Raw genomic sequence first — 288,358 nt, forward strand, 5'->3', positions numbered from 1 at the left:
ACAGTTTTCTGGAGGAGCTTCCTATTGTAGCTGTCGGGCTTTCTTGTACTCATCACCTGATGCTTGTAGCTTGCCTTGTGCAAGCCCAGGTGAATTTTCTCCAACTCATCTGTACCACAACAACTATTATTAATAAAATCTTTGCCAGTTTGTGGATTTGGAGAAATTTCTGGCTTATGTGTATGCATTTCTGAAATTTCTGTGTTGCTATCTTTGCATGTCTTTGTTATCATTGTAAAATTTCCATTAAGAATATTACACCTATACCCAAATTGTCTTTTCTCCCATGCTTGTTTGACTTTCACATCTCCCCAAAAAGTTTGTATGCAATCCATGCTTTCAATAACTAGGTGAGATGACTTTCCCACCAAACCTCTTAGATGCATTCCAAGATTGGTCTCTTGAAACAATTAAAAAGGGAAATATAAGGTTCATTACAAAAATGATTTATAAAGGCATGTACAATTACCCCTTGGACACCCTCTTAGTCCCCTTTCTTGTAGAAGCATAGCTCCCATGACTCTGTCCTCACTTGTCTGCAGCTGGCAATGTATTTTATTTTATTATTTTCAACGTACAATGTTTACTTGTTATCTCGCTTCGACCTTGACCATTCATTGTATTTACCAATATGCATTACTAATCTGGGGATTAAAAAGGGGGGTGTTCCATGTTAAGTTTGATACTTGTTTTGCCTGTCTCTTTAATTGCTGGCAATGTACTTTCTTAATGGTTTTGATTGCCTCGTCTGTCCATTCCAGAGACCTTTCAGGATGCCAGGCAGAAACCTTGTTTTTTTTGGAGAGGGAGTCTATATAGTATTATCAGCTTGGTGTCTCCATAAAAAAAATATCTTCTGGATTTTTAAGTTTATACACACCTTGACTCCAGCTTTGATTCTTTCAACCTTCACCTGGTTATTTGTTCCCTATCCGAGAACTTCGAGAAGATTGCTAAGATATTCCCTCCTCCATCTATTTCTGCTCCTCCAACCCCTTCCTTTCCAGGGATACCTTTAGCAGAACCATTATCAGGTGGTTTCCATATCTGGACCAGCCCTCCCTAGGAACCATCCTTTAACACAGGGAAATATATCAATATGTTTTTGGAATTGTGCTTATTTTTAAACTGTTAACTGTTTCATTAGAGTTAAATGCACTATCTTCAAATGCATGCAGTCACTAAACTAGCTGCTGATCATTGATTGGATTGTCACAGAATTCTCATAGGCTAATATTTTAGAAGGTTTTAATTTTAGGCAATGGAACTTCACCCTATGTCTGTTGTGAATGTGTTTAGAGCCTTTATCATTATCAGATCAGTCGCTTCCAGTGAGCCAGGGATCTCAACTACGTGTCGCTTACCAGGTATAAATTTGTTCATAATTTTTCCAAAGTAAATTGTTTTCTTAAAGTGCAGTTATGGTAATTTTTTGATCAATTCTAACTTAATGTTCTGATTGAGAAGTGCAGGGTGTTCCTGGGGCATATAGCGAGGCTGCTGCTGCTAAAGCCTATCCAAATTGTGAAGCAGTTCCCTGTGAACAGTTTGAAACTGCTTTTGAGGCAAGTGTCTATCCTTTTCATGAATAAGTGCCATGGTAAGCTAAGCTGTTGTTATGGTTTTCAATTCCTGGTTGATCACATGCCCTCATGGTGACATCTATGTAGTATGAAGTTGAATTGAATATCACTGCTTAGATGTCTGAATTAGTACAAAACAGAAGGGTCTATAAAGCCCAGCACTTGAAAATGAAAGAAAGCTTTTTTACTCTCTATTAAAGGAGATGAACAAACTTGAAGTGTATTTACCAGATACTTTTAAAGGATACCTGGATATTATTTTTGTTTTTTATCTTTGAGTCTCAACTATAATTCAATTTATCATAGAGTAATACATCTAATATTGATTATCATGATTTGGCATTGAATCTCAAAATGATAAATCATGTTACGTATGTAAGAATCTAACCAGAATAAATTCTTTAAATCCTACCAGGTTTTAACAAATGTAATTTACAAAAGAATTTATCAATATAATTCACTCATACATACCTGGTTTCCGTTTTTGGAGTCGATCCTTAACTGTTGTAGCTCCAATTTGCTCCCTTTATCACAATGACTGAAACTTCCTTGCCAAATTGGGTACAACCTCGGTATCCAGTCCTAGAATATTTTAGAATTTCAGTACTCTGCCCCCCTGTGCCCAAAAGCATCAAGAACAATCAAAGCTCAGTGACACTCACTCTATCTGTAACTCTGTTGGACAAATTCCCTTTCTGCACTTCCATTCCCCCAAGATTCCGCCTCCCCTTTTTAGTAGCATCCCCTCCTTTTATTTCCCTGGCCACCGCCTTCCTCCTATCTCTGTGTCTTTATTTCTGTTACGTGGAACTCCACATGAAATCATATTTCATTTGATTTTCATAGATTTTATTGAGTATGTAGGATTTTGTTTGATTAAAATTTATATTATTTTAATAAATTCATTTAATTAATTTAATTTATAATTTTAATTAAATATAATTTGTAAATTAAAATTAAAATTTTCTTTTAATTAAGGATTTATCATATATATGTATATAAGGTGTTATACGTATCAATATCTCATTTGATATACTCATTATATTCCAGTGAGATAGGGATTTATTCGATAATCAATTCATTACCTTAATTTAGATATTTCCCTGTATTAACCAGTGTATATCTATAGTGCGATACATGCGGGCCCATGCATATGTAGCTATCATATGGATGTCCCGTATATATGCTAATATTCGTATTTGTTTGTAATTGTAGGTGGGCCATTACAACGTACATGTAAACTTATTGTTGTGTTGGGAACTAGTATATTGTGGTATTGTGTCCATTAATCTTAGTATGTTTCCCGTCTTTCTTGGTTGTATGTCTCATTTCCTCTATTCGAAGCTGAGTTTCATGATCATATTCAAAGTGTCCCAAGAATGAGTCCAATAAGGTTCATTATCTACATAGCAACCACTCCTGGAGGAGGACAGAGGAATGAGACCTGTGTAATGGGACGCCCAGGATACATATTTCTGTCCTATGATAGCATAGACTGAGGTGGATCGGTGAAACCACACATGGGCTGAAAACTGCACCCCAGACCAATTGGTCCGCTACAAGAAGATGTTTTGGGGCATCCATCTCTCTAATGAACCTATTGACTAATTCTGCCTAAACAAACAAAGGAGAGTGCTTGTGTTGTGCAAATAATAATAATAGGAACTGAAATCACTTTCTAACAGTAGAACACTTGAACTCTTTTTTTGGGAAAAGAAAGGTGAATGAATCAGCACCTTTGGACTTGATTCATTGCATACTGTTTCAACCTGCTAATGGTGCTTCACTCCCTGTGCACCCTCCTACCTCTGGGCATTCTGCACTTTTATTAAGGAAAGGGATGAAATGCAATATACGATTCAATGGTAACTTTTATTTTGATATAAATCTGAATTATTATATAGAAAAGGGGTGCACTTGAAATCTAGACACCATAGGTTGAATACCGGGAGTATCAACCTAGACCTATGTGAATGCCCACTCATCCCTGTTCAAATTTCAATGTCCAGATTTCTGAGATATAAGATCGTCTAAAGAGGAAGTCAAAGCTTGCTTGTGTTTACTCCACCAATGGTGACCAATCTTTATTTCTAATGATAATGAGGTAGGGACGGGTCTCTCAATCCTGCACCTTGGGAAAGAATCTCCCAGATCGAGTAGTGATATACAGGATATGAACAAACTTAAAGTGGGTGGTTCACCCCATCCATCCAGAGAGCCTTTTCTTTTATGTAGCACATTATCGTGCTTCTAAGATCGTTTGCTTCCACTGATGCATAATCTGTTTTCTATTGGCTTGTTAACAATGATATTGCAGAGGGAAAGCTCAAATCATCAATGAGCTTGTTCAAGATTTTCAGTTCTAAATCTAACTGGATTATCTCCTAGTCTTTCCTTTTATATGGTACAAGTGGAATGGGCTTTGATGAAAGTTTGTTTGATCATCTTACTTTATGCATCTGTGATGTCACATGTGGCTTAGCTAGGTAGGTGAAAGTTTAGGAAGGGAAGAAAAACCACAGGACAGATATTTGTAGATTCTGACAATCTAGGAAGAGATGTTGTCATTAAAATTGTGGCTGCTGAAATTGTTGCAGAACTGTTGCTTGCACAGATAAGATAAATGTACGGGAATTTTATTAACATCCAAGACTCCTATGAGTGAGCGCAATAGTAGGTCAATAGGAGTTAGAGATACAAACAGTGTGAGTCCATAGTGGGAGTGCAAAAACAACTCCTGACTTTAATCTACAAGAAGCGGAAAAAACTATACAGTAGACGCTGTGACTTCTTGTTGCAATAGAAATTTTGTTTGTGGAAACAAGAAAATATAATCTGTTGAGCAATAAAATGCTGCAGGATCTAAGATGAATACTAAAGATAAGATGATTTTATCAATATCCAATAAATGACCACAAAAGTGGGTCAATGGACTAAAAATATATCCGGTGTGAATACAATGTGGGAGTGCAAAAGCTGAAAGAAAGATAAATAAAGTGAATAAAAACTTAAAAGTGCAGCCTAGAGAAGTATCTAACTAAGCTAATCACTAGGTCTAGCAAGCGCCAAATGATTTATGTAACAATAACAATGGTTCAGTGATAGAAAGTGAGAATCAAAGACTGGAAAAGTGGACATTTCAATGCTGGTTGAGAGAGAGAGAGAGATCTGAGGTTGACGTCAATAATTTCAAGGTTTCCTGGCCCTGATGGCCAAAGGTGGGGTGCAGTGACCAGGGCATTGGCTTGCTGTCTTGAGTACCATAGTGGAATCCTGCTGTATGATCTTTGGGCGGCGGGGGTTGGTTGGGTGGGGGTAAGGAACATAGGAGCAAGGGAACCCTGCTTGTTGAATTGTGTAACTATGGTCGGTCTGCATAATGTGTATTCTCGTCATTTATATATTCAAAACATGTTCTTCATGCTCAAAATGAAATTATATTATTTGTATTTGACAAAGAAAATTACAAGGGATATCCTTCATGACCTTGGCAAAAGAAAAATTCAATGTTCCACCAAGTTTCCGGTACGTGGGGACAGGGGAGCGGGGAAATGCGGGAGTGTTCTATGCAAAAGCTCCCCACCAATTTTTAAAAAACATGGGGGGATGTTGGTGTCTTTAACACAAGGGACCCCAACAAAAATAGTAAAACAAAAGTACAATTTATTGCCGAGGGTCCAAAATTTAAATTATCGGCAATATCTGGGAAACTATCGGAAACCTTTAAAAAATACAAAAATAATCATTTTTTTCTCAATGTTTTAACTTCTAAAACAACATCAACATCAAACACATACATTGCTACATAAATATGAAAATAAAATCGATATATTAGATGTATAAGATGTCAAGTGATACATCAGACACTGATATTGAAATATGATATTTGTGCTAAGTCATAAGATCTAATAGAATGATACAAAATCATATAAAAACAAAATTAAATGTATCTCATGAGATTAATCATGTCAATGAAAACAACAAATTTCCCCTTGTTTGCTTGATGGAAAATGGTCACAACATCTTCAACTGGATCAAAACATTGGTCGATAAAAAAATGCTTAAAATTTTCAAATTTTGAAAAAATCATTTAATTCATGTGCATCTATATGAATCCAAATTGTTATACACAAATATGCAAAATTTATTATGGATATATCAAGGTTGCATATAATAAAAATATCAGAGTGCAAGCCATCTTTGAGTAAAAAAAGGTGAATAGAGAGACTCTAAATGGCCTCTGAAATCCAATGAAAATCATGCTACAACAAATAGCTACATAACATCAAAACCATTGCCTATATTGGGATTCTCCTCATCAAGATCACCCTTTGAGCATTAAAATAAGATAGAAAAAACTTAACATCCTAATCAATGATTTTGCTTGAGTGAAGTGTACATTTTTACTAGGGTCATGAATAATTGAGTTAAGTGTACATTAATACTAGAGTCATGAATAATTGAGTTAAGTGTACATTAATACTAGAGTCATGAAGGAAGAGCTCAACAGTCAATGCCACCAACATCAAGGTTAATAAAGGGTTTGGCGATGTTGATTAAATGTTAGTTCAATACCTTCGTACATTACAAAATGTAATAGAAACATTGCAATCCTGCTAATCATGAAATCCTGAAAACTGTTATGTCTGTTGGATTTTGAGTGGGATCTAAAATTCTACTTTCTTCATATGAAATCCAATGAGGTCAAAACCACTCTCAAGCATCTTGAGTCAATTAATGGTAATGTTAAAAATTTAAGTAAAATGATGAAAATGAAAGATAAAGGAAAATGTCACTTTTACTTTAAGAATTTAATATTACTGTTGACCACTTTGTGTCAACGACCCCATAGCAATACACTCATTTTTTTGCAAAAGGGATCTATCATGTTCAAGTGTTCGCATCATTCAGATTTCATCATTAGTCGGCAGTTTGTTAAAAATGTAAACCCATTATGGATGGTTATAATGTAAATGATCTTAGTAAGGCCATCATGTATGTAACAACCTAAGTAAGCATAGTATTTTGGTGACGATTTTTATCCTAGGAGGTTTTTTTTCTCATTGATTCATCTGTGTCTCTAGACACAAATGATCGATAAAGTTTTTCCTTGCAACCTCACCTCAAAGCTAGGGTGGATTTTGTCGTCAAGATATTAAGTGAGCCCTAGTGTTTTTTAGAGTCATTGTAAAAGTAACTTGGGAATAATCTTAGCTAATTGGCTAGATTTTTTTTTATTACAAGTTACTTGGTCTTCTAGATCGTATTTTGAGTCGCAAAATTGGGTAGATTTTTGAGGGTCTATAACGAACATGTTTTCCCCCTTCATGTATTAAAATGTAAAATTTTGATGTGAAAAATATTTAGTGCATGGTCCCTCATAATTAGACACCATGGCTAAGTATTAGAGGGTTGGAAAATAATCAATCCCTTCATAGGTCAATTAATTAATTTTTCTAGCCAAATTAAATTAAAAATCCTAAGCCAGAAATTTAATTAATTTTATGTCCTAGGTAAATTAAATACTCCAAGGGTGAAACTCGTGAGTTTTAAATAAATTAATTTTTGGAGGTCCCCGACCAAGGGAATATTGAAGAAATCAAGAAATTTTGGACCCTTGGTGGTTAAGTCAAAGTCAATTTTTTGAGGAAATTAAGTCAAAATAATTAATTGAGTTAATTAAAAATCAATTAAATGAAAAATTCGATTTTTCCTCAAAAAAATAAATAGATTTCGACGGTGATGAATAATTGTTAATTAAGTCTTTATGAATGGTCGAGATTAATTTGACAGGGATTAGCCAACTAACCGTTGGAGAATTTATCTATAAAGTAGAGGTTTGTGTCAGTGTATTTTTCATTTGATCTTTGAATCGTGTACTAAGCTCTTAAGCTCTCTTGTCTATTTTCTGGAATAAATGCAAAAGTCTTTGGGGTTTCGACTTGCGGTGGTGTTCCTCTTCATGAATCTATGGTAACATTGTTTTAGTTTCTCCGAATATTATTTGAAAATCGTAAATCAATAACTCTTTTAGAATAATCTAAATACATGTATCTTATTCAGTTTGTTGGATCTAGGCTAACATTTTTAATTTTGATTGAATTAGCAGGTATCTCTATTTCTTTAGAATTTTATGGTTATTCTATTTCTCTCCTTGGTTTGATGGTTGATGTAGTGTTCGTAGAACATCTCTAAGATTTTCATTGAGCGTTTGGGGATAGTCCTCGGTTGGACCAACCAACTCTCAACATATATTTTTTGAAGAACCTACCTCATATTAACTTCAAGATTTATCTAAAGATTAAATTTTTGTGCATGAAGTTTTCTGGCTAGTACCTCTCTAAAAAGGCCAAAATCTTTTAATATTTTGTGGAAAAAATTGACAGATCTATCTAGAAAGAGGCTTAGATCATCAGATCTGGGAGTGGAGTTGCACTCATACTCCTAAGATTTGATAGATCTGCAACTTTTGTGCATAGATCTGTAAATATTTTGTATAGATTTGAAGTTTTTTCAACTTAGGTTTTGGAGTTTTTATTCATTTTTGTATATTTGGGATCTGGGTATTTTGTTTTGTTTTGTTTTCATTTTGTAGGTGTGGATCTGAAGGGAAAATTTAATTCGAAGCCGGATCTAGACCCCGGAGGGCAAGATTTGACCTCAATACCATTTTGCAGGGATGGATTATTCAAAATTCTTTTTAGTTTGAGGGTTTCAAATTTAGATCTGAGGTTTTTCTGAGGAAATTTGAAGCAGGAATATATCCATTTAATATATAAATTTCTGAGATTTATTTTGAGGTTCTTGGGCTACCATTTGCTGCCTTGAAGCCCTTCAAAAATCACTCCTCTTTTCTGCTGCGTTTTTTCTCCTCTGCAAAAATTCGACTTTCTTCTTTGCAAACCCTTTGCGTTTTTCCTTTTATGCTCCCTCAAGTTGCTGCCATTTTTCTCTGCGTTTTTCCTCCTCGTAGCTCCATTTCCCTCGACTTGCAAACCTGCATCAAGACTCTTTTCCGTTGCTCCTCGAACTGCAATGTGTTCTGCCATCCCTCACGCATCTCGCAGAGCTCCTCTCATCCACTCGTCCCTTCTCCCTCTTCTCCATCCTTCCTCGCTGCCCATTATCCTTGACTTGCGTTCTTCCTTAGTTCCTGTCCGCATCCTCTTCTTCCCTGTGACAACCCTAACACATCCCTTTTCTTTGCTTCCCCCTGCAAGCAAGCCTTCTCTTCCCCTTCCACGTTTCCTTCCTCGTTGCACCTTCTCTCATCTGTGTTGCAAGCTCCCTTCATTGCCCGAGCTCGCTCCCTCATTCGCCGCTTCAACCTGCAAAGTTCACCCTTGAGTTGCTTGTGTTTTCTTTCCTTTTGATTGTATTTTTTTAGGGGTTAGTTTCAAAGCATAAAATCAAATTGTTTTGTTTTATTCGATTTTAATTTTTTTTAAGGTTTTGGTTTTGAGCTTCAAAAGAAATCGATTTTTTTTTGATTTACTTGTTTTTCATTTTTTTTTAAAATTTTTGTTTTTATTTTTATTTTGTTTGAAACAAAAAGAAAATTTTAATGTTTCGATTTTAAAGAATTAAATCAAAATAAAATTTTGTGCTTTCACATTTCAAATTTAAATTTTTATGTGGCCTTTGGCCCATTAAAAGTTTAATCAAGTTCCTTTTCGATTTTCACATTCGCCGCATTAAAATCTTTCTTCATTCATGAACTTGATCACATTAAATTTGCCGAAGGAATAATTAAATTCTTCATCTAAAGTTCCTTCTTTGGGTTTTTGTGTTAGGGGTTTGGGACTTCAAATTTTTTAAAGAGAAAATTTTGTGGTATTAAAAAATTTAAATTTCTCTATAGTCAAGACATTTAAATATCTTTTTAAATCATTTCTAAAGTTTGACTATAGGAAAATAAGTTTTTTTTTTTTTTTTTTTGGATTGGAACACTTAAGAAAAATCATTTTTCCGAATTGTTTGAAATGTTTAGCATTTGAATTTCATGTTTCCTCATGGTAATTAATTTTCGAAATTTAATTACTCAAGTCTTTTGCATGCTATAAGATTTTTTGAATATTTTCTTATGCTTGACACTTATAGAGATTGCTCGCCGTTAAAGTAATTCTAAGTGTAGTTTAATTACTTGAATTATTGGATATTTATTGCCTATTAAACTTTTGAGAATTCTTCAAGTAATTTTTAAGTACTCTTTCGTTTCCTAAACTGAGCATTTTTTTGAGCATCTATATAATTGGCATTGATATTAAAGAATTGTAAAGAGGTTTTTGTTCTCTTTGAGCTATAATTGCATTGGAAAGAATCTGGATAAATTGAAGTGATAAGCTCGTGATTTAATTGGGCATTATATTGTGATAGCATATTGCTGAGAAGTTTATCTTTCAGTCTAGTGTCTAATATTTATATTGGTGATTAAGGGCTTTAACATTTTTTTCCCCTTTGAAAAATCGTAATTTTCATTAAGATAGGAAAATTACATGCTGTAGATGTTGTGAGCATATGCAAAACATAGTGGCTGTGTGCTAGTTCAAAATTTAAGAACCAAAAATATGTTCTCCATGCAGGGAGACAGTCTTTAAATGAAGTGTTGTATAAATAAACTTCAAAATTTATTACTCTACAAAGAGAGTACTCCTGAGGACATGTATTGATTATGTATAAACATAGTAAATATAAACAAAAATAAAACGGTCAATTATCAAATGATTTCAGGCTCTTGTTGAGCCTGATCTATCTGGTCCATATATGGACAGTGGTAGTACTGGAACTGTTCACCTCCTTGCTATTCCTGGATCATCCAGATGTTGCATGGCCTGATCACTGCCGCTTTGGAAAGTTTGTCAGCGAGGATGTTTCGTTCCCTGTAAATATGGTGACAAGCAAAATTGTCAAAATATGTGATGTATCTATGCACCTCATCCAATATATGTCGCAATGTGAATGCATGACATGTTGATGTTTTATTAATCCAGTTGCAGACAATTTTCGAGTCACCAAAAACTTGTAGATTATGACAGTCTTTTTCAATTGCAAATTGTATGAGGTATTTGGCAGTGATGAGTTCAACAAAGTTGTTTGTGCCATTTCCAAGTCCCATTTGAATATGATAGAAATGTGTATCTGAAATATATAGAGCAGCCCCACCTCCACATCCTGTTTCTTGTGCCGATCCATCAAAATATGCCCAGGGCTGTGAGTGATCAATGGACTCGGGGATGATAGTTCTGGGTGGAGAGGCGGCCTCGTCCTCGGGTAGTGAACTGTAGTCGGCTATAATTCTAGCTATGATGGATGGCCATTGGGGGGCGGTGTCCTGAAAGATTATGCGGTTCCTGGCTATCCATATTTCCCAACTAATGAGTAGGGGGAGGTTCCTAGCTTTGGGTGATGATATAGATGACCACCAATTTGTCCATACCTCCTTGGTGGTCTGACCTCTCCAATTGATGGATGAGAGTGTGAGATAGAATGGAGTTCCAAAGATCAATTTTGACGGGATAGGAGAGGAAGAGGTGATCCAAAGATTTAGTGCTGTCCTTATAGAGGCAACACCAGTAAGGTCCGTATAGCCCTCTTCTATTCAAGTTGTCTCCCGTCTGCACCTTATTCTTCAGTATGGACCACATGAGTAATCTTGTTCGGGGAGGGGGGGGTGCTTTGAGCTTCCACATTCCTTTCCACCATGTTTCTATGTGATGTGGCTTGTGTCAATTGGCCAGTTGTAGATACCCCTCTTTTGCGGAGTACCGGCCATTTTTGGTGATGGCACATGTAATCTCATCCTCTCCTTTTCTTAGTCGAATGTGAGATTCCGTAAGAGCTGTAGTGAAAGTACTCCAAGCATGGTGCCACTGTAAAGGAAGGAGAAAGCTATGGGCTGACTTCCAAGCTTGGTGCAGGAAGGTTGATCTCTCCTGGTCTGCAATGTGCACTATATGTGTAATTCCTTTCTCGATAAGGTTCTGGAGTAAGCCTTCAGGTAGCTGGTGTGCATTCCCACATCCTATCCAAGGGTCACGGCCTATTCGGACGGATGTCCCATTAGATATTCTCCAAGTTAGGCCGTCTCGAATAAGAGGCCTTGAGTTCAGAACCTCTTTCCATATATTTGAGACCCCAAATTTGTTCCAGCTTGTTTGTCTCAGCGAGTCCAGCGGCTTTAACGATGCAATATATTTAGCGACTGCAATTTTTGTTCAGAGACTGTTGGTGGTGACTAATTACCACCCTAGCTTGGCCGCCAGTGTTGAGGAGAAATCCCCCAATTTCTTTATACCCCACCCACCCCATTTCTTAGGGATAGACAGAAGATCCCATCTTGCCCATGCATATATCCTTCTTGTTTGTTTGCCTTTCCACAGGAATCTGCAATAGAGGTTTTGTATTCGGTTGAGAATGCCTCTTGGGATCCATGCGAGGGACATCCAATATACAGGGGTGGCCTCCAGAACTGCTTTGATGAGCACCAATCTTCCGGCTCTGGAGAGATGCTTATGATACCATATATTGAGTCTTTTCTCAAGCTTGGAGATCAACCATATCCAGTCCACAATTTTATATCCAAGTGGTTTCAGCTTGTATCCCAGATACCGGAGGCCTCCATCTATCTGGCTCAGGGTGAAAGGGAACCTTTGTATCGCAAAGTGTATCTCGTGGGGGGAGCATTATGATACCCTTATGGTGGACTTAGAGTTATTAATGATCACACCTGTAGCAGTTTTGAAAATATTGGTGGTGTGCTGGATGGTGGTGAGGTCACCTATCCCTCCATTTAGGAACATTAGTACATCGTCCACGAAAAGGAGGTGTGTTATAGTACATCCGTCCGATATCCTGATTCTCGAGAGTTTGACTCTATGGTTCATGTCCTTGATTAGTCTGCTTAGTCCTTCCATGACTAGGAGAACAAGTAAAGGAGATAATGGGCACCCCTGTTTGAGCCCTCTTTCAGAGCTAAAGAAGGGAGATGCAACCTCATTTATCAGTACACTAAAGGATATATTAGTAATGCAACACATGGTCCATTTAATGACTCCCACAGGAAATCCTAAATGGGTAAGAAGCATTCTGAGATAAAGCCAGCTTACCTTGTTGAAGGCTTTTGAGAGATCAGCTTTGAGGATCATACCTTTGATCTTCTTAGTCTGAATGGAGTGCAGTACTTCCTGAGCTATGCCTATGGCTTCATGAATCTGACGATCCTGTAGGAAGGCAAATTGTTCGGATGATATGTGGTTGGATAGGATGGGGTGGAGGCAATTTGCAATGATTTTGGATATGATTTTGTATAGGCAGTTGCACAGGGAGATGGGTCGAAAATCATTGAAGGATGATGGATTGTCTGATTTGGGGATGAGGGCGATGAAGGTGGAGTTTATAGCCCCATGCATACATCCAGTCTTCCTGCATTCCTCGATGACCTTGAGCAGATCATGTTCGAGGATGTCAAAAAAAGCCAGGTAGAACTCTACTGACCACCCATCTGGACCAGGGCTCTTGTCCTTCTTAAACCATTTCAGAGTGGCCTCTAGCTCCCCTAAAGTGACTTCTCTGTTAAGCTCCACAACATCCTCATGTTCAATGAACCGAGGGAACAGTTGTGCTACTCTAATGACCTCTACTAGGGTAGCATTAGGGGGGCCTGATAGACCTGCTTGAAGTGAGAGGTGGCCAGGGAGGCCAGGTGAGGGAAGGTGTCTACCTCAGCTCCTTGCTCATTTGTCAGTTTCCATATGGTATTAATGACCTTCCTTCCATTAGCAAATTTGTGGAAAAATTTGGAATTATCATCTCCTTCCTTCAGCCAAATAGCTTTGCTTTGCAATCTCCAGGTTTCCTCCCTCTCCTTGAGAATGTTTCCTCTTTTGACTGTTAATTCAGTGAGCTTGTCCTTGAGCTCATTTGAAGGGAAGGTGCCCCCACTGTTGTCCTCTAGGTTGGCTATCTCCAGTTCGATCTCATTTAACAGATGCTCTTCAGCACACCGCTTATTGTGAGCCCAAATCTTGGATAGCTTCTTCAATTCCTTCAGGTTGGCCACGAACCCTTCAGTGATGTTCCCTCTTCTTGCCGGTGGATGGGCCTTCCAAAAGTCTGTGACGAGGCGGATGTAGGAGTTATCTTTCAACCATGTAGAGTTGAATTTGAAGGGTGCTCGAGGTTTGCTAATATTGCCCCGGATATCAAGGTAAATTGGCAGATGGTTTGAGAGTCCGCTGGATCCCACCCACTGGCGATAAGTGAAACCCTGCTCCAGAAATTGTTCCTTGATAAGGAATTGATCCAGTCTCCTGGAAAGGCTGTCCTCCCCGCTTCTTTTGTTCCTCCAGGTTGGGGCTAGTTTGGCAGATGGGATATCAATGAGATTGTGTAAATCAAGGAGCTGCTCAAAGAAACCCGCTAAGGGGTCGGCTTGAGCATGGTGACCCCAAGACTCTGAGTAGCCTAGGGAGAAATTTAGGTCTCCTCCTAGAATGATATTATCAGATTGAAATATGTTGGCTGCCAAAATCCTTTCCCAGAAATTCTCTTTATGATGGCAGGGCCCATATATGTTTATCATTCTAATCTCAGTTCCCAGCTCTGTAGAGTATATGTCCGCCCCTATGAACCCTATACCCCCCCAAGTGCCCATTAGATTAATTGAGCGAGGGTTATATCCCAGGGCAATGCCCCTTGAGCGACCATTAACATCAATGGCTTGGAAATGCCATCCTGGGAGCATAGATTCCATTAGAGGGGAAATGACATCAGTCGCACCTAATGTTTCCTCTAGGAAGACCAAATCAATTGGCTCCTTCTGGAGAAGCCTCATCGCTAGTTTTTTCTTGGGACTAGCAATCCCTTTGCAATTAACGGAGAGGACTTTCATGGGGGAGATTCCTGTAGAGGGCTTTTTGCTCTAAGGACCCTATCGAGTGAAAGCTGTTTTCTGGAGGCCACCTCAATACCTGCCTTCTGTTTAGCTTTTGACAGGGAGGAAGGTCTGCCTCGGGGGAGCTTCGGAGTGGAGGAGGAAGGGATAAGTCCAATGCCAATAGCATCTGACATTGGTGATCGAGTATGCGATCGGAGATGATATCGGTGGGGAGCGGGGTCAGATCCAGGGATTGATTCCTTTGATGTCTCCATTAAGGTTGTGGGGGAAATCTGAGAGGGAACAGGTACATGAGAATTGAGGGGGCAGACCGGGTGGCTTAGATAGGGATGAGGCTTGTCCTGGTCCTGCCTAGATCCCTTAGAGTTATCCTTATGTGCAGATGAATAATTGATAGATGCAGAGCAAGGGATAGGATTGGACATACCCGAAGATAGCGCGACTCTAGCGGTTGCCTTAGACCTGGTTAGTGGAGGTGAAGGTGGCCGAAGAGGTGCTTTCTTGCGCTTCTTCGGTGTCGTCGAGGCAAGCCTGGATCCGTCTGCACCAGTGTCCATCTGATCGGCCCCATTCGAGTGTTCTGCCTGTGTCTGAGCTTCCCCCGCTGATGAGGTCTTCCCTTTGTTGCCCATCTTTGATTTCGCGAGGAGAGGGCAATCCTTATAGAGGTGTCCAACGTTGTGGCAATACCTACAGCGAAAGGGGACTCCCTCATAGTCCAGAACCTGGATCCGGTTATAGTTCCTCCAACGAAGAGTGACTTTTTCTTGTAAACCACCTCTAATGTCCAGGTGAACTAGTAGCCTTGCATAGACCATGACCTCCGTGGAGAGATAGGATCTGTCGTAGTCTAGTTATGTACCCAGAGAATTTCCAATTCTTTTGAAGATATCTTCGGTCCATAAATGGAGAGGCAGACCAGGGAGACGAATCCATATTGGCCCCGCCCCAAGTTGTTCTCTGTGCGGATCAAATAGTGGATTCCATCTCCTTAACATAACTAGGGCTTGTTCGTTGTGCCAGAAGGAGGATGAGACCCAATTGGTGTGTTCTGCTCTCGTGAAATGTAGGGGAACCAGCCACGGGCAAATGTTTGAACAATAAGCAGATCAGTTAGGTGATGGCCCCAAATTTCTGCAACCCACTGCTTAAGTCTCGCCATGGTGTAGTTTCTGTCCCATACCCTGCCTACCAGGACTGTCGCCGCCATATCCATGGTGTGTTGCCACCGAAAGTCTTCTTCCCAATCGATGAATACTTCCTGTGCCCTAGGTTTGACACACCTCTGCTTCTTCCCGAGAGCAGGCTTTGCTTCCTCTGCCCCCTCAAGGGTTTCTTCAAGATTAGGGTTGGGAGAGTTAGGGTTAGGGTTAGGGTTTGGAGATAATGGAGCAAGGCTAGTAGGGAAAGTGTCCAGAGCGCTGTGCAGACTCCAAGGGCGGGGTAGTGTGAGCAGAATAGGGTGGGGCTTCTCTGAGCGGGGACTGAGATGGGAAATGAGAGGCCGCCGAAGGATGGAGGGAGGATATGCCGGATGACCCAGCCGCCTATTCTGAGCCAGCTAGTCTGGAGGCAAAATGATGGGGGATCGACGTCGGGGGGGGGGGGGGGGGGGACGCACAGTGGATGCCAGCCAAATAGCAGGTACTTTCGCGAGGTCGATAACAACACTGGGTTGTCCCGTGAGCGACAGAAGCAGAGCGATAACCTCGGTGAGTTCCCTATTGAACGGGAAATATGGCTTGGAACTGGTCTGTCTGTCGAAAATGGAGATGCCCTCGAGGGGTCCTCCGAATAATCTATAAGGTCGATCTCCATTGATGCCCCGAGTGTTACGCCAACCGCCGACGTAATCCAGAGTAACCGACACAGGCGGGGACCAAACCCTACAGCGCGAAACCAAAAATGATAGTTCAGTCACCATTGCGGGAGGTAAGCAGGAAAGCGAAAGAACGAGGGTCGCCGACCGGTTACGAACTAGGAGTTGCAGGGGAACGGACCTAAACTGCGGCCTAGATGCAGGTGTATTGCAGAGGGCCTACCCCGTGTCAGGGCGTGGTTGCGCTAGCTCCGTCGACGCCATCCTCAATCCTTGAGAATGGAGAAGAGAAATAGCTCTATTTGTTAATAAGAAATAAAAAAGATTGAAATAAAGATATACACGATTAAGAGCTTTAACATATAACATAAGCACTTTCAATCCTTGAACTTAAATCATTCTCGCTCCATCTTCTAATAATCGTGTGCATTTGCATCTTAGGTTAGCCTTGCATAATTAAAATCTACTTCCAAGCATAAGCTTGGTTGATAGAAAAATATGTACCCATCTATTTTTCCTTGAGATGCTTGCTTTTAATAGTACTTAAAATGGTGACCTTGCAGTCGTGAGAGCCACAACTCTCTACAGTGCCGGAGGCACCGGGTATGTTAGATTTTCAGGAGAGGTATCGTTAATCACACCTTATTGTGCTTCACCTTATCTTCTCTCTGCCATTTACTATGGAATCAGGGTCAATATAGAAATGATCGAAGGGTTAAAACTTAGATAGGCATTTAACTAAAATTAACCAAGATTTCTGCATTTCACATTAGGTTTAGGATTTGCATTTCATATAAGATAGTTATTCATCCAAGAAACAATTGTTCATTTTGAAAATTACTGAATCTAACAAACCAGAAATCCTACTGCAGTAAACCGATTTGTATTACCTACTTGTTTTCTTCATTTAACAAATTATTTTTAGAAATATTCGAAAATATTAATGTAAATACACTGCAGCCTACACCAACATACAAATCAAGTACTAAAAAATAAATGAGACAAACACACAATGGACACACTTATTTTTGGACTAGACATCCCCGGAAAAACCCAATGCGGGAAAACCGGTGCAACCATAGTTGCAGGAATCGCCCCCCCCCGGATCCTAGGCCGGAATCGCGTCCCGTACGGAAGCGTTCCGGAAACCTCCAGGCGAAGCGCGATTCCGGATTTTTAAAACGATTCCTGGAATTTGGGTTGCGTTGCCCCGGATCCGCGCTTCGGAGGGCGCTTCGGGCCTCCGGAAGCGCCACGCTTCGGGCCCGGAAGCGCACGCTTCACGAGCGCTTCGGAGCGCTTCCGGAAATTTCCGCGCGGGCTCGGTTTTAAACTTAATTTTTTTTTAATTTTTTTTAAAAGTTCACTTAACTTGCAATGAGGGGGTGGGTTAGGGTGAGTTTAGGGTGAGTTTAGGTGAGGAATGAAAAGCATAAAGCTCCCATTCATTCCTCATTTTCTCACTTTGAGTTTATGAGAGTTGGAGAAGAGAAGAGAGGAGAGGAGAAGAGAAGAGAGGAAAGGAGAGGAGAAGAGAGGAGAGCTTGGAGGAGTGAAGAAGGAGGAGCTAGGAGAAGGAGGAGGAGCTTGGAGCAAGAGCTTGGAGGACTTCATCTACAAGAGCTAAAGAGGTAAGTTCAAACCCCAAACTCCCTTGTTTTTTTGAAAAAAAAATTGTATTTTTCTCCTCCCTCTCCTACTCTTTCCCATTGTTTCTACTTGCTCCTTTATTTGCAGGTTGTCCACCACCTATATCCATATTCCAAGATGGTGTTCTTTTGGCTTCTATGTATCATTCCACTCTTGGTTTTAATGATGGCAAGGGTGAGGAATAGAGGGGAAGAGGAAGGGGATGAACTTGGTCCTAATAGTAGTGACCCAATGTATGATGAGGAGGAAGGGTTTGAAGAGGAAGGGGATGAACTTGAAGGGGACACTGAAGCACAAGATGGGAAAGGTACATCAACACCCTTGTGGAACTATGTGACCAAACTTGATGGGGGAAAGGGTGGTGGATCTTACAAATTTGTGTGCCCTCATGGTTGTCATGGAGGAAAACCATATACGGGTTCATATACCCGTCTGAGGAGGCATCTTTGTGGGGTGCTGGACAGTGATGAAAAAAAGGGTTCTGTGGGGGTACAAATTTGCCAAAACATTTCAACTGAAGAAAGAAGAAAATACATCCAAATAGAGAGGGCTGCACAACAAAAAAACAAGAAACAAAAAACTCATTATGAATCAAGTGCAACCTCTAAATTTGGTAGTTGCCCATCTCCTCATGGTACTTCTGCAACCTCTGGAGGTAGAAGAACAATAGGGGATTTCCTTAATGTTGCTGGGAGGGATGATGTGGATGGAAAGATAGTCCGTTTTCTTTGTGCTTGCGGTGTACCATTCAATGTGCTTCGCTCTCCCTATTGGCATGACATGGTAAAGGCCATCAATGAAGCCCCAAAAGGATACAAGGCCCCCAACTATGAGAAAGCTAGAACAGTGTTATTAGAAAGAGAAAAAGCTAAGGTTCAAAGAGCTTTGACACGTTTTACACATGAGTGGGTGGATTCTGGGGTATCCATTGTATCAGATGGGTGGACAAATATTAGAAACCAACATTTGATAAATGTTCTTGGTGTTTCTTCTAGTGGTGCAGTATTTATTGCATGTCATGACTCCTCCTCCATCAGTGCAACTGCACAAAACATTGCAGATCTCCTATTGAAATCAATCAAAGATGTTGGTCCGAATAATGTGGTTCAAGTGATCACAGATAATGCAGCAAATTGTAAGGCAGCAGGAAAAATTATTGAGCGTACTCATCCACACATCTTTTGGTCTGGGTGCCTGGTTCACACATTGAACCTTTTGATGCATGATATTGTGAAACACAAAGATTGTGGGTGGATTGCTGAGGTTTACAGGAAAGGGAAGCAGCTCATTAAATTCATCACAGGGCATACAAGGGTAAACTACTTCTATGGCACTTACTCCAAGTTGCAATTGCTTAAAATTGCAAGGACAAGATTTGCTAGTTATTACCTCACCTTTAGGCGGCTAGTGAGGGTGAGACAAGCTTTAACTAATCTGGTGTGTGCTGAAACATGGGATGAAATTAACACTGACTCAGATGGTGCTAATGCAGTCAAGGACACTGTTCTTGACAGTTACTTTTGGTCACAGGTTAAATATGTTTTGCAATTCACCAAACCAATTTATTACATGATCAAGTTTGCAGATTCAGATCGACCAGTAATTGGGGAGGTGTATGAGCAAATGGATAGCATGTTGGGGCAGATTAAAGACATTGTTGAGCCTAGAGATACCACCTTGTACAATTATATTCGTGTAGAGGTGCAAAACCGATGGGAAATGCTAAATATTCCATTGCATGCATTAGCATATGTTTTGACACCTAAATACTATCATCCATCATGGCTTTCAACACCAGCACCTGGGGGGGGAAGCAGGAAAAAACCACACCAAGATAGAGAGGTTCACGAAAAATATATGGCTGCATTGAGTAAATTAATCCCTGATGAGGAGGAGGCTGCATTGGTACGGAGACAGGTGAGCAACTATTCGCTCAACACTGGTCCATTTGGGAGCATGCATGCAATTCAAGATCGAGAGACTTTTTCTGCTCTTGAGTGGTGGAACATGCATGGAGGGGGTACTCCACTTCTACAGAGTTTGGCATTGCGGGTGCTATCACAGGTGGTAAACACTTCTTCTGCAGAGAGGTGTTGGAGCTCTTATTCTTTCATCCACAGTGTTAAAAGGAACAGGTTGAATTTAGACTGGGCAGAGAGCTTGGTTTATGTTCATTACAACTTGCGATTGTTGTCCCATTACTGTGAAGATGCAAAGTCTAATAAAGACTTGTTGATTTGGGACAAGAATCCAGAGGAGCCCAATTTGGAGGATGGAGTGTTGCGACTAGAGCAATTAGAGGATGCTCTTATCCAGGTATGTCCATTGTGGTATGAATTTTCCAATTTTCCCTTATAAAGCATTTCTCTAATTCATGTTTTTAATTTTTTTGTTAACTAGTGTTTTTTTTTTTTTGCATGAATTTTTTGAGCGATTCTAGGATGATGATGACCGTGTTGATATGCCACCACCCCCACCCCCATCTGGTCCCTTGGTTCCTAGGTTCCATGGTTCAACACCAACAGCAGGGGGTTCTTCTTCATCAGTTTCAGTGCCACGACTTACACAGGGACCATCTTCTTCATTGCCACCACGTGGAGGGCCGCCATCACGTTCTATTCGTGGTGGAAGGAGGAGAGATTAGTAGATATATTCACAATCTACTACTTTTTGTCATAGATTACTCATTAGACTTGTAGACTTGTGAATTTGAATTTTGAACCTTTTTGGCTTGGCGGTGACCAAGTGACATATTTTGTAAACATTATTATTTGAATTTTGGTCATGACAAATGTCGACAGTTGCTCACTTGCTAGATAAATCATAATATGCTCTATGTTTTATGTTTTATAATATGCTTAAATGTTTTATGTTTTATAATATGCTTAAATGTTTTATGTTTTATAATATGCTTAAAAATTTGATGTATGTTTGTAATAGCTAGAATATAGATGATTGTTGTACATACTAGTAACTACAATGGAATCATTGATGTCATATCTATCTTGATTTATGCAAAAATATGCATGTTTTCATGTCTTCTACAATTAATTTGGTATTTGGGATGTTTGTTTTGAGTATAAATGCAAAAAAATATAAAAAAATATATATATATAGCAGACGCTTCTGCGGACGCTTCGCTTCCTAGATTTTTGGAAAATGACGCTTCCGCGCTCCCGCTTCCGCTTCGCTCCCGCTTCGTGCAACATTGGGTGCAACAGATCTGAGGGTTTTCTATTATTAAGCAGTACTTCTGAATACAAATGCTGGATGCCCTCTCGGCAAACCAGTGACGGAGAAATACAATGGCGGCAAACGTGAGTGAGTTTTACGTCACTTCATTTGATAGATTCTGGCTGATTCGCCTGCAAAAGTGGCTGTCCCTGGCAACAACTGCGCTGCCCCTTCGCAATAACTGCATGGAGCTCTCTGAGGCTTTGTGTTAGCTCTTTTGCCCACTGCGACAACTTTCTCGGCTGTTCTGACAGTTCCCGATAGTTTCAACTCTTTGTGTGGAAGACAACTTTCTCCCTCCGCGCTGGCCCTTCTGGCTCTGCGTTAAGGCTGCGTGGACCCGGACTGGCCCAACGTCAGCGCTCTTGGCTACTGTGCTGCCTCCACAAGCTTCTCTCTGCCTCTTTGTCAGTATTCCTGAACTATCCCTACCCCTCAGCTGCAAGATCTCCCCAATCGATTTTCCTCCTGAGAACTTCTCACCTCAGAAAATCGATTTCCTCAATCTCTTTGTGTGTCCTCTCCAACTAACCCCAAACCTCCATTTATACTTTTCCTGTTGAGAAATCAACGATCGTGATCTAATCTCTAATCAATGACTAAGATTAAATTAGACTTGATCCTCGTCTCTTAGAAGCTTCTCACCCATATTTTCATTAATACCCATTAGTATTTTAATTTTCGCAAGTTTAGACTTATGAACCCCATTAAAAATATTAATTATTGATAATTTGGGAAGCATCAGATGCGCTCTAGCCACAGAAATTGATGGAGAGGCTAAGGCACATAAGATCTTCAATACCCAGAAAGGGTTTGGGCAGATTCTAAACAGTGTGGGAGATATTAAAATAATTAATATTTTTAATGGAGTCCCGAAGTCTAAACTTAGGGAAAATAAAATATTAATGTGAATTAATATAAAACTGTGTTAGAATGGTCCAAGAGTAATGGATCAAGCCAGATCTAATCTTAGCCATTGATTAGGGACTTAATCTTGGCCGTTGAATTGTGAACGAGAAAAGTATAAGATGAGGCTTGAGGGTCACTTGGAGAACACACCAAGAGATCAAGATTTCGACTTTCTGGGGCTAGGTTTGCTGAGAAAGTTGAGAGAGTGATCAGAGTTGCAGCTGAGGGGCAATGAATACAGAAGTAGATAAGTAGAGATAGCATCGAGAGGATCAGCGCAGTAGCTGGAAAGAGCGACGCAGAAACAGTGGGAACAACCGGGAAAGTTGACGCAGAGGGCAGAAGCCGGAACTGTCGGGAACAGTCGGGAAAGCTGATGCAGAGGGCAGAAGCCGGAACTATCAGGAACAGCCGGGAAAGCTGACGCAAAGGGCAGAAGCTAGAACTGCCGGGAACAACCAGAACTGTCGGAACAGCCGGGAAAGCTGACACAGAGGGCAGAAGCCAGAACTTTTGGGAACAACTGGAACTGCTGGGAACTGTCGGAACAGGGGGAAAGCTAACGCAGAGGGTAGAGGCCGAAACTGCCGGGAATAGCCGGAATTGCTGGAACAGTCGGGAAAGCTGACGTAGAGGGTAGAAGCCGAAACTGCTGAGAACAGTGGGAACTGCTGTGAACTGTCGGAACCAATGTTGCACTAATCGTTATCGGGATAATTTTGGCATGGGGAAAAAATTGGAAAAATCAGGAAAAATCGTAACATACAAAAATATTCATTTTTTTCAAATTTTTAAATATCTAAACCATCTACAACATAAAATAAATACATTGACACATAAATATGATAAAAGAACTAATATATAAGATGTTTAATATCATTTCTAGTGCTACATCACACATAACAGTGAATCATGTCCTGAATAGTAAGTCTTGACTCCTGAGTCCCAACTCAGCCTCAAAATATCAACAAAAAATATAATAATGTATCTCATATCATGAGTCATAATGTCATATACAATGAAATGAACCAAATAACTAAAGTCTAATACTACTGATTTCCTTTGCCCCTTTAGATGTAGATGTCAGTGGAGTTGGCAGTAGACTCTGCTGTGCTCTAGAAGCTACAGGAGGTAGACCACATCCTCTACTAGTGACAGGGGTAGCTTGGGTCACCTCCTCCTCATAATATATATTATTATTATTATTATTTTTAATTAATTAATTAATTTTTATTTACTTTTTTCCAACGAGTTTTTGGATAAAAATCACGATTTTTTTTGAAAAAATCGGCTAAAAAAAACCACGATTTTAGCTTTGTTTTGAAAAAATTGCGATAAAACGATATTATCGCGATTAGTGCAACACTAGTCAGAACAGCCGGGAAAGCTGATTGGAGCTGTCGGAGTGTTTATCCGGGGTTTTAGCTAGAATATTTGCTTCCGAGTAGAGAGGTGCTACTGTCGAGATTTTTCTCTGTTGGGTGAGCCGGATTTGGCACCTAGATTGTATTCTAAAACTGCTTAATAAATCAAACCCTCAGATAGCTGCACCGGTTTTCCTGCATTGAGTTTTTCCTGGGACATTAGTCCAAAAACAACAGTGTCACTTGTGTGCTTGTTTCTATTTCCTTCAGTTGATGATCTGTAATGTGTTGAGCATGTACTTGTATTTGTTTCCAGTATTTACATGGTAAATAACTTGTTAATTAACAGAACAAGTAGGTAGGAATAAATCAGTAAAGTGCATGAAGGGTTTCTAATGTGTCAGACTTAGAAATTTCAACATGGTATCAAAGGGTGGTTGCAGATCATAGGAGAACTGAGGACATTAGCCGAGCAGATCAGCAGCAACAGAAAACAGCTGTCTGGAGTGATAAAAGTTGTTCCTAGTAGAGTAGCAGCAAGGAAGGGGTGACGCAGTGTTTGCGTCATCAAGATTGAGCCAGGAAGAGGCAGTGCAGAGGTTGAGGGAGGCAAAGACAGGTTCACGCAGAGCCACCCAAAAGCCAGGAGGACTGATGCAATTGGCTGAGGAAGCTGATTTGCCGGTGCCGGGATTGTGTAGAGTCTAAGAGCTCTAACCTTCAGTTTGCTGGGGTTTAGGAGGCTGTGGGTAAGTTGCAGAGTGGAGCTGGTGGGGTACTGTAGTCAAAACAATACCTAACAGGGCAAGGCCAAGGTAGAGGGAGTTGCTGCCGAGGCGGATTTCTAGCCATGGAATTCGCGTTAGTGTTGCTGTTGCACAAACGATCAGAGAGGGGCAACTTGACGTTATCAGAAGGATTTCCCGGTGGGAAATCGGGACTCAGAGGGAGTCCAAAAGAGAACTTCCAAACATGAAGTAGAGAGACTCAGTAGGAGTCGAACCGAGAACTTCCAGACGAGAAGTGGAGAGACTCAGTAGGAGTCGCACCGAACTTCCAGGCAGGAAGTAGAGGGACTCAACAGGAAACGAACAGAGAACTTCAAGACGAGGAAGTAGACTCAATAGGAGTCGAATAGAGAACTTCCAGACAAGAAGTAGACTCAACAGGAGTTGAACAGAGAACTTCTAGACGAGAAGTAGACTCAGCAAGAGTCGAACAGAGAACTTCGAGGCGGGAAGTAGAGAGACTTGGAGGAGTCAACAAGAAGAGCAGAGAGATGGCCATGAATGGGCTGAGGGATCAGGACAAGTTGGATGAGGCATCCAACTTTGTCATTTGGAAGGCCAGGATCCTTTTTGTTCTGTGTGCCATGAGTGCACACACACCTCTTGAGCGGAAGTGGGGAGACATCGAGCTGTAGTCAAGCGGACTATAGGTGATGAGGGGTAGGATCCTCGAGGTACCCAACTTCTTGGATTAGACCTTGCTACGGGAGCCCCGAAGAGGAGTAGCAATACTGGCAGATGTCAGTAAAGACAGATGCGGATGGAGCGACAGAGGGAGCTACAGTGCAGGATTCCCAGGACAGTGCGAGGCTAGCAGGCTGCAACAGTGCGAGAGGCACGAGAGTGTTGCACCAATGCAGGATGACACATAGAGGTGTGCAACGGTGTGAGATGTACAGAGTTGTTGCAGCAACACAGAGGTCAGAGAGGGAGCACTTGTCAATAACAGAGGGAGCTTCAATATCAAGAGTGTTTCTAGCTTGACGAAGATGTCAGAGTTGGGAGATTAGTTACTTACTTCTCAGTAACTGGGTTGTAGTGCAACAGTTAGCAGTGGTAGTGCTATGGGCAGCACGATGCAACATGATGAGAGGGGTTGCAGTGCAGATGCAACAGTGGCAGTGGCAGGGGCAGGGCCATGGGCAGCAACACGAATGCAGAGGGAGTTGTAGTACGGATGCATTAGTGGCAGTGGTGGGGCCATGGGTAGCAGTACAGGATGCAACAATGTAGAGGATGTTGGGCAGCAGGCCTAGCATTAGCACAGGAACCGATGCCGTATGATCAGGGTGATGCTCAGTGAGGAGTATTATTAGAGGATAGTCCTTGCTAAGAGGGAGTGTTGATTTGGGGTAGCATCGGATGTGTTCTAGCCACGAAAATTGGTGGAGAGGTTAAGGCACACAAGATCTCCAATACCCAGAAAGGGTTTGGGCAGATTCTAAACAGTTTGGGACATATTAAATTAATTAATATTTTTAATGTAGTCCTTAAGTCTAAACTTAGGGAAAATAAAATATTAATGTGAATTAATATAAAATTGTGTTAGCATGGTTCAAAAGTCATGGATTAAGCTAGATCTAATCTTAGCCATTGATTAGGGACTTAATTTCGGCCATTGAATTGTCAACGAGAAAAGTATAAGAGGAGGCTTGAGGGTCACTTGGAGAACACACCAAGAGATCAAGATTTCGATTTTCTGGGGCTGGGTTTGCTGAGAAAGTTGAGAGAGTGATCAGAGTTGCAGCTGAGGGGCAGTGAATATAGAAGTAGAGAGGCAGAGATAGCACCAGGAGGATCAACGCAGTCGCTGGAAAGAGGGACGCAAAAACAGCTGAAACTGCCAGAATAGCCAGAAAAGCTGACGCAGAGGGCAGAAGTCGGAACTGCCGGGAATAGCCAGAATTGTTGGGAACTTCTGGAACAACCGAGAAAGCTGACGCAAAGGGCAGAAGTTGGAATTGCAGGGAACAACTGGAACTGCCGGGAACAGTCGGAACTGTCGGGAAAGCTAACGCAGAGGGCAGAAGCCGAAACTGCCAGGAACAACGGGAACTGTCGGAATAGCCGGGAAAGATGACGCAGAGGGCAAAAGCTGAAATTGTCGGGAACAACTGCAACTGCTGGAATAGTCGGGAAAGCTGACGCAGAGGGCAAAAGTCGGAACCGCTGGGAGAGTTGACGCTGGGGTTTCATGGGGTAGATTAGAGCTGTGGAGCTGTCGGAGTGTTTATCCGGGTTTTCAGCTGGAATATCTGCTCCCGAGTAGAGAGGTGCTACTGCCGAGATTTTTCTTTGTTGGGTGAGCCGAATTTGGTACCCAGACTGTATTCTGAAACTGCTTAATAAATCAAACCCTCAGATAGCTGCACCGGTTTTCCCGCATTGGGTTTTTCCGGGGACATTAATCCAAAAACAACAGTGTCACTAGTGTGTTTGTTTCTATTTCCTTTAGTTGATGATCTATAATGTGTTGAGCATGTACTTGTATTTATTTCCAATATTTACATGGTAAATAACTTGTTAATTAACAGAACAAGTAGGTAGGAATAAATCAGTAAAGTGAATGAAGGGTTTATAACGTGTCAGACTTAGAAATTCCAACAATTATTTTAATAAAATACAATCCAGGTGGAATTTCTCCAAACGATTTCTGGGTCTTGGAGATCTCATGTGTTCTAGCCCCTCCACAAAATTTCGGAGCTAGAGCACATCCGATGGTACCCAAAAAATCATCATTCATCAATTACTTGGTCCTAATTTTCTTAGCAAGATAGTTGACTCCATAAGGCACTGGTATCAATTGTTTAAATCTAATCGAATCCTATAAGTCTTGTTAAATCGAAAACAAATACTTGGTCGCTTGACTGTGTCTCCTGAACTGGTTAGTTCCCAACTAGTTTCATCCCGTTTCCGTAGGGTCTACCCCCCTTAACCTGTTGTTGGGAGACAACTTAAATGGAGAGATTGGGGATCAGGGTGACAACCCCCGATCTAAGCCATTGTCGTGGTGCCTAGACATTCTGTGTGACAACAATTACCATTAACTACTAGGTTATGTATCTCATGAGATGAATCATGGGAAATGAAAACAACAGATTTTCCCTTGTTTGCTTGATGGAAATAGTTCGAGTATCCTTAAAGCTCAATCCCCTATCTCATTTAAAAAAAATTAGGGTCAAAAGGAAAAAAATGTTAATAAGTTGAAATTGACAGAGCAAGGCGATAATTACCTAAATTATTGCGATAATTTCAAGTCAGGCAATTTATCGCTATAAATACTGGCAATAATATCGCAAGGCGGTTTTCGACGATAATATTGCGTTAATTCTGATATTATCGTGATATGTGCAACACTAGTTTGAAGTTAAATACTCTACCTAGACATTTGTAAACCTTAAAGGCTTGTAGAAGAAAGCTTATGGTTAATGGGCAAAACCTTAGGATCAAACATTTTCGCTGAAAGAATAAACCCTAAAAAGGAATGACATCATGACGATGATGTGGATGAAGCCGATAAAAAATCGTTGATAAATGCAAGAGGACTAAAGATCAAGAGGGAGTTGATATCTTTTCAAAAAGAAGTATCTTATATTTCTCTTGTTTGATTATTATATTTTATTATTAGTTAATCTCTTGTTCTTTGCTTGATTATAATTTCTCTTCCATGGTCTCTTGTGAAGATTGCAGGTACATAGTAGAAGCTAATGAGGATTTGACAACGGTTGGAAGAATGAAGCAAAGCAAGAAAAATTTCCTAGATTCATGATTTGTATTGAAAGATATAGTAACCGATGATCTGACCTCATTGGGAGAAGCTTGAACTATGCTTTGATCATGATGTTTACAAGGTCTACTAATGGAAGGTTCTCCCGGTAAGAGGGAGAGAATTGTGAAAAGACATTTGTCCTTGTTGTTAGGAGAAGCTATCAAGAGGGAGCATTAAGTTTGGTTATGTGGAAAGCATTTGTGATCTAGTGAAGGGGGCATAACACTTTATGGTCGAGCCAAGATGTGTTGCTCAACATGTGTTACCAACATGGTGCAGTTGGTCATGGATGTTTTTGAGAAGTACAACTGCAAACTTAGTTTGGGCAAAGAGTGCTGAAGACAAAAAGGATTTGTTGCTTCCATTTGGGCTCCATTATAATTTTCTTGGATAAGCATGAAGCAACCATCTGTTGCACTCTGTATGGCAAAAACCAAGTGTCTTGCAGTTGGATTGGCATGTTGAAAAGTTGTATGACTTCTGAGGCTACTTGCTGGATTGTTTTTTAGGTGTTGATGGTGACTATGATGACAGGTCGTAGAACGTATCACTTCATTCAAGACATGGTGCTGAAGGGATCCGTGAAGCTCCAATACATCTCTACTGATAAGCAGATAGCTGATATTCTTACGATGCCTCTTTTTAGAGGGAAGTTTACGTACTTTAGGGATAAGCTTGGGTTTGTGGAGATTACCTCTCTCATTGAGAGGGAGAGCTAATGAGACTTCATGGACATTCTCCCTGTGTCTTCATGACCTTGGTTGGAGAATGGTCCGATATTCTCCCTGTGTCATCTTGACCTTGGTTGGAGAAGTTCTCCCTGTGTCATTATGACCTTGGTTGGAGAATGGTTTGACAAATTAGATAGCATCATGGATTGACATTCTTCCTGTGTCATCTACTTTGACTGGATTTGGAAGGTTAACCCTATGTGAAGTACATAATGTTAGTTTTTGTAGCATCGGATGTGTTCTAGCCACGAAATTTGGTGGAGAGGCTAGAATACATGTATTCTCCAAAACCCATAAATTGTTTATGGAAATTCCACTTGGAGACGACTTAATTAAAATAATTAATTAGTTTTTAATATTTCCTAGGTCTAAACTTAGGAAATATGATTAATTAAAGGGGTATTAATTAAGTCATTGTGAGAATCTTCTAGAAAAAGACTTGGATCAAGTTCTAGTTAATCTTAGCCATTGATTAAGTTTTAATCATGGCCATTGGTGTCTCAACAAGAGATTATAAGAAGAAACTCGATGGAGCTTGGAGAATACACAATAGCAGTTCAATTTCTAGAGTAGCAGCGATGAGTTGCGAGAGAGAGAGCTAGTGAGCTCGAAGCAGCGAGAGAGGGGCATGGATAGTAAGGTCGGAGGAAGTTTTTCTAGTTTTGGTGAGTGCATTGCAGAGAGGCAGTAAGTGCCACAAAGAGGCAGCGTAGAGCCATGCAGAGGCAATGCAGTGTTTCAGAGGGGATTCCGTATTTTGCTGGGGAAAAGCAGTGATTTAGTGCCAAAAGCCGAAGAGAGAGTTCGGAGGCTAGAAGGATCCATCTTCCAGAAAACAGCTGATCAGGTAGCAAGAGGGAAAGCAGTTCTGAGTTGTGAGGACGTAGTACTGCGTAGGTTGACGCAGTGACTACGCAGAGGCAACAAAGAGCAGCTCAACTTGAGCCAAGGTCAATGTCGGATCGCCTGTGGGAGTGAGATTTTTCTCACTAGATTTATTGTCAGTCATTTCTTTGTATGGATTGCTAGATTTGAGCATCCATAGTCTTGTACTCAGATTTACTACTGCAGAATATTAAAACCCTCAGTTGATGCACCGGTTTTACCAAGTTGGGTTTTTCTGGGGACTTAGTCCAAAAATAACTGTGTATTTGTGTGTGCATCTATTCTTCCAGCATTTTTTATTTCTTCCGCAATATTTATTTTGTGAAGGTTGCAGTGTATTTGTTTCGATATTTTCCGTAGCACACAACAAATAATTTGTTTAATTAAGTTAACAAATAGAAGAAATAACATTAGTTGTTGCAATAGGTTTCGGGTTTCTGAATTTTCACATGGTATCGGAGCACAAATTGAAGCCGAAGAGCTTAGTTGCAGGTTGGAAGAAGGATCTTCAAAGCACTGCGTAAGCAGCTGTTCGAAACCCTAGGGGCTGCACAGTCCCTTTGGCCAGGAGGGTTAATTTTTGAGGAAAAGTTTATTTCTTTGAGAGAGTCGACAGAGAATAAATTTTCCAGATCAAAGATTACCAGAGGCAGAGGGAGAAGCATTATTTTCCTTGCATAGCAGATCTTTGGTTGGGACGCAATTATTTTGCAACGGTTTGCTGGTGCAGAATAGCGTCAGGAGGAAGGAAGAGCACACATTGAGGGTTTGCTTAGGGAACTTCTAGTCCAGAAGTTCGATTTTTCACTACAGAGCATCTGTAGTTGTGAGCAGATTTGCCCACTTCAGCAAGGAGTGCGTAGAGCCAATCAGCAGCTGCGCAGAGGAGAAGAGGAGTTCAACTTTTTACAGAGATGGCATCAGCAGGGCTGAGAGATCAGGATCAGTTGGACGGAGCCTCCAACTACGTGATCTGGAAGGAAAGAATTTCCTGTCTTCTAGATGAATACGATCTCAAAGCCTACATCGATAACGTGGTAGCTGTACCCACAGATGCAGATCAGCTGAAGGCCTACAAGAAGGAGATGGCGAAAGCAAAGAGGTTGATTCTCGATGAGGTTCGAGATCACGTGGTGTCTCACATAGCTGGAAAAGATAGTGCCAAGCAGATGTGGGAAGCTCTTGCTACACTATATTGGGGGATCTTCCAAGCAGCGAAAGATGTATCTTGAGGAGAAGCTGAGATGTACAAGGATGCAGAAAGGGGAGTGCATAGACCCCTTCCTCACTAGGATTTAGAATGTCCGAGACCAGCAGTCTGCAGTAGGGTCAGCGCCCCAGCCTACAAAATTGATGTGGTTAGCTCTAAACAACGTTTTTGAAGATTGGCAAGTCTTCGTTTAGAGTATTTGGGCAGAGACAAGTTGCTAGAGTGGTATCGAATATGGGTTGATTTGCAACAAGAGGAGATGAGGTGAGATTTGGTGAAGAGCACCATTAGCGGTGACAACAACAGTAGTGAGACGATGCAAGTGAAGGAAGAGGAGAATGTGGCCCTCACATCAAAGGCACAACAAGAGCAACGCACGAGGAAGAAGGACCCTTCCAAGGTCAAATGCTTCAGATGTGATGAGCTTGGTCACTATCGCACCTAGTGTCCTCTTAGGAAGAAGGACAAGGAGGAGAAGCAGAACCATGCGACAACTGATGCAGAGATCGACAGGTTGTCCTCTAGATTGGAAGAAGAGTTTGCCATGATCACCGAAATGCCTCCAGGAGTGAGGTGGGGTGATTTGGTTTTGTAGCCCCAGAGAGCTACTTGATGGGCATGATTCTTGGGGAGGTCCACCTCTTGAATCAGAAATTTACTACGACAGCCCACAGTGTTTCAGTAGTAGGATGGATCAGTGGCAGATGGTGCAGTCAGATGCCAGAGTGACAGATGCAGTGGCTAGTAGCGGTCAGATACTGGGCAGTGCAGTGCAGTTGGCACAATGCAGAGTCAACATCGACGCAAAGGCTTTAGTGATAGTGCAAACACTAGCAACAATCAGAGACTCGACAGACAAATGCATCATACTGATCACAGTTGATTTAGTATTTTGGATGCTTTTCAGTTGCAGTTGTTGCAGTTGCAACAACAACAGATGGAGAGGGAGTTGTAGTGCAGATGCAGTGTTGGCAACAGTTCAGCAGGGCCAGCAACAACACAGATGCAACGTATATCAGAGTTGCGCAATAGCTGGTGGGCAACAACAGCGAGACATCAACAACGTGACAGGGGGTGGTGCAGAGACAGGGTATCAACAACGTGACAGGGGGTGGTGCAGAGACAGGGTGTTGCTTCAATGGGTTGCAACGCTAAAACACATTCCTTGCTAAGAGGGAGTGTTAGTTTTTGTAGCATCAGATGTGTTCTAGCCATGAAATTTGGTGGAGAGGCTAGAATACATGTATTCTCCAAAACCAATAAATTGTTTATGGAAATTCCACCTAGAGACGACTTAATTAAAATAATTAATCAATTTTTAATATTTGATTAATTAAAGGGTATTAATTAAGTCATTGTGAGAATCTTCTAGAAAATACTTGGATCGAGTTCTAGTTAATCTTAGCCATTGATTAAGTTTTAATCGTGGTTGTTGATGCCTCAACGAGAGATTATAAGTAGAAACTCGATGGGGCTTGGAGAATACACACTAGCAGTTCGATTTCACTGGTAGATCGATTTCCAGAGTAGCAGTTTTGAGTTCCCGGAGAGAGAGCTAGTGAGCTTGAAGTAGCGAGAGAGGGGTAGGGATAGTAAGGTCGGAGGAAGTTGTTTCAGTTTCGATGAGTGCACTGCAAAGAGGAAGTAAGTGCCACAGAGAGGCAACGTAGAGCCACGCAGAGGTAGTGTAGTGCTTCAGAGGTGATTCTGTATTTTGCTGGGGAGAAGCAGTGATTCAGTGCCAGAAGCTGGAGAGAGTCTGGAGGCCAAAAGGATCCATCTTCTAGACAACAGCTGATCAGATAGCGAGAGGGAAAGAAGTTCCGAGTTCTGAGGACACACTATTGCATAGGCTGATGCAGTGACTACATAGAGGCAACAAAGAGCTCAGTGTTACTTGGGAGCGGGAGTGACATTTTCAAAAGCTTTCGGTTTGGGAGCGAATCCTAGAGCGTTTTTTATATAATATATATATTTTTTATATTTTGATACATATAGGTCAACAAAAACACGTAGAATGATGAATTAGATATAAAAAACATAAAAAAACATAGATTGAACCATATAACAACAATCATCTAGAATTTATAATCTTCATCAACCACGTCCACAAGTTAGTAACATAGTAACATACAACATATTGAGTCTCATGATTCATCAATCTTAAAGTTTCAAGTTTTCAAAATTCAATATATAACATTTATCATCATTGATCACCAAAGTTGTACTTGTAAGCTAAGTGTAACCATTACAACAAATAATATCTAACATGAAATGAAATGTTATAAAATGAAATGAAATGAAACAAATTTCAACTTTCATGAAGCTTCATATTCATAATTCATTACTAATGAGTTATAATTGCCAACTTCAAACTTAAATTGTCATATATTGTTTAAAAAAATATCATAATAAATATGAAAAAGTCAATAGTTATAAAAACTACTAGAAACTAGAAAAGACAATTAAATCTATTATCTATTGCTTATGCTTAGGCCTTTTGCCACCATGAGAAATGTCTAATTTTTTAGTCTTGTTGGAAAATCAGGATCTTTGTCATTAATATCACCCTCTAAGCATTAATATCCAGAGGTATCTTTGTCATTATCTCTGTATCTGTATAGGGATCTTTGTCATTAATATCACCTTCTAAGCATTAACATAAGATAGAAAAAGCATAGCATGTCAAGTCAAGATTTTGTTTGAGTGATGCGTACATTTTTAGGAGGGTCATGATAGAGGAGTTCGACAACCAATGTCACTAACATCAAGGTACATAGAGGGATTGGTGCTCTTGATTAAATATGAGTTCCGTACCCTAATACATGACAAAATTCAATGGAAACATTGCAATCCCTCAATCCTGAAATATTGATAAATCTACTGGATTTTGAATGAAATTTAAAATTCTACTCTCTCCATATGAAATCCAATGAGGTCGGAACCACTCTTAAACATCCCGAGTCATTTTATGGTAATGTTAAAAATTTAAGTAAAAGTGACATTCTCCTTAATCTTCATTTTTTGACATTCTTCTTAATATTCATTTTTATCCTTTTACTTTAAGAATTTAACATTACCATGAATCGCATATCAATATTAGGGGCATAGGGTTGATCATTAAGCTGCCCCACTCAAAACTTATTTGTTTCTTTGAAAAAAAATTGCATTTGGAACATTACTGCAATTTTTTTTTTTGCAAAAAGGGCTAAATGCTCCCGAAAAGGCAGGGAGCGTTTTTTTTTAGGGAGCGTGCCCCGAGCTGCTCCTGCTCGGAGCGCGAATTGAGAGTGGGAGCGGGGGGGGGGGGACGCTCCCCCGCAACCCTGAAAGAGCTACTCAACTTGAGCTAAGGTCAGTGTCAGATCCCCTGTGGGAGTGAGATTTTTCTCACTAGATTTATTGTTAGTCATTTCTCTATATGGATTGCTGGATTTGAGCATCCATAGTCTTGTACTGAGATTTACTACTGCATAATATTAAAACCCTCAGTTGCTGCACTGGTTTTACCGAGTTGGGTTTTTCTGGGGACTTAGTCCAAAAATAACTGTGTATTTGTGTGAATATATTCTTCCAGCATTTTTATTTCTTCTGCAATATTTATTTTGTGAAGGTTGCAATGTATTTGTTTTGATATTTGCCGTAGCACACAACAAATAAATATGTTTAATTAAATTAACAATAGAAGAAATAACATCAGTTGCTGCAATAGGATTCAGGTTTCCTAATTTTCACACATAAAATGGTCCGATGGACTGACATTCTTCCTGTCTCACTTTGATCTTGGTTGGAGAATAGTCTTAGAACCCGCTCAAATCTCTTTCTAGAATGAGTTGGAGCCTCCCAACATTGTGCTCTGATCTCTTTCTAGAGTGAGCTTGTTTTTGGCATCATGCTCTGATCTCTTTCTATATTGAGGTTGTTGTGGTATCATGCTCTGATCTCTGTTTAGAGTGAGCTTGTTTTGGTGGATACCAAATGATGCATATGTGTCACACGTTAGGGGTACTGACTGAGTTATGACAATGTGGTTGATGCTAGTGATTATAATATTGATGATGATGCTTATCTTAATCTTGATGATCCTTTCTTATAGAATTGTTAACTTGAGAACATCTTGATAATCATTATGAATACCTCCCTAGTTAAGAGGGAGTGTTGAATTGTGTAACTATGGTTGGCATTTATAATTTGTATTCTCGTCATTTATATATTCAAAGCACATTCTTCATGCTAAAAAGGAAATAATATTATTTGTATTTAACGAAGAAAAATACAAGGCATGCTCTTCATGACCTCGACAAAAGAAAAATTTAGATTTTTAATATTTGTTTTTGTCTTCACAAGTTGTCCAAGTCGACCCTCGAGTAGTCAAGTCGGCTCAGACCTCATCAACACCCATTCAACCAATTTGTTCACTATATAAGAAAGGCATTTAACCTCTCCTCAAATGGAATTTGGATCTTCTCTCTATGCTTATGTGAGGCAAGTGTATTTTAGGCTAAAGAAGAAGTCAAGGAGTAGAACGAATATCGAAGACATGTTGAATCTCTTGAAAAAATCCGAGTTTCTCTATGGCTTGTCTCTGTGCTAGAAGGTTGAACTTCTATGGTCTATCTATGTGCATGAAGGCCGAGACTCTGTGGTTAATCTATGTAGAAAGGGGTTGAGGTTTTTGTGACTCATCATTGTGAAAAGGGGCCGAGTTTTTGTGGTTCATCTTTGTGGTAATAGGCCAAAGTTCTGTGGCATTCACTCTGTGGAAAGAGGACTTAATTCTCTTTGTTGTAGGCAGATAAAGGAGGGCTGACTTGGACACTTGATGGTTGACCTTGGTGGTTAGTTTTTCCATAGTATTGACTTTGATGTCACTCTTGGTTAATTAATTCTGTAAGGATTCCTGGGTTTTCCCCATGTGGGTTTTCCTAGGGTAAACTCCTGTGTTATTGTGTGGCTGTCTCTTTATGATCCTTATGGCATTTTGTTTTTATTGTTGAGCTCCCCAGTGTAATTACTTTATGATGGAAAAGATCACTGAAAAAGATTAAACCAATAAACATCTGAAGAAGAAATTATCAACTTAGAGGATGCCTTTACATATACTTCAGCCTAAGAGGATGCCTTTACACATATTTCAGCCTTTACACATACTTAATCAAAGATGGAACATATATCAATGGACTTAATTACAGGGTTACCAAAATCTCAAGGTAAGGATGCACTTTTTATCATTGTTGGTAGACTCACAAAATATGCATATTTTTGTGGAATTCAAAATACATATACAAGAAGCCAAGTGGCAGAAATCTTCAAGAAATCCATAGACTTCATGGTTTTCATGGAAAGTTTTCGGAAAGAATTATGGAAGATGAGTTGAAAAACACTAGCTATGAGTTTAGTATATCATCCACAAACATATGGTCAAATAGAAATAGTTAGAGGGTTATTTACGATATTATTAATTAGACGAGCAGTCTTAATGGATGAAGTGGCTTCTTCTAGTAGAATGGTGGTATAATACTACCAATCACACATTTACTAAAATGTCCTTGTTTTGAAGCATTTTATGTTAAGGCCCTAATGAACATTTGTTATATTATTAGGTTGGCTAGAACCTTTTATTGTACCATTTCATTATAATTGTACCGTTTATCTCCTATATATATATATATACACCAAAGAGACCTAGTCTTAGGATCATGATATTTTATCTTATACATTGAATTAAATGTACAAGGAGGTCCCCCCCCCTTGATATGGATGGGGTACATTGACTTTTTATCATTTTCAAGGTGCTTGGATCATAACACAGGCTATTTAAGCATACACAACAACATGTAGACACTCAGGAACTTAAGCTAAACACAACATTCTCCCTGTGTCACTTTGACCTTGGTTTGAAGTATGGTTCGACAAAGGATATTCTCCCTATGTCGGTTAGACCTTGGTTGGAGAATAGTCCTAAAGGTCGCTCAGATCTCTTTCTAGAATGTGCTGGAGCCTCCCAACATCATGCTCTGATCTCTTTCTAGAGTGAGCTTATTTTTGACATCATGCTTTGATCTCTTTCTATAGTGAAGTTGTTGTGATATCATGCTCTGACCTCTGTTTATAGTGAGCTTGTTTTGGTGGATACCAAACGATGCATATGTGCCACACGTTAGGGGTACTAACTGAGTTATGGCAATGTGGTTGATGTTGGTGATTATAATATTGATGAGGATGCTTATCTTAATCTTGATGATCCTTACTTATAGAATTGTCAACTTGAGAACATCTTGATAGTCATTATGAATACCTCCCTAGTTAAGAGGGAGTGTTGAATTGTATAACTATGGTTGGTATTCATAATGTATATTCTTGTCATTTATATATTCAAAGCAAGTTTGTCATGCTCAAAAAGAAATTATATTATTTGTATTTGATAAAGAAAATTACAAGGCATGTTCTTCATGACCTTGGCAAAAGAAAAAATTAAATTTTTTATTTGTTTTTGTCTCTACAATTTGTCCAAGTTGACCCTCGAGTAGTCAAGTGGGCCCAGACCTCATTGGCACCCATTCAACCCATTTTTTCACTATATAAGAAAAGCGTTCGACCTCTCGTCAAATGGAATTCAGATCTTTTGTCTATGTTTGTTTGAGGCAAGTGTATTTGAGGCTAAAGAAGAAGTCAAGGAGTAGAACGAAGATCAAAGACAAGCTGAATCTCTTGAAAAAGGCCGAGTTTCTCTACGGCTTATCTCTGTGCTAGAAGGTCGAACTTCTATGGTCTATCTGTGTGCATGTTGGTTGAGACTCTGTGGTTAATCTTTGTAGAAAGGGGCTAAGGTTTTTGTGACTCGTCATTGTGAAAAGGGCCGAGGTTTTGTGGTTCATCTCTATGGTAATAAGCCAAAGTTCTGTGGCATTCACTCTGTGGAAAGAGGTCCAAATTATCTCTGTTGTAGGTAGATAAAGGAGGGCTGACTTGGACACTTGATGGTCGACCTTGGTGGCTAGTTTGTCCATAGTCTTGACTTTGATGTCTCTCTTGGTTAATTATTTCTGTAAGGAAAGGATTCTTGGGTTTTCCCCCATGTGGGTTTTCCTAGGGTAAACTCTTATGTTATTGTGTGGCTATCTCTTTATGATCCTTATGGCATTTTGTTTTTATTGTTGAGCTCCTCAGTGTATTTACTTTAGGTGGAAAAGATCACTGAAAAAGATTAAACCAATAAACATCACAAGAAGAAATTATCAGCTGAGAGGATGCCCTAATAATCAACATCAACTCTGCTGCCATCCAAGGTCAAAGGAATAAAAACTCTGGATAGGTCTTTGGTAGCTTAGTTGAAGCTGGAAGGTAGTCTAGTAGGTGGGAGGCGCCTTGCAACTTAATCCATCTGTCACTATGAAGATGTGTAGTTTGATGTCTGCACTGGCACCTCCAAGTCAACCTCGAAGATATTGTTGATTTCCAGGGGGTGGGAGTGGGGAAGGTTGAGAGGAGACTCGAGGGCTCATCGCTCTATAGCTTGAAGTACCATGGTGCTTTGCTTGTCAGATGGGGACTTGTTGAAGGGTTTAGTTACTATAAAAATTAAGGAAAACTCTAACTATATGTAGCAAAAGACCAACTAAAGAAAGCCAGGGAGATTGGTCAAAGGATGATCACCTGGTAAGCATGTGCCATATTGTTGTGGGCTTTTATTGATGGCTTTTTACTACTGAAAACATAACTATAACTACAATTTTCTAGATGCATAATGACATAAAGTCTTAAAGCTTCAAAATGTATTGTCGTCCACAGTGTTGATTTTTCAAGTGCAATATATACAAACACTAATTTCTGAAAACTGATAATTCCTTCCAATGATTAGATATTCTTTTAACACTTTCAGTTTATTATTAAACATTTATATTTTAGAAATTCAACCATAAAAGCACTAGGACATTAGAGATCACATTGCATAAAAACAACACAAAATTTACCTTAGGAATACCCACTTGAGGGAAAAACCCAACAACCTTTTTCCTTAGAGGAATTATTCAATTCAAAAAGAGATGCATCTAATTCTTCTTGTCAAATACAAATATAAATTACCTAGCTATACAACCCTAGTCAAACTGCCCTCTTGTCAAGGCACTAGTCTGCCCAACAAACTTGACCCTAACTGATTTGTCCAGGCCTAAATTTGGCCTTCTTCTGTGCTCAGAAACTTGGCCTTGCTACCCAGAAGAATTCGAACATGCTGCCCAAAAACTGCCTAGAAAATCACACGTGTAAAGCTGTAGAGAGAGAAAGATGTCACATGTACAAGGTCAAACAAGAGAGAGAAAAATGATTGAGATGTCTTCGTCCTTGTCTTCTTCGCTGGATTCTCAAAAGATATATTTTTGTGTGATCTGAATTGTGCTTGAAGGAGGAGGTTGAGTGGAGTATATATAGAGATCTGGATGGCCAAATGGGTATCTCTTTAACTGCAACCAACTTGACTTGAAGGAGGGTTGACTTGATCACTTTTGAAGCCAAAAATTCAAATTTCAAAATTCAATTTTTTTCCTTCTTTTGAAACTGACATGAAGAACATGTCTTATATTTTTCATTACATACATTTCAAGGGCTAAAATATTAATTATGAAGATTGAGCGTAGCTACAAAATTCAACACTCCCTCTTAGCTAGGGAAGTATTCATAATGGCTACCCATATGTTCTCTTCTTGTCAAATTTCTCTAAAAAAAGGTTAAAACGACTCATTATCAACATCAACATCATTTGATTACCATCATCTTTGTCAACAACTTTGACCCTACAACATCAACTAGGTACCATAATTTTGGTTAGCATCTTTGGCCCATGGTACATCATTAGGATCAACTAGTCACCATAATTCTGGTCGAAGCCTATTACCCATGGTATACAAACTAGTCCTGGTTCACCATCATTGATCCAAATTTGTTTATGAACGAAATGAAATACATATTTAAAACAAAAACACAGAGCAACAATGAAAACTAAACTTCAATTCATTAATAACAAAATAATGAGTACTGTTTACATGCATAATGGAAAAACACTGGCTCGAGCGATGGTAGTTTATCTCTGAGAAGAGATGTGGTGGGTACATGCCTCTGAACTATGTTACAATGAGGCTCAAAGGCCTTTTTATTATTGAGGAACAACAAAAAACCCTAAACATCCAAAAACCTAACCCTAGGCGGTGAAGTGCTAAAAGTTTGTGGGCCTTGTTGGGGTTGGTTGGTACATCAAGATTCAAGTTCCCGGGGTTGGAACTTTGGCATACGATCTTTGTTTGACACATACAATACCTTGTTAGAAATATCTATTCGAGGACTACAACTTTCAATTGCAAAACCATGCCGCAGCCAATGGGTTTGCAATTTTTCAAAAAAATTGTCATTTAGGACCTCAAAATGCCTCCCGAAGTTCAAGACCCTAAAAATTGCCAAAAATAGTAATTGTGCTAGAAATTAGGAAATTGAAAGGAAATAATGTTGGGGGTCCAAGTGGAATAGATGGGTGGCCACCGATATCCACTTGGATCAGTCCTCCTCCCTTAGGAAGCAATGGTCCCCATTGCGTTGAGTGCCTCCATGAGATGAGGAAATTTTTGCTAAACTTGGTTTTTGGTGAGCCACTTGCCTTGGTGCAGGAGCTGGATGACTTTGACAACTTGATATAATTGAATTCTCTGTTTGTGAGTGCTTTTAACCTGTATCTATGATCTGATCATTTGTGGCCTATTTGATGCACAACTACTCAACGATGTCTGATGTATCCAACAACGGTGGAAAGTATGGCCAAAGGTGGTCCACATTGAATATCGGGTGCGGGCCAAGGAATGGAGGGATGCTTAGCTCAAAAGCATTTTCACCCACGGCCTTGGCGATTGTGTAAGGCCCGTATCAAAGTGGTCGAAGTCTTTGATGGGCTCCAGCAATGCATTCCTTCTGTAGATGCAACCATACCTTGTTGCCCACCTGAAACTTGTGTGGCACCTGATGTTGATCATGACGTCGTTTGTACTTGGCATTGGCTTTCTACAAGATATCATGAACTTGCTGGCGAATGTGCTGGATGTGTTCAATAAACCTGACGGCTTTATCAGTCTTGAACTTTACGTGTGCAGACTCTACTAGTGTAGTCGCAAGAGGCATGGCAACATCAATTAGGTACAATAGTTGAAATCCCAGGCCCACTTTGAAGGGGTTGTGGCTAGTTGAGCTATGGAGAGCTCTATTAGTAGTTACTCACCACTTTGTGGGTGATATCCCTAGGAGAATTTTTTCTCTCCAAGATGGTCCTCAGCCGGCAGCCAACAACCCCTTGCAGCCACCAACTAGCTTCTTGTGCCATTTCTCCGCCGCTTAAGCCAGCCATGTAGTCCTTCACTCATCTGTCATGATCATATGTTTCAAGGTGGACCTCTTGAACCTAAAGTTATGTCTAGTCATTTGGTAATTGAGTATTGTAGTTTGTTTATCATGGAAACTTCTGGGCATGGATTAATGGGGGGATTCAATGGAAAGAATGGGCTAGGTCTATGCACTTGTCCCCTAGATTCCTTTTGGATGTTAACATTGGATTCTAGACTTGTGGGATCTCTTTTACTGACCCTTTGGCTTTAGGGATGGTATTACATGGGAAACCTCGATTTTGGTTGTGTGGTCTCGCTCCCTCATCCATATATATTACTCCCCTTGCATTCATTGTAACCCCATTCATCATTTTTCCCACTTGGTTCCACATTCCTCCACTGGGTCCACATAGGGTTAGCTTTCCCCTTCCCCTTGCCCACACCTCTGGGTTGGGCCTGGAATGATGCCTTGGAGGTTGATGTAACATAAAAGAAAAGTAAAAGCATAATTGGCCACATTCAACAGGAAAATGTACCAAAAAATGCAAAAGATGGTCGGGACAAATACATTTAGCATGTGGGAAAAAGCCAATACATGAGCTCTACCCCATCATCATGGCCATCACCCTGGTTCCTACAGGTCCTAGATGAGCCTCCTTGTTAAAATTGGCAACTAGGGCCAAACTCCATGTGGGTCTACTTATTCACGACAACTGATATTTTTCTTGGATTCCTCTCGTCGTCGAGAGGTGTAGGATTGATCTAAAGATCATTCGATTCTGACATGTATTCATGGAGATATGAATTTATTTGTGTTATGGGACAATTTGTCAAGGTCGGCCAACAACCAAATTGCCGCCACATGTGCTCAACGTTTTAGTATAAAAAGAGGTGGCTTGCTAGTCATTTGCTCACACACTTTTCTTGTGTCTCTTCCTCTCCACTTGTCTTTGGGTTTTGGTGGGAGGAGAGATCCTAAGAGATAACGTTGCCCTAGATCTAAATGCTGCCATGCGAAAGAAGGATCTATGCAACCCTAAAAGAAGATGACCTAGCTTCTAACGCTGCCCTAATAAACGCAGTTAATGGAGGAAGTCTCAACGCTGTCTTAGAAGAGAGTTCATGCCCTAAACACAGACCCTAAGACGCTGGCATACGTTGTCATATAAGGATGCCCTAGACTCTAACACAGTCATGGTGAAGAAGGCTTTAACGCAGAAGAGAAAGGCATCTATATCATTGGTCTAGAAGAGACTTGAAGCTGTCCTAAACACAGGTCTAAGAGACCCTATGATGCTGATCTATGAAGATCTTAAATCTGCTGTCAATGTGCCCTAGTCACAGGCTTGTGAGAAGATTTAATAGCAACCATGATGGAGAACCTTCAACGCTGTTCTAAAGACTTTAATGTAGCCTTGGAATCACAGTAAGGAAAGGCATAACATAGACACTAAGACGCTGTCCTTATATGCCCCAATGCTGTCCTAAAAGAGACCTCATTCACAGCAAGGAGAAGCCCTAGTCATGAAGGAGACACAGCTCTAACGCTGCCCTAAATACGGACATTGAAACATAGCAAGGAGTGGGTAAAAACGAGGTCTATAACAACATTTAGACGCTGATTTAGGAGGGTCATATCATGCCCTAGCCGCAGAGAATAAGAGGGCTAATGACTATATAAAGGAGCCCTAAAAATACAGGTTCTAATTGCTCTCAAGAGAGCTCCATATACGCTGTCCTAAGGTGGCCCTAATCCGCAACTACAAAGCTGCCCTAGCTGCTGTCTATCTAGCCCTTAAGAAGGGTCCTGTAGCATTGACAGCATAGTGATAGGGTGCAACAATATGATATGACGGGACAACATAGTAATAGGGTACAACAACATGAATGCATTGAAGTGCAGCATGAAGGATGCAACATGTGTATGATGGGTGCAACATAGTGCACAGTGATGGGTGCAACAGTCAATGGTGCCAACATAGTGCAGAGTGATGGGTACAACAGTCATTGGTGCAACATAGTACACAGTGATGGGTACAATAGTGAATAGGTGCAACATAGTGCACAGTGACAGTGGTGCAACACAGTGATGCATAGTGCAGCATGATGATGAAGAGCAGCATGCTGGGTACAACTCAGTGATGGTGCAGCACAATGATGATGGACATGGTATGATGGTGCAGCATGGTGCAACACAGTGATAGGTACATCAAGGTGATGGAATCACTTGTGTTCAGATCAACTACCTCATGTGACATCTTCTTTGAGAAGATTTCTGCTCTTATTTCGATAAGTCAAAATGTTGACTTCTCATGTATATGTATTATCTCTCTCTGCTGAACTATTGAAGAACATCTAAGAAGAATTGATCAAGGGTTTCCCCACATTGGGGTTTGTCCCTCGCTGGCGCCACATCTTGTGTCTTTTTGTCTTGACTTGTCTTCTACGATTTATGTTTATGTTCTATCTGCATTTTACTATCATGCTAAATGTGATTGCTAATCTAAATTGATATCGAGTTAATGTGAAAAATTGAAGTAAATTGCTCTCGGCTTAGAACATACATAAAATTAACATGGTATCGGAGTTGAGGCGAAGACAAAGCCCAAGCAAGAGTGAAAAAGCAATCACCGAAGATAGTTGGAAAGGACAAAAGGCTTAATGGGTTCCCCATCCCTCTTCAAATTCACGAAGGGTGAAGTTGAAGCAGAGAATATTTTCCGAGTGGCGCAGCGAAAGAATTTGATGGCCTACCTAAAGATCACTTCAATGGGAAGTCCAGATCTAAAGGTGGAAGGAAAGGCAGATGCCTTGTTCGCAATAAGTTTGGCTATTATGCGAGGTAGTGTCCGAATAGAAAGGACACATCACTTGATGATGATAAAAATCATTCCAGGGGCATCTTCAATGATCGAAGGAATGACAGGTTCCACAGCAAAGGAAAAAAGAATGCAGGTCATCAAGGAAATGGTCGATTCTTCAATGAAAGAAAGGAAATCCAGGTATGAAGAATCAAATGTTGTTTCTGATAAGCTAAAGGAGAATTATCTTATATTGGCCCTCTCCACTACTTCTCTTCTAGACTCTTTGGAAATTTGGCTTATTGATTGTAGTACTTCAAGGCACTTCATCGGATAGAAGGAAGCTCTCTCTAATTTGGTAGAGATGGAAACAATCGCGGGGACTACACTTGGAGTCAATGCCACCTATCCCGGAAAGGGTGTAGGGAATGTTATCCCTCAATTGAATGAGGGTAACACGATTCATTTACAAGAAGTTTTTTATGTACCTGATCTCAAGAAGAACCTGGTGTCCATTTCGGCAATGGAAGTCAAAGGTTTCAAGGTGGCATTCGTCGATGGAAAGGTACGTGTTTGAAAATGGATTTTTCAAAGATGCTTTTACTCATGAGTTCAGGGTTGGCAATTTGTGTCAAGTTGCAGGAAGTCCATTGGGGACCATGTCATGTGACACATCTCTTCAATGGAACCAGAGGTTTTCCCATATTCATTATAAGGCCCTACCCGATGTGAGTCAGATGGTGAAAGGGATGCTTGAATTCAAGAAGAGCATGGAGGTACATGTCCGAGATGTACCGAAGGAAAATCTTACAAGGGGACTATTCCCCTCATGTAGCAAGTCCACAGATTTGGAACAACCCGAGGGGTTTGAGATTTAAGATCGGGAATCTCATGTACGCAGGTGGAAGAAAGCCTTCTATGGCTTGAAGTTAACACCCCCGGCTTGATATGAGAGGATTGACAGCTATCTGATGAAGCTAAGATTCAAGGAGTGAAGCCGATCCAAACCCTTGCATTGAGGTTGTGGATGATAGACCTCTCATACTGGCACCTTATGAGGACAACCTCTTTTTGACAGGTGTAGACCCTCTCATTTGCAAAAGTAAGAGGGAGATGGATTCCGGATTTGAAATGGCGAACTGCAAGCTCGTGACTACCTCGATGGAAGCTTAACTTTCAGAAGTTATGCGGTAGTGATGTTGGACCTGATTTGTGAAATGCCTAAGTTTCATAAACTCATACTAGCATTGATGTTCTTGGTGAACTCTTGTCCGGATATATGTTTTGTAGTTAGCATGTTGAGCTCATATATGGTTGAGCCTCACTAGATTGGTGCCAAGAATCATTTGAGATATCTTCAGGGCACCATCTCTCATGGATTGAGATACACTGTCAGAAATGTGAAGCTGCATGATTATTCTGATGCTGATTAGGCAGGCAGTGTGGAGGATCGCAAGAGCACTTCTGGGTGCTCATTCTCTTTGGGTTCTGCTTTGATATCCTGGATGAGCAGGAAGCAAAAGTCAGTTGCCTTGAGCACCACTGAGGCCGAATACATTGTTACAAGTATGACCTCATCTGAAGCTCCCTGGTTGAAGAAGCTCTTCAGTGAGCTGTTTGGACACATGTTGGATACTACCGTGATCTTCTATGACAACCTAAGGGGGATTCGATTGTTGAGGAATCCTGTGTTCTATGATCGCTCCAGGCATATAGACATCAGGTAACACTTTATCTGGGATATGGTACAATGCGGAGCAAGAAGGCTCCATCACTTTGGGACTGATGTGCAGGTCGCTGATATTTTGTTGAAGCCCTTGGGAAAGGTCAAATTCTTGACTTTCTGAGAATGAATAGAAGTCGTGGAGAGACTCTCTCTTAAGGGTCTTGTATGATATGGACATTGAGCTCTGGGAGCTCCGGGGGGCTTGGGGGTACATCTTGGAGCAATGAGCAATCGTAGGGTGAGTGGTTCAGCCTTCCCCTAGTGGTCTGCTATCTAGGCAGGATGAGTGATTCATCCTTCTCCTGCCAAGACACAGTCATAGGGTGATGGTTCAACCTTCCCCTAGTGATTTGTTGTGTACAAGGCGAGTGGTTCAACCTTCCCCTGGGATACCCCTTGCGACATGTAGGCAAGATGAGTGGTTCATCCTTCTCCTGCTGAGACATCCTACCCATGCAGTCTTGGACTCATGGGAAGTACCTCTCATCTGGCTAATGAGTAGGGAAATGTGGATAGGGACCATAGGAGTACCGATTGACGCATCATGTATCTACCGTACTCCCTATGCTAGGATGATATTGATCTGGGATCAATTGGAACTGACTTTGGGTCAGTAAGAGTGATATAACTCACTCTCTTTTGGAACTGATTTCGGATCAGTAAGAGTGGTATGATACACTCTCTTTATTTGGAACTGATTTCGGATCAGTAAGAGTGGTATGATACACTCTCTTTATTTGGAACTAATTTCAGATCAGTAAGAGTGGTATGGCACACTGTCTTCATTGCAACTGACTTCGGGTCAGTAAGAGTGGTATGAGACTCTCTTTTATATGGAACTGACTTTGGGTCACTAGAGGATGGTATGGTACATTCTCGATCACTTCTTCTTCTTCATAGTTCTACAGAGCAGTGCAGGGCACTGATGGCAGAGATAGTACAGTTTGGCAGATGGATTAGCAGATGGAGTTGTCCCTAGTTGAAAGGGAGTTTTAAAATTGAAAATTAGGGCCAAACTCCACGTGCGTCTACTTATTCATGGAAGATGATATTTTTCTTGGATTCCTCTCGTCAAGAGGTGTAGGATTGATCTAAAGATCATCCGATTTCGACATGTATTCATGGAGATATGAATTTATTTGTGTTATGGGACAATTTGTCAAGGTCGGCCAACAACCAAATTGCCCCCACATGTGCTCAACGTTTTAGTATAAAAAGAGGTGGCTTGCTAGTCATTTTCTCACACACTCTTCTTGTGATCTCTTCCTCTCCACTTATCTTTAGGTTTTGGTGGGAGGAGAGATCCTAAGAGATAACGCTGCCCTAATGAAGAGATGCCCTAGATCTGAACGCTGCCATGGGAAAGAAGGATCTACAAAGCCTTAAAAGAAGATGACCTAGCTTCTAACACTGCCCTAATAAAAGTAGTTAATGGAGGAAGTCTCAATGCTGTCTTAGAAGAGAGTTCATGCCCTAAACGCAAACCCTAAGATGTTGGCATACACTGTCATATAAGGATGCCCTAGACTCTAACACAGTCATGGTGAAGAAGGCTTTAACGCAGAAGAGAAAGGCATCTATATCGTTGGTCTAAAAGAGACCCTAAGCTGTCCTAAATGCAGGTGTAAGAGACCCTATGATGCTGATCTATGAAGACCCTAAATTTGATGTCAATGTGCCGTAGCCATAGGATTGTGAGAAGATTTAATAGCAGTCATGATGGAGAACCTTCAACGCTGTTCTAAAGACTTTAATGTAGCCTTGGAATCACAGTAAGGAAAGGCATAACGTAGACACTAAGACGCTGTCCTTATATGCCCTAACGCTGTCCTAAAAGAGACCTCTATTCGCAGCAAGGAGAAGCCCTAGTCATGAAGGAGACACAACTCTAACGCTGCCCTAAATACGGTCATGGAAACACAACAAGGAGTGGGTAAAAACACAGGTCTATAACAAACATCTAGACGCTGATTTAGGAGGGTCATATCATGCCCTAGCCACAAAGAATAAGAGGGCTAATGACTGTATAAAGGAGCCCTAAAAATACAGGTTCTAAATGCTGTCAAGAGAGCTCCATATATGCTGTCCTAAGGTGGCCCTAATCCGCAGCTACCGAGATGGTCTAGTTGCTGTCTATCTAGCCCTTAAGAAGGGTCTTGTAGCATTGACAACATAGTGATAGGGTGCAACAATATGATATGATGGGACAACATAGTAATAGGGTACAACAACATGAATGTATTGAAGTGCAGCATGAAGGATGCAACATGTGTATGATGGGTGCAACATAGTGCACAGTGATGGGTACAATAGTCATTGGTGCAACATAATACACAGTGATGGGTAAAACAGTGAATAGGTGCAACATAGTGCACAATGACAGTGGTGTAGCACAATGATGCATAGTGCAACATGATGATGAAGAGCAGCATGTTGGGTACATCATGATGAGGTACAATTCAGTGATGGTGCAACACAGTGATGATGGACATGGTATGATGGTGCAACACAATGATAGGTACAACAATGTGATGGAATCACCTGTGTTCGTATCAACGACCTCATGTGACATCTTCTTTGAGAAGATCTCTGCTCTTATTTTGATAAGTTAAAATGTTGACTTCTGATGTATATGTACTATCTCTCTCTCTGTTGAACTATTGAAGAACATATAAGAAGAATTGATCAAGGGTTCCCCACATTGGGGTTTGTCCTTGGCTGGCGCCACATCTTGTGTCCTCTTGTCTTGGCTTGTCTTCTGCGATTTATGTTTATGTTCTATCTGCATTTTACTATCATGCTAAATGTGATTGCTAATCTGGAAATGATAGAGTTAATGTGAAAAATTGAAATAAATTGCTCTCAGCATAGAACGTACTTAAAATTAACACTCCTTTATCATTTAGGAACCCATGATTGTCCCAACCTCTGGTGGGCAATGAACCGCCCTACCTTAAAAGGGGTATCCACTACTATATCTCACACATCATGCTTTTACCCTTGAGCCCTGAGCAGTTAATTAAAGAAAAATCATAAAAGGCAAAAGGCATATAAAGAAGGGTGGAAAAATCAAGGTCGGAGCACCTCATGTACCACCATTGCTCCCTCCTATACATTATATAGCCAAGTGTGGGCTTCCCTTTTACTAGCTACATTTGTACCCCAACATGTAGCCCATGTCTGCCCCTTTTCATTCCCTGTTGCATTTATCTCTTATCATGTGCCACCACCTTTTAAAGGATGTACCTTGGACATATTATCCCTTTTAGAAATAGAAGCCACCTAAGGGATACCTGGTTAACCCCATTTGGAGCTTGGAGACATTAGCACTTGCCAAAGCCCATTATGGAAGGGCATGGCATTATGAAGTCCCCATCTGTTGTCCATGGTTTGTAATCTCTTTTACTCGATTTCTTTGATGACTTGTAGTGGAAGGCTAGGGGATGCATTGGATCTTATACAAGATTGTAGGTGGTCTCTATCTTGGGTTTGGTCTCCCTATATGGGATCCTAACACTCGAGAGGGATACATTGGCACATGTAGGGTGTGTGTTGAGAGCCATGGGCCTCCACAACAGTAGATAGCACTCCATGGATCCCTAAAGATGTTCAGAGATTGCTCGAGATTCACCTATTGGATGAGGAAGATGCACCTGGTTCACCTTTGCCTAGCCAACCCCACAGTTGTACCATGCACTTGGTAGATGACCCAGGACTTGTATGCTGATGTGGCATCACTTACACCATCATCTGAGCCCTTACAGATGGTCTACAGGCATTTTCGACTTACTTGGAGACCCATGAGGTCACTTGTGTGCCCTCACAACCATTGGGAGCACCACAAGTTTATTATGTGTAGAACAAGGGTCCAACCTCTTGTCCATTACTTTTGGAAGTCCTATTCATCATTTTGGCACTTATGGACATCATTAGGCTTCTTAGAGAGCTCAACGACATGCATTATTGATCATTAGGCTTGTTATTTGGTTTATGAGCTAGTTTGGTGGGCTTGTCACCAAAAGTTAGTTATTTGCACATTATTTTTATTTTTTGGGCTAATGTAGGCTCAAATAGGTAAATCGAACTCATTAGGAGAGTATAAATACAAATGATGAGAGTTCATTTCTCATCATCACTTGGATTGGATCATTCATTCTCTTGAGAATTTCACATTTCCTTCTTGGTGGACGAAATTGGAGCATAGATGAATTTTGATGTTTGGATTGCATTTTCTTATCTTGGAGCTTCTTAATTGGAAAATATATTGATGGTTGGGTATATTCTTTTACATGTAAGTACAATTTTGATGCTATTTTCTTTTACTTAGTCACATACATTGATCATGGGATTTTCGCTATTTTAGGGCTAACTGCTGCATGCAATCACTGCTTCATTGTGGAATCATGTTTCTATATAGCATATCTCTATGTATGGGCCATGTTTGTTGAATGAATTTTCCTAGAGATCAAAGTTATCTTGATAAGCCTTCTTGATTTGCAAATGAAGTATAAATGCTTTAAGGTCACTCTCTTTTTTGCCCTAATGCTTAAGGAAGTTGCCCTTAAAGCATCCTTGAGATAGAAACGAGATCCCCTCTCATAATTCCTTTTGACTCCATATCCCCAAAGGAATTAGACATTGATCCACCATAAGGTGATCACCTTAAAACCTCTTTTTCTTCACTTTTCCCCTTTTTGTAGGTCTAGCCACGCTGGGCCACCTATGGCATCATTTTCCCGACAAAGTAGCCATAGAAAAAGTTTGATCTCTTGGCCTCTACTGCACTGGTGTGTTCTCAATGTCTTCTCCAAATTTTAAGAAATTCCGATGGTGGGATTGCGAGATATCCCAAGCCCTAGCCTTGAGACCAAACTTTGCCCCGGTGTTCCCTAGGCTAGTACCTCATAGGATCAATTTGGCACAAGTGGAAACTCTTGTTTGATCCTTCCCCCTTCCTTGTTTAGGTTAAGATCATCATTGGTTGCTAAACTCCCTCCCATTAACCTAACCTGGGTCCACTTGGTCCCGTGTGGTCCCATACCTTTGAAAAGTCAATTCTTCAAAAGCCACTTGGGAAACCAGGTTCAATAAGGATTTTATGGTTTTGGAAGATCCTTTATTCACACTCCTTGAACCTAGCCCTTAAATTCTCATCTCCTTATCCTAGAAAGCTTTGTACCTTGCTTAAGAAGCAAGTCCCATTCTTGAGCCTCCCTTAGGAAAGGGTCCTCGAGATCACTTCACACCCATCTTAGTTGATCTATCCTTTATAAGTGATTCTTTATATATCAAGTCTCCTCCCATCTGTGAAAGTCTGTAAAGAGAAGGAAGCTTTAGTTGTGGTAACAATGGGCTTTAGCTTCATTGTTGCTCTTGACCTAGCAAGTGCCCCTCTTGGGCCCCCTGCTAGTTTGAGTGGTAACAAGCTCTATTATAGTCGTGCTACACATAGGGAAGACTCTCATACCACCTTTGTGGGTGCTTGGAGTTGTGCATGTGGAGAATGTGCACTATCATTCTGTTGACGACCTCCGTCTGACAATCAATCTGGGGATGGAATGTAGTCGATTTGGTGAGAGCTTAGTGTTCAACAACGACCAGAGGCTAGACTAGAATGTGCTCAGGAACTTGCTATCCCGATTTTTTATAATGGTTTGAGGAATTCCAAAATCTACCCAAACTCGTTCGAAAAAGAGTTTGGTAGTGTCTTCTGCTGTAATGCTCTTCTTGCAGGCCATCAATATTGCCATCTTAGAAAATCTATCAACAACCACAAATACACAGTCGTTACCTTGCTTGGTAGAAGGAAGGCCAGATATATAGTCCATGGAGATAGATTCCCATGGTTGGCTTGGAGTAGGCAAAGGAGTGTACAAGCCTTGCTTCTTAATGGTTGGCTTGGCGATGACACAGATAGTGCAAGATCTGATATATTTTTCAACATCTTGTCGGAGTTTTGGCCAATTGAAATATTTCTGCATTTCTGCGACAATTTTCTCTAAACCAAAGTGTTCTGTGACTTGATTGTAGTGCGCTTCCCAAATTAGCTTGGCATGCTTGCTTGAAGGAACACAAAGGTGCCCAGGAAGCACAACAATGCGTCCTGGGGGTGGTAGTTTAGTACCTAATTTCCGTCCACCCACATCTGCAATGTGATGGCGAACTCTGTATCATTTTTGTATGGTTGTGGCCATCTAGAGGTTTCGTGGCCATAAGAGTTGAGAACAGTGGTCATGCTACAACCGGGGTTTGACTGAGGCAATCTGCAACATGATTGGTGTTGCCCTTCTTGTATTTGATGTTGAAATGGAATTGTTGCAGATATGTGGACCACTTCTGATGGCGATTGTTCTGCAACTTCCCTTGTGTCTGTATAAACTGAAGAGGTCGGGGGTCTGTGTGGATAACCGTTTCTTTCCTGAGAATGTAATGTTTCATTATCGGCAAGCATGCACGATGGAATACATTTCTTTATCGTAGGCGGGGTATTTCCGAATAGTATCAGAAAGTGTTTGACTGTGATAGATCACTAGATGCCCTTGCTGGGTGAGAATTGTACCAATAGCATAGTTGAAGGCGTCTATCTCAATTTCAAATGGTTGCTGCAGGTCAGGGAATGTGAGTACTGGTGCAGAAGAGAGGCGATGCTTCAACTCAACGAATGTCTTCTGTTGGAGCTCAGACCAGAAAATTTTTGCTTTTGCTCCATGCTTGGTAACTTGACTCAATGGCCAAGTGATATGAGAGAAACCCAACACGAACCTCGGATAAAAATTGGCAAGGCCCAAAATGCTGCAAAACTCTGTCATAGTGGACAGGGTTGGCCAATTCCAAATGATTTGGATCTTAGCCGGATCCACATGTACCCCTTGCTCATCAATGATATAACCCAAGTATTGGACCTCACTCATGCTAAAAGCGCATTTCTCCAAGTTGGCACATAGTTTGTGTTGCTACAGGGTTTGAAGGGTCCGTCGAATGTGTTGCAAGTGCTCTTCTCAACTCTCGCTGAATATGAGGATGTCATCTAGATATACACCATGAATGAGCTAGTGAACGATTGCAAGATGTCATCCATCAACCTCATAAAAGTTGCAAGGGCATTTGTTAGCTCGAAAGGCATGACCAACCACTCAAAAAGGCATTCTTTGAATTTGAAGGCGTCTTCCAAACATCTGTGGGTTCTATTGGAACCCGGTAATAGCCATACTTCAAATCGATCTTGCTAAAGTACTTGGCCCCCATGAGTTGGTCAAGAAGGTCATCAATCCGTGGGATCAAATACCTGTTCCTAACAATAATTTTATTTAATGCTCGATAATCAATGCAATGTCTCTAGTGTTGGAAATACTGGGGGGGGTGAATTAGTGTTTGTTTACAATTGTTAATTTTTACCAGTTTAGATCACTTATAATTAGAACACAGAGTAAACAACAAGAGAATAATAATTTTATTAATCAATGCTGAGGACTTCAATCCTCCTTTTACAATAATCAAATACAACAATAGCTTAGGGCTCCAACCCTGAGGACTCCAATCTTCAATTGACTAGGCTCCAACCTGCAAGGTGCCAAGCTCCAACTTGGTCTATATGAGGCTCCAACCTCTAGGGCTCCAACCCTCTCCACTAGCACCAGAATCAACCTGATCTTATTGAGGGCTCCTATCCTCTAGGGCTCCAACCCTCTGATTTAGATCTTCAATAAGGATTCAACGATTCTTCAAGGCATTTCGGACAAGTTGAAGATCAGTTGCTGACCTAATTGAGTGATAACATGACTATAGTTGCGGACCACTGGAGTAATCTCAGACCCATTGCTCTCAACCTATAACTTGTGACTTTGCTCTTATAAGACTCGGACCTGCAGTAAAAGAAGGCTCACGTGTGGCAGTATTTCTATATATATATATATATATATATATATATATAGATAGACTTGCAGAGGTCTTGTGGGAAAAGTGTAGAGAACCTATTGAGAAACCAAGAATTACACACTGCTTAATCCAAGAACTAATATTGCAGGCTTTTGGAGTTACAAAATTGTGAAATTTTAAGTTTTTGGATTGGTGACCTTAGGGTTGGAGCCCTAAAACGATTTATTTTACAAGTTGGAGCTTGTCACTGTTGTAAAATAGGATTGGTGTCCTCAACATTTGTCAATAAAATTATTTTATTTTCTCACTGGTTCATTGTGTGAAAATCTTAAATGGCTTAAAGAACAATTGTAAAACTTAAAAGAAATATTGATTCACCCCCCCTCCCAGTATTTCCAATAGGAGGTCAAATTCTTTTGTTGTCTTGACTGAACCTTTTGGAGCACTTTTACTGTTAATTGTTGATTGGTTAGGGCGGTGTCGATTGTTGTTGACTTTGACCAAAAATTGTAGATTTGAATTTTGACCAGATTTGACTTTTGGGCTCATATTTGATTGAACATTGGATTGTTGGTTTGAACTTTGGATAGTCAAGGCTTTGACCTTTGACTTGTTGCCGGTGTACTTGGACTAAGTATCTCTCTATTGAACATTTGATGACAATCTAATTGAAGAAGAATTTGGAAAGGGTTCCCCACTTGTGGGGTTTTTTCTTGGTCTTTGACCAAACTACTATGTCTCCATTGTTCTTGGTTGTCTTCTATTGTGCATTTGGTTTACTGTTCTATCTACAATTGATTATTAATATTGGAAGATTGAAATCATATTGGAAATTGATTGCTAATTGAAGAAGAATTGTTCTAAGTGATTGTGTCAAGCATAGAACATTAGAAAATCTTAAATGGCTTAAAGAACAATTGTAAAACTTAAAAGAAATATTGATTCACCCCCCCCCCCCCCCAGTATTTCCAATAGGAGGTCAAATTCTTTTGTTGTCTTGACTGAACCTTTTGGAGCACTTTTACTGTTAATTGCTGATTGGTTAGGGCGGTGTCGATTGTTGTTGACTTTGACCAAAAATTGTAGATTTGACTTTTGGGCTCATATTTGATTGAACATTGGATGGTTGGTTTGAACTTTGGATAGTCAAGGCTTTGACCTTTGACTTGTTGCCGGTGTACTTGGACTAAGTATCTCTCTATTGAACATTTGATGACAATCTAATTGAAGAAGAATTTGGAAAGGGTTCCCCACTTGTGGGGTTTTTCTTGGTCTTTGACCAAACTACTATGTCTCCATTGTTCTTGGTTGTCTTCTATTGTGCATTTGGTTTACTGTTCTATTTACAATTGCTTATTAATATTGGAAGATTGAAATCATATTGGAAATTGATTGCTAATTGAAGAAGAATTGTTCTAAGTGATTGTGTCAAGCATAGAACATTAGAAAATTAACAAAACCTACAAGCTGCCCAACATTGGCAAAAGGTATGCGCAGATCAACATCGAATAAAAGGAAGGTTTAAGGTAGGAGACTTCCTACTTTTGAGATTGCAACCATATAGACAATCTACATTCAAGAGAAGTGATGCAGACAAGCTGAAGCCGAGGTTTTAAGTGTTGAAGGAAATGTAACTAGGTTTAGTGTTCATAAATGTACTTTTAATATTTGTATTTATTCAAGAAAAGAAATATTATTTTTATAATATATGTCAATGAGTTTCTTGCTCATTAAAATAGGTCTAGCACATGTTAAAGTGCTATAGGTGAGTCAAAGAATCAAATGAAATATGTTGAAGACCTTAAGGGCATGTTACTATAGGTATACTTATGGATTAAAGTCAAAGTAGACACCTCCAAGCAAAGTGAAGTCTTCTCCAAGCATGTGGCACAATCAAAAGAAGCCATTTGAAGAAAAGACAGCAAGTCGGCCTTCAAGTCGGCCTAAAGGAGGGACAATCCTCTATATATAGAGGTTGTCCACTCCCTCATAACGTCAAGCTACCATCTATGAAATTATCGAAGTAAGAGAGCCGAGGAAAGGGTGGAAGAAGTCAAATAGAAGGAGCCTCTAGTGCAGCGAAGAAGGAGAAGACAAGAATGAAGTTGTGAGTGCTGATCTAAGGGTAAAAACACAGTCACATGTGCGAGAAAAGAGGCCTCTTTGCGCTCATAACAACAATAGTATATTAGAACCACCTCTCACATCGTTCGGGCTAGAAATATAGGCCTAAAGGGCCTCCCACTCAAGCGAAGAAACAAGGAAGAAAAAGTGAAGGTAATAGGGTTGTTCTAAAGCCTATTACAGTCACACGTGCGAGGAGAAGGAGACTGTCTCTGCTATAAGAACAACCCTCACATTGCAATCATACAAGTTTGGTTGTTGGTGAACAGAAGGAAGGGATCATCATAAGAAAAATGTCTCATCAAAGGTATCTCTTCTAGAGTAAGTGCAACAAGATCTAACAACAGTTGGAAGGAGGACAAAGTGCTGGAAGAAGGAAGTGTCGGGGCACAAAGCGCAGAAAGGAGAAAGGACTTGACTTGTGCTTGGAGGATATTCTTGTCAAGGGGTCTAGGGTTTGGCATTGATCAATAAGAAGCTTCAATAAGAGAAATTTACCGAAGGGTTTTCATCTCAAGAGAAAAGAGGTTTTGGCCCTGGCAGAGAGCCAATATCTTGTGTTCTTGTTCTTATGTTTTAGGTAGCAGTTTGATGAAGTACACATACATGGATTAATAATAAGAAGAAGAAGATTAAGCTAACAAGAAAAAGTAAAAAGACTTCACAAATTGTTATCAAGTTAAGAAGAATCACACTACACCTAATTGCCCTTGATTCTTTAACATGGTATCAGAGCTAAGGTGACACATCAAGTAAAGAGCATCTCAGAAACACTCATCAAGGAAGGACATCTACAAAAGTTGAAGCATCTAGCCAAGAAGTCTCAACCACTTCAAGGACATGAAGGTCCACCATCTATCATTCATCACGGAAGACTACAAAACAAGAAGAAGAGCCTTACACAAAGGTACCTACAAGAAGAGAAAATCAAAGAAGGACCTACATCAAGCTACAAGTCATCAAGCAAATCTCATCATCAAGCAAGTCCACTTGGAGAAAACAACTTGAAGAATATCAAGATCTAAGGAAGGCAAGCCATCAAGTCTTCAAGGAGAAAGCAAGCCCACTACATCTCAAAAATCTATCAAGTATATGTCCCCTTCTAAATATACATCAATATCTTTTTCTAAGGAAAGCAAAAAATTGGTAGGTACCAATAACTTTCTTGCATGGAAGAAGAGGACTGATTTACTTCTCAAGGAGAATGAACTTTTAGAACACATCAAAGGGAATATCATTATCCTTGCTAAGGAACAAACTCAAGTCTTAGCTAAGTACAATAAGGATGAGACAAGAGCTCAAAGGATTGTAATATAATCCATCAAAGACTCTCTCATTCCTTATGTCTCCAAACTTGAAACACCAAAAGAAATCTATGATAAACTAGTAGAGCTATTCTTGGTAAGCACAACTGGAGAAGTGATATCTCTTCGAAATGAGTTGTACAAAATGAAGATATCAAAGGAAGGAATAACTCCCTACCTCATGAAGATCTTTGAGATGAGGGATCAACTTCAAGAGCTAGGGGAAGTCATGTCTGACAGAGAAATGACAACTGTAGTACTCAATGCTCTACTTGAGGATTGGGGCAACTTCACATCAAGCATATATGCCAAGAAGGAAGCTACCCCACTAAGTGAAATGCGGTCTCTATGCAAGATAAAGGAAACAAGGCTCAAAGCTAAGGAAGATGTGGGATCAAAGGAGCAAGCTTTTGCTACCATGGCCAAGAGAAAGGAAAAATTTAGCAAATTTGGTCCACGAAGAACAAACAATGAAGATATGTCCAAAATCCAATGCTATGGATGCCAAGAATATGGACACTACAAAAGGAATTGTCCTAAACTGAAGAAGGACAACAACAACAAAAGAAAAAGGGAAGAAGCTCATGTGACTCAAGAAATGATAGAAGAAGACAAGAAGTAAAAGAAGGAAGACCCTTTGGATCTCTACTATGATTAAGTCAAGCTCTTTACTTAAAGTCTTCTTTCAAAGTTTTGAGTAGTATAGGAGCGTGTAGGAATAGAATAAAATTGCACAGCTAGAAACATCTTCTAGAATCTAGAAGCATGATGTAGATAGAGTTCAAAATACTCATGTAGAAGGAGCATTTATAAATAGAACAAAATACATGGTTAGAAGTATCTTCTAGAATATAGGAGCATGGTAGATATAGCTCAAGATATTCATGTAGAAGGAAGCATACCTCATCCACCCATTGAAAGAAAATTGATCATTATTAAGAATCTTAGAAGACCTCCATCATCAAAAAGAAAGAAGCATTTGCAGGGTAAGGATCTTCAAGATCCTCTAATGCAATCTTCAAAAGAAGATTCAAAAGCAGATGCCTCATTAGGAGTCCCATTCATGGGATTCAAGAAAAGGATGATATGTAGGCAAGCTAAGATGAAGCGAGAAGGGCCACACCATGGACGATCAATTGAAGATAAGATGATCAAAGCAAAATCAAGATGAGGTATGTATGCATCAAAGTTTAGTCATGTTATCATATGTATATTATTGAGTCATGGGAATAGTTATATAACATGATCAAGTAGGAAAGAATCTCTTTCACCAATGACATGCTCGAAGGCATGTACTACAATGCAATGAAGGTCAACAAAAAGAAATACTCACATAAGGAGTATAAGATTGCTAACTAAGAAGCAAGTGAAGAAAGAATGTTAACTAGTCCTAGAAGCAAGCAATGAAGAAGTGCTCCCATAAGGAGCATAATGTGGTTGACTAATCTATCCAAGAAGAAGCAAACGAAGAAGGAGATCAAGCATGTGAAGAACACCATGATCACAAAGAATCACTATCAGACAAAGATCCACTGAAGACATTTCCCGAAAGAAGGCAAGACAACTCTGACTAAGAAAGAAAAAGATCAAAGGACCCTTGACACCTATGAAGGCCATGGAGATATGAAAGGTGCAGATAACCGATTCTACTCTACAAAAGATGTCATGATGAAGAAGCCATCCAACAAATGTACCATTTAATGTTGAAGCAATATCAGGATGAAGTCATGAAGGGCTATTAGATCGAAGCATGTAAACAAGCAAGTACAACGAAGCATCCATGAGAAGAGTATTCCAAAGCATGGACAAATGACATAGGAGTAGCCAGATGACAAGAGAACCTGATATATGACAAGAAAGCCACTTTCCACAAAGGAAGCAATGACATGACAAACCAGGTGGTAAAGTGATCGATGGATGGTGCTCTAACAAGATGAAGTTCGAACAAAGACTTCATGACATCAAGGGAAAGAAGGAGATCAAGTAGCTGAAGGACCCACGAAGAAGAAGTTGCTGATGAATGAACAAGTCCCTAGCTAAGAGGGAGTTATAACAAGTTCCCAATTACAAAGGAACTTGGACAAGTACCTTGTCAGAGGATACTTGGGCATGTCTTCCTCAATTGAGAGGAAGAGATAGACACAACATTCTTGTCTTCACTTGGGAAGAAAGAATGGGAGGATTGGGTAATCATTTGGCATCTGATACTCTTTGAGGATGTGTAGGGCATCCAAGACAAGAGTAGGCAAGAGGACCGATATTTTTTGAGGGCTGGGAACCTAAGATAAGAATAGTCCTAGAAGGTCATACTCAGTGAACACCTGGTTGGGTATGTACCTTGAGAGACAATGACTAAGGTGTCTATAAGGCATTGGTGTCACCAACATTGTGCTACGATCTATTGAGAGATAGAGTTGTCAGTGAAGGCCTTGCTGTGGAAACAATGTTGGTTACTATGATGCTATAACAGATGGATTGCCAATCCGTTTTCTCTTATGTGAATTCTTCAAGATTGAAACATAGCCAAACACCTTGTAATGTTGTATGAATGCCTCCCTAGTTAAGATGGAGTGTTGAAGGAAATGTAACTATGTTTGGTCCTCATAAATGTACTTTTGATATTTGTATTTATTCTTGAAAAGAAATATTATTTTTATAAATGAGTTTCTTGCTGATTAAAATAGGTCTAGCACATGTTAAAGTGCTATAGGTGAGTCAAAGAGTCAAAATAATTATGTTGAAGACCTTAAGAGCATGTTACTATAGGTATACTAATGTATTAAAGTCAAAGAAGACACCTCCAAGCATGTGGCACCATCAAAAGAAGCCATCTGAAGCAAAGACAGCAAGTCGGCCTAAAGGAGGGATAGTCCTCTATATATAGAGGCTGTCCACTCCCTCATAACGTCAAGCAACCATCTCTGAAATCAGCGAAGTAAGAGAGCCGAGGAAAGGGTGAAAGAAGTCAAATAGAAGGAGCCTCTAGTGCAGTGAAGAAGGAGAAGACAAGACCAAAGTTGTGAGAGCTGATCTAAGGGTAAAAACACAGTCACACGTGCGAGAAAGAGGCCTCTCTGCGGTCATAACAGCAGTAGTATATGAGCACCACCTCTCACATCATTTGGGCTAGAAATATAGGCCTAAAGGACCTCCCACTCAAGCGAAGAAACAAAGAAGAAAAGCGAAGGTAATAGGGTTGTTCTAAAGCCTATTACAGTCACACGTGCGAGGAGAAGGAGGCTGTCTCTGCTGTCAGAACAACCCTCCCATTACACTCATAAAAGTTCGCTGGTTGGTGAAGAGAAGGAAGGAATCATCATAAGGAAACGGTCTCATCAAAGGTTTCTCTTCTAGAGTAAGTGCAACAAGATCTAACAAGAGTTGGAAGGAGGACGAAGTGCTGGAAGAAGGAAGTGCCGGGGAACAAAGTGCAGAAAGGAGGAAGGAATTGACTTGTGCTTGGAGGATATTCTTGTCAAGGGTCTAGGGTTTGGCATTGATCAATAAGAAGCTTCAATAAGAGAAATTTACCGAAGGGTTTTCTTCTCAAGAGAAGAGAGGCTTTGGCCCTTGTAGAGAGCCAACATCTTGTGTTCTTGTTCTTATGTTTTTGATAGCAGTTTGATGAAGTACACACACATGAATTAATAAGAAGAAAAAGAATATTAAGCTAACAAAAAAAAGTAAAAGGACTTCACAAATTGTTTTCAAGTCAAGAAGAATCACACTACACCTAATTGCCCTTGATTCTTCAACATTAAGGACACTAGAAAGTTCTTCGAAAGATAGGGGAAGTGATGTATGAGTTAGAACTGCCAAAAAAAAGTTGAATTCATAATGTCTTCCATGTTTCATGCCTCAAGAAAGCTGTCAGGCAGCAGGTCACTAATTATATCGAACTGCCCCCTTTGGATGAAGAGGGACAATTGAAGCTAATCTTAGAAGCAATTATGGTAGTACGAGAAAAGAAACTAAGGGGCAGAGTAATTTTGGAATAGCTTATTAGATGGAAGAATCTTTTGGAAGAAAACGCCACATGGGAAGAAGAATGAGTTTTACAACATCCCAATTTGCAATTGCTTGAGGCCAAAGCAATTTTGGGAAAGGGGGACTGTGATGTCATCTCCAAATTGATGGGCTAATGAAGGACGAAATAGCCGATCCGACCCCGTAGGCTATAGTCTTGATAAAGGGGTAAAAAACCAAATTTTCCTATGTTGGGCCAACATTGGGCAAAAGTTAGGTCAATTGTGGTAAAAAAATCCAAAATTAGGGGTTGCACCGACAACCCTTCACATTTTGGAGCCCATGGAAAAATCTGTAAATAGAGAAGAGTTGAGATCAAATCAATCATCATCAATTGTGGATCAAATCATCTGTTTTCTTGCGCTGTGGGTCTGAGGGTTTTATGACCCTTTCTCTTCTACTAATTTCAGTGGTGAAAGGTTCCGCCTTAGTTAGTAAATTTGATTTTTATCTTCTTTACTCTGTTCTGGCAAAGCAGGGCAACCATCTATCTGTAGGAAGTGAATTTCTGTGGAGGAGATCTGAGGCAAAACCAAGATTGAAGTTCTCTGAGGCTAATAATTTTTTTCTGAAGCAGGCTGAAATTCCCCTGAGGCTAGTAGAACGAATCTGAGGCAGAAAATGGAATTTTCTGAGGCAGCCAAGGTCTCCTGAAGTCGACAGAACGAACCGGCAGCAGAAAAACGGAATTTCTGAGTCAGCCGAGACCTCCTGAAGCCAGCAAGGTGAAACTCCCGAGGCAGAATAACGGAATTTTCTGAGGCAGCCGAGGTCTCCTGAAGCCAGCAGAATGAACCTGAGGTAGAAAAATGGAATTTCTGAGGCAGACAAGGCCTCCTGAAGCCACCAAGGTGAAACTCCCTAGGCAACTGAAATTCATCCGAGGAAGACAAGCCAAAATTCTCTGATTCTCGTGTGAATCCTCCTGGAACAGAACAGTACCATTTTCCAAAGCAGTCCGATGGTTCTGAGCATATCTCCCTCAACTTTTTTTGGGTGGGTTTATTAGAGATTGTGGTAGACCGAACCTCTTGAGATAGTCGCAGGCCCTGAGACAGATTTAGAAGGAGATTCCTGAGGCGACTAGAAGGCGGAATCAGCAGATCCTGGACAGAATCAGTTAGCAATCTGAGGAATTCATCCTTGACTAGTGATCCCTGGTTAATCTTCCTGTAGCAAACTCAGCCTGAGGATATTCATCAATTCTTCTGTCCAGAGTTTGCAAGGGATTACTAGCTATTCTTGTCTGTGAGTTTGTACACAGTCCAGGTCATTGTTAGATAGGACTCTGTTTTCATTGGTTACATTCTGTTTTCATTGTTATTTACTGTTGATTGGATGAATTACAAATACTGTTGGATGAATTATTGCATTATATTTGATTAATTGAGCAGTTGTATTATTGTGGTTCATATCATACTGTACTATTAAAAAAATTGCTTGCCTCATTACTGAATGGACAAAAGAATATTTATTGAAAAATCCTAGTTGTCTGAGGTAAAAGTTAAAACCCTAGGGTGAAATTTCCCTAGGATATTACACTCTTGTAAGTAAAATTGTCTGACTCAGGCCACTTTTATGGGCCAGAGGCCCACAGCCTGTGTCAAGCGATGTTCATTTGAGCACACACTTATTTACAGTATAAGATACCTAAAAATTCAAACTATTTAATGCAATTACCTTCTACGTTTGTTTTGGAAATGGAAGTGAAACTAATATCAAACCAATGTTTTTCCATAATGTTTCTATATGGTAGTTTGTGAACTTGCAATTTGCACGACCAATTTTTCCTGAATCCTGGTTTTACTCTAGCAGAACTAGGTGTTCATGCCAGTTATTTCTAACTATAAAAAGTGGAGTATTGACGAATGGATTCACAAATATGTGTACTCTTTATTGATAACTGTACCATTTACTGCATCATGATTACAGTTATTTACTTGGTTGCGATAAAATAGTCCAAATTTTCTCTCTGTGCAGAGATTTCTAATTGTTGCATTTGTTTTGCAGGCTGTGGAACTATGGTTAGTTGATAGGGCAGTTTTGCCAATCGAGAATTCATTGGGAGGAAGTATACATCGTAACTATGACCTGCTACTCCGGCATAGATTGCATATTGTTGGAGAAGTGCAATTTGCAGTGCATCACTGCTTGTTAGGGGTTCGAGGAGTGAAAAGGGAGGAGCTTCACCGAGTTCTCAGCCATCCACAGGCAACTAGAGGATATACATTGTTCCGGATTTTGATTAGTTTTATGTTTTGTCTCTTTTTTTCTGCAAGTCTGTTGATTGCTCCAACATTTTTCAGGCCCTTGCTCAGTGTGAGCATACATTGTCAAAGTTAGGTGTTATTAGGGAAGCTGTTGATGATACTGCAGGTGCAGCACAGGTCAGTTGGTTTGTGTTGCTACCGTTTTAAGCTGTTTTAATATTGTGATTCTGTATGTGATAGACTAGAAGTTTGAAATTTCCTTTTAAGCTGGTGATTTTGTATTAGTAGATTAAAGAAATCAGCCTTTATAACTAATCTTTAGATTAACACATCCCCTTATTGCTAATCATTAATCTTTAACATAGTGTTTAGTTTACACTTAAATTTTCCTTTTGCAGTTCGTTGCTCTAAACAAACTCCGTGATACAGGAGCAGTAGCTAGTGCTAGAGCTGCAGAGATCTATGATTTGGACATCCTTGCAAAGGATATACAGGTAGGGAGTCTTGTATGATGTTTTCCAAGCTAACAAAGAAAATTCCAACCAAGTCTAGACATTTGACGATGATGCTATTCACTTGAATGTTGATCGTTTTGTATTATCAGGATGACTGCGACAATGTTACTCGTTTTCTAATGTTAGCGAGGGAACCCATAATACCTAGAGTGGACAGGCCTTTTAAGGTGACTATATTTGGATGGCTCTGTAAATTTTAATTTTCAACTTATGGTAGTAAAATCTTTGTTTCCCTAAATAAACGTGGTTTACTAGTAATGGATCTAGTGCATCAGTCATAGAATCTTGTGAGTAAAAATTAAAAGACTGAAATAATGTAAAATTGATTATGCTTTTGTTGACATACTTCTGGTATAATGACTTCCTTGTGCTTGTGATTTTATCCATGCTATATCTCCAGACAAGTATAGTTTTCACACTCGAAGAGGGACCTGGGGTTCTTTTCAAGGCACTTGCAGTATTTGCCATGCGAGATATCAATCTCACTAAGGTAACTGACTAAGCATTGGAACAAACTTTTACCAGCCATTAAGTAGTTTGGTTTTAGTGTACTTTTGTTGGATTTTATATTTATTGGGAGGGTAAGGCCATTTATTTTTGGTTCTGTGATTATCATTATTCCAATAAATTAAAAAATGCTTCATGTGTTTGCTAGAAACAGTGTTAAGGCATAACATGCAAACCATTGATTTTTCTTTAGGAATCTAAAACATTTTTCTTTCTACAACGTGAAAATGCCCACTGTCTTACCTTTTTTGTGGCATTTCCTTTTATCCTGATGCTGCAAAGTTGCCCATCCCCAATCTGGGAGAATATCAATATGAGTAGCCAACTTTTAGCAATCAATTTGGAATCCTTCAGCTGAGAGGCCACGAGGGGTAACTGCCTATTCTGCCAAATTCTCCCTGTACTTGCACCTGGCCCCTACTACTTTTGCAAGTACAGGTGCACAAGTTAGAATCGCAAGCACAAGCATGCCATTTGAGAGACTTGAACTCTGACGGGGCCTTTAGAATCACCCCGCTTTCTCTGATGTGGCGAACCACCATTAACTGCTGCCTTACCTTTTGTGTAACACCTCTGCGGTTCAAATATCCAAGAAGCTTTTCTTTCTTGCATGCATAATTGCTTCCTTTTTAGAATAAAAAACTGTTATCTCTTAATGTCAAGAGAGTTGAACTAAGTCTGGTTTTATTTTTATCCCTTTCCACATTGTGATCTTCAATTCTTTTAGAAGGAATCGTTGTTTACTTTTTATGACCAGAACATAAACTTTTTTTTAATATATTTTTTAGAAAAACATTCAAAAATTCCAGATGCTCTCCTGAACAGGGTCCTGGCTGACCAAAGGTTAGGATTTGACAACAGATGTGATCATGCTATGAGTTTTGAGAGGCTAAGTGACATAGCTCAGTTTCATGTCTATCTGGGCTGGAGACCCTAAATCTACCAAGTACTATCCCAAGACATGCAATGAAGTTGCTCTTGTTCCCTCCACAATCTCTCCAAAGGGGTTCACTCCTAACATGGATCTTGTGATAAAGTTGTGCATTCTCCATTTGTGTTACTGAATTCGTTGATCATTTTCAGCAACCTATGAATAAGATGTGTCTGGATGGCTTTGTTGTCATCTTCCCCCACGTCAAAGGGAAGGAAGTTTATCAGATTAGAGTAATAACAGACGTCATTGCTGCAAAGACTTTGTGCTGCTGACCTGTCTCCACTGTAAGATCATCTGTGACTTTACCTTTTTAAGGATGTGTTTGAGGAAGAATCTCTCACACGTGCGAAAAGAACTAGGGCTAATTCTCTTGCAGTAAGGCCGAATTGCAGTCACTACAAGAAGTCAAATCTTGGTGTCACATCAGTCTAGTATACAAGCCAAATTGACAAGGAAGGAGAACTAATACCAGCAAAGGAAAAAGAAGGAAGAATTCACCATATTCTCACTCACACGTGTGGCCTAGGGTGTCTGCAGTAAGGCTGAGCTGCAGTTCCAAAATATTGGTCAAAGGAGAAGTTGTATCTGCTATGAGGCAAGTTTGACTTGGGTTGAAGGAAGTTCATCAAGGAGCAGTTTGACCTGGTTTTGGAGGGATCTTTCGTCTAGTGTCATAGGTCTTGGAATTCATCATCTGAACATTCTATAAGAAGAGAAGAATTCTTGTAGGTTTTCCTCTCAAGAGGAGAGGTCTGGGCCCTGGCTAGCAGCCTACATTTTGTGTCTTCTTGTATCATTGTTCTTTATTGTTTGGTAGCTCTTTGATGACAAAGAACTCAATAATAATCAAGTAAAGAAGAACTTACTACAAGTACATCAAGTTAAGTAAAAGATCTTCACAAGTAGTTATCAAAGAAGATAGGGCAGCTCATAATCTCTTAGAGTACCACTTTCGAACACTATGGGGTGCCGATTCTGCATAAGGACAGCTCATATTCCTTAAGCATCACATTCTAGCACAAGTGGCTGGGTGAAATCAGGTAAAGCAAGCACAGGGCAAGTGTTCATCACCTCCTTCATCCTCTTGAATGTTTCCTGTGCTTTCTCTGACTAGTTGAAGGCTCCCTTTTTAGTGAGGTCTGTAAGAGGAGCTGTTAACTATGAAAACCCCTTAACAAATTTCCTGTAGTAAGTGCAAAGACCAAGGAAGCTCTTCAATTCATTGACATTCTTTGGGGTGGGCCATTCAGTGATTGCCCAGATTTTCTCCTGATGCACTTGTACTCCATCATGACAAATCACATGCCCTAGATACAGCATCTCCGTCATACTAAACTCACACTTGGACTCTTAGGCATATAATTCCTTCTCCAAAATTCCCAGCACGTCGTCCAAGTGCCTCAAGTGGTCTTCCCATGTTCAGTGATTGCCCAAATTTTCTCCTGATGCACCTGTACCCCATCGTGACCAATCACATGCCCTAGATAGAGCGTCTTGTCATACTAAACTCACACTTGGACTCTTAGGCATATAATTCCTTCTCCAAAATTCCCAGCACCTCGTCCAAGTGCCTCAAGTGGTCTTCCCATGTCTTGCTGTAGACCAATATGTCATTGAAGAAGACCAACAAGTACTTCTGCAACTACTTATTGAACACATGGTTCATACAAGATTGGAAAGTCATGGGTGTGTTGGTTAGCTTAAATGGCATAACCAAAATCTTGTAGTGCCCATAGTGGCACTTGAAAGCTGTCTTTGGGATATCTTGCTCCCGAACCCAAATTTGAAGATAGCTAGAACGAAGATCAATTTTTGAAAAATATTTGGCCCCTTTCAACTCACTCATTAACTCATTGATCTTGGGAATAGGATACTAGTTCTTGATTGTTTTCTTATTGAGAGTAGTCTATGCACATCCGCAAGGTGCTGCCCTTTGTTGATTTCGGGTAGCTTCGGATGTGCTCTAGCCATGAAATTTGGTGGAGAGGTTGGGGCACATGAGATCTCCAATACCCGAAAGGGTTTGGGCAAATTCTAAACAGTTCAGGGGATATTAAAATAATTAATATTTTTAATGGAGTCCCTAAGTTTAAACTTAGGGAAAATAAAATATTAATGAGTATTAATATGAATCTGTGTTACAGTGGTTCAAAAGACATGGATCAAACCAGATCTAATCTTAGCCGTTGATTAGGGACTTAATCTCGACCGTTGAGATGTCAACAAGAAAAGTATAAGAGGAGGCTTGAGGGTCACTTGCAGAAGACACCAGAGTGATCAATCATTCTATTCTCTAGAGCGGGGTTTGCTAAGAGAGATAGAACCAGTGATCAGTTGTAGCGAGGGGCATTGAGTACAGAGGATCAGAGAAGGCAGAGATTGTGTCGGGAGAGCAACGCAACAACCAAGGAGGGTGACGCAGAGCCAGCAAGGGCTCACGCAGGGCCATGTAGAGGCAGCCAAGTGTTGCGCAGAGCATTAGAGGGGCCAGCGTAGTTGACGCAGAGGCTCCCAGAGTTGACACAGGGCTTCCTGGGGCTGATGCAGGCCAAGAAAGGCTGATGTAGGGCCAGTGTGAGACAGAGAGGGGCTGACATAGTCCAGATTGATTAGACGCTGTGGTTGCAGGAGTAGTTTTGTGCTGAGGAGCTGTCGGAAGGTTTTTTTGGGGTTTCAGCCAGGAGATTTCTCTCAAACTATGAGGTATAGCTGGTAAGGAAATTCTCTGTTGGGTAGCCCAGTTATGACACCCATATTGTACTATGATATTGCTTAATAAGAAAACCCTTAGATAACTGCACTGGTTTTCCCGCATTGGGTTTTTCCGGGGACATTGGTCCAAAAATAATGGTGTCATGTGGTGTGTTTGTTCTTGTTTCTTTTAGTTGCTGATCTGTAATATGTTGAGCATGCACTAGTGTTTATTTTCAGTATTTACATTGTAAATAACTTGTTAAGGAAAATAGCAAGTAGGTAGGAATAAATCAGATAAAGTGCATGGAGGGTTTTTAACTAAGTGGAGTTAGGAACTTCAACATGGTAATAAATCAGATAAAGTGCATGGAGGGTTTCTAACTAAGTGGAGTTAGAAACTTCAACATGGTATCAGAGCGTGATTGCAGATCACAGGAGGACTAAAAGACATCAGCCGAGCAGAGTAATAGCAGTAGAAAACAACTGTCCTGAGGTGAAAAAAGCTGTTTCTAGCAGCGCAGAAGCTAAGATGTGTGACGCAGAGCCAGCCAGAGCCGGGCAAAAGAAGCCAAGAGTTGCGCAGAGCCTTAGAGAAGCTAGTGTTGCTGACACAGAGGGCCAGAGGGCTGACGCAGGGCATCCCATGGCTGACGCAGAACCATTTAGAGTGACGCAGAGGCAGCGTGAGGCAAAGAGGGGCTGACACATTTCACAGAGAGGCAGTTGTTGGGGTCTAGAAGGCTGCAGGAATATTGCAGAGTGGAGCTGGTGAGGTACTCTAGTCAGAACAGTACCTGACAGAGCAGGGCGAGAGGAGTTGTTATCGAGGGTTTCTAGACGAGGAACCTGGATCAACAGTGCAGTTGCACAAGACGATCAGAGTAGGGGGTATCTTGACAAGAGACAGAAGGATTTCCAGGAGGGAAATCAGAACTCAGAGGGAGTCCACAAGAGAAATTCCAGACGGGAAGTAGAGACTCAGAGGAGTCGAACAGAGAACTTCCTGGAGGGAAGTAGAGGAGCGTCATGGCACTACACGGGGTAAGGGACCAGGATAGATTGGATGGAGCATCGAACTTCGTAGTCTATAAGGCTAGAATCTTATAAGTGCTTGACAAGAATAGTGTCAAGAACTTCGCCTTGAAGGTTATAGCTATCCCAGTCGACCCTAATGATAACGACAAGTACGAAGAGGCGATGGCGAGGGCCAAGTGCATTATCCTTGACGGGGTCAAGGATCATGTGGTACCACATATAGTTGAGAAGGAAACGGTAGTTGAGATGTGGGAGGCTCTCAAGAACCTGTACAAGCATACTTTTGTGCAGAGAAGAATGATGCTCGAGAACCAAATGAGGTCGTATCAGATGAAGAAGGGTCAAACGATTGACTCCTTCCTCGGAGGACTGAACGAGATCCGAGATCAGTTGACTGCTATAGGAGCGACACCAGATCAGGAACTTATGGTGAGGACAACCCTGAATGCTGCCTCAGAAGAGTGGGAAGTGTTTGTCCAGAGCATCTTGGGCAGAGGGACTATCCTACCTTGGGACGAGATATGGCCAGCTCTTCGCCAGGAAGAGATCAAACGACAGTCAAAGACAGGTAGCAGCAGCAAAGGGATCAAGGTCAAGCAGGAGGAGGAGGATGTGGCCCTAGCACCTGAGGGAAAGAAAGAGAAGCAAAAGAAAAAAGATCTCTCCAAGATCAAGTGCTTCCATCGTGGGGAGATGGGTCATTATGCGACCCAGTGCCCAAGGAAGAAGAGTAAGGGAGAGTCTTCCGAGACTAAGGCAGTGCCAGCACGGACAAAGAAGGAAGTTTTGACAGACGATGATTGTGCCATGAGTGCACACACACCACTTGAGTGAAAGGGGGGAGACATAGAGCTGTAGTCAGGAGGACTATAGGCGATGAGGGGTAGGATCCTTGAGGTACCTAGCCTCTTGGATTAAACCTTGCTACAGGAGCCCCGACGAGGAGTAGCAGGACTGGTTGAGTGGGTAAAGACAGATGCGGATGGAGCGGCAGAGAGAGCTACATTGCAGGAGTCCCGAGACAACGCAGAGCTAGCAGGTTGCAGCAGTGCGAGAGGCACATGAGTGTTGCACCAGTGCAGGAAGGCACATCGAGCTTTGCAATGGTGCGAGAGTGCAGCAGCGCAAAGGTCAGAGAGAGGGAGCACTTGTCAGCGGCAGAGGGAGCTTCAGCATCAGTGGGTGTTTCTAGCCCAATAGGGAGGTCAGTTACTTACTTCTTAGTAATTGAGTTGCAGTGCAGCAGTGGGCAACACGATGCAGCATGATGAGAGGAGGTGCAGTGCGGATGCAGTGCTGGGAGAAAGGACCAGCAGCAGCACGGATGCAGAGGGAGCTGTCGTATAGATGCAGTAGTGGCAGTGGCAAAACCATGGCCAACAATACAAGAGGCAATAGTGCAGAGGATGTTGGGCAGGAAGGCCTAGCATCATCACAGGTACCAATGCCAGATGATCAGAGTAATACTCAGTGAAGAGTATTGTTAGAGCACAATCCTCGCTAAGAGGGAGTGTTGATTTGGAGTAGCACCGGATGTGCTCTAGCCACGAAATTTGGTGGAGAGGTTAGGATACATGAGATCTCCAATACCCAGAAAGGGTTTGGGAAAATTCTAAACAGATCAGGAGATATTAAAATAATTAAAATTTTTAGTGGAATCCCTAAGTTTAAACTTAGGGAAAATAAAATATTAATGAGTATTAATATGAATCTGTTTTAGAGTGGTCCAAAAGACATGGATCAAGCCAGATCTAATCTTAGCCGTTGATTAGGGATTTAATCTCGGCTGTTGAGATGTCAACAGGAAAAGTATAAGAGGAGGTTTGAGGGTCACTTGGAGAAGACACCAGAGTGATCAATCATTCTATTCTCTAGAGCGGGGTTTGCTAAGAGAGATAGAATCAGTGATCAGTTGTAGCGAGGGGCATTGAGTACAGAGGAATAGAGAAGGCAGATTTTATGCCGGGAGAGCAGCACAACAGCGAATGAGGATGACGAAGAGCCAGCAAGGGCTCACGCAGGGCCACGCAGAGGCAGCCAAGTGCTGTGCAGAGCACCATAGGGGCCAGCGTAGCTGATGCAGAGGCTCCCAGAGCTGATGCAGGGCCTCCTGGGGCTGACGCAGGCCAAGAAAGGTTGACATAGGGCCAACGTGAGATAGAGAGGGGCTAACGCAATCCAGATTGGGTAGACGCTGGGGTTGCAGGCGCAGTTTTGTGCTGAGGAGCTGCCGGAAGGTTTTTCGGGGGTTTCAGCTAGGGGATTTCTCTCAAACTGTGAGGTATAGTTGCTACGGAAATTCTCTGTTGGGTAGGCCAGTTACGACACCCAGATTGTACTCTGATATTGCTTAATAAGAAAACCCTCTGATAGCTGCACCGGTTTTCCCGCATTGGATTTTTCTGGGGACATTGGTCCAAAAATAATGGTGTCATGTGGTGTGTTTGTTCTTGTTTCTTTTAGTTGTTGATCTATACTATGTTGAGCATGCAATAGTGCTTATTTTCAGTATTTACATTGTAAATAACTTGTTAAGGAAAATAGCAAGTAGGTAGGAATAAATCAGATAAAGTGCATGGAGGGTTTCTAACTAAGTAGAGTTAGAAACTTTAACATCCTTCTTCTTAGCCATCACCACCGAAGAAGCGAACGGACTATAGCTCAAGTGGATATGGCCCAACCTCAACGACTCCCATATGGCCTTCTCTCTTTCATCTTTATAAATCTTGGGATGCTGATAAGGAGTGGTTATTACTGCCTGCACACCCTCCTCAAGTTCTATGACAATTTCAAAACCTCTATGTGATGGTCTACCTGGAGGAATGTTAGCAAAAGCTTTATGACGTTTACGAAGCAATACCTGTATGTCATCTGAGTGCTGTCATGGCTACTCTAGCTGCCTGTTGTCTGTAATAAGTCATACAATCTCCATGTGGTTGGACGATACAAGCTTTGGCGGGTATTTATGCATGGCTCTTAAGACTACCCTCCAGCCATCTACTGGGTCGTTGAACTCCATCTCCATGTTCTGTAGGTCTGTGGTGTACTTCCCAATGTAGTAAAGCCACTTACACCCCAACACCACGTTAACATCCAGTACATCCAGCACAAAGAAGTCATTTGTCACTATAGTTCCCCATGGGGAGCTGTAGCTTGGGAATGTACCTGTTGCAGTCCATCTGATGTTTCCCTGGTATGACGACTGTAAAACCATCAAACTTCGTAGTAGTAATTCCCCTCCATTGCACCAACTTTGCATTTATGAAGTTGTGAGAAGCTCCATCGTCAACTAGTACTATCATCTTGTGCCCGACATTAACTCCTCTAACTTTGAAAGTGTGATATCTAGGGAATCTTGACATAGAGGCAAAAATAGGAGCTTTTTCCCTCTGCATGCGAGAACTCACCTCCAACAGTCTGGTGCATCCGCCCCTCTACCTGTCCCCTGTGTTGGTCCCTGTATTGGTCCTTGTACATGCTCCTCACCCCCATCGTCACTGTCACTCTTCGAGTACACCTCAATGGAGTGGGCCTTGGCCTCTTTGTGTTTGCTAGTGCACTTCTGCCTAGTGCCCATGGTTTATGACAACTGAAACAAAGTTTCTTCTTCCTCAAATCTTTTCGGGTCTCCTCATTCATCTTCGGCTTCTCGGTCCACTCCTTTTGAAAGGGGCTAGACCTCTTTGCCCTTCTGAGGGAAGGAAGGTTTAAGAGTGAATTAATTTTTGGAAGCGACATCTTGTAAGTCCTCGATTTTGTTGATTGCTGCACAAAGTGTGGTGGGTTCAAAACTCTTGACCCATCCGTAGAGGTTCTGCCAACCCCTCTATAAATAACATCACCAATTTGGCCTCTGAATTATCTATGACCATGACGACCAACCTTTGAAACTCTGTAATATAAGCCTCTAGACTACTTGTCTACTTGAGTTGTGCCAAATCTCTAAAATGAATCTCCAGATGCTTCCTATCAAAGCGCTCAATAAGCCTCTGAGTGAACTCTGTGTATGAGGTGATGTTGCTATGCCCCAATGTTACTAACCCATGGTAACACCACTCATGAGCCTTGCCACCCAAGTGTAGTATGGCTAGCTTAATAGCTTCCTCCTTAGTCATCTGATGTAATTGAAAATATGTATCCAACTTTTGAACCCATGAACGAGTTGAACACTTGGTTGACCCATCAAAGTAGGGGATGGTCACCTTCCCCAAAGTTTTCTGTAGCTCCTGATTCTGCTTTGAAACCCTCTAAAGTGGCTTGGGTTTGCTTTTCAATTGAAGGTGGTAGAGATCAATGAAGTTCATGGTAGACTGCAACTCTCGTCCCAATTCCCCGTACTCCTCCATGTACTCCGTGTTGTCGCGCGGATTGACACGACAACGCTCAGACCGGGGGCTGTCACTCTGATCCCCGATCCCTCCGTTTAAGCCTGTCTCCCGCGGTAAGGGGGGTAGTCCCTGTGAGATGATGAGACCAACTGTCGACCAGTTGGTTGGGAGACACGAGACATGATTAAGATAAGCACTAAAAAAAGATTTAATTAATTGAGCAGACCAGTGCCTTAAGAGATTGTGGTTAAGACGATTACTTGTTAAATGATATAAAAAAAACATGGACCATGAACAGCGATCATCTATCATCAGCTAAATCACAATGCTCTTAGAATGATGAAAACGATATCCAACAACTGAAAATTTAAAAAAGATGAATGCTTTAAACCACCACGAATCATAAACCATTAACCAGATATCAACTTCGCATCTCGACTTGAAAATTCAGATCTTAGCGTGAAAGATAATAATTCCCGAAAAATAACTGGATCTGACAAAGAAAAAATTCCACAAATTTTTTCGATTTTTTTTTTTTTTTTTTTTCCTGAAAATAAAACAAACTTAAAGTAAAAATAAATTAAAATCTAAATACAATCTATGCTAACCTAAAACTTAACTATAACGATTAAAACTAAGTCTAAAGTCAAGAAAAATAAAAATAGATCTTTTATTTTTTATTTGTTTTTTATTTTTTGATTTTTTATAAAAATGAAAATGTTAAAAAATCTAAAATTTATAAAATTCTAAACTTAAAATCTATCCTAAACATAAATCAAAACCTAAATCTAAAAAACAACATTAAGTTAAAATCAAATTAAAATCTACGTTAATTTAAACTAAAATCTAAAATTAAAATCTATAAAACAAAACTATAATTTTTTTTTTTTAAATCTAATGAAAACTAAACTAAACGCATATAAATGAAAACCTAAATCTAATTTAAATCTAAAATCTAACAAACAAAATCTAAAAAAAAAAAAAAATTAATATCGTGACTATATAAAACCCTAAACAAAACTAAAAAATTCAAATTAAAATCTAAATTAAAAAATCTACGCTAGCCTTTTTTGTTTTATATTCAAAATACAGTAAAAAAAAAATCTAAAGTAAACGAAACCAAAGAAACTGAGACGTGAAGGCTATTACACAATGACAAAATCGAAACACTTGCAGACATATAAAAAAATTTACCTTGCCCGGTGATGGATGTCGCGATTTCCAGCTCTCGACGCGGGTTTTTCGACAGCAACAAGAAAGATTCGAGCACGCAGAAAGGAATGACGAGTTCGATTTATATGGGCACGTTTCTTAGCAGAGGGATTTGACGGCGGCTTTGAAGATCGATTTAATATCACCTGCAGATTACTTGGCCTGAAATCTTCGACGGATAGCTGATTTACGATTTGAGATATTTCGTGGTTAACCTGAAGTTCCCATCGCTGCCCACCGCTGGTTCGATGCCGCATTGATGCACTGTCACGCTTTGGCATCTACGTGTTTCTCTTGGCATTGTGCTGTGACAGATACGGATTGGATCAGGCGAACAATGAAATGTAATGGTAGCGTGGAGGAGATGCATACGTAGGTCAACCGGATGAAGATTTATGCTCAGCAAAACTCATAAATCACGTTTTTTCTTGCTCACGCCGTCAGAAACCCTGCTTTCTGTGAGCTCATTTAAATATAAATTACGCCATTGTTTTGGACCGATGAGCTGCCTGTAGATACAAAAAAACTGAGAACCCTAATCAAAACTGTACCAAGTAAAATCTTGAAACCCTAGATCAGAAAGTTGAAACCCTAAGACAGCTAATTAATTTACAAATTGTGGCCCCTGAAATGCCAGATTTAGCAATAATAGCAGCAATATTTTCGAAATATCAGAAAACTTGAACTTTGCTGTGAACATAAGGCAAAATCTCTCATGTAAAACAGAAAATAAACTCTTAATGATTAACCCAGGGCCAAAATCAGCTAGGCTCTGCAAAGAAAAGCCTGTGGGAGTCGGCTGGTTCAGCCCAGAACTTCCCCAAACGCCCACAAATACCCTTCACCTAAAGATTTCCTGCACACCTCAAGCAAACATCAGTAAAGAGGGCAAGAAATGCTGCTAGATTTCAAGAAATAATGGAGATACCTGCCATTATTTCAGAAACCCTACAACATTCAAACCCTAGCACGTGAGCAAGATACCTGTACTCACAATACTCTGAAAACAAGCTATTATTAACTGCTGAAAACTGAAATATGCAGAAAACTAAACATCTCACAGCAATTCCAGAGAGTAACACCAGCCAGTTTTGAACCCCAAAGTCTTCTTTATTAATCAGAAAATCAGATTACAAGAGAGCTTTTTCAGTACAGACTCACAGCTCAGATCCACCTGAAATGACCCCTAGCACCCTACTTAAAGGAAATGCCTCCAACGGCTAGTTCGAGTGATCCATGTAGAAATGATCTCGACCGTTGATGAGGATCAAGACATCTCTTGATCTCATCCGTCGATTTATTCACTTAAAATATTATTATTTTATTAGTTAGGGTTTTTGCTTTATTTTTGTTTCATTTTTTAATTTTTACTTATTTTATTATTTTTATTCATTTTTTAATTCATTTTAAAATGGATCATCGAACTAAGCCTTCGGAAACATCACCTAGGACCTAGGACCTAGGACTCATGAGGGGATTTAAAACATTTTTCGACCCTCAGGACACATTACATCATGACTTTTACAATTTACATCTCAAGGGAGAAAACCCCTTTAACATAGACCCTCACAAATCACCCAGTTCTGCGACACAACTATAATCTAGCAGATCAACACACTAGGATTCTCCTAAAATTCTAATGACAAAATCAATCCCGGCTTTGGGGTCAGGTTTGAAGGAAAACTCTGCCGATCCGTGGATCGGTGAGACGAAAAACCTTCCGGGACGTAGATTATCATCAGAAAGTTAGGTCCACCTAGGCAAATTACATACATGACTCATGTCTGCTAAGATTATTTACAATCAATACATGCAGACTGGGTTTACAATCAAAAAGATCAAGTTGCTGATGATGGCAGGATGGCACAGACATGCTGATCAGGTGCTGCCCCTTTTTGCCAAGAAAAGGGGGACGTACTGCATGGGTAGTTGACCAGTAGAGGTCAACATCTGGCTCTACTTGGGGACACGTTGCTGCTTGCAGGTATGTGAGAATCCAGAATCTGCATCCATACAACACAAAAATAAGTAGCGTCCATCCAAAAAATCAGCATATACATTAAGCACATAAAAGCTCTTCATTTATTAACTATCTAATAACATGAAAAGTAAATCTAATCCTAAGACAGAAATGAAACGCTGAAAAGACGAGGAGTAGAGTTAGAAATACAATACAAAAAATGCCCCACGACATCAGATGTGTTCAATATAGTGCATACTGAGCATTTGCCTGCTTTCAGGCAAATCTGTCGGCTGCTTGTCGGATGTGCCATGTCCAATTTTGCATATGGTAGGACTTTTTCCTATCCGAAAATCAAGCAGCTCGCGGCCGTCTGATGCGTCAAATCTTCTTCTCATTTTCTTCCTCTTGCGCTTTTTCTTTCTGGCAGGATGAATTACTGATGAGCTGGAACTTTTTGTCTCGAAACTATCAGATGAAGTATGCGTGATATGTCTCTCTTTAGCCCGCATCTGATCTTTATCATTCTTAAGTCCATCTTCAATCAACCATCTTTCAAATGAACTAATAACCTCCTCATAATAAGATGGAGCTTGTTGCAACAAATGAGAAGGCTCCTGATCTATTGATGTTATCTGATTTCTTTCATTTTCAAATTGCTGAAACTTTTGAACCTGTATTCTAATGGCATCCATCTGTCTAGAGTGTTCAACCTTTATAGCACTAATTTGTCTGGCATGATGTTCTTCCATGTCTTTTATTACTTTAACATTTTCTTCCTTTATGTTCATCAAGCAATGCTGCATGGAATTTATTTCTTCTTCATGATTCGCTTGCATGTTTCCAATTTCTGTTTCATGTTTAGTTTTCATGGCCTCAATTTCCTTAGCATGCTGATTTTGCGTGTCCTCAATCTCCTTATTACGTTTTTCCAGATGGGTGCGTAAAGTTTTAACATCATTGATAAGATTAGTTTGGTTGCTTTCCATATTTTTCACCAGCATCATTAAATCTTGTATTATTTGCTTTTGCTCTTCCTTTTCATTGTCATTTATCCCTGATTTTTCACTATCATGAACTTGATCTGCAATAGTTCCGGTTGATGACACATTCTGATCTTGAACTCTTTCTTTCTGTTGCACAATTTTAGGGGCAGAAGGCAAGCTGTTTGGACTATCATATCTATCTTTAAAAGCATTGAGAATGTCCTGTAAAGAAGTGAAAAAATCATTAGGAAAATTATTAAACCAATTCAAGGCATCACCCTCTAATGAATGGACAAATAGACACATCTTGAAATCTTCATGATTATATTGAGGAAGTCTACAATATATGGTCATTACACAAGTAAACATGTTTAAATGATGTCTAACAGCAACCGGATCATCATCCGAGAACTTAAATAATTTAGAAATGGCCTCTTTCGGAAGATCATGGAGATTATTAGTAAAATGACATGGTTTACATGAATAATCCATGATGAACAACAAGGGATCAAATGGATGATAGAAAGAGATTTCTGCTCAAGAGAATTAAGAGATGAGAGAAGTGGAGTCGCCACTTGAACAATGAATCTGATTCTAGGATCCAAAAAGTAACCACAAGCAGATATGAGGAAAGCTTCTTGTCTGGGAAAAAATGCGAAAGTGGAGTCGCCACCCAAACAGGAAACAAACCCAAGAGGCGCTGCTGACATGTGATGAAAAGATGCCAAAATACTGAATCTGCCAGCTCAACTGAGAGATGAGAAAGATGAGAAGATGAATGATTGTCGTTTGAAACACCGAGAACAAAGTGTCCCCGGCAACGGCGCCAAAAAATGTTGTCGCGCGGATTGACACGACAACGCTCAGACCGGGGGCTGTCACTCTGATCCCCGATCCCTCCGTTTAAGCCTGTCTCCCGTGGCTAAGGGGGGTAATCCCTGTGAGATGATGAGACCAACTGTCGACCAGTTGGTTGGGAGACACGAGACACGATTAAGATAAGCACTAAAAAAAGATTTAATTAATTGAGCAGACCAGTGCCTTAAGAGATTGTGGTTAAGACGATTACTTGTTAAATGATATAAAAAAAAAAACATGGACCATGAACAGCGATCATCTATCATCAGCTAAATCACAATGCTCTTAGAATGATGAAAACGATATCCAGCAATTGAAAATTTAAAAAAGATGAATGCTTTAAACCACCACGAATCATAAACCATTAACAAGATATCAACTTCGCATCTCGACTTGAAAATTCAGATCTCAGCGTGAAAGATAATAATTCCCGAAAAATAACTAGATCTGACAAAGAAAAAATTCCACAAAATTTTTCGATTTTTTTTTTTAAATCTTTTTTCAATTTTTTTTTTTTTTTTTTGAAAATAAAACAAACTTAAAGTAAAAATAAATTAAAATCTAAATACAATCTATGCTAACCTAAAACTTAACTATAACGATTAAAACTAAGTCTAAAGTCAAGAAAAATAAAAATAGATCTTTTGTTTTTTATTTTTTGATTTTTTATAAAAATGAAAATGTTAAAAAATCTAAAATTTATAAAATTCTAAACTTAAAATCTATCCTAAACATAAATCAAAACCTAAATCTAAAAAACAACATTAAGTTAAAATCAAATTAAAATCTACGTTAATTTAAACTAAAATCTATAAAACAAAACTATAATTTTTTTTTTTTAAATCTAATGAAAACTAAACTAAACGCATATAAATGAAAACCTAAATCTAATTTAAATCTAAAATCTAACAAACAAAATCTAAAAAAAAAAAAAAATTAATATCGTGACTATATAAAACCCTAAACAAAACTAAAAAATTCAAATTAAAATCTAAATTAAAAAATCTATGCTAGCCTTTTTTGTTTTATATTCAAAATACAGTAAAAAAAAAATCTAAAGTAAACGAAACCAAAGAAACTGAGACGTGAAGGTTATTACACAATGACAAAATCGAAACAGTTGCAGACATATAAAAAAATTTACCTTGCCCGGTGATGGATGTCGCGATTTCCAGCTCTCGACGCGGGTTTTTCGACAGCAACAAGAAAGATTCGAGCACGCAGAAAGGAATGACGAGTTCGATTTATATGGGCACGTTTCTTAGCAGAGGGATTTGACGGCGGCTTTGAAGGTCGATTTAATATCACCTGCAGATTACTTGGCCTGAAATCTTCGACGGATAGCTGATTTACGATTTGAGATATTTCGTGGTTAACCTGAAGTTCCCACCGCTGCCCACCGCTGGTTCGATGCCGCATTGATGCACTGTCACGCTTTGGCATCTGCGTGTTTCTCTTGGCATTGTGCTATGACAGATACGGATTGGATCAGGCGAACAATGAAATGTAATGGTAGCGTGGAGGAGATGCATACGTAGGTCAACCGGATGAAGATTTATGCTCAGCAAAACTCATAAATCACGTTTTTTCTTGCTCACGCCGTCAGAAACCCTGCTTTCTGTGAGCTCATTTAAATATAACTTACGCCATTGTTTTGGACCGATGAGCTGCCTGTAGATACAAAAAAACTGAGAACCCTAATCAAAACTGTACCAAGTAAAATCTTGAAACCCTAGATCAGAAAGTTGAAACCCTAAGACAGCTAATTAATTTACAAATTGTGGCCCCTGAAATGCCATATTTAGCAATAATAGCAGCAATATTTTCGAAATATCAGAAAACTTGAACTTTGCTGTGAACAGAAGGCAAAATCTCTCATGTAAAACAGAAAATAAACTCTTAATGATTAACCCAGGGCCAAAATCAGCTAGGCTCTGCAAAGAAAAGCCTGTGGGAGTCGGCTGGTTCAGCCCAGAACTTCCCCAAACGCCCACAAATACCCTTCACCTAAAGATTTCCTGCACATCTCAAGCAAACATCAGTAAAGAGGGCAAGAAATGCTGCTAGATTTCAAGAAATAATGGAGATACCTGCCATTATTCCAGAAACCCTACAACATTCAAACCCTAGCACGTGAGCAAGATACCTGTACTCACAATACTCTGAAAACAAGTTATTATTAACTGCTGAAAACTGAAATATGCAGAAAACTAAACATCTCACAGCAATTCCAGAGAGTAACACCAGCCAGTTTTGAACCCCAAAGTCTTCTTTATTAATCAGAAAATCAGATTACAAGAGAGCTTTTTCAGTACAGACTCACAGCTCAGATCCACCTGAAATGACCCCTAGCACCCTACTTAAAGGAAATGCCTCCAACGGCTAGTTCGAGTGATCCATGTAGAAATGATCTCGACCGTTGATGAGGATCAAGACATCTCTTGATCTCATCCGTCGATTTATTCACTTAAAATATTATTATTTTATTAGTTAGGGTTTTTGCTTTATTTTTGTTTCATTTTTTAATTTTTACTTATTTTATTATTTTTATTCATTTTTTTAATTTTTTTAATTCATTTTAAAATGGATCATCGAACTAAGCCTTCGGAAACATCACCTAGGACCTAGGACCTAGGACTCATGAGGGGATTTAAAACATTTTTCGACCCTCAGGACACATTACATCATGACTTTTACAATTTACATCTCAAGGGAGAAAACCCCTTTAACATAGACCATCACAAATCACCCAGTTCTGCGACACAACTATAATCTAGCAGATCAACACACTAGGATTCTCCTAAAATTCTAATGACAAAATCAATCCCGGCTTTGGGGTCAGGTTTGAAGGAAAACTCTACCGATCCGTGGATCGGTGAGACGAAAAACCTTCCGGGACGTAGATTATCATCAGAAAGTTAGGTCCACCTAGGCAAATTACATACATGACTCATGTCTGCTAAGATTATTTACAATCAATACATGCAGACTGGGTTTACAATAAAAAAGATCAAGTTGCTGATGATGGCAGGATGGCACGGACATGCTGATCAGGTGCTGCCCCTTTTTGCCAAGAAAAGGGGGACGTACTGCATGGGTAGTTGACCAGTAGAGGTCAACACTCCGCATAGGGAATTCCATGACTGGACTGCTCAGGTATGTCCTCTGGTATCTCATGTATAAAATGAGGCATATTGGGTCTGTGTGCATTTTACTACTAGTGTGTGATTGGTTCTGCACATGAGTACGCACTTGACTGCCTTCAACACTATTGGACCCTTCCCCATTCAGTGGCTCCTTCCCAATGGAAGTCCTTGTATTTGACATACCTTTCATCAAGTCTACCATCTCCTTTTGTCCTCTAGCTAAGTCATTTATTGCATTTAGTAGACTGTTAAAGGCTTGTTCTGCCTTGTTAGCCATATCAAGCTCTTCAATCTCAGGTGTTCCTTTATCTCCTTCCCCTTTTCTGGTGTCTCCTCACTCTCTGTGTCTGGAATATCTTCTTCAGTAAGGGGAGTTGGTTCTATATAAGTGTATTTCCTTCTATATGTTATCCTTGTATAATGGTTCTTCTCAGTCATGAACATTGTTGAACTACAAAAGATCTTCCAAACTATGGTCTTTAATAATAACCACGACTGAGCCAAGACTAAGGCTCTGATACCACTGTAAGATTCCAATGTAGAATTGACTCCAAATGACCATTGTTTCCCTACAATCTGTGGTTGACGTGTCGGTGGGATGTGGTTCATCCTTTCCCCACATGTAGGATCCTTCCTACTATTGATAGTTTGCATGCATGTAGGACATGGTTCATCCTTTCCCTACTCTCAGTGTTTTGCATGCATGTAGGATATGACTTATCCTTTCCCTACAATGATTGTGATATGTGATTGTAGGAGTTGGTTCGTCCTTTCCCTATGTGTGATTATGGCATGTGTTTGTAGGATGTGGTTTCTCCTTTCCCTTCATGTGGTTATGAGCAGGATCTGATATATTCTTTCTCTGTTGATGTTCTTGCATCATCCTACCCATGTAGTCTGGGACACATGGGAAGTACCTCTCATCTGGCCAATGAGTTGGGAAAAGTGGTTTGGGACCATAACACTACCGACAGACGCATCGTGTACTGCCGTACTCTCTTGTCTAGGATGAATGATGTTTTTTCAACTTGATCACTTGGGATCAAGTCCGATTGGAGTTCCCCCTTTGGTTACGTGGACTGACTTTTGTCAGTAGAGAGTGGCAAGATCTTGTGACTCGCTCTTGATTGATTCTTCTTTATTATTCGCATTAGTGTTCAACATAGCAAAACAAAGATGTGATACTGAGATGGTTTATGATGATAGGATGGCATGATGATTGATGGATTTGCAAGTGGAATTCTCCCCAGTTGAGAGGGAGTGTTAAAATTGGCATCTAGGGCCAAATTCTACTTTGGACAGCTTAGTTGATGGAGATAATCATGCTATTGAATTCCTCTTTTTGAGAGCACCAAAATCGATATAAAGATCATCTCTTTTTGGATAAGCGAAAGTGGGATTTTGAATTTTTGTTTTCTCACAAGCAATTATCAATATTGGCCTCTCGCATATGTTGGCTCAACTAGCTCAATAGTCACGTCTCTTGACCCCCATCAAGTTATATATATAGAGATGCGTTCATCTTGATTTTGACACATCCTATCCCACATTTCTCTCTCTGAAATGGCCGTAGAAGGAAGGTTAGATCCAGCGAAGAAGGAAGAGATAGATGGATATCTTGATTGGGCTGCTTAATGAACCAAGTTCCTCAGAAAGAAGGCTGAGCCTGTTAAAGGCTAGTTTGGGTTTGTTCAAGGACTGTTTTGGACTCTACTATCTCCTACTACAGGTTCGAGTTATCATGAAGGCTGACTGTAGGCATACGAAGGGTTTGGATATAAGTTTTTGGTGTAAAAATCCTCTCCTTGGTGGGCCACATCTTCAAGGATCCTTCCTCATGCTAGCCGCAGGCATTATCAATGGAACGAGAGGAATATCATCTACCCAGGTTGACTGCAGACTCATCTGAATAAAGGTTGGTTGGTGGGTAGGTCTGTTTGAGGGCTGAATTAAGTGCAACCTCGTATCAAAGTAAAGTCAGATCATCCTAAAGAAAGCCCACAACAGTCATATCAAAGTAAAGTCAGATCATCTTGAAGAAAGCCCGCAACAGTAGAAGGATGATTTGGTTGAGTTTGTGAGGGTTGTTGCTATATGTCACAAGCCCTAACCAGGAGTAACATAGGCATGTGCAGAGCTGATGTGATTGGAGAGAATCGGCAAGCAACTCCAACTAGGCCAATCCTCTTTAGCTATTTGACAACAAGATCGTCTTGACCATGTCAGAATCTCAATTGTGATCGGGCCATCCATTTATCTAAGGGTTGTGCTACTGAATGTTCAAATTGGCAAGTCAATCTCAACCTTTTAATTATTGTACTCTCTCTCGCTCTGCTGAAGCATTTGATTATAATAATAAGAAGAATTGATCAAGGGTTTGCCCCATTTTGAGGTTTTTCCCTGGCTTGAGCCATATTCTTGTGTATTGTTGTCTTTGCTTGTCTTCAGCGTTTATCTTTCATGTTCATTCTTTAGTTACTATCAATATGATAATATCCTATGCGATTGCTAATGGAAATAATGTGAATTGATAAATGGGCTCACATGGAATATCGAAGTTATTGTCCTAAGCAAAGAACAAGTTGATCAAAGTTAAAGTGACTTCTCACTTGCCTAGGAAATATCACCCTTTCTCCCTTTTAGACTTTATAATGTTTTCATTAGGCAATTTAAGTCCTCTTATTAAATATTTCCCCGCTTTAGCCTATGCGAATTGTTACCACTCAAACTAGCAGGGGACCTAAAGGGGTTCCTAATAGGGCAGCAGTGGAGGCTTAGCCCACTGTCACCACAACTAAGTCTCCTTGCTCTTTATAGACTTTAACCGATGGGAGGACAACTGGTAGTATAGGGATCACTTGTAAAGTATAGGCTTATAAACAAGGTTCTCAATCCTTATAATCCTTGGGAAACTTGGATTCCCAAATGGTCCTTGACGAATAATCTTTATTGAGAAATGGGACCACACGGGGCCAAGTGGACCCAACCCATGTTCAGGGATGAAATGTAGCAACCAATGATGTTCCTATCTAGGACAAGGTGAGGGAAAATGACCAAACAATAATACTTTCTTCAAAAGGTTGAAATGATCCTATTGAGGTCTAGCCTTGGGGATGCTTAGGCACAATTCGATCCTAAAGCTAGGGCTTGGGATTCCCGGAGATTCCACCTTTAGAATTGCCTCAAATTTGGAGGAGAGGGAGGGGACCCACCAACGCAGTTGCCTATAGGAGATTGCATTTTTTCCTTTGGTCAATTCCCGGGAAACTGTATTCTAGGTGACCTAATGGGGCTAGACTTGGGGAAGAAGGGGAAAATGGTTAAAAAGGGGGTTGAAATGATCACCCTTTTGTGGGATCAATGCCTAGTTCTCTTGGGGATATTGAGTCAAGGATAATGATGAGTAAGAACTTGGTTTCTTGATCAAGGAGGCCTAGAACGTCAACTTCGTCCAATGTTGAGAAGAAGAAAAGAAAAGTGACCTTCAAGCAATTATACTTCAAATCATATGATGCAAGCCTCTGGAGATAAACAAATCTCTAGGACATTTCATTCATATAACATTGGCCCATATATTAAATTAGCTAAAACATGCTCAATTCCACATTTCGATAATGCAACAACTAGCCCTAATTTTAGCATAATGCAGCAACAAGAATAATAGCATCAAAATTTACTTAAACGTTATAAAGTATATCGAACCAGCATTTCTTTTGCTCAATAAAGCTCTAAGACGAGAAATAGCCCAAATCCATACATCAAAATTCATCCGTCTCCAGAAATATCCACCAAGGAAAAAGTGTGAAAATTCTCTATGATTAGAGAGATCCCAAGTCAAGTGATGATACAAATGAATGTATCTAACATCAATACATAGCCTCCTAATGAGTTTGAATTAGCCTATGGACCCCTAATGATAAAATAATGTGCAAATAATAACCCCTAATGGTGACAAGCCCACCATACTAGCTCACAATGTAAAAATAAGCCTCGTAAGGGGCCAAATAATAATGTATGCATGTCGTAGGACCCTGCAAAGGCTCAATAACATCCTGAAGTGCCATATTGAGGAATAAATTCCTCGGAATATGATGGATAAGGGGGTGGTCCTTGTTCTCCAAGTTGAAGACTTGTGGTACCCCCGGTGGGTATGAGGGCACATCAATGACCCCATGGGTCTCCATATGAATCGAAGATGTCTGTAGATCCTTTGCAATGGTCCAGGTGGTGTAATGAATGCTGCCATGACATCGTAAAAGTGATGGGATACCTGCCAGGAGTGTGGGGCTCCTGTTGGGCATAGTGTACCATTCTTGTCATCATCACCCCAAAAGTGGATTGCTAGTAGTCTCGGAACATCCATGAAGTTCTGTAGAGTGCTGTTTGCTGCTGTGGAGGCCCATGACTCTCTATGCACACCCTACATGTGCCAATGTGGGATCCCATACAAGGAAGCCAAACCCAAATGGAAACCCCCTGCAATCCTGCACAAGGTCCAATGCATTCCCTAGGCTTCCAGTACAATTATTCATTAGAATAATAGGGTAAACAAGCTTACAAACCATGGATAACAAAGTTGGCACTTCATAATGGCACACCCTTCTGTAGTGGGCTTTGGCATGTGCTAGTGTCTCCAAACTCCAAAGGGGGTTAGCCAAGTACCTTATTAGGTGGTTTCAACCCTTAGAGGGGTAGTATGTCATAGGTACACCCTTCTAATGGGGGTGGCAAGTGACAAATAGGTGAGATGGAATAGGGAATGAGAGGGGCAGCCCTAGGCCACATAATGGGGCATAGGGGTAGCTAGATAAGGGAAAGCCCACAATTGGGTATATAATGTATAGAAGGGAGCAATCGTGGTACATGAGGTGTTTCGACCTTGATTTTTCCACCCTTCTTTATATGCCTTTTGCCTTTTATGAATTTTCTTTAATTAACTGTTCAGGGTTCAAAGGACAAGAGCATGATGTGTATAATATAGCAGTGATTACCCCTTTTGAGGTAGGGTGGTTCATTGCCCTCTAAGGGTTGGGACAATCATGGGTTCCTAAATGATAAAGGAGGCTCATGTAGGGCATGTGGAACCAGGTTGATGGCCATGGATGGGATAAAGCTCATTTGTCGGCTTTTGCCCACGTGCTAATTATTTTTGTCCCGACCATCTTTTGCATTTTGTGGTACAATTTGCTGTTAAATGTGGCCAATTATGCTTTTTCTTCCTTTTTTAGTTGCTTCAACCTTTGGCGCATCATTCTAGGCTTGATTCGAGGTGGGGGCAAAGGGGGTAGGGAGGTTAGCCCTATCTGGACCTAGAATGGGGATGTGGACCCAGGAGGGAGAAATGATGAATGGGGGTATAATGAGTGGAAGGGAGTAGTATGTGCGGGTAAAGGAGCGGGACCACGCATCCAAAGTCGGGGTTTCCCAAGTAGTACCACCCTAGAACCAAATGGCCAATAAAGGAGATCCCACGGGACTAAGATCCAAGGGTAACAACCAAAAGAGATCAAGGAGACAAGAGTACAAATTAAGTCCACTCTTTCTGCCAAATCCCCCCATCAATCCATACCTAGAGTATCCATGTTAAGTAAAGTCAATACTCAATTATCAAATGACAAGTCATACCTTTGGATTCAGGAGGCCCACCTTCAAACATACGATCAATACAGGTGGGTGAGGACCACATGGATGGCTTAAGTGGCAAAGAAATTGCACAACGAGCTAGTAGGAGGCATCAAGGGGCTGCTGACTGCTAGCTTAGGCTCATAATTGAGAAAAAATTTCTCCTGGGGATATCACCCACAAAGTGGTGGGTAACATCCGGCTCCAACTGGGACGTGATCTCTCGAAGAAGTGAACAAGACTGCTTGAAAAGAAGGTCACGAGAACTCCAACAATCTCTTGGTGACCGTTGACTTGTTATTTGCACATGTCAAAGATAAAAGCCATGGGGCAACATGTTTTTTTTACAGTGTCTTATGATCACCCATGCTTAATGTTAGCCCATAAACCAACAAGAAATAAAATATGCGGTTTTTTATTTTTATTTTTTATTATTATATATATGCAATCTAATCTATCATGAGAAACATCATATGCAGTTAGTTCTAATGCAAAAATTATCATGCAATGCATCCTACCCTAACATGCATATAGTAATGTTAATACTAAGTGTAATCATAAAGCCAGTGCAACCAACATATTGTCACATCAATATACATATGCCTGCCAGTATGATTACTCATGCAACAACTCCTAAGTTGATTGTGGAGATAGTCACATGGCGGATGAAGCGGGTGGGAGGCGGGAAAATATGATCTCCATCCGAGATAAAAGGAAGTCCTAGGGAAAAGAAAACATGTGAATCTAGAGTTCCTAGGCTTTCCTTTTAGGTACACAATGGTGGAATGAATGATCGCCTTGAAGAAATCCTCATCACAATCACTGTTTAAAATGTCATGCTTCGAAGATGTCACACGGTTGTGATGAGAGGGGAATGAAGGGTGAGAGAAAGAGGGAGTGCAACAAACAAGTCGCTCAGTGTGATGGTTACATACGAGAGGGGAGGTTGTGGAGTGATCATAATCCCGAGGATGGGTCAAAGGGGATAAAGTATATTCAATTAAGGGCTCTTTCTTGACACCATATTCAGAAAAGGGAAGAGTGGCGTGATCACTCAAGGTGATACCAAAAAGAATGAGGGACTTACTTGGGGAAGACTCAAGGTGATTAACAAGAGGGAAAGGCAAAGTGGAGGATGAAGTGTCATATTCAATGGTTTTTCCTTCCCCACAATTCAAAGGCTCAAGTGATTTGAATACATAATCATTAAGTGGGTAGGTAAGAGCCTCATTTCTTTCCTCATTATAGGTGTCAAAGATTTGGCCTTCATTAAAAGGAGAATCATTATTTTCCCTTTCAATGTGGAAATAATCTCCAATGTCATTTTCCAGAGAGCCCATGGGATCACCTTCCTCAAGGTTTTCATAGGGCGAGTCATCAGGAGTGATATCCTTGAGAAAGGCAAGGTTGGTCTCATCTTTATTTTCCATAGTCTCATCTTCCCCAACATATGTGTTCATAAAATCATGTGGACCTAACAAAGACTCATCTTCCTGCTCATCACCCAGATCATCAAAGCTATCTCCAAGCTCGTTAGCGATATCTTCCTTCAGGGCTTTATCACATGTAACAGGAGGAGGGTTCTCTTTAGAAATTAAAGGGGAATTTGAGACATGTTCCTCACTTTTACCAAGATCCCTTTCAAGAATACTCCTTTCATTGCATAGCTTTTCCACTTTGGCGTCCCTGAGATCCTCCCACTCTTCATGAGGGATGCCACCCCATATTTTAGGAAAAATACTTTCAAATTCGTCATAATCAGTGGTAATCTCATGAGGGAGGGTATTATACCAATCTTTAACCTGACCTTCAAGTGATAAGGCCAATAATCTCATAACTGTGTTTTCATTGGCAATCCTTAGTGGGGCTAAGACCCATAGAAGTCATCAAGATGTACATTGGGATCTTTGTTGGGACCCCTTTGAACTTAGGCATCCAACCTTTGATCCATGCTTTGATTTCTAGGCACTCTAGTACTTCTTCAGTGCTAAGTTTTTTATAGGGAGAAGGGGGAAAACCCTACTCCTCGAGATAGTCCATTTCTTATGATTTTGCAAAAACGGAGTCGCCAGGGTGAATGTAGGTGCCTTAATAGATGCTTTCTTCACCCTACAAGCATTAACTTTGAAGTTGAATGAAGAACTAGGGCTTTGTTCTTCCAGTCAAGTTGCCAATAATGGTATGTCAATATGTCGTATGGGGAACAAAACACACGCTTCGTGTCCCCGACAACGATGCCAAAAATGTTACCACTCAAACCAGCAGGGGACCTAAAGGGGTTCCTAAGAAGGCAACTACTAGGTTAAGGGCAATGGCGGAGGCTTAGCCCATTGTCACCACAGCCAAGTCTCCCTACTCTTTACGGAATTTCACCGATAGGAGGAGTCCCGATAATATAGGGATCACTTGTAAAGTATATGTCAATGAATAGTTGAGAAGTGACCCTAAAAACCCTTTCCCAAGGATGGACTGAAGAATGGAGCTTGCTTGCCTTTTAAGCAAGGGACTTGGTCCACGAGGGGAAAGGGGTGAGGATTGGAGCGTTGAAACTTGAGGGAGAAAGGATAGACTTATAAACAAGGTTCTCAATCCCTATAATCATTGGGAAAATTGGATTCCCAAATGGTCCTTGACGAATAATCTTTATTGAGAAATGGGACCACACAGGGCCAAGTAGACCCAGCCCAGGTATGGGGATGGAATGCAGTAACCAATGATGTTGCTATCCTGGACAATGTGAGGGGAAAGAACCAAACAAGAATACTTTTTTCAGAAGGTTGAATTGATCCTATTGTGGTCTAGCCTTGGGGATGCCTAGGCACAATTCGATCCTAAATTTAGGGCTTGGGATTCCCGGAGATTCCACTGTTAGAATTGCCTCAAATTTGGAGGAGAGAGAGGGGACCCACTAGCGCAGTTGCCTATAGGAGTTCGAATTTTTTTGTTTGGTGAATTCTTGGGAAATTGATGCCCCAGGTGACGTATTGGGGCTAGACTTGGGGAAGAAGGGGAAAATGGTTAAAAAGGGGGTTGAAATGATCACCCTTTTGTGGGATCAGTGCCTAATTCACTTGAAGATATGGAGTCAAGGATAATGATGAGTAAGAACTTGGTTTCTTGATCAAGGAGGCCTAGAAAGTCAACTTTATCCAATGTTGAGAAGAAGAAAAGAAAAGCGACCTTCAAGCATTTATACTTCAACGCAAATGATGCAAGCTTCTCGAGATAAATAAATCTCTAGGACATTTCATTCATATAACATTGGCCCATACATTAAATTAGTTAAATATGCTCAATTCCACATTTCGATACTGTAGCAACTAGCCCTAATTTTAGCAGTATGCGTCAACAAGAATAATAGCATCAAAATTTATTTACAATGTTATAGAGTGTATCCAACCAACATTTCGTTTGCTCAATGAAGCTCCAAGACAAGAGAAATAGCCCAAATCCATACATCAAAATTCATCCATCTCCAAAAATATCCACCAAGGAAAAAGTGCGAAAATTTTGTATGATTAGAGAGATCCCAAGTCAAGTGATGATACAAATGAATGTATCTAACATCAATATATAGCCTCCTAATGAGTTTGAATTAGCCTATGGACCCCTAATGATAAAATAATGTGCGAATAATAACCCCTAATGGTGACAAGCCCACCATACTAGCTCACAATGTAAAAATAAGCCTCGCAAGGGGCCAAATAATAATGTATGCATGTCGTAGGGTCCTCCAAAGGCTCAATAACATCCTTAAGTGCCATATTGAGGAATAAATTCCTTGGAATGTGATGGATAAGGGGGTGGCCCCTTGTTCTCCAAGTAGAAGACCTGTGGTGCTCCTAGTGGGTATGAGGGCACATCAATGACCCCATGGGTCTCCATATGAATCAGAGATGTTTGTAGATCCTCTGCAATGGTCTAGGTGGTGTAATGAATGCTGCATGACATCGTACAAGTGATGAGACACCTTCCAAAAGTGTGGGGCTCCCGTGGGGGCTTGCTGGCCATAGTGTACCAATCATGTCACCATTGTCCCAAAAGTGGATTGCTAGTAGTCTCTGAACATCCATGAAGATTTGTGGAGTGCTGTTTGTTGTTGTAGAGGCCCATGGCTCTCTATGCACACCCTACATGTGCCAATGTGGACCTCTAGGGGTCAAGGTCCCATACAAGGAAGCCAAACCCAAATGGAAACCCCCTGCAATCCTGCATAAGATCCAATGCCTTAGCTAGGCTTCCAGTACAATCAGTCAATAGAATAATCAGGTAAAGGAGCTTACAAACCATTGATAACAAAGTGGGCACTTCATAATGGCACACCCTTCCGTAGTGGGCTTTGGCATGTGCTAGTGTCTCCAAACTCCAAAGGGGGTTAGCCAAGTACCTTATTAGGTGGTTTCAACCCTTAGAGGGGATAGTATGTCCAAGGTACACCCTTCTAATGGGGGTGGCAAGTGACAAATAGGTGAGATGGAATAGGGAATGAGAGGGGCAACCCTGGGCCACATAATGGGGCATAGGGGTAGCTAGATAAGGGGAAGCCCACACCTGGGTATATAATGTATAGGAGGGAGTAGTTGTGGTACATGAGGTGCCCCGACCTTGATTTTTCCACCCTTCTTTATATTCCTTTTGCCTTTTATGAATTTTCTTAAACTAACTGTTCAGGGCTCAAAGGACAAGAGCATGATGTGTATAATATAGCAGTGATTGCCCCTTTTGAGGTAGGGCGATTCATTGCCCTCCAAGGGTTGGGACAATCATGGGTTCATGGGTTAGGAGGCTCATCTAGGAGGGTTTATGGTTTTGCCGACGTTCTAATTATTTTTGCCCGACCATCTTTTGCATTTTGTGGTACAATTTGCTGTTAAATGTGGCCAATTATGCTTTTTATTCCTTTTTTAGTTGCTTCAACCTTCGGGGCATCATTTTAGGCTTGACCCCAGGTGGGGGCAAAGGGGATAGGGAGGCTAGCCCTATGTGGACCCAGAATGGGGATGTCGACCTTGGTGGGAGAAATGATGAATGGGGGTATAGTGAGTGGAAGGGAGTAGTATGTGCGGGTACAGGAGCGGAACCACACACCCAAAGTCGGGGTTTCCCAAGTAGTACCACCCTAGAACCAAATGGCCAATAAAGGAGATCCCACGGGACTAAGATCTAAGGGTGACAACCAAAAGAGATCAAGGAGACAAGAGTATAGACTAAGCCCACTCTTTCTTGTTGATTTGGGGTAGCATCGGATGTGCTATAGCCACGGAAATTGGTGGAGAGGCTAAGGCACATGAGATCTCTAATACCCAGAAAGGGGTTGGGCAGATTCTAAACAATTTGAGAGATATTAAAATAATTAATATTTTTAATGGAGTCTTAAGTCTAAACTTAGGGAAATTAAAATATTACTGTGAATTAATATAAAATTGTGTTAGTATGGTCCAAAAGTCATGGATCAAGCCAGATCTAATCGTAGCCGTTGATTAAGTACTTAATCTCGGCGGTTGATTTGTCAACGAGAAAAGTATAAGAGGAGGCTTGAGGGTCACTTGGAGAACACACCGAGTTGATCAAGATTTCGACTTTCTAGGGCAGTTTTGCTAAGCAAGTCGAGAGAGTGATCCGAGTTGCAGCGGAGGGGCAGTGAATACAGAAGCAGAGAGGCAGAGATAGTGCTGGGAGGATCAACGCAACAACCAGGAACGTTGACGCAGAGGGCAGAAGCTGGAACTGCCGGGAACAGCCGGAACTGCCAGGAAAGCTGACGCAGAGGGTAGAAGTCGGAACTGTCGGGAACAATCGGAACTGCTGGAACAACTGGGAAAGCTGACGTAGAGGGTAGAAGTTGGAACAACTGCAACAGCCGGGAAAGTTGATGCAGAGGGCAGAAGCCGGAACTACCAGGATCAGCCGGAACTGCTGGGAAAGTTGACACAGAGGGCGGAAGCCAAAACTATCAGGAAAGCTGACGCAGAGGGCGGAAGCCAGAACTGCCGGGAACGCTGACGCAGAGGGTAGAAGAGGCTGACACAGTCCTTAGAGGCTGACACTGGGGTTTTTTGTGGGGCAGATTGGAGCTGAGGAGCTGCCGAAGTGTTTATCTGGGGTTTCAGCTGGAGCATCTGTCTCCGAAGGAGAGGTACTACTGCCGAGATTATTCTTTGTTGGGTGAGCCAGTTTTGGCACCCAGATTGTATTCGGAAACTGCATAATAATAAAGCCCTCAGATAGCTGCACTTGTTTTCCCGCATTGGGTTTTTCCGGGGACTTTGGTCCAAAAACAATGGTGTCACTTGTGTACTTGTTTTGTTTCCTTCAGTTGATGATCTGTAATGTGTTGAGCATGTACTTGTATTTATTTCCAATATTTACATGCTAAATATCTTGTTAATTAACATAACAAGTAGGTAGGAATAAATTAGAAAGTACATGAAGGGTTTCTGACGAGTTAGACTTAGAAATTCCAACATTTCCGCCAAGTCCCCCCATCTTTTCATACCCAGAGGTATCCATGTTAAGTAAACTCAATACTCAATTATCAAATGACAAGACATACCTTTAGATTCGGGAGGCCCACCTTCAAACATATGATCAATACAGGTGGGTGAGGCGACATCGCTGGCTCAGGTGGCAAAGAAATGGCACAACGAGCTAGTAGGAGGCATCAAGGGGTTGCTGGCTGGCCGCTAAGGCTCATCATGGAGAAAAAATTTCTCTTAGGGATATCACCCACAAATTGGTGGTTAACAGGGACCACATTAGGCTAGCAGACTTCGTCATAAGCTTCCTAAGTGGTCAGGGACATTATAGTTATGATACACAACATGTTGCACACCTATCTCTTGGAAAAACTCATCCCACAATTCACACAACAATTGTGTATGTTTAATATGCGTGGAGCGTCAATTTTATAAACATTGGCTGCATGGGATAGTGCCAGGAAATCCAGGAGGGTCCTATCCATCCATCTATCCAACCATCAGACCACAACATGCATCTAGTGGCTTCCCATGATTTTCATAGGTTTTCCAACCTAGTAGTATCACTGAGATTTTCCTTTTGAAGGATTGACTCGCTGGACTCCTCATTGTGTTGACCTCATGCTATAGGTCAACAATAGAAACAACATCAAGTAGCTGCATGGGATAGTGCCAGGAAATCCAGGAGGGTCCTATCCATCCATCTATCCAACCATCAGACCACAACATGCATCTAGTGGCTTCCCATGATTTTCATAGGTTTTCCAACCTAGTAGTATCACTGAGCTTTTCCTTTTGAAGGATTGACTCGCTGGACTCCTCATTGTGTTGACCTCATGCTATAGGTCAACAATAGAAACAACATCAAGTATTGTCTTGTAGAACATATTGTTCTTAAATATTCTAAAGGATATGACGTTTTGTTGAAAATACTTTCCCACAAACTTGTTTTCCTTTTCCTTCCCCTTTCTCTTAACCACTGAGCTGATGGAAGGTTGTGTCCCAAGTCTGGTTCTTGGAACGTGTTGTCGCACAGAGTGTATAGGCAACGCGACAACACTCAAACTGGGGGTTGTCACCCTGATCCCGATCTCTCCGTTTAAGCCGTCTCCTTGAAGCAGGCTAAGGGGGGTAGACCCTATGGAAAAGAAGAACTAGTTGAGAAACAACCAGTGCGGGAGACACAACGAGGCAATCGACTTCTTGATTAAGGCTCAACAAGATTTATAATTTGATTTAAAATGATTAATACCAGTGCCTTATGGAGTTAATGAAAACCAAGTAATGGGTTCGCTGCTGCTACTTAGGAGATAAAAATATGAAATTTGTAATTCCACAATAGAAATCAATCGCTTGCAATATATCTAACATTAAATGATCCAAGCAATGATTAATTTCACCACATGCAAGATGTTCAATAGATGCACAAAGCTTTAGCAATTTAAACTTCAAAAGATCAAATGCTTTAAATAACCATAAAATTTAAATGCTAACCAGTCTTAAGGAATGATTCACCACTTTCATATAGCTAATCCTTAGATAAAATTTAAGTTCATTTGACTCTATAAAAATGACAAACATTAATCCCACATTTAAAATTTATTAGCCTTAGTGAAAAAGATACACCCAAAACTGTAAATGTGACAAATCCTTAAGTGAATATGCCAAGACTAAATGTGACAAAATATTTAATTTTTTTTGTTTTGTTTTTTATATATTTTTTTATTATTTTATTTTTTATGAGATTTTTTATAGATTAAATGAAAATCTAAACCAAAAAATAAATCAAACCCTAAAATTAACTTTTTATGCCTTTTTTTATATTTATATCTATATATATATATATATATATATATATATATATATATATATATTTTTAATTTAAAAGAAATCAAACTATAATGAAATCTAACCAAATTGAAATAAAATAATCATCAAACCTAAAATCTAAACTTACCTTTCTAAACTAAAGAACATAAACAATAGGACTGAAATAAATCTAAACTATACAAAATAAAGAAAATGGAGAGCACAACCAAATGTAACCCTAATCCTACGCATACATAGAAAATATATAAAAAAATTGAATGTTCGCTTTGTTTGGTGTATGCAGGTGATGGCAGAGAGAAAAAAATACGCAGGTGGAATCGGCTGCGTGGATATGGCTGTCAGGACAGAGGAATGACTGCAGGTTAGCGTGAGGGGCGGTGAGGTTTGGGAGCTGTGGGTAGGATGCAGCAAGCAACAAAGGGGTGGAGAGGTTTTGCGTAGTAAAAAAGCAGTGTGGGCGGATCTGCGTGGGGGAGCAGGGAGCGATGAAACGACAAGGGGAACCAAGGATAGGGTGGATCCTTTGCGTGGGCAACGTAGAGCAGGAATGGAGCCACGATGGGGAATGAAATTGTGTGGAGAGGAAAATGCGCGGGGAGGAAAAGTATTGCAGCAGCGTAGAGGGTTTGAGGGACGTGGGCAACGTGGAGCAGAAGGGTGCTTCGATGGTCATAAGGGTGACAGCGGAAGGAGGAATGCAGTTCCGAGAGTTGCAAAATGGAGGTAGCACACAGGTTAAGGGGAATGCAATTTCGTGGAGAGAAAACTGCGTGGGAGAGGAGATGAACGCAGCGACAGGAGAAGTGTGGGTGCGGTTTTGAAGGGAATATGACAACAATTGAAGGAGAATGCTGCTGCAAGGAAGTATGGTAGCGAGAAGGAGGCAGATTTGGAGGTTTGGACAGCGTACACCTTAAAAAAAATTCAATTTTTTTCTGCAAAAATGAAATCCCAGCAGAAAGATAGCTTGGACAAACCCTTGAATTTCTTTAGAAAATTTGAAAATCCTTTGAAGAGTATCCTTGCAAAAAATGATGCTGAGGCCAGATCTTACCCTCTAGGGCCTAGATCTGGCTTCGGAACAAGACTACACTTTCAGATCTGCAACTTGTAATGACAACAACAAACACCCAAAAACAAAATATGCAGGAAACAAAACTAAAAACCCTAAAACCAGCTAAATAATTACAATATTCATAGTTTAAAGGCTCTAAATAGCCAGATTTGTTAGTATGCCACATAAATATTTTTAAAATTTTAAATTTAATATGAGTTGCTTCAGAAAACCCTTCATGCATTCATCAGAAAAATTCTAATGATAAGCCCGGGATCAAAACCAGCTGGGCTCTTCAAAAAATGCAATCCGGGAGTTGGTTGGTTCAGCTGAGAACTTCCCCGAACGCCCGGTAAACTCAAAATCATGGATATCCTGCATAACTTAATTCAACCATTAACAAAGAGGGAGAAAACAATACTAAAATCCAGATCTAATGGAGATACGTGCCATCATATTCAGAAATTTAACTACCATTCAAACCCTAGCGACTAAACAAGATACATGTGTTTAAAATCACTCTTCATAAAGCTATCATCAATGGCTGAAATAAAATCATGCACAGAAATAAAACATCTTACATAATTTCCGGAAGAGTAACACCAGCAAGATTTCAACCCCAAAAGCTTGGCGATTTTTCCAGGTTTTGGTGCAATATTTACCAAAAAATTGCAATTTTTGGTAAACATTGAAATGTGGCGATTTTTTTCAAATATCATGATTTTTGGGGGTGATTTATCATGTGGTTAAACATCATCATATTAGTGATGTTTGGAACATTGGTTCATAGTTCTTTGTAACTGGGAGCATTTTAAGTTTGCCTTGGAAATGTTTAAAACTCATAAATATTTTCTTAAAAATGTAAATGAACATCACAATGAAACCTGCTTAAATTTAGACAGAAAATTGAGAGCTTATTTTACTTATTTAACCACAGTGACAACATGAAGTTCATATGGATTATTCTAAGTTTACTCCTTGATCAAGAAGTACAAAGATATATTCTCAGAACTTCTTTTTGGGTATTGTTTGAGGATGCATTCAACAATGATGGTGGAAATATCTTTGAAACAGCATCTAGTACTAGAAGAGTGCTCCTTTCCACATAGCAATTACAGTTGAAACTGACATAATAGGCAGAGGCAGGCTGATTTTGGTTGTTAATATACATTTTTTTTTCTTTTCTTTTCTCTGGGAATAAATTTATAAACACACGCCTCTTGACCAAGGTTTTAAATTTATGGATAAAAATATTGTACAAGGTCCTCACTCTTAGCATGATATAAAATCGTTCAATATTAGAGTTTGCTGCATGTTTTGATTTTCAGAAATCTGATGAATGCCATAATTTGTCAGTTGCAAACTTCTCAAAGCATTTGTCAATTGCTGTCAGACTACTAGGAGCATTGAAAATATTTAACTCATTATTTCAGATTGAAAGTCGTCCCCAAAGAAAGAGACCATTACGTGTAACTGATGATAGCAGCAATGGTTCTGCGAAGTAAGTATATTTCTACTCTGATGTTTCAAGTTTTTATAGTATTACTGTCACATTAAGTCACTAGAAAGCACCTAATAATTCTATGCAAGATCATCTTTAATTCATTCCAATGCAGCCTTATATTTGTGCCAAAAAGATTATCTAACTGCATTTATATTTAAAAGTAGGGGGCGTTTCTTCTCTTTCATTGTATTGCATTCTGTGATTTTGCAGGTATTTTGATTACCTATTCTATGTTGATTTTGAAGCTTCAATGGCTGATGCCCAGGCACAAAATGCCCTGGGGCACTTGCAGGTAGTTATACAATTTCCTTTGCTTTTATTATTATCAGTGCTGGAAGTGGAGTCTAAATTATGGAAATGTGTTTTCTGGATCTAGACACTATTGTAATTGTATTCCTGCAAAATAAGTGCATTCCATGGCAAAATTTTATTGTTTAGACTCAACTGAATTACTTGATGTAGTAAGGGCCTCACTGTAAGTTGAGTTTCGAAGGTGTTTGAGGCCACTGCTCAAGAAGTGCTTCCCATGTGAAACTCTACGTTTCCTTGTATGTTGCAATATTCCTTAATGTAACAAGATGATCATTGTAAGTTGTCCCGAAGGAGCTTTCCTGGTTCTCTGTTGTTTCCTTTTATTGTTTGTTTGAAAGTAATGTGTCTCTGTCTCTTTTGAGCTCAGAAATGGGGACACCAAGACATTGTTTTCAAGTGTTAATAATAAGAACAAAGCCCCTTTTTGTGTTCCTGTAATGTGTTGTAACCAAATAGTCTTTGAAGCCACTGTGCTTAACAACTGCATTGTATGTGAAACTCTAGATATCCCTGCACTCTGCGGGATCCTCAACAAGGGGATCATTGTGAATTGAGTTGTGAAGGCGCTGTCCTGTTTCCCTGTTGTTTCGTACAAGATTCTTCCATGTAACAAGGGGATCACAGTTAGTTGAACTTTGAAGGTGCTGCAATGATAAGATCAAAGCCACTTTTTTGTTTGTGTAATGCATGTCGCAATCAGATATAGTGGAATGCTGAAATGGAACAGTTGTGTGCTTTGTGAAAATTCTTATCCTCAAGGAACCCCTACTGCAGCAAAACTGAATTTACTTCACATACTTGAATTTAATATACATTATCAAGTTATTTTCTGAATAATATTGAAGTAAATTACTTCTGCAGCCTACACCAAATTAATTTGATTACATGAAACAAAAAACTGAGCAAAGAACAAGATACATAGGACACAATTATTTTTGGACAAAATAGTCTGCAGAAAAAACCAATGCGGGAAAACTAGTGCATCAGCTCTGAGGGTTTTATATTATTAAGAAGTGGTTCTGAATACAACGCTGATGCCCTCCTGGCAATCCAGTGAAGAGAAAATATAATGGTGGAAAACTGAGTGAGTTTTATCTCACTTCACCCAGCAGTTTTCAGCTGATCTGGCAGCAAAATTGGGTAACGCTCTGTGTCAGCCCTGCGCTGTCTCTTCTACCTTCTGTGTCAACCTTCTCGGCTGTTCTGGTAGTTCCCCGACAATTTCGACTTTCTGCGTGAGGGCAACCTCACTTCTGCGCTGGCCCTTCTGGCTTTGCGTTAGGCCTGTGTGGGCCCAGATTGGCCTAGCGTCAATCCTTCTAGCTGCTGCATTGCCTCCACTAGTGTCTCTCCGCCTCTCTGCTCAGTATTCTCGAACTATCCATGCCCCTCTATTGCAAAATGATCACTTAGTTCGAATTCTCAGCTTCCTAGCCCCATAAATTGAATTCCAGATCTATTCGTTCTCTGTGTGTGTGTTCCCAAATGAACCCCAAGCCTCCTTATACTTTTCTAGTTGAGACTTCAATGACTGAGATTAAGTCTGTAATCAACGACTAAGACTAAAACTTGACCATATCTGCTTTCTAGATCATTCTCACCCATATTTTGATTAATATCCATTAATACTTTAATTTTTCTAAGTTTAGACTTAGGAACCCCATTAAAAATATTAATTATTTTGATAAAATACAATCCAGATGGAATATCACCAAACGGTTTCTGGGTTCTTTAGAACACATGTGCCTTAGCCTCTCCACCAATTTTCATGGTTAGAGCACATCCGATGCTACCAAAAACTAACACTCCCTCTTAGCGAAGAATGTGCTCTAGGCTCTAGCGACAATGTCCAATTGCATGCTGCTTTGTTTTTGAAGCATCTCCTTTCTGCACTGTTGCTACCACCAACACTGTGCTGCTGCTGCTCCTAGTGTACTACTGCCCATGACACTACCACTGTCACTGCTGCATCTGTACTACAACTCCCTCTGCATTTGCTGCTAACACTGCCACTGCTAGCTCTGCATTGCGTCATTTGCTAATTGCTGTTGCTCAGCAATGGAAAAGCATCCAAAATTTTTTATCGAACTGTGTTCAACATAATACCATGTGAATGTTGGAATCTGATTGCTACTAGTCTCTGACAATCTGAATCTTTTGCGCTATTGCTGACTTCTGCACTGTGCCACCTACACTGTTGCCAACCTTGCTCTGCGATGATCAATCTCTTATCTCAAGCTACTGCATTCGTCTCTCCAATCAACCCTCTGCATCATCTGACACTAAGTCCATCTCACTACTGCTAAATCTCGGGCTCCTATAGCAAGGAATTGATCCAAGAGGTGGTCTCTCCAATCAACCCACTGCATTATCTGACACTAGTTCCATCTCGCTACCACTGAATCTCAGGATCCCGTAGCAAGGAATTGATCCAAGAGGTGGGTTCCTCAAGGATCTTACATGCCCACATGTAGTCCTCCCGACTACAGCTCTATATCACCCCATTTCCTTCCAGGAGATGTGTGGGCACTCATGGCAAACTCATCTTCGTCAAATTTTGCTGGAGCAGCCTTAGGATCATGTTTTTCATCCTTATCCTTTTGATTCAAAGGACACTGGGATGCAAAGTAGCCCATCTCGCCACATCTGAAACATTTCACCTTCGAAATGTCGTTCTTCTGCTTCTGCTTCTGCTGCCCCTTTGATGCTAGAGCCACCTTCTCCTCTTTGGTTTTCGCGCCACTCCCACTACTGCCATTGAGGTTGACCTTAACCAGATCCCTCCTTAATTCCTGCTATTGAAAGGTTGCTCACATCTCCTCCCATGAAGGTAGTCTTTCCTTGCCCAATATACTTTGGACGAAGACTTTCCATTCATTCGAGACTCCATTCAGGGTTGTCCTTACCATCGCAGTAGACTGAGGAGTAGACACCACTACAACAAGCTTGTCTCTGGTGTCCTGAAGACGTTGAAGATAAGAGTTAACCCCTTCTCCCTTTTGCATTAATGTCCACTGCAATTTTTGTTCTAAGTACATATTTCACTGTTCGGAAGAATCTTCATACAGTGAAGACAAAGTTTCCCACATCTCTTAGGCTGTATCTTTGCCCTGCAAGTGGGAGACCACATGTTCTTGAACTCCATCAAGTATGAACCTCTTCGCCTTCCCGTGCTCGGCCTTGTACTTCTTCTTTTGATCATTGTCAGTAGGAACATCCACAACACACTTGAAGTAGGCTTCGAGATCGTACTCCTCCAGAACAACTAAGATTCTGGTTTTCCATATGACATAGTTGGAAGCTCCTTCCAACCTGTCTTGATCTCTGAGCCCATGCGATGCCATCTCACCCAAATTGTCGAATTGATTCCTCTAGTCACTGCTGCCCGGCAAGTGAAAAATTCGAATTTTGGGTGAGAAAATTCCTCTGAGGATAAAATTCTCCTTCTATGTGTCTTCGTTCTTTTCTGACGGACTTTTGCCTTGGCAGAAACTGCGCCCTTCGAGCACTGCACTGAGGCTCTGCGTCACTCGCTCTGCCTATGCAAGCTCACGAACCGGAAATCGTACCTCTCTATCGACTCTTTCAGAGAGAGATTTCCTCGGAATCTCTGCTTTCCCGGCAAGGACTGCACAATCCCTTCAAGGGGATTCGAATTACTGCCAAATGCAACTATTGGCCTCTCTGCTCAGCACTGGATCTGCTCTTCTTGTTTCAAAATCAATGCTCTGATACCATGTGAAAATTCCTATCCTCAAGGAACCCCTACTGCAACAAAATTGTATTTACTTCACCTACTTTATTTTAATATACATTATCAAGTTATTTTCTGAATAATACTAAAGTAAATTACTTCTGCAACCTACACCAAATTAATTTTATTACATGAAACAAAAAACTGAGCAAAGAACAAGATACATAGGACAGTTATTTTTGGACAAAATAGTCCCCAGAAAAACCCAATGTGGGAAAATCGGCACAACAAATTTGAGGGTTTTATATTATTAAGCAGTAGTTCTGAATACAATGCTGGATGCCCTCCCTACAATACACTGATAGAGAAAATATAATGGTAGAAAACTGAGTGAGTTTTACCTCACTTCACTCGGCAGTTTTCGGCTGATCCAACAATAGAACTGGCTAACCCTGACTATCTCTGTGCTGGCCCTGCGTAGGCCATGAGTTAGCCTTACAGGCTCTGCATCAGCCCTGCGTTGTCTCTTCTGCCTTCTGCGTCAACCTTCCTGGCTGTTCCGGCAGTTCCCCGATAGTTCCAACTTTCTGCGTGAGGGCAACCTCACTTTTGCGCTGGCCCTTCTGGCTCTGCGTCAGGCTTGCGTGGGCCTAGATTGGCCTAACGTTAGTCCTTCTAGTTGCTGTGTTGCCTCCACTAGTGTCTCTCCATCTCTCTGCCCAGTATTCCCAAACTATCCCTGCCCCTCTGCTACATAATGCTCACTTAGTTTGAATTCTCAGCTTCCTAGCCCCATAAATCGAACTCTAGATCAATTTCTCCTCTCCATGTGTGTTCCCAAAAGCCTCCTTCTTATACTTTTCTCTTTGAGGCTTCAACGATTGAGATTAAGTCTCTAATCAACGGCTAAGATTAAAACTTGACTTGATCCACCTTCCAGATCATTCTCACCCATATTTTGATTAATACCCATTAATACTTTAATTTTCCTCGATAGTTCCAACTTTCTGCGTGAGGGCAACCTCACTTTTGCGCTGGCCCTTCTGGCTCTGCGTCAGGCTTGCGTGGGCCTAGATTGGCCTAACGTCAGTCCTTCTAGTTGCTGTGTTGCCTCCACTAGTGTCTCTCCATCTCTCTGCCTAGTATTCCCAAACTATCCCTGCCCCTTTGTTACAGAATGCTCACTTAGTTTGAATTCTCAGCTTCCTAGCCCCATAAATCGAACTCTAGATCAATTCCTCCTCTCCATGTATGTTCCCAAAAGCCTCCTTCTTATACTTTTCTCTTTGAGGCTTCAACGGCTGAGATTAAGTCTCTAATCAACGACTAAGATTAAAACTTGACTTGATCCACCTTCCAGATCATTCTCACCCATATTTTGATTAATACCCATTAATACTTTAATTTTCCCACGTTTAGACTTAAGAACCCCATTAAAAATATTAATTATTTTAATGAAATACAATCTGGGTGGAATTTCACTAAATGGTTTCTAGGTTCTTTAGAACTTATATGCCTTAGCCTCTCCCACCAATTTTCATGGCTAGAGCACATCCCTACCAAAAACTAACATGCTTCCTTTCTTTTAGTTTAAAATATCGAGTTATGATGCATGTGGTAGATGTAAAAGGTACAATGTGCTTGCTTCTTTTCTGTTTGTTTAAAATATCGAGTATGATGCATGTGGTATGTTAGACTCCGTCTTGTATGTCAAATGTGAGATTGATTCTTCTTCAAAACCCTGTTTTGAAGAAGAAATCATTAAATGTATTTTTTAGAATATGTATCAAATTCTCCAGCTCTTCAAATGGCAGTGGTTTCATCAACTCCTATCCCTGCAAGCAGACAAAGAAAAAGCCCTCATTCAAAATCAGCAAATTTAAAAAGGGAATTAGAAAACAGAGTTTGTAATAATGTGTTGGAGCATAATTGGCAAAGAATATTGCAAAGAGGATTTCATCAGATGGTGGCGGTGTTCGCATCATTGATTATGGACAAATATGGAAGGCGCCCACTTCTAATGATTGCTGTAGGAAGAATGCACAAACTGCTTCACTTTTGAAGAAACAAGCTGAACAATTAGCTGAGATGGAAGTTCTTTATAAGGAAAAGCAAGTCCTTAGAGAGCGATACTTCAACATGATGGAAAATATGAAAGGTAAGATCAGATACCTCAAAATTTTTATACTCAAAAAGGTTTGGATATTGGGCTTCTGATTGGCCAAGCTCATTAGCACAAAGGCATAGAACATGAGTGACACCCAAAAGCTGCAGTGTATTTATAGACCTTGCAGCCAAAGCTCCACCAATAAACAAAGAATCTGTAACATGTGATGGCCGCTCTGAGTCGCAGCTTGAGAGACCAAAGCCATCCTTTCCAGAAGGTGTTCCAACCTCACCTTTAATTTATAACTGCCTATGACATTTTGTGAATCCCCTCCTTCAAAAAAACAAAAAAACCGGTGTTGAAATTCATTTCATGGCAAAGTTTAATCACTTCCGTTCCAAGCATTTCATTCCAATGTTCCAGTTCCTTGCTCAGCTCACTATCAAACTTTGCAATCTTGTTCAAATCCTTCAATTTAACTGTCAGGCGCATACTGTGAGATGAATCACTATTTCCTTTTGAATATTTTCCATGATAGTTCTCTTGAAAAAATGGTGACATTTCTAAGTTATCCCTATAAGGTGATTTTGAAGCATGGACCAGACTTAGAGGAGTTCACTGTCATGCACAGCCAAATGATGGTTTCATGAGAATTCTTATGGATATGGATAAGAAACTGTATGGAAAACCTTCTATGGATTGGCAACGAAGGAAGCCTATCATGAGGAGTTGCCCAATTTGTGGCAAGACTGTAGGTGTTAGTAGCAGTTCCCTGAAACTTCATTTGCAAAAGTCACATCGGCGGCTATCGACGGGAAGTGTGGATAGCGTAGGCGTAAACGAATTACAACGGATTCTTGATTCTGTTATAATTGGTTGCTAAGAAGAAGTTTTCCAAGTAATTAGTCTTAAAGAAGTTTTGGCTTTATGTTATCTTTGACCAGGAAGTTCTTTTAGTGTACATGAACTTGCCTTGACACTTTATGCACATAAGCTTCATGAGCCTGAGCTTGCTCTTTGTTATTGTGATCGTATCTATCTTGCTGTCACCTTAGTTATAAATGGTAAGATAACAAGCAGTCCAGGGGCACTACATCAACCAGATCAGAGAGCATCTTTCAATATCTATCTCACACTCCTGCAAGTATATCTCAATCCACAGAAATCAACAAAGGAATTTGATAGAACTATTGCTACCCTTACTTCATTCAGAGGACCAGTAACACAGAAATATTTGGTTTTCGAAAGATTTTGTGTACATATTGTCAACAGACATCTCTTGAACTACACAGAGCCAACATATCAGCGATATATGGTTCGCATTATCTTCACGGTGCCGGTATATGCGACAATGTCATCCATGTTTCTGGTGATGGGCGATAAATTAATTTACTTTTATCCGAATCAGGAAATATATGAGGCATGGGTCATATATAATTTTCTTTCTCTATTTTAGCAAGCAGAAACAACTTACAAAGGTGTGGGGAAATCAAGTGCGTTCTGCCCTTGAGGAAGAAGGGCGCCACGAGGATGCTGAATTTAGAGTAAAAGATGTTCAGTACATAGATGCTGCGGAGGTCAAGCTTGTGTAATGTCTTGTTGGAAACATTGTTGCAGACATCTCCTGTAATCAGATTGGAGGACTTTGTCCCCCTTTGCTTTCTTGAGCGGGTTAATCGGTTGATTGGAAAGAAAAAACTTATTCAAACGTAGTATTATACTTGTTAAAGCATGGTGCTATTCATCATGGACTTATTTCTACATATGCTCTGGAGACTTTGGTCCTTTATATTTTTCATCTTTTCCATGCAACACTACGGGGTCCTCTGGAGGTTTTATTAGGTTTCTGGATTATTTTAGCAAGTTCGATTGGGACAACTATTGTGTCAGCATACAGGGTCCAGTTCCTATAGCTTCTCTTCCACGAATAGCTGCTGAACCACCTCAAACAGATGGAGGCAAACTGTTGCTTAGCAAGGATTTTCTAGAGAACTGTCTGCAGATGTACTCAGATGTTCCGAATGGTCATGACAGTAACAGTCGTCCATTTAGCTCCAAATTTTTGAACGTAGTAGATCCATTACGTGAAAATAATAATCTTGGGCAGAGTATGAGCCAAGCAAACTTCTATCGTATAAGGAGTGCATTTGGATATGGAGCTCGTAAATTGGCACAAATTCTACAGTCTCCTCAAGAAAAGATAACCGGTTAAATAGGTGGCAGTTTGACCCATATTTTAGCAATTTCCGTAAAGTGGCAATGCATATCCGGAAATTTGAAGAGCAGTTGCAAAATGGCATTCATAGGTTCGTTTGCCTATTTCTGTCTTCACGCTGGAATAATGGAAGGCTTTCTATTTTTAAGAGCAAATGGAGGATTCTGTTCTATCTTCATGGCTTTAGTTGAAACAGCGCCCCTGTTTTGGGGGTCGATCTGTTGTTTTTTTTCTAGAATAGTTTATTTAATGTATTAAAATAATTTTTTGTGAGAGAGGTGAGAGAGAGAGAGTTCTGAGAGCTGGTGGAGAACAGAGAGCTTCCATTGTACAGTCTTTGACAGAGATTTTAATGAAAATACACAGCTCTGGCTTCTGAGATTCCTGTGGTATGAGATTTAACATTTGTGTTCTCCTTTGTTTCATGTAAAGCCTGTTATGTGTTCATTTCATTTCATGATCATTTCCAATTGAACAAATGAAGTGTTAAGGTAGAATTCATAATTTATATGCTCTGCCTTTAAGTTTGTTCATATTTAATGTTTTCATCTGTTTGACAAGGATTCATCTTCTATGCCCTTGTCAGCTCCTCAACAGTCTTGCCATTCCATTTAATCTCAACTTGATGTTAAAATCTCTTGCCTACCTTGCCTCAGGAGATAATCTGTGTTTTTAATTACATTTCTCTGTTCAAGCTGTTTCTTTGCCCCATGCAGCCCAGAAAAACCCCATCATTTTATTAAAAACCCCTTTTTATCAATTTACTAGCCTAAAATCATTATTCTTAATTGGTCATCTCTGCCCTTTGAAGACCTTTCGCCGAGATAGACCCGGAGAGAGCCCTCTCCTGCCCCGTAGGGCTAGCTACGAGGCTAAGTGGTTTGATGTTGCCTTCTTCAGCCTGAGGCCAAATTCGAGCGCTAACATGGTAGATGAAAAAGGTACGATGTGCCTGCGTCTTTTTTGTTAGTTTAAAATATCGAGTTATGATGCCTTTGGTAGATGAAAAAAGTAGTGTGCCTCCATCTAATCAATACTCCATAGGCCTAAAATAATGAAGAATACACTATAAAATAAATTAAACAGGGCAAATATTATGTGATAAAAGAATAATTTATCTAATCAAGGGGCACTGCTTTATTATACAAAAGGGTGGGTTGCATGGCAACTTGTAAATGAATGAAGAGTGAAAATTTGAACACTGAAATCCTATTGCAGCAACTGGAATTTATTTTTCTATTTGTTAATTATTTTAACAATTTATCGGCTACGACAAATATCAAATAAATCACACTGCAACCTTCACAAATAAAATACTACGGAAATAATAGTGCTGGAAACTGAGAAAATTCTAGCACACACACAATTAAAATGACACCGTTATTTTTGGACAATTGTCCCTGGAAAAACCCAACTTGGGAAAACTGGTACAGCAGTGAGGGTTTTATTATTATGCAACAGTGAAGATCTGAGTACAATTTATGGATGCCCAACGGACAATCCAAACAACAAGAAAATATGAGTACAATCTATGGATGCCCAATAGACAATCCAAACAACAAGAAAATCTGGGCAAAATTATTTTAAGGGAATTACCCTTCTTCCACAAGCAATCCCGACACAACATCCTTCAAAAAACTCGACCTCCTAGAACCTCTGCGTCAGACTCTGTGTTATTCTGCGTCAGACTCTGTGCTATTCTGCGCAGACCCTATGATGTCATGCCTCCAACTAGCATTTGATGAAGTTGTTCTGCTTATTTCTGCGGAGGAAATTGCCTCTCTGACACTCTAGATCCTCTGCCCGACCTCTAGAACTGAGAACAAATTTCTCTCTAGCAAATTAAAGTACTTTTCTGAAGCAACTGCGCAGTCCTCTTCGCTGCCCCACTAGGAATAACTCGACCCTCTTGTTGCTGCTTCTCCAGATCTGGAAAACTTCCTCCGGATCACTACCCCTGCCCCTGACTATCTTTGTTGTCTCATTGAAGCTCTAACTCTCCGGCAGCTCACTGTTACTACTATGGAAAATCGAATTCTCCAAGTGACTTTGGTGCATTCTCTATCACAACATCGATTCCTTTTTATGTCTTCATGTTGAGACTCCAACGACCAAGATTAAATCATAATCGATGGCTCATATCATATTTGGATCGATCCATGTGAGTTTCTAGACTATTCTCACCTTATCTTAATTAATACTGATTAATTAACCATATTCCCTAAGTTTAGACTTAGGAAATATTTAAAAAATGACTAATAATCTAATTGAGACACTTCTAGGTGGAAGTTCAAGAAACGATTTTTGGGTTTTGGAGATCTCATGTATTCTAGCCTCTCCACCAAATTTCGTGGCTAGAACACATCTGATACTACAAAAACTAACACACCCTCATAGCGAGGAATGTGTTCTAGTGCCGCACACCATGCCACAACATCCTGTCTCTGTATCGCCTCCTATCACACTGTTGATATCTAGTTGCTGCTGCCCACTAACTACTGCGCAATTCTAATGTTGCATGTGTGCTGCTGTTGACAATGCCATACTGCTGCTAACTTTGCATCTGCACTCCAACTCCCTCTCATCTTTTGTTGCAGCAAATGCAACTGAAAAGCATCCAAAATACTGAATCAACTGTGTTTAATATGATGCATTTGTCTCCAGAGTCGTGACTACTACTAGCCTCTGCACTGTCTCTGAAGAATCTACGCTGCTGCTAACTCTGCACTATGCCACTCTGCATTGCTACCAACTCTGCACTGCTACCAACTCTGCACTGCGCTCTCCAGCATCTGACTGCAACTAGTCTGCAACTGTCCCTCTGGAATTTTGACTGCTCTGACACTGATCCATCCTACTACTAAAGACTGTGGGCCCCCATAGCCAGGTAATGATCCATGAGGTGGACTCCTCGAGGACCTTGCCCAATCTTCGTAGCTCTTTGGGGCTACAACTACAAGTCACCCCACCTCACTCCTAGAGGCATGCGGGCAATCATTGCGAAGTCTTCCTTCAACTTGGAGGATAGCCTATCTATCTCAGCATGTGCTGCTGCCTGGTCCTGCTTCTCTTTTCTTTGTCATTCTTTTGGAGAGGACACTTGGTAATGTAGTGGCCAAACTCGCCACACCTGAAGCACTTGACCTTAGATAGGTCCTTCTTCTTCTTTCTTTGCTCCCCTTGTCCCTGATTGAGACACTTAGATGCGAGGGCCACATTGTCCTCCTCCTTCACCACCTTTTGTCTGTTGCTATTGTTGCCACTGATGAAGCTCTTCAACAGAACTCATCTAAATTCCTCCTGCTGCAAATCGGGCCACATTCTGTCCTGTCTTGGTAGAGTGTCTCTGCCCAATATACTTTGGACGAATACCTACCAATCCTCTGAGACATTGTTGAGTTCCAATCGTACTAGTTCTGAAGGTTGAGGCACTGCCCCAACAACTGACAACGGATCTCAAACCTCCTGAATCTTGGTGAGGAAGGGATCTATGCTTTCCCCCTTCTGCATTCCGATGCATCTCATCTTATCCTCTAGGAACATCTTCCGCTGTTTAGAAGTACCCTAGTATAGCATGTAGAGAGCATCCCACATCTCTTTGGCTGTTCCCTTGGTCATTATATTGGAGACTATATGGTCCTGAACTCCATCCAAGATCAACCGCTTTGCCCGTGCCATCTCCTTCTTATATTCCTTGAGTTGGTTTGCATCCTGAGGAACTGCCACTACATTATCAATGTAGGCTTTTAGGCCATATTCATCTAGAAGGAAGGATATCCTAGCTTTCAAGATGACATAGTTGGAAGCTCCATCCAACCTATCCTGATCTCTAAGCACTATAGCGACCATCTCTAAAATTGTCGAAAGCTCCCTCTTTCCCTGTGCTTGACTGCTGCTCTGCTATTCACACTTTCTTCTGGAATGCGCAGATCTGCAAATTGCTTTTGCCAATTCGCAACTGGAAATTTGAACTTCCGAGACTCGAAGTTCCTTGAGGAAAAATTTCCCTTTGCTATGTGTGCTTTTCTCTTCCACCCGACACGGATTTTGCTTCTACAACCTGCAACAAAACCCCCTGCGTCTAACCAGGAATCTGCTCAACAAAAATCTAAGCTGCAGTTGCTCCCTCTAACTCCTGGAATTACAATCCTGGACAATTCGACTTTTCTACATTCCTGCAACTGAAAATCGATTTTTTCTGCCCCAACAATTCGGTTTGCTTGTCTGGATACTGCGCAGCCCCTGATAATTTTGGCTTGCTGCTTCCTTTGAACAACTCACTCATGCTTGGTACCATGTGAAAATTTCAAAACTGAAATCCTATTGCCACAACTGGAATTTATTTTTCTAATTGCTTATTTTTTAACAATTTATCTGCCACGACAAATATCAAATAAATCACACTACAACCTTCACAAATAAAATACCACGGAAATAATATTGCTGGAAACTGATAAAATTTTAGCGCATACAATAAAAATGTGTTTAAATTGGCAACTATGGCCAAACTCCATGTGGGTCATCTTATTTATGGCAGTTGATATTTTTCTTGGACTCCTCTCATCAAGAGGTGTAGGATTGATCTAAAGATCGTCGGATTCCAATAAGTATTCATGGAGTTATGAATTTATTTGTGTTATAAGACAATTCGTCAAGGTCCACCAGCAACCAAATAACCCACACATGTGCTCAACCTTTTAGTATAAAAGGAGGTGACTTGATAGTCATTTCTACATACTTCACTCTTGATTTCTCTCCACTTGTTCTGGGTTTTAGTGGAAGAGAAATCTAAGAGAGGAAGCCCTAAACGCAGAAGGTAAGGAGCCCTAGTATGAGACCTAGACGCAGTCAAGGAGGGTTACATGCTGCCCTATACGTTGGTCTCTGCAAGCCCTAGATACAGTCAAGGAGAGCTACACGCTACCCTATATGCTGGTTTCTACAAACCCTAGACGTAGTTAAGAAGGAAGCTACACATTGCCCTATATGCTGGTCTCTACAAGCCCTAGACGCAGTCAAGAAGGAAGCTACACGCTGCCCCATACACTGGTCTCTGCAAGCCCTAGCCACAGTCAAGGAGAGTTACTATGATGCCCTAACCGCAGGTCCATGATGCCCTAGCCGTAGGTCACTTCAAGTGACCGAATTGATGGATGGAGGGCCAAGGATCTAGGGCCGAGAAGACAAGCTGCTAGGCCGAGTAGAGGGAAGCTTAAAGCTGGAATTTGAGTGGCTGTTTGGGCACGTTGAGGAGGCTGAAAGCTACAACAAGCTAGGCTGCAGACCATAGCAAGTTGTTGGAGTTATTTCATGGCTGCGTTGAGAAGATAACGTGGCATGTTAGGAGCCTCTTCAAGACTGGCTGCAGCACTAGAGGGATAGTCTTGCTGTGTGTTGGGTTAAGGGCAGTGGCACATACCCTAACCAATAGTGCAATTACAACAATGCTAACAATTGCGATAGTAGCAATAATGGGACAACAACAATGATGGGATAACAGCAATGGCATGCTAATAATGCGACATCAACAATGATGGGACAACCACAATGGCATGCTAACAAATGGAACAACAGCATGACATGGTGCTGCAATATCCAATTGAGACAGTAGTGTGGTAAGCAAGGTACAACAAGAACATAGTGCAACATGGTGCTGCAAGCACATTAGGCAAGGTACAACAAGCACATGGTGGCAAGCATGGTGCTGCAAGCACATTGGGCAAGGTGCAGAAAGAACATGGTGGCAAGCATGATGTTGCAAGCACATGGGACAACAGTGTGGCAACATGGTGCAACAATGGTGTTAGCGCTTGAGATTTCACCCTAGGCTGAGGAAGGTAAACCTTCAAGGCAACATCAAACCATTTCACCTCGTAGCTAGCCCTACGGGGTATGAGAAGGCTCTCTCCGGTCAAACTCGGTAGATTTTTCAATAGGATGAGCTGACCCAATTAGGAACACTGATATTAGGCTAGTAAACTGATAAGGAGGGTTGATTTAAAGTTTTTTTTGGGGTTTTTGGTGGCAATTGGAGGGAGTGCAATTCAGGGTGCGGGGATTGAGCTCAGTTTTTGCAGGTGGGTCTTTGGGGCAAGGTAGGAGTTTGTGCTGATGCCTTTAGCTGAGATGGATGATCAAGGAAGAAAAAAGAGACGCTAAAGAGGGCAAACAATGACTTTGAATCCTCTCTAGACAGTGGAAAACATAAACATTAAACAAATTTGAAAGCTGAGCATGGCAAGCATGAATTCAAACTTTATCACTTCATTTGTTTAATAAGCTGCAGTAAAGAAAGAGATGGAACACATAAACACACTTACAATTACAATAAGAGAACACACCATCAACACAAGAGACCACAAGAATCCCAATGATGTCTGCAAAACCCTAGTCTTCCTTTTCCTCAAATTGCAGAGATACAAGTAAAATATACAATAGGAGCTTCTCCCTTAAGAGTCCAACCATGAAAATGAGCAAGAGAAGGCATAATATAGATGATCTAACTCCTTTCCCCACCTCTAGGGGTCGAGCTCAGCTTCCTAGGAGCTGTTTCAACTAATTCTAAACTGAGCACTAGATAATAGGCAGTCAAAACAACTTGCCTCTAAAACTTAGGGAACCTATCCATGCATTAAATATTTACCATTTAAAAGAATCTTCTAGAAGTGATGAAGGAGAGTAAAAGCATCTAAATGCCATGAAAATTACACAAAAATCCATCATTTACATGCCTCAAAAGTCAACCAAGATGAAAACAGTGTTTAGCTGGCCGAACTGGTCAAAACAGGGAAATTTCCCTGACTGGTCGCGCACATCACTCTGACTGGTCGCGCACATTCACAGCTCTGTTTGAGGGCCTTCCCGGTGTCCAAATCAGGTGCAAGATAGCTCGTTGGAAAGGTCTGCGAGTCTACTTTCCAACCCCACTGGAATTTCTGAATTTGGAGTTGATTTGACCCCTCAAAAGTCATTTCTCCCAAGACAGCTTTCTGCAACTCAAAATAGGGGCAGAAAGTCAAAATTTGCATGTGTTTTGAGCTTTTGGAAACCCAAATCTCCATAAAATCTGAAACCCATCCATAGGCAAGTGTATTTTTGCATGACAATTCCAAAAATGCAAAGTTTTCCCCGTTCTGAGTTGCCCCCATGTATGGTCGCGCGCGGGGTGAGACCAGTCAAATGGCCAAAACCTGTAAAATTCCCAAAAATGCCAAAAATGTTTCAAAACTCTCAAAATTTCTTGGGTTTGCTGCTAGGAGGATGCTAATGAGTATCATGGTGAGTGAGAGAGGCCTTAGCCAAGATACGGAGCGGGTTGGTCTCCTTCTTCCTCTTACGGGCCTCGGACAACCTCCTTTGGAACATCTTCATTTTCGCCTTGCAAACATGCATCCTCGCCCAATAGTGATTCTTCATGTTCCGTAGCAACCTCTTGTCCTCGTTTGCCTTCTCTAACAGCCTCTGCAAGTGTGCATTCACACGGATAAGCATGGATTCCCTCTCCTTGGGCAGCAAGTCACCGGGCCTCCTACGGTTGATGACTCGGTCACTTCGAATCCTCCACAGCTCATCCAACTCTTTCTCATCCTCAAGTTGCTTGTTGCGCTGCTCAAGATAGTTTATTGTCCATTGGGCCATGTCGAGCTTCTGCTGTAACAAGCGGTTTTCCGCCTCTCTTTGTCGGATGATCTCATGCAAATCTGAAGTGGGGGAGCGAGCATCAAGATTAATGATGCTAACCTGTGTGTCACCGGCTCTCTCCTCCTCTGTCATGGGTTGTTTGCCCTCCCGTACTGCTGATGGAGAACGCGAGGCCCCTTCCACCTGGTGTGGAGATAACACTCGCTGACCTGTAGATGATGATGGCGAGACCCCTTCCACCTGCTGTGGAGAAAGTACTCGTCGAGCTGCTGCAAACAAGGTCCTGTGACCTCTCTGGTAGGTGACTTGAGGTGAGGAAGCAACCTGTCTCGGAACAATGATCTCGGGCTGGTGAGATGGACCTCCCTCCTCATAAATGACCTCTGGCTCTGGGTGTGGCTGTGGTGGCACTGTAAAGAACTCATGAGAAATGAAGTCTGCCCATGGAATGCCCTGCTGACTCAACTGATGGGAAACAATGAGCTGGATGAGACCATGATGGCACAAACTCCTATACTGCTGAGCTGGGGACCGCCTCTGGAACACGGACACCATCCTCTGAATGTCCTGGAAGAAGAAAACCGGGATGTTCATCATCCTCACTCGGGTAAAGTGCATCAACAGGCGAATGTGATAAGAGAAGACCTGTGAAAATCTCCCCTCACATGTGAAGTAATGCATGATAAGCCGCATGATCGGAGCATACTCCCCCCAGAGGAATCTGAAAGGAAAGAACCCCGACAAGTGGCTCATGAATGCTGGCCTGACATATGGCTCAAAATAAACATAATCCAACATTTTGCGCTTGGGCCACACCTCACCCACATTTGGTATCCCGGTAGGCTCTGAAATCACCTCCGGAGATAGCACAAAATTCACCCCTGCAAGAGTGACCTGCCCATCATGAAGGTGCAAAACAAATAAGCGGGCCAACTCCCTGTGGTGCTGAATCTGGGCAAGCCTCTCACAGAACTGAAAACATGACATATAACGGAAACAATTCACTGCCAAAGGGCAGGCCTGTAATTCTGCTAAAGATGTGGGCTCTTCTCTCTTATGATGACCACCTTTGCCACCCCTACGAGGCCTATGTTGTACCTCAACCTCTGTGGAAGAAGACTGGTCATCACCTTGCTCATAGGTTTCAGTGGTTGACATGGTGCTTTTGAGCAAAGTGGAGAAAATAGACAAAGTTAACTGCTGCCCTTGCCTGCAAAAATGCTGAGTTGTATGCTGTTTTCAAGGGGAACAAAATCATGAAGGAAATGTTAGGGAAGGGGATTTTTCATAAGGAAAGGGAAACATATAAAAATAGGGAATTTCTAAGGGACAATTCACAAACTGTCAAACATACAATCTCATCTTAATCACCGGGAAATCATTTGCAAAGAAATGTTTTTATTAGGGAAACATGGATGATAATAACCAAGGGAAATGATATACATGCTCAACAGGGGGTAAGGGACATCATGTATAACAGGGGTATGGGGCAGCATAGATCACTAGCATCAACAACTTGCTCTTTGATTTTTGTCTTTTGACTGTACATTATAAGGCATACTCTGTTTTTCAAGGGATTCATGTACATTTGATGCTAAGGGAAACAAGGGATTCTTTTACATTTGTCATAGGGGAAGGAGGGCTTTATTTACTTTTTTGTCAAAAGGGGAAAAGGGATTTCATTGACAACTTCAAAAGGGAAAAGAGTTGTATTGAAACAAGGATATTTAGGGGATAGAAGGGAAAAGGAAAAACAGGGTTTGGTTTTGGGAGACACAGCAACATTATTTTTGTAATGAATACTCAAAGCAATATGTCTTTTTGATAAATATACACAGCTGCATTGTCTTTGTTTTTGCTTTGAATATACACAGCAAATATGTTCTCTGTTTTGTAATGACTATGCACAGTCATTTTGCCTTTCTTTTAGTTTTTGTCATTTTGCCATCATATTGCCTTTTTCTTTTTGCACATCATTTTATTCTTGATGTGTTTATTTGTTATCCTTGCTGTGTGAAGGACGTTAGGGTTTTGGGTAGATTAGATGGAGGGCATTAGGGTTTAGGGAATGTATGTGAGGGAGGGATAGGGTTTAGGTATTGGGGATGGGAAATTTAACATTCTTTGCAAATGACATAAGATAGAGACATATCATAACAATTGTGAATTTAATGGGAAACAATGGAGGGAATAACTAAAATCCATTCCTCTTTACATTCTTGGTAGCAAATATATATAAGCACAAGCCCAACATCCTTGATTTCAAGCATCCAGCATGTTAGAAGACCCTACCTCGATCAATTTAGCAAGCAAGAGGGCGATTGAGCAAATTTGAAGTGGTTTTGTGGAAGACAGTTTGACTGGTCGCGCACTGCCTTTGACTGGTCGCGCACAGCCTGACTGGTCGCGCCCGTTAGGAATTAACACTGCGGAGGAGCTGCTGACTGGTCGCGCACAGCTCCTGAGTGGTCGCGCACCTGAAAATGACCCGAATTCTCTGCAATTCGCCTCCTTTCGCCTTCTTCGCCCTCTCACTCTTCTTTGCAAGCTCTTAGATGCACAATGAGGGTGTTTTAGAGGGAATTTGACTCTTTATAAGCCCAATTTGAAAAAATTTACTTACCAAACCCACTTTCTAATGTTTTGTTTTGACATTCTCTTTAACACTGTTTTGAGTTTGCTTTGTCCTGAATTTGACTTTTTGGGTGCTTTAACTCCGTTCTTTTTGCAGGTTGACCATCTGATGGACTCTAGTGAGGAGACCAGGGTTATTGCCGGCATTTTGAAGAATTTTGAAAATTTCCTTATTTTTTGCAAAATTGACATGACCTTGGCTTTAAAAACATGGTTTTTAAATCCAAGGTATAAATGAGCTGTACTTGATGAAAATATCCATGAAACATATTTACATACCTCCTTCCGGCTTGCTGGGGACCCATGGACCTCTGACTCATGATCTTGCAATGACATTTGACCGAAACCCTAGACCTAAGACTTTGGACTTCAAGACAAAACAAAACAAGCGTGACACAAGTTCATTAACTGATATGACCTGATCCAGCAAAGCCAAGAAGGGAACAAGGACCAGCTCCTCCATCAGTTTTATGGCATGCCTAATGGAATGCAAAACTGACATCGATGAGACACCTACTTATGCATATGCAAAGAGTTTTTTGATCACTGATGGAGGGCATCATGACCGACACTAACAAATGGCACATAAGACAACAATGGTACATGATGCATTACAATGAGGTACAGTACGAGGTAGCACTGGTGAGTGCAACAAGATGATAAGGTACAACAAGATGTTGCAGTATAGGAAGGTGCAACATAAGGTGCAGCAATATGATGTGTGCATCATGGTAATGAGGTCTAACATAGTGATGATGGGTGCAACACAGTGAGGTGGAGCGTGATGATGAGGTACAACACAATGATAAGTGATGGAGTCACCTTGGAGAATCAGGTTAAGCAGCATGTCTTTAGTTGAGTTCAGCTACCTCATGTATCATCTACTTAGAGATGATCTATGCTCTTATTTAGATAAGTCAACTTGTTGACTTCTGTTGTATATGTACTATCTCTCTCTCTCTCTCTGTGCTGAAATATTGAAGAACATATAAGAATAATTGATCAAGGGTTTTCCCACATTGGGGTTTGTCCTTGGCTAGCGCCATGTCTTATGTCCTCTTGTCTTGGCTTGTGTTATGCGATCTATGTTTATGTTTTATCTGCAATTTACTTTGATGCTGATTTGATTGTTAATCTAGAAAAGATATTGAGCTAACTGTGAAAATTGAAATAAATTGCTCTAAGCATAGAACATACCTAAAATTAACATGGTATCGGAGCTGAGTTGAAGACAAAGCCCAAGCAAGAGTGAACGAGCAATCACCGAAGACAGTTGGGAAAGGAGAAAAGGATCAATGGATTCCTCATCCCTCTTCAAATTCACCAAGGGTGAAATCGAAGCAGAGAATATTATCAGAATGGCGCAGCGGAAGCTTCTGATGGCCTACCTAAAGATCTCTTCATTAGGATTGTTCGAATGGTAGGGACACATCACTTGATGATGATAACAATCATTCCAGGGACATCTTCGATGATCGAAGGAATGCAGGTCATCCAGGAAATAACCGACTCTTCAAAGAAAGCAAGGAACCCTAGGTATGAAGAATCAAATGTTGTTTCTGATAAGATAAAGAAGCGTTATCTTATATTGGCCCTCTCCTTAAGACTCTTTGGGAATCTGGCTTATTTGGTGGAGGTATGAGGAATCAAATGTTGTTTCTGATAAGATAAAGAAGCGTTATCTTATATTGGCCCTCTCCTTAAGACTCTTTGGGAATCTGGCTAATTTGGTGGAGATGGAAACAATCGTGGGATTGTACTTGGAGTCAATGCCACCTATCCCGCAAAAGGTGTAGGGAATGTTACCCCTCAATTGAATGAGGGTAACTCGATTCATTTACAAGAATCTCTTTATGTACCTGATCGCAAGAAGAACCTAGAAGTCAAAGGTTTCAGGATGGCATTCATCGATGGAAAGGTACGTGTTTGAAAATGGAATTTTCAAAAGATGCTTTTAAGTTCAGGGTTGGCAATTGTATCAAGTTGCAAGATAGTCCATTGGGGACCATGTTAGTTGACACATCTCATCTATAGCACCGAAGGTCTACTTTATGGGGCCCTACCCGATGTGAGTCAGATGGTGACAGGGATCCCTGAATTCAAAAAGAGCATGAAGGTACATGTCTGAGATGTACTGAAGGAAGATCTTACAAGGGGACCATTCCCCTCATGTAGCAGGTCCACAGGTTTGGAACAACCCAAGGGGTTTGAGATTCATGATCGGGAATCTCATGTGTGCAGGTGGAAGAAAGCCTTCTATGGCTTAACACCCTGGGCGTAGTATGAGAGGATTGATCGCTATCCAATGAAGCTGAGATTCACTAGGAGTGAAGTCGATCCAAACCATTGCTTGAAGGTTGTGGATGATAGACCTCTCATACCGACACTTTCTGAGGACGACCTCTTTCTGACAGGTGCAGACCCTCTCATTTGCAAAAGTAAGGGGGAGTTGGATTCTAGATTTAGAATGATGAATTGCAAACTCGTGACTACCTCGATGGATCTTAACTTTCAAAAGTTATGTGGTAGGGATGCCGAGCCTGTTTTGGGAAATGCCTCTGATTTTCACAAACTCATACTAGCATTGATTATCTTGGTGAACTCTCGTCCGGATATATGTTTTTGTAGTTAGCATGTTTGGCTCATATTTGGTTGAGCCTCACTAGATTGATGCCAAGAGAGATATCTTCATGGCACAACCTCTCATGAATTGAGATACACTTCTAGAAATGTGAAGCTGCATGATTATTCTAATGGTGATTAGGCAAGCATTGTGAAGGATCGTAAGAGCACTTCTGGGTTTGACTCTCTTTGTGTTTTGCTCGATATACTGGATGAGCAGGAAGCAGAAAACGGTTGCTTTGAGCACCGCTGAGACCGAATACATAGCTACGAGTATGATCTCGTGTGAAGCTGCTTGGTTGTGGAAGCTCTTCAATGAGCTGTTTGTACACATGATGGATACAATCGTGATCTTCTGTGTCAACCAGGGGGGGATTCGATTGTTGAGGAATCCCGTATTCTATGATTGCTCCAGCATATAGACATTAGATACTACCTTATCTGGGATATGGTACATCGATGAGCGAGAAGGCTCCATCGCATTGAGACTGATGTACAAGTCGTAGACATTCTGTTGAAGCCCCGAGGAAAGGTCAAATTTGTGACTTTCTCGAACGACTTGGAGTCATTGAGAGACCCTCTTATGAGGGTCCTGCATGATGCATACATTGAGCTCTGGGAGCTTCGGGGGGCTTTGGGTACTTCTTGGAGCAACAAGCGACCATAGGGCGACTCACCCTCCCCTAATGGTGCGCTGTGTACAGGGTGAATGGTTTAGCCTTCCCCTATGATACCCCGTGGCGACTTATGGACAAGATGAGTGGTTCTCCTATCGAGGCATCCTACCCATGCAGTCTGGGACTCATGGGAAATACCTCTCATCTGGACAATGAGTAGGGAATGGGGTTAGGGACCATAATAGTACTATCAATGGATGCATCGTTGTATCTACCATACTCCCTATTATAGGATGACCTCCATTGATCTGGGATCAGTATGAGTGATTTGAGACACTCTCTTTTGATATTGATCTGGGATCAATTGGAACTGACTTCAGGTTAGTAAGAGTGATATGACTCACTCTCTTGGAACTGACCTGGGATCAGTGAGAGTGGTATGACACACTCTCTTCATATGGAATTGACTTCAGGTCAGTAGAGAATGGTATGAGACATTCTCGATCAATTCTTCTTCATGGTTTAGTAGAGCAGAGCAAAGCAGTACAAGGCATTGATGGCAGAGATAGTACAGTCTGGCAGATGGATCAGCGGATGGAGTTCTCCCTAGTTGAGAGGGAGTGCTAAAATTTGCAACTAGGGCCAAACTCCATGTGGGTCATCTTATTCATGGCAACTGATATTTTTCTTGGACTCCTCTCTCGAGAGGTGTTAGGATTGATCTAAAGATCATCCGGTTCTGATAAGTATTCATGGAGTTATGAATTTATTTGTGTTATAAGACAATTCGTCAAGGTCGGCCAACAACCAAATAACCCACACATGTGCTCAACGTTTTAGTATAAAAGGAGATGACTTGATAGTCATTTCTACACACTTCACTCTTGATTTCTCTCCACTTGTTTTGTGTTTTAGTGGAAGAGAAATCTAAGAGGGGAAGCCCTAAACGCAGAAGGTAAGGAGCCCTAGTATGAGACCTAGACGCAGTCAAGGAGGGCTACACGCTGCCCTATACGCTGGTCTCTACAAGTCCTAGACGTAGTCAAGAAGGAAGCTACACTTTGCCATATACGCTAGTCTCTACAAGCCCTAGACGTAGTCAAGAAGGAAGCTACACGCTGCCCTATACACTGGTCTCTACAAGCCCTAGCTGTAGTCAAGGAGGGTTACTATGATGCCCTAATCGCAGGTCCATGATGCCTTAGCCGCAAGTCACTTCAAGTGACTGGATTGATGTATGGAGGGCGAAGGATCTAGGGCCAAGAAGGCAGGCTGCTAGGCTGAGTAGAGGGAAGCTAAACGCTAGAATTTGAGTGGCTGTTTGGGCATGTTGAGGAGGCTGAAAGCTACAGCAAGCTAGGCCGTAGGCCATAGCAAGCTGTTGGAGTTATTTCATGGCTGTGTTGAGAAGATAATGTGGCATGGGAGGAGCCTGATCAAAGCTAGCTGCAACACTAGAGGGCTAGTCTTGCTGTGTGTTGGGTTAAGGGCAGTGGCACATACCCTAACTAGAAGTGAAGTTACAACAATGCTAACAATTGGGACAACAGTAACAATTGGGATAGCAGCAATAATGGGACATCAACAATGATGGGACAACAACAATGGCATGCTAATAATGGGATAGCAGCAATGGCATGCTAACAAATGGGACAACAACATGACATGGTGCTGCAATAGCCAATTGGGACATTAGTACGGTAAGCAAGGTACAAGAAGCACATAGTGCAGCATGGTGCTGCAAGCACATTGGGCAAGGTACAACAAGCACATGGTGGCAAGCATGGTGTTGCAAGCGCATTGGGCATGGTGCAGAAAGCACATGGTGGCAAGCATGATGTTGCAAGCACATGGGACAACAGTGTGGCAACATGGTGCAACAATGGCACATAGGACAACAATGGTACATGATGCAGTATAGTGAGGTATAGACGAGGCAGCATTGGTGAGTGCATCAAGATGATAAGGTACAACAAGATGTTGCAGTAAAGGATGGTGCAACATAAGGTGTAACAGTATGATGCGTGTAGCATGGTATTGAGTTCCAACATAGTGATGATGGGTGCAGCATGGTGCAACACAATGAGGTGGAGCGTGATGACGAGGTACAACACAATGATAAATGATGGAGTACCTTGGAGAATCAGTTGAAGCAACATGTCTTCAATTGAGTTAAACTACCTCATGTATCATCTACTTAGAGATGATCTATGCTCTTATTTAGACAAGTCAACTTGTTGACTTCTGTTGTATATGTACTATCTCTTTCTCTCTCTCTTCTGTGCTGAACTATTGAAGAACATATAAGAAGAATTGATCAAGGGTTTCCCCACATTGGGGTTTGTCCTTGGCTAGCGCCACATCTTGTGTCCTCTTGTCTTGGCTTGTCTTCTGCAATCTATGTTTATGTTCTATTTTCAATTTACTTTAATGCTGATGTAATTGTTAATTTGGAAAAGATATTGAGCTAACTGTGAAAATTGGAATAAATTGCTCTAAACATAGAACATACCTAAAATTAACAAAATGACACCGTTATTTTTGGACAATTGTCCCCGAAAAAACCCAACTTGGGAAAACCGGTGCAATAGTGAGGGTTTTATTATTATGCAGCAATAAAAATCTGAGTACAATCTATGAATGCCCAACTGACAATCCAAACAACAAGAAAATTTGGGCAAAATTATTTTAAGGGAATTACCCTTCTTCCACAAGCAATCCCAACACAACTTACTTTAGAAAACTCGGCCTCCTAGACCCTCTGCATCAACCTCTGCTGTTTGCTCTACATAGACTAGTGTTCCACGGGGTCGCGTCCCCCCACCTGGTGTTCGAGTTTCCTAGCTCCCTCGTGTTCCGGGGACTTGGGGACAAGAGGGGGACGTTTCTCCACGCTCCCAAAAAACAGGGTACGCGAGGAAACTTGAAAGGGGTTGTTTCCTCCATTTTGGGAGACGTTTCCTCCAATTGGGGTTGTTTCCTATGCAAAAGGGGTCTTGAGGGGTCGTTTCCCTAGAAAAAGTTCACAATTTTTATTTATATATATATATATATTTTAATGAAACAAAAAAATCGTAATTTTTAATATTTGTTGATCGATCGGGAAGCGTTCATTTCATATTTCATTTTCTGTTTGCTCCTTCGTTGAATTGAACAATGCCGCCATCGCCAAGCAGCCTTTTGTCTGCTCCTTCGTTGAACAGAACGTTGCCACTGATGTGTCAGACTTGACTTTTATATTATACAATATTCAATGTTCATATTGGGAAGTGGAACATCAATATGGTTTAAAGTTTAAAGTTTAAAACTTTAAACATTTATAGTTTTATAATTTATTTTAATTGTTCATTGTTAGTAAGTTAGTAGACTAGTAGTTACACTGTACAGTTACAAAATTACATGTATGATGTATGATTATAATTTATATGATAATGATATCAATGATCATGCTTTTCGTTTTAAATTTGTTTCAAACTTCAGTTATATGATTCCTCAATTTATATTTTATATTTATAAGTTTTTAAGACCTCGACGTCCCCCCACGTTTCCTAAAAATTGGTGGGGAGCTTTTGCATAGGCCACTCCTGTGTATCCCTACTCCCTCGCCTCCTCATCACCGAAACTTGGTGGAACATTGGCGCAAACCCTATGATGTCAAGCCTCCAACCTGCTTTTGATGAAGTCGTTCTTCCTGTCTTCGCTGAGGAAATCGCCTTTCCGGCACTTTGGACCCTCTGCCTGACCTCTAGAACTAAGAATGAATTTCTCTCTTGCAAATCGAACTACTTCTCTAAAGCAACTGCGCAGTCCTCTACGTTGCCTCACTGGGAATAACTCAGCTCTTTTGCTGCTGCCTCTTCGGATCTGGAAAACTTCCTCTGAATCACTGTCCTTGCCCTTGACTATCTCTGCTACCTCATTGAAGCTTGAACTCTCCGACCACTGACTGCTACTACTTTATAAAATCGAATTCTCCAAGTGACTTTGGTGCATTCTCCATCACCTATGTCACAAGGTTCGTCGAACTTTAACCTTGAGGTTCGAATTTTGGTGAACCTTAAAAAAGTTTTGAGGTTCAGCGAACCTCATCGAACCTCATAGCCATTAACCAAGTCCATAGATCAAAACTAGTAACCTCATGTCACAACTCAAGCTTGTAATTTATCCTTGTAGTTTCCAAGTCTGTGTAAACATTTTTGATGTTTACTGATTTTGATTTCTTACTATTTTATCCTATAATTCATTATATATAGACGAACCTAATGGCGAACCTCATCAGAAAATTCGAACTCAAACTGAACCTAATCATTGTCGAACCCGAACCATGTGACATTGTCCATCACCACATCGATCCCTTATTATGTCTTCCTTTTGGGATTCCAACGATCAAGATTAAATCTTAATCGATGGCTCAAATCATATCTCGATCAATCCATGTGAGTTTCTAGACTATTCTCACGTTATCTCAATTAATACCGATTAATTAACCATATTCCCTAAGTTTAGACTTAGGAAATATTTAAAAGACGACTAATAATCTAACTGAGACACTTCTTGGTGGAATTTCTAGAAACGATTTCTGGGTTTTGGAGATCTCATGTATTCTAGCCTCTCCACCAAATTTCGTGGCTAGAACACATCCGATGCTACAAAAGCTAACAAAGAGTAACTCCAAATGGCAAACACCCATAAGACAATATATATATATATATATATATATATAACTTCTAGGCTTAGCACCAAATAACTAGGCTGCTTAACTACTGTGATTACAGTCAATTGGGTTTAGCTCGGGTGTTTGGGCTGAATAGTTATTTTCCTCCCCATCCAAGTTCAAATCTTGTAAGTGACATGTTAAACTCTTTAAAAGAGTAATCTATGTGGTGCTCCTAAGTGAGTATATAATGTGGTGCTGGCATGGTATCAATGACCTCACTCTTGCCTCTGGGCTGAGAGGGAGGCTGATTTCCTTTCTTGTGTGGTCCCCAATGTTGAGAATTATAACTCAAATAGGAACTTCTGCACATGATCAGTGTGAACATGTTGACACCTAATCTTCATGATTGGGGGAATTTTGTGTAAATAAATAAATTAGGAATGTGAACAGTCATCGGGAGATGAACTGAACAATCACTCCTATTGTATATAACAATGACCTACCTATGGAATAATAGACGAATCAGTTATTTGTTTTGTAGAGTTACTGCCTGGCCTGACATGGTATCAGAGCCAGCTCCCTGTTTAGTCTTTATGTCTTTGTAACTCTTGATCTGCTCCATTGCTCTCCCTATAATTCTGTCTGCCATACCTGCGTTCTGTCTGCCACACCTGCGCTGCCCTGACATATTCTATTTATGGACTCTGAGCGTATTCAACTGAAGAGGGCGCAGAATCTCAGAAACTGTGCATAAACGTTTCTGTCCATAACGCGCTGCCCCCGCCTGTCCGTCAGTCGCACCATTATTGAACGCTGTTTTGACATTAACGTGAACGCTGCTCTAATCAGTGGAGTTCAACGCCTTTGTTGCTTCTTCCTGTGATCCATTGCAAAGTTTCTTCTAATCCTTACGCTGTTTTGACATTAACGTGAACGCTGCTCTAATCAATGGAGTTCAACGCCTTTGTTGCTTCTTCTTGTGATCCATATTGAATAAATGCAAAGTTTCTTCTAATCATTGCGCTGCTCTTTTCATTCCACTGAAACGCTGACTATCATAGTGCAAAGATTAATGGTGAATTTGGTAGCGGCCCTTAATGGCACGATGACTACTGTGGTCACACACAGAACTGAGACCTCGTTTTAAGTGGTGGTGCCGCCCGGTCGAGTTCTCCAGAATAGTGTTGAAATTCAAGTTATGACAGTATGTGCGTGTGTGTATTGTTACTTAATCGTCGGATCTTCTTAGGGCTTCTTCGGTTCCCTACGAGCATCCCTTAATTTTTAATCAGAGTTCTAGGAGCCGAGTCCGAAATACGCTGGTAGTCTATCCCCTCATGCGCTGAGATCCAGAACGCAAGGGGGGCGCTCTTCTCTCTGAAACCCTGACGGAGATTTTAATTTCGGTGGCTGCCGTATATGGTAATAATGCTGTCCCATTTTTAACACAGCGTTTGAATTATTAACGCTGTTGAATTAATGTTTGAATGCGAATATCAACATTTATTGAATGTGTATTAAAGCTGTGGTTTGAATAATATTCACGCTGTTCGAGTATTAACGTGGTGCGCATCCGGGGAAAACGCTGTGGGTATTAACGCTGTGCGTTGTGGGTTTATACATATGCCCGTCCAAGTTTGTGGTCCAGAGCATATATATTGAATGGTATATATTGACCAGCATATATATATTGAATGGTTTTCATTTGAATGCGTTGAATGGAATATGAACTGAGTTTGTAGAATGGAATATGTTGGATGTATTATATGAGGATGCTTTTATAAACATTGGAGGGATTTGAAGAAACATATTGCATAAAAGTATTTGAAATCTTTTTGCCCTTTTGAGTACAATTTCACTATATATCAGCAGAAGTATTTTTTCTATCAGCAAAAGTTTTTTTTTACAGAATGCATTCAATCATCTCTATGGTAGGAATAGTTCTCACTGGCAAGGAGAACTATCCTGAATGGTCCCGGATGATAAAACACACCCTCATCTTCAATGAGTTGTGGAAAGGAGTGTGTGTTGGAGAAGGAGACAATGACCCAGTACAGCCTACCTCAGACAAACAGCTCGTCATTTGGGAAAACAAGAACAGTAAAGCCTATGTATTAATCGCAACATCTGTAAATGAAGAGGTGAGTCGCCATATTTCATCATATTCAACTGCCTTTGAAGCTTTACAAAAGCTGAAAGAACTCTATGACTCACGTTCTGCACTTGAAGTTGTTCAGCTCATGATTAAACTCTTCACTCTTGAACTGAAAAATAATGATCCTCTTGCTCTTGCATCTGAAGTAAAATCTATAATGCATGATATCAAATCCACTAAGGTTGAGCTGGATATCCCTCTTATTGCTTTTCTCAAGGCACTCTATCCTACTTACTCCAATTATCTTGAGTCTTTGCAAGCAAATGGAAATTTCAAAGATATAACCTTGGACTCTCTTGTGAAAAAGTTTGCTGAAAGAGAGAAAGCCTTTGGAAAGAAGACAACCCCTGAATCTTCTGAAGAGACTGTGTGCCTTGCTCATAAAGGAAAGCATGCTGCTCAAGATTCTACAAGAGGAAGAGGTGGACGAAGAGGAAGAGGAAGATATTTCAGAGGCAGGGGGGGCAGACATTCTCAAGGAGAAAAGGCAGACTTACATTGCATTCGCTGCAAAAGAAATGGATCACATGATGCCTCTACATGCAAGCTACCATGGGACAAAATTGAGCAAAAAAGAAACCAACAGAAAGGTAAAACTGATGATACAGACAAAGGTAAAGCACCTGAATCTGCTCACTATATTGAGGCACAATGTAACATTGGAGTAAATGAAGATTTGTTTAATGCTTCACTTGCTTCTTCAAAAAATGATTGGTTACTTGATTCAGGAGCAACCTGTCTCATGACTCATAGAAAAGATTTTTTTGAAGATTTTACTGATAATGTTGATGGCGCAGTATACTTTGCAGATCAGTCAAAAATCAAGCCATCAGGGCTTGGCACAATTAGGCTTAAACTGCCTGGTCTTCCAGACTTTCTTCTGGATCATGTTCTATATCTCCCACAGCTCAAGAGAAACTTGCTGTCCTTGGTCCACATCCTTAGGTGTCCCTGTAAGTTCTAAGTTGCTAATGACAAGCTTATTTGAAAGACAGATTTCGTGTTTCGTGTTTTATGCTTCTGCTGTATTTTTGAGGCATCTGCATGATTGATGCATGCTCCTATTTTTATTTCCGTTATTGAGTAAATTCAAGGTCTTATTTGTTTAATAATGCAATATCCCTTGCTAAAATAGGCTTACTCAACTTGCAAAATTTTTTAAAATTTTCTTTCATCTATTTTGTCAAACACTTTGCACGCAAACATTTCTTCAAATACTTGTATGCAAACAAGAAGAGGCTTTGATTGTAGAGACCTTTCTTCAAACATTTTGCATGCAATTAAATATGAAACTCTTGTTCAATAATTGAACCCAAATAACAACAATAATTCAGTGAAATTTATTAGCCTTGTTCATGATTTTTTTTTCTTTTATATACTCTCTATGTGATTCACATACCCTAGAGATTGGTGACTGTTATGTCCACAAAATATTTGTACCAGGCAGATTCACGCAAAGGGATCACTTCCATTCGGCTCAATAACAGAGCCTTACCACGAGGGTGTCGAGAGAATTGAACCTGTGACCTCTAAATAGCAAAGGTACTTTAACATTGGGGACTCGAACAATTGAGCTAACACTTAGGGTTTGTTCATGAAATTACATGCAAGACAACACCTTTAAGATGCATACATTTAATTATTACAACTTATATATATCTCTGGAAAATAACAAGGATTGGCTGAAGAAATATGGCCCCTATGACGAAATGCTACCCCACAAGAAGAAGAAAACAACGTCCTCAAGGAACTTGGTCTCCATAATAAAATTCGGCTTCCTCATCGATTCGGCCCTCACAGAAATAATTTGGCCTCCCAATAAAACTCGGCTTCGCACCGAACTTGGCCTCCACAAATCAAACTCGGCTCCTTTAATAAAAATTGGCTTGCACAAATCAATTGGCCTCCACACAACAAATTCAAATTCTCTCTAAAATTCAGCTTTCACAAATGTATTCAGCCTCCACAATTTAAATTGGCTTTTCCGAAGATAAAGTCAGCCTCCTTAAAGAAATTTGGCTTGCTCGAATGGGTCATCAAATACCATGGGCCATTTGCTCAATAAAATAACACCTTTTTCAATTTAATTACTCAGCATCACCTTATAAATTATGTTTTTTTCACCCAAATGACATTAAATAATCAAATTAATTGATACTCTCTTTTTGACTTATAGCCTATGAGAATCAAATAGACCACTAAGTTGACTCATGTAGTCATTACTCGAAAAAGGACATCACAGTCCGCCCTTCCCAAGTTTGCTTGCCCTCAAGTAATTGCAAACTAGGATGCAGTGAAATCTGAGCTCCTTCCCACATTGCATCTTCTACTGGCAAGTCTCTCCACTTGATAAGATATTAGTTGATTACTCTACTCCTTAACTTGCTTTCCTCAACGTCCAAAGTCTCCTTAGGAATCAAAACGAACTGCTCCTCCTCATCCAATGGGGGTAGCTTGGCCGAAAGAATCACTCGCTGTCCCAGTGCCTTCTTGAGGCAGGAGACATGGAAAACAATATGGATCGTGCTCCCCTTTGGAAACTCAAACTCATAACCCACTTCCCCAACTCTCCTTATTACCCTATAGGGACCGAAAAAATGATTTTCAAGTTTTCCACACCACTTTTCTTTAGTGAAGACTGTTTGTATGGCCGTAACCTTAAACAAACCAATATCCTTCCTCAAAGCTACGCTCAACCTTGTGTCTATTTGCATATATCTTCTATTGATTCTGGGAACCTTCAATTTTTTCTTAAGAGCCTTTAGGACATCTTGGCTCTCCAAAACCAAATCCTTGGCCTTAGAAGCTCTATTATCCCCAAAATCCAACTCCACTTATGAAGGAGCATCATAGCCATATAATGCTCGAAAATGTGTCATACAATTGGACATAGGGTAAGTGGTGTTATAACAATGTTCACCTAGATGCAACCACTTAATCCAAGCCTTCTGTTGCCTTGACACGATTATGCAGATACCCCTCTACCCATTTTTTCACAATCTTAGTCTGACCATATGTCTGAGGGTGATAACTAGTACTAGGAGTCAACAATTTTCCAACTAACCTGAACAACTCTTGCCAAAATGCATGGAGAAACTTGTTGTCCTGATCACTGACAATGTGTTTAGGCAGTGCATGAAGTCTAATCACCTCCTGAAAGAGCAACATTGCCACCTGAGTTGCCTTATACTCCAATGAAATCACAAAGAAGTGCACGAACTTGGTCAACAGATCAACAACTACATAAATACAATCTCTTCCCTGCACATTCATAAGACTTGTGATGAAATCCATGGACACACTCCCACTTCTGCTCTAAAATGGGCAAAGGCTATAACAAACCTATGGGATGAGTATGATTCGACTTGTTTTACTGACGAGTCATACTTGTTTCACTGACAAGTCATACTCTCCTTCACATGTCTCAGTACATCATCCTTAAGGCCCTTCTAAGATAACCTCTCTTTGATCTGTTTGTAAGTTTTCAAATACCACGGGTGCCTTGCTAATGGTGAGTCATGAAAAACTCTCATAATCTTCTCCTTGAGTGAGGAATTTGTTGAGAAATTAACATGAGAGAGACAAAACAAGCAAATTGGCGGAAAAGGCCTAAAGCAGATTTGTTATATTGCATTAATCTCAAAATCTTAATTTATTATACATCAATGATCATTCTAGATCTAGATCATATTGACAACTCATTAGTGGATCATCATGACACCTCATCAAGATAAGAATTACAAGTCATGACAAGTGTATTCTCAAACTTTGTGATTATCTAGGGACTTGTAGTCTAATATTTCTCCCCTCTACCACAAGTCTGAATAATTGTACGACAACCTTTGTTATCTTCAATCTGAAATTGTTGAATTGAGTTTTGATGAAGATATGCCTAGAAATATGACAATATTTGAATGCTCGGAAATGAAAAACTACTATGTCTGAGCATTTCCCTTCAATAATTGAAATGATTTTCAGTTGAGGAGACCAGTTGCTATGTTGGAATTCTCAATTTTTGACTAAATGCTTATTGAAATGATTGATAAGACTTTGAAACTTGAAGCCTGATATCCGATGTACCCCCCTATCACCCCCGCTATCAGGTGCAAGGTGAGAAGTTTTTGAATAGTTCATTTTTGAAAAGGATCCAAGTTGAGGCTTTGGATTCTTTAGGTGGTGGTTTTGTTGGTTGACCACTAACCATCTTTCATGGAAATAGGTGGTTTATGGTTTACCACTAACCAATCTGCTTTGAATGGTGTGTTGGTTTTTGGATGAGCACTAACCAATCCAATGTGATTTGAATAATGTGGTGGTTTTTGGATGACAACTAATCAGTCTTCACTTGAATAATATTGTGGTTTTGGATGACCACTAACTATTCTGCTTTGATTTGAATCATGTGGTGGTTTATGGTTTACTAATAACCATCTTCAATTCATCAATTTACTCTACGCCTTGGTGTAGGAGAGTTATGCTTATGTTCACCCCCCTTAAGGTGTGGGAGAGTACCATATTATTTTTGGAATAACTGGTTGAAAGCTCCTTATGTTAGTTTTTGTAGCATCAAATGTGTTCTAGTCACGAAACACGAAACTTGGTGGAGAGGCTAGAATACATGAGTTCTGCATACCCCAAAAAACGTCTCTGGAAATTCCACCTAAAGATGGCTTAATTAGTTTGTTAACCTATTTTTTAATGTTTCCTAAGTCTAAACTTAGGAAAACTGGGTAATTAATCAAAATTAATTAAGTCAAGGTGAAAATTCTCTAGAAACTCACACGGATCTCGATATGATCCTAGCCCTTGATTAAGTTTTAATCATGGCCGTTGGAGCCCCAATAGAGGATTACAAGAAGAAGTCGATGGGCACTTGGAGAAAACACTTGAACACTTGGCTGTTCGATTTCCATAGAACAACAATAGTTGTTGGAAAGCCAAAGATCGAAGCAGAGACGGTGAGGGGCAAGGACAGTGAGGTTGAGGAAGTTTTCTAGATATAACGAGTGCATTTGCAGAGAGGCCTGTTACCACAAACCAACAAGGGACCTATAGGGGTTCCTAAGAGAGCAATTGCTAGGTTAAGGGCAACTGTGGAGGCTTATCCCACTGTCACCACAACTAAGTCTCCCTGTTGTTTACGAACTTTCACCTATGGGAGGAATCTCGATAGTGTAGGGATTCACTTGTAAAGTATATGTCAATGGGTAGGTGAAATGGGTAGGTGAAAGGTGACCCTGAAAACCATTTCCCAAGGATGGAGTGGATAATGGAGCTTGCTCGCTATTTAAGCAAGGGACTTGGTCCTCTAGGGATAATAGGTGAAGATTGGAGGGTTGAGGGAGAAAGAATAGGCTTTTGAACAAGTTTCTCAATCCCTATAATCCTTGGAAAACTTGGATTCCCAAATGGTCCTCGACAGATAGTCTATATTGAGAAGTGGGACCACACGGGGCCAAGTGGACCCAGCCCAGGTTTGGGGGATGGAATGTAGCAACCAATGATGTTCCTATCCTGGACAAGGTGAGGGGAAAGGACCAAACAAGAATACATTCTTCAAAAGGTTGAATTGATCCTATTGAGGTCTAACCTTGGGGATGCCTAGGCACAATTCGATCCTAGAGCTAGGGCTTGAGATTCCCGGAGATTCCACTGTTAGAATTGCCTCAAATTTGTAGGAGAGGGAGGGGAACCACCAATGCATTAGCCTAAAGGAGATCAAATTTTTTCCTTGGGTCAATTCCTGGGAAATTGATGCCCTAGGGGACCTAATGGTGCTAGACTTGGAGAAAAAGGGGAAAATGGTTAAAAGAGGGTTGAAATGATCACCCTTTTGAGGGATCAGTGCCTAGTTCACTTAGGGATATGGAGTCAAGGATAATGATGAGTAAGAACTTGGTTTCTTGAACAAGGAGGCTCAGAAAGTCAACTTTGTCCAATGTTGAGAGAAAGAAAAGAAAATGACCTTCAAGCATTTATACTTCAAAGCAATTGATGCAAGCTTCTCGAGATAAATAAATCTCTAGGACATTTCATTCATATAACATTGGCCCATACATTAAAGTAGCTAAAACATGCTCAATTCCACATTTTGATAATGTAGCAACTAGCCCTAATTTTAGCAATATGCAATAACAAGATTAATAACATCAAAATTTACTTACAACATTATAGAGTATATCCAACCAGCATTTCGTTTGCCCAATAAAGCTCCAAGACAAGAGGAATAGCCCAAATCCATACATCAAAATTCATCCATCTCCAAAAATATCCACCAAGGAAAAGGTGCGAAAATTCTCTATGATTAGAGAGATCCCAAGTCAAGTGATGATACAAATGAATGTATCTAACATCAATATATAGCTTCCTAAGGAGTTTGAATTAGCCTATGGGCCTACATTAGCCCCTAATGATAAATAATGTGCAAATAACATCCCTATTGGTGACAAACCCTTACCGATTATCCTAAATTAAAAAAAAACATCCCTATTGGTGACAAACCCACCAACTAGCTCATAAGTGTAAAAACAAGCCTGACATGGGGCCAAATAATGATATGTGCATGTCTTAGGGCCCTCTAAAGGCTCAATAATATCATGAAGTGCCATATTGAGGAATAAATTCCTCGGAATACGATGGACAAGGGGGTGGCCCCGTGATCTCCAAGTAGTAGACTTGTGGTGCTCCGAGTGGGTCTGAGGGCACATCAATGACCCCATGGGTCTCCATATGAATCAGAGATGTGTGTAGATCCTTTGTAATTGTTCAAGTGGTGGAATGAATGTTGTAATGACATCGTACAAGTGTTGGGACACCTGCCAAGAGTGTGGGGCTCCTATGGGGGCTCGCTGGGCATAATGTACCAAGCATATCACCATCATCCCAAAAATGGATCGCTAGTAGTCTCTGAACATCCATGAAGATCTGTGGAGTGCTGCCTGCTGCTGTGGAGGCCCATAGCTTTCTATGCACACCCTACATGTGCCAATGTGGACCTTTGGGGGTCAGGATCCCATATAGGAAACCAAACCCAAATGGAAACCACCTGCAATCTTGCATAAGATCTAATGCATCCCCTGGCTTCCAGTACAACCAATCATTAAAATAATTGGGTAAACGAGTTTACAAATCATGGATAGCAAAGTGGGCACTTCATAAAGGCATGCCCTTCCATAGTGAGCTTAGCCAAGTACCTTATTAGGTGGTTTCATCCCTTAAAGAGGATAGTATGTCCAAGGTACAACCACTAATGGGGGTGACGAGCAACAAATAGGTGAGATGGAATAGGGAATGAGAGGGGCAATCCTAGGCCACATAGTGGGGCATAGGGGTAGCTAGATAAGGGGAGCGTACACCTGGGTATGTCATGTATAGGAGGGAGCAATCATGGTACATGATGTGCTTCGAACTTGATTTTTCCACCCTTCTTCATATACCTTTTCCCTTTTATGAATTTTCTTTAATTAACTGCTCGGGGCTCAAAGGACAAGAGCATGATGTGTAAGATATAACAACGATTACCCCCTTTTAGGTAGGGTAGTTTATTGCCCCCCTGGGGTTGGGACAATCATGAGTTCTTGAATGATAGAGGAGGCTTATCTAGGGCATATGGAACTAGTGTGATGGCTAATGATTGGGGTAGAGCTCATGTAATGGATTTTGTCCACGTGCTAATTATTTTTTCTTGGCCATCTTTCGCATTTTGTGGTACATTTTCTTGTTAAACATGGCCATTTATGCTTTTCAGTTTTTCTTTTAATTGCTTCAACTTCCAAGGCATTATTCTAGCCCTGACCCAAGGTGGGGGCAAGGGGATAGGGAGGCTAACCCTATGTGGACCCAGGTGGGAGAAAAGATGAATGGGGGTATAGTGAGTGGAAAGGGAGTAATATGTGCGAATAAAGGAGCGGGACCACACACCCAAAATCGGGGTTTCCCAAGTAGTACCACCCTAGAACCAAATGGTCAATAAAGGAGATCCCATGGGACTAAGATCCAAGGGTAACAACCAAAAGAGATCTAGGGGACAGGAGCACAAACTAAGCTCATTATTTCTGCGAAATCACCCCATCAATCCATACCCAAAATTATCCATGATAAGTAAACCCAATACTCAACTACCAAATGACAAGACATACCTTTAGATTCGGGAGGCCAACCTTCAAACATACTATCAATACAGGTGGGTGAGGGACTACATGGTTAGCTCAGGTTGCAGAGAAATGGCACAACAAGCTAGTTGGAAGCATCAAGGGGTTGCTGGCTGAGGCTCATCATGGAGAAAAATTTCTCTTGGGGATATGACCCCCTAAGTGGTGGGTAACATCTGGCTCCAATTGGGACGTGATCTCTCGAAGAAGTGAACGATGCTGCTTGAACGGGAGGTCACTAGAACTCCAACAATCTCTTGGTCACCGTAGACCTATTACCTACACATGTCAAAGATCGAAACCACGGGGCAACATGTTTTTCATGGTGTCTAATGACCACCTATGCTTACTGTTAGCTCATAAATCAAAATTTTTACGTTGAAATTTGGTACCGGAGGACAGGTGGTTCCCTTAGGCTTTGATCTTTGGCCTAGGGAAAAGTGTCCAAAAGAATTTAATTTTTCTCCTAAAGTGACTTTATAATTTTATAAAGTTAAATCTAATTTAAAAGTGACTTTAAGTGATAAAGTTACTAAGTCTAATTTTAAAGTAACTTTTATAAAGTAAATGAAAAATTAGAAAGGAAAAGTGACTTTGGAAATAAATGACTAAGTGGGTCTTTATTAAAGTGGGGTGAATTAAAAAATATAAAGTGAGATTTAAATGAGCATTTAATCTCAGCCATTGATCTAAATCTATTTCAGCCATTGGATTTAGAGATCACCCAAAAGTCACTTGGATCACCCAAAAGTCACTTGGAGTTATATTAAAGGAGGAAAAGGAGGAAAAGGTCATTCATTCTTTCATGAGCAGATTGGGAGAAGGAGAGCAAGAGAGCAAGAGAGATTTCTGAGCAGGGAGGAGAAGGAGACAGCAGCTTGGCACACATTCCAAGGCAGCAGTTGAGCAGATTTGTATCGCTGATTCAGCACATAGTGAAAGACAGATTTTTGCACAAAAATCGAGGAGCAGTTTGCTGATTTTTCTGCACACAAAACGGAGGCCGTACAACATTTATTGCTGTCCTGTTTGCTGTAATTTTCAGATCGCTGTGAGGCACGGGAAAGGAGATAAGTTGTAAATTTGCTTGCTGATTTTTTGCTGAATAATTCTCACTGTAAAAAGGCAATTTTCAGAAATAAAGAAGAGCTCTCAAACTGGTTTTCCCCAAGAGTTGTAGGGGGTTTTTCCAGGGTCAAGTTGACCAAAAATATCAGTGTTTTAATGTGTTTTAATGGCTGTTTTTGATTGCTGATTTTTAATTCTGCAATTTCCAACATTCTGAAAAATTTCCAGAATTTGTGTTTTCAGCAATATTTATTTTTTTCAGTCTGTTAAATGTATGGTTATGGGAATGGGCATTTAACTACATGGGAGAAATAAGGAGAAACTGAAAACCGGGGTGGGAAAACAGAAATTTTTACATGGTATCAGAGCTTGAGTGCTGAAGGGCAGTTTGGGACAGCAAAAAGAAAAATTACAGTTGCTGATTTTTCACTCAGAAAATTCCAGCAAGTTGATTTTTTCATAAACAACAGTTTTATCTTTACTACAGCAGTGCTATTTTTCAGTTTTAGGACAACAGGATGTCATTGGGATTGAGGGTGGAGGATAGGCTGGATGGGCATATAAATTACAGCGTTTGGAAGGAGAGAATGCAGAGTGCCTTTGAGGAGGCAGAAGTCTGAGATATCATGGTGCATACCGCATAGAACCCTGTTGTTGTGCCCACTGATGTTACTCAGTTGGCTGAGTATAAAAAGAAGAACAATAAGGGTAAGAGGCTGATTCTAGACGGAATCAAAGACTATTGCATTCCTCATGTGAGAGGAAAGAGCAATGCCCATGAGATGTGGACAACATTGTCCAATCTCTACCAGAGTACCAATGAGAACCGGAAGATGGTCCTGAAGGAGAAGCTGAAGAACATTAAGATGGGGAATGATAGTGCAGCTGGATATCTCACAAAGATTACCAATGTGAGAGATGAGTTGGCAATGATTGGAGAGGCCATTCCATCCACTGAGTTGGTGCGTATTGCAGTGAATGGTCTCCCCCGTTCATGGTTGAACTTTGGTGATGGGGTTTGTGCACGTGAGACCCTTCCCACATGGGAGAGGTTTTGGGATGATTGTATTCAGACAGAGATCAGGAAAGGACAGCTTGGGGCAGCCAAGCCAGTTGAGCAGGATGAGGACGTAGCACTGGTGGCAGGAGGCAAGAAAGGCAAAGGGAAGAAGCAGGGTTCCACAAGCAGTGGTGGGGGCAAAGGCAAAGGTAAAGGTAAACATGGGAACACACAGAAGGACTATTCCAAGGTGAAGTATTGGAATTGTCAAAAGATGGGACACTATGCAGTTGTGTGTCCGGAGAAGAAGAAGAAGAAGGGGAAGAACCAGGATGTGGCAGCTTCAGCAGAGATTGAGGACTTTACAGGTCGTTTTGACCGGGAGTTTGCGTTCACTACATGTGAGTCCTCTAGTGCAGGATCACCTGCCACACAGGTTCAGAGGGAGCATGCTTTTCCCTCGATTAGCGGAGCATCTACAGGTATTTGGTATGTGGACAGTGGGGCTTCACGTCACATGACAGGAGTCCGTGAGTACTTCTTAGAGCTTTCAGAGAGTGGCACTGATATTGAGGTAGTACTCGGTGATGACAGAGTTGTTAGAGCAGTCGGGGTGTGGACAGTGACATTTCAGAGGGAGTCCAAACCTCCCTTGAAGGTGTCAGAGGTTCTTTATGTGCCAGGGATGAGGAAGAACCTCATATCCGTCTCAGCTTTGGAGGACAGAGGATATGACGTACTGTTCAGGGGAGGACAGGGTTGATGTATCCCAGGGGCACTCCAGCTGATTCAGCTAGAGTGATAGGTGTACGCCATGCAAAGGTGTACAAGTTTGCATTCCAACCCCTTTTGGCATTGAGCAGTAGTACCGACAGCAGAGCTAGCAGTTCTGAGCTGTGTGAGATTTGGCACCGCAGGATGGGACATATGTATCATGGAGCCTTGAGGACATTGCGGGAGATCACTACAGGTGTGCCAGATTTCAGTACTGATCACTTTGATACTTGCAGAGGTTGTGCGATGGGCAAGTTTTCCAAATCCCCTTTTCCCAGCAGTGACAGCAGAGCGACTGGGATACTTGATTTGATTCATTCCGATGTGAGCGGTCGGATGTCTCATGTTTCCTTGAGTGGATATGAGTACTATGTTTTATTCATTGATGATCACTCCAGGAGGACCTGGATTTATTTCTTGAAGACCAAGAGTGAGGTCTTCAAGCGGTTTCAGGAGTTTAGAGTTCTTGTGGAGACACAGACAGGTCGAAAGATCAAGTCCCTGAGGTCGGACAATGGAGGAGAGTACACCCTTGGAGAGTTTGTTGACTATTGTGCGGAGGCAGGCATTAGGAGGGAGTTCACTGTTCCTTACAACCCCCAGCAGAACGGGGTTGCGGAGAGGAAGAACAGATCCATCATAGGGGCTGCCAAAGCCATGTTACATGATCAGGGGTTGCCATTGTTCTTGTGGGCGGAGGCCTGCAACACAGCTGTTTACTTGGAGAACAGGAGTCCGCATCGTGCCTTGGGGCACATGACTCCGTAGGAGGCTTTCTCTGGGAAGAAGCCTGATCTTGGTCATATTCATATCTTTGGATGCATTACATACTCCTATATACCCAAGGAGAAGAGGACCAAACTAGAGCCCACCGCAGAGAAGGGTATCTTTGTGGGCTACAGTGAGACCTCAAAGGCCTTTCGGATTTACATTCCTGCACAGAGGAGAGTTGTTGTCAGACGGGATGTGAAGTTCGAGGAGGACAGGGCCTTTAGGAGGTCACGGGAGTTAGAGTATCTGCATCAGCCAGACCCTCAGCAGCAGTTGAGTCAGTGGCAGGGATCCAGTGGGCAGGGATCAGGAGGATCCGGAGGTACATCCATGAGGATGTTAGGTCCGTCAGTGAGCAGTGGCTCATCAAGCCAGAGGGGTGGTGCTCCGGGCAGCATGCAGAGCAGTTCACAGAGCAGTTCACTAGGGAGTCCACTGATGGACAGTTCACACGGTACCTCAGCTTCTATAGGTTCAGGTGCAGGCAGGAGGACAACAGACAGACAGTCAGGAGTTCAGGCTACTGATGATGATGAGGAGGAGTTTCATTCTCCTATGGGAGAAGCATGCTCAGGGAAGAGGAAGCCCAAGTGGATTCAGGACACCTTGAGAGATGCCTCATCTGTTGCTGAGCCGAAGAGGCCGGTCAGAGAGAGTAGACCACCTGAGAGGTTTTGTAGTTATATGGCGATGGTTACCAACATCCTTGACTCTGAGCCTTCTAGCTATGAGGAGGCAGCTAGCCAGCATGTCTGGAGAGAGGCCATGCAGGAGGAGTATTCTTCTATCATAAAGAATGATGTTTGGGAGGTGGTGCCGAGGCCTGAGGGCAAATCCGTGGTTACTTCCAGATGGCTTTACAAGGTAAAGCATGCTGCAGATGGCAGCATTGAGAAATTCAAAGCGAGGTTTGTGGCTAGAGGGTTCTCCCAGGTAGAGGGAGTTGATTATGAGGAGACCTTCGCTCCCGTGGCTCGATATACTTCGATCCTCTCCATTATATCGATAGCAGCAGAGATGGGTTGGAAGATCCACCAGATGGATGTGAAGACCGCATTTCTCAATGGCTTCATATAGGAGGAGGTGTACATTGAGCAGCCACAGGGCTTTGAGGTGCATGGGAAGGAGTCCCATGTGTGCAGATTGAAGAAGGCCCTTGATGGCCTGAAGCAAGCTCCCAGAGCTTGGTACTCCAGGATAGATGCATACTTGCAGGGGATGGGTTTCACAAAGAGTGAGGTAGATCTGTACCTTTACTTTATTGTGATTGGTGAGGAGCCTCTCATTCTGGTGCTGTATGTGGATGACTTGATCATTACAGGTGCAAAGAGACTCATAGAGCACTGCAAGAGAGATCTTGCGGCAGAGTTTGAGATGAATGACATCGGTTTGATGCATTACTTTTTGGGTTTGGAGGTGTGGCAGGAGGAGGGGCATTTCTTCCTGGGGCAGGGGAAGTATATTGTGGACATCCTTAGCAGATTTCACATGGAGGATTGTAGACCCATGTCGACACCGATGATCAACAACTGGAAGAAGCTTCATGCTTCAGATTCCGAGTTGGTGGATCCCACATTGTACATGCAGCTGATTGGTTCCTTGATGTATTTGGTCAACACTAGACCAAATATCTGTTTTGCAGTCAACACGATGAGTCAGTTTATGTGTGAGCGTAGGAAGGTTCACTGGGTGGCTGCAAAACACATTTTGCGGTACTTGCAGGGGACAGTGGATTATGGTCTGGACTACAGGCAGGGAGATGGAGTGAGATTGGCAGGATACACTGATTCTGATTGGGCAGGTTGTGCTTCTGATAGGAAGAGCACTTCAGGGTGTTGTTTTGGGTTGGGTTCAGCAGTAGTGTCATGGTTCAGCCGGAAGCAACAGTCAGTAGCACTGAGTTCAGTGGAAGCAGAGTATATGGCAGCCAGTCTAGCTAGTTGTGAGGCCATCTGGCTTCGCAAGATGTTGTTTGGCTTATTTGGTCAGCCGTTGAGACCTTCAGTGATTTACTGTGATAATCAGAGTTGCATTAAACTCACGGAGAATCCAGTATTTCATGACAGGTCAAAGCATATTGGGATCAGATATCATTTCATCAGAGACTATGTTCAGAAGGGAGTTGTGAAACTTGAGTATATTTCCACTGATGAGCAGGTTGCAGATATTCTTACCAAAGCCTTACCACGGGGCAAGCATGTCTACTTCAGAGACAAGATGGGTGTGGTGAGGAACACCTTCCTCGGTAAGAGGGAGTGTTGAAATTTGGTACCGGAGGACAGGTGGTTCCCTTAGGCTTTGATCTTTGGCCTAGGGAAAAGTGTCCAAAAGAATTTATTTTTTCTCCTAAAGTGACTTTATAATTTTATAAAGTTAAATCTAATTTAAAAGTGACTTTAAGTGATAAAGTTACTAAGTCTAATTTTAAAGTAACTTTTATAAAGTAAATGAAAAATTAGAAAGGAAAAGTGACTTTGGAAATAAATGACTAAGTGGGTCTTTATTAAAGTGGGGTGAATTAAAAAATAGAAAGTGAGATTTAAATGAACATTTAATCTCAGCCATTGATCTAAATCTATTTCAGCCATTGGATTTAGAGATCACCCAAAAGTCACTTGGATCACCCAAAAGTCACTTGGAGTTATATTAAAGGAGGAAAAGGAGGAAAAGGTCATTCATTCTTTCATGAGCAGATTGGGAGAAGGAGAGCAAGAGAGCAAGAGAGATTTCTGAGCAGGGAGGAGAAGGAGACAGCAGCTTGGCACACATTCCAAGGCAGCAGTTGAGCAGATTTGTACACTTGATTCAGCACATAGTGAAAGGCAGATTTTTGCACAAAAATCGAGGAGCAGTTTGCTGATTTTTCTGCACACAAAACGGAGGCCGTACAACATTTATTGCTGTCCTGTTTGCTGTAATTTCCAGATTGCTGTGAGGCACGGGAAAGGAGTTAAGTTGTAAATTTGCTTGCTGATTTTTTGCTGAATAATTCTCACTGTAAAAAGGCAATTTTCAGAAATAAAGAAGAGCTCTCAAACTGGTTTTCCCCAAGAGTTGTAGGGGTTTTCCCAGGGTCAATTTGACAAAAAATATCAGTGTTTTAATGTGTTTTAATGGCTGTTTTTGATTGCTGATTTTTAATTCTGCAATTTCCAGCATTCTGAAAAATTTCCAGAATTTGTGTTTTCAGCAATATTTATTTTTTTCAGTCTGTTAAATGTATGGTTATGGGAATGGGCATTTAACTACATGGGAGAAATAAGGAGAAACTGAAAACCGGGGTGGGAAAACAGAAATTTTTACATTTTACTATTTTTTTATGTGTTTCTATATATATTATATGCAATCTAATCTATCATGAGAAACATCATATGCGTCTAGTTCTAATGCAAAAATCATTATGCAATGCATCCTATCCTAACATGCATATAGTACAGTGTCAAGTATTAAGGAAAGGAGTGATGCTACTTATTTTGAATGGTTGAGGCCAATGCTTGTCGTCGAGTTTGGCAATGTAGTAGTAGTCAACCCCAACTTTCCCATGAATCTTGATGGGAACTAACTCTCTTTCCACCAAGAACAGGTCCCCTACTTTGTATTCTTTCTTTGGTTTACACTTCTTGCCTGGCTTGTGATTTGGTCTTTTTGTTGATTTCTGGTAGCATCGGATGTGCTCTAAGCCTCAAAATTTGCATGGAGGCTAGGGCACTTGTATTCCACAATATCGAGAAATCGTTTTGGGAAATTCCACCCGGAGACAATTTTATTAAAAGAATTAATTACTTTTAATGGATGCCTAATTCTAAACTTAGGAAATTAAAATAATTAAAGGGTATTAATCAAACTGAGGGTGAAACTTCTAGAAGAGGACAAAGATTGAGTCCAAATGATCTGAGCCATTGATTAGAATCTAATCTAGGTTGTTGATTACTCCACTGGAGGATTATAAGAAGGACTTCGATGTGCATTTGGAAATCACATCAGAGAGAGATCAAGAGATCGAATTTCTCAAAGAGGGCAGCGCAATAGTTGCTAGAGAAGAAGATCGAAGTGATTTCTTGTATTGAGGGGCAGGGATAGTTCTGGTTGGAGAGTTTCCTGATCCATGAATACATCACAAAGGAGGCAAAGAGAGATCTAGAAGAGGCAGTGCAAAGGCCACACTGGGCAACATAAGCTCACGTAGAGGCAGTGCAGAGCTTGAGAGAGAGTTCAAAATTCAGCTAGGAAGTCGAGTTCTAGTGCCATAAGCTGAGGTGTGAGACCAGAGAGACAGAGGAACAAAGCTCTAGATAGTAGGAGATCTGGGAAGAGGTGACGCAGATCCCCAGAGAGGTTGACCCAAAATTGCGTAGCCTGACGTAGTAGCTGCACAGAGCCAGTGTGGGGCCAACCATCTAGGGCTTGGATCAGTGTTGGATCGCTAGTGATAGTGTGAGGTATTTCTCACTAATCTTCTACCAGTCAAATTCTCTGTATTGGATAGCCAGTAAGACATCCAAATATTGTATTCAGAAAAACTACTGCTTAATAATACAAACGCTTAGCTGTTGCATCGGTTTTCCCACATTGGGTTTTTCCAGGGACATTTTTCCAAAAATAACGGTGTCATGTGTTGTGTATTTCTTTCTTGCTCAGTTTCTTGTTTCTGCATATAATTTAATTAGTGAAGGTTGGAGTGTATTGGTTTTGATATTTATTGTAGAACATAGTAAATAATTTGTTCAATTATTTAACAAATAGAAGAAACTCAATTAGTTGCCGCAGTAGAAATTTGGCTGTTCCCAAATTTTCACACTTTTAAGGACACAGACCTCTTGTGAAGGTTGCAGTGTATTGGTTTCGATATTTACTGTAGAACATAGTAAATAATTTGTTCAGTTATTTAACAAATAGAAGAAACTCAATTAGTTGCCGCAGTAGAAATTTGGGTGTTCTCAAATTTTCACACTTTTAAGGACACAGACCTCTTGTGAAGGGAAAATGGGGGAGGGCTTCTCAGTGTTAGGTGCTTCATAGTAGGGACTGAGTTCAATCACATGCGATAGGTAGGTAGGTTCTCTATGAAGGATGAAAGGCGTCCCATCGGATTGAGGGATGGTAGCATATGATAGATCCATTTAAACATGACCCCCAACAGTGGCTCCCCTTTTTCTAGATAGCAACAGCCCCCATACATCAGGAATATCAATGACAACTATGTCCATGAGGAGAGATATGTTGGGGTTCCTAGCCAGGGAAACCTTAAGATCCTTGAAGAGACTGTCCACTTCCACATGTTTGGAGTTAATTCCACACACCTTGTAAGGTCGAGTGATGCTGAGACCCAATTGCTTCATAACAATTAAAGGCATAATGTTTGCGGAAGCCCCTGAGTCGAGAATACAATTATGGAGGTAAAGGTCATTGACAACCAAAGTGAGCATGAAATGTATGTGTCCAGGGTTACGATCGGGAATGTGAATGTTTTGCAAGTCTTTAGGTAATTCTTCCTCTTCAAAACCCAAGGACTTCTTGATTTTTTGTCCTTGCTCAGGAAGTTTAACAATCTCCTTTAGAGGGACTAGTGTTGCGGGGGAGTGCTCCGGCCCCCCCCCCGCTCCTGCTCCCAATCTGCTCTCCGGGCGAGAGCGGCTCGGGAGCGCGCTCTCGATAAAAAAATTTGCGCTCCCTGCGAATTTAGGGAGTGACATCGGGAGCATCGCTCGCTCCCGGAGCGAATATTTAACGCTCGGGAGCGATTGGGGAGCGATCGCACCCGAGCGTTAAATATTCGCTCTGGGAGCGAATCGACCGACGCCGGGAGCGATCCGGGCAGAAAAAAGCCGCGGACGCGAAAAAAATTTCCAATTTAAAAAAAAAAAATTGTTTTAAAAGCCCAATGGGGCAAACAAACATTTCATTATCACTTGAATGAGAGCAAGAGCAAGGAGAGCAAGAGAAAAGGAGCGAGGAGAAGCGAGGAGCAAGTGTCGAGGAGCGAGGAGCAAGCCTGCAGAGAGGTAAGTAACTTAGTAATTTAGTTAGTTTAGTTAGTTTAATTTAGTTAGGTAGTAATTTAGGTAGTTTAATTTAGTTTATTAACTATATTTAGTAAAAAAATTATGAATCTAAATTAAATTAATAGATTAAAATTATTAAATTAATTAATCTAAATAAATTAAATTAATTTGCAGATTCAAAAGCCTACAAATATCAAACATCATGGACCTGACTATATTTCTTGGGATTTTCCTCTTCTTGGTCCCTTTTATGGTTATTATGGTGCTGGAGAGTAGGAAACAGAGGGGCCAAAACGAAGAGGGGGGTGAAGAAGCTGGAGAAAGTGGATTTGATGAAAACCTCGGTGAGGAGGAGCTGGAGGAGGGTGAACATGACTCTCAAAAAACTAAACAAGACCAAACCCCATTGTGGAAATATGTTAACAGGCCTGAAGCAGGGAAAGGGGGTGGAACCACTAAATTTCATTGCCCCCATTGCAACAATGATTACACAGGTTCATACACCCGTGCCAGAAAACACCTCTGCGGGAAAAGGCCATGGGATGGAGACAAACAAATAGGAATCAAAACTTGTCTAGCGGTGTCAGCAGCGGATAGAGCCAAATACATAAGGGAAGAGGAGGAAGCCCAATACAAATCAAAAAAATCAAGGGGTTTCTTTGAACCAAGCTCACAATCACAAGCATAAAGAACTCCTTCAGCATCCTCCCAAGGCAGTGGATATGGAGGCACAGGGTCATCAGGTTTGAGGCGTAGAACCATATCAGATTTCCTTGATGAGGGGTGTAGGAATGATGTGGATTCAAAGGTTTACAGGTTTCTCTATGCATGTGGGATACCATTCAATGTTCTTCGCTCACCCTATTGGCACGAAATGGTTTCTGCCATAAATGATGTCCCTAAAGGATACAAGAGCCCTGGGTATGACAAGGCAAGAACTGTTGGACTTGATCATGAAAAAGCAAAAATATCACATTCTTTGAATAGAATGACAAGTTCTTGCACTGACCATGGGGTGTCCATTGTATCTGATGGATGGACAAATGTAAAAGGCAAGCCATTGATAAGTGTTCTTGCTGTGTCTGTTAGTGGTGCCATCTTTCTAACTGCACATGATTACTCAGACAAGTTCAGGACCGGCATCAACATTGCAGAAGCATTACTTGAAACAATTGACCGTATTGGGCCATACAATGTCATCCAAGTCATCACTGATAATGCTCCTAGTTGTAAGGCATCGGGAGCAATTATTAAGGATAAATACCCCAACATATTTTGGTTTGGATGTTTGGTTCACACATTGAACCTTCTGATGCATGATGTTGTCAAGAACAAAATTGCACAATACCAATGGATTGGTGATTTGTACAAGAAAGGCAAACAAATGATAAAATTTATTACAAATCATAGCAATACACATGGCCTTTTCCGCAATCACTCGAGATTGGAGTTGTTGAAGATTGCGAAGACCAGATTTGGTAGCTATTACCTGACCTTCAGGCGCCTTTTGAAGGTAAGAGAGTCATTGGATAGCATGGTATCAAGTCCACATTGGCAGGTATTAAAGGAAAGGGCTACAAATGCAGCTGACAGGCAAGGTTTTGAACTGGTGGAGGAGGCCGTTCTTGATGGTCAGTTTTGGACAAGTGTGAGGCAAGTGTTGGATTTCACCAAGCCCATTTATCACATGATTCGGTTTGCAGATACAGACAAACCAGTGATTGGCGAGGTGTATGAGCAGATGGATACCATGTTGGGGCAAATAAAAGATATTGTTCATAACAGAGATCCCGACTTGTACAAAATGATTCATGATTTTGTGGGTGTATGGTGGAATAAACTTAATCTTCCACTACATTGCTTGGCGTATATCCTTACGCCAAAATACTACTCTACATCTTGGTTGGGCCAATCTGCACCAAGGGGTGGGATTAGGACCAAACCCCATTTAGATGCAGAGGTAACTAGTGGATATTTGCAAGCATTGGAAAAGTTGATACCTGACAGGGAGGAATGTGTAGCTGTGCGCCTTGAAATAGGCAAATACTTCAGTGGCGCTGGTTTGTTTGGTACCTTCCATGCAATGGGAGACAAAGACAGATTTGATGCTCTCATATGGTGGGAAACATATGGCGGCCATGGAATTTTGCCAAAATTGGCAAAAAAAGTTCTATCACAGGTTGTGAATACTTCTTCTGCAGAGAGGTGTTGGAGCACCTACAACGTCATACACAATGTGAAAAGAAACAGACTCAATGAAAACCGAGCAGAAAGCTTGGTTTATGTGCACTACAACTTGAGGTTGTTGAGTCATTACTGTGATCGGGCTTATGAGGATCCCACATATAGAATTTGGGACAATCACCCAGAGGATGACAATTTGGAGGATGGTATAGTGCATTTTGAAGAACTGGAAGAGGAACTTATAAGGGATGAAGATGAAGCAGTTGTAGCTGTAGCAGCCATGCCACCTCCTCCTCCACCATCCAGTAGCAGTGCTCGAGGTCCGAGTCTTGTTCCTTTGCTGTCGCCACCTCCATCTACACCCTCACGTGGAGGGCATGTGCCTTCTAGTTTTGGTCGTCGGTCTGTGCGGGAGACCCGTAGAAGACCACCACGACCTGCTTATACTCCTGGAGACTCTCGTGGCAAGGGACACATGTAGATTTACAATTTACTTGTCTTTTCTAGTTTCTATTAGTTTTCATAATTGTTGAGTCTTGAGTCCTTGACTCTTGACTCTTGACTCTTTCATATCATAATGATATTTTTTGTAAACAATATATGACTGTGACAATGAAAATTTGAAGTTTGAAGTTGGCAATTATAACTCATTGGTAATAATTGTGAATTATGAATATGATGCTTCGTGAAAGACTAAAGTTGTTTCATTTCATTTCATTATTCATGTTTCATTTTATAACATTTCATTTCATGTTAACAATTAGAAGTTAGGACTTAGAAATATCTAAGATATTACTTCCTGTAATGGTTAACCGTTAAACTTAGCTTACAAGTACAACTTTGGTGATCAATGATGATAAATGTTATATATTGAATTTTCAATTTTGAAAGCTTGAAGTTGAAACTTTAAGATTGAATTTGATGAATCATGATTCACGAGACTCATTATGTTGCAGTTGTAATATGTATTTTATTAACTTGTGGACATGGTTGATGAAGATTATACTTTCTAGAATCTAGATGATTGATGTGATATGGTTCAATGATCAATCTATGTTTTTTTTATGTTTTTTATATCTAATTCATCATTCTACATGTTTTTGTTGACATATATGTATCAAAAATTAAAAAAAAAAAAAAAAAATATATATATATATATATATATATATATTTAACAAATCGCTCCCGAATTCGCTCCCAAACCGTGAGCTTCTGAAAATGGTCGCTCCCGCTCCCGTTTTCACTCCCGCTCCCCTCTCCCGTTTTCGCTCCCGCTCTCCGCTCGCGCTCCCTCTCCCAAGTAACATTGAGAGGGACATATACGATCATCTTTCCAATAGCAGCATCCATGTCAATGTTAAGCCCAACATGTTTTCCCTTTTCTTTTTTTTTGGTGTTTTCTCCCTTTTGAGGGCCCTTTTTTGGTTCAACTTTGTTTTGGGAATCCTTTTTTGGAAGATTCCTCGAAAGGGCTTTCTCTTTGGGAGGCTCTTTAGAGGGGACATTTTTGGGAGGATTTTGCTTGGGAGAAGTGTCCTCTTTGTTAGGCTCTTTGGAGTTTGCAGGGTTTTTATTATTGTCTCTTTGGGAATATTGAACCCCTTTGAATCTTCCACTACGCTCATCAGTGTTTAGCATAGGCTTCTCTTTCTCATCTTTGGTTATGACCTCATTGATGGGAGGATGAGTGTATGAACCTCCAAGTAGAATGTTGAATACATCAGACTCTACAAGGTTAGTTTGCTCATTTGTTTCATCATCATCACTCTCATCACTCTCACTAGCCTCATCTTCAGAGGACGAATCTTGGTCCACTATATTGTTTGGGGCTAAGGTATTTGGGACTTGAGATGAGTTAGGTTTATCTTTCTCACCTTGCTTTATTGGAAATGGCTTCCCTTTTGGAACAAAATTTGACTTTTGGGATTTCTCTAAAGTCGTGATCTTGTTCATAATGATTCGATCTCGTGAATGAACTTCCTCACTAAGTTTGTCCATTTTCTTGAGGATAGCCCAAATGGTTTCTTCATGTTGATCTTTTGGCTACTCCTTCTCAGTCTCAGTTTTGGCTTTAGGGAGGTCATCGACATTCATTTTTGAGATACAAAGGTTCTCCTCAACCTGAATTGCCATTTCTTTAGCTTCAACCAATGTGGAAGGTTTCTTGTCTCTTAAGACATAGGTTAGGTGGCCGCTAATAGCTTTGACAGATTTATCAAGGATGTTGGCATCGAAAGGCTTTAGGTGATCAAGGATATCTCATACAATCGTATCAAACTTTTGAATGAATTCCTAGAGGTCTTCCCTTCCCTTGGATATTTGATAAAACTTCTCGATGTTGAAGATTCCCTAAGCATTGCGAGACCACCTTTTCATGAATAGGTCTTCAAACTCATCAGAATCACTAATGCAGCTAGGAGGAAGACTAAGGAACCACTCTCTATCTTGTCCCTCAAGTGACAAGGCAAACAACATCATGAGTCTATCTTCATCGAAGATCAACTGAGGGGACAATTTCCAATAAAATTCTTCAACAAAGTCATGGGCACTCATGGTGGCATCTCCCTTGAACCTGGGTAACCGTCGGTCGTATTTTTCAGGTAATGGCTTGGGATCATTACCGAGCTTCAAAGGAGAAAATACCTAACCAAATGTCTCTGAATTTTGGTCATCTTGTTGTTGCTAGTGCCAGCATATTTTGTCATTTTTGGAGTTTGAGTTACTAACTTTTTCAAATTCAGGAAGGATAGCGGTGCCAACAGGTGATGGTTCATGGTTCCTTCTTGCAACAGACTTAGTTAAAGGAGGAATGTTGTCTACTTCAAGCAGACTAGGGGTTTTGACAATGAGTGGAGTCACCAGAGGAATAATGATAATGTCATTAATGAATCAATTCCTCGATGATTCACTAGAGAGGCAGACTTGCTTCCTCCCCAGCAACGGTGCTAGAAATGTTACCACTCAAACCATCCGGGGACCTGAAGGGGTTCCTAGGAGGGCAATTGCTAGGTTAAGGGCAACGGTGGAGGCTTAGCCCACTGTCACAACAACTAAGTCTCCTCGCTCTTTACGGACTTTCACCGATGGGAAGAGTCTTGGTAGTGTAGGGATTCACTTGTAAAGTATATGCCAATGGGTAGGTGAGAAGTGACCCTGAAAACGCTTTCCCAAGTATAGAGTGGAGAACGGAGTTTGCTTGCTCTTTAAGCAAGGGACTTGGTCCTCCAGAGATAAGGGGTGAGGATTGGAGGGTTGAGGGAGAAAGGATAGGTTTATCAACAAGTTTCTCAATCCCTATAATCCTTGGGAAACTTGGATTCCCAAATGGTCCTTGACAAATAGTCTTTATTGAGAAGTGGGACCACACAGGGCCAAGTGGACCCAGCCTAGGTTCGAGGATGGAATGTAGCAACCAATGATGTTCCTATCCTGGACAAGGTGAGGGGAAAGGACCAAATAAGAATACTTTCTTCAAAAGGTTGAATTGATCGTATTGAAGTCTAGCCTTTTGGATGCCCGGGCACAATTCAATCCTAGAGCTGGGCTTGGTATTCCCGGAGATTCCACCGTTAGAATTGCCTCAAATACGGAGGAGAGGGAGGGGACCCACTAGCGCAGTAGCCTATAGGAGATAGAATTTTTTCCTTGGGTCAATTCCTGGGAAATTGATGCCCTGGGGGACCTAATGGGGCTAGACTTGGGGAAGAAGGGGAAAATGGTTAAAATAGGGTTGAAATGATCATCCTTTTGAGTGATTAGTGCCTAGTTCACTTTGGGATATGGAGTCAAGGATAATGATGAGTAAGAACTTGGTTTCATGATCAAGGAGGCCCAAAATGTCAACTACGTCCAATGTTGAGGGAAAGAAAAGAAAGGTGACCTTCAAGCATTTGTACTTCAAATAAAATGATGCAAGCTTCTCGAGATAAATAAATCTCTAAGACATTTCATTCATATAACATTGGCCCATACATTAAATTAGCTAAAACATGCTTAATTCCTCATTTTGATAATGCAACAACTAGCCCTAATTTAGCAGTATGCAACAACAAGAATAATAAGATCAAAATTTACTTACAACGTTATAGAGTATATCCAACCCACATTTCGTTTGCTCAATAAAGCTCCAAGACAAGAGAAAGAGCCCAAATCCATACATCAAAATTCATCCATCTCCAAAACTATCCACCAAGGAAAAAGTGTTAAAGCTCTCTATGATTAGAGAGATCCCAAGTCAAGTGATGATGGAAATGAATGTATCTAACATCAATATATAGCCTCCCGAGGAGTTCAAATTATCCTATGGGACTACATTAGCCCCTAATGATAAAATAATGTGCAAATAACACCCCTATTGGTGACAAGCCCACCAAACTAGCTCATAAGTGTAAAAACAAGCTTGACAAGGGGCCAAATAATGATATGTGCATGTCTTAGGGCCCTCTAAAGGCTCAATAATATCTTGAAGTGCCATATTGAAGAATAATTTCTTCGGAGTATGATGGACAAGGGGGTGGCCCCTTGTTCTCCAAGTAGTAGACCTGTGTTGCTCCGAGTGGGTTTGAGGGCACATCAATGACCCCATGGGTCTCCATATGAATCAAAGATGCCTGTAGATCCTCTGTAATGGTCCAAGTGGTGGAAGGACTGCTGCCATGACATTGTACAAGTGCTGGGACACCTGCCAAGAGTGTGGGGCTCTTATGGGGGCCTGCTGGGCATAGTGTACCAAGCATATCACCATCATCCCAAAAGTGGATCACTAGTAGTCACTGAACATCCATGAAGATTTGTGGAGTGCTGTCTGCTGCTCTAGAGGCCCATGGCTCTCTATGCACACCCTACATGTGCTAATGTAGACCTTTGGGGTCAGGATCCCATATAGGGAAACCAAACCCAAATGGAAACCACCTGCAATCTTAAATAAGATTCAGTGCGTCCCCTAGGATTCTAGTACAACCGGTCATTAAAATAATTGGGTAAACAAGCTTACAAATCATGGATAGCAAAGTGGACACTTCATAATGGCATGCCCTTCCATAGTGGGCTTTGGCATGTGCTAGTGTTTCCAAGCTCCAAAGGGGGTTAGCCAAGTACCTTATTAGGCGATTTCAACCCTTAAAGGGGATAGTATGTCCAAGGTGCACCCTCTAATGGGGGCGTCAAGTGACAAATAAGTGGAATGGAATAGGGAATGAGAGGGGCAATCTTGGGCCACATACTAGAGCATTGGGGTAGCTAGATAAGATGAAGCGCACACTTGGGTATGTAATGTATATGAGGGAGCAATCGTGGTACATGAGGTGCCCCGGGCTTGATTTTTCCACCCTTATTCATATACCTTTTACCTTTTATGAATTTTCTTTAATTAACTGCTCGGGGCTCAAAGGACAAGAGCATTGCCCTCCAGGGTTTGGGACAATCATGGGTTCCTAAATGATAGAGGAGACTCATCTAGGGCCTATGGAACCAGGGCGATGGCCAATGATTGGGATAGAGCTCATGTAATGGCTTTTGTCCACATGCTAATTATTTTTGTCTCAGCAATCTTTTGCATTTTGTGGTACAATTTCCTGTTAAATGTGGCCATTTATGCTTTTCACTTTTTCTCTTAAATGCTGCAACCTCTGGGCATCGTTTTAGGCCTGACCCAAGGTGGGGTCAAGGGGATAGGGAGGCTAGCCCTATGCGGACCCAGAATGTGAATCTGGACCTAGGTGGGAGAAAATATGAATGGGGGTATAGTGAGTGGAAAAGGAGTAATATGTGCGGATAAAGGAGCGGGACCACGCGCCCAAAATCGGGGTTTTCCAAGTAGAACCACCCTAGAACCAAATGGTCAATAAAGGAGATCCCACGTGACTAAGATCCAAGGGTAACAACAAAAAGAGATATAGGGAACAGGAGCACAAACTAAACCCACTCTTTCCGCTAATTCCTCCCATCAATCCATACCCAGAAGTATCCATGATAGGTAAACCCAATACTCAATTACCAAATGACAAGACATACCTTTAGATTCGGGAGGCCCACCTTCAAACATACGATCAATACAGGTGGGTGAGGGACCACATGGCTGGCTCAGGTGGCAGAGAAATGGCACAACAAGCTAGTAGGAGGCATCAAGGCACTTATGGCTACCGGCTGAGGTTGATCATGGAGATAAATTTCTTCTGGGGATATCACCCCCTAAGTGGTGGGTAACAAGGCCGAAGTTTCTCCACGATGCTGCGCATTCCTATCGGAAAAGCCTTAGAGGGCAGTGTGATTTGCTTAAGAGTGCAGACGTTTTTTGTTCCAAAGGCCAGATAGAGGTTCCAAAGTGTTGGAGAGATGTTTTCCCAGCTAGCAGCAGGCAGGACGACTTGATTAGCAGAAGATTTTGGCAACAATTGCAGCAAGCAACTTTAGTTTGACGCAGGGCCTGCGCAGACCCAGTTGGACGACTTGCTTTACAGAGGCAGTTTAGTGCCGGAATTACCCGGAGTGAAGGTAATTTCCATCTAGATATTTTTGCCAGTGATTTCTCTGTGGGATAGCCAGATTTTGGCATCCAAATTATTGTACTCATAATTTTTCACTGCTGCGTAATAATAAAATCCTCGGCTGCTGCACTGGTTTTCACAAGTTGGGTTTTTCCGGGGACTTTTGTCAAAAAATAACTGTGTAAATTTTATGTGTGTGCTAGATTTGCTCAGTTTCCATTGCTATTTTCGTCTGCAGTTTATTTGTGCAAGCCACAGGGTGAATTATTTGATATTTGCTGTAGCAGACAACAGATAAATTGTTAAAGAAATTAACAATTAGAAAATTAATTTCCAATTGCTGTGATAGATGTAATTTTCACGTGGTATCAGAGCATGAGTGATCAGCGGGGAAGCTCAGAAGAAAAGAAGGGAATTTTGCTGTTCAGAGGAGCAACAGGCCAAAATTCTTAGAGGTTGCGCAGTACGTTGACAGGCAAATTGAATTGCTGGGTAAGGAGTTGCAGGCTTGCATAAAACTCGAAGTGGCTCGGGATAGTGATTCTTGCAGTCAGAGGGAGCAACAGTAGCTCAAATTTTCACTGAGTAGATTTTTGGTTGGACGTAGAGGATTTTGAAGCAACACGACTGTAGCTTGTTGACTTTAATGTAAAAATACACAAAAGATATTTGTAATAATAATTTATTATATATATAAAATGTACAAGGATGATCGAATGTTATAATGAGGCCCTACTTATATACCTAGGCGGGTGTCCTTTCATGATTGGGCATGTTTTTTAGACATGCCTTTTCAGTTAACTAATGACTATTTAAATAATCATTATTTTGATTATTCATTATTTATATTTATTTATGTTTATTTTATTTTATACAATTTTATGTTCGTAACATTGCCTTCCTCTTCGAAAAGCTTTGTCCTCAAAGCTTATTCACTAATAATACCTTCCTTGCCCTCGTCTTTCAGATATGTGTAAGTCATCGGTACTATTGTCTTGGGATTAAGGTTTTTTGATTTCTCCTTCAGTTTTTTTTTTCATTTATATATATATATATATTTAAATTAATTAAATTAACTTATATTCATTATAAATTAATTAAATTAATGTTATAAATTATTTCGATTAACTTATATTAATTATAAATTAATTAAGTTAATTTTATAAATTTAATTAATGTTACTAATATATTTCACCAACATTGTGATTCTAATATATTTCACCAAGGCACAACGCATCAATGTGGGTCTTCAATTTAATTAATGTTATGAGTGATTGAATTAAGGATTACGGGTTTGTGCTGTTCATAGTGTATCGAGGATGGTCAATAGACGTGATGGGCGGTCACGTTGTTTGACCAAATGACAATTAAACGTGGTGGTGCCCAACGGACAGGAGCATAGTCACGATGTTTGACAGGGATTGTTAGGAGATGGGTGTCATAGCAGTGTGGGTAGTGGATAGAGGCGCTGACAGAGTGAAAACGTCGGGTTTGAAGGTAGGAGGAGGGCACAACTATGACTACCCAATGATAGGGTTGTCGGTAGCTATGATGTGGGGGATGAGTGGTGACAAGAGTTGCGGCGCGATAATCGTCGTGGAGTGTGCTTGTAGGGTGGTCGGTCAAGCAGCGGGTTATGAACTGGTGACCGTGTATACGTTGGTTCGACAACAACTAGTTTGATTGTAGTTAGATGCCTATAGGGATGACGGTTCGTTGGTGGATGGCACAAGGGATAACAACGGTGGAAATAGAACAAAGGAACGATGGGGATTGAGGCGAAGACACTGTGTATCGTAGTGAATTTCGGCATCCTGACATTTGTAGTGAATTATTTTCTTTGAAAATAACAAGGAAGGCCGAAGCATAATATATTGATATTAAGCTCTGTTACACTGGAACCGCTCCCGAGAGGTGGGAAACCAATTCCATTGGTTCCCGCTCTCCCAGGAGCTTTGGAACTGTATGGGAATGTTACCTTTTCAATGGGAGCTGCAATGGGAGTTGGGGAAAGTTTTGAGAGCTTTGAAGAGTATTTTTTTTAGTTCGAGTGTGACATTCCTTAAGGGTTGGGGAATACAAAGCCTGTAGAGAAATATGCTGAACTGCCCACAAAACATGAACCTATGTTGAAACCTTCGCAGGAAGAAAGACCAAAGACATATTTAACACCGATATCCTTAATTGAGAATCTGGAGCAATTTCTTGACGGGTAAAGGAAGCGTGTGGCACCTCGACGTAAGGGCGATATTTGGGATGTCATGCTAATGAGTATTTCTTTTGTTGTTTATGTATATATATCACAGAAGATTGTATGTGCATATTGCATGTTTCAGTCAATGCTTAAACATTAGAGTTGTTTTTTCTCGTAAGAATAACTAGAGAAACATGTCAGAGAACTGATAATGAACTTGACATTTTATATATATAAAAGGGAGAGACTTAGAGAGAGAGAGAACCAGATAATATATTTATATACAAGAGAGATTATATATTTATTATTTATATATTTAAATTGATTTTAATATTTGAATATTTTGAATCAATATTAATTTTGATTATTATATAAATTATATAATTAAAAAAATATTTTTAATTTTTAATTTTTAATTTTTTTATTATATAATATTACCGCTCCTGATCAGCTGTTCCCTGTAAATTTTGGGAAACCTCTAGCTGTTCCGGAAACCCGTACCCAAGTTCCCAACATTCCCACGTTCCAGAAACTCATGCAACATAGATATTAAGGGATCATGGCAGTAGCAGAGGCATGTCTTAGATGGTGGAGGGCATAGAACTGGCATAACATCTTCCTTCCATGGTAGATTCAAGTCAGGATGGTGGCACCACGATCTTAGCAAATGACTGACTCTTTCCAGTAGGTCTGGTGTACATATGGCTGACAACTTGAGGGAAACAACCACCACTGATTTAGAGGGATAAAAAAAACTGAAGATATGATGCTGAGAAATTGTTTAAGTTTGGCGTCAGAAGCAGCGTTATCTACAACGTCTTCTGCTGTTGTAGAGAATGCCCTTCAACCTCATTTGTCTCTCCATTGATAATGCTTTAATGGGTACTGATCTAATGGAACAAGAAATATTGCTGTGTTCGAATCTTTCCTGTGATTTACCTCTGAAATCTCCCTCAGGAACTGCGATAATTGTGGTGGAATTGAACCTGTTCTTCTCATTAGCGACCCTGACAAAGGGGCGCATAGGTTGGTCACCTGGGAGGCTTGCATGAATGGTTGTAAACAACTTTGGTTATGGAATGTCAATAATCATAATTTCGGCTTTGGGTTCTGCTTTGTTTCTAAAATGTACAGGATAGAGGCAGTATCCACAATTGCCAATCCAAACTACGCAATGATAGAATGAATAAACAGAAACAATAAAAATTAAGAGTTGAAAATGCCATCCTGGATAATTCCTCTCACCACAAGGCCTTCCTTCTCAACTTGACACCCACTTGGCTTTCCATAACTAACCTTGTACATTTCTTGAAACCATTTCCATATTTTCCATAGTGCTCTGTCAAGCTATTTCAAATATCGTTCTCTTGATATTTGTCAAATTCCCTTACAAAAGCAGTACAAGCAGATTTTTGTCCTTGCTGGTTACTGTTATTACTCCAATCATGCTTTGATGCAGGAGTTTCATAGTCTGGAGCATGATCAGGTCTGATAGGACATCGTAATAAATCCTGCCCATTTTTTTATCAGTGCCAGTTACTGATTCAGGATTGATGTTCATGAAAGCGTTATGATTTTGTTCCTCGTCCTCTCTGATCTTGCAACTAATGTCAATCATTTTATTTCTGATTGCTAGTGTTTCCTCCTGTACAAGCTCTAATATATCCTTATTTCTGCAGTGGGATTCCTTTGGTGCATTAGCAAATCTGCAATACTTATGTAACCATCCTTCTTTCTCTATAGAAGTGGTTTTAGCAATTTTGCAATGATATTCCTATATTGCTGATGCAATGTCTGTCACAGGATCAACAACCCTTGCTGCCTCTGCTGACAGAGGTTTTGTTTTTCCTTAAGATATAATAACAAATTCATCATCATTATGGTTTTCTCTATCTTCCTTCTCCTCACAATCGTTGTTGAGATCATTTTCGTTTTCATGTGGATCTTCTTTACTACGACCAAGTTTATCTTCACCATTATTAAATGTAATGTTTTGTGCATTATTCTCTTCATTTTGATCATGGTTTTCTTCCTCCTCTCTCCCATAATCCACTTTTTCTTTTTCAAACATGTCATCTTCATAATTATCATCATCATCATTTGGATCATCATCTTGATCTATATCATTCTCATATTCATTATTATCTATTACATCTTCATTTTCATTATCATCATTCTGATCAAAATCTTCTTCTTCTGCTTCACCTTGTTTCGTTTATTCACTGTCGGTATTATCTTCCTTATTATCGATTTCCTTTAGACGCACTATAACTTCTGCATATGATTTTTCCCATTGTTGAAGCTTTTCTTGAATTTTACTAAACTGCTCAACGTATTCAGGGCGAAAACTTAATGGCATATTGTGCGCCAAACAACGTTCAAAGACTCGCATGGTTATATTGTGTGACGGATAATGTTCAAAGTCTCGTATGGCTCTGATACCACTGAAGCAACAACACTGTAGCTTGTTGACTTTAATGTAAAAATACACAAAAGTTATTTGTAATAATAATCTATTATATATATAAAAATGTACAAGGATGATCGAATGTTACAATGAGGCCCTGCTTATATACTTAGGCAGGTGTCCTTTCATGCATGTCTTTTCAGTTAACTAATGACTATTTAAATAATCATTATTTATATTTATTTATGTTTATTTTATTTTATACAATTTTATGTTTGTAACAAGTTTTGCAGTAGCTGAATCAACGTCGGGTAGAAGAGAAATTGCACACACCGAGGGAAAATTTCTCTCATGGGACTTCGGTTTTCAAAAGTTCGATTTTTCTAGGCAGATTGGCAATAGTTGAGTGTAGATTTCCTCACTCCAGAAGGGAGTGCTTATAGCAAATCTAACAACCAAGCAGAGGGAAAGAGGGAGTTTTCAACAGACTTTCGGGAGTGCTTATAGCAAATCTAACAACCAAGCAAAGGGAAAGAGGGAGTTTTCGATAGAATTAGAGATGGCTACAATAGGGTTCACAGACCAAGATAGATTGGAGGGAGCCTCCAACTATACCATTTGGAAGGCTAGGATGTTATTCCTTCTAGATGAATATGGTCTGAAGACCTATGCAAAGATTGGGGTAGCATTTCCCCAAGACCCTGATTAACAAGAGGAGTACAAGAAGGAAATGGCAAAGGCCAAGAAGATGATTTTGGATGGATTCCAAGATCTTCTAGTCTCACATGTGGTAGAAAAAGGGATGGCCAAGGTGATGTGGGATGCTTTGTCTGATCTATTTCAGAGTTCTTTTGGGCAACGGAAGATGTATCTCCAAAGAATTTGAGGAACACTAGAATGCAGAAGGGCGAGAGCATAGAATCCTTTTTTACTCGGATTCAAGAAGTTCGAGAGTAACTTGCAATTGTTGGGTCTGCATCTCAACCTACAGAGCTTGTACGTTGCCACTAAATAGTGTCTTGGAGGATTGTCAGATATTTGTTCAGAGCATCTTGGGTAGAGATTCCTTGCCAAGGTGGGGCAGGATGTGGTCCAATTTGCAGCAGGAGGAATTGAGACGGGCTCGATTAGAGTACCATAAGTGGCAACAACAACACAATTGTGAAGAGTGAGGAGGAGAATGTAGCCCTAGCATCTAAGGGTCCCAATCAGGGGCATGGGGAGCAGAAGAAGAAGAAAGGACTTGTCAAAGGTCAAATGCTTCAGATGTGGGAGTTCGGTCACTACAACATGTAGTGTCCTCTGAGGAATGAGGACAAGCAGGAGAAGCAGGATCAAGCGACGATGTCAGCAAAGATTGACAAGCTGTCTTTCAATTTGGAAGAAGAGTTTGCCATGTTTGCAGCCATACCTCCAGGAGAGAGGTGGGGCGACTTGGAGCTGTAGTCCTAGAGATTGCAAAGATCGGGCAGGGTCCATTGAGGAGTCCACCTCATAGGATCATTACCTGGCTATGGGGGCCCACAGTTTTCAGTAGCAAGATGGATCAGTGTCAGAGATGCAGTGAGATTCCAGAGTGACAGTTGCAGACTAGTAGCAGTCAAGTGCTGGGGAGCGTAATGCAGAGTTGGCAGCAGTGCAAAGTGGCATAATGTAGAGTCAGCAACAGTGCAGATTCTTCAGTGATAGTGCAAAGGCTAGTAGTAGTCAAGACTCGGAAGACAGATACATCATACTGAACACAATTGACTTAGTATTTTGGATGCTTCTCAGTTGCAGTTGTTGCAATAGCAACAACAACAAATGAGAGGGAGTTGCAGTGCAGATGCAGAGTTGGTAGCAACATAGCAGTGTCAGAAGCAACATAGATGCAACATCAAAGTGATGCAGTGGTTGGTAGGCAACATTGTTGAAGAATCTAGGGCAGTTAGCATTAGATAGATTCTTCTATACTTGATAACAATTTGTGAAATGATTTTACTATTTATCTTATCTTGGTCTCTTCAAATTATGAGTGTGTGTGTTTACTTCATCAAACTGCTACCAAAACAAAGAGACAAGAACACAAGAAGTTGGCATTCTGCCAGGGCCAAAACCTCTCCCTCTTGGAGAGGAAAACTACACATAATTCTTCTTATAGAGATTCTAATTGATGAACACCAAGACCATTATACTTGACCCTCTATGCCACTCCAAGACCAAGACACCAATCCTCTTCCTTTGTTACTACTGAGATCATCATCATAGCTGCTTCAGGACTGCTCCTTTATCGAAATCTTCAACGAGGTTTCCACATATATGACTGATGTTTGTCCTTAACTTCACCGAGATCATGACTATCTCATGGTTGCACCCTTAACTGAGATTATAGTCTTATGATTGTGTCTTCATTGAGATCATATTACTGCACTCTTGAGACAGAGTATCTTCCCATCATGTTTATGCTACTGTGGTTTACTTCAACGAAATCTTCTCCTTCATCGACACTGTGCCATCAAGGAGGAGGCTCTATCATAATTTCCGAGATCCTATGAGATATCTCAGACAAGTTCGAGATACTGTCTTCACTGAGCTATCCGAGATTTTCTGTCTTACTGTGCCATCCAAAGTCCTGAACTATACCTCCGAAAACTTCAGAGATATCCGAGATTTTCCTGTGTCTTTTGCGGATACCCTAGCTGGGTATATATAGTGGTTATGTCTCCAGTTTGAGCCAACTTATCCAGGTGAACCGACATGTCATCCTTTAGTTATTTAATATATTTTTGTAGGCCAACATGATGTCTTTTCATCGCTTTGTTTGCAGGCTTCTTCTTTGAAGGATGGTGCTTGTCTTGGAGGGCTGCTTGACACTAGGTTGACTCATGTTCATTACATAAATGCTCAAGAAGAGCTCTTCAATATAATTTTGACTCTTTGACTTTCCTAGACCTATAGAATGAGCAAGAAACTCATTCATATAATTTATAAAAATAATAATTTTTTTCTTGAGAAGTACAAAGATCAAAATTTCATTGACAAATACTGAACCTAATTACCCTTTTCTTCAACAAACAGTAGCCAGACATCAACAACATGACAGAGGATGATACCAAGACAGGGTGTTGTAGCAAGGTATGCAGCACTAGAACACAGTCCTCGCTAAGAGGGAGTGTTATTTTTTGTAGCATCGGATGTGTTCTAGTCACGAAACTTGGTGGATAGGCTAGAATACATGAGATCTCCATAACCGAGAAATCGTTTATGGAAATTACACCTAGAGATGGCTTAATTAGATAATTAACCTATCTTTTAATGTTTCCTAAGTTTAAACTTAGGAAAACTGGTTAATTAATCAGAATTTATTAAGTCAAGGTGAGAATTCTCTAGAAACTCACACGGATCGACTCTGATATGATTCTAGCTCTTGATTAAATTTTAATCTTGGCCGTTGGAGCCCCAAGAAAGGATTATAAAAGAAGTTTATGGGCACTTGGAGAAAACACTTGAACACTTGAGTAGTTCAATTTCCTTGGTAGTTTGATTTCCAGAGAGCAGTAGCAGTTGCTGGAATGCCAGAGAGCAGCAATAGAGACAGTGAGGGGCAGGGACAGTGAGGCTGGAGGAAGTTTTCCAGTTCCAGTGAGTGGATTTGCAGAGAGGCTGAAGTTTCTCCAGGACGCTGTGTAGTCCTAGCGCAAAAACCTCAGAGGGCAGTTTGATTTGCTGAAGAGGGTAGATGTTTTCAGTTCAAGAAGCCAAACAGAGGTTCCAGAGTGCTGGAGAGACGTTTTCCTAGCTAGTAGCAGGAAGGACAACTTGATTAGCAGACAATTTGGGCAGTAGTTGTAGGAGGCAGCTACAGGTTGACGCAGGGCCTGCGCAGACACAGTTAGATGACTTTCTTTTCAGAGGCAGTTCAGTGCTGGAATTGCCCGGAGTGAGGGTAATTTCCCTCTAGATTTTTTTGTCAGTATTTTCTCTGCAGGATAGGTAAATTTCGGCATCCAAATTATTGTACTAAAAATTTCTCACTACTGGATAATTAAAAAACCCCTAACTACTGCATTGGTTTTCCCAAGTTGGGTTTTTCCGGGTCTTTTGTCCAAAAATAACTGTGTAAATTTTATGTGTGTGCTAGATTTTCTCAGTTTCTAGTGCTATTTTTTTCCGCAGTTTATTTGTGAAAATCACAGTGTGAATTATTTGATATTTGCCATAGCAGACAACAAATAAATTGTTAAATAAATTAACAATTAGAAAAATAATTTCCAGTTGCTGTGATAGATGAAATTTTCACACCTTATTCATTTCATGAGGAAGCTTAATCTTTACCTCTGGAAACTTTAGGACTTATGCAACTTCTTTACTTCTTGATTCCATTCTTAGAATTCTTGTACTTTCAACATTTTTGTGATAGGTGATTTATCTCCCCACAATGAAGACAAGGATGGAGATCAAAACATTGACTCTCCATGTGATCAACTCTTTGAAAATGTTGGCATTTTTTTTTATCAATACTCTTAACTTCATCAAGCAATCCTCCCAAGTACCATCATACAGGAACGTAGCCTAAGGGACTCATCTCTCCCTCTCAATCAAATCAGAGATATCCACCAATCCAAGCATGCTTCTAAAATATACAAACTTCTTGTTGGGGAGAGATTTCATCAACACGTCATCTATTTGTTCATTTGTCAGAACATATTATAACTTCTACTCCATTTTGTACCAAAATTCTAATATAGTGGTACTTATCATTAATATGCTTAGTCCTAGCATGGAACACAGGGTCCTCAAACATTTTGATGCTTCTTTGGTTATCACAATTTATAATTGTGGGATCCAAGGGCCCTCCAAACAAATCTAATAAAAGCTTCCTTAGCCAAACTGCTTCTTTTCCAACCTCACAAGCAACAACATATTTAGCCTCACACTACTCAAAGCAGCCAAGTCTTGTTTACGACTTATCCATGAAATCATTACGGATCCCAGACTAAAACAACTACCAGTAGTACTTCTTCCATTCGTCTCATTGCCACCCTAATCAGAATTGGTGAAATTTGTTAATCGGATTTCCTTGCCATCCTACTTTAGGTGGTGATGAATAGTCCCACACAATTACCTCAAGATATTCTCGTTAGCTATCCAATGATCATGATTTGGCTCCGACTGAAATTGACTTAGAACACTTACGACAACATATATCGGGTCTAGTATTCACCAAATATATCTATGAGCTAACCAACTGATGATAACATGTGGGATCAATGAGGTTAGAGTTTGAACTTCTCAACTTCTTAAATTAGTGATCATTGAAGTTGTCATGTGCTTGGAATCCATCATACTAAACATTTGTAGAATCTTGGACTCCAAGCCCAAATAATAATTCATAAGTCCTAGATCTTTCATTTCAAACTCTGTTGCCAACATCTTCTTACATTCTTGAATTCTATGTTCCACACTTGTAAGGAGTAAATCATCCACATATAATAGAATAATGATTAGTTCATTCTTTACTAATTTGATGTAGAGGTTTGAGCCTGCAAATCTTTTGACAAATCCAATCCTTGAAAGATAGGCATCCATCCTAGTATACCAAGCTTTGGGTGCTTGTTTCAAGCCATATAGAGCTTTTTTCAATCTCCAGACATGAGATTTGTTGTTATGTATCTCAAAACCTTCCGGTTGTTCAATGTACACTTCTTCATCTATGGTTCCATTCAAGAAAGTTGTTTTGACATCCATATGGTGGATTTTCCATTGCATAGTAGTTGCTAAAGAAAACAAGGATCTAATGGTAGTGTACCTGGCTATAGGAGCAAATGTTTCTTTGTAGTCCACACCTTTCTTTTGAAAGAAACCCCTTGATAGAAATCCTGCTTTGTATTTATCTATACTCCCATCAACAACATGTTTGATTTTGTAGATCCATTTAGAAGTGACAAGAAATTTGTCACTGTGAAAAATTGGTCACCTGATTTGTATTGCAGCATCTGTAAATAATTTTCCTAATTGTTAAATTACTTTTAACAATTTATTTATTGTGTGCTACAACAAACACTGAATTAATCACACTTCAACCTACACAAATAAACTACAGAAGAAATAAACATTAGAAGAAATACTAGCACATACACATAAAATGATAGTTATTTTTGGACAAATGTCCCTGGAGAAAACCAACTCGGGAAAACTAGTGCAACAGCCGAGGGTTTTATTATTAAGCAACAGTGAAATTTGAGTACAATAATCTGGATGCCAAATACAAGCAATCTTGCAGAGAAAATTTTGGCAAAAATATCTTAAGGGAAATTACCCTCACTCCGAGCTATCCTGAAACTCAACAACTCTCTGAAAATCAAGCCGTCCTCCTAGATTTGCGCATCTACTGCGTCACACCAATGCGGTCTGCTACACATTCTGCTTTGAACAACTGAAGATCAAGCCATCCAGTCTTCTGCTGATTGGGAAACTGGTCCTTAGACAGTTTGGAAATGCTTTCCGGCCTCTGGAACTGAAATCCAACTTCACCCCAACAAAATCGAACTTGCTCATTGAAGCTTCTGTGCTGCTTCCTGGAGAAATCTCTGCCTTTCTCTACAACTGTACTTGCTGGATCTGGAATGTCTCCTCCAACCTCATTGTCTCTGCCCCTCTTTCACTGCTTCGATCTCACTGGCTCGCTCTCTGACAACTGACTGCTATTACTCAGGAAATCGATCTGCCAAGAAATCGAACTGCTCAAGTAATTTCTCAAATCCCCATCGACTTTTTCTTATAATCCTTTGTTGAGACTTCAACGACCAAGATTAGATCTTAATCGATGGATAGGATTAACTTGAAGTCTATCTGTGCGAGTTTCTAGAAGATTCACACCATAACTTAATTAATTCTGATTAATTAGTCATATTCCTTAAGTTTAGACTTAAGTAATATTTAAAAAATTACTAATAATCTAATTAAGTCATTTCTAGGCGGAATTTCCAGAAACGATTTTTGGGTTTTGGAGATCTCATGTATTCTAGCCTCTCCACAAAATTTCGTGGCTAGGACACATCCGATGCTACGAAAACTAAGTCACTAGGTCTAGGAACAATTTCCCGAGCCTCATTCTTCATGATTGATTGATATTCTTCTTGCATGGCTTTTTTCGATTCATCATGATTAACGACTTGATCAAATGTGGTTGGTTCTGCTTCAATTACTTTTGTCATATATGCTACATATCCTGAGTATCTCTTTGGTTTTTTGCTTTGTCTGAAAGTACCTTTCGCTACTCCATGTCCTTCGACATCTTCAAGTGTGGCTCTTGTTGTCGCTCAGACTGTCACCCTGATCCCTAAACTCTCCATTCTAGCTGTTTCCCAACAACAGGCTATGGTGGGTAGTCCCTATGAAAGAAGGAAATGAGAGACAAGTTGGAAGCCAACGAGTCCGAGAGACACAATTGAATGGCCTAGCTGCTTGGTTGATTTATCAAGTTTATAGATTAGATTAGAATTAGATGTGAGACCAGTGCCTTATGGAGTCACCTTTCTTTTAGATCAATTAAGGACCAAATAACCGGATGAATAACCGTTGCTTAAATGCTTATCTACCTTAGATGCTATGCAAATCCTAGAATATAGGTGTGATGCAAAAATTTGATTGCTTTTAATTATATGCCTATTCTAGATGTATCTTTCTTCTTAACTATTTTGAAGCTAGTCTCTAGAGTAGGTTTTGAGAAAGAGGCCAAGGGGAAGCAAGCAAAGTCTTGATTAACAATACCTCCCCTTAAGTACTAACCACCCGGTGCCTCCGACGTTGTAGAGACCGAGGCTTTGATGACTGCAAGGTCATCATGTTAACCACTACAGAGATGCTAGGCTCTTCAAGCTAGATGTGAAAGGTGTTGCTATCTTTCTATCAACCAAGCTTATGCTTGGAGGTAAATTATTAAATGCAAAACTAGTCTTAGAATGATATGCAAGATGGATGAGTGGTCTTAAGGTGAGATTACTTAATTTTTTAAGTACTTAATGACAATGATTTTCAATTAAGAACAATAAGGTACTTAAACAATAAATGAATAAAATCTCAACCACAAGAGAAAGTGTTTAAGCTTAACAGTGCTAGAGAAATGCGACAATAATATAAATAGACAATTACTCAAAGACAAGATTAATGCTGCTTAAGACAATTAACAATCTCCAAGATTATAATAAATAAATCACCAATATGCCCCTTAGACACGAGAGAAATTTAAATCTCTTATCACAATTATGATCAAAATAGCATGCACAAGAGATATCCAATTTAACAATGAACAATGGATCCATTGACAATAATGGCAATGAGAAATTAAGAGCATTAATCCACAATGTCACTTAGAGCAATTAGCCAATTAAACAGTTACCAACTTGATTGGAGCACTTGTGTGAATGCAAGAGTGTAAAAGATGCCAATGACTAAAATTAAGCCCAAGTCACTTCAACCATGAATGATTATGAATTGTAAAATTTCCTTACCCAACTTTTAGAGACTTATATGTGATTTATTATCGCTACAACCTTGTATTCAGAGATCTGCAATTTTATATTTGCAGTCAAGAAAGCAAGATGTCAAAGATAAGCTAGAAAATTAATGCATTTAACTTCCAATGATATTCGCTTGATTATATGACTGCTTAGACACTATAAATAAGATTTATTATGCTCAGATCATACTTTAAAATTATGTATATCAGATCTGTAATAACTCAGAAAATCAGTGATTCAGTCCTTAATAAACCAACAAGGTGCTTAAATATTAATGCGAAATAAGCTCCAATGATTAGCTAATTAATTTGAGTGATTTTTAGGTATTTTTAGTCAATTTTGATGATTCTTATTTAGTTTATATGACTGCATAAATCGCTGTAGCAAACATATCAGATCTGGAATTTGCCCAACGGTCTTCAAAAAAATAAATTATATGCAATCAATTTAACCACAAGATTAATGTTCAATGCCTCAAGTGATTGGTTAATGAATTTAGGCTTATTTTATCTGTGTTTATGCCCTGAATACACTGCTGTAACAATTCTATCAGAGTTGAAATTTTCAGATCAGACCTTGAAAATTATATGACAGCCAACATAAAACAATAAAATTGATAGATTAAACCCTTCAATTTATTTTAATGTCTTGTATGAGTTATTGTTTAATGTGTGAGTTCTTTAGGCTTGTATTATCATATTATGATGATTATGCGACTGCTATATCAATTTATGAGATTTGATATAAATTATGCAGTCAATTAAAACGAGAGATGAAGGTAATAGAAGCAAACCTCAAAGCCTAATGGCCTATGCAAGTTTGGAGATGTGAGAGAAATCACTCAACGCCTACACTCACAAAATGTTAGTTCAAAACTTAATGATCAGACCTTTATGACTGCTGCAATCACATATTATTAGAGATAAAATGTCAATCCCTTAAAGAAACCCTTGTTTGCAATGAGATCTAGCCCTTGTAGGGCTTACGACCTTCTTAATGCTTGCAAAATAGGTCCCAAACACTAGAATTTTAGGTTGGGTAAGGGCTAGGGCCTTCAAAAAATGGGTTTCTTCCCTAATTTGAAAATAAACAACCTACAAAAATGGGCTCAAAAACCCTAGACGTCTAGCGTTTTTAAGGGTTGGAAACTTCAGAAGTTTACTCCTTTCTTTGATCCCTCGAGAGATTTCGCCTATACAAATAAAAATAAATTTTCCCAAAAAACCCTATGCATACAAAAATAAAATAAAAACCCCAAGATATATACAAGAAAAAATTAAAATGCAAAGGGTTAGTGAAATTATTTTCACAAGGTAAAAGGTTAGTATATATAAAGACAATTAGAGACTATTTTCAAATTTTGAATGTGGGATAAAAACTTTACAAGTAAAATTTGAATTTCAAATTAGAAGTTAAATCTAATTAAAAAATTAAAACTACAAAATTAAAACTTACATAAAATAAATATTTACAATTTTGAAATCTAAAAATGATTTACAAAATAAAATAAATCTAAAGAATATTTACAAGTTTCCTAAAAACTCCAAAACGTAAAATTTAAAATAAAACCCCAAACCCAAATAGCTGCAAAACAAGTGTTAGAAAAATTATTTACAAAAATAAAAATAAAAATTATTTACAAGTTATATACAAATATACAATATTTGAAAGATTTTTGAAGAATACTTTTTTTTATGGTAATTTGACAATGGCTTGATTTATTTCGAAAAATAGATGTTAACCACAACTTTAACTAAGTAAGAAAATCGCATAAAATATTCAAAGTCCAACGGCTGAGGGCGGCGACTGTCACTCTAATCCCCACCCACTTTGCTCTAGCTGTCTCCCAACAACAAGCTATGGGGGGTAGTCCCTATAGAAATGTGAAGGTGAAGGACAAGTTGGTATCCAACAAATCCGAGAGACACAGTTGAGTGGCTTAGCTACTTGGTTAAATTTAGCAAGACTTAAAGATTGGATTAGATTTAGATATGAGACTAGTACCTTATGGAGTCACAATTCTTGCTTATTATAATTTAAGACCAAGTAACTGGATGGACAACCGTTGCTTAGATGTTTCACTAACCTATATGAGATGCAAGTCCTAAGATCTATGTGTAATGCAAGGATCTTGGTTACTTTTTAGGTTATATGCCCAGCCTAAATGGAACCTTCCTCTTCACTATGTTGAGACTAGTCTTTAGAGTAGGTTGTAGGATGGAAGCCATCGGGAAACAAACAAAGACTTGATTAACAATACCCCCCCATATTCTAACCATCCAGTGCTTATGACGCTGCAGAGCCTGTGGCTTTGACGACTGCAAGGTCATTGTGTTAACCACTAAAAATGTGCCGAATCCCCCAAGCTAGGTGAGAAGGGGTGGCCCTAGAAGTCTATCAACCAAACTTATGCTTGGAGGTAAATCATTAGTGCAAGTTAGGCCTAGAATGCTTATGCAATTATTATGAGTGAGTCTTGGATTTAGATTGTTTAATTGTCTCAGTACTTAAGTTATGATTAATCTTCAAGAGTACCTATTGATAAATGAAAAGACAATCTTATTACTAAGAGTGCGTCAATTATTAAGTGCCAATGTCAAATCCACAAGATGCCTAATTAAGAGCAATTATTCACTTAACAATTTTGTAACGACCTATCTATAAATATAGAGAACGCAAGAATAATAGCAGGCATACGATGCATGCATATGATAGCTATATATGCATGTGTCACATACACCGCATTAGTATTTATATACTAAATTAACTATAAGTATTAAATATCATGACACTTCTTCGAATAGAAGTTCTACTCACCCATCAACACCCATATTGCTTAATGTATCTTGATTAATAGGTAAATACTAAAAGATGGCTATATAAATTATATATTTCAGATTTTTAATAAAAATTATATTAATAAATTAATAAAATGATTAAAAATATATATAATAAATTAATTAAAAGGATACTTAGTATAATCTTATAATCTTTATGTTAAAAGAAGTACTTTAGTGAAACATAAAGAAATACAAATTATTAAATCATAAAGGATATATATATATATATATATATATATATATGACCATAAAGAAATAGAGGATATGATATGCGACATGGAAGGGTGTCACTAGGAGACTAAGCGGTGGGCTATTGGTGGAAGAGCGACCACCACCAAGAAACTAGATAAAAACCACCGAGCAGAATTTTAGAGGGGGCCAGGGGAGGAATGAAAAGAACGAAGGAAAGGGAAACTAAAGGAGGAAGGACATCATAAACTGAAGTTACCAACAGGAAGAGTGCGGTTTGTTCTGAGGTTTCTGGGCACGGGGGAACAATCTGCTTCAACTAAACAGCTTACTGGACTGAGTAGCGAGGTTCTGCTCAGTTTGGTTGGGTGGATTTGGTCTTTTGGTAACCGAAGCAGAGTAGCTGGAGGCATCATCAACTGCAAATGCACAAGTAAGTACCCTCATTAATTCTGTTAGTTAATTTGTAAAAATTTCTGGAAATTAATTACAGGCTCATGAATCTGCTTTATGGTCCTGTCAAATTTGCCAATGATTATCAACACAAGATGCTAGTTACTCAAGATATTTGAATGATGATTATCAATAATCTTATGCCAACAATAATTATCCCAGGTTATGCTCTTCAAACAATGCAATATTGAAAGATGCTCAAAACTTAAGATGCCAATAAAATTACCAAAGCTTCTAAAGATTGTGAAAGAGCACAAGATTATGAGCTTAACTTAGAACAATTATCCAACAAATACACCAATTAGATATTAATGCCTAAATTCTCAATATGCCAATTCTTAAGATAGACATCACAATGTGTTTAGCTATTATCAATGATTCCTTAGCAATGCTCAATTAGATGCTTAAGCCAATTAGATCAATGAAAATTCAATGCTCAAAGTAATTAAAAAAATTCCACAAGAGTAGGGTTATGATGTGTGAGTGGTTACTTAATGCAAAATTAACGATTCCTTAGAGACTATGGATGAGCTTACGTAAACAAACAAACATTAGCCTTCAAATAACCAATGCTAAGACAATCTTCTTCACAATCACACTTAGCAACATTAATGAGATGAGCACTAATTAAATTTTAGGACAACAATAAGTAAATCACTTTAGATCCAGGAAATGATAAGCATACATGAACCAAAAAATGAGAAATGAGGTGCTTAACGACTTGCCAAGTGAAAATATGAACTAGCAAGCACCTTTTATGATGTAGCTTCAAAATATATCAGATCTGATTTCACTTATGACAGTGAGCAAATAAACATATAAAGAGCTTGATGACAAATGCCCAAATCATGCAATTAATTCCTCAATATGTTAGGCAAATTTTGAGTTAATTTTAGGGCACTTTAATAAATGTTATTTTACTGTTATTAGAAATTTATGCCAACTGTAATAAAACAGTGAAACAACGAGGATTTAGAGGTCAAACCCTAGGCCCAAGGCCTTGTAGATCACTTACCCAAAATACCAAATTTTTTCCAATGATTATGCCACCTAAAAACACAAATTTTGAGCTAATTTCTCTGCAAAACACACCAAGTATTTAGTTTGAAAATTAAACTTACGCACAAATATGGAAAATAGGGCAAGTTAGGGCCAAGAGAAGCCAACGCTAAAGCCTAAAAGAGCTAGCGTTGAGGGAAGAAAGGCCTAGATAGGCTTGCGTTAGGGAGAAAGAGACCCCTTAGGGCTGCGGCCAAGGTGAATAGGCCTTAGAGGCCAACTACAAGCTCTAAGAGGGCCGCAGCCTAAGGGAAAGAGGGGGGGAGTGGCACGCAAGGCCTCAAAAGAGGCTGCGGCTAGGAGAAAGAGGGATAAGGAGGAAGGATAGGGGGAGAAAGGGAGGACGAAGGGAGGCCGAGAGGAGGAGAAGGCTAGTGGAGGAGGGACAGACGGATAGAAAGGAGGACAGAGGGTTGAGCGAGGGGGAGAAAGTCAGAGCGGAAGAGGAAGGAGAGGGCTGGGGGCAAGGGAAGGCCCTTTAGGGTCTGCCGCAAGGCCTAGAGGGGAGGCCAAGAGCCTTAGGGCTTATGGTCAACCATAGGAAGGCCAAAAAGCGTGACACAGGGGGCTTAGAGGCTGAAGCTGAAGGCTTGGAGTAGAATGCCGGGCCTAAGAGCCCTAAAAACTTGAAACCCTTGCTCCAAAAAAAATTATTTTGCTTTCAATCTTCAGATTTACTGCAAAATTTTCAATTGTTGGCCCTGCAAAACTTTTAGAGGCTAGATCTTACCCTGTTAATTTTAGATAACAATGGTATGTGCTATGCTTTAGCACAATTTACTTTAATCTTCCTTTAGTAGCCCAATGACAATTTCCAATTATATTAGTAGCAATCATATTAACTTAAACATATTGACAATAAATGCAAATAGAACATAAAAAAACAAGTGCAGAAGACAAGCCAAGACAAGAGGACACAAGATATGGCGGATGCCAGGGGCAAACCCTAATTCGGGGAAACCCTTTGATCAAATCTTCTTATTATTCTTCAATAGTTCAACAGAGAGAGAGAGTACAAATATCATATTAACTTGCCAAAAATAGTTTTGTCAATCAACTATCAACAACAGTCAACTGTAGCCCTAACCAGAAAGTCAATGGTGGTCAAAGCAACTCCAAAATGTCGTCCAAGCAGCTCGGTCAACAACAAAAGAATTCGACCTTCCAAGTGGGTCAAATTCAACCCAAAACAAATCAGTCAAACTAGTCAAAGGAGAGAGAAAACCCTACTCTAATTTTGTAGTCAAATTAGAAAGTCAACACTGAAGTCAACTCCGTCAAACTGCCCCAAACACCTTGAAAATTGTGTCAATCAATGCGGCCTTTAGAAACTGGAATTCTGCCCTCCAGATTGAAGTCAAAGCATGTTCAAACAACCCAAGTCAATGTTGCTTTGTTCCCTAAAAATTTCGGCTTCTAAAACAATGCAGAAATTCAGCCTCCTGCCACACATGCGAAGAAGAGAGACGCTGTCCTTGAGCTGCACGAGCCAATCAAGAGAGGAGATAGATGATGATGTGATGTGTTGAGATGATGTCCAAATGAGAGAGAGGTCACTCCTATTTATACACTTCGTTGAGGGTGAGGAGACACATCCATTGGGCTTCATGACCCTACATTTCGTTGAGGTCGACCTTGACAATTTGTGCATGAGAAAGAATAAATTGAAAATTCCATTTATGCTTGTCAGAATGAGATGATTTTTATATCAAAATTGGACCTCTCGAAAAGAATTCCAAAACTATAATCATCTCTATCATATGAGCTGTCCTAAGGTGGAATTTGGCCCTAATTGCCAATTTTAACATACCCTTAAGGGCCTATATCTAACTCTGGTCCAACTCTTTTCACTTGATCTCATCTGCACAAGCCAAAATAAAAATACCCAAAACTTCAATATATACACAACTTCAAAATTAATTCAACCCCCCAAAAACCCTAGTTGCAAAACCAAGATTAGAAAATAAAATAATTTACAAGTGTATTATACAAATTATATTTACAAAATATACATGTAAAATGTTTAATTTTTTTTGGAATTTTATAAATCTTTAGTAGTGGCTAAATGTATTTCGAAAGATAAATAATAAATCACAACCTTAGCGAAGTTAGAACACCATAAAAATAATTAGAGTCCAAACATAGTCAACCTCTATCCAAAGTTCGTGAACTTGGAGTCCAAGGGTTGGGGAACCTGCAAACTCTATATTTCTGAAGAACAAATCATTAGAGCACCCAGTGAATCGGATCACCTAAGATAAACCCACAACTTACCAATAGAATGTTCCTATCACCTACAATGAAATAACGATTAAAATATTTATAAAGCACAATATAGGAATGCCTGTACCCAACACGTACCACAAATCATTAGATAAAAGACACCATGAACTGCACCCCAAAGTCTTTATTATGATTATTCCAACGTTCCTAGTGGGACAATGATTTACATCAACTTTTCAAAGCTACATAGGCCAAACCAGATGGTTTGAGACACAAATGACTCTCAATTTATAGATAAATTCTCCAAGTGGAAAAATAATGGCTAGTTGGTTTGATCCCCGTCAAAATAATTTCTACTGTCGAAAAATATTTGATCATCTTTTAGTCTCCACCATTGAAAATATTAGTTTTTGAAGAAATTTTGAATTTCTCATTAAACCCATTTTTTATTAGCTCAAAATTAATTATTTTGAGTTAAATTTCTCAAAAACTCGATTTTGACTTAACCACCAAGGCCTAAGGGCGCAATTTTTCTAAAATTTCCAATATTCCCTTGGTGGGGGACCTCAAAAAAATAATTTCTTTGATACCCACGAATTTTTCCACTTGGATGATTTAATTTCTATAAGACTCTAAATTTGACTCTAGTTATTTAACTCTTTGTCTTAGGATAAATTCAATTTTTGCCAGAAAAATTAATTAGTTGATACTTCAAGGGATTAAATATTTTTTCCACCCTCTAATATTTTAGCCATGGTGTCTAAATATGAGGGACTATGCACTAAAATATTTTTTACATAAGATAATTATATTTTTTAACCCTCGAAGGGGGAACCCCTATTCGGTATAGACCCTCAAATTACACACCCAATTCTGTGACGCAACATGATCTAGTAGACAAAGTGATTTGTAATTAAATAATTTAGCCAATTAGCGTAAATTATTCCCAAATCACTTTTACACAAGACTCGACTAAAACACTAGGACTCATCTAAGATTTTGACGACAAATTACACCCTAGCTTTGGGGTTAGGTTGGAGGAAAAAACTCCGCCGACCATTCGTGTTTAGAAACACAAATGAATCAGTGAGACAAAAAACCTCCTGGATGAAATTTTCACCAAAATAATAGACTTACCTAGGTTGTCACATAATTAAACGGTCTTATTAGCATCATTTACATTACAAATTTGCAGAGTGGGTTTATAATGACACAATATGCTGATGGCTGACGATATCAATGTTGGAAATACTGAGAGGGGGGTGAATCAATCTTTCTTTCCAATTGTTATTTTTACTAGTTAGATCACTTATAATTAGAACACAAAATGAACAATAAGAATAAATACTTTTATTAATCAAGAATAACGAGGACTTTAATCTTCTTTACAATAAATCAAGTATACAATATAGTGTAGGGCTCCAACCCTAGATGAAGACACCAATCTCCAATCCACCAGGATCCAACCTGTATAATGCCAAGCACTGATTTGGACTTCACGAGGCTCCAACCTCTAGGGCTCTAACCCTATCTTACCAAGGCTCCAACCTTGTTACTTTGAGGCACCAACCCTATCTCTGGTAGAAGCACCAACCTGGTTTTCTTGAGGACTCCTATCCTCTAGGGCCCCAATCCACAACTTCAATTCTTCAAGATAAGTTTAGTAATTCTTCACGACTCCCAATATCTTCTGCAACGAGTCCTGACAATATCTACACCTTCAACACTGCCCTCAAACGATCTCCACAACACTTAGCTCATCAATGACAACTTGGTCTTCTCATGAAGGTGTCATCATTGCTCTTCATGGCACCCAAACAAAAACTTCAATGTCACGTCATGATCGGCTTCAATAAGCTTCTCCAAGAGTGTCTTCAATAGATCTGCACAATATCAACGAAGGTCTCTTACAACTGCCTTCAATACACTTCCAAGAATCTGCTTCAAGTCCTAAAAAAATATTCTGAAGGCAACTTCAAAATGTCTCCAATGGATGTTCCAAAGAAACCTTCTAAGTCAGCTCCAAGGGCAAGGATGTATGCTCTAAATATGATGCCCAAAACGAGTCCAAAGAGTGTGATGCTACTACTGTAATCTGAGCTTCTTCAAAGCAACAAGTCCGAGCCCTTTTTTAAGATGACTGTCCTTGAGTTAACTTCAAAGTTCTCAACAATGCTCCAGGACCTCTGCTGTTGTCTCCTTATTTTAGTGAGGTGACAGCTTGGATGTGGCTGTCATATGATGCCACAAACACACACAAAGCAGTCTTAAAACTTTGGCTTCCACAATGGAAGTAACCCTAGCAAGTGGTGGTGACAGGAGCCAAAGTAATAGTCCCAAAAATGCCTGCCCACAGGAGATTGCAATCACTGTTCTGTCCGAGCCTTTCCAGCAAGTCCGAGCTTGAACCTTAACACTAAAAATAATAGCACCGAGCCCAAAAACTTATGACAATTCAGAGATATGAATCTGAGTTTATTTGAGCCTTTCAATGTTGTCACAGGGTTACCAATCCGAGCTTCCAAGTGGCTGTCCTTCAGGTCAAAGTGTAGTCCGAGGTGTCTAGCCCAAAAAGGGAACCGTGCAGTAAAGAGGTCTGCAATCTGAATTGTGACTGTTCTTGCAGATCCGAGGTGCTAGGTGTAGACCTAAGCCACAACACAAATCTAGCACATGATCCAAGCCTTATCTCATTGGTCCGAAGGCTTGTTCCCACAGATATGTGCCCTTTATATCTCTGATCCGAAGTCCTGTAGGTGGCTACTAGTCCGAGACTGTAATTTCTGCAGTCAATCCACAATATGGAGACACCTAAGACAGGTCTGAGTTCTTCAGATTACCCAGACCTTAAATTCTTCTCTCCTCGGCCTTCTCTAGTTCACAAGTTGTGAACTTTCTCTTTTTGCCTTATGATCAAAATGTTCTACACCGAATTGATGGATCTAAAATGAAGTGTTAATACTTGTATTTATAGTGATTTCTTCTAGACATGAAGGGACACGTCTCATGGTGAATAAGTCGACTTATACAGGTAGGCATAGGTCGTCTAGGGTGACTAATATATTATATTATCTTAAAAATTCAATTTCTCCCAATCCAGAAGGAGTTAGAGGGCGTGTAATAGCTCGTTGGAAAGGGCTTGACCTCCTCTACACATATGCTAATTCTACCCGTACATAATGTCATTTGATCATCAAGGCGTGTCATACTGGACCCATCTGCCACCTCAACATCAAATCCCTCAAAGTCTTTTGTTGGAGTGCATCTCCTAGCTACCCAAGCCGAGTTAATGAAGTTGTGGGTTGACCCACCATCAATCAAGACAATGACACACTATCCTTGTACTACTCTGACCCTGAAAGTATGATATCTAGGGATGCCTGATAGAGTGGCTATAGTTGCACCCTTAGTAGTCTCCACACAGGGCTGCTCATCATTTGTACTGCTATGCCCATTGTCAAGAGCCTACCCTGACTCTTTTTCCCCATGACCATATGAAAGAACCTCTATGTAATGCATAGTATTCAAAGCCAGAACTGATGACTAGACAGGTTCACCTGCCAAACTAGGTTTCGAACTAGAATCAGTGAAACCAGGTTTAGTCAGATCTCAATGAATTGGTCTTTAAAAAAATATATGAAATAATTAATTTTTAATGAAAAATGCAATTTTTAAGATTTAAAACCTTGATTCCAATGCAATAGAGACAAAATATGCAAAGTTTGCTCATCTATATACCATATAAAGGTGAATATATCAAAATGGGATCGAGTGCAACACATATGAGAAACAAAATACACAATCGATGAGGCTCTAAATGGCCTCTATAGTCCAAAAAAATGCCACAAGCTATGGGGCCACTATCCAAATACAAGTCTACATATTTGTGATCAACATGATCATTGATCATCACAATCAAGCTCATCGCCACTACTAGACATGGGATCATCAACATGAGCTATATAAACCTCATCTGGCTTAGAGTCTGAGGACTCCTTAGACTCCTCTGTAACCTCAATAGTAGTAGTAGTAGCAGCAAAGCTAGTTATGAGACATCAAAACTACAAATCATTGATCAACATGATCACTCATAAAACTCATCATTGATTCAACACCGCTAGAAATGGGATCATCAACAAGAGCGACATAAATATCATCTAGCTCAAACTCTTCAAACTTGGATTGCTCAACCTTATAATATGATAGAAATTGAAAAAGTTTAACATGCCTAACTAATGATTTTGGTTTGAGTGAAGGGTACATTTTTTTTAAAGCCACGGTAGAGGAGTTTAACAATCAATACCACCAACATCAATGAAGTTCAACAATCATTGCCACAACAATCAAGGTACTTAAAGGGCTCCATGCTCTTGATCAAATTCCAATTTCATACCCTCACACATGATAGACCAAATGGAAACATTGCAATCCCCTAAGTCTTAAAAACTATTAAGTCTGCTGGATTTTGAGTGAGATCTAAGATTCTAGTTTCTCTTTATGAAATTCAACGAGGTTGAAACCACTCTCAAACATCCTGACTCCTGAGTTAAAGAATAATATAACTAATTTGTGTTTCGACGCATTGGTCACAATGATTGTTAACCTCTGAAACTTAGAGATGTACGTGTTGTCGCACAAAGTGTCTAGGCACCACGACAACGCTTAGAGTAAGGGCTGTCATTCTAATCCTTACTCCCTCCATTTAGACTCTCTCCTAGACAAGTCAAGGGGGTAGTCCCCTAAGGTGAATGGATGAAGATAGTCTGTGGAACATAGGCTCTAGGAGATTTTAGGGATAAACAATTTGATGAATTTAGAACAAGTCTTGGTCAATTGAGATGGATAGATTAAAATAAGACACAACCACAATATAAAATTCATTATAGACCAATGCCTTTATATTGAGTTAACCATAGAATAAATAAAACAAGTTATCCAGAACAAATTTATAAATGTGGCAAAACGACGATCATGAAAACTTTATCATGCAAGCGCTTCTAGCAATTAAATCCCAAATCTAGAAGAATTTATCTTCCTCCTATAGTCAATATGATGTTTAAAACATTAATTGCACTTGACAATAGAGAAATCACAAAAATTAAAATTTTATACTTAACACCAAAGACACCGAGGAATTTTAAATTAGAATTTTAATTATTCATTAGGCAATTACTTTAATGTGGTAAATGAAGAAATCAAATTTTTAATGTAACGAAAGTAAAATAAATCAAAGGGTTAATAAATTAATTTTTTAATGGGCCATAGGCCACATTAAAATTTGTATTGTGAAAGAGCAAGTCCTCCTTTAATTTATTTTGTTCTCAATTCTAAAGTCACCAATTTTTTTTTAGATTTTTTAATTTTTAAAATTTTAGATTTTTTTTTGTTGTTGTTTAAAACAAAATCAAAATAAAAACAGAAAAGAAAGAAAATATAAGCAAATAAAATAAAATGAAAATAACAACTAAAACAAAATTTTGAATTTTGAATGAATCTAACAAAAAAAATGAAAACTGATTTGTAGAACACCCCACTTATAAAACAAATACGAAATCGAAATAAATAAAAAAAGGAGCTAACCCTAACCAATACAAATGAATAAAACAAAAAAAGAAAATCGAATTTGTTTGTTGTGTTGAGTATGCAGGTCGAGAGCTTGACAACAGATGGAGAAGAGGAGAGCTCAGGTTCGAGGAAGGAGCGACAACAGGTGGAAGGGAGCTCGTGAGGGATTGGAGGTCAAGGGTAGCTTGGCAGCACGCAGAGGGTAGCAACAGTGACAGATGTAGGTCGAGAAGAGGATGTGGGAGATGGGCAAAGAGGGATGAGGGTAGAAGGTCTACGGACGAGGGATTTGAGGGCTGTAGTTTTTGGACACAAGTTTTTGATGACGACAGACAGGGATCGAGCCCGAGCAGGAGCAGTGAGCTGGGGTACACGGGTAGGTTTGGGCAGCGTTGAAGCTGCAAGATGGAGGGAGGACGCAAAAGAAAATGAAGGTTGCAGGCTAGGAAGGGACGGAAAGAGCAACAGTAGAGATGAGGAGAAACGCAGACAGAGAGAAACCCACGCAGAAGAGGGAGAAAGAGAAAAAAATTTCGAATTTTTCCAGAGAAGGGAAAAATGCATCCGAAAATGGTAGCCCAAAAACCTTAAAAAAATTCCCAGAAAATTTTGATAAAAATGATATATCCTGCTTCAGATTTTCTTTCACAAAACTTATGAAATCCTTAGAAAATTTGAAACCCTTCAGACTGTAAAATCTTTTGAATAATGCCCTTGCAAAATGGTGTTGTGGCCAGATATTACCCTCCAGGGCTTAGATCTGACTTCAAATCAAATTTCTCTTTCAGATCTTTAACCTGTACCTACAAAAAAAGAAAACAAAAACACCCAAAACCCTGATATACAAAAATAAATAAAACCCTAGAAACCCAAGTTAGAAAACCAAAAAAATTTAAAGATCTATGCACAAGAATGGTAGATCTATGAGATTTGAGGAGTATGAGTCCAACTCTGCTCCCAGATCTGATAATCTAAGGCTCTCAACAACTAGATCTATCAATTTCTCATTCAAAAATTAAATTTTTAAATTTTAAAGGAGGTGCTTAACTCAAAACCCTTCGTATATCACCACTAAAATCTTATGATAAGCCCAGAGCTAATTTAGCTGGGTTCTTTAGAAAACATGGATCGGGAGTTGGCTGGTCCAACTGAAAACTTCCCCTAATGCCCGAGGATCTAAAAATCAAGATTTCCCTGCAAAACTCAATCCAACCATCAAAATAGAGCGAGAAAATAATAATAAAATTTAGACAAATATAAATACCTACTATTACATTCAAAATTTAGACAAATAGAGATACCTGCTATTACATTCAAAATTTAAATTATTATTCAAACTCCAGCGTCTGAGCAAGATGTCTATACTCAAATCACTCTTCAGAAGCTATCATCAATGGCTTTAAAAATTTATGCATGAAAATAAAACATCTTACAATATTCCCATGAAGAGTAGCAGAAATTAACCCCAAAGTCTTTCTTTATTATCCAGAAAAAGATTACACAAGAGCTTTTTGCTTAGCACACAACTCAAAGATCAGATGAATCAACTGACAAATGACTTCCTATTTAAAGATAAATCCTCCAACGGCTAGTTCAAGTGATCCTAGTCAAAGTAATCTCGACCGTTGATGAAGATTAAAATTTCTTTTAATCTTAGTCGTCGAAATAGTTAAATAGTTAGGGAAATTCGAAATTTTTAATTAAATGCATTTTAATTAACTCAAAAATAAAATTTTTGAGTTAATTTTTCAAAAAAATTGACTTTGACTTAACCCCCAGGGATCAAAGGTTTAAAATTTAGCAAAATAATTAATTTACTGTAGTCCTGAAACCTTTTAAAATTTAGTTTTTTATGACCAACGAATTTTGCCTTTGGAGAATTTAAATTTACCTAGGACCTAGAATTAATTAAATTTATGGCTTAGGATTTTAATTAATTTTTGGCCAGAAAATTTAATTAATTAACCTATGAGGGGATAAATTATTTTTCCAACCCTCAAGACACTTTATATTATGTTTTTCATATTTTTTACATCATAAGGGGGAAAATCCATTTGTAATAGACCCTCACAGACTACCCATTTCTGCGACATAAATACAATCTAGCAGACCAAGCAATTTGTAATAAAATAACCTAACGAAATAGTTAGGATTATTCCCAAGTCACTTTTACATAGACTCGATCTAGAACACTAGGGCTTGCCTAAAATCCTAGTGACAAAATCCATTCCAGCTTTGGGGTAAGATTGGAGGAAAACTCTGCTAACCATTCGAGAATGGATCGAAGAGATAAAAAACCTCCCAGAATGTAGATCGTCACTAGAAAGTTAGGTTTACCTAGGTCATTACATACATGACATGGATCTGTTGAGATTATTTACATCATATACATGCAGAATGGGTTTACATTATAACATCTTGGAAATCAGGCTGATGATGATAGTTGAACGGCATTGACACATCGATCAGGCGCTATCCCTTTTGTGAAAAAAGGGGGGTGTACTGGTATGGGTCGTTGACACGTAGTGGTCAACAGTATGCATTTGACATAACTGTCTACTTGAGTTGCGCCAACTCTATGAAATGTAACTTGTTGTTTTGTCTTATCAAATTGGTCAATCAACCTCTGTGTGAACTCCAGGTAAGAGATGATGCTAGAATGCACGAAGGTGACTAGCCCATGGTACCGCCACCTATTAGCTTCTCCCTCCAAATGCAGTGTAGCATAGTTGATGGCCCATGTCTCTGTCAATGGGTTTAGTTGGAGGTATGTATCCAAATTTTGTACCCTTCCTTTGGCAATGCAACTAGAGGATCCATCAAAAGAAAGAATAGATAGCTTCACATTTTTCCTTGGGAACTCATAATTTTGTGAACCCCTGTTGTATTCCCTCAACCTTATCTTGTATTTGATAGTGCAAAAGTCTTGCAAGGACATAACTACATGAAATTCCTTCCCTAGTGCTTGATACTCGCTTAGATAGTCAAAAATCCCTTCGGCTTGCTTTTGCTTCCCTTGTTGGTTATTCTTCCAAGAATTTTGGTAAGAGAGGGCTAAGCGTTGCTCTGTTAGATCTTTGAGCATTACTTTGAGTTGGGATATGGGTGTTGATTCCCTTAACATAATTCCCATTGTGACCACTCGACCCTCTTATGCCATTGTTGTTGGCATTATGTAAGTTCCCTTGAATGCCTGCTATAGTCTGAGTGATAACCTGCACCGAATCTTGTTGCCCTCTTGGCAAATCATTTAAGTCATTCATGATGCTCTCAAGTTATTATTCATTTTTGTCACCCATTTCTTCTTTTTTTTTGATTCAGAATGAGGAAGGTATTTACCCTTTCTTTGTCCCTTGTAGGTAATGTATGCCCTTTCCTCTGGTTTCATCAAAGTAACATGTACTCGTAGGCTAGTTAGGAAAATCAACTCTGATACCATTGTAATATCCCTTGCTAAAATAGGCTCACTCAACTTGCAAAATTTTTAAAATTTTTCTTTCATGTATTTTTTCAAACACTTTGTATGTTAACATTTCTTCAAACACTTGTATGCAAATAAGAAGCGACTTTTAGAGACATTTCTTCAAACATTTTGCATGCAATAAAATATGAAACCCATGTTCAATAATTGAACCCAAATAACAACAATAATTCAGTCAAGTTTAGTAACCTTATTCATGAAACTACATGAAAGACAACTTATTAAAGATGCATAAATTTAATTATTAGAATCTATAGATAGCTTTGTCAAATGGCAAGGATCGAATGAAGAAATATGCCCCCTTCAGAGAAATGCAACCCCACAAGAAGAAGAGCACGACATCCTCAAGAACTTTGGTCTCCACAATAAAATTCGACTTCCTCAATGAATTCGACCCTCATAGAATTAATTTGGTCTCCCAATAAAACTTGGCTTCCCCACTAAACTTGGCTTCCACAAAATAAACTCCGCTCCAATAAAAATTGGCTTCAATAGTCAATTGGCCTCCACACAATAAATTTGGCTTCTCTCTAAAACACTGCTTTCACAGGTGTATTCAACCTCCACAATTTAATTTGGCTTTTCCCAAGATAAATTTAGACTCCTTAAGGAAATTCGACTTGCTCGAAGAATAAACTTGACCTTTTCAAAGAATTTCAACTTCCACTATGGATTTGGCCTCCACAAAAATAAGAGTTGTTGCAACTAGATGAATCGATTCTCTTTCAAGATCCCACGATCTATGACAAAATGTAGCACTGTGAAGAATCTGGATGATTCCTCCTTTCTTTTTGACTCACTAGGGTAGATGTGTCTCACCACTGAAACTAGTCCTCACTAGGGTTTTGTTAGAAATCCATGCACCCTAGGTTTTGTCTATGCCTTAGCTAGGATACATAAACACATTGAAGATGCCTAACTTCAAATAACTTTTGCACAACAAAAATTATGCCAACAATCAGATTCATACGTAGTACACACTAATTATGCCCAAACTTGTTCCTTATTAGTCATTTAACAAGAAAACCTCAGAGCTTCCGTGCCACAAATTATGGCCCTTTACAATCCTTGTATGATGTCTAATATATAAGGTAAATCTTTTGACCAAATCCTAGGGCTGAGGCCAATTCCTTTAGGCTCTCCTCTGCCCAAATAAATCACGGTTCACCTAGATAACAAATCAGCTTACTTGGTCAACCTGTTGTCCTTTGTAGTTAGCCTCATGAAGCCTTCTATTGGCATTGCCCTGCTCCTTTAGACTCTTTGCCACCTTCAATTGTTGTTCCTTATCTTGCCATGGCCTTTCCTTGCCTTCGACTGTGTTGTATAGGCCTTGACCTACACCCTTTTCTTAATGTGTTGCTACAACAATCCTCGACCTTTGTTGGACATTCCTTTTCCTCCTCAATATGACCTTACAAGCCTCCAAAATACCTTTGCTAGGGTTGATCTGCTTTGTGGCTTACTAACTAGTCCATTTGCCCCCCTTCCTTAGTTGTTGTAGGGCTCAACCTACCCTTGTTTCTCTGTTGCAACAATTCTAGGTCATGGGTGTTGAAGGAAATGTAACTAGGTTCGGTCTTCATAAATGTACTTTTGATATTTGTATTTTTTCAAGAAAAGAAATATTATTTTATGATATATGTCAATGAGTTCCTTGCTCATTGAAGTAGGTCTAGCACATGTTAAAGTGCTATAGGTAAATCAAAATGTCAAAAGAATTATGGTAATGAACTTAAGGATATGTTACATTGTGTATAAGAGTCAAAGAAGTCACCTCCAAGCAAAGTCAAGTCTCCTCCTAGCAAAGACACCATCAAAAGAAGCAATGCCACCATTAAAAGCACCCATCGCAACAAAGGAAGTCAAGTCAACCTCAAAGCAGCAAGTCGGCCTAAAGGAGGGACAATCCTCTATATATAGAGGCTGTCCACTCCTCTAAAGACAACATATTCAGATCTCTGAAATCTGCGAAGTAAGGAGGCAAGAAAAGGGTTGTTGAAGGAAGAAAGAAGAGTCTCCAAGGGCAACGAAGAAGGAGAAGTCATCACCAAAGAGTTAAGGACTGCTTTCTAGGGTTAATACAATCACACGTGAGAAAAGATAGGATAGTTTGCGTCTATATCAATAGTAAGCTCACAATCACATGTTCATCATTGTTTGGGTTAGAAATTAGGCCTACAAGGCCTCTCAAGTCAAGTGAAGAAGACTCTCTCTATCGAAGGTAAAAGGACCCTAATTCTCTAGGGTACCTCTCACATGTGCGAGAATTAGGGTTGCAGTGCTGTCACACTAAACCTACCACTATACATCAAGAAGGAATTCAGATGGTCAAGAGAAGGAATGAGTATCCTTAAGTGAAGGATATCACTAAGTAAAAGTATCTCTTCTAGAAGATCTACTAACAATGGAAGGAAGAACGAAGTGTCGGAAGAAGGACGAAGTGCTACGGAACAAAGTGCTAGAATGAGGTGGACAAAGTGCCGGTGAAACATAGTGCAGAGAAAAGGAAGGACTTGACTTGTGCTTGGAGGATCTTCTAGTCAAGGGTCTAGGGTTTGGCATTGGTCAAGAAAGAAGCTTCAATAAGAGAAAACTTACCGAAAGGTTTTCCTCTCAAGAGAAGAGAGGTTTTGGCCCTGACAGAGAGCCAACATATTGTGTTCTTGTTTTATGTTTTGATAGCAGTTTGATGAAGCACACACACATGCATTAATAAGCAAAGAAGAAGATTAAGCTAACAGAGACAAATTGTAAAAAGACTTCACAAATTGTTATCTAGTCACGAAGAATCACTCTACACCTAATTGCCCTAGATTCTTCAACAATTGGTAGGCCTTACTAGCTATGCAACCTACCTAACCGGGCCTCACTTTGCAAGTCCACTGTCTCCAATATCGACTGTGTATGCCCTAACAAGCTTGTAACCCTTCTATCAACCATTGGGTAGCTAGTCGTTAACTAAAACTTGGTTCTCTTCAAGTCCTTCAAAAGCCAACATCTTCTGCCTCTTGCAACTAGGGCACAATTACGGCTCCTTTGCTTCCTTCACACAAGAGAAAATGTCCTTGCTCTTTTAATCTAGCCTCTCCTTTGTCCTTATTTATACTTCTCCAAGGGGTGTGAAACCCCGAGTGGTGTGTCCCTTGGCCTTGCTGGCCAACTGGAGTTGACTTGACACTTTAGCCAACTCATAATTAAATTATAATTATAAATGTTTTTCCTTGGGTTCTAAGCCCACTCCTTTGGGTCAAAACCCAAACTCTTGGTGAAAATCCCAAATACAAAACCAACGTCTTCAATGTCTTCTCCCTCTTGTGGCTAGGGCACAACTACGACTCTTTTTTTGCCTAAACACAAGAGAAAATGTGCTTATTTCTCTTTTCAACTAGCCTCTCCTTTGGCCTTATTTATCCCTAGCTGAGGGGTGTGATACCCCAAGCGTTGTGTCCCTTGGCCTTGCTGGCTGACTCGTGCCTGATACTTTAGCCAACTGATAATTAGATAAAAATTATAAATATTTTTCCTTGGGTTCCAAGACCACTCCTTTGGGTAAAAACCCCAAATTCTAGGTGCAAAGCCCAAATACAAAACCATAAAGCCCTTAGGGCTTTTCTAGCCATAAATACCTTTTGAGCTACTTGTTACCACTCAAAACAGCGAAGGACCTAAAGGGGTTCCTAAGAGGGCCACTGCTAGGTTAAGGGCAACGGTGGAGGCTTAGCCCATTGTCACCATAACTAAGTTTCCCTGCTCTTTACGATCACTGATGGGAGAAGTCTCAGTAGTGTAGGGATCACTTGTAAAGTATGTATCAATGGATAGGGGAAAAGTGACCCTGAAAACCCTTTCCCAAGGATGGAGTGAAGAATGGAACTTGCTTGCCCTTTAAGCAAGGGACTTGGCCCACCAGGGGTAAGGGGTGAGGATTGGAGGTTTGAGTTAGAAAGGATAGGTTTATAAACGAGGTTCTCAATACCTATAATCCTTAGGGAGCTTGGATTCCCAAATGGTCCTTGACAAATAATCTTTATTGAGAAGTGGGACCACACGGGGCCAAGCGGACCCAACCTAGGTTCGAGGATGGAATACAACAACCAATAATGTTCCTATACTAGACAAGGTGAGGGGAAAAGACCAAAGAAGAATATTTACTTCAAACGGTTGAATTGATTCTATTGAGGTCTAGCCTTGGGAATGCCTAGGAAAAATTCGATCCTAGAGCTAGGGCTTCGAATTCCCAGAGATTCCACTATTAGAATTGTCTCAAATTTGGAGGAGAGGGAGGGGACCCACCAACGCAGTAGCCTATAGGAGATCAAAGTTTTTCATTGGGTCATTTCTCGGGAAATTTATGCCCTAGGTGACCTAATGGGGCTAGACTTGGGGAGAAAGGGGAAAATGGTAAAAAGAGGGTTAAAATGATCACCCCTTTAAGGGACCAGTGCCTAATTCACTTGGGGATATGGAGTCAAGGATGGTGATCAGTAAGAACTTGGTTTCTTGATCTAGGAGGCCTAGAATGTCAACTTCATCCGATGTTAAGAGAAAGAAAAGAAAATGACCTTTAAGCATTTGTACTTCAAAGCAAATGATGCAAGCTTATTGAGACAAATAATCTTTAGGACATTTCATTCATATAACATTTGCCCATACATTAAATTAGCTAAAACATGCTCAATTCCAATTATGTAACAACTAGCCCTAATTTTAGCAGTATGCAACAACAAGAATAATAACATCAAAACTCAATTACAATGTTACAGATTATATCGAACCATCATTTCGTTCACAAGACAAAGCTCCAAGACAAGATAAATAGCCCAAATCCATACGTCAAAATTCATCCATCTCCAGAAAATATCCTCCAAGGGAAAAATGTAAAGTTCTCTATGATTAGAGAGATCCCAAATCAAGTGATGATCCAAATGAATGTATCTAACACCAATATATAGCCTCCTAAGGAGTTCAAATTAGCCTATGGGCCTACATTAGCCCCTAATGATAACATAATGTGCAAATAAAACCTCTATTGGTGACAAGCCCACCAAACTAGCTCACAAGTGTAAAGCTAGGCCTTACAAGGTGCCAAATAATAATATGTACATGTTGGAAGACCCTCCAAAGGCTCAATAATATCCTGAAGTGCCATATTGAGGAATAAATTCCTCTGAATTTGATGGACAAGGGAGTGGTTCCTTGTTCTCCAAGTAGTATACCTTCGGTGCTCCGAGTGGGTCCGAGGGCACATAAATGACCCCATCGGTCTCCATATGAATCAAAGATGCTTGTAGATCCTCTGCAAGGGTCCAAGTGGTGGAATGAATGTTGCCATGAGATTGTACAAGTCCTGGGACACCTGTCAAGAGTTCGAGGCTTTTGTGGGGGCCTGCTGGGCATAATGTACCAAGCATATCACCATCATCCCAAAAGTGGATCGCTAGTAGTCTCTGAGCATCCATGAAGATTCGTAGAGTGTTTTCTGCTGCTGTGGAGGCCCATGGCTTTTTATGCACACACCCTACATGTGCCAATGTAGACCTCTGGGGCTAAGGATCCCATATAGGGAAACCAAACGCAAATGGAAACCCCCTGCAATCCTGCATAAGATCCAATGTGTCCCCTAGGATTCCAGTACAACCATTTATTAAAATAATAGGTAAAAGAGCTTACAAATCATGGATAACAAAGTGGACACTTCATAATGGCATGCCCTTCCATAGTTGGCTTTGGCATGTGCTAGTGTCTCCAAGCTCCAAAGGGGTTTAGCCAAGTACCTTATTAGATGGTTTCAACTGTTAAAGGGGATAGTATGTCCAAGGTACATCCCTCTAATGGAGGTAGAAAGTGACAAATAAGTGAGATGGAATAGGTAATGAGAGGGGCGGTCCTGGGCCACATGGTGGGGAATAGGTGTAGCTAGATAAAGAGAAGCCCACACCTGGAAATTCCCAAGAAATTGATGCCCTAGGTGACCTAATGGGGCTAGACTTGGGGAGAAATGGGAAAATGGTAAGAAGAGGGTTTAAATGATCCACCCTTTAAGGGACTAGTGGCTAATTCACTTGGGGATATGGAGTCAAGGATGGTGATGGGTAAGAACTTGGTTTGTTGATCAAGGAGGCCCAAAAATCAACTTCATTCGATGTTAAGAGAAAGAAAAGAAAAGTGACCTTCAAGCATTTATACTTCAAAGCAAACGATGCAAGCTTATCGAGACAAATAATCTCTAGGACATTTCATTCATATAACATTAGCCCATACATTAAATTAGTTAAAACATGCTCAATTCCACATTTCGATTATGTAGCAAGTAGCCCTAATTTTAGCAGTATGCAGCAAGAAGAATAATAACATCAAAATTCACTTACAATGTTATAGAGTATATCCAACCAACATTTCGTTCACAAGACAAAGCTCCGAGACAAGATAAATAGCCCAAATCCATACGTCAAAATTTATCCATCTCCAGAAAATATCCTTGAAGGAAAAAATGCGAAGTTCTCTATGATTACAGAGATCCCAAATCAAGCAATGATCTGAATGCATGTATCTAACATCAATATATAGCCTCTTAAGGAGTTCAAATTAGCCTATGGGCCTACATTAGCCCCTAATGATAAAATAATGTGCAACTAAAACCCTTATTGGTGGCAAGCCCACCAAACTAGCTTACAAGTGTAAAGATAAGCCTCACAAGGTGCCAAATAATAATATGTACATGTCGTAAGGCCCTCCAAAGGCTCAATAATATCCTGAAGTGCCCTATTGAGGAATAAATTCCTCGGAATATGATGGACAAGGGGGTGGCCCCTTGTTCTCCAAGTAGTAGACCTGTGGTGCTCCTAGTGGGTCTGAGGGCACATAAATGACCCCATGGGTCTCTGAATCGGAGATTCTTGTAGATCCCATGCAAGGGTCCAAGTGGTGGAATGAACGCTGCCATGGCATCGTACAAGTGCTGGGACACCTGCCAAGAGTGTGGGGCTCCTATGGGGGTCTACTGGGCATAGTGTACCAAGAATATCACCATCATCCCAAAAGTGGATCGCTAGTGGTCTCTAAGCATTCATGAAGATCCGTGGAGTGTTGTTTGCTGCTGTGGAGGCCCATGGCTCTCTATGCACACCCTATATGTGCCAGTGTAGACCTCTGAGGTTAGGATCCCATATAGGGAAACCAAACCCAAATGGAAACCACCTGCAATCCTGCATAAGATCCAATGCATCCCCTAGGCTTCTAGTACAATTAGTCATTAAAATAATCGCGTAAAAGAGCTTACTAATCATGGAAAAGTGGGCACTTCATAATGGCATGCCCTTCCATAGTGGGCTTTGGCATGTGCTAGTTTCCAAGCTCCAAAGGGGGCTAGCCAAGTACCTTATTAGGTGGTTTCAACCCTTAAAGGGGATAGTATGTCTAAGGTACATCCCTATAATGGGGGTGGCAAGTGACAAACAAGTGAGATGGAATAGGGAATGAGATTGGTAGTCCTCGGCCACATAGTGGGGCATAGGGGTAGCTAGATAAAGGGAAGCCCACACCTAGGTATGTAATGTATAGGAGGGAGAAATCATTGTACATGAGGTTCCCCGACCTTAATTTTTCCACCCTTCTTTATATACCTTTTTCCTTTTATGATTTTTCTTTAATTAATTGCTTGGGGCTCAAAGGACAGGAGCATGACCTGTAAAATATAGTAGTGATTACCCCCTTTAGGTAGGGTGGTTCATTGCCCTCCAGGGGTTGGGACATATATGGGTTCTTGAATGATAGATGAGGCTCATCTAGGGCCTTGGAACCAGGGTGATGGCCATGGATTTGGATAGAGCTTACGTAATGGCTTTTGCCCACGTGATAATTATTTTTGTCTCGGCCATCTTTTGCATTTTGTGGTACAATCTCCTGTTAAATGTGGCCAATTATGCTTTTCACTTTTTCTTTTAATAGCTTCAACCTTTGGGGCATCATTCCAAGCCTGACCCGAGGTGTGGGCAAGGGGATAGGGAGGTTAGCCCTATGTGGATCCAGGTGGGAGAAAAGGAATGGGGGTATAGTGAGTGGAAAGGAAGATTAATATGTGTGGGTAAAGGAGCGGAACCACGCAACCAAAGTCAGTGTTTCCCAAGTAGTACCACCCTAGAACCAAATGGTCAATAAACGAGATCCCACAGGACTAAGATGTAAGGGTAACAACCAAAAGAGATCAAGGGGACAAGGGCACAAACTAAGCCAACTCTTTCCGCCAAATACCCCCATCAATCCATACCCAGAAGTATCCATGACAAGTAAACCGAATACTCAATTACCAAATGACAAGACATACCTTTAGATTCAGGAGGCCCACCGTCAAACATATGATCAATACAAGTGGGTAAGGGACCACATGGTTGGCTCAGGTGGTAAAGAAATGGCACAACGAGTTAGTAGGAGGCATCAAGGCACTGATGGCTGCCGGTTGAGGCTCCTCATGGAGAAAAATTTCTCCTGGGGATATCACCCACAAAGTGGTGGGTAACACTACCAAATTTCAACAGTGTTAAAGCCCTTTAGTCAAAAGCTTCACAAGCTCAACAAAATCAATTTAGAGAAATAACTAATGCATCATCAAAAGTGATCTTCAATTCTCTTTTTATAACTTTATCATTAGAATTCCATGGGTCATCAAAATACCATCGGTCATTTGTTTAATAAAATAACACCCTTTTTAATTTTCTTACTCAACATCACCTTAAAAATGTTGCTTTTTTTTCACCCAAATGACATTAAATAATTAAGTTAATTGACCCCTTCTTCCGACTATAGACTATGAGAATTAAATAGGCTACTAAGTTGACTCCTGTAGTCATTACTCGAAAAGGGAGATGACAAATAACTAAGTAACATGACACGTCCAAACAATGGTTGTGTCCCTTATTTTATGTGTTAGACATGAATACATGAGGACACGTGTCATGTTCATAGGACACATGGCCTCAATGTATCCCAGACGTGTTCCCATGTGAGCTGCTCATGACACATTAATTGTGAATTTTTCCCTTTTTTTGTGTCGTTTTACTTAGTAGGTGGGAGTTGTGAGGTGATTTGGAATGCAATTGAGGCTTATTGTGTAGTGTTAGAAGGGATTCCAGGTATTGGGCAAATGGATTTGGCTACCAATCTTTAAGTTTTTTCCAATGTTCCACCAAGACTCTGGTGCGGGGAGACGCGGGTGCGGGGAGACGCACAGGGGGGACGTGTGGGAGTACCCTCAAATTTTAGGGAAATTTCGGGGGTGCGGGGAGTCGTCGAGGTATATATATATATATATAAAATTCAAGTTCATATTCATTGTTCACTGTTCAATAATCAAAGCATAAAAATATTAAATAGACAATTGAAATTTGAATCATTGATCCATCCTCATCATTCATTTTGATACATACATCATTCATATGACATACTCAAGTGACAAGTCTCATTATTGAATTAATTATTATTCATACATATCATGAGATTCGGAAAGCGAAAATAAAAATCAATAATAAAATATTCAAATACATTGATCGATATCATTCATCATTCAATGGTTCATCATTCTACAATCTACATTGATTTAAAAAATAAATTCATCATTCATCATTCTAGAATCTAAATTGAAAGCAAAACATACTAGTATATTTTCAAAGTTTGAACACTAAATCTATATAACTCAAAGTTTCAATGTTCAAACTCAAAAATAGTTAAGAGTGAAATAGAAATGACTTTGGGTTGAAATGAAATGAGCTTTTAACTTTAAGGTTTAGGCTTTTAAGTTTTAGTTATTTAGTTTTAATTTTAGTTAAAAAAAATAAATTAATGGTTTTGATTTTTGAATTTTTGATTTTGAATTTTGAATTTTTAAGTCTTATTAGACAAATTTAAAGGGGGACGCCCAGGGGCACCCTTTTTGGGGAGTCTAGACTCCCACACTGAAGGGGGACGCCCAGAAGCACCCTTTTTGGGGAGTCTAGACTCCCACGCTGGGGAAACGCACCCCCTTGCGTCTCCCCAAGACTCCCCAAAAAGGGTGCGTGGGGAAACGCACCCCCAAGAGACTCCCCGTCCCGGGTGCGTGGGGTGCGAGGGGTGCGCGCACCCGACCCTGGGGGACGCGTCCCCGTGGAACACTGGTTTTTTCCTATGCAATCCATTTGTCTTCCTCATTTCATAGAGATTGTTATTCAATCATCAAGGCTAGCTAGTAAAGGTCAAAGGAAAGGGAGGAATGTAGTTTTCATCCTCTTGTTGTGAGATGAAATTGGAGCACATATGGGAAATTGTATAGTTTGAAGAAGAGTAGGCTTGAGCAGTTTAGGGAAGAGACAATCGTGTATATGTACACCAACCTTCATCTTATTTATGGGCAAAGGGAGGAGTGGTTGAAGGGGAAAGACAAATGTGTGATGTGTTTCTTGATGATATGGATTTGGACAACACTGTTGAGTTAGCATTGGCCAACTAGGATCTTAATGAGCCAATGTTAGTGCTGATCACTTTTGATGATGATGATTATTCTCTTCAGGGGTCATCCTCTACACCATTAGACACAACCCTTGTTTTACTCTTTCCACATTTTCCTTGCCTTTTTGCTTTCCTCATCAAACCAAGCATTAACCGGAAAGAAATTTGTTTCAGACTTCTTAATTTTTGTTCTTTTGCACTCTACAAGTGCACTTTCAATTAAATGTGTTAATTCGTGACTATGAAGGCCATGAATTAAGGTTTTCTCCTTCTCGAAGAGCCTCTCTAGCGTCATTTTGAAGGTATTACAATTTTCTGGAGTCAAAAGAATTTTGCCATTAGGGAGATTTTGTTGAACACGGAGTTTTTGTCTCCAATTGCTTCTTTCCAGTCCAAGAGAAACTTAAATAAATTGGCTTGTGATCTGATTTTAAGTCCCAAAGCTGATTTCCAATCAAAACTTTCTCCACTTTCTCACACAAACCATGTGGCAAATTACATAATCTACTACACTTGCTCCATTGTAAGTATTGCAAGTGAAATTACTGGACTTTGCCCATCTAGTCAAGCCATTACAAATGACTAAATCAAAGGCCCCACATAGAGTAAGCAATTGTTCACCAAAGAGATTGCAGCCCTTGTCCTCTGAAATTCTTTCCCACTGATGATTACTCTCTTCTGTAAGCCAAATAGTCGCAGTGTTCTTTACAAAAAAATGTTAGTTTGCTCACTTGCAGTCCTAGCATTGAAATCACCCACTCTAAGGACTTCACCTAGCTGAGAATATGTTGCAATATCTGCTTTTAAGGTTGCAAAGGGATCTTTTTGGTCAAGCCCTATACTTTTGTCAATTTTTGAAACTTGCGGCGCAAAATAACACGCTGCAACTCTGATGTGATTTCCATTTTTCGATATTTTAAACCAAACGAAATGTTTATTTGAGTCTTCTTTTTCTAACTGTATGAGACGACCTTCTTTTTCCCTCACTAATACCATGATACCCCCATGTCCTTTGCCATTCCCTGCTGCCTTGTTCCACACTGCCATCTTCTAGTATCCTTCAAATAAAGGTGTCTTGCACCCTTCATGTTCATGTGTTTCTATGAGGAAAATTATGTCTCCATCTTCTGCAATAGGCCCTAACCCAGGTCCTTGTCTCCATGGGTAACCTTTGCAGTTTCAACAAACTAATTTTAAGGACACCTGGGTATAACTTGATCCCTATTTATTTTGACATGCAAGGCTTAGAATTGAGTCTTTGTCCCTGCTTTCCCGCACTGACCTTGCTTCTTGATTTCCTGTTGAAGAGTTTGTTGCCTTTTCTTTATTACCATCTTGTTGCTCTGTTTTGGAAGGAGGTCCAAATCGCGCTATCACAGCTTTACCTTTATAAATCCATGCTCTCTTGCCTTCATCTCTTGCTGTCCTAACCTTTGACTAGTCTACAATACTCATGAACTAGGCCCTGGCTGTTGGGTACACAAATATTAGTATATTGCATCATTTCTACTTCTTAATGTATATGCTTGTGTGGGTTAAGTTTTATTTATTTATTCATAGTTTGTGACATGTCTTTTCCTGTTTTGGCGCAGTCAATTCTAAGTGTGTTCATCTCAGAAAAAAAAAATATTATCTATACTTCGTTGCTGAAATCAAAAGTGAACCTTTAGATGATCTTTCTTGAATGCTTTAACAAATATGTTGTGCTGGGCAGGAGTTTGCGACATTCATTAGAGTACTTGGAAGCTACCCAATGGATGTGAGCCCAAGTGACTGACGGATGCTGAAGGTTTGAATTAAACAGGGGGATATAAGTATATATGATTTGAATGTACAAATAACATAATAGGTTTTATAGAAGTGACATGGGGAAGTCACCACGGTGGAAAGTAAATAATTTACTGATTTACAGGAATATAGTTGAGACTTGTTATTCTTTGTTATATATTCTTTGGTCAGTTTTGTAGAAAGGAATTTGAATAGGTGAAATAAACATGCTTTTTTATTTGTAGAGAGGAAATATGTGTATCGTATTTCCTGCCAAAATTGTATTTGAAATTTTCGCATTGGTGTCAAAATATATCTTTTATGGTGAACATTATAGAGGCAAAATTAGAGATTGGCTTAATCTTTAAACATGAGTCGTGTAGTAAGTGTGATGTTCCTTAAGTCAGTTCAATCTAAATTGTGGGGCTCACAATGTACAGTATTGAAGGCTTGCCATCATTATGTTGTGATGCACTTGAGCTTTATTTGGTTGTCGTCCTTATCATTTTGTTGACAGTTTGGTTCTGTCCATGCTCAGAAACCCCATCCCATCTTGGAAAAGAAAAGTCGTTTTGTTTAAAACTAATAATTTACAGCGAACGTATCGTTTCACTACTTTTCTACTGCTCTGTGCTATGACTTACTGCATACCTTTCCTCAAATCATATTAACCAGTCTCAAGGCCTTGAATTACATAGTAAATTGAGCCTCCGACATCTGCTTGCATTTCATCTCTGTACAAAATTTCTGTCAAGAGGCCCCAAGAATTTGTTCTATGTTGGTTGATATGTCTTGTCAATCAATATATATGTTTTTCACATTTTCAGCAATTGGTATTCATTTTATTTGTGTTATCAAGAATGTGATGTAGGGTTGTTAATGTAACTTGTTAAGATTTTGATGTATGTTTATTACTGTTCCTTCTAAATATATTTATTTTCAGAATTGCGACTAGTGGTATTGATTTTATGTTTTTTCTAATTAGAAATTTTAGGTCATAAATTTTCTATTTAATTTACAAACAAATCAAAATCCATGAAATTATGTTTTTGGAACAATTTGATAAGATGTAGCTTCAACATCAAAAACATTTACAATTTGGCTACTCTTTTACTTAGAATATGTTTTACATATTTTGAAAGAAAAAAATGCTTTCAAATATTAACATGGAAGCAAAAAATATGATCCATGCACATTTTTGTTTTAAATTAAATAATTTCTTCTTAAGTGTGTTGAATTTTTGTGCTAAAAGTTAATTACTTCATAGTATAAAGTAACATTATCGTTATAGTAGAATATTAATTGGGTCTAGCTTGGCTGGTTGAGAGAAGTGATGTTATCCTCTTCACCTATCTTCAAATCTTACTTATTATATGTTCTCTTCATGAGCCAATTGTTGATTGGAGCTTTTTCTAAACTGATTATTGTTGGGATTGGGAAAATACAAGGAGTCTTTTTTGCATTGATAGGCTTGAGGGTGAGATGAGTTGTACTCTAGGGGGAAATTATCATTATAGTGAAAAATAGAACATTAATTAGCATTGATTGATTATGCTATTGAATTTATTGCATTATTGCTACCATATATCAAAAGCATTGTAGCATTTTATAATAGAGAAGGAAAGGGCAAGCTTTATATAGCAAAATTTGAAAAAGTTAAATAATTGGTTGTAAATATTTTAGTATTGGGGAGCAGAGAAGGTAATGAGGCGAAGCCACAAAAAGTAGTAATTGTCTATATACAACAATGTAAAATTAAGGTACTAAGAAATATCATAATTACATTTGTCATGTTCTTGTGATGGATTGCTTACATGTTTTAATAACCTTGCTAAGTAGGTGTTACTCTTCGCTGTATTTTACATAGTAGGATTGTTTTGCATATGTTTGTTGCTGTCTTGTGAGAGAGAGAGGGGTAACAAAAGGTAATTTAGAGGTGGCATTAGTAATGCAAAGACAAATTCAATCAATACAATCACTTTAAAATGAAAAGTAATATGATTCAATGTCTATTTTGCATGTTTTTATGATCCAGGAGGATCCCAAAAGGCTAAAATATTGAAGTCCTTAAATCCTAGTGAAATCTATCTCAAATCCAAGAGCTTGTCGTTCTAAACCCAACGACGCAAATGACACTTCAATTTGAAACCACATGCAAAAATTATGGCCATAAGAAGTTTTTGTCAAAAAAAAATTGCAGGTGTACTTTAAGGCGCCACATGGCACTCTCATAGGCCACCATATGGTAGTACATACGACACCTTATTAGCCACATTATAGACCACCGGGCCAATCTAGCATCAACACGTGGCAATACGGACGATGTCTAAGCGAGTGATATGGTAGGTGACTGAGCGCAGGTGGACCAATGGCACGTTGTGACATGGGCCAATCATATGGCATCACGTGGCACAATGGTGGCAACCCATGAGGCCCGGTCAAACCCATGTGGACCGGTTATTCTGCGACAAATTAATGATAGTTTTGTGAGATTGTTAAACTTTTGGATGGTCGGCAAATGAATACCAACATATGGTTTTATTTAATGGCCGATGTTGTTTTTTGTTTTAAAATATTTATGGGAGGAAGGAGTCTGCGGGTTTGAACTTGTGACCCCTGGGTCGCCAGCTCCCAACGTATAGGCCACCAACCAATGAGGCCAAGTGGGTCATTGTTTTTAATGCCCAACACAATTATATTTAAATAGAGTCATTCCATACGACGAGGGGATTGATGGGCGAGCCGAGAACCAAGTTCTTGGAACCTCACAAGGGGTAGAACCGCGACTATGGAACCATGATTCGTGCATACTGATACAAGAATATATTAGGGGAATATTCTTTGGAATATTTTCCAACAAATGTGCATGGAATCTTTTAGATTCTCTGAAGCGCTAGAGTTGCAACTGACAAAACATGGTCAGGTTTATACTCATTTTACTCGGAATTTCGAGAGGAGTTCGCTGGTGCAGTTTGTTTTTGGATTTGAGCAGCGCATTTTTAGGTCACTCCCAGGAGTGGACGTATAATGATGCATTTTGCCATCTACTCTTTTGATTTTTGCTGAGATGAATGAAGAGGCCTCCCCATTATTGAAGCAAGGCCCAAAGACGCATTCCACACTGGACAAACTTCGTTTTCAAATTTTTGTATGAATTGTCTTTACGGTCTCCTTTATGTTTCCTCTTCTTTAAGTGTTTGTGCATGGATTTTCATGTTATTTTCCATTCAATTATGTAATCATCAATGAAGTAAGACCCTGGATCATGTTTGGTATCAGAGCAATCTTCTTGTTGATGTGAATTGCGAGTGTGAATAATGACTAGGGCCAAGCTCAAAAAGGCTGAAGGTAAACTTAAATCCTTTGATCCAGAGATTGGATGTGCAACATGAAGAAGGATGCCTGTACCGAGAAGCAAGCTTTCTGCAATACTTTTTACACCATGGAAAATTAGGTAGACAAATTATTTGAAGATTATGAGAAGAAGTTATTGGACGATGTTGTCATTGATGTCAACGTTGGGTTTTGACTTTGACTAAAAAACCAGTCATTGATGTCAAACAATGAATAAACACTTACTAATAATTGTCTGGATTACATCAAGTTGGAAGTTCCACTGTTGGACCTAAGTTCTAGGCTTGGTTCCCTGGTCAATGGATATACCCCGAACTTGTTGGGGGTTCTTGGAGAGGCTAATAATTGATTTTGTCTCGGAGATCCACGTCATTGGATTCTCCTCGTCGAAATGTTTTTGGTTGTATATGCCATGCCACATAGTTCTTCACTATTTGAGAGATATTTCGATTTGAAGTTGAAAACCCCAGTCAATGGATCAAAACGCTAATGGGTGGTGACATGTCAATTTATCATTGGTTAGTTTGCCATTGAAATTAAGGGTTCACATCCACAATTCATAACCCCCATCAAAACTAAATACTAAACCCAACTTGCAGCCCTTTCTCTTAAGGTCTTATTCTTGATTAAAATTTAGGAAGCCCCTTGTCTCAAGTCAAAAGGCAATTAATTAAGTAGAAAAAAATTAATGTCTCCCTCCAAATGTGTAGGAAGCTCATTCTTTGGGCCTTAAACTATCATTAAAATTAAATTATTCCTTAATAGTGCTAATAGGCCTCCTTGGTTAGAAATCAAATTAAAATTAAGAATTCACTCCTAAATATAAGGTCAACCCTCCCTACAAAATAGCATTTGTTGGATATCTTAAAAGCCCTCCATTGTCCCTCCTAAGTTTATAAAAGGAAGTCTATGTCTCATCTCACATGTATGCACTTGAAGAAGTATGATTATAAGAAAACAAGATCTGAACTTTCATCCCTTTGAGGAGAAAACACAGGGATCAATAGAGAAGGGTTATGATTTCTATTGTTTGCATTTTGTTTGTTCTTGGGAACTCATTGGGAAAGTATCTTCTCTTATTTGTTGAAGGACAATGAAGTTAATTCTTTAAAGATTCAAAGCCATTGCCTAGTACAGGGATTTGTTTGTATGTTTCTTGGTTTCAACCCTCCTTAGGGAACACATTCTACAGGTCTGAAATATTTCAAGATTCATCATTTTAGGTCTTTTTATTATAGATTTCAGCCCTCCTTTTCGTTTTGTTTTGGCATATGGCATTTGTTTGAAGGCCGCCTTCATCATAGGCCTAGACGTAGGCCTCTTAAACAACGAGTGCTTATATTCATATTTTGTTTGGCTTGGATTCATTGTTGATTAGTTTAAGTGTGTTTTTATTACAAGGACAAGCCTCCTTTGAAACTATTGGCCTTACAAACCTAGTAACATATTTAAGGACTTTAGAACAGTGAAGGGACAACAACCTACTCTCAAGCTATATTGTTTATGTACCTCATATATAGTTGACTCATATCCCTGTTTAAAATCAAAAGATTCACCAGATTCTAACTGTAACTGCTGAAGCATATATAACTCCTGTTCTTCTTGAGTAAGTAAAACAGTGTCTTCCTCTGTGATTTCCAGTAAGTTAATTTGGGTATCATTTTCTGCTTCTTGATTTTGTGAATCCTAAACATAGTATTTTTGGAAGGGGGGCCTAATCTGTTGGTCCGGTGTAGCATTTTTTGCATTATTAGGGTTCTTCCTAAAATTTGGGTTTCTTATTGGGGGTTGTTGTTGTTGATTCTCCCATCGGTTTTTCCTATCCATGATATCTAACCTATCCATGATTCTTTCTAAACTTTTAGCTAAAACATCTACTTTTCCTTCTGAAGTTGAAGCTTCTTCTTTAAATACAAATTTCTTTTCATTCCTCATTCGTGCTTTCTTAGCTAGTAAGTTGGCCTCTACATTGATAACATTACTCTGCATTTGTTCAAGTGTTTTAGGGTTTCTCTCCCTTAGTTGGTATGACATGTTAGCATCAAACCATCAGGGAACTTAATTAATGCTAGGTGAGGTGGGGGCTTAATGTTGGTTGGAATTGCATTATAGATATTATTAAACGTAGTGCAATAATCCCGAACTGACTCCTTGGGAGCTCTCCTAATATTGTCATATTCAGAAAGTATTTGCAATGGGTTTTTCTTTCTTTCCCACCTATCTCTGCGGCCTAATTAGTACCTTGAAGATATGAACCTTATATTGCATTTGGAATACTGACACTGGTGAAAGAACTACGACCATAAAGACCAATTGTAAGGGTATCAAATTTAAGTGACTTGGTATGTATATATATATATATATATATATATATATATATATAGATATATATATATGATCAATTCATTAAGTTACCTGCACCTGTAGTCCTATTAGGGCATCAAATTTCTGATCTAAAAATGAGTCAAGGGTGGTAAAAAATTAAAGACCTGCCAACCCTATTATACCTTGTGACCTTTAGATCTTATTTCAAACAAACATATGTCCCCTTGTTAATATATGCCATTTATTTTCACCATAAGGCAGTGGAAATAACCTCATTGTGTATCAGTGAACAACTTCAACGATTAAATGCAGTAAGTCAATGATTGACTTTCAATTTTGTTGAAGTAAAGTTGCTTGCTAAAAACATTTGACAAATGTATGATGTTACAAAAATGATGCAAGTACAATGATTCATTTAGCAGTGATTGCAAGGTTTGTTCATTCATATGAAAAATAAAGCAAACAATCACCAACAATTTGGAGAGAGGTCTACCCATATACATATAGTATGCTATAGTGAATATTGAGTAAGGTCAATACTAAAGTCATTTACCATAGTAGTGAAGTAAAGTTATTTTTACAATATTTAAGAACTGGTTTGGGTAGTTGTAAGCCGGATTCCTATAACAAAGTTCTTAAGATCACAATCATTGCTATAACAATCAAACTATCTTATGGTTTGAGGACTGAAAATAGTGGCAATTGGTAGAGGAATATAATTAGGACTAAAACAATGAACTAAAAGGTCTGCCTACAAGTGAAGAATTCTATACAAGTACAACTCTGAATGCCTAGGATAGTGCTTTAATATTTGTTTTTCTAGACCTGAAGACAAATGGTACACCTCGTTAACTATGACGTGAACTTGATACACATACAATAATAGTGTATGATTCATTTGATGTGACCATGGTGTTAGCGACCTGACATTTATATTTGATAGTGACTTGAGAATGAATTGACATATAAACTTGACCCATAGACTTGACCTGTAGGCTTAAACTACAATGACCTTATTGATGCATAGATTTGACATTGATATGATGCTTTGAATTTGACTTGACTTGGCATGACTACGTAGTGAGGCAAGGACAACCTTGTATGACAACAGTCTAGAAGGTGCTTCATAGTCATATATGGGCAAGATATAAAACGGATGCTGGTAACCTTCCTTGTGTAGAGTTTGAGAGCATTGCATGCAAGTCATAGGGATGACCTAAGGCACCTTGGTTTGAGCTATCATCAGAGTTTAGTGCCCGTTACTTGCAGTAGCAGTAGCGACTTGGCACAATGATTAGGTTGAATGCCTCATGATCCATTGAACGCATAATCATTCATGAGCGGTGCAATAGAATGACATTGACCATTTCAGGTTACAAATATCATATTGATTGTATATTGTAGAACACTGTGTATTGTTGTTGTGGTATAGCCAGGGTTGGTGGTACAACTGATGTAGGTGCATATTCTCAGTTTGATGTGCAAATTGTGCAGTTGGTTGTTTTGGCATTGTGATTGAACAAAGACAAGTTGGACAATGTTTGAAGTATGATAATGTCGTGGTCAGATAGAATAGTGTTGTACAATGAGGCTTCCAGGACTTGACAAGATATCCATATCAAGCAAAGTAGCAGCATCATCATTATATCCTTCCTTAATATTGATTTAGAGCATAGGTGGATCCATTCTGAAAATTGTGAATTGTGATCCGCTGGCTCGTTAAGGTGGCAAGGTGGTGCAAGGTAGGTGATTGGAGTCACCTTCAGGTTGTGTCCTAAGAACACTTCAGGGCGGTAGGGTGGTGCTAGGGTAGGTTGTAGCTTGCACAGGGCATTGGAGTGTCATTTCAGTGGGAGCTGATAAATCACAAGGCGTTTTAACGTCCATTCAGTAGCATATGGTAAACAGAGTGTTAGAGCACTTGTCAGGTTTGGGCTTAACATCCATGTTGCATCTGGTAAACAAGGTGTTGGAGCATCCTATAGATTGAAGCCTGTAAATTAGGGGGTTTAAGCCTCCTTCAGTTGTAGATGAAAACTTGATGTAATTATTTCTTTTAAAGAGAAGAAGACAATTACTAAGAAGTGTTCGATGGTTTTTGACCTAGAAGGGGTTTTCCACCTAAAAATTTGTGTCTAATGTCTTTATATTTATGGGTGTTGTCTACTGGTTTGATATATGATACTGAATAATAATAATACTGTTGAAGATTAATTAATGCTCCGAAAAGATTAATAAAGTGCTAATTGCTAAGAAATTGTTCCTTCAACTATTAAGTTGCTACTGAAGGAACCTGCTCTGATACCAAGAACATGTCAAATTTCTGGAAGAATTGAAGATAGCAAAAGGATGTGTCAAAAGTCTTAATAAGAAAAATGAAAAATGTAAGGAAATCATTAACAACCTTAGAATGCAACTGGAAGAAGCCAGAAAAGTCGAAGAGTAAGAATGGAAGAACACAGAGAAGGTAAATCACACATTCAAAGAAGAAGTTGCTCTATTGAAACTACAAGTGCACGAAGTAGATAGGAAAGAGAAGGATCTGGGAAGACAAATAAAAGAATCTAATCAAAGGTACGTATCTAAGATAAAGGAATTGGATACAACTATTGCAAAAATATACAGGTTCATGAAAGAAAATGAGAAGCACAAAGAACAAATATATTTCCTCAACGGAGAAGTAGAAAAGGTCACTCTTCTAAAGCTACAAATAGAAGAAGCAGAAAGAAGAAGACAAATCTTAAAATGTCGGTTTCAAGAAGACCTTTCTCAAAAGCAAGAAGAAATTGACACAACTCAATGAAATCAACAAGTTCAAAGATTGTAAAAAAGAACACTTGTGGGTTATTAGCTGGAGAGATCAAGAATTGGCTCAATTGAAGATGTAGGTAGAAGAAATAGGTAAAGCTCCATGTGAAGAAGGCACAAGCTCAAAGACTTTGCAAGGTCAGATTGACAAAAATACTGAAGAAGTTGAAAGATCAAAGAAGATTAAAAATGTTGCAGCTCCCAAGAATGATGCTGAAGAAATCAGGGACAAAGGACATCAAAAGACTGCACCACTGCCTCCAAAGAAGAATGAATACAAAAGACCATCCATATAAGATAACTCATCCAGGTACGCTCGTTCATTTAATGGTTATTGTTTTTCATGTACTATGGACATATGGCTAGGGATTGTGAAGTTTTTTACAAGTACAATTATCAAAGGCATCTGCAAAACCCTAGAAGAAAGTTTGTAGGATCACGAGACAAGTTCCACGATGATTTTTTCACTAGAAAGTACATGCCACATGCACCAAACATTGAATGTTTCAAATGCCATAACTATGGCCATATAGCTCGTGATTATAGATACCGGATGGAATCTTCTATGGATGAGATTGAATTCTTCAAATGTCATAATTATGCACACATAGATCGAGAATGTAGTTACAAGCCCGCGATTGAATGTGATAAATTTCATAACTATGGGTACATTGCTCGAGATTGCAGGTACAAGATGATCATGCAGATAAGAAAGTCTCAACACATTCTTTTAGGATTTTTAATGGAAAATGGTAATGATGATACTTCAGACGATGACGCGAGTCAAGATGGTCCATTTGGTGATACCTTATTTTGAAAGATTCAACTTTTTGACTCCCTACATTTGAAGAAGGGGATTCTATGCAGCAGTGTATGGTACAAATCTTCAATGGACAGATAAGTAGCATGGGAAGAATAACAACTTCAAGCTAGATATTTCAAGTCCATAGCAGGTTTAGGGGGAGAAGAACAGTCAGAGGAATACAAGTCCAAAATGGCTAATCATTATAAGAACTCAAAGGTGTCATCAACATTGATAGAATTGCAGAAGCTCATGGCAAGTTGATCCATATTCAACAGAGAAAATCCATGATAGGAGGAGACAAGTTGTTGTATTAAGTATTAAGGAAGGAACTTCGAAGTAGACAAGTACTTCGCAGGAAGACAGGGGAAGGTTTCTCAGGGGGAGCACAAGCAGGTCACAGGAAGTAGGTAGATTGTCAGGGGGAGTCACTCTTTTCCATTGATGTGAAAGGGGGAGAGAAATCATGAGAAGGAGATCAAGATCACAAGAAGGAGATGGACGCATGAATTCAAGGGGAGTTTTACTCACAAAAGAAGTACATGTGTTACCATCAATGACAAAAGCAGGAGTTTGTTGAATGGTGTTGTCATTGATGTTAACCCTAGGGTTTGAATTTGACTAAAACATTAATCATTGATGTCAAACATTAAATGATTGCTTCTTAATAATTGTCTAGATTACATCAAGTTGGAAGCTCCACTGTTGGATGGTTGAAAATCCTAAGTTCTAGGCCTGGGTTCTTTGGTCAATGGATATACCCTATACTTTTCAGGGGTTCTCGAAGAAGCTAATAATTGATTTTGTCTTGGATATCCACGTCATTGGATTCTCCTTGTCGAGATATCTCTGGTGGTATGTGGCACACCACGTAGTTCTTCACGGTTTGAGAGATATACCGATTTGAAGTTGAAAACTCATGTCAATGGGCCAAAACCCCAAGGGGTGGTGACATGCCAATTTGTCATTGGTGTAGAAATTCTCACTGTAGATCACCAGATAATGCAATGTAACTAAAGCAAAATACTTGATCTACTTCTACAAACAAAATTGCGGAAGCTTAATCGATTTTGAGCAAGATCAACCATAACACATATAACAGAGAAGAAGATTCAATCACGCATGAAACACAGAAGAATACTTTGGGGAAAGCCTCAGCGAAAAACCCCTCTATCTGTATTATCATACAAGTGGAAATATCTCAGGATTACACAAAGCTTTAGCTCACAAGCTATCTAGCTCTCAGTACAATCCCTCTGCTGCTCATAGAGCGAATAGAAAACACATATGCCTTCCTTCAATCCTCCAAGCCTCCTATTTCCTTGTGCAGTTTCTCCTGGGTCCTCAAGCTGCCACCTGTGTGTAATAATTCCTCACACACTACTCATACCTCTGAAATAACTGCGCAATCCTTAAGGAATGAATTCCTTCTGCATGCAAGAGATATTCATATGGGAATATTCTAGCAATTGATAGTACATTTTCCCTTCCTTTAATCTCAACCGGGTCTCTGTTTGAACTGACATGCACGAGTTATTTATGAGAGAATATTCAATTATCTGGAGAACACTAGTTGCATGCATGCATGCAATAACTGACTGAACTCACAATTAGTTCCTTAAACTGTTTGGAACTAATTTAACTGGACTTAACTCAATTAACTGAGCTAACTAATTACAACTCAAATACAACGCATCCTTATCTCCTTAATTAAGGGATAACTTTCTCAATCAAAGGGATAACTGTTGCATGTCTTCACAAAGACTTCATGTTTGAATTTCCTCAACTAATTAACTCAAGATGAATTAATTAATTATTTTTCAAACAGTTGGTGAGACTAAATCCGAATTAATTCTCAATTTTAATTTAGGGACAAATTAAAATTGGAATATATCCTGAAATGCTATCTATAGCAATGTTATTTTTAGCATTTCTTGTTGCTATTTTCAACACTCCCTCTCAACAAGAAAATGATTATCTGTCACCCCGATCCTGTCTCTGTGGAACTCGAGTTTACACTTTGACAATGCCTAAGTCAAAATGTCAGCAACATGTTTCTTGGTCGAACATACTGCAACAACATGATCCTCCTCGCCACACAATCTCTGAGATGATGATACCGAATGTCTATGTGCTTGGACCTGTCATGAAATACTGGATTCTCTGAGAGTTTGATGCAACTCTAATTATCACAATAGATCACAATTGGATCCATCCTCTAATCAAACAAACCAACTAGAATTTTCCGCATCCAAATGGCCTCACATGCTTCTTGAATTGCACCCATGTATTCAACCTCTACTGAGCTAAGTGCAACTGACCTCTTTTTCCTGCTGTACCAAGAAATTGCATGATCCAAAAATGGATTTTGGATAGACTCCTAAGTCTAAGTGTTTCTCACAGAGGAAAATGAAAGTCCAATAAGTTCTTGGACATAGCCCCATTGCAGAGATATTTTCATTCTGAATCTACTGCAACTTGAATGGGAAAAAATGGAGTTAGGATGCAGAAGTTATCACCAAAAGAAGATGCCATATGTTCTTTAGAAAAAGAGGAAAAATCCTCTAAAATGAGCAAAAACCCTTATAAAGGGAAATCGCATCGGAGGAGGGCCAAAGGTGGACTTAAGCGGGGAGTGAAGCCACCCTTGATTGCCGATCCCCGATATATCGGGTTGGAGGCAGGCTTGCACATATAACATAAGGTAAGGATCCCCCCCGGGCCGATGCGATATGCCAATCGCCGAAGTTGGCAGATCAACGTCGACGATGGCATGGGACTTAAGACGGGACCCTGGTTCGAGCAACATTGCGAGCGCCAAAATAGGCAAATCGGGAGATCGGCCATCCCCGATAAACATGGCTGATGCAATGAACGATATTGATAAAAAGGCCAGACCCGATAAGTTTTAAAAGCCCGATTGTATAAAATTTCAGGTCCGAGAATTCAGATTTTCACGTATTTCCCATGTATTTGGGATTTTACCCAAAACACACATGCGATGCGATAAGCGATGAAACTAGACCCGAAAGGGTTTGTAAATACAATTGCATAAAATTTCAAGCTCGCCATAAAGCCATTTTGCGATGTTTTCAGTGTTTTAATGTATTTTTCAAATACAAAGGGAAACCACGAAACGAGCGGGATTTCGGGCAAGCGGTAGACGGTAAGTGGTTTTGGCTGGGCTTTGCCCGAGTCCATACACTGGCTGCCACATGGCTAGGCACTGGAGAGAGAAAACCACCCTTTTCGGGTGGGTAATCCCCGTGCGCATTAGCCACCTGAAATCAATAACAGTCGTTGATCAACATCACTTGCGATCGTGCCTGAAGATGGATCCAAAAGGATATAAGGCGGAATTAATGATTTTTGAAGTCCGATAGACTGCGTTTGGGTGGACTTTTACAGGTTTTCTGTGTATTCTCTGTGTAAATAGATAACAACTTTTTTTAGGTTTTTGCTTATGAAACGACCCTGATTCCTTTTCTAACAACTCCTAATCATCATTCCATGCCACAAGAAGGCGTTTTGGTAGACGATGAGGCATTTTGAAAGTCACAGAGCCGCAAAGCCAGATGGACAGTTGAACAGACATTGCAGAGAAGCCACAGAGCTGCAGGGGAATGATTGACCACAGGGAAACGGCTGGGGAAGCCAGAAAGCTGGAAAGGTACCTCAAAAGAGGTAGAGAGAGAGATCAATTAGGAGGAGGAGAAGCAAAAGAGGTAGAGAGAGAAAAACGCTAATGCATAGAGCAGCCGAGGGAGTCACTTGGAGGTTAAGTGAAAAGCCAGAGAGCTGTAAGTGCAAAAATCAAGAGCCAGAGCCAGAGTGAGTGCTGAGAGCTTCAAGAGCTGAGGATAAAATGGTGTCTAAACCCATTGTTTTTGTGTAAAACAATGGAGTTGAGCCAGGGAGCTTGTAAAAGGACTTTACCATAATCCCAGAGAGCCTAGTTGAGTTGACTAGAGCTCAAGGAGATGTAGCCCAAGAGTTTTGGGTGAACTCCAAATTAATATTGATGTTCATGTGTTTGTTTTATTGTTGCATTGCTTATTGTTATATGTATGTGTTATGTCAGCATAAACAACAGATTTTAAAGTACACAAATAGTTTAAAATAAATACCAGCATACACCTATTTTTCAAGCATATTTTACTTTCGCATTGGTTAATCATTTGTGACTTGGGAATATTTAAGCTTTGGAAGTGGGAGAGGTTTTCGTAAGTTAGACAACAAGCATAAGTGCTCCATTTTCAGATCAGGTGGTATCAGAGCTTCATTTTGGTTGACCTCACCTTCAAAGAAGGTTATATCAGAATTCTTGATTGACAGAGCAAGGATTGCTTGTCTGGAAGGTGTTTGGGCAGTCAAGGATTGATTGTCTGATTGATTGTATGCTTGTTGCAGACTGACTATTGTTTGAGTTTGCAGAGGTGAAGGGAAAGCTATTGATAGCTCAGTCCAGGAAGGACAAGAAGGAAAGAGAGCTGAAGGCACTCTTCTTATCCCAAAGGACCTCAAGGCAATCCTTGGAGCACAAGAGGTTTGTTGCAAAAGGTTGCTGAATAAGCTCTTTATTTATCTTGTTGAAGTTTTTTTGTTCATTGGCATAATGACAACTTCTACAAGTGGGTCCTCAAATTCTGCTTTCTTCACAAGATTCTTTGATGAAGACATGAAGCAATAATTGTCCACCATGATGGATATGGTGAGAGAAATGTATGAGGATGGAAGGAAGAGCAACATGCTTAGAGAGTAGTTGAATTCCGTGGAGGAAGATAAGCAGTTGCTTTCTGAAAAATTGCAGGAAATGGAGAGGCAACTTCATATTGCAAATATGAACCTGAAAATGATGCATGAGTTGGAGTCATAGCTCTTTGTTTCCAAAGAAGCCTTGGTTAAGTATCAGCTTGGAGAAGAGGTAAGTAGTTCCTGTTTGTCTTCAAATTCCTCTAAGAATGCTTATATTGGTTCTTTTGAAAAACATACCAGAGGCATAGGTTCCAAGCTAATGTCCAAGGTGGGTTATGAAGGAAAAGGCTTGGGTAAGCATGCACAAGGTATTGTTGATCCAATAATGATTGAGGAAAGGCCTAAGTATTTGGGTCTTGGCTGTGGATAGTCTTATGGAGAACGTTCCAAAGCTGCCATGAAGGCCATTGAAATAACTCCAAGAGGGAGTTGCATTGCAGGTGTGCAGAAGCACACACTTGAACCAGGGAGTTGTGGAAACTCTAACAACCTTGAAGAGATTGATGGTGTTCCAAAGGGAGCCACTTCTTCATTTGCTTTATCTCTTCATGAAGGCCATAAAGGTGAAAGAGAAAGGTATAAATATGGTTCTAAACATATTCCTTTTGATTTTGCAAAGCATGGTAAATTTCCACATAAGCATGGGAAAATAATTGCATGTTCCTTTTGTGGTTTGGATAACCATCATGTTTCTAGATGTTGGAAGAGAATGGCCACATATAGGAAACTTTTGAAGGAAAATAAGCAAGAAGCCAAAGGTCCATTGGACAAGGCAAATCATGCTATCAAGAGGATGCACATGTAGTGCACTTATTGCCATAAGCAAGGGCATCTTGCTGAAAAGTGTTGGACACTGAATCCAATAATGCTTCCAGTAAAGTTGAAGAAGAAGGTGGAAAGAGAAGATGGCAGAAATGGAAAGGAAGATTCCATGAATGATGTGTCTCAGGTTGATTCACAAGTTGATGCTGATGTGCAGACAAAGGTAGTACCTTTGAAAGGGATTGGTGAGAAATGGTTAGAGTTCCTATCCAATTAAGATTGCATGTCTATTTTGCATCTATTTGCATTTCTTTGTTTATGGAATGCAAGTTGCAGGATTTTACCAAGAAGGTGAATGGGTTGAGTAGGAGACTCACTTTATTGTTGCAACATTATATTTCATTTCAGCTTCGAAAGTACAGTGTACTTAAGTGAAAGTTGAAGGATGAAATGCATGCATAAGCATGATGTGCATGAACACATGGATGTTGATGTTTTCCTTGTATTTGAACATGTATGTGTGATTAACTTGCAGAGTTGATTACTTTGACATGCATGTGATGTAATGTTGACTTGAGGAAAGTTTAGTTGGTCGCCAAGAGGGAGATAATAATGAAGTGTTTCATCTTTTGAAAAGAGTCCTAATGGTCTTTTTCTACATGCTTGACTTGGAGAGTCATTTGTTTAAAGGCATGTTTTGTGGGCTTGTTATCTAGTGCATCATTTGTATGCAGATGTAATACATGGAGGTGTTCACAAGATGTGAAATCTGTTTCTTTTGTTGAAGCAGGAATTTATACCATCCAATTGTTGTCTATATTTCTGTTGTTGCTAACAGTTTTTGTTCACAGCTTGTCAAGCAGATACAAATGAAAATTTTGTGGAGCAGATGTACTTCACATTTGTTTGAGCCACCTTGGATCAATGATCAAGGCAAAGAAGTTCAAACCACCTTCTATGACCATTTCAGTAGAAGTTCTGTAGGAAGGCAAGGAGGAAGACAGTTCTTCTCAGGAAGACCAGCCCATCCAAGAAGGGAAGTGGTCAGAGACCTTGTTTCAGAGGCACTATGCAAGGCAAGTGTGTAGGGGCTGAAAGAAGAGGGTGTTGTTACTCTCAGGTATTGTTCAGATCAGTATATCTATATTTTGAAGACAAAATGTTCTTTTAGTGGGAAGGCGTGATCTAAAAATGGATTTTGGATAGACTCCTAAGTCTAAGTGTTCCTCACATAGGAAAATGAAAGTCCAAGGAAGTTCCTAGGGCATAGCCCCATTGTATAGATCTTTTAATTTTGAATCTATTGCAACTTGAATGGGAAAAAATGGACTTAGGATGCAAAAGTTATCACCAAAACAAGATGCCCTATGTTCTTTAGAAAAAGAGGAAAAATCCTCTAAAATGAGCAAAAACCCTTATAAAGGGAAATCACATCGGAGGAGGGCCAAATGTGGACTTAAGCGGGGAGCGAAGCCACCCCCGATTGTCGATCCCTGACATATTGGGTCGGAGGCAGGCCTGCGCATATAACATAAGGTAAGGACCCCCTGGGGCCGATGCGATATGCCGATCGCTGAAATCGGGGAATCGATGTCGGTGATTCCATGGGACCCCGTGTCGAGCGACATTGCGATTGGAAAAATCGGTAGATCGAGAGATCAGCCATCCCTGATACACAGGGCCGATGCGATGAGTGATATTGATAAAAAGGCCAGACCCGATAAGTTTTCAAAGCCCGATTGTATAAAATTTCAGGTCCGGGAATTCAGATTTACACGTATTTCCTGTGTATTTGGGATTTTACCCAAAACACACATGCGATGAAACTAGACCCGAAAGGGTTTGTAAATATAGTTGCATAACATTTCAAGCCTACCATAAAGCCATTTTTGCGATGTTTTCTGTGTTTTAATGTATTTTCCAAATACAAAGGGAAACCATGAAACGAGCGGATTACGGGGCGGCCGTAGGCAGTAAGTGGTTTTGGCCGGGTTTTTCTCGAGCCCATACATGGCTGTCACCTGGTTAGGCACTGGAGAGAGAAAACCACCCTTTTCGGGAAGGTAATCCCTATGCTCGTTAGCCACTTGAAATCAATAATAGCCGTTGATCAACATCACTTGCGATCACGCCTAAAGACGGATCTGAAAGGACATAAGGTAGAATTAATGATTTTTGAAGTCCGATAGACTGCGTTTGGGCGGATTTTTACAGGTTTTTTTGTGTATTCTCTATGTAAATAGAGAACGACCATTTTTGGGTAAACAACCCCGATTCCTTCTGTAATAGCTCCTAATCATCATTCCACACTACAAGCAGGCGTTTTGGTAGATGATGAGGCATTTTGAAAGCCACAGAGCTGCAGAGCCAGATGGCCAGTCGAACAGACAACACAAAGAAGCCATAGAGCCATAGGGGAATGATTGACCACAGAGAAACAACTGGGGAAGCTAGAAAGCCGGAAAGGTACCTCAAAAGAGGCAGAGAGAAAAATGCGAATGTGCAGAGTAGCTGAGGGAGTCACTTGGAGGTTAAGTGAAAAGCCAGAGAGCTGTAAGTATAGAAAGCAAGAGCCAGAAAGCGAGAGCTTCAAGAGCCGGGGATAAAATGGTGTCTAAACCCATTGTTTTTGTGTAAAACAATGGAGTTGAGCTAGGGAGCTTGTAAAAGGACTTTACCATAATCCCAAAGAGCCTAGTCGAGTTGATTAGAGTTCAAGGAGACGTAGCCCAAGAGTTTTGGGTGAACTCTAAATTTATATTGCTATTCATGTGTCTGTTTTATTGCTACATTGTTTACTATTATATGTATGTGTTTTTTTTTTCTAGAGAAAAAAGCGTAATTTTGATTAATAAATAACAAAATTACATGTTGTACTGGCTAGAAATCGCATCATCAAGTCAGAGACCAAATGATAGGCTAGAGATAAGCAGAAGAAACAAGATAAAAATACATGGTGGGGGAAGCTAAGCTTTCTGCCCCTTCTTTTGCTCTACCCTACGCCATTCCCATTGGGATGGCGTCGAAGAGACAAGAGCAAGATGGTTTCTTACCTCCAATTTAGCGTTGTCCTTGTCAGAGTCTGAGTTATTTGATGTGTGGAAGCGCTTGTTTCCACTGATGTCCCCCTCGTTAGGGATCAAGTCGGCTTGCACCCTGTGGTTCTTGGCATCTGATTGGTCTTGTGGAGATCCCCCTTGTGTAGCAAGTTCCATTGGATTCTAACTTTCCTCTTGTGGGGATGGTTCATCTAGAGCTTCATCCTCCTCCTCTTTAGTTTTAGGTGGGGGGTATTGCCAACCTTTGGGTTTTTTCCCAAGATTATTTTTCTTTCTGGTGTCCTTTTTGGCTTCTGTACACACGTTTTTTAAATGCCCCGTTTGTCTACAATTTCTGCATCTGAAAGCTATGTTCTCATAATCCAAGTTCTGTGTCCAAATTCGCTTATTGTGAATTAATCTGATGCTGTCCAGAAGTCCTTTGCTGAGGTCTACCTCTACGCATATGCGTGCGTAGCTGAAAATACTTTCCTCTATTCTTTGGTAGTCCTTTTTTATGAACTTTCCAAGGCTGTTTCCAATACCAGCCAGAACTCTGTCCTCCTAGAAATGAAGGGGAAGGTTGTGCATTCAGACCCAGACTGGCATTTTGGAGACGACCATGGTGTTTGCGTCGAAGTTGGGGAACCAAGGAGTGGTAAACAAGCCGGTTGAACCCCAGAACCATGGTACTTCCTGTAGAATTTTGTCTCTAGCTTCAGGGGATGGGAATTTTACAACAAAAATTCCTTTAGAGCAGACGTGGATGTCGCAATCTAATGACTAGTTTGTTGAAATATAATGGAAGAGCTCTACTGGTTTTGGCCAGAAACAGTTAAATCGACAAATAATTGCTAGAGATTCAAGGGAGGCGCATTGCTCATCAGATTCTGGCAAATAAATATTTAATTCTGGGTTGTAATTCAACTGCTCCACTATATAGGGGTTTGGAGCATTTCCTGTCTGTTTGGATGGTTCAGGGGCTTTCTTTTTCCCCTGTAGAATGTTATTGAATGATAGACCCTCATGTGCTTTCTTCTGTTTCGTTCCTGAACCTAAATGTGTGCTGCTTCCCAGCCCTATTATACCCTTGGATGCAGCCCCCCCGCGCATTCTCAGGTTTAGAATGATGGTGGAATCAACATGAATATGATACAACATCAAGGGCTGCTAGTCCTGTAGTATTTTACCTTCAAAAATCAAGCTTTGTGAATGGCCAGGGTATTTGAATTTCGACATGATGCGTTGTTTCAGATCTAGAACTGTGTCTGTGTTTTTGACCCAGAGTATGCCTGAAACCCCATCTGGAGTTTTTAAAAAAATTTGAAAACTGAGTGGGCTTACCTAGTTCTCAGGTTGCGGCTGATCCTTCTGATGCAAGGAGGCAGCTTCACCTTTAATGGCAGAGACTATCCGTGCAGGAGGGTGAGGGTCGATCTTTGCCAAAACTGAACAGAGTGTCTTGGGCCTAACAAAGTAGGGGTATGCAAAAAACCCCTCTTCCCAACAAATACTGTCCAGTAGCTTCTTGGGGAGCCCGTAATGGTTCAGGCCCCCTACCATTGTGGAGAACACAAGAGCGTTAACCTTTTGGAGGGAGAAAGGAGCGCTAAAATCACCTTGTGGCCGCTGTAGAACCCCTTGCAGTTGGCCTCGGGTGAGAGAAGGCCGAGCCTGTCTGTCTGTGCAATCGATAAGTAGAACCCCATCAAAATCCGTCTCCTGTGTTCGAAGCTGCTCGGTTTTTGATGTCGGCCATAGTCGTCAGGGAGCTGGAACCATCTGGTTCAGGGAGCAGCTGGATGAGAATGACATGGGAGGGCAGTCCGTAGGGAGCTCGCTGGGTAAGTCGGGCGGAGTAGTTGCACAGGCCTGGCCCAGTCCTTTCTTCCTCGCACAAGGATCTTCGTGTCTGTTCTTCAGGCTCTCCAAGGAGCCAAAAGTGGCTACCGAAACCTGAGAACCATTTGTGCGCAGAGTAAAACCTAGCTCCATTTCTCTGTCCATGTATGTGTTATGTCAGCATAAACAACAGATTTTAAAGTACACAAACAGTTTAAAATGAATACTAGCATACACCTATTTTTAAAGCATATTTTACTTCCGCATTGGTTAATCATTTGTGACTTGGGAATATTTAAGCTTTGGAAGTGGGAGAGGTTCTTGTAAGTCAGACAAGAAGCCTAAGCGCCCCATTTTCAGATCAGGTGGTATCAGAGCTTTAGTTTGGTTAACCTCACCTTCAAAGAAGGTTATATCAGAATGCTTGATTGATAGAGCAAGGATTGCTTGTTTGGAATGTGTTTGGGCAGTCAAGGATTGATTTTCTGATTGATTGTATGCTTGTTGCATACTGCCTATTGTTTGAGTTTGTAGAGGTGGAGGGAAAGCTATTGATAACTCAGTCCAGGAAGGACAAGAAGGAAAGAGAGCTGAAGGCACTCTTCTTATCCCAAAGGACCTCAAGGTAATCCTTGGAGCACAAGAGGTTTGTTGCAAAAGGTTGCTGAATAAGCTCTTTATTTATCTTGTTGAAGTTTTTTTTGTTCATTGGCATAATGAAAACTTCTACAAGTGGGTCCTCAAATTATACTTTCTTCAAAAGATTCTTTGATGAAGACATGAAGCAAGAATTTTACACCATGATGGATATGGTGAGAGAAATGTATGAGGATTGAAGGAAGAGCAGCATGCTTAGAGAGTAGTTGAATTCCGCGGAGGAAGAAACACAGTTACTTTCTGACAAATTGTAGGAAGTGGAGAGGCAACTTCATATTGCAAATATGAACCTGAAAAGGATGCATGAGTTGGAGTCACAACTATTTTCCATGCCTCAGCCCACAAATGAAGTGGTAGGCCTTGGTCATGCAGCATCGCTTGAGATGCTCGCACAATCGTTCTGTTATTCCTTTCGGCCATCCCATTCTGCTGTGGGTTATGTGGTGCCGTCAACTCTCGTTTAATTCCTTCTACTGCATATAAGTCCTTAAACTCTTGAGAGAAATACTCTCCACCATTCTTGCTTCACAAGGCCTTGATCTTCTTTCTTGATACTTTCTCAACCAAGGCTTTGAACTCACAAAACCTTGAGAAGGTTTGATCCTTCTTCTGCATGAAATAGATCCAACATCTATGAGAAAAATCATCAATGAAAATAACATAGTGCCTTTGTTTAGTGGTGGAGGCTGTCGAGAATCGTCCACACACTTCTGTATGAACTCACTCCAAGATTGCTTCAGCTCGACTGTATCGATCCTAAAAGGAAGATTTTGCATACTTACCCAAAGTACAACCTTTGCATGTATCTACTTGCTCAAGTTTACCTTTGGGAAGTCCAGTAGAGATCTGCTGCATGTTCAAGGCCCCATGATGCAAGTGGCCCAACCTTCTATGCCATAACTCATCAATATCTTGGCTTTGTACCAACTCTGCTTTGGAATTCAATGCAGCATAGTCATCTAACTCCAGCTTGTAGAGATTCTTCACTCGAACCCCAATCCTCTTGGTCTAACCCGTGGCGATGTGTCTCAGGAACGCCTTTCCTTTACTAAAGAATACATCATAGCCTTTGTTTTCCAACATTGCGACAGATACCAGGTTCTTCTTCAGTCCAGGCACATACTTTACATCAGTCAGGGCGAGAGGAGCTCCATGCTCCCTCTGAAACACAATCGTGCCTTCACCTGAAACACGGTACTTTCCATCATCACCCATCTCTATGTGCATCTGGAGGTCCTTCTCCTCCAAGGTACTGAATAAACTCTTGTTGCCGGTCATGTGGAATGAGGTTCCACTGTCCAGGGACCGATCACAACCCACCATTGATGAAACCATGCATGTGATGAGGGTAAAATCCAATTTGAATTGTGAGGCCAGTGCCTCACCATTTGATCCTTTCGAGGATCCCTTCTTGGATTTCTTTTGTGGATAATTTGTTGCATAATGGCCCACCTCATGACAATTAAAGCATCGCACTTTAGATTTTTCAATCTTCTTCTCACCATGGGAAGAACTCGATTTGGAATGGGAAGCCTTCCCTTTCCATTTCCTTGCCTTACTTGCTAAGGCTATATTTTCTTCATCATCATGCTTTGATGAAGAACCATCTTTGGTGCTTCTCTTGATCTCCTCCTGCACCAGATCCGACCACAGTCGTTCCCAATCTGGCAGTTTCTCTCTTCCATTCATTGAGTCTTGGTAGTTATGCCAGCTCTTAGGAAGACCGAGGAGAGCAAGACACACCATGTCATCATCAACTATCGTGATTCCTACACGTCCAAGCTCATCTCTGCAGGTGCTGAGCTTGTTTAGATATGTAGAGATCGTGTTGCCCTTTTCACACTTGATTTTCCAAAACTTGTATTTCAGCGCCAACTTCCTCTGATTGCTGTTGTTTTGATATAGATCCTTCAATGTCTTCCACATTGAAAATTGTGTCTCCTTCCCATGTAGACTCGAGAAATTATAGTCTTGAACTCCCTCCAGAATCCTCCTCCTCACTCTCGCCACACATTTCTTCCATTCCACCAATTCTTGGGCATTAGCTGCTATTGGCTTGGGGATCTTCTTGATCAATGAAGTCCTTCAACCCTTTGTCCTCTAATACCGCTTCCATGTGATCCTTCCAGGATATGTAATTCGAGCTGCCATCCAGGGTATACTTGAGTCTCAAGCCATTGAACGCCATTGGTGAATTTTGAGATGTGATAAGAAATCGATTATGTACCTACAATCAGGAACTTCAAAACTTATCCCTTCTCCGTTCTTTGTATACTGTTCTCCTCTTTGATCACCTTTGCTCTGATACCATGTAGAAATTCTCACTGTAGATCACCTGATAATGCAATGTAACCAAAACAAAATACTTGATCTACTTCTACAAACAAAGTTGCGGGAGCGTAATCGATTTTGAGAAAGATCAACCAGAACACATATAACAGAGAAGAAGATTCAACCACAAATGAAACACAGAAGAATACTCCAGGGAAAGCCTCAGCTAAAACCCCCGTTATCTGTATTATCATACAAGTGGAAATATATTAGGATTACACAAAGCTTTATCTCACAAGCTATCGAGTTCTCAGTACAACCCTCTTTGCTGCTCATAGATTGAATAGACAACACATATGCCTTCCTTCAGTCCTCCAAGCCTCCTATTTCCTTGCGCGATTTCTCCTGGGTCCTCAAGGTGCCACCTGTGTGTAATAATTCCTCACACACTGCTCAGATCTCTGAAATAACTTCACAGTCCTCAAGGAATGAATTCCTTTTGCATGCAAGAGATATTCACATGGGAATATTCTAGAAACTAATAGTACACTGTTCCTTCCTTTAATCTCAACTAGGTCTCTATCTAAACTAACATGCATGAGTTATTTATGAGAGAATATTCAGTTATCTGGAGAACACTAGTTGCATGCATGCATGTAATAACTGACTGAACTCACAATTAGTCCCTCAAACTGTTTGGAACTAATTTAACTGGACTTAACTTAGTTAACTGGGCTAACTAATTACAACTCAAATACAACTCATCCTTATCCCCTTAATTAAGGGATAACTTCCTCAATCAAAGGGATAACTGTTGCATGTCTTCACAAAGACTTCATGTTTGAATTTCCTCAACTAATTAACTCAAGATAAATTAATTAATTATTTTTCAAATAGTTGGTTAGACTAAATTCGAATTTTAATTCTCAATTTTAATTTAGGGACAAATTAAAATTGGAATATATCCTGAAATGCTATCTATAGCAATGCTAATTTTATCATTTCTTGTTGCTATTTTCAACAATTGGTTAGTTTTCCATCGAACTTAAAAGTTCTCATCTAGGGTTCACATCCACAAGCCATAACCCCCATCAAAGCTAAATACTAAACCCCAATTCCTAGCCCTTCTATTAAGGTTTTATTCTTGATTAAAGCAAAAATTATAAAATCTGAGAAGCCCCTTGTCTGAAGTCAAAAGGAAATTAAATTAATTCAAAACAAATTATTTTCTCCCTCCATATGTGTAACAACCTGATTCTTTGGGCATTAAACCATTATTAAAATCAAACTACTCCTCAATAGTGCTAACCAACCTCCTTGAAGATTAGAAATCAAATTAAACTTAAGAATTCACTCCTAAACACAAGGTCAACCCTCGCTACAAAATAAAATTCGTTGGACATATTAAAATCCCTCCAATGTCTCATCTAAGTTTATAAAAAGAAGTTTATGTCCCTTCACATGTATGCACTTAAAGAAGTATGATTATAATAAAACAAGATATTAACTTTCAACCCTTTGAGGAGAAAACACAGGGATCAACAGATAAGGGTTAGGTTTTCTAGTGTTTGTCTTTTGTTTGTTCTTGGGAACTCGTTGGGAAAGTATCTTCTCTTATCTTTTGCGTGAAAACAAAGTTAATTCTTTGAATATTCTGAGTCATTGCCTAGTACAGGGATTTGTTGGTATGTCTCTTGATTTCAACCTTCATTAAGGCACACATTCTATAGGTCCGAACCATTTCTAGATTCATCATTTCAAGTCTTTTTATTATGAATTTCGACTCCCTCCTTGTTTTGTTTTGGCATATGGGATTTTTTTGAAGGCCTTCTTCATCATAGGCCTAGAATTAGGCGTCCTGAACAACGGGTGTTTATATTCATATTTTGTTTGGATTGGATTCATTGGGAATTAATTTAGGTGTATTTTTAGTGCAAGAACAAAGCTTCTTTGAAAATATCGGCCTTACGAACCTAGTAACTTATTTCAGAACCTTAAAACAGTGAAGGGACGATAACCTAATCTCATATCTTTGCGGTCTAATTAGTACCTTGAAGACATGAACCTTGTATTGCATTTGGTAACATTGAAACTAGTAAAGGAACTAGTACAGTAAAGACTGATAGTAAGGGAATCAAATTTAAGTGACTTGGTATATCTGTGTGTGTGTGAGATTAGTTCATTAAGTCACATGTACCTACAATCCTATTAGGGCATCAAATTTTAGATCTTAAAGTGAGTCAAGGGCAATGAAAATTTAAAGGCCTGCCAACCCTATTATACCTTATGACATTTATTCCTACCATAAGGTAGTGGCAATAACCTCATTGTGTATTAGTGACCAAATTCAAGGATTAAATGCACTAAGTAAATGATTGACTTTCAATTTTGTTGAAGTATCATTGCTTGTTAGAAACATTTGATTGATGTATGAAGTTACAACAGTGCTGCAAGGAAAACAATTCATTTAGTAATAATTGCAAGGTATTTTCATTATTATGAAAAATAAAGCAATCAGAGTCATCAACAATTTGAAGAATGGTTTGCCCGTATACATATAGTATGCTACAATGAAGATTGAGTGAGGTGAATACTAAAGTCATTTACTACAATAGTGAAGTAAATTGTTTTTACAATAATTAAGTACTAGTTTGGGTAGCTGTAAGATATATTCTCATAACAAAAATCTTGAGATCACAATTATTGCTACAAAAATCACAATATGCTACAGTTTGAGAACTGAAAATAGTGACAATTGGCAAAGGAATATAATTAGGACTACAACAATGAACTAAAAGGTATGCCTACATAAGTGAAGAAGTCTATACAAGTATAACTATGAATGCTTAGGACAATGCTTTAATTGTTGTCCTAGACTCAAAGACAATTCGTACGCCTAGTTTGTTGAAAAATGCAACAAGAAATTCTCAATTTGATTTTGCCTTTATTAAATTGAGAAAATTCGAAATTCCACATCAACAAAAAACTTGGATGCAGTTAAATTGTGTGACATAGCTTGTGTCACCTAGTTTACTCAGGAAATTCGAGTTGGAGGAGTTAGAGTTCAGTTAAGCATGCGTGATTGCTAATTTGTAGCAATCAAGATTAGTGATCTCAGGTTTTTTTTAGTTAAACTAGTTCCAACTTTTGGAGGAACTAGTGGAATGTCAGTTGTGCAGTGGGACTTCAGTCAAACTCAGTGATCATCCAGTTAACTGATCAATCAACCCAAAATATCTAGTGCATGCAGAGAATTTGAGTTCCCCAGGCTTGGTGGAGATTCCAAGGTAGTGTAACATCAATTGTAGACTAGTCTTGAGTGTACATGTGTTGCATGTAGTTAGATGTTCAACCTAAGGAATTGCACAATCCATTTTGGAGAAATTCCTAAGAAATAGGGGCCTAATTTATCTAGGAACAACACAAGAAAATAAGATCTCAAGTAGAGACAAAATTTGACTACGTATGGGTCAGAGCTTCTCAATGAGTGAGAGATAGGTTATGTACTTGCAAGCTGCACTAAGTTAAGCAAAGCAATTGTAATACATCTCTATTCATTAGATTAATGCAAGCAGACATTGGGGTTTTTAGCAGTTTTCTGTCATCGGGAAAAATACTATTTGAATGTGTCTGATTTCTTATTGAAGGTTTGAGATTTTTATTCTAAATTGTGATTTAATGTACGCAGAGCAGTAGAGTAGGTTTGTGTCTTGTGATTTTGATTAAAAATTCATAAGCAGTTGCAAATATACATCATAATTTCTACATGGTATCAGAGAAGGATTCACATTAGAATAGGAATTTTGAAGTGTTTCCCAAGAGGATCGATTTTTGAGCTCAATGTAGCATGATTTCTTTAGAGCTGAGAAGATGACCTTCAATGGACTAAGGCTAGAGTATGCCTTGGAAGGCACCTCTAATTTTTTTGCATGGAAGAATCACATGGAGGATGTATTGGATGGTAATGGTTTGCTAGAATATATCAAGATAAATCTTGCAAAACCACCAGATTCTAATGCCCAAAACCTTTCATGTGGAATAAAAATGTAGCGAAGGTGAGGAGAATAATCTTGGATGGAATATGGGGTCACATTTTCTCAAATCTCCAGAAAAAAACTTTGTTCGCAATATGGAAAGCATTGACACAATTGTTCGAGAATAATAGTGACACTCAAGGATAAAATTCGAAGTATCAATATGCAGAAGAATGAAACTATTCCACAATATCTGAGAAAGTTCACACAATGTTGTGATGAACTTGGCGGGGTCAGTGTTAATTTCCCAGAAGAATACTTGGTAAGCCTAACCCTTCTGGGCCTTCCCAAGAGCTATCATATCTATCAAGATTCGGTGAATGGGAGGGATAAACTACCGAACTGGGAGTGATTATAGTCCGATTTGGTACATGAGGAAATAAAGAGGAATTCTAGAGATGTGACTTCATCTAAGCTTGAGGATGAAGAAAAATTTGCATTGGCTGGAAAGGAAAAGAATGGAAAAGGTAATAAATATCAATCCAAATCAAAATCTAGCCAAGGGGCCAAGAAGAAATATTTTTCCAAAATTAAATGCTTCCATTGTCATGAATTCAGGCACTATGCCATGAAGTGTCCACACAAAAAGGAAAGCAAGAAGACCTCAAGAAGAGTAGTAGGTGAAGCCTTGGCTTCACAATTCGAGCTTGACTTTACCCTTATCGATTACATGACCAACACAATGATAGGGAGCGTGTGGTAGTTGGACTCAAGTGCACTGTTCCACATGACAGGGTGTAGATATCTTTTCAATGACCTGGAGGAAAAAGACTTGCAGATGCACATCGAGATGGGAGACAACGGAAGGTATGACGCGAATGGGATTGGTACAATCACCTTTCAGAGGGAGTTAGGCTTCCCCCTCAGGCTCAAGGATGTCATGTTTGTTCCGAGCCTAAATAAATATCTCATCTTTGTTGTAGTTTTGGAAGACCGTGGTCATGATATGACCTTCAACAAAGGAAAGGAATTCATAAGACACGGCCATGGGACATGTGAAGTAGATTGGGGTTCCTGTGAAGAAAATGTATACGCTAGATGTGGAGTACTGTGCTTCATGTTGAAGAAAGTGTAACTAGGTTTGGTCTTCATAAATATAATTTTGATCTTTGTACTTGTAAAAGAAAAAAATTAGTATTTTTGTCATTATCAAGAATGTATTTCTTGTCCATTCGATAGGTCAAGCACATGTTTAAGTGCTTCTAGGAAAGTCAAAGATTCAATGTAATTATTGAAGACCCATGTGGGCATGTTACACTATGTAAACATATGTATTAGAGTCAAATAAATATGTTTAGAATGATCCTCCAAAGCAAAGACAAGTCTCCTCTTCAATTCAGCTCAAGAAATGAATTTTTATGCACAAATGCCAGGTCGGCCTCACCAAGTGATCAAGTCATCCTAAAAGGAGGGACATACTCCTATATATAGATAAGTATGACCTCATCATTAGACCATCAAGTGATATCTGAAATCAACAAAGAGAAGATGCAAGAAAGAGGTGCAAAAGAAAGAAAGAAGGGTGCTTCTAGAGAAGCAAAGAAGAGAAGAAAGAAATACGAGGATTGTGTTAGGGCTCTTTTCTGTCACACGTGTGAAGAAGGAAGGACATTGCTGTTTTAATGAGATCTGGAATTTTAGCAACTTAAAGGGGCTCAATTGGGCTAAAGAGAGGCTCAAAATAGGCCTTCATCTCCAGTGAAGTAAGTTCCATCTCAAGCAAAGGAAGGGAGAGGCAAAAGGAGGTCATTATAAGCCTAGGTCAGCCACACATGCAAAGAATTTAGATCTACAGTAGGGTAAGAGGATCAACCTCTCATCTTGGAAATATCTCTCAAGGAAGGTCTCATTCTCTAGCATAATTGTTAAGGAAAGGAAAGTTTGCTAAGCGAGGTAGAGAAGGAAAGGGAGATGCCAAAGAAGAGGTCTCTAAGGAGACTGTTACACAGTAATTTGTCACCATTGGTCACCGTCCCTGTTACCCCTTTCCCGCACTTTGGAGGACTCATTCCGGGACCTGTGAGAAGTGACATGGCTTGAAAACACTTGCATTATGTTCCCCTAAGTATGGACTTCATATGCCTTGAAGACATCTCCTGCAGAATATCCTTAAAAAGTCCCCTTTTTCCATTAGCGCGGATCCACAACGTATCACCCACGCCAATGGGGGAAATTCTCCAAAGAGGGCACGCCAGTTGGCGCTCTGTCTCAGAGTCTTACCCGCGCCAACCAAGTTTGGAAAAGTTTTTTAACAAACGCACGCCCGAGAGTTTTTTCCTTTCGACTCATGAGGCTTTTCAAGGATAATGCCAATCTCATGGATGTCAATTCATCATATCTCTATCCACAATAGCTTTTCGAGGATAATGCTTATCCCATGGATGTCTGGATTCATTGTATCTCTTCCTCCTCCTTGATCTATAAAAGCTTGTTCTGGTGCATTTGACAAGCTAGTTTTGAGCATAGGGAGAATGATATTGTCAGAAGTCTGAGAGATTGTTGAGTCTTCTTTGCATTCATAATCAAAGAGAGAGAGAGGATTGTTCCTGATCCTGACAAGCTTTGCAAGAAATATGTAGTTGATCACCTAGCCAAAGGAGGATTTGATGTCAGAACTTCGGTTGTATACTCCTTTGTTGATTATCAATAATAGATGACTATCATTATGGTTCCATTCTTGCTGTTCATTATGATGATGTTTGGATTATATCTTTTCTGACCGATATATAATTGCATCTATTGGATTTTATGCTTGTATTCGTGTCGTTCTTTTCATGTGCAGGTGTCCATTCACGGAGATTGTGAGGATCGTGACCGACCGGAGCAAAGGAACATGAGTGTCAACTCTTCTACAACACTAGTGTTGGAATCCAAGTAGGTTCTCATAATCCACCTTTAATTTGCAATTAGGAACTTGCGTGATAGCATTGTTTAATTGTTGCTAGACCCATTCTGGGCTAGTGGGATCGCCTCTATCCGCAGAGGGGATTTACCTCTCCAACAAAGACCAACGATTTTTGCAGTTGCCAAAAAAAGAGCTACCAGCTGCCGGAAGAAGTGAAAAGGAAGAGATCAAGGTGCAAAACAGAAGAAGAAAGGTTGTGTATTATGCTTGGAGGATCTACTTTTCAAGGGTATAGGGTTTTGCATTTTTCAATTGAAGCCTCAATAAGAGAAATTTTGCAAGAAGGGTTTTCCTCTCTAGTAGGCAAAGGTTTTTCCCTGGCAAAGAGCTAACATCTTGTATTCTTGTTTTTTTTTTTTGTAACTTTTTGATGAAGTAAGAAGAAAAAACACTAATAATAAGAGAAGATTGTGCTAATAAGAAAAGTAAAAGTGCTTCACAAATTGTTATCATCGATATAAGAATCTCACTATAACTCAAATGCCCTAGATTTTTCAACATGGTATCAGAGCTAAGGTGACACATCAAGGAGGGACACCTCAAGAGAAAATAAAATATTAAAGGATCATGATCAATAAGCAAGGGAACATAAAGGTTGAAGAATTATATCTACAAGAAAGGGTTCCATATCCATCAAAGACAAGGAGGACATCTCTTCTCCTAGATCCATCAAGAATGATTACCATCCTGGGAACAAAAGAATGAAGGAAACCTTCCATATAAAGGCATCTACAAGAAGGTTCATCCAGGAAGGGTTTACATCAAAGGCTCATCATCTTCAAAGGAAGATGCTTAGATCCAGACCAATCAATGAAGATCTCAGATCTACACATCAAAGAAGTTTTCATAAACAAGTAAATCTCTCACAAGGCACCTTGAAGGAAGCATCTTGAAGAACTCCAAGATCGAAGAAGCTGAGACTTCATTCATCAAGGAAGCAACAATATATCCTCACCACAAACACTAAGTTATTTTATGTCCTCTTATGAAAATATCAAAATGTATTTTTGCAAGGAAAGCAACAAATTGGTTGGGATTTCTAATTTCCTTGCATGGAAAAAGAGGACTAATCTACTTCTCAAAGAAAATTAACTTCTGAAATACGTCAAAGGGAGTGTCATTGTTCTTGCTAAGGAATAAAATCAAGCCATAAAAAAGTATAATAAGGATGAAATAAGGGCTCAAAGGATTCTGATAGAATCCATCAAGGACCCTCTCATTCCTTATGTTTCCAAACTTGAAACATATAAAGAAATATATGATAAACAGGTGGAGCTATTCTTAGTTAGCACAGCTGGAGAAGTGATATCATTGCGTAATGAATTATATAAAATGAATATATCCAAGGAAGAAGGAATAACTTCCTAATTCATGAAGGTATCTGAGATGAGAGGCCAACTGCAAGAACTAGGAGAAGTTATGTCAGATAGAGAGATGACAACTGTAGTGCTCAATGCATTACCTGAGGAATGGGGTAACTTCACATCAAGTATATATGCCAAGAAGGAATCCACCCCATTGAATAAACTTTGGTATGGAAAATTGACGAGACTAGACTCAAAGCCAAAGATGATGTGGGATCGAAGGACCAGGAATTTGTTTCTATGGCCAAGAGAAAAGGGAAATTTGGCAAGTTTGGTCCACAGAGAAAGGGTAAAAGAGATATGTCCAAAGCCCAATGATTTTGCTACCAAGAATATGAAAACTATAAGAGAGATTTTCCTAAGTACAAGAAGGACATCATTAAGAGGAAACACGGAGAATTCCCACATTACCCAAGAAGTGAAATAAGAAGATAAGACGCATAAGGAGGAGGACCCACTAGATCTCTACTATGATTGAGATCAACTACTTCACACAATTATTCTTTTAAATTTTTTGGGTATCATAGGAAAATGTAGTAGTAGGATAGAATGCATATTTTATGAGAACGACATTTTTAGGAATATAGGAGCATTATGTAGAGATAGCTCAGATAAAGATATTCATGTAGGAAGGAAGTAGCCATTCGATAACCTCATCAAGGCATAAATGAATTATCATGATTAAGAAGAATCATTTTGGAAGACCACTATCATCAATAGAAAGGAGCATTTGTAGGATGAGGACTACTAGGGTCCTCCGATGGAATCTTCAATAGAAGGTGCATGATTTTCAGAAAAAGCAGATGTCTCGATAAGAATTCCACTTATGGGGATTCAAGAAAGGATGATATGCAGTCAAGTAAAGATGTAGCAAAGCAAAGAGGATTGAGGTAATCTCAATCTAGGAAGCTTCCAAAGGAAGATGAGATGGTCAAGGAAAGATCTAATATGAGGTATGTATGCATCTATGTTTTCAGTTAAGTCATGTCATCACCTGTGTTAATGAGCATGGGGAATTTATCTGGAAGCATCATCAAGAAGAAAATGATAGATCTCTTTCATTGAAAATGTGCATGAAACATGTCTCACACACTGATGAAGGTCACTATGAGAAATGTCCTCATTTGGAGTATGAGGAGGTTGACTAAGAAACCTATGAAGAAGCACATAAGAAAAGAGATCAGGGATACAAATGACACCATAGACACTAGGAATCAACATTTGACAGATTTGTTGAAGGCATCTCCCAGAAGAAGGCACAAAAATTATGACTAAGGAAGAAAAATATCAAAGGACCCTTGAAACCTAGAAAGGCCTTGGAGATGTGAAAATGCAGGTTGCTGATGATTCAAGCCAACAAGATGTCATGATGGGAAACCATCTCGTACGGTACTATTTGATTTAATGCTATGCTTTGATTTTTCTTGAGTAACATCTGGATGAGTTCATGTAGGGATACTGGAACAAGGGTTGTAAGTGAAAGTATAACCTTCATTCATGTGGTGGACAAAAATTCCTAAAACAAACATGATGAAGAAGTAGCCATATGAAAAAGGTTCCAGATATGTATCAAGAAGACAACTTTCCATGAATAAAGGAATGACATGACAAACCAAGAAGGAAAGTGATCAATGGCTGATGCCCTACAAAGAAGAAGCTTGACTAAATTTCAGGACATCAAGGAAAGAAAGTGATTAAGTAGCTAAAGGACCCACAAGAAGAAGTTTTTGATGTATAGGAGAGTCCCTAGTTAAGAGGGAGCTCTGAAAAGTCCCTAATTGAGAGGGAGCTTGAGCAAGTCCCTAGTTAGAGGGAGCTTGGGTACATTCCTTCACAGGAATGGGCATATCTTCCCTAGTTGATAGGGAGAGATAGACACAAAATTATTGTCTTCACATGGAAAGACAAATTGGGTAATCATTTGGAATTTGATTCTCTTTGAGGATGTATAGGGCATACAAGATAAGAGTAGGCAAGAGGATTGATATTCTTTGAGGGCTGGGAACCCATCATAAGAATAGTCCTAGAAGGTCATACTTAGTGAACACCCGAGTGGGTATGTACCTTGAGAGACAATAATGAGGGTGCATGTAATCACCGGTCTCACTAACATTGTGCTATGATCTGTTGAGAGATAGAGCTGTCAGTCAAGTCCTTGCTATGGAAACAATGTTGGTTACTATGGTGCTATAACAAATGGATTGCCAATCTGATTTCTCTTATGTGAATTTTTCAGATTGAAAATGGCCAAGCACCTTGTAATGATTTATGAACACCTCCCTAGTTAAGGGGGAGTGTTGAAGAAAGTGTAACTAGGTTCGGTCTTCATAAATGTAATTTTGATCTTTGTACTTGCAAAAGAAAATAATTATTATTTTTGTCATTATCAAGAATGGATTTATTGTCCATTTGATAGGTCAAGTACATGTTTAAGTGCTTCTAGGAAAGTCAAAGAGTCAATGTAATTACTGAAGACCCATGTGGGCATGTTACACTATGTAAACATATGTATTAGAGTCAAAGAAATATGTTTAGAATCATCCTCCAAAGCAAGGAGAAGTCTCCTCTTCAAATCAACTTGAGAAATGAATTTTTATGCACAAATTGTCAAGTCAGCCTAAGAGGAGGAACAAACTCCTATATATTGAGAATTAAAACCTCAACATTAGACCATCAAGTGATCTCTAAAATAAGCAAATAGAATAGGCAAGAAAGAGGTGTGAAAAAGAGCAATAATGGTGCTTTTAGGGCAGCGAAGAAGAGAAGAAAGGAATCCAAATTGTGGAGGATTGTTTTAGGGATCTTTTCTATCACACGTGTGTTCAAGAAGGAAGGACATTTCTGTAGTAATATCGGATCTAAAAGTGCAACAACTTAAAGGGGTTCTATTGGGCTAAAGAGAGGATCAAATTAGGCCTCCATCTCCAGCGAAGTAGGTGCCATCTCAAGCGAAGGAAGGGAGAAGCAAAAGAAGGTCAATTACAAGCCTAGATCAGCCACACATGCGAAGAATTCAGATCTACAGTAGGGTAAGAGGATCAACCTCTCATCTTGGAAATATCTCTCACGGAAGGTCTCATTCTCTAGCCTAAGTGTCAAGGAAAGGGAATATTACTAAGCGAGGTAGAGAAGGAAAGGGAGACTCCAAAGAAGAGGTCTCTAAGGAGACCTAGGGTTTCTATAGTTTCTGGAAAAAGAGCTACCAAATGCTGGAAGAAGTGCAAAGGAAGCGTTCAAGGTGCAAATCAGAATAAGAAAGACTATGTATTATGCTTGGAGGATCTACTTATCAAGGGTCTAGGGTTTGACATTTGTCAATTGAAGCCTCAATAATAGAAATTTTGCAAGAAGGGTTTTCCTTTCTAGGAGAGAGAGTTTTTTCCCTGGAAGAGAGCCAACATCTTGTGTTCTTGTCTTTTTGTTTTGGTAACTGTTTGATGAAGTAAGAAGAACACACACTAGTAATAAGACAATATTGTGCTAATAAGAAAAGTAAAAGTACTTCAGAAATTGTTATCTATAGAATAATCTCACTATAACTCATATTCCCTAGATTCTTCGACACTACAGTAAACACAACGATAGAGAAGGTGCATATCCGCGATGTCGGTGAGATTTGGCACAAAATACTTGGACATTTGCACCATGGCACCCTGAAGATAATGAAGTAGATAACCACATGCCTCGCCAAAGGAAAACTTGAGCAACAAGATGTATGCAAAGGATGTACTTTGGGGAAGTACACAAAATCCACATTCCATGATCGAGAAAAATAGCGCATGTAGTGCTTAAAAGGATCCACTTTGATTTCAGTGGACCTTTCTCAAAAGTCTCCACTTCTAGACACAAATATTTAGTCATTTTTATTGATGACTTATCATGGAAGTGCTGGATCTTCTTCATGCAGAAGAAATATGAGACATTCTCCAAGTTCATTGAATTCACGACAATGGTTGAGAAAGAAACCTAGCAAGAAGTTGAAGGCTCTTAGGAGCGATAATGGAGGTGAGTATGTGTCGAATGAATTTAAAAATTTCTGTGTGAAATAAGGCATTCGAAGAGAGTTGACAACACCCCAAAACCCATAGTAGAATAGAGTGGTTGAGAGAAAGAATCATAGCATTGTGAGAGCAGTGAGAAAATGTTGCATGACCAAGGCCTACCTTTACGTTTGTGGGTTAAGGCATGCAACACAATAGTCTATTTACAAAACCAAAGTCCTCATTGGATTCTAGGCATAATTAAATCGAAGGAGGCTTTCTTGGGGAGAAAGCCAGATGTGTCGTACTTGAGGATTTTTGGAGACTCTGTTTATTGCCATGTCTTCAAAGAATCAAGGAAGAAGCTAGATCTGATGACAAAATTGGAGGTATTTGTGGGTTACATAGAAACTCCCAAAAATTACCGTGTGTACTTACCATCCCTCAGAATGATAGTTGTGCTAAGGGATGTAAATTTTGATGAGGAGAAAGCGTTCTGGTGCTCTCTTGAGAGGGAGCTTTAGATCCCACAAAAGGAGGATCTTTTATCTCTAAATAAGGAACCTTAGGAAGTTGTGGAGCATCTATAAATTGAGGAGTAGAGAGTGGAGACAACCACTAAAGCAAAAACATCCAGTGAAAGTAGGAAAAGAACCGGGGAAGCTGAGAGACTTGTGTAGGATGTGAGGGAGAATGTGGGTGTTCCTTCAAATTTGCGCAGACAAAGAATGTCACCTGATTGGTACACTGGCTACATGGCTCTAATGATGGAGCTTGTAGAGACTAATCCATCCTCTTTCGAGGAAGAAGTAGAGAAACCTATATGGGTTGATGCAATGGTGGAGGAATACAAATCCATTGTAAAGAACAGTGTTTGGGAAGTGGTCCCAAGTCTAACTAAAAAATCAGTTGTGGGTTTGTGATGGATCTTCAAGGTTAAGCAGGTAGTAGATGGAAGCATAGAGAAGTATAAGGAAACATTTGTGGCCAAGGGGTGTTCTCAAGTTGAGGAAATCGATTATGAGGAAAATTTTTCTCCTATAGCAAGGTACTCATACATTAGATCAATTCTTGCTTTGGCTGTGCAGATGGGGTGGAAAGTCCACCAGATGGATGTAAAAACAACATTCCTCAATGGAGTTATTGAGGAGGAGGTGTACATTGAGCAACCAAAAGGATTTGAGACTTTTGATTGAGAGTCTCATGTGTGCAGACTCAAACGAGCATTGTACAGTCTCAAACGAGTACCATGTGCTTGGTACACTAGGGTTGACAACTATCTCACCGGTTTGGGCTTCACCAAAAATGAAGTGGATGCAAACCTTTATCATATCTTGGTAGAAGATAAATTTCTCATTATTGTCTTATATGTTGATAATTTGATGTTAACTGGTGATGAACCTCTGATCAGATATTGCACAAAGGTCCTTGCAAGGGAATTTGAAATGAAGGACATGGGTCTCATGCACTACTTCTTCAGTTTGGAAGTATGGAAAGGTGATGGGGAACTATTTGTATCTCAATAAAAGTATGCAAAATACGATACTACAAAGATTCTGCATGGAGAGTTGCAAACCCATGAAGACACCTTTAGTGACCAACTGGAGGAAGTAGGATGCCACTTCAGGTGAGGAAGTGGATGCTACCATTAATCGAAAACTAATGGGTTCACTCATGTATCTTGTGAACACATGAATACATATGTGTTGTGCAGTCAACGAAATAAGCCAAGCTATGGTTAGGCCAACCAATTAATTTTGGAAGGAAGCTAAGCATGTTTTACAGTACCTTAGAGGAAATACCCAATTTGGACTATGGTACATATGTACAAAGGGAGTGAAGCTGTGCGGCTTCACAGATGTAGATTGGGTGGGGAGTCCATTGGACCAAAATAGTACATCAGGTGGAATTTTAAGTGTTGAGTCCACAACAGTTTCCCTGTATAGCAGGAAACAAATATCTGTGGCGCTTAGCTCGACATAAACAAAATACAAGGTTGCAAGTCAAGCCACATGTGAGGTAATCTAGATGAGAAAGATACTTGTTGGATTGTTTGGTCAGATGATGGATCCAACTGTGATCTACAATGATAATCAAAGTTGCATCAAGCTCTTTGAGAATCCTATTTTTCACAATCGATCTTGGCATATAGATCTACAATATGACAATTTACGGGATTGTGTGGAGAGGAAAATAATTTTTCTTTAGTACATTCCAATGGAGGAACAAGATGCTGACATTTTGACAATGGCCTTATCAAGAGGGAAGTTCGAATTCCATAGGTTCAGGATAGGGGTCGTTGATAATCCCCTTCTTGCTGAGAGGGAGTGTTGAAAAATGTTGCAAGAAATTTTCATTTTGATTTTTACTTGATTAAATTGAGAAAATTTGAATTTCCATATCAACATACAACTTAGATGCAATCAACTTGTGTGACATGGCTTGTGTCACCCATTTTACTCAGTAAATTTGAGTTGGAGGAGTTAGAGTTAAGTTAAGCATCCGTGATTTCTAATTTGTAGCAATCAAGGTCAGTTATCTCAGGTTGTTTTCAGTTAAAACTAGTCCCAACTTTTGGAGGAACTAGTGGAATATCAGTTGTGCAGTGGGACTTCAATCAAACTCAGTGATCATCTAGTTAGCTAATCAATAAGCCCAAAATATCTAGTGCATGCAAAGAATTCGAGTTCCCCAGGCTTGGTGGAGATTCCAAGGTAGTGTAACATCGATTGTAGACTAGTCTTGATTGTACAAGTGTTGCATGCAGTTAGATGATCATCATAAGGAATTGCACAATACATTTTGGAGAAATTCCTAAATAATAGGGACCCGATTTCTCAAGGAAAAATGCAAGGATATATGAGCTCAAGAAGAGGCTTAAATTGACTTAGTCTGGGTCAGAGATTCTTAGTGAGTAGAAATATAGGTTATGCACTTGCAGGTTGTGCTCAATTGAGAAAAGCAATTGTAATACATCTGTATTCATCAAATTAATGCAAGAATACATTGGGTTTTTTAGTAGTTTTCTTTCTTCGGGAAAAATAGTATTTGCATGTGGTGTGATTTATTACTTCATGTTTGATATTTTTGTTCTAAATTGTGAATTAATGTCTGCAAAGCAATATAGTAGGTTTTTTTTTGTGATTTTTGTTATCGCTCAAACTAGTAGGGGTCCTAAAGGGGGATCCTTGAAGGGATACTACTAGGTTAAGTGCAACAATGGAGCAATAACCCATTGTCACCTCGGCTAAGGCTCCCTTCTCTTTACGAAATTTCACCGATGGAAGGAGACTCGTTATGATGAGGACCACTAAATGGATAGACCAATGATAGGGTGAGGGTCGATCCTAGAAGCCTATTCACAAGAGAGGCTCAAATATGTGGTTTTCTTGCTTTGGAGGCAAGGTTTAAATCTCTCAAGGAAGGGTTTAATCCAAATTTCAAGGTTTAAGTTTAGGGGATGTATCTTATAATGGAGGTTCCTAGGCCTTGAAATTCTTGTGAAATCTTGGATTCCTAGTGATCGTTGAAGAATTACCCTTAATAGTGTATGGGACCACATAGGGCCAAGTGGTCCTAGGGGTAGGTCAAAGGGGGTAGGGTTTAGAAAAAAATGATATGTTTGATCTATTTCAGAGGGGGAAAGGGACTAGAGAAATATTTTTAATGCAAGACAATGTGAGGGTCCCAATGAGGCTTTTACCCTAAGGAAACCAAGGGCAAGATTCAATATCGAGGCTAGGGCTTGATATATATCAAGATACCATCATCGAAATTTCTTAAAAAATGGAGGGCACCTAGGAGACACACCATTGCAATAGGGTCCAAGAGATCGAACCTGTTTTATGGGTGGTTTTCAAGATAAATTATGCATTAGGAGACCTAAGGGGATAGGCCTAGAAAAGGAGAGGGAGTTGGATGAGAAAGGTTTAAGATGATAACATTTGGTGGACTAGTTCCTAATCCTTTGGGGAGAAATGGAGTCAGGTATAATTATGGCTATGGACCTTAGAATTTTCTAGGTCAAGGAGGCCTCAAAGACAACGTTGCTTGGCACTAGGGCAATAAAAAAAGCAACTTCAAAGAATTTATACTTCGTTTTGCAAGATAAATGGCTTATCAGGATGAATTTCAGTGAAACATCCCTAGGAAGATTTATTCATTATACATGGCACATACATGAAGCATTCACTATCTAGAAACAAAATTTCCACAACTTCTCATAAGAGATGCAACAAATAAACCCTAGTATAGTGAAATCCCAACAACAATGTATGTGAAAAAATTAGAAAGAAAGAATAGCATTAAAATGTACTTACATGTATAAGAATATATCTAGTCATCCAAAAAATTGCCATCAAGAAGCTCCAAGACTATGAACATCATCCAAACATCAAAATTCATTCCATGCTCCAAAAGTTTGTCCTCCAAGAAGGATAGTGAAAATATCTAGAGAGATAAAAGTTTCCAAATAAAAGTGATGTTGCTAAAATGAATTCACATAAATTGTATTTATACACTTCTAATGAGTTTTATTTAGTTACTTAGGCCTACATTAGCCCCTAGAATAAAATAATGTGCAAAACAACTAATCTTTTGGTGACAAGCCCACCAAGCTAACTCATAAACAAAAGAATAAGCCTCTCAAGAGGTAGAATGATTAATAATACATGTTGTTGGGCCTTTTAAGAAGCTTGGTAAAGTCCATAAGTGTCACAATGATGAATAGGACTCCCAAAAGTAGTGGATAATGGATTGGCCCCTTGTTCTCCAAATAATAAACTTGTGGCACTCCCAATGGGTGTGAGGGCACAGAAGTATCCTCATGGGTATTCAAGTAGATCAAAGATGCCTATAGACCATATGTAAGCGCTCAAATGATGGTATAAGTGATGCCACATCAACATACAATTCTTGGGTCATCTACCAAGTGCGTGGCACAACTGTGGGGCTGAATAGGCATGGTGGACCAGGTGCATATTCCTTGTCTAATATGTGAATCTCGAGCAATATCTGAACATATTTGGGAATCCATGGAGTGTTGTCTATTGCTGTGGAGGTCCATGGATCTCAAAACACACCCTACATGTGCCAATGTATCCCTTTGGTGTGTTGGGACCCCATATAGAGAGACTAAACCTAAAATGGAGACCATATGCAATATTGCATAAGATCTAATGCGTCCCCTAGCCTTCCAGTACAATAAGTCATCAAATGAAATTGAGTAAAATAACTTACAAGCCATGGAAAAAAGGTGGACACTTCATAATGGCATGCCCTTCTATTGGCTTGAGGGGCTCAAACCCAAGTTCAAAGTTAGCTACGCTAACCAAAAAAATCCTATACAACTAGCCCTTTCGGAAACAATCTTCTCGTGCAGACTGCAGTCTCACCCGAGGCGATATTGGGGGATGATGGAACTAGGTTTCCACATCCAGAAGGATATGGAGTGTGGATATTGACTTAGTCTTAGATCTATATCTGTGCTATACGATCTTACTTAGGATTATACCGAATCGGGTCTATTCATACAAAAAGGCTACTCACAGATCTAAACTCTATCTACTGTGCATAAATAAGGGGATCTTAACTGTAACAAAATTCACACATCAATTCTGATTTATCTTTTACTTGCGCAACACAGAAGTAAACAATAATTGCATAAAATAAAGTACAAAAAGGTAAGCACAAAATTTTTCCTTCAAAATATTCTTTATTAACTTCAGATCTTCACAACTACAATCCTTTTACCTTGTGCACATAGTTGCAGGGGCCTGCGCACACAACTGCAAACTTACCAAGGTCTCTGCGCACATAGCTACAGGAGCCTTCACCATCACTCTAACACACAAAGATATAAAAATACAGACTTCAAAACGATCCGGTATGATGAATTCCTTTGACTTACTAAGATGATCCTTTATATATCCTTTTCCCTTACAATACCATGGTCCGCAAACCATGGGCGAAACTTAAAACATTCAAATTAATCTCATCCCTTTACAAAATAAAGGGGATTTGACCCGCCCTAAAGTCTATATGACTCCTAAAACACTACAGGAAGCACTTTCCGCTCCTCAAAATGCAAGTTCTTTACAACACTTTGACAAAAATTTGACCTAGTGGGACCCTACCCAATAGACCCCCAACTCAAAGATGTGACTCGTCTCAAGTCACTCAGTCGGTACATCCTAAATATTTTCTTTGAGACCACTATATGCATTCTTCAAAGTTTAAAGTGTCTCTGTGCACTACATGACGGCCTGTTGTACTTCCTCTCCCAACTTTTCTGTCATTGGCCCTACTGTTGCCAGACTGATGGTTCTTTGTGTCTGCTTGAGGTTCTTCAACTTGTTTTCCACTGCTTGTGAGAGATGAATTTCTTCCTGAGCCCATGTATGCATCCATGCTTAAATGATCTACTCTTTTCACTGCAGCTCATCAATTTTTCCTTGCAAAAAATTTCCCTCCTGGAGATGGGAAAACTGTTGTGCAGGTGCTAGGGTCCACGTTGTCACTTTGATCTCATTAAATTTTTGTTGCATGTCATGGATTTTTGCCTAAATATTCTACACATGTGAGTCCTCCTATAGCGAGGTCCACAATATGCATTTCCAGCTCAAATTTCACTTTGTCAACTTGTGCCTTGGAGTCTTTTACTGTTTCCGCAAGCTTATGAAGCTTCTCTTCTAGTGCTACCTTTGTCTGGATCTGGAGCTCCGGTAGCTCACTGCATGCTTTGGTGATGGCCGCTTCTAGTTTCTACCTATGTGTAACTGCCTCATCATGCTCCATGATGGCCTGATTCTTGGTCTCGAACATCTGTCAGTTGTCATATTTAACTTCTTTAATCACCAACAAAGCACATTGTTCTTGTATCTTCATTTTGTCAGTGAATCCTTGATGTAACTCATGCAATGTTTGAATGGGGAGCACTGCAAGGTTGAGACTCAAATTTTTCAAGTGCTGCACACTCTCTTGGTCTTCAACTATCTCAAAATGTAGAGAGGCCCCTGGTAGTTGCACATCCCAGATCGGATGTGATTTATGTAGTGGTACTAAATGGTGCCACGCTCGCTTGACCCACGCTTGCCTGAGTCATGCTCGCTTGAACCATGATCGCCTGAACTTCCAGCTTCTTGAGGTCCTCTTGGATCTTTGTCAACACTGATTTGTATTGGTCTTTAATGTTTCCCCACAAGTCCTCCATCATAGCTTAGAAAATGTTTCCTATCTCGTTGATATTCCCCTCAGTGAGGACCATTGGCTTTGCGCAAGTGGATCTATCTGAGTTTTTCTTCTTCCATGCTCCCCTAGCATTTTGTTTCCACCTTTTAGTGATGAAATGGGACTATACCTCCTCAGTATCAAAAAAAGGGTCTTCACCACTCTAATCACTGCCTTTAGTGGCCTCTTCTTCCTTCTCGACTGCATGCTCTGTCTCAGGCATAGTGTCCTTCTATAGCTTGACTGTGACTGTCTCAGTCACCTTCTTTTGGCCCTTATTGTTTCCCTTCTTGGTTGGTTAGTTCTCAGTCCGTGCACTTGAAACATCTGTTGCTCCCCGACTGGTGCCTGTTTATTCTTTCTCCGATCCTTCCATTGGTGGAGTTACCTAATCACTTGGCCAGTTGCTCACTACTTGCGTGATATCATCATCAATGACTAAAAATGACAGCTCATACCATACTTCCTCCGGGTCCTTCTTGGTGTGGATGTGTACATGGTGAAACTTCAACTTGAAGTCTATAATTGCTTTATATTGTTCAAAAAAAACTAGTGATTGTCTCTGTTGGCTTATTTGGGCCTGACCCAGGTTCGGAAGAGTTATTTAGCCAAAAAAATCCCGTAGCTACCGGCCCTTTTGGCAACAGCCCGCGGAGCGCGGACTGAGTTCTCACTCGAGGTAGCAAGGGAGGGTGCTGGAACCAGGTTTTCGCACCCTAGGGATGTCTTGGTGTGGTTTGGAGGTTTCGCTCACTGGTTTACAGCTCCGCACTGCTCGGTATTCGCACAGATCCAACTTGATTTTGTCTTTATTTTTAGTGCGTTATTCTATTAGATGATGTGGTTACCAATTATCAAGGTCTTTAAGCAAACATTTAACCAACACAACTGCTTCACACATTAAACTGAACCCAGATTTATATTCATTCAAACCATAAACAGATTAAATTAAACAAATATTATGACAACTTAGAAGAAACACAGAATTTCAGAAGAAACTTATCTTTATTTCCACTTTATCCTTAATACATCCAGATCCGCCCTGCGCACTCAGCTGCAGGGGTCCGCGCACACAGCTGCGGACTTTCCAGGCCTCTGCGCACATAGCTGCAAAGCCTCTACCTACTACCCCAACCCTCGACTCAGACTTACAGATGCTTTCGGACTATCTTCTTCAAAAACCCATTACATTTCATATTCCAGATTCACTATCAAAACTCTACTACTTCTACCCATAGAGCCTCACTCTATTTGTACCCTTCCTTGGCTCGCGATCCCTGTGTGGGCCGATTCTATTTACATTTCTTTACATTATTTTTGGGTGGACTACCCATTGACTTGACCTATTATAATTAGCATTCCACGCTTCCAGCGGAGTATTTATCCTAACTTTACCCAAAATATCCGGCTTCGCACCCTCTAACCGTTGTGTTGGCTTTCGCTACCCAACAGTCCCCCAACATAATCATCGTGACTCGTCTCCAGTCACTCGGCTGGCACATTAATCTTCTCACGTAGGGTGGTTAACATCCTCTATGTCTCACTTGTTCCAGTATCAAATTATTCTATCATTTGTTGCATCATTTCCACGTGTGTGTCCGTCAACTCAGTCTCGAGCGGCGCTGTCTCAATGGTGGTGTACTCGCTTTGCATCTGAGCTACCCTACGCTCGATGGTGGTCGAAACTGCAAATGCCTCGTCCAACCATGGCTGGAGACGAGCTTTAATCATGGCTACCTTCTACCGGGCCGCATCAACTTGGATATTTAGGTCCCAGGCCTCCCTTATCTTAGCCAGGCGCTGCGTAATAACGACAATTGACATGGTTCCTTTGATCCTATTATAAGCTTCTTGAAGCTCCCAAGCTTCGGTTTCCAAGCGCTGAAGGGTTGGGTCCTCTTAAAGGGTCGTGAGTGTGAAAATCGACTACGTGAACGGGTCCGTACATTCCTTGATTGTTCTTGTAAGAATTTCGCGGGTGATGATGAGTATGTTCTTGCATTGCTCCATGATCTCAAGGGGCATCGCCGGCTGAGTCTGCAATTTTAACTCTGTAATCTGTACACTAAGCTCTCGATGGATTTACGCAGCTTCCTCCTTAGCGTTACAGAACCTAGTAGCCAGCTTCTGAACTTGGGTCTCAATAAGGAGATCAGCCGTAATCTCCAGCTCCGGGGCACTTGAGCAAGCTTCCATGACAATCTACTACACTTGATGGTTCTGTGTGACGGCTTCGTCCCCTTGGAGGCACAGATGTTCGAGATTTATTTTTTTCTCTTGGAGGATTTGTACGGTACGACCTTCCCAGGTGTGAAGCTCTATCATGGCGCTGTCCTGGAGCTGTTGCAAGCTTTCGCATGGTAAAGTGGCTATGTTGAGTTCCAGTCTTGTAAGCTGTCCCAACACAACTCTGTCCTCCGCGTTGTTGACGATCAACACACCGCTGGAATTGCCACAGAATAAGCAGCTTGGGTATTTAGTAATGGTTCCGTAGCTACCATACCAGAACTCTTTGTCGCAGTACTTTCACTAGTGGGCGTGATGCAGATTCCTAACGTCTGTAACTGCATATGGATCTCCCCCAACACAGTGTACTGTTCAGACATGGTGTTGTCAACTACATCAACTCTGGTCTTGTGAACGACATTTTCGATGTCATTCAGGTCACCCTCAGTTAGGGTGGTCACTTCACTATCTATCTTAGATGCATTCACCTTCTTCCGTGGCTTCGACCGCTCTGGTGTCAATGAGCACTTTAAAGGAGCCCCAGTAGTAGTGGATGGAGTATGTGTTACGACCGACTGAGTGGTTTCCTTCTGAATGCCTTTGTTCTTTGTCGATGTCTCCTTGCCTGGTGGGGTCTTGCCTGCTGCTACGAGTGCCACTTCCTGAGCTGCTCTAACTTGTGCGCCCAACTGTGCATTCCACTTTTGTTGTGCGGTGTGCTTGGCTTCCTCCTCTTTTTTTCGAATGGCAGTTTTGTCAAGTTCTTCCACCAAGGGTCCGTGCCAGGTTACTGGCCAAGTATCCACAATCCCATCAATAACGTCATTACTGAAAATAAACCGAAGTGATGTCCATGCCTGGGCTAGGTTCTTTCGCACACTGATGTAGACATGATGCATGTCTGCTTTAAATTTGGCAATATGATTCATGCTTTCATAGATCTCGTCCATTAAGCGGGGTAACTTATTAATCCACTGACACACAGTCGTGTCCATTAATACCCAAAATATTTTGATATTGCGAATTCGTTCCACGTCCCTTGTCACCCAAAGGGAAGCATATCGAGCAGCTTTAGTCCATTCCGGATCCAAGACTGGAAACTGGCTTTCCTCGGGTAAGTTAGTGGCGACCAACATGATGGACAGGAGCAGCTATGCATAATGGACTCTCATGCCTTCCTCCTGTACGTCACGACAATTGGTCTGAAACTCTTCATAAAGAAACTGCGACCAATTGATCTATACGTCGATTGCGCATTCCTCAGCAAGAGCGATAACTACGACGGGGACCTCAGTGCCATGACATTTCCTCATGACTTTCCCTGCCAGCAATTGGGTGGAAACGTGGACTGCATTGTCTGAGATACTATCAATGATATAACCTCTCTATCCCTTGGCGAGCTGGTACTTCTTTTTTAGTTGTTATATCATTGCGACATTGTTACCTTTATCAGTAATCTCCCGAGGGTCTCTCCCCTCATAAGGGAGGTGCAAAACACGATGAACAAGTTCCATTGTGATACAGACAGGTTTACCAACCCATAATATGTCCTCATGAACTAAACATAGCAACTGATTTATGACCAACATGGTGATAGGGGGTCAGAGAAAGTGAGGAATCAACAAGAGACGGAGCAATCCAGCTTTGTCCACCTCTTGTAGCCATGCCTTTGGCTTTAGGGTTGTCACCGTCCCTTCTATCTTCTGATCCATTAGTTCATCCGTCACCAGACAGGGAAATTTTACTATATCTGCAAGGTTCCAATCTTCGAGCTTCATTGTCGCAACACGACCAACCAATGAGTTTTCCATAGGCACAAATTTTGGTAGAGATGGCGTGACGATTATAGAGTCAACTTCATCTAGATTTGTAGGTACTTTGGCCTTCCTTTTGCTTGGCAGCACATACTTGGGTTGCCGTACTGGCTGTATGGGATCTTCTTTAGGGAGGACTTCTTCGACATATGTGGGAGGACCCTTGTCTTCTTCCTTGCTTTCAATTATCACAATTTTAGCCTTCTCCTCCATCGTGAATTTTCCAGATTGCAGGTGCTGGGGCGACCTTCTCACTGGGTCTGGGTTCTGAGGATCCTTCTTGTTTCGCGACATCCGGGGAGATTTGGGAAGCTTGGTGGTTTGCGGCATGGCTGTCTGCGGCCTGTCTATGGTAGGATCTTGTGCCTTCAGGATTGTGTCTTGGTAATACTTGGGGAATTCCTGAAACCATGGACTATTTTTGAATTGCTTGTCACTCATCATGCTGTTGACGGTAGGTGGTGTTCTTGCAGAGCTAAAAGATGTGGTGGCGTGACCTGACTCTGATTATATATGGTTCAAAATTCAAAATTTGTTGCTTTCCCTTGTGGTAGTTCATAAATGCGATTTTGGCGGTTATTCCTCTGCCTTAATTACCCGCTGCTAGTTTCGTAGTGCTTTAAATGGGGTATTGGTCGTTTTCCATCTTTCCTTCATGGCAGCGAATTCCCAGGGACACAGATGCGGTTTTTGTATGTATGCAGTGTTTCTGTTGTGCAAATTTACAAAAACCTGGTTTATTATCCCGCGCCCTCTTTCAATTTCATGGGGCACTGGGACTGGGTCTCCGATGGATAGTCAGGTGGGCGAACCCCTAGTACGGGTCTTCCATTTCTCGACTAGCCAGCGTTGTGAGCACCCTATTCATTTCCTCGATTCTACTACTGAATTATGGTGTGTGCATCCCTATATTTTCGGGTGCAGTCACAACAATGCTAGTGGGGTCAATGTTTGTAACAGGGTAGGAGAGCCAACCGCGTTGGTTTCCTTTGGTAATTCCTTTTTGTAATCTAGGTAGGAAAATTTTAACTGCAATTCCGCAATTTCTTTGTCCAGCTTCATACTTCACGCGCGAAGTCGGGCCCCAATTATTTCCAACTTATCAAGTCATATTTTTCCATGCAAAATGGTTGCCCAAAGCTGATGAACTCTATCGCGGACGTCGTCACCGGTGGAGTGAGTTGCACTAGCAATGGGTAGTTGGGCTGTAGAGAGATGGTTCCTCCCAACATTGTGATCCCGTGTTCCGCACAGGTTCGGTTGGGTTGTTATTCGTCCGATGCGCATTTCTATCTTTTGAACTATCGCTTTATGCCATCGTGGCCACCGCGCACGCCCTCTAATCCTGACTTGAAACTGCTGTCTATATCCCAGCTTTTGCTACTCCCCTCTAGGTGCGCACAACCTGTCTTTCGGCACACTAGGCTACTCTTGTATTACGCATAATGTACCAGGCGGTCCGAGTAGTGCTTCGAAGGTTGCACCATTTTCCTCTGGTCAGGGTCTTTCTTCTGTCATTACGCGCCGTACTGACTGGGTCACCATATTGCAGTTGAGTGTCGTAACTGCCTGCAGTCGATTCTGCCATTGCTCTGCCTCCTCCTTGGAATCCATGGTGCAGATGCTATCACATTCCCATGAGGTTCTTCTATTATCGACGGACTGCATTCGATCTGAGTCTTACATTGTTATCTGATAAATGTAATCTAGTTTGTCGTCACTTCCTTCGTTGCGTATGGGCTCCATATAACGTTCCCCTTCCACTGGGTCCAACAGAACTACTACCTGTAGTGACTTCTTTTCGAATGTCATCTTGCGTCTTTTTAAGTTAATGATCCCTTTCATGTCTGTGGCCCAATCAATTCCGAGCAGTGTAGGGTAAGGATTGTTGTCATCAACAATCTCTATGACTTCGAAATCGGTCTGGGTACTTACACTGTCGATATCCACCGTCACTCCTTGCAATCGACCCATTGGTAAGATCTTTTGTTGGTTGGCCATTCGTAATTGAATCGGGGACCATTGCAGTGCAGGCTTGCCCATACGCTCCCAGGTTTGTTTAGGTAATAAATTTGCATCCGAGCCTAAATCCAGGATGACTTGATCTATTTCATAGTCACCAATTTGCGCTGTCAGTCTCATCTCTCATCCAGTGCGCATATCATGTCTTCCTATCTTTCAGACGACCTAGAGTTTGTTGGATCCTGCGTACCTGGTGATCAACTCTTGCAATCCTTTCACAAACTTACGATTGTGCAACTACTTCATGCAAGTTTCATGAAAGGTAGTTATCATGGAGGGCTCCATTCCTGACTCCATTTAATCCCTCCTACCTGGGGTAGAAGCTTTAGTGAAGCTACGCTGAGCTTCTCTTAGCCCCATCTTCCCCTGTTCCGGCTCAATGTTATGTTCATGGATAGGTGTGTCGCACCTTTTCCCGCCTTCATTCCCTCCTAAAGTTGCACCGCTTCTTAGTACCATATTTATACTAGGGTCCTCTTCGTGAGGTTCCACGCACATCATATGGATATTCTGGGTTGGTGGAGATTGGAGTACTCCCTTTTTGTTCAATTGGGCAATTAAGGTTGGATAGTCCACCAATTCGTGATCAAATTGCTCATAGTAGGTGTTAGTGTCGGTCTTGAGCCCTCCATCAGTGATCAATAGCTCTTTGCATATGCATAGGTAGGTGTCTCATTAGTGTCAGTTTTGCATCCCGCTAGGCATGCCATAAAACTGAATGGAGGGCTGGTCTTTGTTCCCTTCTTGGCTTTGCTGGATCAGGTCATACCACAATGAAATTGAGTCATGTTTGTTTTTATTTTTGTCTTGAGGTCCCAGGTCTTAGGTCTAGGGTTTTGAGTCAAAATCACTGCCAGGTCATGAGTTCAAATTCAGTGAGTGCCCAGCAAGCCAGAAGGAGGTATGTACATATGTTTCATTGTTATTTTCATCAGCTACAGGTCATTTAATGCCTTGGATTTAAAAACCCTGTTTTTAAATTCAAGGCCATGAGAAATTTGTAAAAATAAAGAAATTTTCAAAAGTTTTCAAAAGTGCCGGCAACAACCCTGGTTCCTTCGCCACAACCCATCAGATGGTCAACCTGCAAAAAGAACGAAGTCAAACGCCTCAAAGAGCTAATTTCAGGACAAAATGAACTCCAAAACAGTGTTAAAAGAGAATGCAAAATGAAAACATTATAAAGTGGGTTTCTAAAGTCAATTTTTTTTTAAAACGACCCTATAAAGGTAAATTCCCTCCTTGCAAAGTTTCATTGTGCATTTGAGAGTGAAAAATTACAAGCAAGAGGCAAAGAGGGCGAATTTGGGCGATTTCCAGCAAATTCCAGGCTTTGGAGAGTGCGCGACCACTCCACAGGGGTGCGCGACCACCTGGGTGGTGTGCGACCACTCCATCCAATTTTTGCAGTGTATTTTTGGTCGCGCGCGACCACTCCAAGGGTGCGCGACCACTCCAAGGAGGGGCGCGACCACTCGTTCCGCCTTCACAAAAACTCACCCAAACTTCAATTTTCTCTCAAATTCGCTCGTGGATTCTACAAGGTATGCCTCCTTTATTAAGTTTTGAATTGTGTCATGGATCCAAAGGAGGGTTATGGTCATAAATATCATGCAAGAAATTAATGAAAAATAGGTTAACTGACTTGATGTCTTTGCAAGCTTATGTTAGGATGTATTGTTTGTTTTTCAAGGTAATTTTTCCTTTATTCCCTTCCATTATTTTCCCATTATAAATTCACATGTGTTAGAGTGTCATTTTCATTAATCTCATTTGCAAAGAAGCGCTAAAACCCTACCCCAAATTCCATGAAACCCTAACCCCTCCTAAACCCTATTTCAAACCCTAGTTTTCTACCATGCATCATGCTCAAACCCTACACTATTACACAAAACAAATTATATATGTAAATTGCACAGCAAAAGAATGAAAACAAATATAGTAAAAAGAAAAGAAAATGATGACAAGGCATGCTTATAATCACACAAAAACAGAGTAAAAAATATAACTTGCATAGCCTTATAAAAAACAAAAGAAAAATGTCATCTTGCTGTAAATATCAAAGGTTAGAAGCTGTGTGAAAATCATGACAAAGTTTATCAAATGTACCAGCTGCTAGCTATAAAAAAGGAGCAGTTTTGCTGTGCTAGGGTTTGTGCATTAACATGGTATCATCTCCCTTTCCCTAGACTCTGTTTTCCTACCTATTCCCCTCATGAAAAACCCAATTCAATTGCCTATCCCTTCTTCAAACTCCCTATGCAATTGAATCTCCTTCCCTATTGTCAAAACATGCAATGAAACCTTAATTCACTCATGACAAATGCAATTATGAAACTGCCAGCACTATTGAAAGACTGCTGTTGTGAAAATTGGTTGGCAAACTTTGTTAATAGGTTTCATTACTCCCTAACCCTAATTCCCTATATCCCCTCATTCCCCTAATTCCCTTGATACAATCCCTCTCCCTTCCATTGCAAAATAATCACAACAACCCTTCTCTTCCCCTTGTAATCAAATACCCAAAACCCCTGTTTTCCATTAGCATCAAATGGCCATTTTTACATGTGAAAAAACAGAGTATGCTTATGAAAGGCATTAAAAGACAAAATAAGCAAAGGAGCATCCTGTTACTTGTACATCATTGATGCTACCCTATTCCCCTATGCCCATGCCATTATTTCCTCCATCATGGAGATTTTTATTGTCCTTTCCCTTGGTGCTCAAAATACAAATTTTCCCTAATAAAGTATTAATTTGCAAATGATCAGAGATAGAATGACATGTTTAACATTGTGTGATTGTTTCCTTCGAAATTCCCTGTTGTTTATATATATATTTTCCCTTTCCTTATGTAAATTCCCTCCCCTAACATTTCCCTCATGATTTTTCCCCTTGAAAACAGCATACTTCACAGCATTTTGCAGGCGGGGCATCAGTCATCTTGGCTTATTTGTTCCACCTTGCTCAATAACATCATGTCAACCACTGAGACTAATGAGCAAGGTGATGACCGATCTTCATCCACGGAGGTTGAGACACAGCGGAGGCCTCGTAAGGGTGGCAAGGGTGGTCACCACAAGAGAGAAGAGCCCACATCCTTGGTAGAGCTGCAGGCTTGCCCATTGGCAGTGACTGGCTTTCAATACATGTCATGCTATCAGTTTTGCGAGAGGCTTGCACAGATTCAGCATCATAGGGAGCTGGCCCGGTTATTTGTTTTACACCTTCATGACGGGCAGGTCACCCTTGCAGGGGTGAATTTTGTGTTTTCTCCAGAGGCTATTTCACTGGCTACCGGGATACCCAATGTGGGTGAGGTGTGGCCAAAGCGCAAGTGGCTGGATTTTGTTTACTTTGAGCCATATGTCAGGCCAACATACATACACAACTTGTCAGGGAACTTTCCTTTCAGATTCCTTCGAGAGGAGTATGCTCCTATCATGCGGCTTATCATGCATTACTTCACATGTGAGGGAATGTTTTCACGAGTCTTTGCTTGTCACATTCGCCTGTTGATGCACTTTACCCGAGTGAGGATGATGAACATCCCGGTTTACTTCTTCCAGGATATACAGAGGATGGTGTCCGTGTTTCAGAGGCAGTCCCCAGCTCAGCAGCTCAGGATCTTGTGTCATCATGGTCTCATCCAGCTGGTTGTTTCCCATCAGCTGAGTCAGCAGGGCATTTCTTGGGCAGATTTTATCTCCCGTGAGTTCTTCACACAGCCACAGCCAGAGCCAGAGGTCATTCATGAGGTGGGAGGTCCATCACACCAGCCCGAGACATGTGGCTTCTTCCCCTCGGGTCACCTATCAGAGAGGTCCTAGGACCTTATTTGCAGCAGCTCGACGAGTATTTTCTCCACAGCAGGTGGAAGGGGTCTCGTCATCTTCTTCAGATCAACGAGTGTTATCTCCACACCAGGTGGAAGGGGCCTCGCATTCTTCATCAGCAGAGGCAGTACGGGAGGGCAAGCAGCCCATGATTGAGGATGAGAGAGCTGGTGATACACATGATGATTTCATTGGTCGTGATGCCCGCTCTCCTTCTTCAGATTTTTATGAGATTATCAGGCAGAGAGAGGAGGAGAACCTCGTGTTGCAGCAAAAGCTCCAAATGGCTCAATGGACCATCACTTATCTAGAACAACGCACCAAACAATTAGAAGAAGCAAAAGAACTTGATGAGCTATGGAGGATCCGCAATGATCGAACTTTGAACCGTAGGAGGCCCAGTGACCCATTGCCTGCTGACCGGGAGTCCATGCTTATCCGTGTGAATGCACACTTGGAGAGATTGTTGGAGAAGGCAAATCGTGACAAAGAGCTGCTACGCAACATGAAAACACACTATTGGGCAAGATTGCATGTTTGCAAGGCTAAAATGAAAATTCTCCAAAGGAAGCTGTCAGAGGCCCAGAAGAAGAAGAAAAGGAAAAACCCACTCCGTATCTTGGCTGAGGCATCCCTCACTCACCATGGTACTCATTAGCCTTCATCCAGCAGCAAAATCAAAAAATTTTGAGAGTTTTGGAGCATTTTGGAAATTTTTTGGAAATTTACAGGTTTTTGCCTATGGAGTGGTCTCACCCCCCGCGCGACCACTCGGGAGGACTGCTCAGAATCACAAAAAGTTGACATTTTTGGAAAGGGCATGCAAAAACTAGAATTACCTATACTTGGGGTCAACTTGATTTTGAGATTTGGGCCTCCAAAAGCTCAAAATACATCAAAATTTTGACTTTCTGCCCACTTTTTGAGTTGCAGAAAGTGACCTTGGGAGAATTGACTTTTGAGGGGTCAAATCAACTCCAAATCCAGAAATTCCACTTGGGATGGAAAGTAGACAGACCAAGATTTCCAATGAGCCATCTTGCACCTGATTTGGACCAGTGGAACCCACTCAAAAGTTGCTGCAAAGGGGCGTGACCACTCGAGCAAGGGGCGCGACCACTCGAGCTGAATTTGGCAGTTTTGACTTTTCAGGCCAGAAAACACTGTTTTCACCTTGGTTGATGATTTTTACTTGTAGATGATGGATGAATGTATAATTTTCATGGCACATTGATAGATTTTATCTCTCTTTACCCTTCTAGAAGCTTCCTTGATGTAAAAAGTGAATAATTAATGCATGGATGAGTTAGCTAAGTAATAGAGGCAAGTTGTTTGACTACCTATTATCTAGTGCTTAGTTTAGAATCAGTTCAAACTGCTCCTAGGAAGCTGAGCTCGACCCCTAGAGGTGGGGAAAGGAGTTAGATGGTCTATATTATGCCTTCTCTTGCTCATTTTCATGGTTGGACTCTTGTGGGAGAAGCATTATTGTATATTGTACATCTATTACTGCAATTTAAGGAAAAGGAAGGCCAGGGTTTTGCAGACATCATTGTGGATTCTTGTGGATTGTTGTGTTGATGGTGTGTTCTCTACATGTTATTGTAAGTGTGTTTATGTGTTCCATCTCTTTCTTTGCTGCTAATTGAACAGATGAAGTGATAAAGTTTGAATTCATGCATGCCATGCTCAGCTTTTAATTTTGTTCAATATCTATGTTTTCCACTGTCTAAAGAGGATTCAAAGTTGTTGTTTGCCCTCTTTAGATCCTCCTCTATCATTCCTGATCATCCATCTCAGATTAAGGCATCAGCACTCACTCCTACCTTTCCCCAAAGATCCCCCTGCAAAAACTGAGCCCAATCCCCGCACCCTGAATTGCACTCCCTCCAATTGCCACCAAAAACCCCAAAAATCTTTAAATCAACCTCCCTTATCAATTTACTAGCCTAAAATCTTTATTCCTAATTGGTCAGCTTATCATATTGAAAGATCTACTGAATCTGACCCGAGAGAGCCTTCTCATACCTCGTAGGGCTAGCTACGAGGTGAAATGGTTTGATGTAGCCTTGAGAGTTTGTCTATCTCAGCCTAGGTGAATTCCAAGCGCTAACATAGTGGCGACCATACTGGGGACAAAAACTGATTGTTTGCTCATTGATGTGTTTGTTTCATAAGTCTTAGACGGAGTCTGAAGATACGCCAGGTAGCCTTTGAAAACGCTCTTGTTTTACATCAACGTGAGTAGATAAACGCTGCTTCAGTCAATCTCCGTGAGCTTGTGAATATGACCACTTCATTTGCATTTTACCCCAATACATGTATCAAGTTCAGATCTGATTGTTGATAGTGGACAACGATCAGACACTGACAAGGCTGAAATCATTCACTGGCGACTCCTTTCACTGAAGAATCCAGCAACCTATGCTTCATGGTGACTTCACTGCAGGAAGATCAATAGCTGTGAGATTTTCATGATGGACCTAATTGCAAGAAGATATGCTCCCTTGAGCCGAGATCACATCCCAGGTTTTCCAAATAAAATTCCGAAGGTAGATTGGTCAAGGAATCTGCCTATATTTAATGATGATGGTAAGAAGGATGCTGCTTTACATCTAGTTAGATTTCACATGCATATTCGCAAGTTAAAGGTTGATTTTCCTGAAGATTGCTTGATGAAGATATTCTTGGCCACTCTGGAAGGTAAATCCCAATCATGGTATGAAAGTTTGCCACCTGCTTGTATTTACTGTTTAAAGGATTTTCATGCCCTGTTTATCGAAAGATATAAGGACTCTTATTCATCATTAAATTTGGTTCATGACTGTTGTAAACATGCTTCTACTTTTATTGAAAGCCTTGAGAAATATTATGAAGATGATAACTTTATGGATGTTGAGATCATGGAGGCTCTGTATGAAAATCCGTTTCAACAGCACACCGAAATCTTAAAGGATACTTGCCAAGATCAGCAGGCTGAAGATTTCAATATGGTTGAAAATGAGGAAAGAGCAAACGTTGTTTCAGATCTGCCCACAGAAGAAAGCAACATGCAACCCATCAAAGAAAGCTCTACTGTTGAGATCATAGACAGAGTTTTGGATTCAGATGTCCATGAACAGCAAGGTGAGATCTTTGTGCAAGTAAGTGATGAATCTCCTTTCAATAACTCAGTAATAAATGATAGTTTGAATGCCTTGTCATATGAAGATAATTATTGTTTAAGCAAAAGAAACCAAAAGGCATTGTCTCCTTTGTCTGAAGAGGAGATAGATAAGCTCTTGAAAGGTCTTGTTACAGCTCAAGCTACAACAGATTCACAGTGCACACATAGTCAGGAAAGTGTTGGGGAAACTTTTTCCTCTGTTAAAGAAGATGATTGTCTTGTAGATCAGCAAACAAATAATGTTTTCCTTCACAAAGATGATAATCCGGCTGTCATATCATATGAAGATCACTTACCATATTGTCTAACTACCGAAGATCAGAGCATACAAGATTCCCTTTCAGATTCTTCATATGTTTGATGTGCTGAAATGTTTTTCCAAGAAGAGATCTGCTCATCCATTTGTTCAGAGATTTTTGAAGCCCATGAGCATACTTTCACCGTAGCACATGAGGAAGGCAGATCAGAATTTGAAACAAAAGACACCTTGTTCTTTCAACAGGAGGTGGCAGTGGCAAATCTTCATGTTTTTCACGATCCTCTAGTAAGTTTGTTGCAGCCAACAATGATAGTGTTTATTGCAGTGTTCAATGATGAAGGAGAATATGGTCAACTATGTTTTTGGATGCCCAGTGATAGGTTTGTATGGTTGACCAGGAGATCTAATCAGGAGAATCAATCAAGAAGGCATCTGCTTGATTGGTTGCATTGGCATTTTGATATAGTTTGATGTATATTGTCTTGTAAGAAACACAGGTGGTTGTCATCATGATTTCACATCTTGATGGACTGCTGCCCTTCCATAAGCTTTGTAAGTTCTTGTTTTAGTTAAGTCAGTCATGAGTCATTTGTGTTTGGTCTATTGAGTGAGTTTTTTCAAGTTATTTCAGTTTGCCATCGAGTCAGTTTTCAGTCAATAAATGTGTCAAAGTTTTGTGTCAAAGGTGTAAATAATGACTCCATCGCCCAATGGTTGCAAGCACTGGTCTGCTCTCCCAGATGTCTGAGGTTCTTGGCACCTCCAAGGAGCTACCATCCCCATTGGAGCCAATGTTAGTGTCGGTCTTGAGCCCTCCATCAGTGATCAATAGCTCTTTGCATATGCATAGGTAGGTGTCTCATTAGTGTCAGTTTTGCATCCCGCTAGGCATGCCATAAAACTGAATGGAGGGCTGGTCTTTGTTCCCTTCTTGGCTTTGCTGGATCAGGTCATACCATAATGAAATTGAGTCATGTTTGTTTTTATTTTTGTCTTGAGGTCCCAGGTCTTAGGTCTAGGGTTTTGAGTCAAAATCACTGCCAGGTCATGAGTTCAAATTCAGTGAGTGCCCAGCAAGCCAGAAGGAGGTATGTACATATGTTTCATTGTTATTTTCATCAGCTACAGGTCATTTAATGCCTTGGATTTAAAAACCCTATTTTTAAATTCAAGGCCATGAGAAATTTGTAAAAATAAAGAAATTTTCAAAAGTTTTCAAAAGTGCCGGCAACAACCCTGGTTCCTTCGCCACAGCCCATCAGATGGTTAACCTGCAAAAAGAACGAAGTCAAATGCCTCAAAGAGCTAATTTCAGGACAAAATGAACTCCAAAACAGTGTTAAAAGAGAATGCAAAATGAAAACATTATAAAGTGGGTTTCTAAAGTCAATTTTTTTTTAAAACGACCCTATAAAGGTAAATTCCCTCCTTGCAAAGTTTCATTGTGCATTTGAGAGCGAAAACTTACAAGCAAGAGGCAAAGAGGGCGAATTTGGGCGATTTCCAGCAAATTCCAGGCTTTGGAGGGTGCGCGACCACCTGGGTGGTGCGCGACCACTCCATCCAATTTTCGCAGTGTATTTTTGGTCGCGCGCGACCACTCCAAGGGTGCGCGACCACTCCAAGGAGGGGCGCGACCACTCGTTCCGCCTTCACAAAAACTGACCCAAACTTCAATTTTCTCTCAAATTCGCTCGTGGATTCTACAAGGTATGCCTCCTTTATTAAGTTTTGAATTGTGTCATGGATCCAAAGGAGGGTTATGGTAATAAATATCATGCAAGAAATTAATGAAAAATAGGTTAAGTGACTTGATGTCTTTGCAAGCTTATGTTAGGATGTATTGTTTGTTTTTCAAGGTAATTTTTCCTTTATTCCCTTCCATTATTTTCCCATTATAAATTCACATGTGTTAGAGTGTCATTTTCATTAATCTCATTTGCAAAGAAGCGCTAAAACCCTACCCCAAATTCCATGAAACCCTAACCCCTCCTAAACCCTATTTCAAACCCTAGTTTTCTACCATGCATCATGCTCAAACCCTACACTATTACACACAGCAAATTATATATGTAAATTGCACAGCAAAAGAATGAAAACAAATATAGTAAAAAGAAAAGAAAATGATGACAAGGCATGCTTATAATCACACAAAAACAGAGTAAAAAATATAACTTGCATAGCCTTATAAAAAACAAAAGAAAAATGTCATCTTGCTGTAAATATCAAAGGTTAGAAGCTGTGTGAAAATCATGACAAAGTTTATCAAATGTACCAGCTGCTAGCTATCAAAAAGGAGCAGTTTTGTTGTGCTAGGGTTTGTGCATTAACATGGTATCATCTCCCTTTCCCTAGACTCTGTTTTCCTACCTATTCCCCTCATGAAAAACCCAATTCAATTGCCTATCCCTTCTTCAAACTCCCTATGCAATTGAATCTCCTTCCATATTGTCAAAACATGCAATGAAACCTTAATTCACTCATGACAAATGCAATTATGAAACTGCCAGCACTATTGAAAGACTGCTGTTGTGAAAATTGGTTGGCAGACTTTGTTAATAGGTTTCATTACTCCCTAACCCTAATTCCCTATATCCCCTCATTCCCCTAATTCCCTTGATACAATCCCTCTCCCTTCCATTGCAAAATAATCACAGCAACCCTTCTCTTCCCCTTGTAATCAAATACCCAAAACCCCTGTTTTCCATTAGCATCAAATGGCCATTTTTACATGTGAAAAAACAGAGTATGCTTATGAAAGGCATTAAAAGACAAAATAAGCAAAGGAGCAGCCTGTTACTTGTACATCATTGATGCTACCCTATTCCCCTATGCCCATGCCATTATTTCCTCCATCATGGAGATTTTTATTGTCCTTTCCCTTGGTGCTCAAAATACAAATTTTCCCTAATAAAGTATTAATTTGCAAATGATCAGAGATAGAATGACATGTTTAACATTGTGTGATTGTTTCCTTCGAAATTCCCTGTTGTTTATATATATATTTTCCCTTTCCTTATGTAAATTCCCTCCCCTAACATTTCCCTCATGATTTTCCCCCTTGAAAACAGCATACTTCACAGCATTTTGCAGGCGGGGCAGCAGTCATCTTGGCTTATTTGTTCCACCTTGCTCAATAACATCATGTCAACCACTGAGACTAATGAGCAAGGTGATGACCGATCTTCATCCACGGAGGTTGAGACACAGCGGAGGCCTCGTAAGGGTGGCAAGGGTGGTCACCACAAGAGAGAAGAGCCCACATCCTTGGCAGAGTTGCAGGCTTTCCCATTGGCAGTGACTGGCTTTCAGTACATGTCATGCTATCAGTTTTGCGAGAGGCTTGCACAGATTCAACATCATAGGGATCTGGCCCGGTTATTTGTTTTACACCTTCATGACGGGCAGGTCACCCTTGCAGGGGTGAATTTTGTGTTTTCTCCAGAGGCTATTTCACTGGCTACCGGGATACCCAATGTGGGTGAGGTGTGGCCAAAGCGCAAGTGGCTGGATTTTGTTTACTTTGAGCCATATGTCAGGCCAACATACATACACAACTTGTCAGGGAACTTTCCTTTCAGATTCCTCCGAGAGGAGTATGCTCCTATCATGCGGCTTATCATGCATTACTTCACATGTGAGGGAAGGTTTTCACGAGTCTTTGCTTGTCACATTCGCCTGTTGATGCACTTTACCCGAGTGAGGATGATGAACATCCCGGTTTACTTCTTCCAAGATATACAGAGGATGGTGTCCGTGTTTCAGAGGCAGTCCCCAGCTCAGCAGCTCAGGAGCTTGTGTCATCATGGTCTCATCCAGCGGGTTGTTTCCCATCAGCTGAGTCAGCAGGGCATTTCTTGGGCAGATTTTATCTCCCGTGAGTTCTTCACACAGCCACAGCCAGAGCCAGAGGTCATTCATGAGGTGGGAGGTCCATCACACCAGCCCGAGATTATTGTTCCGAGACATGTGGCTTCTTCCCCTCGGGTCACCTATCAGAGAGGTCCTAGGACCTTATTTGCAGCAGCTCGACGAGTATTTTCTCCATAGCAGGTGGAAGGGGTCTCGTCATCTTCTTCAGATCAGCGAGTGTTATCTCCACACCAGGTGGAAGGGGCCTCGCATTCTTCATCAGCAGAGGCAGTACGGGAGGGCAAGCAGCCCATGATTGAGGATGAGAGAGCTGGTGATACACATGATGATTTCATTGGTCGTGATGCCCGCTCTCCTTCTTCAGATTTTTATGAGATTATCAGGCAGAGAGAGGAGGAGAACCTCGTGTTGCAGCAAAAGCTCCAAATGGCTCAATGGACCATCACTTATCTAGAACAGCGCACCAAACAATTAGAAGAAGAAAAAGAACTTGATGAGCTATGGAGGATCCGCAATGATCGAACTTTGAACCGTAGGAGGCCCGGTGACCCATTGCCTGCTGACCGGGAGTCGATGCTTATCCGTGTGAATGCACACTTGGAGAGATTGTTGGAGAAGGCAAATCGTGACAAAGAGCTGCTACGCAACATGAAACACACTACTGGGCAAGATTGCATGTTTGCAAGGCTAAAATGAAAATTCTCCAAAGGAAGCTGTCAGAGGCCCAGAAGAAGAAGAAAAGGAAAAACCCACTCCGTATCTTGGCTGAGGCATCCCTCACTCACCATGGTACTCATTAGCCTTCATCCAGCAGCAAAATCAAAAAATTTTGAGAGTTTTGGAGCATTTTGGAATTTTTTTGGAAATTTACAGGTTTTTGCCTATGGAGTGGTCTCACCCCCCGCGCGACCACTCGGGAGGACTGCTCAGAATCACAAAAAGTTGACATTTTTGGAAAGGGCATGCAAAAACTAGAATTACCTATACTTGGGGTCAACTTGATTTTGAGATTTGGGCCTCCAAAAGCTCAAAATACATCAAAATTTTGACTTTCTGCCCACTTTTTGAGTTGCAGAAAGTGACCTTGGGAGAATTGACTTTTGAGGGGTCAACTCAACTCCAAATCCAGAAATTCCACTTGGGATGGAAAGTAGACAGACCAAGCTTTCCAATGAGCCATCTTGCACCTGATTTGGACCAGTGTAACCCACTCAAAAGTTGCTGCAAAGGGGCGCGACCACTCGAGCAGGGGGCGCGACCACTCGAGCTGAATTTGGCAGTTTTGACTTTTCAGGCCAGAAAACACTGTTTTCACCTTGGTTGATGATTTTTACTTGTAGATGATGGATGAATGTATAATTTTCATGGCACATTGATAGATTTTATCTCTCTTTACCCTTCTAGAAGCTTCCTTGATGTAAAAAGTGAATAATTAATGCATAGATGAGTTAGCTAAGTAATAGAGGCAAGTTGTTTGACTACCTATTATCTAGTGCTTAGTTTAGAATCAGTTCAAACTGCTCCTAGGAAGCTGAGCTCGACCCCTAGAGGTGGGGAAAGGAGTTAGATGGTCTCTATTATGCCTTCTCTTGCTCATTTTCATGGTTGGACTCTTGTGGGAGAAGCATTATTGTATATTGTACATCTATTACTGCAATTTAAGGAAAAGGAAGGCCAGGGTTTTGCAGACATCATTGTGGATTCTTGTGGATTGTTGTGTTTATGGTGTGTTCTCTACATGTTATTGTAAGTGTGTTTATGTGTTCCATCTCTTTCTTTGCTGCTAATTGAACAGATGAAGTGATAAAGTTTGAATTCATGCATGCCATGCTCAGCTTTTAATTTTGTTCAATATCTATGTTTTCCACTGTCTAAAGAGGATTCAAAGTTGTTGTTTGCCCTCTTTAGCTCCTCCTCTATCATTCCTGATCATCCATCTCAGATTAAGGCATCAGCACTCACTCCTACCTTGCCCCAAAGATCCCCCTGCAAAAACTGAGCCCAATCCCCGCACCCTGAATTGCACTCCCTCCAATTGCCACCAAAAACCCCAAAAATCTTTAAATCAACCTCCCTTATCAATTTACTAGCCTAAAATATTTATTCCTAATTGGTCAGCTTATCATATTGAAAGATCTACTGAATCTGACCCAAGAGAGCCTTCTCATACCTCGTAGGGCTAGCTACGAGGTGAAATGGTTTGATGTAGCCTTGAGAGTTTGTCTATCTCAGCCTAGGTGAATTCCAAGCGCTAACAGTAGGGACATGAGATCCTGGTTGGGTTAGTGCAGTCGTGAGCATAGTGCCCCTGTCCACCACAATTGTAAAAAATTAACTGTCAGCGGCCCCGTTTGGGTCCCAATCCTCTTCCCCGACCGTGTCCTTGAAATCCTCCTTGCACTTCAGTCTGCACCTGGTAGGTTGGGGTTATCTCTAGCATTAAGTCATAACTTCGACACATTCACTCATCGTGTCCCATAAATCGATAAAAGTTGCAATACAACTATTGTGATGTCTGGGTATACTTTTGTAATAGGTGGTAGTTATCCATCACATGCTTCCCTCCCACCTGGCAGATTGCGCACTAGAGCGTCGGCGTGGTACTTGTCCCGCTTGTACCTCTACTTTTAGCGGCATCGGGCCTCCTCCCGCCTGATAGTTCGCGAAGACTGGACAATGGTCCTTGTTGTGAGCTTGGCTCTTACATTTAATACAACCTAGCTCTAGATGTACCTCTGGTCGGGACACTCTTCCTTGCTTCAAGCTTTGCACTTCTAGACTTAGGTTTTGAAGTTGCGCGTGGATTTGTTGAACTCCCAACCCTGGGTCCAGTATTGGGGTCACATGTAACCTCATTGTTGTCTCCAGTGCCTCAGCTTGAGTTGAGATATTATGTTGTGACAAAGCCGTCCTCAGATGGGGCTTCAAGGACACCACAAACCACACACAATGTTGCCCATCCGTCAAAGTCATGCTAGCTTCGTGAATAGTACTCTTTAATCTTTGGTCCAGATCCCATGGAGTTTCACCAGGCAACATTGCTATCTCCTTGAACCCAATGATCGACCGGGCTTCAGACTTTGGTCAGCCAAATTCTTTATTAAGCGCATCTTGGATCGCCGCTATTCCCCCATTCGGATGGTCAATTGAGTATTTTATGTACCATGTCAATGCATGGTCTTGTAGTGCACTGACTAGAGTGGCATTTTTAATGTTTTCATTTGTTATGCCTTGCGCATCCCAAATAGATTTTATCACAAACCAGAACTGACTTGGCTCTTCATTCCCTACACCCTGAAATGTCGGTAACTTGACTGCGGTCACCATCCCAGCTTTCGGTGGTGGGGGGAGTGGAGGTGGTGTTGGTGTGGATGGACTCGACACAGTTGGCAGTGTAGACGGAGGTGGTATCAGTGGGAAGCATTCTTTAATCAATCGGACTGCACTTCTTGGTGAGAACCTAGCGAGATCCTCCTTGCTTTCTTGCAAGATAGAAATCAAAGGGCTGTTCTCTACTTCTCCTATTCTTCGATAACCCCTTCTGCTCCGTGTTACTCCAGACATCAATATACGCACAGGATTTGTTTTTCACACAACAGCATCTTAATCCAAGTATTCAATGCTTTGATGTACCTACCCCGCAGTCCTTGGAGAAATTGCCTTTCTGCTTAGCTATAGCTTATGGTTGTATCTATCGCGAACTCAGTGATAAATCCTCCTATGATCCGATCTAACCAGTGGTATATCACACGTGCAAGTATATCTTCGGTGGCTTTAGCCTTGCGCACCAGTTCCGGAGTCCACACTATCGGTTGGTCTAATCTGCATCTCCCCACACTATCAGTGTTATGAAACCATGAACCTTTTTCTTCATGATATGTCCTTCTATCTCTAGAGTTTGAGGAGTGGTAATTTCTTCCAATCCTTTACAAGATATGTTTGGATTCATTTCTTGATGCTTGATGTGATCTTTCACTTCTTGAACATTTTTCTTCTTCATATGTCCTTCTATCTTGATAGTTTGAGGAGTGGTAATTTCGACCAATGAATTACAAGATATGATTGGATTAATTTCTTCTTTCTCGATGTGATCTTTCACTTCTTGCACCTTTTTCTTCTTGATATGTCCTTCTATCTTGAGAGTTTGAGGAGTGGTAATTCTTGCCAATTCTTTACAAGATATGGTCTGATTCATTTCTTCTTTCTCTGGGTTGGGGTCTTGGCATATATCTTCTTCTTTTGATGTTTCTTGATCCTTTTCTTCCTCCTCTTCATATTCTATGTAAAATAATTTCTTCTCAGCACACTTATGACCTTTAGTGCATTTGCTATCACAATTATAACAAAGCCCTTTTTCTCTTTTTTCTTCCAATTGTTGTGGTGTAACCCTTGTAGGTTGTGGAACCCTAGGAGAAACAACACTTCCATCTTTATAGTTGTGAGGGGTATGCTTCCCGGTTTCCATAATTTTTCTTTCCACTATGTCACAAAGCCCTTTTACTCTTTCTAATTGTTGTGTTGTTGCTCTAAAGAAGGTGTTGCTCTTTGTATCCTCATAATGTGCTATCATTTCCTCCATGAAAATTGACCACGTAACAAGTTGTTTACAAGAACAAAGCCCTTTGTACCATAAAAATTGATCCGGTTCTAAATATGAAGATGCAATACATACCTTTTGTAACAGTGGTACACCATGTAGATCAAAATATTGTTCCATTTGAAGTATCCAGTTTACGGATCCTTGCCATCAAACATCCTCATCTTGCTTTTTCTTGATTTTAGGAGCTCGATCTTGGAACGATTGTAACTCTGTACTTTCGAATCTTTAAGTTCTGAAATTGCGATCTGTAGTAGCCCTCTGTGTCCTCCTTCCAATGCCACTAGTCTGATCCAAATTGGATTCTCCAAGAAAGAGTTATGCACAATCTCCCAAGATGAACTGATTATAGACCTTTCTAGAAGAGCGAACTTGTATGAAGTGCCACGTGTCACTGTTTCGACCTTTGGCTCTGAAAAATATCTACAAGAAACTACAGTCCGTCCTCTTTCTGTACATTCTTACAAAATTTCAATCCGATGCTCAGAGAGAAATTTATGATGATTTTTCCCAGGTCACCTGTTTGGAATGTAATTCAGGAGTCTGCAAAAAGACCAACTTCCTCAGATCATATCTCTGCAAATATAGTGCGAACAACTCTGAAATTCGGACCCGAGGTTCAACGTGATTGCTTCTCAAATGGGTTTTTTTTTCAACTTCTGAAATGTCGCAGAATAAAAGTTATAGCGAAAATGCCATGATGACCTGTTTGGAGCAGCGAAACCCTAGAATCCAAAGCTCCGATACCAAATGTTATGAAACCAGCTCAAGAAAAGATAGAAAAGATAGATCAATGCCTTATAATTCAGCCTCTTCGAGGGGGCAACCTCCTTTACATTACATAAATGAACAATTCTTGGATGATACAAATGAAAAGACCTCCTTTCTATATATAGGAGTCTAAGGGGTTATAACATAATCAGAGCCGACATAACAATAATAATGTAAGGGCATAATAATAACAATAGTGGGCTTCTATGGGGCACAATAGTAACAATATGGGCACTACATGGGTACATCAATATAATAAGTGGGTTATACTAATAATAATAAGGGGTTACACTAGTAGTATAGGGGCCTAACAATCAGCTAACTTCGCTATCCACTTGTACAATTCTATTGGGAATGTTACGAAGAATATCTCCTGTATATCTGTGAATATATAGCGATCCAACCACTGTTCCTCCGATATCTGCGAGTTTTTGTTTTCCTGAACTACGAACTCGTGAAGCTTCAGATCCCACCGATATTCAAGTTCTTTCTTCATAGGATTCTAGTGTTTCCACATTAGAAACCCCTTAGGTAGATCCCAGTCTTGGCAAAGAAACAATTTGTTGCCTTATTTGGGCATGACCTAGGTTTGGAAGAGTTATTTAGTCAAACAAATCTCGCAGCTACTGGCCCTTTCGGCAACAGCCCGCTGAGCGCGGATTGAGGTCTCACCCGAGGTAGCAGGGGAGGGTGCTGGAACTAGGTTTCCACACCCTAGGGATGTCTTGGTGTGGTCTGGAGGTTTCGTGCACTGGTTTACAGCTTCCCACTGCTCGGTATTCGCACAGATTCGGCTTGATTTTGTCTTTCTTTTTAGTGCACTATTCTATTAGATGATGTTGTTGCCAATTACCAAGGTCTTTAAGCAAACATTTAACCAACACAACTGCTTCGCACATTAAACTCAACCCAGATTTACTTTCATTCAAACCAAAAATAGATTAAATTAAACAGATATTATGGTAGCTCAGAAGAAACACAGAATTTCAGAAGAAACTTATCTTTATTTCCACTTTATCCTTAATACATCCAGATCCGCCTTGCGCACTCAGCTACAGGGGCCCGTGCACACAGTTGCGGACTTCCAGGCCTCTGCACACACAGTTGCAGAGCCTCTACCTACTATCCCAACCCTTGACTCAGAATTATAGATGCTTTAAGACTATCTTCTTCAAAAACCCATTACATTTCATATTCCAGATTCACTATCAAAACTCTACTACCTCTACCCATAGAGCCTCGCTCTATTTATACCCTTCCTCGGCCCGTGATCCCTACGTGGGCTGACTCTATTTACATTTCTTTACATTATTTTTGGGTGGACTACCCTTTGACTCGACCTATTATATTTCGCACTCTGTGCTTCCAACGGAGTATTTATCCTAACTTTACCCAAAATATCTGGCTTTGCGCCCTCTAATCGTTACACGGGGCTTTCACTACCCAATAGTCCCCCAACATAGTCATCATGACTCGTCACAAGTCACTCGGCTGGCGCAGTAATCTTCTCACGTAGGGCAGTTAGCAGCCTCTGTGCCTCACTTGTTCCAACAGCAAATTCTTCTGTCATTCGTTTCATCATTTCCACGTGTGTGGCCGTCAACTCAGTCTCAGGCAACGCTGTCTCAACGGTGGCGTACTCGCTTTGCATCTGAGCTACCCTGCGCTCGATGGTGGTCGAAACTGCAAATTCCTCATCTAGCCATGGCTGGAGACGAGCTTTAATCACTGCCGGGCCACATCAACTTGGATCTTTATGTCATGGGCCTCCCTTATCTTAGCTAGGCACAGCGTAATAAAGACAGTCAACATGGTTCCTTTGATCTTATCATAAGCTTCCTAAAGCTCCCGAGCTTTGGTCTCCAAGCGCTAAAGGTTTGGGTCCTCTTGAAGGGTCGTGAGTGTGACAATCAACTGTGTGAATAGGTTCATACATTCCTTCATTGTTCTTGTAAGCATTTTGCGGGCGATGGTGAGGATGTTCTTGCGCCGCTCTATGATCTTAGGGTGCGTCGTCGGATTTGTCTGCAATTTTAACTCTGTAATCTGCACACTAAGCTCTTGATGGATCTGTGCAGCTTCCTCCTTAGCGTTACGGAACCTAGTAGCCAACTTCTGAACTTGGGTCTCAATAGGGAGATCAACTGTAATCTCCAGCTCTGGGGCACTTGAGCAAGCTTCCACGACAATCTGCTACACTTGATGGTTTTGTGTGACGGTTTCGTCCCTTTGGAGGCGCAGCTATTCAAGATTTATTTTCTGCTCCTGGAGGATTTGTTCAGTACAAACTTCCTAGGTGCGGAGCTCTATTGTGGCGTTGTCCTGAAGCTGTTGCAAGATTTCATGTGGTAAAGCGGCTATGTTGAGTTCCAGTCCTGTAAGCCGTCCTAGCATAGCTATGTCCTCCGCGTTGTTGACGATCAATGCGCCTGCTGGAATTGCCACAGAATAAGCAACTTGGGTCTTTAGTAATGGTTCCATAGCTGCCATATCGGAACCCTTTGTAGTAGTACTTTCACTAGTGGGCGTGACGTGGATTCCTAACGTCTATAATTGCATACAAAGCTCCCCCAACACAATCTGCTGTTCGGACATGGCATCATCAAGTGCATCACGTGTGGCCTTGCGAATAGCATTTTCGATGTCATTCAGGTCACCGTCAATTAGGGTGGTCACCTCGCTGTCTGTCTTAGATTCCTTCACCTTCTTCTGTGGCTTCCACTGCTCTGGTGTTGCTGAGCACTTTAAAGGAGCCCCCGTAGTAGTGGATGGAGTATCTGTCACGACTGTCTGAGTGGTTTCCTTCTGACTGCCTTTGTTCTTTGTTGATGTCTCCTTGCCTGGTGGGGTCCTGCCTGCTGCCGCGAGTGCCACTTCCCGAGATACTTTAACTTGTGTGGCCAACTGTGCATTCTGCTTTTGTTGTGCGGCACGCTTGGCTTCCTCCTTTTTTGTTTCGAATGGCAGCTTCGTCATGTTCTTCCGCCAAGGGTCTGCGTCAGGCCGTTGGCCAAGTATCCACAATCCCATCAATAACTTCATTACTGGCAATTAACCGGAGTGATGTCCATGCCTGGGTAGAGTCCTTTCGCGCATTGATGTAGACATGATGCATGTTTGCTTTAAATTTGGCAATGTGCTTCATGATTTCATAGATCTCGTCTGTTAAGCGGGGTAACTTATTAATCCACTGACGCACAGTTGCATCCATTAATACCCAAAATATTTTGATATTGCGAATTCGTTTTGCTTCACTTGTCACCCAAAGGGAAGCATTTCGAGTGGCTTCAGGCCATTCCGGATCCAAGACTGGAAACTAGCTTTCATCAGGTAAGTCAGTGGCAAACAACATGATGGACAGGAACAACCATGCATAATGGAATCTCATGCCTTCCTCTTGTACGTCACGACAATTGGTCTGAAACTCTTCACAAAGGAACTGTGACCAATTGATTTGTATGCCGGCTGCGCATTCCTCAACAAGAGTGATAACTATGGTGGGGACCTCAGTGCCATGACATTTCCTCATGACTTTCTCTGCCAGCAATTGGGTGGAAACACAGACTGCATTGTCTAAGATACTATCAATGATATACCCTCTCTATCCCTTGGCGAGTTGGTACTTCTTTTTCAGTCGTTCTATCATCACGACATCGTTACCTTTATCAGTAATATCCTAAGGGTCTCTCCCCTCGCAGGGGAGGTGCGAAACCTGATGAACAAATTCTGCTATGATACAGATGGGTTTACCAACCCATAATATGTCCTCATGAACTAAACAAAGCAATTGCTTTATGACCAACATGGTGATAGGGGGCCGGAGAAAGTGAGGAATCGACAAGAGATAGAGCAATCCAACTTTGTCCACCTCTTGTAGCCACGCCTTTGGCTGTAGGGTTATAACCGTCCCTTCTATCTTCCGATCCATTAGTTCGTACCTCACCATATGGGGAAATTTTCCTATATCTGCAAGGTCCCAATCTTAGAACTTCATTGTCGCAACACGACCAACCACCGAGTTTTCCACTGGCACAGCTTTTGGTAGCGACGAGGTGACGATTACAGAGTCAACTTCATCTAGATTTGCAGGTACTTTGGCGTTCCCTTTGCTTGGTGGCACATACTTGGGTCGCCGTACTGGCTATATAGGATATTCTTTAGGGAGGACTTCTTCGACGTATGTGGGAGGACCCTCGTCTTCTTCCTTGCTTTCAATTATCACAGTTTTAGCTTTCTCCTCCATCGTGAATTTTCCAGACTGTAGGTGTCGAGGCGACCTTCTTACTGGGTCTGGGCTCTGAGGATCCTTCTTGTTTCACGGCGTCCGGGGAGATTTGGGGAGCTCAGTGGTCTGCAGCATGGCTATCTGCGGCCTGTCTGTGGTAGGATCTTGTGCCTTCAGGATTGCGCCTTGGTAATACTTGGGTAATTCCTGAAACCATGGACTATTTTTTAATTTCTCATCACTCATCATGCTGTTGACGTTGGGTGGTTTTCTTTCATAGCGGTAAGACGTGGTGGCATGACCCTGACTCTGATTATATATGGGTCGACATTAAAAATTTGCTGCTTGCCCTTACAGTAGTTCATAAATGCGGTTTTGGCAGTTATTCCTCTGCCTTAATTTCCCACCACTAGTTTCATAGTGCTTTAAATGGGTCATTATTTCATAAATAGTACTTTCAATAGTCGCTTTCCATCTTTCCTTCGTGGTAGTGAATCCCCAGGGATGCAGATGCGGTTTTTGTATGTATGCAATGGTTCTGTCACGCAACTTTATAACAACTTAGTTTATTATCCCGCACCCTCTTTCAATGGCATGGGGCGCTGGGACTGGGTCTCCGATGGATAGTCAGGTGGGTGAACCCCTAGTATGGCTCTTCCTTTTCCCGACTAGCCCGGGTTGCAAGCACCCTATTCATTCCCTCGATTCTACTACTAAATTATGGTGTTTGCATCCCTGTTCTTTCGGGTAACAGGGTAGGAGAGTCAGCCACATTGGTTTCCTTTGGTAATTCCTTTCCGTAATCTAGGTAGGAAACTTCTAACTGCAATTCTGAAATTGCTTTGTCCAGCTTCATACTTCGTGCGCGGAGTCGGGCCCCAGTTTTTTCCACCTTATCAAGTCATATTTTTCCACGCAGAATGGTTGCCCAAAGTTGCTGAACTCTGTCACGGAGGTCGTCACCGGTGGAGTGAGCTGCACCAGCAATGGTTAGTTGGGATGTAGAGAGATCATTCCTCCTGACGTTGTGACCCTGTGTTCGACGCAGGTCCGGTTGGGTTGTCAATCATCCAATGCGCATCCATATCTTTTGAACTACCTCTTTATGCGATCGTGGCCATCGCGCATGCTCTCTAATCCTGACTTGAAACTGCCACCTATATCCCAGCGTCTGTGGGTCCCCTCCAGGTGCACACAACCTATCTTTTGGCACATTGGGCTGCTCCTTTATTATGCATAATGTACCGAGCGGTCCGAGCTGTGCTTCGATGGTTGCACCATTTTCCTCTAGTTGGGGTCTTTCTTTTGTCATTACGTGCCGTACGGACCGGGTCACCATATTGCAGTTAGTGTTGTAACTGCATGCAGTCGATTTTTCCATTGCTCTACCTCCTCCTCGGAATCCATGGTGCAGATGGTATCACGTTCCCACGAGGTTCTTCTAGTATTGATAGACTGCATTCGATCTGAGTCTTGTGTTGTTATCTGATAAATCCAATCTAGTTTGTCATCACTTCCTTCATCGCGTACAGGCTCTATATAGCGTCCCCTTTCCGTTGGGTCCAACAGAACTACTACCTGTAGTGACTTCTTTTCGAATATCATCTTGCATATTTTTAAGTTAATGATCCCTTTCATGTCTGTGGCGTAATAAATTCCGAGTAGTGCAAGGTAAGGATTGCTGTCATCAACAATCTCTATGACTTCGAAATCGGTCTGGGTACTTACACCGTCGACATCCACCGTCACTCCTTGCAATCAGCCCATTTACTAAGATCTTTTTTTGGTTGGCCATGCGTAATTGAATCAAGTACCATTGCAGTGCGGGCTTGCCCATACGATTCCAGGTTTGTTTAGGCAATACATTTGCATCTGAGCCTAAATCCAAGATGAATTGATCTATTTCATAGTCACCAATTTGCGATGTCAGTCTCATCTCTCGTCCGGTGCGCATAACATGTCTTCCTATCTTCTGGACGACTTGGAGTTCACTGGATCCGGTGCACCTGGTGATTAGCTCTTGCAATCCTTGGACAACGTTACGATCGCACAACAACTTCATGTAGGTTTCAAGAAAGGTAGTGATCATGGAGGGGTCCACTCCTGACTCCATTTGGTCCCTCCTACCCGGGGTAGAAGCTTTCGTGAAGCTCCGCTGAGTTTCTCTTGGCCCTGTCTTCCCCTTTTCCGGCTCAGTGTTATGTTCATGGATATGTGTGTCACACCTTTTCCCGCCTTCATTCCCTCCTACAGTTGTGTCACTTCTTAGTACCATATTTATACTAGGTTCCTCTTCGCGAGGTTCCGCGCACATCATCTAGATATTCTGGGTTGGTGGAGACTGGAGTACTCCCTTTTTTCTCAATTGGGAAATTAAGGTTGGACATTCCACGAATTTGTGATCAAAGTGCTCGCAGTATGGACATGAGATCCTGGTTGGGTTAGTGCAGTCATGAGCATAGTGCCCATGTCCACCAAAATTATAACAAATTAACTGTCCGTGGCCCTGTCCGGGTCCCAATCCTCTTCCCCGGCCGCGTCCTTGAAATCCTCCCTACACTTCAGTCTACACCCGATAGGCTGGGGTTCTCTCTATCATTAAGTCATAACTTCGACACGTTCGCTCATTGTGTCCCACCGATCAACAAAAGTTGCAATACAACTATTGTGAGGTCTGGGTATACTTTTGTAATAGGTGGAAATTATCCGTCGCATGCTTCCCTCCCACCTAGAAAATTTCACACCAAAGCGGCAGTGCGGTACTCGGTCCCGCTTGTACCTCTACTTTTAGCGGCATCAGGCCTCCTCCCACTAGATAGTTCGCAAATACCGAACAATGGTCCTTGTCGTGCACTTGGCTCTTACATTTAATACAACCTACCTCCAGGTGTACCTCTGGTCGGGACACTCTTCCTTGCTTCAAGCTTTGCACTTCTAGACTTAGGTTTTGAAGTTGCGCGTGGATTTTCTGAACTCCCAACCTTGGGTCCGGTATTGGGGTCGCATGTAACCTCATTGCTATCTCCAGTGCCTCGGCTTGGGTTGAGATATTATGTTATGACAAAGCCATCCTCCGATGGGGCGTCAAGGATGCCACAAACCACGCACAATGCTTCCCATATGTCAAATTCATGTTAGCTTCGCAAATAGTACGCTTTAATCTTTGGTCCAGATCCCACAGAGTTTTTCTCAGCAACATTGCTATCTCCTTGAACCCAATGATCGACTGGGCTTTAGACTTTGGTCAGCCAAATTATTTATTAAATCCATCCTGGATCATCGCTATTCCCTCATTCAGATGGTTGGTTGAGTATTTTATGTACCTTGTTAGTGAATGGTCCTGTAGTGCACTGACCATCATGGCCTTTTTAATTTTTTCATCTGTTATGCCTTGTGCATCCCATACAGATTTTATCACAAACCAGAACTGACTTGGCTCTTCATTTCCTACACCCTGAAATGTCGGTAACTTGACTGCGGTCGCCATCCCAGCTTTTGATGGTGGAGGGAGTGGAGGTGGTGTTGGTGTGGATGGAATCGACGTGGGTCAAGCGGGTGGCAGTGTAGATGGAAGTGGTATTAGTGGGAAGTGTTCTTTAATCAATCAAACCACACTTCTTGGCAAGAACCTAGCGAGATCCTCCTCGCTTTCTCGTGAGATAGAAATCAAAGGTATGTTCTCTACTTCTCCTATTCTTCGATAACCCCTTCCGCTCCACGTTACTCCAGACATCAATATTCGTGTAGGATCTATTTTTCGCACAACAACATCTTAATCCAAGTATTCAATGATTTGATGTACCTACTCCGTGGTCCTTGGAAAAATTGACTTTTTGCTTCACTATAACTTACGGTTGTATTTATCGCGAACTCAGTGATAAATCATCCTATGATCCGATCTAACAAGTGGTCTACCACGTGTGCAAGTCTATCTCTGGTGGCTTCCAGCGTGCGCACCAGTTCCGGAGTCCACACTATCGGCTGGTCTAATCTACACCTCCCCACGGTATCAACTAACTTTGTGATCCACTCGTACAATTCTATTGGGAATGTTACGAAGAAGATCTCATGTATATCTGTGAATATATAGCTATCCAACCACTATTCCTCCGATATTCCCGAGTTTCTATTTTCCTGAACCGCGAACTCATGAAGCTTCAAATCCCACAAATCTTCAAGTTCTTTCTTCATAGGATTCCAATGTTCCCACATTAGACACCCGTTAGGCAAATCCCGGTCCCAACAACAAAACCATTTGTTGGCTTATTTGGGCCTGACCTAGGTTCAGAAGAGTTATTTAGCCAAACAAATCCTGCAACTACCGACCCTTTCGACAATAGCTCACGGAGCGTGGATTGCGGTCTCACCCGAGGTAGCAGGGGAGGGTGCTGGAACCAGGTTTCCACACCCTAGGGATGTCTTGGTGTGGTTTGGAGGTTTCACGCATTGGTTTACAGCTCCACGCTGCTCGGTATTCACACAGATCCGACTTGATTTTGTCTTTCTTTTTAGTGCGCTATTCTATTAGATGATGTGGTTACCAATTACCAAGGTATTTAAGCAAAAATTTAACCAACACAAATGCTTCACACATTAAACTGAACCCAGATTCACATTCATTCAAACCATAAATAGATTAAATTAAACAGATATTATGACAGCTCAGAAGAAACACATAATTTCAGAAGAAACATATCTTTATTTCCACTTTATCCTTAATACATCCAGATCCACCTTGGGCACTCAACTGTAGGGGTACACACACACAACTATGGACTTTCCAGGCCTCTGCGCACACAGCTGCAGAGCCTCTACCTACTACCCCAACCCTTGACTCAGACTTATAGACGCTTTCAGACTATCTTCTTCAAAAACCCATTACATTTCATATTCCAGATTCACTATCAAAACTCTACTGCCTCTACCCATAGAGCCTCGCTCTATTTATACCCTTCCTTGGCCCGCGATCCCTGCACGGGCTGACTCTATTTACATTTCTTTACATTATTTTTGGGTGGAATACCCTTTGACTCGACCTATTATAATTCGCGCTCCACGCTTCCAGCAGAGTCTTTATCCTAAATTTACCCAAAATATCCAGCTTCGTGCCCTCTGACCATTCCGTGGGGCTTTCGCTACCCAACAGCCTCAACTTCTCACTGATCACGGTGCACAACTCCATTTCAACCAAGAGCCAGAACATATTGTTCTTTGTAACATGGCTCGACTCTTTAGAAGCCCATAGCATGGCAAACCTCGTTTCCTCGCACATATCTGGGTCCACATTGGGGAAATATGACTCCTCCGGTGTTCTTCATGATTTCAATGCTATTAAGAGAAATAACCACGCTTAGTGGAATTTCTTTACCTCTTCTTGTGCCTCCTGAAAGTCATCCAAAATTTTTGGTACAAATATCTTTCCCATTTAAACTAGACCCCCTTACTGTACTGCACAACCAATGATACAATCAACGCGGGTACCTTGTCTACTTGACACTTTCTCATTATCTTCCCAACCAAAATGTGCACGGTAAAGTGCATATATAGATTATTAATGGAGATGATGAGAAATCCCCTAGACTTCCTGATCATATTATACTCCTTCATCATCTCAACCAGGTTTTTCTCCTAATATTTTTTGACGAATGCGTTGGCGGGGTTTTCTCCTTGGTAGGGAAGCACAATTATCCTTCTAATCAACATATCATTAGGGGATCCTCATCCCCAGCCACAAAAATCCATCATGCACCAATGGAAACAAATAGTGCACACAAGTGTTGATATTGCTATGCCCAAAGTGCGGAATATAGAGCATATTCAACAGCCCAACGCGTTGATTTCATACTACCCATGACAACGGTTCAACTCTTGTTACTCCAACTTCTTGATAGTAAACTAATTTCAGATACTTTTTGGGCTCAAATTAGGGATCTTACTCCAATCGTTAAGATCCCAGTCCTCCATACACATTTGTGGCACCCTGGCCAATAAGTATCCCTCAATCGACACCTCATCTAGTAACAATGGTGTAAATACTTTGAATTTTATAGCATCTGGGTCCTTGGTAACTTTTGAGGTTAGTTTTTGCAATGACATATAAGGCGGAAATGTAGAGATCAGTTCCACATCTTCTTTGTCGATATATTCGATTCGTTGGCTACTTCTTCCACATCTGAATCTTTGGTCTCCATCGACTGCTTCTGCTTTTCGAGCCTCTCCTTAGTTCTTTGTTCCTTAGTGATTTTTCTCAGCGATTGCCTAACTGGAGGCTGCTTTGTCTCATGCTTTTGTGTGCTTGCAACAATAGTTTTCTTCCTTGGGGACCTCAACCTGGTAAGATTTGTTGGCAGTGAAGAAATCATTAGGAATCCTAGCCCTCATCTAAGAAATTCTTTCTCAATCTCCTCCGAATTCATGCAACAGAATGCTCGACTCACACTTAAGAGAAAAACCACTAGTCAAAATCTTAGTGGGAAAGTGTTCGAATGTGGAGCAGGTTGCCATATTTATAACCTTTTTTAATTTAAAACTTCATGATCTCCTTTAGATCCACCTCATAAATGTGAATTTGGCAGAACATTTGCCCATTAAATGCGTTTCCCTCGCTCCTTTTAACAGAAATTTCCTTGTCAAATAAATTGTAGCAATCCCATAGGTCATATTCTAGTTGAACTATGCGAGACCCCTCCCTGTAGCACAGCTACCCCTTCTTCATCACAACTTCCTCCACTTGCACCACCCTCCTGAATATTGCGCAACACTTCCTTGATGAAGTCCTTTGGCAGCGTAGTTTAAAGGCTCGTGCTTTCTCCGACTGCCTGTAGCACTAAGACTCTTCTCCATTCATATAGTCATTGCATACTCCCAGGGAAAAAATCATCCTTGTATAGGTTCAAACTACTCCCATTTACTCGTCTAGGAAAGAGTTCCCCATTCAGCTTCACGAGCTGAACTTTGCCACCATCTCAGATATCTAGGAAAATATATGGTCCTAACCAATGCACTTTGAATTTTACCAGGAAATTTCTGAACTTACTATCGTATAATAAGACCAAGTCTCCATTCTTGAAAGTTTTTTGCTTAATATTCTGGTCATGCTAGGCCTTTTCCCTATCTTTCTGCACTTGTTGGTGAAATCCTGCAATACAACAATCGTCCACAAGTGCAAGTAGTTGTTCCAATCTCTCCTCCATAATTTCGTTATCCACCATGTATGTGACTGCATCAATTCTAAGGCTTGGTATTATGTATTACATAGGCATTATGGACTCCTGTCCATAAACCAATCTAAAAGGAATATGTCTCGTTAAATTATTGCAGGTAGTCTTGTATGCCCATAAAACTTCTGACATGCACACATCCCAATCATTTATGTTGATGTTGCATACTTTAGTCAGGGTGTTCTCCAAAAATTTGTTGAAAGCCTCAACTGTGCCATTTGCCTAAGGATGATAAGGCGTTCTCTTTTGATGATGTAGCTGAAACTCCTTCATTAATGCTTCAATAGTGATGTGTAGGAAGCGTGATCCTCGGTCGCTCATCAAGATCTTTGGACACCCAAATCTTAACAAGATATATTCAAAGATGAAGTGTGTAATAGTGTCTACACTAAATCCTTTACCAGTTGTGCTTCAACCCACCAGGTTAGATAATCTATCATAGTAATAATGTATTGCACACTAGTCTTATTTCCTGACAGATTGATCGTCCCAACTAAGTCAATCACCCACTTATCAAAGGCCTTTAAGGTGACTTGTGGATTTAGCAACAACTCATTCCTTCTCGATGGTCTTCTAGTCCTTTGGCAGACATCACAAGCACTACAATATGTTGGAATTATGACACAGGTTTGGCACTATGACATAGGTGTTTTCCTTGATGGAAACTCACTCAGATGATAGATCACAGTTCAGGCTCTTAGAATGAAGGAAAAAGAGATATACGCAGGTTCCACTTAACCAAGTCGCATATACACGTAGGATCGCCGTTCAAAAGGCGTGTATGCGTATGCACGCACTTTCATGCAAGGAAAAGCATGTACATGTGGGAAAACTTGGTCCATGGTGTTTAGTCCTTGGTATTTGGACCTATGGTTTTGGACCATGGTATTGAGTAAGGCCTAAGACTATAAAAGGGGAAGGAGATCATTAGGCAAAGGAACTCAAATATTGAATATCTTATGAAGAGCAAGATCTATAATACTGGTCATTGGGTTATGGTGCATAGTTGGATCTAAACTAAGGAGGAACTTGAGCGCTAGAAGAAGGATAAATTCTATCGATGGGTCAAGATCTCAAGGCTTGAAGAGAAGTATCTTTGTGTGATTTTGATCTGTTATATTGGTGCATGAATTGAACTATAAATCTGATGATCTGGGTATAACTGATGTCTGAATAATTGAAAAGGGTAAATTATCTTTTATAGATCTGCATGCAGGTTCAGCATATCAAAGGCGCATATACATGCTTGTTTGGTAATTCAAAACAACGTATATGCAGGTTTGCCTTAATACATAAACATATGCACGAAAGTTCTTCATCTTGAAGTAGTGTACATCTCATAAAATATGTTTTAGCTACTTTTGTTTATTTCTGCAATATTCTGGGTTCAGGATTCGTGTCTGGTTACTGTTACTGTATTCTGGATATAACATTCAGAGAAGTGATTGTTTGATTCAGTTTTTGGTTGGTGCAAAGGAGATTGGTTGATGCAGATATATTTGATCTTTGATTGATGTTATTGATGGATCCAGTTTGAAAATTTATGAAACATGGTCCCTGGAAGAAAAGAGAAGGTTGTAGCCTTCTATAGGTCAGCACCTACATACTAGTACATCAGCTAGTACAAGAGCTAAGGGGGTTGTAGCTCCCTTCCAGGAGAAGCTGGAGAATGAGAGAAGGCTGTAGCCTTCTGTAGGTAGAAGCCTGCATACTGGTATAATACTGCACCAGTATAGAGATATTGTAAAAATAAGTTTCTCATTAACAAGAAGATAGATATGCATTGCAGCAGGTGGTTTTCACCCACATTGGGTTTCCACCTTATATCTTGTGTTCATATGTGTGATGATCTGTTCTGTTTAATGTTCTTATGGTTAATGAAGTTCTGATGCACTGATTAAAGATCAAATGGATTAAGTAAATCTTAAGTTTACCGGATATACACTAGTTGATTTAGGCACAGTTGCATGTATACACAGGTTCCAATATCTGAAGTAGCGTATATATATATATATATATATCTAATTTTGAAAAATTGTTTGAATTGATAATACTGATTCACCCCCCCGCTCCCAGTATTATTTCCAACAATTGGACTCAGAGCAGGTCCTTCAGAAGAAGCTTGATCACTTGAAGGAAGATCTATCATCATGAGCAACTACGAAAGGGAGGCATCCATCAGGCCACCAATCTTTGATGGGAGCAACTTTGTCTATGGGAAGGTAAGAACCACAGCCTATCTTCAATCTCTTGGTGCAAAATTTTGGGATATCGTGGAAGGAGGATATACATTCCCATCAACAACTCCTATAGGTACAGGTGGTAAAAAATAGTATGAAACAAATGCAAATTCTATCAATACTCTATTGGGGAGTCTACCTCAATCAGAATTTGTCAAGGTTATGCAGCTCAAAACCGCCGAAGAAATATAGGAAAAGATCATTCTAAGCTATGAAGGAGATGATCAGGTAAAATGTGCAAAACTACATTCTCTCAGAATTCAATATGAAACTCTCAAAATGCATAATGATGAAAGCGTGGCTAATTATTTCTTACTTATAGATGAGATTGTTAATCGCATGAAAAACTTGGGAGAAGAGATAAAAGAAGTTACTTTAGTTGAAAAAGTTTTAAGATCTTTGTCTCCTAAGTTTGAATCAAAAGTTTCAGCCATAGAAGAAAAGTAGAATCTTCAGAGTATCACCATGTCATAGCTACACAAAATCCTAACTGCTTTCGAAATGAGAAAAGGGGGTCCATCAGACAGGAGAGAAGCCACATTCAAAGCTTTAGGAAAAGGAGAATACAATGAGTCAGGGCATAAGTCAGAAGGAGAGATAGAATCAAACTTTGTTAAGAATCTTCAACGGGGCTCTGGAAGATTCAGAGGTAAGCTACCTTTCAAATGCTTTGATTGTGGAAGAGTCGGTCATTATGCAGCCAAATGTCCTCATAAAGATAAGCTTGATAAAGGTAAGGAACCAATTAAATGAAACAGAAAATAGAACGTAAGTAAGAAGAGTTATTATACACATGAAGGCAACGATGGACTTTCAAATAGTGATGAAAATGAACATGGTAATGATTATAGACTTTTGATGGCTTTTGAAGATGATGATTCCTTGGATGCCATAGATGAAGATGATCTCTATGAAGAAATTTCTAAACTTAAAATTTACTTAGAAGAAAAGAGTATGATTATTGATACTATGACATTCCAACTTGCTAAAAGGAAAAAACACAATGAAAAATTAGAATGTGAAATTGTAGGACTTAGAAAAGATATTGAGAAAACAAAATCTCTTAATCTTAGATTTGCTAAAGGATATGAAACTTTAGATGAGATTATCAAAGTGCAGCGTTGTCCTCTAATCAAGACAGGTCTTGAATATACTGAAGAAGCATCTCAAGCACAGAAGCCATCCACCTCAAAAAGTTATCTTGATGTAGCAAGAAGAAGTGAACAGGTTGACAATCATCAACAGAGGCATAAAGCAGATCACTAGGTAAATCAGGGTCAATCTTCTTCAAGGATGAATAGGGATCACCAAGTAAATCACAGTCAATCTACTTCAGGGTTGAACAGAAGCTACAACCAACCACAGGTAAATCATTCTCAATTTTCCTCAAGAATGAATGTCAATGGAAACCATAATCACCTGGTCAGTAGATTTGATAATCACATGAATTTCTTTAATGGCCAATGTTTTTCATGTCATAACTTTGGACACAAAGCTGCTCAATGTGTTGCCTACAAGACCATCATGACTCGAGAAGCACGAAATCAAAGGAGTGTGATTGGGATCATGAAGAGGACCTATAATAACTTTTCTACTCTTGAAAAGGAAATAGAATTCTCTATTTGTAAGAACTTCGGTCATGAAGATTCTGAATGCAGGAGTAAGTTTTGGAAAACATCTCAAAAGGAGCAAGCTCCATTGGGTCCCAAAACATGGAGAAAGAAAGAACCGCAACTAGAAAGATGTGGTATAGCCTTATATGCGGAAGGACAGGAAAATTAGTTGTACATCGACAGTGGATGCTCGAAACATATGACAGGCGATAAAGAAAAATTTCAGTCATATAGTGCCTTAGAAAAGGAAAGGAAGGTCTCATTCGGAAATGACACCCTGCAGTCATAAAAGGTAAAGGTTCTGTTCTTTTGAAAGAAAAATTCAAATATGGAAATGTTATGTATGTTGATGGCTTAAAGCATAATCTATTGAGTGTTAGCCAAATGTGTGATCAAGGAAATGAGGTAATATTTCGATCAAATGGATGTATTTTTCATGAGCTTGATACAAGAGAAATAGTGATCAAAGGCATAAGAACTCCAAATAATTTATACATACTCATAGGAGGACAATAAAAATGCTATCTAAGCAAGAATGATGAACACTAGCTATGGCACAGAAGATTGGGGCATCTAAGCTTCCCTCAGATAAGGAAAGCATGCAAATATCAGGCGGTTTATGATCTCCCTGACATCAGAATTGCAGACAATACAATATGCAAATCATGTCAGTTTGGTAAGCAAACCAGAACTAATATTCCTGAGAAGGAAGGATTAGCTAGTGAGCCACTTGAACTTGTTCATACTGATTTATGTGTTCCATCAAGGAAATAGTCACATCGAGGAGAAGAATACTTTATATTGTTCATTGATGACTTTTCCAGGATGTGTTGGATAAGACTTCTGAAGCATAAAGACGAATCTTTCGAAAAGTTCAAAGCTTTCAAAGCCTTGGTTGAAAATGAATCAGATCGTAGAATAAAATTCCTCAGGTCTGATCGAGGAGGGGAATTTACCTCGGATGAATTTTTTGACTTCTGTGAAGAACATGGAATAAGAAGGGAATTATCTACTGCAAGGACTCCTCAGCAAAATGGAGTAGTGGAAAGGATGAACAGAGTAGTTCAACAAATGGCTCGTGCTATGCTTGATGAGTTTGGAACTCCTACAACCTTCTGGGGTGAAGCTGCATTTTCTGTCGTTACTATTCTCAACAAAACAAACGTCCAAGTAAACAACACTCAAACTCATCATGAACTTTGGTATGGTAAGACTCCTACGGTAAAATACTTCAAAGTCTTTGGAAGAAAATGTTACATCAAGAGAACTGATGAAAATCTTGGCAAGTTTGAACCTAGAGCAGATGAAGGCATTCTCCTTGGTTATTCTTCCTAAATTAAAGGATATAAGTGTTGAAATAAAAGACTAGGAAGAATTGTTGAAAGTATTGATGTGGTGGTTGATGAAGCAGGCAACAATCCAAAGCAGATAAAAACCGAAGATTTTGAAGATGAAGAGGACTATCCTTCAACTTCAAATCAGAATAATGATGAAGAAGAAACCTATGAGGCACTAGAAGAACAGGTAAGGGTAGAAGAAAAGACTCCATCTAGGTATGTCAGAAGAATCATCCAGAAATTCAAATTTTGGGGTAGAAAGAGGCAGGTGTACAAACAAGAATAGTTATTACAGAAGCTTCAAGCTATCTAGCATTTCTTTCCTCTGTTGAACCACAAAATATTCATTAAGCATGCAAAGATGAATGGGTCAAGGCCATGAATGAAGAACTTGAGCATATTGAAAAGAATAACACTTGGGATTTGGTTCCTATACGAAATGATAAGAATGTCATAGGGACCAAATGGATGTTCAAAAACAAGTTGAATGAAAATGGAGATGTTATTAGAAATAAGGCCAGACTTGTTGTAAAGGGTATGCTCAACAAGAAGGTATAGACTTTGAAGAAACTTTTGGACCGATTACCAGACTTGAAGCCATAAGAATGTTCCTTGCTCTTTCTAGCTTTCAGAAGTTCAAAGTATATCAAATGGATGTGAAATCTGCCTTTTTAAATGGAGACTTAGAAGAAGAAGTGTATATTGAGAAACCATATGGATTCATCCTTGGAAATGATCCAAAACTTGTATGCAGACTTAGAAAGGCACTCTATGGTCTTAAACAGGCTCCAAGGGCTTGGTATTATCATCTGGACAAATACCTCCATCAACAAGGTTTTTCAAAAGGTTCAGCAGATAACAATATATATCTATATATATATATATATATCTATATATATATATATATATATATATATCTATATATATATATATATATATATATATATATATATATATATATATATATAGATATATATATATATATATATATATATATATATATCTATATATATATATCTATATATATATATCTATATATATATATATATATATATATATATATATATATATATATATATATATATATATATATATATATATATATATATATATATATATATATATTGATAATGATAAATTGCTAATACTTGTTGTATATTTTGATGATATCATCTTTGGTTGCAATGAAAAAGCCATGAGTCAAAACTTTGCTTTGGTGATGCAGAAAGAATTTGAAATGTCCCTGCTTGGTGAGCTAACATATTTTCTTGGTTTACAAGTCCAACAAAACAGAGACAGTATATTTCTATTACAAACCAAGTAACTCAAGAAAATCTTGAAGAAATATGGCATGGAAGATTCAAAACCAGTATGTACCCCTATCGTAACAGGATGTAGCCTCAGTGCAAATGATGATTCAACAACAATACATCAACCAACCTATAGATCCATGGTTGGTAGTCTACTTTATCTGACAGGTACTCGACCAGACATCATACATGCAGTGGGAATAGTTGGAAGATTCCAGGTAAATCCAAAAGAAGCACACCTTTAGGCAGTTAAAAGGATTTTCAAATATCTTCAAGGAACACAAAAACTATGGCTTATGGTATCCTAGAGATACAGATGTCACACTTCATGCATATACAAATGCAGATTGGGTAGGAAGTGTGGATGACAGAAAAAGCACTAGTGGTGGTGCATTCTTTATGGGTTCCAGATTAGTATCTTGGTTCAGCAAGAAACAAAGTTCAATTTCATTATCTACAGCTGAAGCAGAATATGTGGTTGCTATATCTTGCTGCACACAACGCCTTTGGATGACGCAAACTTTGCAAGACTTTCAAATCACTTGTACTCCACCTATCTCCATTTTATGCGATAATACAAGTGCAATAAGTATTTCAAAGAATTCAGTCATGCATTCAAAGACCAAGCACATACCTACCAAATATCATTTTCATCTGGAACAAGTGCTTGAACAAAAGGTCAAATTGGAGTATGTTCCCTCCAAGGAACAGGTTGCTGATATATTCACCAAACCACTGCCCAAGGAGACATTTGAATACCTCAGGCAGAAGCTGGGAGTAGTTGATGCATCATCTTGCTGTTGAAACTTATATGTTTCAGAGAAAAGTGGTTATACGCGAGTTTCATGAAGATCATCTGCGTAAATATGCCTATTTCTGTGGATACAGTCGTGTATATGTTGGTTTGAAGAAAAACAGTGGGCCAGACTTAGGATGAAAAGAGTATGATATGGGTTTGACAGAGACCACCTGGCACAGGTTCAAGGGGAGCATATACTTCTAATAATGCATTGTTGGCATTATCTTAGAAGATCTTGGTGGAACAGTTGCAGAGGGAGATCATGTTTGATGGTCTGGATGATGATTGACAGATGTTGCTGATAGTTGCTAATGACTATCATAGTCCTGTCTTAGATATTTGGTCTCTATGTCATGAATTTATCTTATTATCAAGGTCATGTAACAACCTATCTTGTTTCCCCACTATGCCTGGGATGGATAATGTAATGTTCTTATTTTATCATGTATGAACTTTTGATGTATCCCCACTTGGTTGGGTGGATGAGTCAATATTGGTACATCCCCACTTGGTTGGGAGATGGATGTATGTATGAGCCTTTGGTGATAGGAAGGTCATTTATGATGTATAGAGTCATGTTATTTCTTGTAGAACATCTTTTTGCAGACCTTATCTACAGTCAGGGGGAGCATGGACAACACAACAGAGCAGAGATTTCAACATGTACTCAGAGGGAGCATAACCCTTTGCCCTTGATGACAAAGAGGGAGAATGACTTTGAGTGACTTGGGGTTGCCATCAAGTCCAAAGGGGGAGATTGTTGGCATTATGACACAAGTGTTGTCCTTGATGGCTGTTATCACTCAGGTTGTCCCTCAGGTTGGAGTAAAGGGATACGACCGAGGTAACCACAAACCAACTTCGGACTGCAGGTTCTAGAGGGCTCTCTCTTTCTGATTTAGCTTTGTTGATGATGATTTTAGGCTAGCTATTGAGTTCAGGTGTTTTTTTTGTGTTTTTTTTGTGTTTTGGTGGGAAGATTGATGTTTTTCAGGTAAAGAGGCAGGTATAGTGTGAAAGTTTCAAACCATTGGGCATGGAGTCAAGGAGTAGGACTGCTGGTGCGTTTTCTTAGTCACAAGAGGAATAAGGAGCAAGGTAGCTACACATGGAACAAATTTTCAAGTTTAAAGGATGGAAAGAATGCTAAGGAAGGAGAGGCAATTAAGAATCTCTCAACTAGCTTAACAGAGAAGAGTGAATGAGCTCTATCTAGGGGCAGTAAAGAATCCCTAGGTAACTGTCAAACACATGTGAATTAGAGTAAATATGAGCCACAGGGAATTCATATTCATGTCCAGTTCAGTTCAGATGGAAAAACATAGAGAAATAGCAGAAATTGAGCCTAGAGTGCAATTAAACAAATTCTAAGCTAATCTTTCTTTCTGCTATTCAGATGGTGAAACAATGAAAACAGAGGTAAGAAGTACTTATTGAGCCATGTTGCAGCACAAGAATTCCATCATTCAGTCTCCAGAGACCATTAACAACACATCAGACAGTCATTCCTCCAATCTCTTCAGCAATCTTTGATTAAAGAAAATAAATATCAGACATACAGTGCGAGTCTCTAATGAAAAGTTATCAATCGACCAACCCTTGAAACAATGTAGAGGGTGGTATATATAGGAAAAATTCTCCAAAATTGTTTATTACAGCTGTGACCTAAATAGGTCTGAAAGTAAATGATTACTTTAACCTAAACCTATCAGGAATAAATGCAAGAAAATATCTATGGGCTGCGCTGAGGGCAACCGTATCAAAACTGAATTAATGTGTTGTCCTCGATGGCTTGGTGCAGTGCTTCTGCAATAACTGTGCATGGACTTCTGCTCCATTGTAGTTCGGTGGCTTTAAGTGCTTTAACTGTGATTTGAGAGCTGGGATGGGCTTATACCATCTGATTTGACTTTGCTGGAGGCCATTCAACGCTGACTTGCTTTGGGAACTGAAGATTTCTATTAAAAAATTTAACTGATACTCTTTGCCGCTTCATCTCTCCTCTGATACTCTTTGACAAATGAATCGGGCCGATTCTCTCCTTCGCTGTGGGCCAAATCAAAATTTAATGGCCGCTGTTCGACCCTATGTTTTCTTTAGAACTATATTTTTATCCCTTCTGCATGGCTCGCGAAGAAAAACAGGTCATTCGACGCCTTTCGGGCTTTCTGGGGGCTGCGTAATGATGAGGGGTTTTCCATTTCGGCACTTTTCCCGTAGCCAGGCGCTAATCGCGCATGAAAAAATACCTTGGAATTTGAATCCGGGCTTCCTAAGCACGATTTTTGGCTTTCGCTCCAAAAATTGATGATGACGTCAACATGACGTCAGCGGGTGGGACCCAGTATGACGGATTACATCAGCATGTACGACGGGTGATGTGGCAGTGAAACGGTGGCAGTGACGTGGCAAGGGTGACTCGGCAAGAGGCCGATGCTATGCAGACGACATGGCGTGGTGACGAGGCATACACGTAGAATAGGACAAGTGACATGGGGCGTGCGCATAGAAGGCGGAAAGCGGTTTCATCGGACCGCTTTCTGTACGGGAGCGGTATCCGTCAGAGCCCTTCGAATGCAATAGAAGGCAGACGGGTGTCTTTAGTATGGCGGAGAAACCACCTCGCCATCGGAAGCTAACGGCTGAGCAGCGGGGCGCCTCCGAAATCACTGAGAGCTGTCGGATGGGGAGGGCCCGATCCGAAGGTGGACGGAACAGGTGAATCAACGGGGGAATAATGGATGGGCAAGCAAATACTCGGATTTTGATATAGCGCGGCGGGGAGGGTAAAAACTTAGGAAATGAGGGTTTTCGTGGGTTATTTTAGGCGGGTGGGGGCATAACTTAACATTTAATCAAGCTTTTGAACTTTAATCTTTAGAAAAAGATTGCGGAGGGGTAAAATGTGGGGTTTTAAGGGGTAAAGGGGCGGTGAAGGTTGTTATTTTGACCAGGTGTCAAAGTAACTCCTGCTAGGACACGGATGGGTTAAAAATGACCCTAGATGGACTGTTTTCTCCCAGACTTAAGAGAATAGGGCTATAGTGCCAGGGAGGGGATATTTAATATATTTTTTGGGGATTTTTATACATAGTTTTAGTAGGGGAAGGGGAAGAATCTAGGGAGTTAGATAATAGAATTAGTAGTCAATATGGAGATGATGAGAAAGCGCTAAGGTAAGGAACCTTAGGCTATTTTGGGGGAATAGAACATTGTAACAGAAGAATGGAAATCCTTGAGTGAGGCAGATCTTCATCAAGGCTAATGTTATAGAAGATGATGAAACTAAGAGGCTCAAGCATATCTTGATCTCTTCAAGGAAGTTAGTGAGTGATTTGGGAAATAAGAGGAAGGGGGAGTTAGTTATGTCCAGTTTGAGTTCCTCCAGATGAAAAACTGCATCATGACTATGATCTGAAAAGATATAACACTTTAGAAATACAAAATTGATCATGTATGAACATTCTGCAACCTCAAAACCTACCTACCCAACCTACTTTCCTAACATTTTTTCTTCTTTTTGGATTGGGTGCACTTAGACTTGCAGACCCAACTTTACAATTTTTTCTTTTTTGTTCTCTCCTATCTAAGCCTACACTTATTTCTTTCAAGGACCCAGATTAAGCAGTTGGGCTCCTTTGATTCTCTACCTATCTACAAATCTGCCAAGATTAAATTGTTTGGACAAATATCATTCTCTATATTTTAAAACAGGAAATTGAAACATAGGGAGACCAAGGTTAAGCTGTTTGGCCCTCCCTTTTATAGAACATTCTTTTTAAAAATGGTTAAGTCATCAAAATTGGAATTCAACAGTGGCATTTGGACTGACACACTTTCATAGTATCTTCTTTGATCTCTTTTGGAAATATGGAACATTGCAGCATGCAAAGTATGACATATTTGGCATGTAAAATGTCAATCATGAAATATGAACACCTGTTGCAACAGGGGGCTAACAGTGGCTCCACTTGGGGATGGCTTTTCCTTGTGAGAAGCCAAGAACAACAGGTCAGACTGCCTTGATCTTCTGTGGTTGCTGTGGATTGAAGGAACTTCTTTATGCTGGCTGTTAGATAATTGAAACTTTGTAATATGAACAACCTCCTCCTTAACTGAAATATTGTGAGATGCATAGCACTGCCTGCTTTCTTCTGCATGCTTGCTATTATGTAGAATGTTGCTTGAGATTTGTACCTTTGAAACATTCTCAAAACATGGATCAAAACTGATATGTTTGCCTTTTTTTTGCTTTGAGAAAGGGTGCTGATATGAACTGAAAATACTGCTCTGTTTTGATATTTTAGACTAAAGACTACAAACGACTTCCCTTTACCATGAATTGTTGTGATGTGACTGTGCTACTTTGGCTATTTTGCTGAAATTAGTACAGAGACAGAGCCTTTATAACTGGAACACTTGTATTGGTTGTGTCTTCACAAAATTTATTGCTGCTCCTCTAACATTCAGAAAAATAAAACAAGACGTTGATATATACAAATATTTTTGTACAAAAAATATATACAAAGCTGCACTGTATCCCTTAAAAGGGATCATGGTAATGTTTCAACATACGGCCATTGACAGGGCCTTCTTCAGCAGAACTATCCTCTACATATTTGAGAAAATAAGTGTTATTTCCCTGAACAACAGAAATAACGAATGGCCCTTTCCATAAAAAATCAAACTTGGCATGTTTTCCCTTGTCTTCTCTTCTTGAGTCCCACCTTAGAACTTTGTCACCAATATAGAAATCCTCAGCCTTAACTCTCTTGTCAAACATCTTTTTGAGCTTTTCTTGCAAAATTTGAGATCTGTCATAAACTTGCTCTCTGGTTTGCTGAAGATGAATGGTCTGATTAATTCTTCTTTGAATGTCATTTGGTTCAGCCTAAATCCCCTGTAACAACTTCATATTAGGGATGCCCAAGGATGAAGGAAATCTAGCCTCCGTGCCATATACTAGCTCATAAGGGCTCATCCCAATGGACCTCTTAGTTGAAAGTCTGTCTGCCCATAGGGCATTTACCAGCTTTTTATGCCAGTTCTTCTTGTTCTCTTCTAGCACTTTCTTTATGATGTTGATGAGGCTTTTGTTAGATGATTCGGCCAAACCATTACCTTGAGGGTAATAGGTTGTAGAGTGGCCCAAGGTAATATGAAATTGGTGGCAAAAATTGATCATCTTTTTGGACTTAAAGGCAGCGGCATTGTCAGTGATGATTTTCTCAGGGCAGCCAAATCTAGAAAGGATATTGCACTCGAGGAATTGGATAATGATGGTGTCATTTGCTTGCCTACAGGGAATGGCTTCAACCCACTTAGTGAAATAGTCGGTGGCCGTTAGGATCCATTTGTGCTGGCCTGAGGAAGAGGGATGGATTTCTCCAATGAAGTCAAGACCCCATTGTTAAAAAGGTTTTTCGGTCGAGATGGGTTTCAGGGGCAAAGGTAATAGCTTTCTCTTTCCCTCAAAGATTTGGCACTTGTGACATGACATAGCAAACTTCTTTACATCTGCAAAAAGAGAGGGCCAGTAAAAACCAGCTCTTAAAATTTTATCAGTAGTGGACTTCCAATATAGATGGCCTCCACAGTCACCTGCATGGAATTCTTTCATGACATTGTTAGTTTCAGTCATGGTTAAAAAATTAAGAAATATACCTTCATGATTTCTCCAAAATAATGCACCATCTATGACACAAAACTTCAAAGTCTTCATTTTTAAAAATCTTTTCTTGGTTCTGGACAATCCTGGTGGAGCAAACAGGTTTAACAGTACAAAACATATATTAGCATACCATGGAGATTGCAGAAAGGTCTCACTGATCTGTGGAGTCGCCAGCGCCTGTTCATTGTCCAGTTGGTTAATGTCTAGGGCTTGAAAGTTTGTTTCGGACATCAGTTTGGCTAAACTTTGTCCCTTTATCAGCTTGGTTGGTTTTATTTCTATGTCATACTCAAGGATGTTTGCTATCCACTTGCCTCTTTTGCCTTCTAATCCCTCTTGGGTCAATATGTCTTTTACAGCAGCATGTGGGACATAGGCAATCACATGTGAATATAATATGTACACTCTGAAATCCTTGATGGCCTTAACGAGTGCATAGGCCTGCTTTTCCATGATTGGGTACTTCAAAGGGGCATCTCTTAAGGCTCGACTGAAAAATGCAATTGGCTTTTCAGCTCCCTGTTCATCCTTTTGCAAAAGGACAACAACTATTGTATGATCAGATGCAAAGGAGAAAATGATAAAATCTTTGTCAAATTGTGGGTTGGTGAGGACAGGGGTTTGGGTTAAGGCCGTTTTGATACTCTCAAATGCTTGCTTGGTTTCAAGAGACCATTTTACCTTGGCATCCTTTTTTAACATATTGCTTAATAATCTTATCAGCTCGGCTAGATTTGGAATGAATCTCCTTAGGAAATTGATCTTTCCAAGGAATGCTTGCAGCTCTTTTATGTTTCTTGGATATGGGATTTGGAGGATGGCTTGGATTCTTTCAGGATCAATTCTAATTCCATCTTTCGATATGATGTGGCCAAGTAATTTTCCTTCTTCAAGGCCAAAGAGAGACTTCTTGGGGTTCAAGGAAATGCCATATTTCCTGCATGTCATGAATATTTGCTTAAGATGCTTGAGGTGTTCCTGATCAGTTTTGGAAAATGGGGTAAGATCATCAAGATAGACAACTAGGAAGTCATGTATTTCTTTGGCAAATGCAATATACATTGCTCTTTGAAAGGTAGCACCAACATTTTTAAGTCTGAATGGTATCTTAACATACTTAAATGTTCCCCACGGTGTGGTAAAGGCTGTCTTGTCTTGGTCATCCGGTTGAACAAGTATTTGATTGAAACATGAAAAGCCATCTAGCAAAGAGATTCTAGATGACCCCACTAATATTTGTAGGATGTGATCCATTTTGGGCAAAGGATAGTGGTCTTTTAGGGAGACTTGGTTTAAATTTCTCAAATCTACACAAAGTCTAATCTCACCTGTCTTCTTTCTTGTGGGAACAAGGTTGGATACCCATTCAGAAAATCTGATGGGTGCTATTATGCCTGCTTCAAACATCCTCTTCACTTCCTTCTCAATCATGGGAAGAAGCATAGGGTTAATTCTTCTAAGTTTCTGTTTGAAAGGTTTCTGGTTTGGTTTTAAGGGAATGGCGTGTTGGATCAGCGAGGTGTCATAGGATTTCAAATCCTCATAACTCTAGGCAAATACACCTTGGAACTCTTTAAATAAATCAATGTACTTGGGCTTTTGATCAGGTGGTAAATTTTTGGACAATTTGATCATTTTGGGATTCTCTGCTGTCCCAATGTTGTGTTCTTCTATAACAGCATTTAATGATTGTAATTTTGGCTTTTTGGGAACATCATTAGCGTCAAACATGTCTTCTAATGGGGTTAGGCTAGCAGGCAGAAAATTATCCTTTAGGTTAATGATCTCTACCTCTATTTTGGCAATTTCTTCCAAATGCATTTGTTTCAGCTGTTCTATGTTTGTTTTGTTAAAAACAGTCGGGTTTAGGATTTTTTTGGCTGTTGTAGTTGTTACAGCCTGCTGGTTTTCAGTTGTTTGCTGTTGGGGATCCTTCATAACATCCGTGTCAATGTTAATATTTGAAAACTCATGCTCAAGGGTGAGGAAATTGTTGATCTGGGCGTCATTTTCAAACACTTGCCAATCTCTAACGTTATTTGGGACAGAGGGCCTATGTTTTATTTCAGTAGTAAAGTGATGGTTTGGCTCAAAGGGAAGCTTGCATGTACTAGCAAAGGTGGCTAGGCTGTGTGCATGAATGTTATGCTCTCTTGAAATCTTGGCCAGGCTGAATTCAATGAATGCATTGAGTATATTAGTGGCAACAGTCCTATAGGCTCTCATTCTATTGTCATCGGTTACAAAATTACCTTTCATCTGTTGTATGATTAAATTAGATTCACCTAAAATAGACACTCTTGCAGCTCCTAAAGCTTTGAGTAGTTTAAGGCCTAAAAGCAGAGCCTCATACTTTGCCATGTTATTTGTGCATTTGAAATTCAGACTGTAGGCATGTCCTTCCGCATGCTTGTTATGTGTATTGTGAATCCATACACCTGCCCCTACTCCTAACTTGTTGACCGACCCATCAAACTCTAAATACCATGTGATTTCTTGCTTGTGTTTAGTACCGAGAGTTTCAGTCATTTTTGTAGTGGGCAGATCTGAAATTTCTGTTTGGGGAGGTTCTTCTAGCATGCTGGTTGTATTGACTGTTGTGATAGTCTCTTGGGTATGGGCAACCGACTCTTCGTTAATGTGTGCTTGTTGTTCTAGAGCCAAAGGCTCATCCTCAGTTAGAGAATTTGTATCATCATTAAACAAAATAAAGGAATCCATATCAGAATGGATTGAGTAAATGGGAAAATTTTCAGGCTTGCTCTCACTACTTACCACATATTTCATGAGTGTTTCTCTGTACAATCTCTTTGGTTGCCCAAAGACTGAAATAGTAGCATAGGAGAGGTCTAGTTGAAGGGATCCTTGGAGCTTTTCTCCCCATGATCTTGACAGGAGCATACCATATTTTGGTGGGATGTCAGCCACCACCACATCCATGAGGATGGTCTTGTTGGGATATTGGACTAGGGAGACACACAAGTATTTAATGAGGCCTAAACACTTGACTTGACTTGAGTCAAATGAGTATAAATCTTTGTAGGGTCTTGTAATATCAAGGTTCAGCTTTTCCATAACTGCTTTGGGCATCAGATTGTGTGAAGCTCCTGAATCAAACATAGCGTTGTGCAAAACTTTGTCATGTATATGCAAACTGACATAAAAGGGTGGGATAGGTCTATATGTTGATTTTCCATTAACTTTTGGGCCAAACAACAATTCAGGAGTATCATCCAAAACATTTACATCGTCCTTATTCTGTGGTATTTGAAGTGATCTTTGAATTTGTTGCCTATATACATCGTGCTTGGCAAGTTCTGAGAGGGGGATGGATATCTTCAACTTAGCTATTTCTGCCTCTACATTAAATGGCTTTTCCAATGGAGTCTTGGTGTTGGTAATGGCAGTTTTTTCTGTTTCATTTGAATTATCTGCTACTTGCTCTTGTTTATCAGCGTTATGGGAATTTATTGCTTGTGGTTTTTCAAGTTCAGGAGGGTTTTTGGAATGCTGTTCGAGTTTTTGTTAGAGGAAGAAGGTGGTAAAAGCTGATCTACAGAAGGCTGCGCTTCTGTAATGTCTTCTATAGTCACTTGATGCGGGTTTGGGACGATTGTATCAGCTGGTTCTGTTATGACAGCCTTGCTCTTAATCTTGTTAGGATGTTTGCCATCCTTTGTTTTGCTAGGTTTAGAAATGTCAATGGTCCTAGTTCTCAGCTTATATTGTTTGTGTACTTCATACACAGCAGTATCATAACCTTGTTTAAAATCAAAAGACTCACTAGACTTAGTCTAAAATTGACTAAAGTTATGCTCATCTTGGTCTTCTTGGCTCAGAAAATTCTGATGCTCACCCTTTAGATCCATCAGATTCATGTGAGTTTCTTCTGTTTGCTCATTGGATGTAGATCCTTCAACATAATTATCTTGAAAAGGGGGTCTTATGTCATGATCTGGGCTTGACCTACCAACATTTGTGTTCTGCGTTTTCCTGAAATTTGGGTTTCTTATGGTATTGGACTGCTGTCCTTCCCATGATGATCTCCTCTCAACGCTTTCTACTCTTTCCCCCAGCCTTTGTAGGCCATTGATAATAGCATCAAGCTTTTGATCAAAGGCTGAAGGTTCTTCCTTAAAGGTGGTTCTTCTTTCCATTCTAGCTCTGTTTCTTTTGGAAATTAGGTTGGCCTCTACACTAACAGCAACATTTTGCATGTCTGCAAGGGTCTGAGGAGCTCTTTCTTTTAACTGGTATGCCATATCCGGGTCGAATCCATCAGGGAATTTATATAAGGCAAGGTCAGGTGGTGGTCTTAAGTTCTGTGGTATTGCATTATAGACATTATTGAATCTTGCACAGTACCCAAAATAGTCTCCTGGGACCTCTTTTAATTGTATCATATTTTGCTAGTATGTGCAAGGGGTCTTTCTTTTTCTCCCATCTGTTGGTAAAAGATTGGTAAAGCTCACCCGGAGTAGCTATAGAATTTTCAGCAAGTGATCTAAACCAAGTTCTTACATCACCGGTTAAACTTTGAACAAAAATTCTCATTCTCACGCTATCCTCGTCTATCTCATAGTTTTCAAAATAGTCTTGCATCCTTTTGGTATGCTGAAGGGCTGTGAAAGGATCGGTACTATCAAAATAGGTAATTTTAGATTGGTACTCCTGAGGTAAAACTCCAGGATTAGCAGGTAATTGCAGGGGTGCATATCTATTAGCCATATTGGCAGGGATAAGTGGAACAACAGGGATAACTGGAACAACAGAGGTAACAGGGATAACAAAAGTAATTGGAACAACAGTAGTGGTATTTGTAGTATGTGCAGTGAATGGAGGTGTGGATGGAGTGTTTTGAGATGTGGATGATGAACAAGGGGAAGAAGGGGTTGAACGAAATAGAACTTTAACAGGAGTTGGAACACAGCTCGAGAAAGCTGCTTCACGACTCAAATCAACAAAATCTTCTCTTTGCTCTTGCTTCTTAAGGATCTTTGGGATTAAGTTTGGATTTTCAAAAGCAGCTGGGGGATTTGGGTCGGGATTTGACCTTGTGTATCGTGGATTCTTCTTGGGAG

The 288,358-nt window shown here is 40.3% G+C and overlaps 1 protein-coding gene across 1 annotated transcript; it reads left to right on the plus strand.

Moving 5' to 3' along the window:
- The first annotated feature begins 1,249 nt into the window (after window positions 1-1,249).
- LOC149184542 (arogenate dehydratase 2-like) lies at window positions 1,250-194,543 on the plus strand. Its single transcript, XM_089417588.1, has 10 exons — window positions 1,250-1,367; window positions 1,473-1,565; window positions 63,065-63,265; window positions 63,361-63,441; window positions 63,663-63,758; window positions 63,869-63,946; window positions 64,180-64,269; window positions 97,855-97,922; window positions 98,136-98,217; window positions 194,122-194,543. The coding sequence occupies exons 1-10, from the start codon at window positions 1,290-1,292 to the stop codon at window positions 194,182-194,184; spliced, it is 930 nt and encodes a 309-aa protein (XP_089273714.1). The 5' UTR covers window positions 1,250-1,289; the 3' UTR covers window positions 194,185-194,543.
- Window positions 194,544-288,358: the final 93,815 nt, after the last annotated feature.

Source organism: Pinus tabuliformis, chromosome 3_2 (assembly GCF_031772625.1).
Source record: "Pinus tabuliformis cultivar Carrire ecotype Pingquan chromosome 3_2, CPIR1, whole genome shotgun sequence".
NCBI lineage: Eukaryota > Viridiplantae > Streptophyta > Pinopsida > Pinales > Pinaceae > Pinus > Pinus tabuliformis.

Excerpts from the sequence above, each read along its gene's own strand:
- LOC149184542 (XM_089417588.1), top strand. The coding sequence starts at position 1,290 with ATGTGTTTAGAGCCTTTATCATTATCAGATCAGTCGCTTCCAGTGAGC. Across the intron at positions 63,442-63,662 it reads ATACTGCAGGTGCAGCACAG|TTCGTTGCTCTAAACAAACT; the intron begins GTCAGTTGGTTT and ends TTCCTTTTGCAG. Across the intron at positions 63,947-64,179 it reads GAGTGGACAGGCCTTTTAAG|ACAAGTATAGTTTTCACACT; the intron begins GTGACTATATTT and ends CTATATCTCCAG.